The sequence below is a fragment of the Mus caroli genome, unplaced genomic scaffold (assembly GCF_978045245.1).
Source record: "Mus caroli unplaced genomic scaffold, Mus_caroli_1 scaffold_9, whole genome shotgun sequence".
In the NCBI taxonomy this organism is placed as follows: domain Eukaryota; kingdom Metazoa; phylum Chordata; class Mammalia; order Rodentia; family Muridae; genus Mus; species Mus caroli.
Window position 1 is genome coordinate 78,987,847 of NW_028227264.1, and position 273,021 is coordinate 79,260,867.

Below are 273,021 nucleotides of genomic sequence, written 5' to 3' on the forward strand. Positions count from 1 at the left end.
CCTGCTCAATGGCAGGAGCAAGAGGGAGGGGGTCGGGTGGAGCTGGGGTGTAGAAGGCAGCTTTTGGATACCTGTTTGGACAAAAGTGATTTTCTTTTTCTCTCTCTTTGGCTTTCTTTTTTTAATATTTATTTATTTTTATTTATTTATTTATCATGTATATGAGTACACTGTAGCTGTACAGATGGTTGTGAGCCACCATGTGGTTGCTGGGATTTGAATTCAGGACCATTGGGAAGAGCAGTCAGTGCTCTTCTTAACTGCTGAGCCATCTTTAGGTTTCAAGACAGGGTTTCTCTGTGTAGCCCTGTCTGTCCTGAAACTCCCTCTCTATATCAGGCTGGCCTTGAACTCAGAGATCCACCTACCTGTACCTCCAGAGTGCTGGGATCAAAGGCCTGCATCATGTTGCTGGTCTTATCTCCTTAAATTTATGCATTTTAATTTTATATGAATGGGTGTGTTCATGCCTGTGCCTGGTGTCTTAGAAGGCAGAGAGTGTACTGGATCTCTGGAACTGGAGTTCCAGATCATTGTGGGCCATCGTGTGGGTGCTCCTTAGCAAGACCAAGTGTTCTTTTCTTTTTTTTTTTTTAAAGATTTATTTATTGATTATATGTAAGTACACTGTAGCTGTCTTCAGACACTCCAGAAGAGGACGTCAGATCTTGTTACGGATGGTTGTGAGCCACCATGTGGTTGCTGGGATTTGAACTCTGGACCTTCGAAAGAGCAGTCGGGTGCTCTTACCCACTGAGCCATCTCACCAGCCCAAGACCAAGTGTTCTTTTCTTTTTTTTCATTTTGGTTTTTCGAGACAGGGTTTCTCTGTAGCCCTGCCTGTCCTGGAACTCACTTCGTAGACCAGGCTGGCCTCAAACTCAGAAATCCGCCTGCCTCTGCCTCCCGAGTGCTGGGATTAAAGGCGTGCGCCACCACGCCCTGCAAGACCAAGTGTTCTTAATCACTGAGCCGACTCTCCAGCACCTACAGTGAGGTTTTTATACACTTAGCATACAAAGAAGTCTAGAAGGTTCTTGCCTGGGACAGAAAGTCCTTCCTGTATTGCCTGTACCCCTCAATTTCCTCTGGTGACATGGCTGTAGAGCCACCCACAGGCTGTAACTAGCAAAAGTCTAGCTTGTGCCTTTAATCCTAGCTCTCAGAAGGCAGAGCTAGGTAGATCCAGATCTCTGAGAGTTCAAGGCAAGCTTGGTCTACAGAGTGAGTTCCAGGACAGTCAGGGATACACAGAGAAAACCTGTCTTGAAAAAACAAAATGAATAAATACAAACAAACCTCTGTTTAGGGGTCAGCAAGATGAGTCAGGGAGTAATGGTGGCTGCCAACCAGCTGGGGACCTGAGTTGAGTCCCTGGAACCCACATGGTCAAAGGAGAGAACTGACCACCCACCCCACACACAAACACTCATGCACACCCAGAGGCACATAAATAGTTAAACCCAATGAATTTAAAAAACAAAGTAGTCGTACAAGGGCAAACCCTATTACCAAGGAAAACACATGGCAGGAATCTGGAGAGCTGTGGAACTGGAGCCGTGGCACCATCATGGAGGAGTGAAGCCTGTGACCACCTAGGTAAATATTTTCCTTTCGAAACCGTCTCCTGCAGCCCAGGCTGACCTCCAGTCTGCTGTGTAGCTGAGCTTCACCTCCTGATATCCTTGCTTCTGCCTCCTCAGGCATGACCAGTAGATACCACCACAGTGATTTCTGGGGTCCAGGGGATGGAGCCAGGACAGCATGGGGCCATGTGCGTGCTCAGCCAGCCCTCTGTGAGCTTAGGGGTGCAGCTGGCTGTGCTGAGACTGGTACCCACCTGCAGGACTCTGGTGTGACCAAAACCTTTTAGGGCATAGGGGGTGATTTCAGCCAGTGTGGTAGTAGAAACTCAGTCTGGAGGAACCTGGACTAAGGCCTAGCACCCCTCCTCCTCATTAGAAGGTGCCAGGGCCTCTACTCTGTGAGGGGTCAGCTTCTGCCTCTGTCTTCTAGACCATACCTGATGACAAAGTTCTGTCAAAAGGCCACCTTTTTCACTTTGTGACTGTATTTTTAGCATTTTAGTTTAAAATAATTAAGGTATTACAAAAGGGTACAAGGGACCAACCAGGTCAGGCCTGGTTTGTCTTGCCTGTCATCCCAGTCTTGAGGCTGAGGAGACAGGATCTGCAGTTGAAGACTCACTGGCACATTATTCTGTGCCCCCCCACCCCATTGAGGGTTTCTCCGTGTAGCCCTGGCTGTCCTGGAACTCCCTCTGTAGACCAGGCTGGCCTTGAATTCAAGATCCACCTGCCTCTGCCTCCAGAGCGCTGGGATTAAGGGTATGTGCCGCCTTCTGCCCTGCTCCTGGGCATGTTTCACCAAGACTTTTTTTTTTTTTTTTTAAAGATTTATTTATTTATTATATGTAAGTACACTGTAGCTGTCTTCAGACACACCAGAAGAGGGAATCAGATCTCATTACAGATGGTTGTGAGCCACCATGTGGTTGCTGGGATTTGAACTCTGGACCTTCAGAAGAGCAGTCGGGTGCTCTTACCCACTGAGCCATCTCACCAGCCCCCAAGACTTTTTTTAAAAAACAACAAAATGAGGACTGGGGGTGTGATCAGGGTGGGGGTGTGGCCAGGGAGAAGCCCATGCCTAGAAGCCCCCAGTGAGGTGCTGGGGGCATTGTCAGGGGTGGAGCCCAGGAAGGGCCTAGGAATAAAGTTCTGGGATTCATCTAACTTCTAAACAAAAAGATAAAACCTCCAAAACCTCCGAACAGACAGAAGCAGAAGTGAAAAGCACAGTTACTCGCTGGATCTTTGAGGGTGTGCACTGGCGCTGAGCTGCTCCGTGCTGATCAGAGTGCTGGGTTGGCTGGTCTTTGCTTTCTGAAACAGGGTTTCTCTGTGTAGACCCAGCTGTCTTGAAACTCGCTCTGTAGATCAGGCTGGCCTCGAACTCAGAAATCCGCCTGCTTCTGCCTCCGGAGTGCTGGGATTAAAGGTGTGTGCCACCATGCCCGGCAGGACTTTAATTTTTAGTTAAACAAACAAACAAACAAACAAACAACCCCCCTGGGGTCTCCAGGCTTAGTGATGCATATCTTTATTCCCTGCATTCTGGAGACAGAGGCAACTGGAACTGAGCTCATGACTGGCCGGGCCTACTTGGTGAATTCTAGAACTGTTATGGGCTATGTAGAAAAAGACCTTCTTTTGCAACCCACTCCCCCCCCTTACAAAAAAAAAACCAAACAAACAAAAAACAAAACAAACCATGGAGCTGTCAAACAGCGGCCCAAGAGGGAAGCAGGACAGAAAAGCAAAGGCAGTGTTTAGGGTGTTTACAAAACATTTACAGCTGTGTTGTATTAAAAAGAGAGAGAGAGAGAGAGAGAGAGAGAGAGAGAGAGAGAGAAAGCAGACAAATTCTGCCTGCTTAGGGTTTTTGCTCTGGGGACACAGGGTACAGAGAAAGGTGAAAGCCTTCAGGAGGGTTCCAAGGCCCGCAAGGTGGGCTCAAACACCAGGAGACAGAGGTGGGAGGGACTGCCCAGCAAACGCACCCCTTACTGACATCCCTGGGGAACTCATCATTTCCTCTCAACACTGAATCCAGCTGAGACTTTGGCTGCCCTCTAGCTCTGAGAATGGGTCCCCAGTCCCTCACTCGGGGATACTAGGCGGGGCTCCACCCTGACCACGCCCCTAGCCCTTCACTGGGGGAATTCTAGGAACCCCTGGCCACGCCCCCATCCCCTCACTGGGGGATTCTAGGCAGGGGCTCCACAGAAAATTCAAGACCATTCTGGGACCATTCAAGACCATAATGAATCTCGGAATCAGGACCAAGAGAGGCTCGGTGATGTTGCTTGGTAATGAATCCTTTTGAACACTGCACAATGCACAGGTCTTCATTTGGTCGGGGAGGACTACAAGCATTCCGAACAGAGGAAATTCCCCCTATAGCTAGTGTATTTTCTTATAGATATCAAGCGAGATTTGGGGTGACTTAGAATTTTGGGTTCTCCAAGCAGATGCTGTCATCAAAAGGTCACCTGGAGCTTTTGGGGGAAAAGAGGAAGAGAAGAGGCCAGGTTGTGGGTGGAAACTGCCTGGAGGGAGCTTCCAACAAATAAGTGTGAGCTGCTGTGGCAGGGGACAATGAAGGAAACACAGTGACAGCAAATGAGGAAGTCTTGTGGAAGAACAAGGCAGTAGAAAAAAAAGAGGAAAAACAAATCCTAGCGGAGAGGGTTTTTGTGTTTTTTGAAATGTAAATGACACTCCCAGAATTGCCTAATAGTTAAAATGAAAGACTTAAAAAGAAATAAATCAAAGGCAAAAGGATGGAAACTGGATGGGGCCTAATCCTTGACTGTGCTGGGGCGGCTCTGAGGTGCTGCTGGGGCTGGGGACCAGGCTGGGCTCCTCTCACAGAGAGGACGTTGCCAGAATCACAGAGTCACCGCAGCCTTCAAAGAGAGCCTTGGAGGCCAGGGTCACTTTCTAAGCGTCCGACTCGTCCCCAACCCTCAGTCCCCTTCTGATCCTCCTGGCGCTCAGCTGCGGGTGGGGAAGCATCCCTCCCTGGGGAGGATGCCTGGTTTGTGGGAGTGGTTTTCAAAGGCCTTTGTTAGAAACACCACCAAGCTGGAAATCTGCCTGTGTTAATACCGCTGCATTGCAAACACACAGTAGGGCTGGCAAAAATGAGGGTATTTGTCTGCCTTTTCTGTTCTCCACGTGTTGATTTATTTGCTTTCCAGACAAGATAGAGTAGCCCAGGCTGGCCTAGAACTTGATGTTTAGCCAAGGCAGATCCTCCTGCATCAGGAATGCTGAGTTGACAGCCCAGCACTCTACCCACTAAGTGACAGTGCCATCCTAATACAATCATGTCCCACATCCCCTGTTGCCCCAGCCCAGGCCTGTGGTGCAAGGAGGAGCTGCCTGTGGTATGTGCGCAGGTGTCCAGTGAAGGATGGAGCTCTGGGCTAGTGAACATGTCTCCTGTTGCCTGAAGCTGGGCTCTGGAAGCTGATGGGTCCTGGATGGAAATGGAGGCTAGGAAAGGCTGAATGGAGGGAGAACAGAGCTGTTGCTTTAACCTGAAGCACTACAGATGGAATCCAGAGCTTCCACACAATAAGCAAGAATTCTGCTGACACCCCTGCTAGCCCCTTACTGGGGGATTCTAGGTGGGGCTCCACCCCTGACTCCACCCCAAGACCCTCATTCTAATCAGGGCCCCACTCATGACCACACTCCCTCCTGCACATAAATTGTATCCTCGGACTGGAGAGATGGCTCAGCGGTTAAGAGCACTGACTGCTCTTCCGAAGGTCCTGAGTTCAAATCCCAGCAACCACATGGTGGCTCACAACCATCTGTAATGAGATTTGATGCCTTCTTCTGGGGTATCTGAAAACAGCTCCAGTGTACTTACATATAATAATAAATAAATAAATCTTTAAAAAAAAATTGTATCCTCAAAGACATATACAAAATTGGGTGTGGTGGCACCTGTCTTTAATTCCAGTACTGGGGAAGTTGAGGCAGCTGGAATTCTGTGAGTTCAATGCCAACCTAGTTGAATTCTCAGCCAGCAAAGGCCACATAGTGAAATTCTGTATAGAAAACAAAAAAGAGGGGCTGGCAAGGTGGCTCAACAGGTAAGAGCACTGACTGCTCTTTTAAGGTTCTGAGTTAAAATCCCAGCAACCACATGGTGCTCCTCCTTGCACCACAGGCCTGGGCTGGGGCAACAGGGGATGTGGGACATGATTGTATTAGGATGGTACTGTCACTTAGTGGGTAGAGTGCTGGGCTCAGAACCACCCTTAATGAAATCTGACGCCCTCTTCTGGTGTGTCTGAAGACAGCTATGGTGTACTTATGTATAATAAATAAGTCTTTTGGCCTGAACTAGTGGAGTTGACCAGAGTGAGCAAGGGGTCCTAAAATTCAATTCCTAAGAAACACGACCATCTGTACAGCTACAGTGTACTCACATACATAAAATACATTTTTTTGTTTGTTTGTTTTGTTTTTGGTTTTTGAGACAGGGTTTCTTTGTGTAGCCCTGACTGTCCTGGAACTCACTTTGTAGACCAGGCTGGCCTCGAACTCAGAAATCCTTTTGCCTCTGCCTCCCGAGTGCTGGGATTAAAGGCGTGTGCCACCACGCCCAGCTAAATTTTTTTTTAAAAAGATTTATTTATTTATTATATATAAGTACACTGTAGCTGTCTTCAGACACTCCAGAAGAGGACGCCAGATCTCGTTGTGGATGGTTGTGAGCCACCATGTGGTTGCTGGGATTTGAACTCTGGACCTTCGGAAGAGCAGTCGGGTGCTCTTACCCACTGAGCCATCTCACCAGCCCTAAATTTTTTTTTAATTAGGTATTTTCTTCATTTACATTTCAAATGCTATTCCAAAAGTCCCCCATACCCTCCCCCCCACTCCCACTTCTTGGCCCTGGCATTCCCCTGTACTGAGGCATATAAAGTTTGCAAGACCAAGGGACCTCTCTTCCCAATGATGACTGACTAGGCCATCTTCTGCTACATACGCAGCTAGAGACACGAGCTCTGGGGGTACTGGTTAGTTCATATTGTTGTTCCTCCTATAGGGTTGCAGACCCCTTCAGCTCCTTGGGTACTTTCTCTAGCTCCTCCATTGGGGGGCCCTGTGTTCCATCCAATAGCTGACTGTGAAATAAATAAATCTTTAAAAGAAAAGAAAAGAAAAAAGCTGGGCAGTGGTGGCGCATACCTTTAATCCCAGCACTTGGGAGGCAGAGGCAGGCGGATTTCTGAGTTCGAGGCCAGCCTGGTCTACAAAGTGAGTTCCAGGACAGCCAGGGCTATACAGAGAAACCCTGTCTTGAAAAACCAAAAACCAAAACAACAACAACAACAAAACAAAACAAAAGAAGAAAAAGAAAACAAAAAAGAAGAACTAAGTCCAGGTCCTACAGGATCCCTTAGAACATGTGACTGTTTGTAACATTTCTTTGCGTGTGTGGTGGTTGGGGGGTGGGTGGGTACACGCATGGCACAGCACTCACGTGGAGGCCAGGGGACCATTGCAGAAACTGCTTGTCTTCTCTGTGTAGCTCCTCATGAGTGGCTGAGCCTCCTCTCACTGAACCATCTTACCTGAATGTGACTGTATTTTGAAATACTTTTGGTACTCAGGGTTCTTTAAAGTAACAGAATTTATAGGATAAATCTTTCCACATATACAGAAAGGGGACTTATTGGAACGGCTTTTAGTCTGTGCTCTAGCTAGCCCAACAATGGCCACCTATGAATGGAAGGTTCAAAATCCAGTAGTCGGGGCTGGTGAGATGGCTCAGTGGGTAAGAGCACCCGACTGCTCTTCTGAAGGTCCAGAGTTCAAATCCCAGCAACCACATGGTGGCTCACAACCATCCACAACGAGATCTGGCGCCCTCTTCTGGAGTGTCTGAAGACAGCTACAGTGTACTTACATATAATAAATAAATCTTTAAAAAAAAAAAACAAAAAGCCAGCCGGGCGTGGTAGCCCACGCCTTTAATCCCAGCACTCGGGAGGCAGAGGCAGGCGGATTTCTGAGTTCGAGGCCAGCCTGGTCTACAGAGTGAGTTCCAGGACAGCCAGGTCTATACAGAGAAACCCTGTCTCGAAAAAAACCAAAAAAAAAAAAAAAAAAAAAAAAAAAAAAATCCAGTAGTCCATGAAGCTGGAGGTCTCAGCTGGTCTTCAGTAGATGCTGGAAACCTGAAGAAGTAGGCTCTAATGCCAGTGAAGGAATGGACTTGCTAGCAAGGGGAGAGCAAGCAGGCAACGAGAAGCTTCCTTCTTCCATGTCTTTATAAGTAGTCTTCCAGCTGAAGGTGTGGCATAGAGGTGGAGTTTCCTAGCTCAAAAGATCTGGATGAAAGTCGTGTATTTCTGCCTCAAAGATCCGGATTAATACTGGATCTTTCCACTTCAAACGAAGCAAAAATCCCTCCCAGGTGGTCTACTCAAGTTTTGGGTTTTACTTAATTCCAGATGTTGACAATCAAGAATAGCCATCACCAGCCAGGACTACACAGAGAAACCCTGTCTTGAAAAACCAAAAAACAGCCGGGCGTGGTGGCGCACGCCTTTAATCCCAGCACTCGGGAGGCAGAGGCAGGTGGATTTCTGAGTTCGAGGCCAGCCTGGTCTACAAAGTGAGTTCCAGGACAGCCAGGGCTACACAGAGAAACCCTGTCTCGAAAAAACCAAAAAAAAAAAAAAAAAAAAAAAAAAAGAAAAAGAAAAACCAAAAAACAACAACAAAAAAAAGAATAGCCATCACAACCTTGTAGAAAAAGTTATTTTAAACAAGGCCATCTTTTTTTAAAGTGTAGCATCCTTACTTCAAAGATTAATGTCATGATAAAATAAGGGGACTTGTGGCAGAGACCTGGAAGCAGTGCAGAGCAGAGCAGAGGCAGGGCCTGAAGTGGATCAGCTACTAGCCAAGGGATGCCTGCAGCCCCAGACCCGACAGGTGGAAAGGAGCTACAGTCACAGAGACTATCCACAGCTAGCAAAACCACGCCTTTGCTATAGCACGAGGCAAATCATAGTCAGCTGCTGTGGACAGTTCGAAGCAGCCCTGCATCCCACACCTGGGATTAAAACAAAACCATTCTTACAGTATTTCTGTGTTTGTTTGTTTGTTTGGTTTTATGAGACAGGGTTTTTCTGTGTAGCCCTGGCTGTCCTGGAACTCACTCTGTAGACCAGACTGGCCTCAAACTCAGAAATCTCCCTGCCTCTGCCTCCCAAGTGCTGGGATTAAAGGTGGGTGCCACCACTGCCTGGCTTTGTAATTTTCTAATTACAAAATCTTATAGTTTTAAAATTCATAACTGTAATTTTACTACTGTTATGAATCATAGTGTAGATACCCGAGTTTCCACAGGGTCTTAGGTGGCCCCTGTGAAGGGGTCATTTGACCTTCAAAGGAGTCAAGACCCACATGTTGAGAACCATGACTATTAACTCTTTAGACATGGTAAGGGTTAGGGTTCTTCTAGCCAACAAGACTTTCTCAGGTTTCTCCCTTCTGTGGAGAAGCACTGAGATATGGGGATCCCACTCAGGGGGAGGGGTGCTTATGTACCCCTTATTTCTGCATCATGTGCATTATGCATAGCACTGAGCCATCTTGATGCACCCAGGGTACCTGGAGGGGCCAAAGGTGCTCATAGCCCACAGCTGTGCTTGTAGGCAGGGATGATCTTGCCTCTCCTCCCTGGGGAGCTATGGGAAACAGCAGTGTGGGCGTTCATACTGCGGACCTCAGCAGAACAGATGTACACATAGTGTCTCTTGGGGATTGCGTGCTCCTCTGATCAGAAAGCAATCTTGCCGGGTGGTGGTGGCGCACACCTTTAATCCCAGCACTTGGGAGGCAGAGGACGCCAGATTTCTGAGTTCGAGGCCAGCCTGATCTATAGAGTGAGTTTCAAGACAGCCAGGGTTACAATGAGAAACCCTGTCTCGAAAAAAAAAAAAAGCAAGCAAACAGTCTTAGTGGAGGTGACTCTTCCTCCAGTGGGTGCTGGTTGGTGAGGTCTGCACTCGCCTGGCTGGCACAGTGGGGAAGTGCCTGGTATGGAGCCCATGGCTCTGCTGAGCACCCCACAGGGCTCAGGACACCTGATCCTAAGCCTTCCTGGATATTTGTTATAGACTAGCTATGGATTCCTAATGTATAGGTGTATTTGTTGTTTTTGTCATTATTATTATTTATTGAGACAAGATTGCCTGGTATATCCCTGGCATGCACTCTGTAGACCAGGCTGGTCTCAAACTCAAAAAGTGCTGGGATTAAAGGTGTGCACCACCACTGCCCAGCTCGTGGTTTTTATTTCTTCCAGTAAGATAATTACTGCAGGTCCAGTGTAATCAATGCAAAAAGGACAAAGACTACAAGAAAATAGATGGACCTGTCCGCTGTCCACTACTCTGTGGCAGCCTGTGGGACAAAAAAATGGGGTCCTGCGTCAGCTTGGGGCTAGGACCACTGGGCGAGGCGGGACTCGGGAAGTCTGACTGCTCCGATCCCATGGCACTGCCTGATGGGTGTTGGACTTCGAGAAACCGCAGGATTCTGCTCTGAGAGTGAGGAAGGCTTAGTATGGGGTCCCCGTGGACCTGCTGGAGTCTGGCTCCGACTCTTGGGCGCCACAGAAGCTGCTGCTGGGCCGCACGAAGGGCAGGGATGACAGGTTCTCATTCTCGGACATTCCAAACGCTGCTGTATGTCTCGGAATTGCTGAGAACAGAGTGGGGACCCTTAGACAGACTCTAGCTGGGGGCCAAAGGGAGAAGGGTAGGAGGAGAGCACTCAGGCTAGGTCCTGAGGGAGGAGAGTGTCTGGCTTGCTCAGTGGCTAGCTCCGTGGGTGGTTTGGCTTGGTGGCTTGGGTTGGCAGCCATGGCTGGAGCTCAGGGAGGCCTCCTGGCGGGATGTTAGACAGGTGACTCTTTAGAGGGAGACCTGCTCCATTGCTCCAGCATGGCGGTTCCGATGAGAAGACGCAGTCAGGGTTTTAAGGTGTTTATTGTAGAAAGGCAGAGAGAGGGAGAGAGTGGGAAAGTAGAGGCCAGCCGTGGCCACGTGGAGATGGGGGGAAGGTAAGGCGGAGAGAGGGGGAAGCAATGGAACAAGAAGAAGAGCAAGAGACTAAGAGGATAAGAGGTAAGAAAGCGAGGAGGGGGCAGGCAGCTCTTTTTATAGTGGGCTGGGCCATCCTGGCTGTTGCCAGGTAACTATGGGGGTGGAGTCCAGACTGAAAACCAGGAGTTTGGGGCATTGCCTACAAGAGTGATGGCCATACATCTCTCTGTGGGGGAGTGGGGAGGGGGTGGGGGGGGCGAGACAGGGGGGATAGGGAAGGGAGTTGTGGGTGGCTGTAGCTGCACAGGAACCAGGGGGCCAGGAAGCGTGGCAGAACACTACCATCCCTTAAGGTCACTGGGGTTTCAGGCCTATACTCGACCAGGGACCAGGCTGTCTGGGCACAGCTCACCACCCCATAGCAGCCCCACACTTGTATCCATTCACAGCCAAAGGCAGTCGATGGAACCAGCGTCTTGCTCATAAGCCAGGATGTGCTGCATGGTGGTACACGCCTTTCACCCCAGTGCTTGTGGGTTGAGACAGGAGAGGACCCTGAGCTTTGACAGCCTGAGCTACACTCTGTGTTTCAGAACCACAGAGACACTGACTTGAACAAACTAACAAAACCCAAACAAAACAAAACAGTTGGATTTAATCCCAGCACTTATGCGGCAAAGGCAGGTGGATCTCTGAGTCTGGTCTACACCGTGAAACCCTGTCTCAAAATTAACAACCCTTCACCCACCACACCCACTGCCACCAAGAGCTCTGCACGGTGGCACATGCCTGTCATTCCAGCACTGCTGAGGCAGGGGAGTCAGCAATTCAAGATTAACTAGGCTGCATTCTCAAGAGTGAAGCAACGACACACACACACACACACACCTCCAGAGCAAAACAAAGGGCAGGGAGCCCTGGTCCCATCCTCAGTTCCATGAAAACCAAGCATGGTGGTGCATCCCAACACCAAAGAGGAGAAGATGGCGGTGGCAGTGGGAGCCCACATGAGACCCTGAACCCCCCTAAGCCGCCAAAATATATTTTTGTGGGTTTTTTTTTTTTTTTTTTTTGGTTTTTCGAGACAGGGTTTCTCTGTGTAGCCCTGGCTGTCCTGGAACTCACTCTGTAGACCAGGCTGGCCTTGAACTCAGAACTCCGCCTGCCTCTGCCTCCCGAGTGCTGGGATTAAAGGAGTGAGTCACTACGCCCCCGGCTATTTTTGTGTTTTAATCACTTGCCTTGTGTTCTTGGAGTGTCGCATGGACTCAGGACTTTCGACTAACCATCTTGGTGTCCTCCCTCTGTGGGAGACAGCCATGTGTCCCTTACCTGTGGAAGTCAGCCCAGGACTGGCTCTAGCAGGGCCATGAACCCTGTCAGTGTCAGTCTTTTCCTCCTTTCTGAACAGGTTCAGCTCAGAAAAAGTCTCGCCATCCCCACACTCAGCTCAGGGCCTGAGATGGTAACAGGGAAGGTCAGGTCGCATCCCTCCCCATCTGTTCCTGGCTCTTGATCTCAGGTCCCACCTCTCAGAGCTTTGCTAGTTCTGTGCCAGGTGCTTCTGTGTCCTCCTGTGGAGGAGCCTGGCTGTGTCTTTTCAGGTCCTTTTATCTCCTGGCCTCTGGGCCTCCCTTACCACCCCCCAGGACTAATTAATGCATTTTCCTAAACAAGCCCCATTGCATCTCAGAAAATGAATTCTGAAGCCAGCTGGTGAAATGAATTCCCTCCCCTATCTTCTGTCATACAGAGTGAGAGACTGAGGGTACCTGCAGCAGGCCAGTGTCCCAGGAACGATGAGACCCAGACCGCAGGCTGATGATTATGTCCAACCTGGAAGCATTCCACCTGTGTTACAAGGTTGGTAACAAATGTCCCCAGGGCTCAGTGACCAAAGACAACTAGGGCTTTGTTTTGTTTTATCTTTTATTATTTTTAAGTTTTGTTTTGAGACAGGGTCTCGATTAGCCCAGGCTGGCCTCAAATTTACAAGGACCTAAGGATAACCTTGAACTACTGATCTTTGAATTCCTGCCTCTATCTCACAAGTGCTAGGGTAACAGGCATGCTAGAGGAGCAAGCAAGTTGGTTCTTCTCCATATCGTGTGACTGCTCTGTGCCCAGACAGCTTTGGCCACTGATCTTTCCTCCGGGCAAATGTCCAGGAATGAGACTCTCTTACTCTGAGGGGGGTGGATTTGAAGAAGGCGTTTGCTGCTACATCCACTCTAGTAGTGACACTTGCGATAGGCCCCAGAAACCTGGACACTGTCCTGAGGTGAAAAGTTCACAGAAACTTCTCCTGGAAATTTGGCATTCCCATAGCTAGAATGCCCCAGATTTGTCCCTGAGATAATGTAGCGGGTCTTGCATGCCTTCTTACAGTATCTTACTGGATAAGTTAGAAATCTCAGCACAGCTGGGCATGGTGGCGCGCACGCCTTTAATCCCAGCACTCAGGAGGCAGAGGCAGGCAGATTTCTGAGTTCAAGGCCGGCCTGGTCTACAGAGTGAGTTTTAGGACAGCCAGGGCTATACAGAGAAACCCTGTCTCAAAAAACCAAAAAAAAAAAAAAAAAAAAAAAAAAAAGAAAGAAAGAAAAAAGAAATCTCAGCGCACACTACTCTCATATGCAGGAATTTACCATTATTTAGGAAGAAGGAAGGTTGTGGTCTAAGGAGGAACCAGAGTAGATACTTAGAACTATAGATAGCTGAGTTATACCCATACACAGGAATTACAAATTTACAATGGCTTAAGGGGAAGGTGGACTATACCATAGACTAGAATAAGATTAAGGTGACCTTAGGTGGGACTGCTTTTTTTTTTTTTTTTTTTTTTTTTCGAGACAGGGTTTCTCTGTATAGCCTTGGCTGTCCTGGAACTCACTTTGTAGACCAGGCTGGCCTCGAACTCAGAAATCCGCCTGCCTCTGCCTCCCGAGTGCTGGGATTAAAGGCGTGCGCCACCACGCCCGGCGGGACTGCTTTTTTGTTGTTGTTTGTTTTGTTTTGTTTTTCGAGACAGGGTTCTTTTTTGTTTGTTTATTTGAGATAGGGTTTCTCTGTATAGGCCTGGCTGTCCTGGAACTCACTTTGTAGAACAGGCTGGCCTTGAACTCAGAAATCTGCCTGCCTCTGCCTCCCAAGTGCTGGGATTAAAGACGTTCCACCACGCCCAGCAGTGGAGCTGCTTTTGATCCTAGTTGTTAACATAGAATTTTATCCCAGTTGGTTCCTGCTAGTCCTTCATAGGCATTCCTCTGTTTTGTGTAAAAGTCACTTATAAGACTGGTGCTCCCGCCGGGCGTGGTGGCGCACGCCTTTAATCCCAGCACTCGGGAGGCAGAGGCAGGCGGATTTCTGAGTTCGAGGCCAGCCTGGTCTACAGAGTGAGTTCCAGGACAGCTAGGGCTATACAGAGAAACCCTGTCTCGAAAAACAAAAAAAAAAAAAACAAAAACAAAAACAAAAAACCAAAAAAACCCCAAAAACAAAACAAAACAAAAAGACTGGTGCTCCCTTTGAGACAAAATTACATTCAGATCCATACTTCCTCGTGTTGTGTCTGTTTGTCACCCCTCCTTCTCTCCAACTCCTTGCCCACCTGCAACCAGAACCCGAGTTTCGCCCGTGGATTGAGGACCCAAGTGAGGTTCATCCCATTCCTGCTGTGCTGCAGCCTCAGTGGCCAAGGGGATGCTCTCTTTCTCCTGCCTTTGCTAGATAGTGTGTATGCATACCTGTATGTGTGTGTGCACGCATGTGTGTGCCCATGCACACATGTGCCTGTGGAGGTCAAAAGAGGGCATCAGGTCCCCTGACGCTGGAGTTACAGGCTGCTGTTGGCTGCCTGATGTGCATTCTGGGAAATAAACTCAGATCTCCTGCAAGAGCATCAGTCTGCACTGTTAACCACAGCTCTACCTCTCTCTCTCTCTCTCTCTCTCTCTCTCTGTGTGTGTGTGTGTATGTCTGTGCATATGAGCCTAAGCTCCAGGCATCCAGAGACAGGGTTAGAGGCATGCACCATCACACCTGGGTTTTTGTCATGGATTCCTGGGATCGAACTCGGGTCCTTGAGTTTGCATGGCTAGAGCTCTAGCTCCTGAGCCTTCTCCCTGGACTCATCCTCTTTGTTCACTGCTGAGGGCTGAGAGATGCACGTCATGTAGCAGTGAACTCAATCTAAGAGTAAAGTCTGCATGTACTGCTAGTCCAGGGAACTTCCAATTGTGGATGCTCTGAAAGATTATGTGGGAACATCACAATCTCCTCTGAATTAAGGTAGCATAGCACTGGTATTCCCAACATCCCAGTTAGGCGGTAAGGGGACCTCAGGGGGAACCACACTGCTCCCACTGTGTCCCTGCTCAAGTTTTACAGTTTATCCCTGATGTAGGATATTCAGTGCATAATGGACAGGACAGTCACTTGTCATGGAATCTCAGAGGACCCCAACAGGAAAAGACATGGGAAAATGCACTAGCAATGAGGGTCAAGGCCTCCGTTCCCGGGTGCCTGGCCCTGGCACATCTGTTCACTGAAGCTGAGGAAGAAGAGAGTTCATAGTGAGTGGGTTAAACAGGGACCAAGTTAACTGGTTCATGGGTGAGTTAGTAATGAATGGATCAACTGGCAAGTTGGTTAAACCATGAACGGGTTACTAGATGGATGGGTTGACTAGTAAACGGCTAAACTGATGAATGGGTTGGTTAACTGGTGATGGGGTTTAACTAATTCCTTACATTACCATATCTTTTTCTCACTGCTTCTGCTTCAATTGTGAACCTATAGAACCAGCCTTGCTGAGAGACCTGGCCATCCCATGTATCCCACGGACACGCTCACACCCCCAACTCACCCATATCCCCTCCACCACGCATAACCTCCAAGCTTATGCAGACCAGTAATGCTTGATGGTGACAATATGACAATTCTCACTTCAAGAGAATTACCTGAGAACCAGTGGCCTAGAACACACACACACTGCCTGCTTTGGCCAGTGCTGCCAGGAGACCCTAGTACTGCCATCTAAGCTTCTGGGCCTGGGATTCTTAACCCCATGTCACTTGGGGCACAAGCCACCATCCTAATGACACTCAGGGTGTAGGCCTGTCATCTCACTTCTGTGGCCAACAACAACACTTGTTCTCCATCTGTAATAAGTGCAGTAGAAAAACTTTTAGGTTGGAGAGATGGCTCTTCCAGAGTACGGAGGTTCAAATCCCAGCACCCACGTGGCCCCTCACAACTTCCTTTCTGACAGCTTCACACAGACATGCATGAAGGCAAACACCAATGCGCATGAAATGGGAATAAGTAAACCATTTTAAAAAGGAAAAACAGTCATGAGAGACCAGGTCAGTGACATTGCTCAGGTGAGCAGCCTAACTGCCTTAGTTAAGAACTTGAGTGTGAACCTCACCTGCAGTGGTGGCGCACGCCTTTAATCCCAGCACTCGGGAGGCAGAGGCAGACGGATTTCTGAGTTCGAGGCCAGCCTGGTCTACAAAGAGAGTTCCAGGACAGTCACAGCTATACATAAAGACCCGGTCTCAAAAAACAAAAACATTTGTCGGCAGCCAAACTGGAAACTTCCAGTTCTAGAAAAGTCCATGGATACAGGTCCTGGGTGCAGCCCCTCTCCCTCCCAGTCGCTGACTATGCTTGGGGATCTAGGTAGGAGGCCATCTCACATTCTATTTCCACTCCAGGACTTGGCCATCCTCACTGGATGGCTTTTTTTTTCCCACATAGGTGGGATAACTTCCTTCTGGAGTGGGAATCGGGTCACTTCGGAAGCTGGAAGGTACTAGAAGTCTGTCAGGAGCTCCTGAGGCCTTCGCCTTCCCAATCCCTCTGTCTTTGCATAGCTGCTCGCGGGCGGAAATCTGGAAAAAGGGCCCACTCTCCGTCTCAGGAACCAATGCAGGCTGTAGGAAAACTGGGATGTGGACTACGGGCTGAGGCGTGGTCTAGGGAGGCCGCCGCCGTCTGTGGGAGGGGCCACGATGTAAGCTCCATCTTCTTATTGGCCAGCAGCGGAGGGGTGGGACTTGGAGCGGGCCTCCGGGTCTACCCTGCCTCGGGCCCAGGGGGAGCCCTCGCCGCGCACTCCACAAGTTGGGCAGGAGGGAAGGCGGTGGAGGGCGTGACCGGTGGGCTGAGGCGTGGCCTGCAGGAGGTGGCGCGCTCTTGGGGGGCGGGGTCGAGGCGCAGGTACGCAGTTCCCATTGGGCGGCGGCGTGGGCGGGACTCGGCACCGCTGTGAGGCAGGTCCCGCCCCCAGCCCGCGGGGATCTGCGCGGCGGCGGAGGCGGTGAGCGCGCGGGCTTGCGGCGGCGGTTGGCGGGCGGGCTTCCGCCGTTGGGACCGCCGCGGCCTGGTCGCTCAGGCTCGGACGCCGCGTCAGGCGGGCTGGGTGGGTGAGCCCGCTGCGGCCTGGGGAGGGCCGGGCGGGGCGCAGGCGGAGAGCCTGGGGAAGGGCGGCGGCTGGGCCGGACCAGCTGGGCCGGGTCGGGTTCTGCGCAGGGCCCACGTGCGGCCGAGGCCCCTGGGGGCTGAGAACCTCGTTTCCTGCTGCAAACCCTGTGTTTCTGACCTGAATCCCCTTCTCTGCAGCCTGAGCCCCATCCCTTCCGAGAGCCTCGTATTTCCGGCCTGATCCCTATCTTCTGCAGCTTGAACCCCATATTTCCGGCCTTATATCTCTCTTCTGCAACCTGAGCCCCGAGTTTCCTACCTTATTCCCCCTTTTTGCGGCCTGAACCCGTGTCCCTGCTAAGACCCCGAGTTTCCTGCTGGAGGCCCCTTATTAACCCGATACCTCGACCTCTGCAGTACCAACCCAACATTACACACATACACACCCCGTGCAGCCTGAATCGTGAATTTACTGCTTGGTACCCTGTCTCTGCAGCCTGAATCTATGTCCTTGCTGAAAATTCTGGATTTCTTGACTTATTTCTTCCCTTTGACCCCCTCTCTGCAGCCTAAGCCCCCAATTTGACCCCCTCTCTGGAGCCTAAGCCCCCAATTTGCTGCTCGAACCTTATCCCTGTTGTGAACCCCGAGTTTCATGTCAGAATCGCAGTCTCCGAGCCCAAACTCCCTCTAGCCTGACCTCCCATTCTTTGCTGTAAACCCTATATTTCCTGCTGAACTCAAGTTTCTGCAGCCTGAATCTCAGTTCCTCTGTGAACCCCATCTTTGTTTCCCTGCTGCAAACCCCACCTCTTCTACCTGACTCCTACCTGAACCTCTTTCCTTGCTATGGACATATTTGCTGCCCAAACCCCAGTCCCTGTTACCTGAGCCTCATCTTTTGTTACCTGAATTCCCATAACGCTGCAGAGCCCCCCTTGTTATCTTCTGAAACCCCACCCTGCTTTAATGAACTCCCATCCTTGCTGGGAACCCTGTTCCTCCAACTCTGCTGCCTGTAATCCCTCTGGAAAGCCTCTCCTGCTTCTCTGAACCCTTCTACTACATAAACCCTTGTTTTTGCTGGTAGTTCCCTTGTTCCTGCTGTCCTTCTTGCTGCTTTGGTCCCCCTCCCCCCATCTTTCCATTTCTGTTCACAGCCCTGGCTGCTTCTGCCAGAGCCCTGCATCTGTCCCTGTCCTTCCAGGGAATGGGGTATGTGGAGTGTGGTGTGTGCTGCAGCCACCCTTCAGGCCCGAGGCAGGGAGGGCTTGTGAGCTTTGCCAATGCAGCATAGTCTGCGTGTAACCTTGAAGAGGGGATCAGTTAAATTTTATTTACAGAAAACATTTCCTCAAATTCCAGGGCCCTGTACTTGGCTGTCAGTTGGCTCTTTGCCCAACGTCTCAAGGCCAGGCTCTGAGTTGACCTGTGTCCTAGAAGCTGGGTGTGCGGCTAGCCTCTGCCCTGGAAGATTGTGTCTGTGTGAATCTCACTGCTGCAAGCAGCACCTTTCTAAAACACATTTCGTTGCAGGGGACCTCTGGCCTCAGTCAAGCCTGTACCACCGCACGCCCAGATACTTCTTTCTGAGTCATGACGGATGCCAAGTATGTCCTCTGCCGATGGGGGAAGCGACTGTGGCCTGCGAAGGTGACAGCCCTTATTCTCTTAATTTTAGGAATTAGAAATGACTTTTGGTGACAATAAAGTCTTCATCAGGCTCTGTTCCTCAGAGTGACTCTGAGAGAAAGCTGAGCCTGAATGCTGGGCACTGGGATCTGCTGGCACGAGTCCCAGGGTTCCCTCCACTCCAGGGGGTTTTGGTCTGGCGCTTAGGAGGCCCTAGATCCAGAATTGTCTTTAATTATTTCTCACACTAAGGGGGAAAAAAAAAACACCTAAAAAAAGAGTCATCTATAAAAAGGCTCAGAAGGCTGTGACCACAGGGAGTGCCTTGCTAGGAGCCCCAGACGGGAATAACTAGTGTTTAGGGTGTTCCTTCTAGCAAGTCAGAAGGAAGTGCTGAGCTCCTGCCTGGTCCTGGGATGGCCGAGGGCTCGGGTGCCTCAGTTTATACCTGAATAAGAGTTCACATCAGGTCTCTGCTAAATCCTGTGGCCGCCACCCGGGAAAGACTTCCGCTGTCTGTTCCTCCACTGCCATAACAAGAGTTCTTTTTTATTTTTATTTTTGCTTTTTTTACACTTAGGTTTTGGCCAGAACCGAGACTTCAGCAAAAAACAAGAGAAAGAAGGAATTCTTCCTAGATGTTCAGATACTCTCGCTGAAGGAAAAGTTAAGTGTGCTTGTTTTTGTTTGTTTCCCAATACTGTCTTTCCCCTTCTGTCTGAGGTCTCTGATACTCTTCTCACAGAAGAAAGAAGCCTGCTTCTGCTGGGCTTAGGAGTTCTCTGCTTCCGTGTCTCCACGCTGAGAATCTTATGGGGAGGACAATAGATTTTATTTGGCACACATTTCAGGTTGGAGGTCTTAGTCTATGAGGTGCAAGGGAGCTGCAGGAAGCGGGGATAGATAGGAATTATTCCCAGGGATCTATCCTGGGGTCTCCGCTCCCACCAAGGACTTGGTTCTGATCCACTTGTGCCAGACCCACTGTTCCACGAAGAAAAAAGATTTTTTTCGTACTGGAAAGGCAGATGGGCGGCAGGACTCTGTTAACAGTCTTGCACCTGGTGACCCTTAATGGGTCACCAGCAAGGACGATGTGGGTGTAGGCCTGTGGTGCCGTCCTTCCTTCTGAAGAGTCCACCAGCCGCTTGTCTCCTGGGTCCCTCCTGGCCCGCTCCTTCCTGCCACTGTCTTCAGAGCCCTCCACCAGGAGAGTCCCCAGCTTCCCGCTCTCCCTGCGGCAGGGAAGGTAATTGAATACTTGAGTTTAAAAGGAAAGCAAGTCCTTTAAACTAAAACGCGCCTGCTGGGCTGTAAACAGCTCTTGGTGACATTAGCGGCTACTCGGAAAACCTAACAAAGGAGTTATTTGTGCAGTTGAAAGTCGGATTTGCCTCATGAAAGTCCCAATTTGAATTTATTTTTACTCTTAACTCCAGCCGACCTTTTCTTTCTTAAAAGAGGGGCAAAAATGGAAAAGAGACGGGGCATACCCACCCTGGTAGGCTGTCCCTGTTCCCTTGGCAGCGTCTGTCCCTGTCCTTCCTTCATGGTGACTTTGGGTATGAGTGGAAGGTTGAGAGGGACATCTGGACAGTTGGGTTGCAGGCTGCGGTGCTGACCGCTCATTGTTGTCGTAGGATCCAGGTTAAGAGCTCAGCCGTGGAGGCCCTGCAGAAGTCGCACATTGAGAACATTGCTGCCTTCCTGGGTAAGAGCTCCAGCCAGGCCACCAAGGTGCTGGGCGCCGCCACAGGGAACCTCACAGAAGGAAAGTGTGTGTTTGCCTGCTTTCCCCTTCTTTGTTAAGGCAGCGTCTCATGTAGCCTAAGTTGGTCTTGAAAGCACTCTGTAGCAGACGCTGACCCTGAACTCCTTCCTGATTCTTCTGCGTCCACTTCCCCAGTGCCTTGAGCACCACTGCTCCTCATGCACGGGTGCTGGAACAGAGTCCAGGGCCTCGTGCATCTGCTTGTTAAAGCCTCTTAGACCCTCCCCCACCCCCAGCTCTGTCCTTTCTTATATGTAGTTTTTTGTTTGGGCAGTGCTGGAGATGAAGGCAACCGCTGAGCTGCGTTGCTGCTTCTGCATATTATGTGTTTGTTTCTTTGTTTTCTGTTGGAGTCTCTTACTGCAGCCAGGCAGGCCAGGGAGTGGTGGCAGGATTCCTGCTTGAGCCCAAGAATGGCATTACAGGGATTGGTCTCCATGCCTGGGTTCTAGCTGGGGTCCTCCACACTACCCAACTAACTGCTTCTTAGACTTCTGCCCCAAACCAGATCTGTCAGATGCCAGGAACCACCCTAGAGCCTTGTGATGGGTGTGGAGGATGGGAGAGGATGCCTGCCCCACATACAGAGCAAAGAGCCCTCTGTCTCCTGAACCTCAGAGGTCACAATGTGGGGATGAAAATGGACTGAGGCTCAGGGTCAGGAATGCCTAGGAAGTCGGTGTGAGTTCGATCTCACGTCCTGTCCTAGCTGGGCCCTAGACACTCACTCAGCATCCTCAGTAGTAAATGATAGGCTGAGGCCATTGCCTGTGACAGAGGGAGCCCTGCTCACGGGAAGCCTTATATTCAATCCTACAGAATGCATATATAACATACGACAGACACACATACAGATATAACATAGAGACAGACACATACATGCATGCAGACATACAGATACATGTATATACAACACAGAGACATGCATAATACACAGACAGACACATATATACATAACATATAGACACATGTGCAGACATACATATATAACATACAGACGTGTGCATTTATACATAAAGACAGGCATGCACAGAAACAGACACATGCATGCAGACATACATAATATACATAAATTGCCAATTATAAAAAGCCCAGGGGAGCAAGAACAGAGTGGTCAGCTTCCATGCTGCTACCTTTGTGTTATTCGCAGGTGCTGTGGGTGAGTCATGGTGGTTGGGACTTAGCTTCCTTTGTATGTATAGGCCCTCAGTTTAGCACTTGCCGCCATTTCCTCTTGTGGCTGAGCTAGACTTCATGTGCACCCTGCTCCAGACCTGGCACAGGTATACATGGTGAGGGTTCTGGATACTGGAGGTCCCCACCCAGTAGAGCCCAGCAGCAGCAGCAGCAGCAGCAGCAGCATCTTTCCCTCCAACTGAGTCTCAGCAGCAAAGACAGGTCCAGCCCAAGGGAAGCAAGGACTTCATCCCCAGGAGTCTACGGCTGCACGGGCAGCTGCAGGCTGTGCTGACCGCCTTGCTTATTGAGTGTGGGCATCCTTGTGTGGGCCTAGAGTGTTGGGAGCTACTTGCTTGTGAGCACATTTTAGTATTAAGCAGTTGCCAAGTGTGGGTCTGATAGAGGAAGGTGGTATGCCTAGGAAGTGTGAAGCTGTCTCCACCACCCTGTTCTGTTAGAGCGCTGCTTGCGAGACATCCAGATCCATTTATGCAGTGTTGCTTTAGGGCCTGGAGGGATTTAGTATTTCTTCTAGTGAAGCTCAGGTCATTCTGGTTTGTTATCTTAAGTCATAGCCCTGAGTGAGTATATAGCCATCTTTTAGCTTTGTACTCTTGTTTTGGGGATGGGTGTGTGGCACTCAGAGTGGTTACTGAGTCTATTGCTCCGTGGTTATGATCGGGAGCCCTAGGCATCCCAGTGAAAGCCTCACTGCGTATCTTTGTTCCTACAGCCTCTCAGAATGAAGTCCCGGCTACTCCCCTGGAGGAGCTGACTTACCGACGCTCCCTGCGAGTGGCCCTGGATGTCTTGAATGAGAGGACCAGTTTGAGTCCTGAAAGTCATCCTATAGAAGATGGGACTACACTGTCTCAGAAGGAGGAAACAGATGCAGATGTGGCCTCGCAGGTCTCCAGTGCTCCTTCTCCATCTCTCCTCGGTGAAGATGGTCAAGCTGTGGTAACCCAGTGCGCATCCAAGAGGCGGTCGGAGTGCAGTCCAAAAAGCCTGTTGCCGTCGTCTGCATTTGAAGATCATCTCAGGTGCCAAGTGTGCCCCAAGACAGGCCTCTCAGAGAGTGGAGTTGGAGACGGGTCTCAGGGTGATTCTGGGTTACAGCTGGACCATGGGCAGGAGAGCACAACCAAAAAGAGGCAGAGGAATTTGGGAGAGAAACCTACCCGGCGCCGAAGATCAGAGGCTGGCCTTTCCAAGGGAGAAAGTGTCTTAAAAAGCCAGGGACAGGCAACCAGCTGTGTGGCCCTGGCTTCACCTAGGCTGCCCTCCCAAACCAGGGACGAGGAGTCCTGTGCCGGGGTCAAAGGCTGTGACTGGGTCAAGTCATCAGGCAACATCAGGCCACTCACGGCCTCTGAGAGAAGCAGAGGATGCCCCACAAAGAGACCACGCTTTGATGGCGGCCAGAACCCACCCACCAGGCAGCAGGGGACTAGAACTGTGGGGGCAGCGCCCTGCCCCAGGAGCTGTTCTGGGGAGGCCACGATGTTGTGCAGTGCTGGAGAGCGTGACAAACCAGAGGAAGGTAACCATGGACAGGGATTCACGCTGTGGGTTCTGAGGTGTGCCAGGGGCTCCATGTTTGTATGTAAAAAGCTCTGTCCCCAGATCTGCCTACCCTCCTAAGGTATGATTTTCTCTCCTCCCAGATGTTTCTGTCTTTGTGTTTGAGTGGGAGTCAGGCAGGGCTGGGGAGGCAGCTGGTGACCCAGGCAGGGATCCCTGCTAAGCACTTCTATGTTGTTGTTGCTCACTGCAGAGTTAACAGCATGCTCCTGGTAAGTGAGGGGGTCTGCCGAGGGGATTAGGAGGCCTGGTGTCAGGAGCTAGTCCCCTGTGAACCTGTTGACCCATTGAGCTCTGGCAGGAGGATCCAGAAATTGGGTGTGTGGTCAAGTGGATGTGAGACACAGTAGGACCCTTCACAAGACCACACCCTGCCCTGCGGTGGCCTGCGGGGAGCAGCTGGGGAGTTGGCCTTGTTGGTTCTGGGAACCCATTGTCTACATCCTCTGTGTGGCCAGGTTAGGCAGGGGCCTCCTGGAGCCTGCATGCTTCCCGAGCACTGCTCTTGGTTTCTCTGTGTTTATTTTTGAAATGTACTTAAGGCTGGAGCTCAGAGCTAGAGTGCCTGCCTGGCAAGAACAACCCTTGTCCATCCCCAGCATCAGAGTTGAAACAATGAAGGAGGGCCATGGAGACGGCTCCGTAGGTGAAGACGCTCGCTGCTAAGCCTGCTGACCTGAGCTTGATCTCTGCAACCTATCGGGTGGAGAGAACTGACTCCACAAAGTTCTTCTGGTCTCCATGTGTGTGCTCTAGTGCACATACATACATACACAAACATGGACAAACAGACATTCACACACATGCACACATGTGCAGACAAAAGATGCACACAAGCATGCACAAATACATATAAAACGCACACAAGGATGCACAAACACAAAAACATGGAGAAATTTTTTAAAGAAAGACAAACCCAATTCTAACCACAGAGTGCACCCTTGTTGAATTTTGCTTGGGATCTGTCCTTTGTTGTGGACGGCCCTTTTTCCCTAGTCCCTAGCGGGGTGAAGTGATAGACATCAAGTGATGTCTCCCTGTCTCAGCAGATCCTGTGTCCTCAGAAGAATCCACAGGGTTCAAGTCCACACACTCCCTGCTGGAGGAGGAGGAGGAGGAAGAAGAGGAACCACCTCGGATCCTTCTGTATCACGGTGAGAGAGTGTTGCACTTAAGAACAGTGGGGAAGGAGCCCATCCTATTCAGTATCCCCTAAAGCCAGCTAGTTGTTTGGCGCTGGTGGAGTTTTTTGGTTTTGTTTTTAGACAGGGTCTCACTGTGTACCTCTAATAGGCCTGGAACTTGCTGTATAGACTAAGCTGGCTTCTGATTCGGCAATCTGCCTGCTTCTGCTTTCAGAGCGCTGGGATGAAAGTCAGGTGCCTCCATAGGTGATGCTGTTAGAATTTCTATGTTCTGACCCAGGACTTGTCTAGAGCCTTGTGTCCTTCTGTCTCTAACGGAGGCCAAGGACTTGGGAGAGGTAACCAGCCCAGCATTGGCTCTGTCCCATAGCCAGGCACTGAGTAAAGATGTAGGCCCTTTTGCCCTAGGTTGGACAGAGCTACCTTTACCAGTGGTTCATGTCTATCCAGGGAACTGTACGTTCTCCTTAAGGGTAGGTACTACATGATGCAGTGTGCAGCTGAGAAAGACGTGTGAGTTGGGGCTCACTGAGAGCACAGTGGTACATCTCAGCCACTGAGGAACCCAAGGACTGTCTCTTAGCCAGCTGCACACTAAGGTGGGGCACATGGAGGCCAAGAATGTGGCTTAGGTGATGTGGGGCAAGCTGAGGGTTCTTGGTGAGTGCCAGCTAGACTCCATCTCCATCCTACTTCCTCAGGGGCATGAGTTCCCAGGCTGAGTGCTCTCTGAGGACCCCTGACTAAGTACTGCTGAGTACTCTGTTAGAAGGGCCCACATGCTGATATGAGCTGCACCTCATAAGGGCTCAGTGTTTGGGTCAGATCTGAAGACTAGCTGAGACTGGCTGCAGAGAGACCCCAGCGTCCTGACATTAGGGTCTTCTGTGTCCTTCTATGGCAGGCTTGAGCTGATGGTCTCACTAACCCACCATACCAAGCTCAGGACAATTGCCAATTCTCAGCCAGGGTATCTGAGGTGCTTGGTGCTCTCTTCAGTGGACTGTCACCTTCCTGAAAGCCTTGTCAGCTAGGTGGAGGCAGAGAGATACCTGAAAGTTGAAGGCCACTTTGGGCTACATAATAACATAAATAACAAAGGCAGGGCCGTGGCTCTGTGGTAGAGAGCTTGTCTAGCATTGACAAGAGCCTTGGTTCCGTCCCAGCCTTAGTGTCCTGTACACTAGCATGTGCGTGCATGTCATTCCAGCCCTTGGGCAGGAGGGCCATCGGGTCCGTCCCTGAGTTCAGGCCAGTCTGGTGTAAGTAGAGAGACCCTGCCTCAGATATCAGTGAGGAGTGGTGTTTCCTCCTCTAAGAATGTGTGGTCTGCATGTGACCTCCGTTCTCCTGCCATGGATGCAGGCTTCTAAATGTCTGCTTTTGGGGGATACTCGAACTCAGAGGGGGGGGTTTTGACATAGAACTCATCCACCGTGTTTCAGGCTTCATCTCTTGTCACAGGACGTTGGACACACAGCCATGGTCTCCTGCCCCACGGTGGGCACTGAGACACCATTCTGTGTGTCTGTGTCCACTGTACATCTGGGTTCCTGGGTAGATGAGGTTAGAGTTGGGTGTGAACAGCGCAGTGATGTGTGTGGGTGTCCTTGATTATTCTTGTCTGTACTGTACCTGTGTGAGGCAGATTTGACTCATCTGGGTTTTGTTTTGTTTTGTTTTGTTTTGTTTTAATTCCTCCCTTTTTTTTTTTAAATTGTAGAACCACGATCATTTGAAGTAGGAATGCTGGTCTGGCTTAAATACCAAAAATACCCATTCTGGCCAGCTGTGGTAAGTGCACCTGCTGTGGGCACCGAGTCCTTCATCCTCAGACCCGTTCCCCTGCTCTAGCAGGTAGTTTGGTAGCCCTGTTAATGCTGGAACGCCTGGGTGCTAATGACTCAGACGTGGGCACACAGCCTCCCTCTGACTGCAGGGCCTGGTCATAAGGTGAGTGCCATTCCACATGGCAGTCTGAGTGAAATTCATGCCCAGCCGCCTCAGGAATCTGTGAGCAGTGTGCTGCTAAGCTTCTGGATGAAGGAGCCAAACCACCGCCTTTTCAACCCCTGAACTTAGGTCCCATGATAACAGTGGGCATGGTGGCACGGGCACACTCATCCCTGCACATAGAAGGCTGAGGCAGGAAGATCTGGAGTTCATGGTCCTCAGCTACATAAGAATGTTGGAGGCCAGCCTGGGCTACATGAGAGCTGTCTCCAAATGTGTCTCAATCCCACTGAAGGTCTGTCATGTGGCCTGTGAGTCTGCTCCAAGGGCAGTCCTTTAGCTATATTTGTGCCTGGTGTTGCAACCACTCCAGTGAGGACTTCTCTAGGTGGAGACATTGCGTGCCCTGTCATCTCTGTGCCTGCCTTCACTCCCCTGTGATGCTGTCCGCACAGCTAGGCTATTTTGTGGTTCTATGTCTTGTCTCTGATTTTATTTTTTTCTTAGCTTTTTCAAGACATGGTTTCTCTGTGTATCCCTGCCTGTCCTGGAACTCACTCTGTAGACCAGGCTGGCCTCAAACTCAAAGGTCCACCACCCCTGTGCTCGGACTAAAGGCGAGCGCCTCTGTTGCCCTTTGTCACCATTCTTTAAAGATGGAGACCAGGGCCTGGAACACTGTAGCCCTAGACAAGTGCTGTGCCACCAGGGTCACAGTCCAAGCCCCAGTTAAGTTCATGACCATCCCAAAAGAGGACCAGAGGAGAGGGACAGGCAGAAGATCTGGGGTGAAAGCAGCCAGAAAGCTAGTAATGGTGTGGGAGCAGCTGGCTCTGGGATGCTGTGTCCTCCCTCAGCCCTGTCCTCACCTTTCTGGTCTCCAGTGTGTGCACGGGGCTCATAGGTTACTGGACTGAGGTTTGCAGGCACAGGGCTAGACCTGAGGGTTGGTATCTTGGGGACCATCTGTCCTGCTTAGGAAGAGGCTTGCCGGGCTCACTGCTTCCCCACAGTGGGCTGAGTTTGCCGCATACTGTGGACTCCGTGTTTCCTTAGTGCCCACCTCTGAGCAGCTCCCATTCAGCCAGAGGCAGAGAGGAACAGGCAGGGACGTGGCCTGTTACTAAGAGACCAAGATGGGAGCCTGGCATGGTGGCATACACCTGTCATCCTCAGCCACACGGAGTTTAAGGCCAGTTTGGGTTATGGGAGATTGTTGGGTTGGCTCCGTGAGTCTCTGGTTGTGCAAGAATGAGGGCCTGAGTTTAGCTCTTAGAGCCCTCAGAAAGCCAGACTGTAGTGTGCTTGCATTCTGGGGAGATGGAGGCAGGCAGGAGGACTCTCTAGACCCTGTGTCTGGAATGTACAGTTGCACTGATAAGAGTCTTATCTCAAGTAAGGTGGAAGGTCAGGGATGATGCCTGAGACTGTCTGTGGCTTCCACATGCATCCCTGCACACACAAGGATTTAAGAACAAGACCCAAATGGAGAATTGTGGATTCTACCTCGTAATACCACAGAGCCATGGGAAGCAATGGGGTCACACACACACCCCACCACCACCACCACCACCACCACTAGAATGGTCAGGCCCAGCACTAGAGGGGCCTTAGAGGAGGTGGGGAGCACCCACTCCCCTGTTCATACTGTGGTGTCCCAATCTACCCACAGGTCAAGAGTGTCCGGCGAAGAGACAAGAAGGCCAGTGTGCTCTTCATTGAGGGCAACATGAACCCCAAGGGCCGAGGGTTAGTGATGCCATAGTTAGGGCATGGGCAGGAGTGGGAATCCTTTCTGGTGCCCTGACTGGAGCTGCCAACATGGTCCAGAGTCCACAGTGTCACTTGGTGTCTCAGCCAGATGGCTAGAACTGGCAGCCAGGACCCATTGTCCCTGCATGCTGCACCAGAGCAGAGTTTCAGCCAAACATGGTTCTTAGAATCTGTGTGCGCCCAGGGTGGCTGGTTGGAGTAGGGCCCTGGGCACCCAGTGGTATGGGGGTGCTACAGCCTAGAGCAGGGTTAGGTTTCGGAGGAGGGATCCTCTCCTGGGTTGAGGCCACCTATGCTCATCTTGGCCTCTGCTCTGTCAAGAATCACCGTGTCGCTGCGACGGCTCAAGCACTTTGACTGCAAGGAAAAGCACGCACTGCTGGTAGGTGGTGGCCTGTGCTCTGTTGGCACGGGGAATTTAGCTTTTGGGGTGTACATGTTTGTGTGTGTGTGTGCACAAAAGCGTGAATGTGGAGTCAGAGGACAGCCTCTGGTCAGGTTTTTCCCTTTACTTGAGGCCCCATGTACCCCAGGTTCACTGGCCCTCAAGCTTCTGTGGATTCTCCTGTCTCTGAACCCTGTCTCACCCACACTGCCACATCTGATTTTATGTGCTCCTGGGAATTAGAACTTGTTTTCCTGAATAACCTTTGTCTCCCTGGCCAGGAAAAATTATTTTGTTCTATTGACTCAAACCAAAACACGAGATTGTGGGGTGATGGTGTCCCCGTGCAGCTGGGGGCCATGACTCCCGTGTGTAGCCGTTGTGGTCAGTCTCTCTGAGAGGCGCGATGGCAGCCTGCTTGCTGTAGACACATCACGCATCCAGTCAGTAACGTGTGCCATGTGTGGGATGAGGCTCTGACTCACTGCAGACCCCACCGTGGGAAGGCACTGGCCAGCCAGGATCAGCGAGAGACTGTCTAGTGATCAGGGGTGGTACCATGTCATCCTCTGGCCTCCACACTGTGGGTGTAGGACACGGCAGCCCCAAGGTGACTGGGGAGTTAGAGGGTGGCTAGAAGCTGAGTTAGAATTAGGAGTTGAAGAACCAGTCTCGGTTACATACAAAGCATGGACTACATGAGACCCTGCCTGAAAAAGACCAAAAACGTCAATTGTTAGTTCAATGGCTTCCTGAAGCCTGAAAGTGCCTGCCTGCCGTACCTTCTGAAGGTGCCAGACTGCAGTGGAGTGACTGGGAGCCCTGGTCACACAGCACCCACTTAAGCCTGGGAGCCTAGGAACCTAAGGTTGATACAGCCAACTCACACTCAGCTTTTGGGTTTTGTAGGACAGAGCCAAGGAGGACTTTGCCCAGGCCATTGGCTGGTGTGTTTCACTTATCACTGACTACCGTGTGCGGCTGGGTATGTGGGCTGCACCCTAGGGAGTGGGTGGGGTGGGGTGAGGTGGGTGGTACCATGTCATTGGCACCTGTTGAGGGCAGCATGGAGGGGCCAAGACAGATGTGGTAGTAGCCCTATATCCCATTTTGGCCTGCCTAACTTGTGAGGGTACTGTGTCTGTGGAAGGCAGGAGCAGGCACAGCCCTCCTGATTGAAGACCCTATACAATACTGCCTCTGTGTGGTGACTCTGGCTGTCACCTGAACCCCTGGCCGCTCCTTCCTGGGGTGGTGGACAGACTCACCTCACAGATCTGCCTCAGGGTAAAGCACAAACCAGAAGGCTCCTGGCTGGGAGTCCTGAGCATCAGAACCAGTAGTGCTCAGGTTTGAGCACAGCCTTCTCTTGTGCCCTCCACAGGCTGCGGCTCCTTTGCTGGGTCTTTCTTGGAATACTACGCTGCTGATATCAGTAAGTATACTTGTGGTCTTCACTTAGGGTCTACTTTTGGTCCTTGAGAGACCATCTTGCTGTCTTTGGTGCTGTGACCTCAGCTGCCATTATGCCCTGCATCCTTATTAGGTGGGCAGCTGTGTGCTGGGCAGGGGGTTGGGAGATCTAAGGAATGCTGCCTTCACACTGGGACATTCAGCTGGCACACTCCGTGGTTCTCAGGAGATTCTCCTTGTATGCATGGGAGCTCGGGAGAAGGGGTTGGTGAAGGGAGCCCGAGGTTGAGGCTGGGAGGTAAGGACATCATTACACATCCGAATTTGTGCTCCTCTCACAGGCTACCCTGTGCGCAAGTCTATCCAACAGGACGTCCTGGGGACCAGGTTTCCTCAGCTGGGCAAGGGGGACCCTGAGGAGCCTGTAGGGGACAGCCAGCTGGGACAGTGGCGGCCATGCAGGAAGGTGCTGCCTGACCGCTCCAGGGCTGCACGGGATAGAGCCAACCAGAAGCTGGTGGAGTACATCGTGAAGGCCAAGGGTGCAGAGAGCCACCTGCGGGCTATCTTGCACAGCCGCAAGCCCTCACGCTGGCTGAAGACGTTCCTGAGCTCCAGTCAGTGCGTAACTTGCATGGAGACATACCTGGAGGACGAGGCACAGCTGGATGAGGTGGTGGAGTACCTGCAGGGCGTCTGCCGAGACATGGACGGACAGGTGCCCGAGCGCGGCAGTGGAGACCGCATTCGCTTCATCCTGGATGTGCTGCTGCCCGAGGTGGGTGCCCCACATCCCCATGCTCAACACCAGCAGGGCCTGGACAGTGTCCCTGCTGAGAGTTCCAGGAAGAAGCTGCCAGCCTGTGCTTGCCTGTCCCCGTGTTGCTGTGGGTGGGACATGCTCACATGAATCGGAAAAGGAAACAGTGGTACACTGTGTCCTCGTGTCTCGGGCTGGCCTGAAACTGGGCACGCTCTCGTCTCAGACTCCTAAGGACTTGGGACAGTTCTCACCACCACACCTGACCCCTCAAGTCACTGTAACCACTACTGTGTGTAACTTTAAAATTGGGTGGTTTTGCCGGGCGTGGTGGCACACGCCTTTAATCCCAGCACTCGGGAGGCAGAGGCAGGCGGATTTCTGAGTTCGAGGCCAGCCTGGTCTACAAAGTGAGTTCCAGGACAGCCAGAGCTATACAGAGAAACCCTGTCTCAAAAAAAAACCAAAAAAAAAAAAAAATTGGGTGGTTTTGACCATGACCGGCTCCTGACACTGGAAGTGGAGCCCACGGCCTTATACGTGTCAGGTTAGCTTTTTGTTCACTGAGCCATGGCCCGACCCTCATTCTTCTGCAGGCAATCATCTGTGCCATTTCTGCGGTGGAGGCGGTGGATTACAAGACAGCCGAGCAGAAGTACATCCGTGGCCCCACACTTAGCTACCGGTAGGTCCTCCCACGGCCGTGTGCTGTGCTGTGTCCCCTGTTGTGACAGGACTGCCAAGCCCCAGTCCACAGGTAGTACAGGTGCTGTGTGTCAGTGCGCAGGTGTGGTAGGGTCAGCTGGGCCTTCTTTCCAGGCAAGGGCTAGACAAAGGTCCAGGTCTATAGGCTGTGTTCTGCTATGGGCTATGCTGGCTGCAAGCCAGCACCCTAGGGCAGGGCCACAGCTGCCTCTGCAGTCCTGGCCCTGTCGCGTGCTCTGCCCGAGACCCCTGTAATCTCCTTGTGAACAGTGTTACGGGCTCTGCCCCGCCTGCTCCTGTGTGGCTGATAGAGAGCACAGAGCTAGATTAAGAGGCAGTGTAGCCGTCAGCAGGGCAGCGGGTTGAAGCTGCCTGTCCTGTCGCCTACAGCATTCCTAAGATGTGTGGCCCCAGAGCCTCTAATCCACCTCTGGGCATGCTGCCAGACTTCAGTGGGAGGCAGGCAGGGCAGTGACAGGCAGAGGATGCCACTGCAGTCACAAATAGGGTCTCCATCCAGAGCCTCATGCAGGGTTCATTGCCTCTAAAAATAAGTTGGCATCCCCAGGAGGACAGTGGGCACAGGGCCTCCTGGTACCCAGGGCAGCCATATTAGGTAGCGACGTCCACTGACTTGGTCAAGAGTGTCAGCTCCGGCAGCCGGGTGGTGGTGGCACACGCCTTTAATCCTAGCACTTGGGAGGCAGAGGCAGGTGGATTTCTGAGTTCGAGGCCAGCCTGGTCTATGGAGTGAGTTCCAGGCCAGCCAGGGATACACAGAGAGACCCTGTCTCGTTTAAGGAAAAAAAAAAAAAAAAAAAAGGGAAAAAAAAAAAAGAGTGTCAGCTCCTGTCATTTGCAGGATTCTGACCCTGAGATAACATTGCAGCAAAGGCCTCTGGACAGACCTTCAGGCTGCGGTCCAGTCCCCAGTTCTCAGCAGTCAGGGACTCCATGCTAAGTACCCAACTGTAGTGCTCTCATCCCAGCACTTGTGAGGTGAGGAGAAGCCTGTCTGGGCTGGAGAAGCTATCTCAGTCAGCAGAGTGCTGGATATTGCCGTCCCCAGGCCTGCTGTGAAAGGATGGGGATGGTTGTGTGTGCCAGTTCCAGCCCTGGGAAGGGGTAGATATTCTGGGCTCAATGTCAGCACCCTAATCAGCAAATACCAGGTTCAGAGTGGGAGACCCATTTTCAAAACCAAGGTGGAGATGGAGGGACATGCTTGATGTCACCCTATGGCCTCCATATTGTGCATGTGTGTGCATGGATACCTGTGTGTGCCTGGTTCCTGTCAAAAGAGGGCCTTGGATGCCCTGGAAATGGAGTTAGGGATGGGGTGGGTGATCAGAACTGAACTCAGGTCCTGGGCAAGGTCAGCAAGTTGTTCTAGTCTCTGAGCCATTTGTCCAGCTCCTGAAATAATATTCCTTAGAGCAAGGGTGATTGGGCAGAATGAAGCAGGAGGATTATTGTAAGATCAAGCCTGGGCTATGTGAGTCTTTGTCACACACATAAAAAAATCAGTCTGGGGCTGTGCTTAGAGTACTTGTCTGCATGGAGCCCTCTGTTCCATCCCCAGATTCAGTGCAATAAAATTTACTGTCTTTCTGTCTTCTGTGTGGCAGTCAGCAGCTCTTTCTGCCCCATGCCATCGCCCTAAAAGCCAAAAGCTTCCAGACTGCAGTGTCCCCATCGGTGCTGGCATTGCTGTCGGCTACTCTGCCATGGCAGAGCATCTTTCTTCTTTATGGCCTGTTTCCTTAGATGCATAAATGCACACTCAGCCCATGCCACTGCTAATTGTTCTAGAGTCGCTGGTGCCCACTTGGTGCCTCTCACAGGCAGTCTCTTGTTTCTTGAAGGGAAAAGGAAATCTTTGACAATGAACTTCTGGAGGAGAGGAACCGTCGCCGTCGCTGATGCCGCAGTCTGCACCTGGCTGGCCAGCACTGGGTGTGACCTGCCAGAAGCCTCCACCAGAATGTGCTAGAAGCAAGAGGCCTAGGAGTGTGAGGACTTTGACCTGTGCATGGGTTCTACGTCTTCAGCCTAAGTCTGGGAGATCAGATGCCATCAGATGCCTGCTGCCATCTCTGAACAGCTGCTTTCTGGAAGTTTCTGTGTGTATGTGTGTGTATACATGTGTATGTCTGGTTTTTTTTATTTTAATTATTATTTTGTTTATAAACGCGTTTGAATGCATATGTGTCATAGTCATTGCACAGTGTGGCTGGCATGTGCGCTCTATGTCCCATGTTGCTTGGTGTGCCTGCCCTACAGACATTTCTGGAAAGACTGACCTGAACACGTGACTCCCAGAGCATTGACATGTTGCCCTGGCATTCATTGTTCTGCTTATTTCCTCTCTGGTTTCTAGAACCTTCTCTGCCTCTCCTGTGTGGTGAGCAGGCGGTGGGGACTCTTGCAGCAACAGTCTTTGCAGGTGGGAGATGTTAGGGAGGTGGGAACATGTTTGTTCACTGGGTTCCTTGTAGTCTTGCAAGGCCGGGCAGGCTAGCAGAGTTCAGTCCCCACCCCATGCTCTCTGTTCCCCTGTGCCCCAGCCAAGCACTGATTACACAGGGCTGCCACTGGCTTCTAGCCTGGCCCCACCACCCCACCTAAAAACCTCTTCTGGGCCGAGGATGGTGGGGATGACAAGAAAAGGCAGATTCCTGCATGGTTGCCATGGATGCACTGTCTCACCGTGGCTGTGTGGAAGCTCTGTCCACCCGGAATGAGGGTGAAGCCACTGGCAGCAGTGGACGGCCCTACGCTGAGCTATGCCAGCCAGCTGCAAAAAAGCCCATAGGGACATTCAGCCAGGTGTTGGGTTGCTGGATATGGAACACATGTGTGTCCTTGACACTTGTGGCCATCACAGAATGAGATGGGGATGATTAAGCATCACCCTAGACACCTGCATCCGACAGCACATCGAGCCAGGATGGTATGAGATAGGTGAGTATAGACGTGGCCTGTCAGGACAGGCACAGCGAGCAGCACTGTCTGTGGCCTCTCGGCTCAAACTTCTCTACCATCTTTGTTGAAATTGGGGTCAGGGAGAACCAGGTCAGAGACCTTGTTCAGGCTGTAGCTTGTCCTACCATCCATAGGGACTACTCGTGGCAGGGACACTGGATTTGAGGTATCAGAATATTGCAGGTATCAGAAGAGGCCTGATGCCAGGAACTCAGCTTCTTGTTGGCACTGTGAATGGGTCTGCCCGTGGTCCATGTACAGCTCTGTCGGAGTGGGAGGCTTTTCAGAACCCCAAGAAATCCAGTGCAAGTTCAACCTCAGTATCTACAGTCATCACTGCTGTGCCCCTGACTGTGGCCTTAAGAGTGGCTTCTCCCCAGGACAGGCTTGTCTCACATTGGGAGTGGCACTTCACCTGGCCCCACTAGCACCCTGTGTGGTGGGCTTGGGGCAAACAACACCCTGCTTTCCACCTGGGGTCCATACACAGACCATCTTGGAGACAGAATGGTCACAAATTCAGTCAGGGCCTGCAGCATCTTCCTAGAGCAGCACTTTAAATACCCTTAAAAGCCCTGCATCCTGTGGGTGACAATGGCCTGTATTTCAACTTGTCCGGAGGCCACATTTCTCTCTACACCTTGGGTTATGCTCTGGCTGCTTTGGAGGGGCCGAGATACCAGATATTCCCTCACCCCTTTCTTGTCAGTGCCCCCCACATCCTCTGTGACTCCCACATGCCCCTCAGGGCCTCAGATCTCTGACCAGATAGGTCACTTTCAGAGCATCCAAGGCCCTATAGTTGATGATAGGTGCATCACTGGCCAGTCTATAGGACAGGAATGTCCCCAGTTGAAGTGGACACATTCCCTAGACATTACCCAGTGTCCCACAGCTAGGATTCAAGAGGCCTTTCCTCCTCCTGTCCCATTGTGGTGGAGATGGGCCTGTGGCCTCTTCTGCAGGTTGATATTCCTTCCCTCCAAAAACCCCTACAATCCCTCAGCTCCCTAGTGCCATCTAGTGGTATTTTCCTACCTGTATCTCAAGGACCTTGACTCCTGTCTCACTGGAAGCCCAGGCACCACAAGGTAAAAAGACTCAAACTCCTCAAGAAGCAGCAGATGGGCAGCAGAGACATAGAGGTCCTGACCCAGGCACATTAGCGAGTGGATTGTGGATCTTTTATGCCATGCCAGATGCTGCGCCACGCCATGAAAATGGGAAGTGACCCTAGGTCCATCTTGCCTGTCTATCCTGCACTGCAGTGTCCTTCCCCATCCACCCCTCCTTCCCTTCCTCCTCCTCATCTCTTCCTGTTCCATCATCCCCAACTTTCTTGCCCACAGCTATCAAAGCCCCAAGCTGCCCTTTCATTCCCTCCTGACCTGTTCCTGTGATGTCCTTGAAGCTCTGGATTCCTGAGCACTACCCTGTTTGCCTGACTGCTGTCCATCTGTCAGGCAATCGGACACACTGACCAATCCTCAAGCCACAGCTAGAGCATGTTTCCCAGAGCCTGGTGACAAGGAGCACTCGTCCATGGTTGATTTCTGTAGATGAGGGGGTGGTGTCAAGAGGGGGCAGTTGAGGGGCTGGAGAGATGGCTCAGTGGTTAAGAGCACTAGCTGCTCTTCCAGGGGTCCTGAGTTCAAATACCAGCAACCACATGGTGGCTCACAACCATCTGTAATGAGATCTGATGCCCTCTTCACTGAAGACAGCTACAGTGTACTTATATATAATAAATAAATAAATCTTAAAAAAAAAAAGATGGGGGTGCAGTTGATACATCAGAGGCGAAGACCCTGAACTCGCCTGGACTTTTGCAGTGCTCAGAATGAACCAAAATCGTGTTCGTGTCCCACCACCAAACCATATCCCACCCTTGTCTAGAATGTACTATATTTGTTGTGGGAGGGGTGGGTGTGGGAGTGGGTATGGGTGTTCGAACTTGTGTGTGAATGTGTGTGTGTAGGTTGGAGAACATCTTTCCCTATGTAGTTGGAACTTAGGTAGTCAGGCTTGGTGGCAAGTGTCTCTGATGTACTGAGCTATCTGGCTGCCTCTCCCATTGTTTAGTCCCAAGTGCGTCCCAAACACTATGTAACACAAAGTGACCTCAATTCCACAGGGACCCTACCTTAGTCAGTGTGTCTCTTTGTCTCTGTCTTGAGACAAGGTCTCTCTATATACAGCTTTGGCTGTCCGGATCTATGAAGACCAGGCAGGCTTCAAATTCACGCAGATCTGCTTGCTTCAGCCTTTCAAATGTCAGAATTCCAGGTGCTCGCCACCATACTCAGCTCTCCCTCTTACACAGCATCTACTAATGCCATTCTGGGAACCCCATGACCTCATCTAACCCCAGCACCAACCCCCCTCAGATTGCAGTCCACACAGGACTGTAGCTGTTGAGGTTCTGGCACCTTTGCGGAGCTGGCACTCTGAGGACAGCTGGGGAAAGTGGGGGAAGCCCAGCCTAGGGGAGCCCTGGTAAATGGGTCACTGCATCCTAGCAGCACACAAGCTGCCTTCACGCTGAAGGGCAGTGGTTGGGAGATGTTTCAGGCCCAGAACACCTGACTCGTATGTACAATGGTGAGCTCCAGCACTGGTAGATCTCACACATACACACGAAATATTTAATATCTAGTTTGGCTCAGCTGGCTGTGGCCTACTTATGCTGTCTCTGAACCAACTTTTTATGTTTTCTGTAAATCTAAAATTCTAGATGGGCAGGGTAGGGTTGAAGCCAGAGGCCAGTCTGGGTTAAAAAGTGAAGCTCTGACTCAAAATTGAGCAAACAAACAAACAAAAACCTAAAAGTTTATTTTTCTCTAATCCATAGTTCTCTCCAGCCATACCCAGCCTTGTAAAACACACACACACACACACACACACACACACACACACACACACACAGAGGCATGCTTACACACACAGACACACAGACACAGACACACACACACACACACCCCAAAATAAATAAATCACTGAACAAGTGGAAATTAGTGGAAGAGAGTGCTAAGTGTATATGATTCTATTCAGTTTACAAATGGGGAAAATGAGACTCCTACCCAGGCGTTACTGACTTTCTACCAAATGACAGCCACCTATTGTCCCTTAATGCCAAGCCAAGCGCTCTGGGGATGAGAGGCAGGGATAGTGTGTGTGTGTGCGCGTGCTCATGTGTGTGTGTGTGTGTGTGTGTGTGTGTGTGCGAGTGTGTGTGCTCATGCAAATGTGCAGCATGAGCCATTGGTACCCATGCCTGGGACAACTTTCAGACTCCAGTTCTCTCCTGCCACCTTGTGGGATCTAGAGATCTAACTCAGGTCTAGCAGCAGCCAACTGCTTTTACCCACCGAACCAGTTAAGACCCTTATCGTTCTCATTATCATGGTTGGCCTGGAGTTTGCTGTCTAGCCAAGGACTCCTAGCTCTCCTGCCTCAACCTCCCCAGGGCTGGAATGACAGGCACGCCACACAAGCCTTGTTTATGTGGTGCCAAGGTGGAACCAGGGTCTTCTGCGTGATAGGAGAGAGTGCTTACTAACCACCTACACTTATTCATTTTACTTTATTTTATGTGTGGGTGTTTTGACTGCATGCATGCCTGGTGCCTGGAGAGATTAAAAGAGCCATGAGAGACCCAGGAATTGGAGTTTTAGAAAGTTATGGGATGCTGGGAATTGAATTCCCATTCTTTTGAAAGAGGAACCAATGCTCTTAACTGCTGAGCCATTAAAAAAAAAAATGTTACCTTTACCTTTGGGAAGCAGAGGCAGGTGAATTTCTGAGTTCAAGGCCAGCCTGGTCTACAGAGTGAGTTCCAGGACAGCGAGGACTATACAGAGAAACCCTGTCTCGAAAAACCAAAAAAGAAAAAAAAAAGTTACTTAACAACATCATTAACAACAACAATAATAATTTTGGTTTTTTGACAGGAAGAACTTGACCTCGTACACATCCTCCTGCTTCTCTGGGGTGCTAGTCTGACAGGTGTGTAAACAATTCACCGAGATACTTTTACATTTCATAGTCAGTAATGGCTTTAGACCTATCAATTGGAAGAATGTAGGACTGATTGCTAATATGTAAATAGAACGTAAAAGTTCAACATTGGATTGGACGAATTCAAGACTGTGGTTCAAAACGAATCAAAATCTCAAAAACGGGTTCGTCAATGAGTTCAAAACATCTGCCGAAACCCGGGATCGAACCAGGGACCTTTAGATCTTCAGTCTAACGCTCTCCCAACTGAGCTATTTCGGCGACACATCAGCTCTCTGCACCACCCTCCCTCCGCGCCGTGCCGTTGCTTTAGCGCGCAAGCGCACTTCACACTTCGTCAGTCAAACTTTGTAGGGTTAGACTATAAGCAACTGGCTGGTGTCGTCTCTGTGGCGCAATCGGTTAGCGCGTTCGGCTGTTAACCGAAAGGTTGGTGGTTCGAGCCCACCCAGGGACGACTATAGAGACTTTTTCGTTCCTTAAGACTGAATAAAGTGGAAGTTCTTCCTTTTGTCGCTGTTTCCTGTTTGTCACAGGACGACGGTGGCGCACTCTGTGTGGACGCGACCACAGGTAGAAAGCGGGTCAGAACCACTCCGCTTGTGGTGCCGGTTTCCGCTGGTGTCTATTTGGGCGTTGGACTAGAACCGGAACGCTTTGGAGGACGGACCTCAGAGGTTGTCTGAAGGCCGAGGCCAAGATGGCGGCGCTTTCGGGTGAGTGAAGCCCTGCGGTCGGGAGAGTGGCGTAGTCCTGGGCTGCGGGGACCTTGGAGTCCAAGCCCGGTATTGAGAGGCGTTGGGACCTATAGGTCAGATCCCAGCCCTCGGTAATGTCGGGGTCTAGCATTGGCCCGAAGCATGTTTGAATTCACATAGTTCTGCGTGGTCTACATAGCAAGTTGCAGGCCTCTTGCTATCGTCTCTGATTATAGTCGGGAACGCTGAGGCCTGTGTATCTCCCAACCTCAGGAAGCTGACTGCAGAAACCCGGCTGATGTCCCCGAAGCACAGAGTGGGACAGGGGAGAGGCCCTGGACACTTAGGCCACCCACCCGGTGGCTCTTTCCATCTCATCCCCACCCTGGACAGTTAGCAAGGGCCTCTAGAGCAGATGTCTTAGTTTCCGTGCCAAAGCTTTGGTGTCTTTCTCTTTATGTACACGGATTAAACACCTATGCAGTTTGGTAGACGTGAGCGACAGTTGCTAAGTGGAACCTCCCATCGCCTAGCAGGTTGCAGTGTTAACATAAGGAGTGGGAGAACTCAGGAAGTCCGGTCTAACTCCTTCTGTGTTTTGTTGTTGCTTTGAGACAGTGTCTAATGAGTCCCAGCTTGGCCTCAAACTCTATACTGTGGGTGATCTTGAAGGCTTCATCCAAGTGCCTTCACTGCTAATGCTGGGATGGCAGGTGTGCACCGTCAAGCCCATTTATACAGCACCAGGGATGGAACTAAGGGCTTGGTGCATGCCAGGCAAGGGCTCTGCCAACACAACTCCAGCCTCAAATGCCTGTTTTGGAGACAAGATCTCATGTATAAGAGGCTGACTTTTGAACTACTGATCTTCCAGGCTCTGGCCCCAAATACTAGGATGACAGACTTACTACTATACCCAACATTATTTTTTCTTTTAAAGATAGGGTCTTCCTGTGTCCTAGAGTCATATCAAACTCATAATGTTCCTGCTACAGTCTCTCATTGCTGGGATTACAGACCCCATCACTGTACCCAGCCCAGTTGTGATGTAGCCCCCTTGAAGAGTGGAGGTCTTGGTGATTCATGGTGTTGACTTCTGGCTCCTGAATTCACTCAGGCTCAGCTGTGATCTTGCTGGTGACAGTTAATAGACCTTACTGTGGTCCTATCTGAAAGAGAAACTAACACCTTAGAGACAACAAGGAGGATGTTTGCTGTAAGGCATTGTACGGTACAGCTGTAATCCCATCCCTTGGGACGCTGAGGCAGGATGAGCCTAGCCTGGGCTATACTGGATCCCTGCTTCAAAAGAAGGGCACTAGGATTTCTGGGAGTTCCAGGCTGGCCATGGATACATAGTAATACCATTTTAAAAGGCAGGAAGAGGAGAAGGCCTGGAGATGTGGTCCAGTGTTAAAACATTCACTGAATGTGTTCAGGGCCCCACATTTCATTCCCAGCATGACAGCACAGAAGTCTGGTCTGAGCCAGGCTTGTGCTTCATGCAGTCCTAGCTGCTCAGAAGGCTCTCCTGAGGTCAGAGTTCAGAAGCAGCTTAGGCAACACAGAGAGACCATATGCCAGTTAAAACAAAAGCCTGCTGCTGGCACCTCCAGCCACTTAGTAGGGCATTTACTTTGCTGGAAGTTTATCCAAAGCCTTAAGTTTTTAGATGGGGAAGACCAGGCCTGGTGTGTGCCACTCAGTCAGAAAGTCTAGAGTCTGTAGTAGTCTGTCTTTGATCCAAGCAGTCGTGACCTTGGGAAGCAGTAACCCTGAGCAAGGCTGAAGTCAGTGAGGAGGGCTGAGGCAGAAGAAGGAGCATGGAAAGCCACCGTCAGCCCAGCCCCGAGTGTGGGAGGCAGGATAATCCCCATGTCATGGTGGGTGTCCCTCTCCCAGTCCCACCATTCTGTCATGGAGGGGCAGTCCCAGATGAGACCCCCTCCCACTTTCTTCCTCCAAGACAGGATTTTGCTGTGTAGCTCTAGCTGACTGGAACTTGGTATGTAGACCAGGCTGGCTCGAACTCACAAAGCTCCACCTTCCACTGCATCCTGAGTGATGGGATTCAAGGTGTGCACCACCAACCCCGTCCCAGATGACAGAAATTTATCTTGTACTCCTTGAACTTGGAGTCCAAGATCAGAGTGTCACAGGGCTGGGGTTTTGTGAGCTCACAGATATGACCCCCTCTATCCTCATGAGGCTATCCTATTCATCTTTATCCTATCCGTGGTTAGTTTTGTTTGTTTTTGTGTTTTTAAATGATGTTTGGGATTTTCTAGAGGCTGTTCCCATGTAAGCCAGGCTGTTCTAGGATATGCAGCACCCCTGCCTCCGCCTCCAAAGTGCTAGGATGAGAGTTGTACATCTTCAGACCTGACTCACACCTGCCCTTATAAAGAATATCCATCCTGTTATGTCTGGGCACATTTTAGTAACCTCATTGTAGCTTTTTTTTGCCTCTGGAAAGGCTCATGCATACAATGGCACTCCGTTCTGAGATGCTGGGGCAACATGCTCATACATACAGTTGCATTTCAAGGTGCTCGGATAAAGATTCCGATACATAAGCAGTGAGGGCATGACTCCATCCTGGCTCAAAGCTGCCTGCCATGTCTCTCTTCCTTCTAAAAAGTCCCCTTGGTTGAGTCCTGCCATGTGGGAAGGTCCTCCTTTGTGCGAATGTAGAACAGGCTGTTCAGAAGCAGCTGACTTGGGTCCTGGGGTGGAGAAGTGAGACATGGGAGACAGAGGGAAAGGTGACTTACAAGGGAAGGTGACTTGGTAAGAGGGAGAGTGTGCTGGAGCCCTCCAGGGTAGGATTGGGACTAGAACCAGGACCCCTCCTGGGGACTAAACTGTTAGGCTCAGAGTTCTGTGTTTCTCTCTCTAGCTCCTGGCCTGCTCTCTGTACGGATCCTGGGTCTGCGGTGAGTGTGTGACCTGTCTGTCACAAGGCTAGATCTAGCTGGGTGTCAGTGAACAGCATGGAGCTGCAGGGCTTGGAGCTGGGAGGGTCCCCCAGCAGTGGCTAGTGAAGAGACTGTTCAGTTTAGTGGGGGGTTAGTGGGACGTCCAGGTGTCCTCACATGGTATGCAGGGATTGCCTGGGAAGGCAGTGGCCAAGGCAGGATAGTACTGTCCACAAGCTTGGGGCCCTCGTAGGAAATGCACTGCCTGTCCCAACAAGGTGTTCTGTGAGCCTGCCAGCTGGGCCTCCACAGGCTGGCTGCCTTGTGACAGGGCTGTGAAGGTCACCAGCCCAGGGGAGCTACCAGCTGTCTCCTGGGCTTAAAGCACAGCACCTCAATACCATCCTTGCTAGGACATCTTGTCAACCTTTTGACCAGTCGGTAGTTTTTAGAAGCAGAGAGGCTCTACTTATGTCAGAGTTGTCTCCAAGGACTGTAGCAGCATTGTCCCTATGAAAGGGCAGGGCAGCCTGGAGATGAGCAGGGGGCCATGGGTGGGCAGGGAGGCCACCTGTGCTGCGTGGGGCTGGTGGCGGTGAGAAGGAACTGCTGACTGGGTCCTGGCGGCCTCTCAGCATCGCCCCTGTTTGCATCTCCAGCACAGCACAGGTCCAGCTGCGCAGAGTTCATCAGAGTGTGGCCACTGAGGGCCCGAGCCCGAGCCCGAGCCCGAGCCCGAGCAGGTAATTCATGCTCTGAGAAGGGTCTGCATGCTGTCTTCTAGGGCTTTGAATCTTTTTTTTTTTAATCTTTGGTTTTTTGTTTTGTTTTGTTTTTTAAAGATTTATCTATTTATTATATGTAAGTACGGTGTAACTGTCTTCAGACTCACCAGAAGAGGGCATCAGATCTCATACAGATGGCTGTGAGCCACCATGTGGTTGCTGGGATTTGAACCCAGGACCTTTGGAAGAGCAGTGAGTGCTCTTAGCCACTGACTCCTCCCATAGGGCTTTGATTCTTGATTGTTGCCTGCACTCCACCCCAACATGTGGCCCTGGCCTCAGGTCTTACCTCTCTAGTGTGGCTGCTTCTCCTTTCTCTGTTGATCAGGCCTAGTGTAGGCCTTGAGGACCTCAGGGATGATGTGGTTCTGTCCTGGGACCCTGTCTATCCCTTCCCATGGGTCCCAGGTCAGGGACCCTGGGGACACCTGGCTAACTGTCCCCTGTGCTCACCTGCTCTGCCCTTAGCACACAGTCTGCTGTGTCCAAGGCTGGAGCTGGAGCCGTGGTCCCCAAGCTCTCTCATCTTCCCCGAAGCCGGGCTGAGTATGTGGTAACCAAGCTGGATGACCTCATCAACTGGGCACGCCGGGTAAGTCCTCGTGTCAAACCCCACCCTCCTCAGGGCTCCCTTCCACTCAGGGTGGCCTGGATGCTTCAGCAGTCCACATATTTGTTTAGTGTAGTGTGTGTATGTGTGTGTGTGTGTGTGTGTGTACACGCGCGTATGTGTGCATGCTTATACACCATCAAGTGGACGTGGAGGTCGGGGGATAACCTGCAGGATTCGAGGATTCGGCTCCCTCTTTCCACCACATGGGTTCCAGGATCTGACTCAGGTCGTCAGGCTTAGTAGCAAGTGCCTTTACTCGTTGTGCCAGCTCAAACGCTGATAAAAAGGGCCTTTTATTTAATTATTGTTTTGCATTGAATTTGTTTTTGAGCAAGGGTCTCTCTACCTAGCTCTGACCTCCTTGGAACTTCCTTTGTAAATCAGAAGATTTTACAGAGCTCTGCCTGCCTGCTGAGCTGAGCTGAAAGCAGCCACTCTGCCGTCTTTAAGCTCCTCTCATGGCAGAGGCTGATGAGCTGCAGGCCCTCTGCAAAGCACAGGGATGGCACCCTCTCCATGCCTGTCCTCAGTTGTCCCTCTCAGTGCGTGCTCATGTCTAGGACACAGTTGCTGGGCAGCTGTGCCTGGTTCCCGTGCCTAGATGTGACAACCCCTGTCTGACAATTGTCCATTGACAGGCATGCCCCTGGACCTGCCTTATTCTCCTGGGCAGTGCCTAGGGCTCTGGTGGGTACCCTACTGGAGCCTGAAGCTGCTAGGACAAGGTGCCCACTGCAGAGACCAGACACAGGTGCAGGGCCAGCTGCATCCATGAGGAGCGTAAGCACCCGTGGACAGAGGACATTGGGGGCGGCCAGTCAGTCCCAGGAGATTCCTGAGGGACAGTTGAGCTAGTCCAAGGACGTCAAGAGGGGTTATTCATGATGGCCAGAGCAGCAGCTTGGCGTGGGTGCTGCCTAGAGTCCTAGGCCTAGGGCAGCCTCTGGCATCAGGTGCCTGCCAAGCACTTAGTGTCACTGTGCCCACTATGCCCAGCAGGGACAGTGCCTGCACAGGGCTGACTGTCTGTGTTCTGCCAGAGCTCCCTGTGGCCTATGACCTTTGGCCTGGCGTGCTGTGCCGTGGAGATGATGCACATGGCTGCGCCGCGCTATGACATGGACCGCTTCGGTGTGGTGTTCCGTGCCAGTCCACGCCAGGCTGATGTGATGATTGTAGCTGGCACGCTTACCAACAAGATGGCCCCCGCGCTCCGCAAGGTACATCTGGGCCCCTTGGCCCCTTCTACTGCCTTGCCACCTGCAGTTATCTGACCTGTGTGTCTTGTAGGTGTACGACCAGATGCCGGAACCCCGCTATGTGGTGTCCATGGGGAGGTGAGTGTGTGACACCTAGGGGAGCAGGGCCCATCCCCGGCTGGCACCTTCCCCCCAGCTCTGCTCTGTAGACAGGAAAAGCTCCAGGCAGCCCAAGGCTCCTCCTCCGTGCTCTCCTCTCCCTCTCCTCAGTCTTTCTCTTGTTCATCCTATAGTAAATGCATGCATGGAGCCTGAGTCCCTTGGGTCCCTGTGCCCGCCAGGCAGTGTGCACATCCTCGACCCAACAGCTTGGGTCTTTTCTTGCAGTGGAGGCTGTACGGGAGACCCCTTTGAATCCTGGTACCCACACAGGGGCCCACAACTGCCTGTGACACTAGCTCCAGACAATCCAATCTTTAAAAAACAAAACAAAACTGGGTGTGGAGGCCAGCTCTGAGGCCAAGGCAGTCTGATCTCTGAGTTCAAGGTCAGCTTGAACTAAGCCTGGTCTCAAAAAGGAAGAAGGAAAAGAGGGCAATGGTTGTGTTATCAGAGGCACACCCAGCATGCAGGAAGCCCTGAGTTCCATCCCCAGCATGGTAACTGGTACCATGGTGCCCTCCTGTCACCTTCACCTTAGACCCCACAGCCCACCCCGTGTGGGGGTCATGAGAAACTCTTTGGTTGAGTGCACTTTTCCATGAGTTGATCAGTGGCTCCTTGCATCCAGCACGTCCCATGAAGGTTCTGGAAGTCCCCTTTACCTCAGCCTGCTGCAGGGTGTGGGGTGTGGCATGGGCTGGGTGGCCATGCATCTGAACTGCCTCACAATCCTCTCCCCAGCTGTGCCAATGGCGGTGGCTACTACCACTACTCCTACTCGGTTGTTCGTGGCTGTGACCGCATTGTGCCAGTGGACATCTACGTGCCAGGTGAGGACAGCCATCCTGCCCCACCACTCCAAGCTGCTGAGCCAGCCTGAGGAGGGGACCTTGATGTCCCCTGTGTCCATGCCTTGTCCTTTATCCCACCCTCCCAGGAGTGCTGGGTGTGCTAGCTCTCCTCTGTAGCCCTGGATGGGCCTCAGCTTAGCTGAGCTGCAGGGTCTTTTAGCAGTTCCCTGTCTGTCTTCCCTGTGTGGTCACTGGCCACTGCCCCCTGCAAGGCTCTCTGTCAGCAGACTGCTGGGGAGCAGGGCCAGATGAACAGGGAGGGCAGGGTTTCTGGCTGCAGTCCAGAGGCTTCTAGCATCCTGAGACATGGAATCTCAAGCTGCCCTTGGCTCAAGCCCATCTCCCTGACCAAATGGTTCAGTTTTTGTGACTATTCCTAAGGACCAGGCTGGTCACCAGAGTCACAACCTGGCCCTTTTCCCTGTGGAGCCATGGACAGCTCAGGGATGGAGTGGGTGTTAGGAGGCCTGGCATAGCAAGGACCCTTGTCCCTTTGAAGCCAACCCCAGGGTACCCATGTGGGCTGGTAGAGGCAGATGGTGGGGTCTCAACCGTGTGTGTCCCCAGGCTGCCCGCCCACGGCCGAAGCACTCCTCTACGGCATCTTGCAACTGCAACGGAAGATCAAGCGTGAACAGAAGCTGAAGATCTGGTACCGCAGGTAGAGCTGCCAGGCTGAGCACGAGAATCCCAGAATCCCTTGTGAATAAACCCATCCTGATCCAGTTGTGTGTTCTGTGTGGACTGTGGCCCAGCTGGCAGATGCCAGGTCCTGCACCCTCTGTGATCACTCCTGGCTCTAAGGGCCAGCTGTGGGCAGTGTAGGCTGGTGGCCCGTTTCAGTCTCAGTGTCTCACATCTGAGCTTGTGGCCTCTGCCCACTGTACAGCTCAGACCAGTCACTGCCTACTTCTGAGCAAGGGAAGGCAGTAGGTCTCCTCTCAAACAGAAGACACATATCTGGTCTGCTGCCCTTTAGGAGCTATCAACTCTGGGAGGAGGAGGAGGAGGAAGAGGAGGAGCAGGGGGGGAGGATGGGGGGGGGAGGATACCAGCATGCTCAGCATGATGCCCTCTTGCAGAGCATGTCAGGACTCGGCCTTCGTGTCCTGCAGATTTCCATTCTGTGGCTCTCAAAGGACACACTGTGACAGGAATGGGTCAGGGAACCAGCACACCCAGGGCGTGGGATGGGTGGGTGAGCCTGCCCAGGCAAGAGGAGCTTTTTGTCCGGAGACAGGGTTTCTCTGTGTAGCCCTGGCTGTCCTGGAACCCCAGAGATCAGCCTGTCTGCCTCCCAAAGGCTGGGATTACAGGGGTTACACCATACCCCACTCCAAAGGCAGCTTTTAAGACAAGACCCAGTTAAGGTGGAGACTCTCCAGGCCAAGGGAACAGTCTGCTCCCTGCCTTGAATGCCAACCCTGGCCTTCATACTGGGGAAGAGACTGTGGAAGAGGGCAGGGTGTGAGCAGAGGTGTCCAGGCACTGGCTGGCCACAGGACAGCAGCCGGAAGTGAAGAAGAGCTGGCATAGGGCACAGGCCAACAGGCCCTCCAAGGGTGCAGTGTGGACCCAGGCAGCAGATTTGGTACCAGGGATTTGCACAGTAGGACTGCACTGTGAGAGCCACATTGCTTGTTGTGTACTGGGCTAGGCTGAGGCCCGTGGAGGCTCTCCCCTACCCTGGCCTTGGTGAGACCCCACAGTCTCATCCTGGGCCCCCTGTTGAAAACAGACAATGGTTGATTGGTCATGTCTGGGTGGGGCAGGGGGCACAGAGCACCACATCTTCTGAGGCAGAGGCAGTTCTGAGCCAGATGTGGTCCCTCACCTTTGGCTCACTGCCAACCAACCCACTAGTCTTCTTGTTAGCATTTATTTTACTCCTGAGCTCTGGGAAGATGGCAGTGCCAGGCAATGGTTAGGATGTCACACTGCAGGCACAGTGGAGAGGCTGGAGCCCACATTCCAGCCACAAAGGTACTGAGGAGGACACAGGCTCCTTGTAGACCTGGGCCGGCTGCTCAGTGCTTGGTGACCAGGGGTGTGATCATCTGAGGGAAGGCATAGTAGCGGCAGTCGGCTGGGGGCACCAGTGCCATCACCTCTGTGCAGATGTTTTCTTTCAGGAAGCCAGCTTCCTGCAGTGCAGGCACCTGCGTCTCCTGTAGGGAGGGGTCACAGGTCACCCCAGATGATGTGGGACAGGACCTGGGTGTGAGTGAATTCTGGTGCAGGCAACAATTTTCTGATAAGCTCTGCTGTGTTTCAGACCAGCATCCTTGCACAGGCCCGCTGTAGGCCTCTTAAGAAAAGAGTCTTATGTGATGGAGCTGTCTCATGGGCTGGTGGGAAAGCTGTCCTGCTTGCCCTGGTACTGGAGGGCATCTGTCCCCAAGATAGGCACAGCCCCACAGGTAGAGTGCAGTGAGCAGGGCTGTACAGAGCACTGAGGAGCCACCGGAGGCTGGGACTAGTGGGGGCCTTCCTGACTTGAGAATGGAAAATCACAACCCAGACCTCTTGAGAGCTCTGGCCCCCAAGGCCAGCGAGCAGAGGGTCTCCCCCTGCCAGGCTGCAGGGTAAGGCCCTCCTCACCTGCTGTCAGGCAGCATACCTCAAACATGGTGGTGATGTCTGTGTATTTGGACTTCATGAGCTCCCCCCAGGACGTGAGGTTGCAATAGGTGAGAACGCCCCCGGTCTTCAGCAAGCGGAAGGCATGATTCTGCAGAGAGGCCAGTGGACAGGAAGGGGTAGGACCATGGGAAGAGAGCTGCTGGTCTGTAAATGTCACATGCCCTGCCCACCTGACCTTCCAAGGCCCACCGTCCCTGGCCCCGCAGTCCTACCTTAATAAAGTTGAATTGGTGAGTGTGCCAGGCCTCTTCAGACAGTGGGTACGTGTCATATAGAATCCCTGCAGTTTGAACACATACCAGTCAGCGCTGGCACAGCCTTGCCCAACCTCATCTGAGCCATCCCATGGCCTTGGAGGCTAACCCAGCCCATGCAGCTGTCCTTCCCACGGCTGTGTCCCCAGTACACATTGGAGGTGTGTTTGCTGGGATGGGGGACAACTTGTAGGCATCCATTCTCTCCTTACACCATGTACATCCTGGGGATCAAACTTTGGTCATCCTTTTTGATGGCAAGCTCCACCAGGCTGAAGAGGGTATGGTAGTGTAAGAGCAGGCACAGGCCGCCAAGCAGTACCCAGACGCCAGCAGGTTCCCCAGAGCTCAACCCCTTTGCCAGGCTCCCAGAGTGCCCTCACCATCAAAGTGACCGTCAGGCAGGGTAGGCGCCACCTCCTCCCACAGGCCTTTCAGGGGAACAACCTTGGAGAGGAGAGGGTCAAAAGAGGTTGAGGGTCACATGGGACCCCATGATCTCCCAGCCCTGCGGGGTACTTCCAGTCTGCACCCCAGTGGCAGAAGGTACCTTATGTGGCTGCCGCAGGGCCCAGTCTTGTAGACGCTGGAAGACCCCATCATTGCACTCAATAATCCAGTGTTCCTCTATGGGGGCCTGTTGCACCCTGGAGGCTGCAATGGCCATACCGAAGCCCACTTCCAAGACCCGGCCCCCTAGGAGGACAAAACATGACAGCTGGCTTGGGTGGGGGAGGGGGACTTAGATGTGAGGCCTGGCTCACACTTGCCTCAAGGCCAGCCAGCCAGCCAGCAGGACCATGTGGGTGGACAGAACAAAGTAACAGCAGAGTGTGGGCTCGGGCCGGCTGCCAATCAGAGCGGCTAGCCTGGGAGCCCAGGGCCTGGCCCCAGGGATCCCTGGACTCTGAGCCCCTGCCCACGCGATTTGTGCTCTAATCTGTGAGAAAGGGCCAAGCCTGGCTTGGAGGCTCTACACCTGCAGCCCCTCCAAGTTTCATTCTGCATCTAATACCAAGTCCTCATTTGCCTTGGGTGAACTTTGAAGTCCCCTCACTGCCCATCTGCCCTGTTTGAAGCTGGGGTGCCTCAGACACCACCCCTTGTCCAGAAGTTCAGGGCCACAGCACGGGGACAGCTGCCTCTCTGCTCAGTTTTCCCAAGCTATTCTTAGCAACAGCCCCTGGAGACTCCGGAGGTTCCCGACAAGCACAAGCCTCACGCCTCTCCGCTCTTTCTCTAAGTTCCACTCAAGACTGCGGTCCGAAGACCCAGCCTCGGGAAGTAGAAGTCTTTTTCCCTGGGAGAGGAAGTTCCATTTCGGAACCGGGGCCTCTTGCCTGCGTCCACTTTTTGCAAATACCCTTCCCTTCCCGACCAAGGTAGCCCCAAGGCAGCTCAGTGCCTCAGGCAAGGAAACTGAGGCTTGCAGCATGCATGGGAGCTCCTGCACTTTTAAGCTGCAGCCTCAGTTTCCTCTGGCAGAGTACCTCTGGAGGCAGCAGCCGCCGCCAGCGCATGCATATAGGGGGTCTCCCAACGTTCCATCACTGGCTTGCCCAGGATTTGCAGGTGCGTGTCAGATGCGTCATAGGCCGCGGGGGCCGCGCGCCACGCGGGGCCGCAGTCCTCGCCGGGCGCGAAGAGCGGGCTAGCTGCAGAAGAGCTCATGGTGAGGCTGTGCATACCAGGCCCGGAGCGCAGGGCTGCGGAGCCGCGGGGCCGGTGGAGGCGGAGTGGGGCGGTGCCTCTGCACAGAGATTAGCCTTGCACTCCGGTGGGTGGGAGCCTGAGGCGGGGGCGGGGCCTATGTGCCCTAAAGTACTCCGTGGCTGAGCCGTGTGGGCGGGGCCTACTCGCTGGGGCGGGGCCTTTCTGGGCTAGGGTGGGTCCAGTCATTAGAAGAGGGTTGGTCCTTGCTCTGGGAGGGGGTCCAGCCTGGCACTGGGCTGGGCCTGGGTGGATGGAGCCTGAGGGGCAGGGTGGAGCGTGCTCAGGGTCGGGGCTACTCGCTGGAGCCCGAAGTAAAGTTCTGAGAGGGGCGGATCTACGGAATGGGATAGGCCCTGCACTGGTGGGCTGGGGAGGAGTCCAACTTTATGCTATGGATGGGGCCAGAGCTGTGGGTTGGGACGGAATCCAGACTTCCATGAGGGATGCAGGCAGGAGCCATACAGGATGGAGCCTGTATGGTAGGACAGAGTCCAGCCTTCTGCTAGGGGCGGGGCCGGAGTAATGGGGTGGGGTCACCATTCTGCTAAGTATGAGAGACGAAGCTAAGGAACGGGGCCAGCCGGCTGAGACCGTGGTGTCCAGCCTTCTGCTACGGATGAGGACAGAGCCATGGGGTAGGTGTTTATGGGATAGGATGAAATTCAAGCGTTCTGCTACTGGCGAAGCCTAGTCTTCTTTCACGGGTTGGGCCCAGCCTGGTAGAGGCAAAACAAGATCCGGGGCCTAGCTTTCTGCTAGGGCTGAGGCTGGCGCCAAGGAGGCGGGGCCTGGGGGTAGGGTAATTGTGGAGTCGAGCTGAGTCTAGCCTTTTACTATGAATGGGGCGGAGCCTGCGGACCTGGGCGGGGCCAAGTTATCTAGATAGGAAGTTGGAGCCATGAGGGGCGAAGTGCGTGCGGTTTAAGGAGGGACGTTTAGAGACTACCAGTGGTCCCAGTGCTATTTAGGGTACCATATGTTGGCACGTGCACTGTTGTGGCTTCTGGAGGGGCGGGGCAAGCTCCCTGACACCACATTTGGAATGAGGCTTGACTTTCTGCATTTGCCTGGCTGGCTCGCAAGGGTACTCAGATTTACTGTCTGAAGAGGCTGTGAAACTTCCTGATCCCAGCATGTCGTCCACGATGCTCCTCCAAGTTGATTTTTTTTTTTTTTAAGGTTTTTCGAGACAGGGTTTCTCTGTGTAGCCCTGGCTGTCCTGGAACTCACTCTGTAGACCAGGCTGGCCTCGAACTCAGAACTCCACCTGCCTCTGCCTCCGGAGTTCTGGGATTAAAGGCGTGCGCCATCAGGCCCGGCCCAAGTTGATTTTTTATTTCTATTTATCCGTTTATTTAGAGACAGGAGCTCCTGACTGGCCTGGAGCTTGCTATTGAGACCAAGTTGGCCGCGAACTCACAGATTTCTGCCTGATTCTACCTCTGAACTGCTGGGATTTAAAGGCGTATGCCACCATGCCTGGCTGAATGCCTCAAGTTTAGACACTCATTGGCCTGGTGAGGTCCAAGAAGCCAGCCCTCTCTCAGCTGCTCTAATCCATACCTGTCATTCACTGGCTCTAGCTTACTCCTGGGTCACTTGGGCATGTTAGGTGTAGCGATCTGATGATTTTTCTGAGAACTACTGGAAGAACAGGGAAACTCTTAGCCCTTAGAAGATGTTACAGCAATAACTGTTGATATCCTCATTTTACAGGTGGGGGAAACTGCTAAAAAACAGGAGTGGAGACCAGGGCTCCAGTTTAGAACCGCAATAGTTAGCACTTTTGTTTTGGGAGTTTTGGTTTGTTTTTTATTTTTTAATGTACTTGGTGTCTCATGCCTGTGCACCACCTGCTGTGTGTAGTGCAGGGGGCACCGGATCCCCTGAGGCGCAGTCACTGGCATTGTGATCTCTCACGTGGGTGCTGAGAATCAAACTTTGGTCCTCTGGAAGAAACAGGTTCTCCTGTAGCCCAAGATAGCCTCAAACTCTCACACAGCTAAGGGTAACCTCGAATTCCAGATCTTGCTGCCTCCACCTCTCCAGTGCCAGGATCAACAATGTGTACTGCTATGCCCGGTTTCTGCAGCTCAGGAAGGGTCTTGGGCGTTGTGTCTGCCAGGAGAGCACTTCCCCCACTGAACTCTAGGTCCAGTCCAGCCTCCACTGTGCCACTCCTCTGAGTGGCCTTCTGATGATCTCATGTGGTCTAATTAAAGCAGAAAATGGGTAGCTTTGTCATCTCAGCACTCCAGAGTCAGCGACAGCAAGATCTCTATGAGTTCCAGGACAATTGGGGCTACATAGGAAGACTCTGTCTCCAAACAAAAGCTTTGGACTGTTTTTTTTATAATCTGAGCTGTTATACCCAGCACAGAAATGAATTGTTGCTTGTTATACTTTGCTGTTATTATATTATGTTCTACTGACATAGAGACTAGGTCCCAGGTCACTCTCAAATTTATTTATTTATTTATTTATTTATTTATTTATTTTTGGTTTTTCGAGGCAGGGTTTCTCCGTATAGCCCTGGCTGTCCTGGAACTCACTTTGTAGACCAGGCTGGCCTCGAACTCAGAAATCCGCCTGCCTCTGCCTCCCGAGTGCTGGGATTAAAGGCGTGCGCCACCACGCCCGGCTCCACTCTCAAATTTAAAGTCTTCTTCTTCTTCTTCTTCTTCTTCTTCTTCTTCTTCTTCTTCTTCTTCTTCTTCTTCTTCTTCTTCTTCTTCTTCTTCCTCTTCTTCTCCTCCTCCTCCTCCTTCTATTCTCCTTCTTCTTTTTCTCCTTCTCCTTCTCCTTCTCCTTCTCCTTCTCCTTCTCCTTCTGACACAGGGTTTCTCTGTGTAGTCCTGGCTGTCCTAGAACTCACTCTGTATACTAGCTGTACTTAATTCACAGACATCAGCCTGTCTCTGCCTCCCAAGTGCTGGGTTTAAAAGTGTGCACCAATACTGCCCTGCTTCAGGCTTTGTTTGTTTATTTGTATGTATGTTTTGGTTTTTGTTTGAGAAAGTCTCGTGTACCTCAGGCTGGCTTCTAGTTCACTATATAGCTGACCAAGGGAGGCTGACCTTGAATTCCCAATCTTCCTCTCCAACCTGAGCGCTGGGATGACAGGTTTGTACTGCCATGCCTGTTTTAAGTAGGCTGGGGATGGAACCCAGATCTTTAGCCTAGAAAGATGCTCAACCAACTGAGCCATTACCTCGTTTTATTCACTTACTTATTATGTTGTTGCTGCTGTTATTATTATTATTATAATTTTTGTTTGTTTGTTTTGTTTTTTTGAGACAGGGTTTCTCTGTGTAGCCCTGGCTGTCCTGGGACTCACTCTGTAGACCAAGCTGGCCTTGAACTCGGAAATCCACCTGCCTCTGCCTCCCAAATGCTGGGATTAAAGGTGTGTGCCACCACTGCCCAGCTTTATATACATTTTTGAGACAGAGAACTCGTTATGAGAGGAAAGGCAGATTATCCAAGTGAGAAGTCAGATGCAGACAATAGATAGTAGTAAGAGTGTGGCTGTCCATGTTAGTGGTACTAGGAACAGTGTTTTTTTTGTTTTTGTTTTTTCTTAATAACCAGTGAACTTGGTTAATTTTTACTTTGAACCCAATCGAGCCTTAACTGAATGACCTTGGACAGGTGAGTCAGCCTCAGTGACCCTCTGTATCATCTTCTGCGAAAAAGGAAGAGCGGGAGGTGACACAGTTCAGAGCATGAGCATGCAGTCTGCTTTATGCACCGGCCTCTGAGGGGCGTCTTAGACTTTTTCCCTCGCAAGCCCTCACGCAATACCAAGATTCGCGAGTGGAAAAAGGGGAACCCGCGTCTGCGCCTGCGCGCGCCATGAACGCCCGGCGCCGCATGCACGCGTACGCACGCACGTGGCTGTCTCCCTCCGCGCGCGCCTTCTGAAGGCCAGATAATGCAGAGGACTGCATTTCCCAGAAGGATTAGATTCGACAGGGCGGAAACGCATGTCTCGGGTGTCCTTGCTGCGCAGGCGCAGATCCCTGCGTCCCCTCTCGCAAGCGGGCACGCACGCGCGGCGCGCCCCTGGCCCCGCCCCCGGAGGCCCCGTGCGGGAGCGCGCCCGGGCGTGCGCAGGGCGGAGGCGCGGAGGCGCGGGGACGCGCAGCGACCGTTGGCGCCGAGGGAGGAGGCTCAGCGCCGCCGCCGTTGCGCAGATCCGGGCCGCGGCTGCGGGGAGGGACGAGCGGTGACCTTCCGGAGGAGCGGGGCGCAGCGGGCCGGGACGGGGCGCCATGAACAGCGCGGGCGCCGACGAAATCGGGTGAGGCTGTGGAGCCGGGCCAGGCCCAGAGCGAGGGAGGCCGGGTTGCCGGACCGACCGGGCCGGGACTTTAGAGGAGAGCCGGGGTGCTGGGGGGTCGCCCCAAAGGCAGCCCATGGGTAACTGAAGGGACCCAAGGTGATAATTCACGAGCCAGAGAAACCCTAAATGAAGGTTCACAGGTCAGGGGCATCCCATAGGATAACTCACCGGACTGAGAGACCCCGAAATGATAGATCAGGGTGTTGAAGACCCCTACGTGGATCCTTGAAGTCAGGAAGGTAATGTAGGATAATTAGGGGTGCTGAGAGCTCTCTCACAGATCCTAAGTACCAGAGAGATTCCAAAAATGGACCAGGGTCCTTGAGAACCCTAAGTATTAGAATGGTGAAACTGAGGGATCTTCAAAGAATAGATTATAGAGCAGAGAGACCCCATAGAGTTGCTCTGGGGAGTTGAATTCTAAAAGCTAGATCACAGGTAATGGAGACCCTGTAAAATAGATTAAGGATGCAGAGACACCCTAAAGAATACATAGGTCAAATAAATTAGGTTATGGGTGCCGAGGAACCCCAAAGTATAGATTACAACTCACAGAGACCGCATGGGAAAACGTGGGGATCTGAAGGGTACCCCAAAAGATTAGGGTGCTGGGGTTATCTAGTAAAACCGCAGGGATGAGGAGATCACAAAGGACAGATCAGGATGTTGGGGCTTCCTAAGTGGAGTTTGGGGTCAAGGAGTCTTCAAATGGTAATTTTGGAGGTCGTGGGATTCTCCAGATTTCAGGAATTAAGGTGACCATCAAATCAGGAGACTGAGAGACACTACAGGATAGTTCAGATATTAGAGGGACCCTAAGTAGAGCCTGGGTGTCGGGGAGACGCCCCCCCCGATAAAATTAAAGGAGTTTGGGAACACTGAAAAGTTGGGGTCGGGAGACCCTAAAAGATAACTCAAGGTTCTGAGTCCTACACAGGAGTTAGAGGAGGACCCCAGAACTCACGCCTTTAATCCCAGCGCTTGGGAAGCAGAGGCAGGTGGATTTCTGAGTTCGAGAGGCCAGTCTGGTCTACAAAGTGAGTTACAGGACAGCCAGGGTTACACAGAGAAACCCTTTCTCAAAAAACCAAAAAAAAAAAAAAGAAGAAGAAGAAGAAGAGGACTCCAAAGGAGAGCTGGGGGGTTATGTGGATAAGGTGGTTGGGAAGGCCCTATAGAATAAGGGCTTGAGGGACCCTCCCAAAGGATATATTAAGGTATAGGGGACCCCTGAGGTTGAGCTGTGAGGTCGGGAGATACTAAAGGATAGTTCAGAGGGCTGAGGGAATTCCAAGAGAGACCCTTAGCTCTGTGGGAGACCATAAGCCGTAATTGTGGTTAAGGAAATAGGCTAGGGAGATCATACAGGGTAGTTCAGAAGGCTAGGGGGACCTCCAACAGGAGTTACAGAGTCTAGAAGAGCCCAGTGGAGATTTGGGGGAACCCCAAAGGATAGTTAAGGAGCTAGAGAGGCCTGAAAGGCTAATTCAGGGGGCTGGAAGAATACCAGGTGGAGGTGCGGGACTCAGGAATACTCTAAAAGATAATTGGAGACCCTGAGCCAGTGAGGCCTAGAAGATGCGGGGTCCAAGAGAACTCTTTTGTTTGTGTTTAGTTTATTTATTTATTTCTTGTTTTTTGAGATTTTTTTTTTTAAATTATTTTGGTTGTTGCTTGTTCATAAGATAAATGAGAGGCTGGGGAGACTCAGAGCTCCGGGGGTCATAGAGGAATCAAGAGACAGCTCCATGAGCTTGGGAGACACCAGTGATAACCAAAGACTAAAGTATAGGGAGACCCCAAAGGGAAGCCTGGAGACCTAAGTGACTCCAAAGGGGACCTTAAGGCCAGAGAGACTCCCCAAAAGGATGCTTCAGTGGGTTAGGGAGACCACAAGGGGTCTGGGAAACCAGAAAGAGGAACCCAGAAGCCAGGAAGAGCCCCCACCCCTGAAACTGCTCAACAAGCCAGGGTACCCAGAACAGAACAAGAAGTCAGGGTGCTCGGGAGCTGTGAGGGGGGAAGTTTGAGACCTGGGAGGGCTTAAATAGCAGCCTGCTGGTCTAGAGACTCTCATATCGGGGTGGCACCAGAGGGAACTTTTTAGAGCTATGGAACCTGATCCTGGGGCCTTCGAGTCAGGAAGATCACAAAGGAGATCAAGGACTGGGGGACCCCAAGTGGGGACTTTGTGGGGTCTCTGTGATATCAACCAGGGCTTGAGGGGTTTAAATAAACTTGGAATTTTTTTTTTTTTTTTTTGGTTTTTCGAGACAGGGTTTCTCTGTATAGCTCTGGCTGTCCTGGAACTCACTTTGTAGACCAGACTGGCCTCGAACTCAGAAATCCGCCTGCCTCTGCCTCCCAAGTGCTGGGATTAAAGGCGTGCGCCACCACCGCCTGGCAAACTTGGAATTCTAAAAGGACCTAGTCTAGGAGCCTGGGGTTTGGTGGGACACTTTGGGTCTCCCCAGTAGGCCTTGAATTCCTCTCATCTGCTGCTTTTGTCAGTCTTGTAGCCCAGGGAGCTCAGAGTGGCATCCCGAGTTCCCTCTTGCAGGTGCAGGAACTTGACAGGTTGGTGCACATGGTTAGGCATGTTGGGGTTTCATTTTCCTCCCTACAACTTGTCCCACTTGGGCTGGGAGACAGTGAGGTTCTCACATTGTATTCTGGGGTGTCCTTACTTCTCTCAGCCCTAGTCCCTGCCTCACGGCTCCTTAGCAGGTGGCTCTGCCTCCACAGGTAGAAAGAGTCTGCCTGCTGTCTGGCAGACTTCCTGAGGTGGTGGGTGAGCTACCTAATGCACTCAGTGTTGAGTGTGCCTGGCACTGAGGACTTGGGCCTGGTAGGCAGTGTCTTTGCTCACGAGGTGGGTAAGAGGTGTGCTTCTTGTGGATCTGTCCCAGGATCAGAGCACCTTGCTGAATGGAAGGGCCTGGCACCTGTGCAGTTGCTGGGTCTCCTGCATGCTCTTAGGGTCTGGAAGACCACTGTGGGCCTGGGAGAGAGGTCAGAGGTTGCTGGCTCCCCATGACAGCATGCACCTCCTGGACATATAATGAAGTGTCAGACCCTACTGCATCCCTGCAGCCTCACATAAACCCACTGGGCACTAGGAGCCTGTGCCTAGACTGGACAAGACTGGAGTCTGCTCTGTAGTCCCTAGGAAGTCACCCAGAGGGCGGGTTTTGTGATTTATTTTGGTTGAGGCAGGTGTACTGGCTGGTTTTGTGTGCCAACTTGACATAGGCTGGAGTTATCACAGAGAAAAGAGCTTCAGTTGAGGAAATGCCTCCATGAGATCCAGCTGTGGGGCATTTTCTCAATTAGTGATCAAGCGGGTAGGTCCCCTTGTGGGTGGTGCCATCTCTGGGCTGGTAGTCTTGGTTCTATAAGAGCAGGCTGAGCAAGCCAAGGGAGGCAAGCCAGTAAGTAACATCCCTCCATGGCTTCTGCATCAGCTCCTGCTTTCTGACCTGCTTGAGTTCCAGTCCTGACTTCCTTTAGTGATGAACAGCAATGTGGAAATGTAAGCTGAATAAACCCTTTCCTCCCTAATTTGCTTCATGGTCATGATGTTTGTGCTGGAATAGAAACCCTGACTAAGACAGCAGGGTTTCTCTATGTAGTCCTAGGGTGCTTGCTCTGTAGACCACACGGCCTTGAACGTTTACAAATCTGCCTGCCCAGCCCACCTCTGCCTCCTGAGTTGGTGAATTAAAGGCATGCCCCACTACACCCATCCTTTATTTACAAAGGGAGTTTTGAATTGTTTAATGCTGGGGATGGAGCCTGAAGTTGCAAACCTCTGAGTTTCCAAGTGTAGCGGTTGGTTACTGAGAAAGCTAGCGGCTGTGCCCATCAGTGGAACATCAGAGATCCCTGTCCCTGGGCCTGTTTAGATGCTGGTAATGGGGCCTTCTGCAGTTTCCTCTACAGACTGCTGTCCTGGTTAATTGACCTGTTCAGCCAAGGCAGCCACCTGTAGGTGAGTGGCTGGCTGCTGCATCTGGTGGAGGCTCTACTCTCATGCATGCGTAGGCTGGGGTCTTAGGTTATGGCAGGAGTGCCTGTGATGTAAGTGTCCTCTCTCCAGGAGAAGGTAGATGGAAGGTAGCAGAGGGGGCATCTTTGGGGTCACCTCCAACTTGTGCTGGTCTTGTTTGGTTTGTTTTGGAGGGTTTTTTCCCTAAGACAGCCCTGGTTGGTCAGAAATTTGTTATGTAAACCAGGCTGGCCTTAGACTCAGAGAAATCTACCTGCCTCTCTCTCCTGAGCTCTGGGATTAAAGGTATGCTCCACTATGCCTGAAGCAATTTATGTGTGTATGTATATATGTGTGTGCGTTTTTTTTTTTTTTTTGTTTTTTTTTGTTTGTTTGTTTGTTTTGAGACAAAGTTTCCCTGTGTAACCCTGGCTGTTCAGAATTCACTCTGTAGACCAGGCTGGCCTTGAACTCACAGAGATCCTCTTGCTTCTGCCTCTGCAGTGCTGGGGTTAAAGGCATGCGACACCATGCCCAGCTGCCATTTCTTTTAAAATTGTGTGTGTGTGTCTGTGTGTTCATATGCCCATGCACCATGGTGCACATGGAGAGATGAGAGGACAACTTGTAGCAGTTAGTTCTTTACTCGAACACTGTGTGCCAAGGGAACCAGACTGGAGTCAGGCTGCAAGCATATTCATCTGCCAAGCGATCTTTTTTTTTTTAAAGATTTATTTATTTTATGTATATGAGTACACACTGTAGTTGTACAGATGGTTGTGAGCCTTCAAGTGATTGTTGGGAATTGAAATTTGGACCTCTGCTTGCTCTGGCCAACCCCACTTGCTCCGGCCCAAAGATTTATTTATTATTATAAGTTCACTGTAGCTGTCTTCAAATGCACCAGAAGAGGGCATCAGATCTCATTATGGGTGGTTGTGAGCCACCATGTGGTTGCTAGGACTTGAACTCAGTACCTTTGGAAGAGTAGTGGGTGCTCTTACCCACTGAGCCATCTCACTAGCCCTGCCAAGCGATTTTTTAAAAAAAAGATTTATTTATTTTATGTATGTAAGTACACTGTCAGTGTCTTCAGACACAGACACACCAGAAAAGGGCATCAAATCCCATTACAGATAGTTGTGAGCCACCATGTGGTTGCTGGGAATTGAATTCAAGACCTCTGGAAGACCAGTCAGTGCTCTTAACTACTGAGCCATCACGCCAGCCCTGCCAAGAGATCTTGCTGGCCCTCCCCCTTCTGGTGCCCCCATCCCTGTGTGTGTGTGTGTGTTTCAGGTTGTCAGGCTTAGTGGCAAGTGCCTTACTGAGGTGTCCAGTTGGCCTGGAGGGTTGGAGTTGGAAGGGAGTAGAAGTGGGTACTGCTTCCTGAGTGTGATTTTCTGCATTCTGGTGTTAAGTCAGCAAATGCAGGAGGTTGGTCCGTGTGCTAGAGCTATCACAAGTGGCCTGGTGTCAGGTGTGAGGGCTGTATCTGCGAAGTCTGGACCCTGATATCGGGCTCATGCCCATGTTGAGCAGAGGTTCCTGGGGTCCCCTTGTGTGGCCTAGGCTACTTTGCTCTCCAGCTCCTCCAGTGACATACCTGTAGGACACAGTGGTGGGAAAAGTCCATCTGAACTGTGGTCAGTGTCACCTGGAGAATGAAAGGCAGGCACACTAGGTATCCTGGCAGCAAGGTCTTTCCAGGAAGGCCTGGGTTTGTGGCTTAGGGCTCCTCTGCTGACCTGGATGAGGGTCTGTGCAGACTGCTTTATGTGAATGCTGGGCCTGTCAGATTGGGCTGAGTGCCTTCGCTGCACCGATGCAGAGAAAGGCCTATGAGAGAAAGGGCGGAGCTCATCCTTCATGTATGTCCCACCTAGAGGCCACCCCTGCTCAGTGTCCCTACCCTAGGAGCCAGCTGCCTGGCCCTGAGCCCTGGAGCACCTCAAATCCCAGCCAGACAAGCTGCAGTTGCTCCTTCTAACACAGCTTATTGGAGGGTACAGAGGAGGCAGGGAACCTGCTGGGGGCTGTGCACCCATCTGGGAGTGCAGAGTGAAGATAAGTTCCCCTCAGCCCTGGGGGTGCTTCTTTGGTGATTTTCTGTGTGTATGAGTGTGTGTGTTTCCTGTTGGCTGTGTGGTGCTGAACGATGGTCCAAGGTTCCCTGTGTTCAGAAGAGCCAGGCGTGAACAGCCGATGGGGTGACTGTTGTCACTTCTCTGCCAGCCATAGCAGGCTGCCTCTACCCAAGGCCTTTGCTCCCTGGCCACAGTCCAGAGGCTGTAGATGTTCTGTGGTAGGTGCCTGCTGTGAGCCTGGCTGTGGGTTTGAACTGCTCCCCAAAGGGCTCTGGCAGATCTGTCCCTTTCTAAAGATACTTAAGCCGTAGGGCCTCAGGCTTGAGTGGCATTGGGGAAGAGAGGAACAGGACACAGGACTGGAGGCCAGGAGGCCATGGCAGAGCAGGGTGTCTCTAACACACTACTGTTTCTCTCTAGGGACTGCCATCATAGGAACTGAGGTTGTGGTTTGGTCCGTGTGACAAGTCCATGTGCACTGAGGAGCAGCTGGGAGGGTGGGAGCACCAGCGGAAGTTAATCACTAGAGATGAGGCCTCTTCAGTCACATCCTCATGTCACTTCTGTCTGTGGGGGTCATGGGCTTCTGTGTCCTCATAGATGAATTGTGGAGCCAGCCTAGGGACAGGCAGCAGGGGCCGGGCCTCTCAGGCTCATCCCTGTGCTGTGTGTGGGTTCCACCGGGCCCTGCTGGAAGCCTGGAATGGCTCTTTTCTGGCCTCTGGGGCCTGAAGGGAAGTGATGGCTATAGGTTCTGGGTTCAGCGGCAGGATGTGGGGTGCAGGCACCCAAACATGGCAGGTTGCACATAAGTGAGGAGTGCACCAGCTCCCCTGGAGGCACCTGATTGTTGCTGTCACTCAGAGTCTGTCCTGCAGAGCTAAGTGGCCTCTCCTGTCCCCAGTCTGTAGGTGCTGACTCCCTGCATGGCTGGGAGCTGATCCACAGGCCCTCCTAAAGCTCAGGCTCTCATTTCTCTTTTTCACTTGATTGGATACTTTGTTGTCACCTCAGCCATAAAGGAATTGAAATCTGCATCCTGGAACCTTCTAGAACCTTTGTGACCATGGGCCTGTCTTACCTGCTGGACTCTGCTGAGCCAGACAGAAAGCCTCTGTGCACCCAGGCCGGAAGCCCTGCTCTCCTCAGCAGGTGGAGTGCAGCCTCAGTAGTGTCCTCTCGGGCCCCACTTTGGGCCCCACATCGGGCCGAGCCTGTGGCACTGCAGGGTGTGGATGCACTCTGCTGCCTGAAGCCAGGAAAAGAGATGAGGACCTCAACCCGCTCCTCGTGCCTTCTGCATGTCTGTGCTGCTGACACGGCTGCTTTCCCTTTCTTTCTCTCTTTCCTTTTGTGGGCTCCAGTTTCCCATTCTCCCATTGTTTCTGAGTGCTGGGTTTCTCCCATGCGTGTACCACCACACCTAGCATTTGCCCAGTGTCTGTACCTGAAACTGCATCTGGGCCCAGAGCCTGGACCCATCTGACCAGTTCCTCTTCTGTGCCCGTGGCCTCCTGCTTGGTTAGGAAGCTTTATGTTTAGTGAGGCCGGGCCCTGAGCCACCTGTGCAGTGAGTTGCCTAGGCTGGAGAGTTTGCAAAGATTCAGGAGGCCAGAGGGCTAGCGGCCTTGCAGGACAGGGCACCTCTTCCACAACTGGGAAGGAAGGGAGTTGTGTGGTCACCCATGCTTACCCATGGCTGGCACCTCTACTGTGGGACTTTGTTGTGGGGGTCACTTGGACCACTTGAGGACTCTTGTGTCTTGAAGCTCCTGGCTCATATGTAGGACCTAGTTACTGCATGTGAGGCAGTAATATGCCTACCTGCACAGGGCCCTCTGGTTTCCAGCCTGCCATGGGATAGTTGACTGCCTGTGGGTGGCAAAGGGTAGGGGTTCTAGCATTTTCTGTAAAGGGGGGCAGGTTTTATTTATTTATTTGGATTTCGAGATAGGGTTTCTCTGTGTAGCCCTGGCTGTCCTGGAACTCACTCTGTACACCAGGCTGGCCTCGAACTCAGAAATTCACCTGCCTCTGCCTCCCAAATGCTGGGATTAAAGGTGTGCGCCACCACGCCCAACTAAGGGGCAGGTTTCTTATATCTGGAGGTTGATGGTGGTGCTGGCGCCGAGGACCCTTCCTGCTCAGAGATTTGCCCCAAGTATCCTATAGGATTGGCAAGCAGAGCTTCAGGGTGGCTGCTGGGGTGGGGGCGAGGGGGCAGGCTCTCCTGCTGGGCCATGCCTCGTGACCCAGAGCTGGGGAGGGATTGGATGAAGCCTGAGTGCCTCAGGTGACAGAGTTAGTGCTCACTGCTGAGGCCCAAGGGCCATCTGATACAGCTGCTTCTCGAAGCTGTCCTTGGAGATGGTGCTGTATGGATATGGGCCCCAGGCATGACGGGCCACTGCTAAGGCTCTGTCATCCAGAGCTCTGTTGTCCAGCAGCTTCATGAGACCTTGTCCTAGGCTAGGGGCTTATCTAGTTGGGCTTAGACTGTTCTCCTCCTGGTGGTTAGGTCTCGGCAGAAGCTGCAGGCAGTGTGTCCTGTCACGGGCAGTTGGCTTTTGTCCTAGCAGCCTGGCTCTGACAGGGCCATCTCTGTGGCAGCAAAGGCATATATCTCTTAGCTGCCATAGTATGGAAGCTGGTGGTCCTTCATTGAGTTGTGTGTGGCCCCCAGGCTGACTGAGCACATCCCTCTTCCTGTGGGCCTGGTGCTGGGGACAGCCTTAAGAGGTCAGCTGACTCTGAGCCTCTTTTCCCTACAGGAAGCTCTTTGTGGGCGGCCTGGACTGGAGTACCACTCAAGGTAGGAGCTGTGGTGTCCCAGCCATGAATGGGCGTGGCTCTGGTGCCTGTGGACCTAGCCTTGTGTCCCTTGGCAGAGCTTGCTCTAAAGTCAGTGTACCCTGGTGGTGTCCTGCTTGTCCAGCCCTGCCCTCCTGTTCCTGGCAGAGTTAGTTCACCCTTTCTAGCACAAGGCCATCCATACCCTCATACCCTGGGCCCTCTCCCCAGCAGTTAGCTACCAAGCAGCTTGGGTAAGGCTGCTGGTGTGTGTGTGTTGGGGGGGGGGGTCTCTGTGTGTGCTGAGGCTGTGCTAGGACATGTGTACCTTTGTTCCTGTCTCCGAGCAGAGACTCTACGCAGCTACTTTTCCCAGTATGGTGAGGTTGTGGATTGTGTCATCATGAAAGATAAAACCACCAACCAGTCTCGAGGCTTTGGATTTGTCAAGTTTAAAGACCCCAATTGTGTGGGGACAGTGCTGGCCAGCAGACCACACACCCTAGATGGCCGAAATGTAAGTGACTTCATGGGTCCTCCCATCTTTGCCCACCTGTCTGAATTAGTTGGCTGTAGGGTTCAGGCTATTGTTGGAGGGGGCGTATTAGAGGTTAGACTCTTTAGGTGAGAACCATGGGGTGTGATGGGCCTAGTGCCCTTGGCGGGGTAGCTTCCTGCTCACAGCTCTGGCTTCACGTTTCCCACAGATCGACCCGAAGCCATGCACACCTCGGGGGATGCAGCCAGAGCGAACACGGCCCAAGGAAGGCTGGGTAAGGCTGGGTAAGGCTGGGCTGGGCTGGGCTGGGCTGGATGCTCTGTCGTGCTAGAGGGTGGTCACCATTTTCTCCCTCTGCTCACTGACTTAAGGGAAATGGGACTCTGGGATGCTGCAGCCTTTGAAAGCCAAGGACCATCACCTTGGGCTGGGTGCACAGTCTTCCTAGCCCCTTAGCAGCAAGGGCTACCACCGGTCAGCTGCTCTCATGCTGAGTAGAGCCAGTGTTTCCTTGGGTCATGCACACCCCACTCCACACCTTGGCAGTCCCTGCCTGGCAGCAGGCTATGCCTTCACGTTTACACGGGCCAGCTGTGCAGGCAGAGATGGCTGCCTGGAAGGAGTCTGTGCTTCTGCTGTGAATGGCAGCCCGCTTGTTTGGTGAGCTGGCCTCAGCCTCTCCAGTGCTGGGATGTTAGCTGTAGGCTACCGTTCCCCACTCACTTTCCAGATTTATTTGTATTTGTTTACTTGTGGGCATTTTCTTTTTTTGTTTGTTTGGTTTTGGTTTTGGTTTTTCGAGACAGGGTTTCTCTGTATAGCCCTGGCTGTCATGGAACTCACTTTGTAGACCAGGCTGGCCTCGAACTCAGAAATCCGCTTGCCTCTGCCTCCCGAGTGCTGGGATCAAAGGTGTGCGCCACCACGCCTGGCTTGTAGGCATTTTCTTTACCTGTATGTCTATGCACTGCTTGGGTGCCTGATGCCTTGGGAGCTAGAAGAGGTGGTCAGATTCCTCAAATTGAGTTGTAACAGTTGTGAGTCACCATGTAGGTAGGGTACTCAGACTCAAATCCTGCTCCTCTTATCTGCCGAGCCTTGTCTCCAGCCTTTCCTATTAAGATATACATTCTCTCACAGGTGTGCTTTGGACGAAGCCCTAGTGAGCTTGTGATGGTCAAGAGCCCCACCCCACCCGACCCCCCCCCCAAAAAAAGAAAAAGAAAAAAGCTGGGCGTGGTGGCGCACACCTTTAATCCCAGCACTCGGGAGGCAGAGGCAGGATTTCTGAGTTCGAGGCCAGCCTGGTCTACAAAGTGAGTTCCAGGACAGCCAGGGCTATACAGAGAAACCCTGTCTCGAAAAACCAACCAACCAAACAAAAAGAGCCCTACCCCCTTTTTTATTTAGGAACGTCAGTTCCCAGAGGTTGGAGGCCTAGCACAGCAGTGTACTTGCTGCCTTAGAGCTGTTCACACAGGCCTCAGAGGGGATGGCAGTGGGGGTGGGGAACTGCTGTCCACACCATGGCACTGGCTGGCTCACTCTGCGACTCTTCAGCGTGGGCCAGACTGCTGAGACGCACTGCACACGTGAGCTCCTGTCTGGGCAAGCGCAGTTACTAGCGGAGGGGTGTGCTTCCCTGCTCTCCAGTCTTACCTGAAGCCCAAGCCAGCCTGGGACCCAGGATCTTCCTGCCTCAGTCTCAAGATGCTAGGCCGACAGGCCTGTGCGACCACAACCAGCTCAGAAGTTCAGTCTTGATTGTGCTGTCCTCACCAGGGACAGGGTTAGAGCCATGGGCGGGAGCAGCAGTGGAGGTGGGGCAAGGTACTCCATGATTGCTCAACTGCCAAAGCATTGTCTCAGGTCCCCTGTGTCCCCAGGTTGTCACACACAGCTGGTATTCATGAGACTGCCTTTCTGGTTTTTTGGGTTTTTTTTTTAACCTTGCCAAAATCCCATCCGCACTGGGAATGTAGGTCATTGGTGAGCCCTCCCTAGGATGTAGAAGGCCCCAGTTTTGTCCCAAGCACTAAAAAATGAAAAGTAAGGCCAGAAGTCCTGTCTTCACGTTGCAGATTGTTTTGTTTGTTTTTCAGGCAGAGTACTCTGTAGTCCTGGCTGTCCTGGAACTCAGAGATCCCTGCTTCAGACACTGTGGGCTTGTTGTTACTGTCCCTAACTGGCTTTTTAAATCCCGTTTATGTTTGGTGTCTGTGGACATGAATGTCATAGAATGCATGTAGATGGCAGAGGGCAACTTAGAGTTGGTTCCCCTGCTGGGATGTGTACTGCAGAGGCAGTTCCTGTAGCCACTGAGCCATCCTGCCAGTCCAGGAGTGCAGGCTTCCTGTTGGCTTGAGACTGGCTGGCTCTTAGTGACCTCTGCAGCAGTCCTGAGTGCTAAGCGCAGGCCCACAGGTACCGCCCTGACCACAGACCTTCCATTCTCGTGGTCTAAGGCAACGTGTAGTACCCGAGGAAGGGCTGCAGGCCCGGCCTCCTGGAGTCCCCAGAGCAGCCATGCAGTTTCAGAACGTGGTCTGGTTTTAACTGACTCAGAAGCCTATGAGCTGGAGTAGCAGTGGGGGGGGATTGGAGGCGGGGGGGGGGGGGGGGGCCGGCAGGTGGATCTGGAGTTGAAGGTCAGCCTGGTCTGGAGAGTGGGTTTCAGGAGCAGAAGTACAAGGTGAGACTGCCTCAACAAAACAAAACAGCCGTACAAGGGGCCAGACTGCTGTCCCAGCATGGAGAGCCCAAGGCAGCAGGACTGCCATGAGTTGAAGGCCAGCCTGGGCTACATGGTGAGACCATCTCAGAAAGCAGTACAAAGCCACAGAAAAGGGTTGTGTGGTAGCCAGCCTGTGGGGGGTGATCCCTCAGAAGTCACTGACCCCCTTCCTTCTTGACAGCAGAAAGGACCCAGGAGCGACAGCAGCAAGTCCAACAAGATCTTTGTCGGGGGCATTCCCCACAACTGCGGGGAGACGGAGCTCAGGGAGTACTTCAAGAAGTTTGGAGTGGTGAGCTCTGTGGGCCGTCATGGCCGCCCTGTCTCCTGCTTCTCCACATCAGTGTTGCCTGGGGTTTTAAGGAGGGAGGGGTCAGTGGACAGTGAGAGGCGATTCCCATGCCTGGGAGGCATGCACGCTATGCTGCCTTGTGGTGGCCAGGCAGCTGGCCCTAGTTAGGCCAGGGCCTCTGAGTCCTGTGTCACTTGGACACCTGGGTTTATGCCCACAGAGGATTCTGCTATAGGAGAGCAGCTGGCCTGGTACTGAGGTGTGTGCACTGTCTCACCTGGTGCCTTCCAGAGGGGGGAACCCTTTGCTCGATGTGGGGATTTGAGTAGCTAGGTGGGGCAGACAAGATAGCCAGGCTTAAACTGCTAGGTAGTGCACTGGGCAGCATCCTCGTGACCCTGGGTAGTGTGTGTCCATCAGACTTCATCCCACCTGGGCATGCAGCCCCACAGTTGCTGGTCTGCCTTAGCAAAGTTCTCCTTTAGCTGGTCCCCGGGGACCTAACAGAGTGGGCTGAGTGGGTCTGTGGCACCTACCCCCACAAAGCCTGCCTCAATCACACTCTGTCCACAGGTCACAGAGGTGGTTATGATTTATGACGCGGAGAAGCAGCGGCCTCGAGGTAAGGGCTAAGCCCGTTCATCCTGACCCATGTCCTCCCCTCAGATGGCAAACTATCTCGCCCTAGACAGGCCACGGTCAGATGCTGCACAGCCACTTCCATTGGGCCACATACCTGACACAGTCTCTGACCTCCACTCACATCACATGCTCTGCTCCCCTCCCTCTGGACATTCTGACCCCTTCACATGAAGATGAACACAGCTTTGTCTGTAAAGGTCCTCCAAAGCACAGGTGTCTTACCTCATCCAGCTGTCCCAGTCTGCTATGCTGACCGCCCCAGCTGCCCGAACTCAGTCTACACCGGCCCAGGAGCGGCGGGGGACCGCTGTGCTCTCCGGCCCTTTTCCTGGCTGTTGGTTACCCTCATTTTTGGTTCAGCATCCTTCTTGGACCACAGTGCTCCACGTCACAGGTCCCTCACCTCACACAACCCTCCCTTCACATCCTGTGTCCCTCAACACAGCCTTCATGCACATGTCCCTGTCACTGATGGCCGCTCAGGTCTCGTGGTGCGCCACCACTCAGGAGCATAGTTTGCCATTTGAGCCTCCTCACTCGTCCAGGGCGCACTGCTCACTCGTGTGCTTAGCTGTTAAGTCTTAGTCTTAATTTACGGTAGACATACATGCTTAATGACGTACGTAGTGTCATAGAATACGGTACCGTTAAGTAAGCTGTCTCCTCTCTTCTGTGATTGTCTGTGATTAACGATGTCTCTCTAGATCTCTCTCCAGGTGCTAAGTTAAGTCACACAGGTACAGGCCCGCCCGCAGTCAGAGGACGGAGCGGCTTTGCTCCCGTGGGGTGTAAACGAAGTTTCAGTGTGTTTGTCCCGCTGCTGCCTCTGACACAGCGTTGTAGACAGCCTGCCCCGGCTCCTCCCCCACGACCCACGGCCTCTTGCACTGTGCCTGGACCCAGCCAGCCCGGTGGCTTCAGACACTCCCGCCGTTTGAGAGAATGTCAACTTTTCACATGTCTTCATCACTATGTTGTGTTCCAAATGCCGCCTCTGACTTTGCGAAGCCTCGGTGTGCGGGACTCTGAGGGCAGCTCCTAGGTGCTCCCGCCCATGGCTGGCACAGCTGCCGCCGCCCTCCTGCCACCCAGCCTAGCCAGGCCCAGCTAGTGTTGTTGACCTGTGCTGAAGGGGCAGCAGGAGCTGGGCCAAGAGCTTTGGGGCTGGCGTGTGGGCCTGTGTCCTCTGGGGGCTTGGAAGTGTCCCATCGGGTGGCAGATAGCAGGGGTTGGGTCAGCAGGGTCCCCCTACAGCACCTCCTGTCTTCTTGGCTTTGCTGACTCCTCGAGGGTCTTGGTGGGTCTCAGTGTACCTTCTCCTTCCTGCTTCATGTCTGCTGACTTCAATAGCAGGCCATCTTGTCCCCTGCCTCTTGGTCCCTAAGCACCCTGTCTCCAGTCTTCTTTCTCTCCTCTATCCTTTGTCCCTCCAGCTCTGCTAGAGTTCACCTCCAGCAGTCAGCATTGCATCTGGCCTCTCTCCTGCCCAGACAGCATCTGCATAGGACAGCAGGAGCCTCGGCCCTCCTGCGTTCTCCCATCTCACCTCTGGCTCCTCAGCTGCCTTCTCTTCCTTTCTGTTCCCATCTCTTTCCTGCCCAGGTCCTTTTAGGGTTACTTTTCTGGTTCAGCTCCAATACCCCATCTCATCAGCTTGTGGTCCTATCCTTAGGCCACTTCTTCCCAGCTTCCCTGTCGCAGTGCACAGGGACCCTTGTCACACATCCTTCTGTTTACTATAAAATTAGTTCTCTTGGACCCCTTCTGGGCCCTTCTGTCTGGAGCCTCCCTCACCCTTTGTCCCCTGAGGTCTCTGGGCCCGAGCGCTGCTGCAGGACGTTAGTGCTCAATTCGGCCTCCGTGGAGACCAGAGACCCTGTCCCTCCTGCCCCTAGTCGGGTGGCCGCGCTTGCTTGCCCCAGACCAACCAAACTTCGTTTATACTGCCACTTTCTTGTGTTTGGGAAATGCTAAATTTTTTTTCCTTTGAAATTTTCTTTTTTTCTTTTTTCTTTTTTTTCTTTTTTTTTTTTTTAACTTTTTTTTTCTTTTTCTTTTTTCTTTTTTTTTTTTTTTTTTTATGACACCATGCCTCTTGCTGTTGCTGCTGACAGCAGAATTTGACCTGCTGGAACCCGTTGTGGCCTGTATCTTTGTGTATTACTGTATTTACCTATATTGTCTGTGCATAGAGGAGTAGGACTGTTAGACATAGGACTCCGCGGGCTTAGCCAACAGTGTTGGGTAAGCCTGGCGAGGCGCAATAGGAACTGCACTCGGTACCGCCTAGAACAGCGGGGGCTGCTGTCAGCACTAGCTGCGAAGCGAATTGCAAACCCCAGGGGAGAAGCTGGGTTTCAGAAAAGCCAGAGCACCCACACACACCCCCACCTCCCAGGCACCCCTCTTCCCCATGGCCGGACTCAGCCTGGAGAAGGGTGAAAGTCACCTACTGTCCCCAACCTGCTCTGGGCCATAGCCCCTCTGTACACGGGCTTTGTCTGAGACCCAGCTCGACCCTGTGGCGCCCTGATACTGTTCATCATCCTGTTTTGTGTCACACGCCCTGCTACCTTGATTCACTCTTCGTCGTTGGCTAGGTTTTGGATTTATTACTTTCGAGGACGAACAATCAGTGGACCAGGCTGTCAACATGCATTTTCACGACATCATGGGCAAAAAAGTGTGTAGTTGTAGTTTTATTTTACCTTAAGACCAAGCCAAGCCTTAGGCAACGAGGGGCTTCACTGGGAAGTGGGCACTCCCTGCAGGACATCCATGGGGTGCTGCCCCTGGACAGGGGGATGGGGTAGAGGGTGGGACCCTGGGAGGTGGGGGCCTTCAGTGAGACCCTAGTGTTGCCTCAGGCTTGGTTTCCATGACCACTCCTTCAGATGTGGCCCAGCCCCTTGTGTAACAGTGACCTTAATGTGATGAGCAGGAGCCTCCACGAGCCTGAGGTCCAGCTCCATACCGAGAGCACCGAAACATCCTGAAGGATTGGTTTTCTGTCGGGTCACTTACTGTGAAACTCCGGGACCAGCCACATGCTCTGATAGCACTTAACCACGTGCAGTCAAGTGACCTTTGGTGTTCCGTCTTCATACTGTGTTGCTGCCAGAGTGGGCAGGGCAGGCCCAGGGCTCCCGAGATTCCAGGCCTCAGCTCTCTGTAGCCGCATGCGCAGGGTTCCCATTCAGACCTTCTAAAGTCCACTTTAGCCTCCTTAGCATGCATGACTGCTACAGCTGTGTCAGGCCTTAGTCCTGAGACTAGATCCACCTGCCACTCCTGTGGCTGCCTGGCTGTGCTGGGCCCAAGTACAGAGGGACAAGGAAATCTTAGGCTCTGGGACCATGCAGTGGCCTAAGCAGGCCTAAGCAGGCTCTGGGCTTCTGGGTCTCTTCCTCCCAGACAGACCCCAGTAAAGTGGGGTAGCCTTGTTCTGACACTTCCTGCAGCCTCAATTTAAACCAGCATGCAGACTGGAAAGCACGGCAGCTGGCCAGCAGCCGGAGAGTGCTGTGTGTAGTGTGAGGGTCCCTATCCTCAGGTCCTCTCCCCTAGAGAGTCAAACCTGCCATTGCTGACCTTCACTGGACACTGCAGCATCTGGGAGACCAAGTGTCCAGAGCTGGGCCTGCATGATGATTAACCTGGACTGAGAAGCCACGACCCAAGTTCCTCTAGTCTTGAGTACACGTTGCTCTGTCAGCAGGACGAGTCCCCAGGGGCTTCAGGGGCTCATTAACTCAGAGCTGTGTCCCTGCTTTCACATTGCCCTAGCTTACAGCATCTGCTTCCCAAGTTACCACCATCAGACCGCTCTTGGGCACTTGCGGGGGTTGGGGGTGGGGCTGTGCTTCTGCTGGCAAAACACTAAGCACTCAGGCAGAGTGCTCAGTTCCTGCCCGAAGGCGCTACTGGAGCTGGTGTTCTGGGCTTAACCCTGGGGACACAGGCAGCCTGGGCAGGGACTGCTGAGTAGTCAGTGAGCCCTTAAGAGAATGAGGTCACACCTTGGCCTAAGTAGGCCATGAACTCCAGCTTCTGTTAGGGCCCCTGTCTGCTGTCCCCTGTCCCCTTGCTGGGCCAGGGCTGGGCTGCTGCCAAACACAGTATGAAGGTTGCTTACTGATCCCAATGTCCATTTTATTGCATGTTTGTTGACTTTTTTGTTAGCTGTATCGTAAGGCTCTTACATCCATTCCCTCTGACATGCCTTTGAGTTAACTGAGATTCTTTAAGCATTAGCCTGGGGAAGGTAAGTCTTTATCTTCCACTAGACATTTTAAATAATTGAGTCAAAGCCAGCGTGTTTCTCAGGTATGCAGGGGTGGGAGGTGGCTGGGCTCTTTGGGTGCAAGGAGACTGCCTTCTCTGTAAGCAGGGTACCCCTCGGTGCTCCCCTCCGCTGTCTCCCCAGGGCTCTTGGCCTCCTGCTGCTGCTTGCAGTGGAGGGGGGGGCACAGGGCGTCTTCCAGATGCGTCTGTTGTACCTGAGAAACATTTTTTTTATAAAAAGAAATTAAAGAGCAAACTTTTTTTTTAAGAAAGAAACTTACTGGCCTAAGTAAGCTTATCTTAAGTACTCACTTTAAGTCATAAGGCGTTAAGTGTAGTCGTAAGTCACCACGGGTGTCTGAAGGGCAGGGGTGTCACCTTGACTTCTCCCTAAAGTGCACTCGGTTTGTTTAGGTGGAGGTTAAACGGGCTGAACCACGGGACAGCAAGAATCAAGCTCCAGGACAGCCAGGAGCCAGCCAGTGGGGCAGCCGCGTGGCGCCCAGTGCAGCCAACGGCTGGGCGGGCCAGCCCCCGCCAACGTGGCAACAAGGATATGGCCCACAAGGTAAGGCACAGGTGTGGTGGTGTCCCTGCTAGCACATCCTGGAGGTGTTGACTGCCTCTGTTCCCCAGTGGCACGGCTGCCTAGGAGCCCGACTGCAGGAGGTATGAGGTGTGGCTCTTGAGTTACCCTTTGTGGTATCACTTTGGCTATGTGTATCACCTCCTGTGCCCAGTCACTGGCTGGCAACAGTAAACACAGAAGCTTGACAGTGGCTGCCTAGGAGGCCCCAGTCTGCAGGTGACCCCTCCTATTTCTAGAATTCCCTCTTTGACCTAAGTAGAGCATGAGTGTTTGTTTCCCTCAGTTCTGGGCATGAGCTCAGTTCCCAGGCTGCGGTGATGTTTACTGCTGACAGACACCACAGCCTCAGGACAAGTTCCTTCTTTCCCTTCCTTCACAGTGGAGACAGGTCCACTGTGTTGCACAGGCTAGCCTTGGACTTTGCAGACTTCCTACCTCAGTCTCAGAGGGCTAGGATGGCAGACCTCCATCACCTAACACCAAGCCACTGTACAAGGCATCTCCTTGGCCAACGTGTGTTCTCATTCTCCTGCAGGCCCTGCAGGTGGCTGCATCTGCTCTGCTGCAAATTGTGTGCAGCCTCCCAGTCCTGGCCTGCACGGTGCCTGTGGGTGATGGGAATGGGGGCGGGCTTCATCCAAGAGACTCGAGCTGCCTCTAGTTGGTCTTGCCTTGGCAAGGATTGGATCTCTGTGTCTGGGTGCTGAACAGGAAGGGACCCTGTTTATGACACAGTGACACAGCCCCTTGTCGGGTTTTCCTTGTTGCTCTGGGAAGAGCTGCCTAAGGGAGTGAGACTCATGGTGTGAGGGCACAGGCCATCTTGGTGCAGCATAGCCTGGATCCTGTTGCTTGGGTTCTCCTCTTTATGAGGTTGGGACTCCAGCAGTGGACAGACCTTCTCTCCTTAGACCTTTTGAGAAACTTGTGCATACAACCAGGAGACCAAGGAAAGTCACTGACAGACTAACTGGCCCCTTCTCTTTTGTTCTCTGTCTAGGAATGTGGGTGCCAGCAGGACAGGCCATTGGTGAGTCATGTGGAAAGGGGTCAGTTGTACGCCCCAGGCTATTGCTGTGTGCACTGGGCACTGGTGTTGGGAGGAGACCATGGATGTGATCTGGCTGTGCCAGAGGGATTACTCCAACCTTTCCAATTCTTGTGTTGCAGGTGGCTATGGCCCACCCCCTGCGGGCAGAGGAGCCCCGCCCCCACCCCCACCCTTCACCTCCTACATTGTATCCACACCGCCAGGAGGCTTCCCCCCACCACAGGGCTTCCCACAGGGCTATGGCGCCCCACCACAGTTCAGTGAGTGCTACCCCCTTGGAACAGACCCAGCATATCAACTGCCATCCATCCAAGGCTGGCTAAGAGTTCATGGGAGGTTCTTGGATTATTGGGCTGTGCTTCGTATAGGCTTGGGCCAGTGGTGTCTACAGATTGTGCAGTTAGGGTATGGTAGAACTCTGGGAAGGAGCTGACCCAGGATCCCCGCCCCACCCCCACCCCAACCCCTGCCCCGATATTTCTAGTGGGCACATACTGATAAGACTTGCACTTCGAGCCGGGCGTGGTGGCGCACGCCTTTAATCCCAGCACTCGGGAGGCAGAGGCAGGCGGATTTCTGAGTTCAAGGCCAGCCTGGTCTACAAAGTGAGTTCCAGGACAGCCAGGGCTACACAGAGAAACCCTGTCTCGAAAAACAAAAACAAAAACAAAAAAAAGACTTGCACCTCACTCACTCTGCCCAAGGCACAACAGTGGCCTAGATCTAGTTCACCTGGCCTAGTTTGCCTGGTCCTAGCAGACACAGCCAGCCTTTCTGAGTAGTCTGATGCTGTGTTCAGTGGTGGCTTCTTTCTTCAGATGCTGGCGTGGAGGCCAGGGCCTCCTGTAGCTAGGCAGACATTTAGTAAGTAGGTGCATCCTGGCCCTGTAGTGGCTAGCTGTGGCTTCCAGAGTTCTCACCTAGAATTCCTTGCTATGTACATTACTGTCTGGTGCTCTGGTCTGCTTCTGTCCTGAGCAGCTTATCTGAGCTGTCTCCTTGGGATAATGGCCCTGGGCAGAGTCCTAGCCTGCGCAGGGTCTGGTAGGATGTGCTAAGTGGACACTGGCCCCTATACTCAGTCAGTTCTGCGACTGACACCGACTCTTCATACCCTGCTCTTCTATCCCTGCAGGTTTTGGCTACGGTCCTCCGCCCCCACCCCCTGATCAGTTTGCCCCTCCAGGGGTCCCTCCTCCACCTGCCACCCCAGGGGCTGCCCCGCTGGCCTTCCCACCACCTCCGTCTCAGGCTGCCCCGGACATGAGCAAACCCCCAACAGCCCAGCCGGACTTCCCCTATGGTCAATATGGTAAGTGGCTGTGGCCAGCTGCTTGCTCCCAGGACAGACAGGAGCAGGAGAGGCTACCACATCGGATTCTGGGATGCTGGACCCCCCAATCTAGTGCCCCTGTGGGAATGTGGGCTCCCAGGGGTCCTGTTGAGTCCTTGGGCATGGTTACTCTAGGCTCTACCTTGTCTGGGGAAGTCCCTATCCCTATCGGTGCAGTCATAGCCTAGGACAAGCAGTCTCTGGGTGTGTGTGTGTGTGTGTGTGTGTGTGTGTGTGTGTGTGTGTGTGTGAGTGAGAGAGAGAGAGAGCGAGCGAGCGAGCGCTGCTTGGGAGGTTGTATCTGCTCTTGTCCCTTTGGAGCCCAGTGGTTGGGGGGGGGGTTAGGTCAGGGAAATGGCCAGGCTCTGCAGTGGCAACTTCTGTGGCCCGGAACCTTGTCATGGTTGATTTATGCTGTCGTGGAAGGTTGCTTTCTCCTCTGCCTCTGCCATTGCTGCAGGAACTCTCTCCTCACTGTGCACAGGAGTGAGCTTCTGCCCTGCCTTTGAATCCCCATTCTCACACGTGCTGGGCATGTGTCCGTCCCTCAGAGTGACAGCCTCAGCCTTTTCATTTATAGTCCGTGTGTGCATGCATGTGCCCTGGCCCATGGGGGAAGTCAGAGTGGACCCTGGGAATTTGTTTTGTCCTGTCCGTATGTTTGGGAATGGAGCTCATAGTCCTGTTTGGTGGCAAACACATAACCAAGTCCTGCCAGCCCTTCCCTCCTCCTTTCTTGTTCTTTGTTATAGTACAGGTGGCCTTGAATTCAAAACAAGTTTCCCCCTGCCTCAGTGGGCTTTGGTGACTTCTGTGTTCCACCACATCTAGGTTTGTTTTTGTTGCTGCTGTGTTTTGTTGGTTTGGTTAGGCTTCTTTTTTGAAACAGGGTCTCAGCCATGTAGCCCTGGTTAGCCTTGAACTCACAGAAATCGGTCTACCTCTGCCTCCCAGGAGCTGGAATTGAAAAAGTGTGTACCTCCACGCCTGGCTCCTGTTTTGTTTTGTTTAGAATGAAATTTTCTTTTTAAAAATGATTTTAGGCCGGACTGTGGTGGTGCATGTCTTTAATCCCAGCACTTGGGAGGCAGAGGCAGAGGCAGGCCGATTTCTGAGTTTGAGGCCAGCCTGCTCTACAGAGTGAGTTCCAAGACAGCCAGGACTACACAGAGAAGCCCTGTCTCGAAAAACCAAAAAAAAAAAAAAATTATTTCATGTGTACTTGGGTGAGTCCATGTGTAACCCATGCGTGCAAGAGCCATCTGAAGCCAGGCGTGGTGGCGCACGCCTTTAATCCCAGCACTCGGGAGGCAGAGGCAGGCGGATTTCTGAGTTCGAGGCCAGCCTGGTCTACAGAGTGAGTTCCAGGACAGCCAGGGCTATACAGAGAAACCCTGTCTCGAAAAACCAAAAAAAAAAAAAAAAAAAAAAGCCATCTGAAGCCAGCGGAAAGGGTCAGCCCCCCTGAGAAGTGTAGTTACATTACACAGCTCAGGGGTGAGCTGCCATGTTGGTGCTGAGAACTAAGCTGCCTGGGTCCTCTGAAAGCAGCCGTTTCTCTGTGTGTTGGATTGAGTTTTCATGGTGTTTTCAGATGTGAGTACAGTGTGCTGGGGTCGTGCTCACATAGGCCTGTCACCTGAAGTTGATTTTGGGGCACCTCTGAGTGCTGCTGTCTGTGGCCATGTCTGCATGCCTGCAGTAGCACTCTGAGCTGTTCATCCTCGGGGCCTTGCTCTCTCTGGATCTGGACACCCACCCAACAATGGCAAGTCCCAGCCAGTGGGGCCTGCATCCACGTGTGCGTCTGCTTGGGCTGGGGAGGCCTCCCAGGGTTGTATTGCCTACTGTCTGGGCAGGCAGGAAATGGTGTCATCTGCCCTTCCCAAAGCTTCACCCCTGACAGAATTGGCAGCAATTGTTCAGGAACACTGGACTCAGCTGAGAGTTGTTGGGAAGTTAGACCGAACCCTGCCTGCAACAGCTCGGGCTGTGACTTTACGATGGGACAGAGCATCCTGCACCTCCCCAGTTCTGGTGCTGTGTGTGTGTGTTTTTGTGTGTGTGTGTGTGTGTGTGTGTGTGTGTGTGTGTGTGTGTGTGTGTGTGTGTGTGTGTGTGATGCATCTGGGTAGGGTGACAGACAGGCCAACAGGGCCACCGTGCTACCCACAGACCCAAAGCCTGAACAGCAGCCCCTCTCCTTGGCAGAACTATGGGGTGGGCTGCTGTCCCATGACCCTGAACTAAGCAGCTTTTCTCCCAGCAGGTTATGGGCAGGACTTGAGTGGCTTCGGGCAGGGCTTCTCGGACCCCAGCCAGCAGCCGCCCTCCTATGGGGGCCCCTCTGTACCAGGTTCGGGGGGTCCTCCCGCTGGCGGCAGTGGCTTCGGACGCGGGCAGAACCACAACGTGCAGGGCTTCCATCCCTACCGGCGCTAGCCAGGGGCATGGCGGCGGGGCAGGCAGGATTCGGGACTGGTGAACTTGTGACAATCACACTCGGGACAAAATAAATGACCACTCGACCTGGGGGGAGGGGCAGCGGAGACCGCGTCTGGACTGAGGTTTTAAATATATTTCTTTTCTCTGACCCATCAGCACAATAAAAACACGTCACTGGTTCAACAACAGGGTTTAAATAACGCCTTCAGCTTTAATTCAGAATTTCAGGTTTCTTTTTCTTCTTCCTTTTTTTTCCTTTTTTTGAGATTATTTTCTTGAGCCTTTTGTTTTATGGTATATTGTAAACTTTTATGTTAAAGAAAAAAATATACATTTACAAATTGTGAGATTTTTAAGAGAAATTTTCTACAATGTATACTGGCTTATTTTTTAATTTAAAGCAGGGTTCGGGTGCGGGAAGCGGGAGCCCTGGCTCCCGCCGGCGCGGGCTGGGGTGCGGGCAGAGACTACTGCGTGCATTTGGTTTTTTGTTCATTCCTTGCTTTGATCGGCTTGTGTGGCTGCAGGTGCCACAGGGCCCCTGGCACAGGTGGCAGTGCTGAAGTCTCGGGTGGCCTGGGCCCCACCCACACAGGTGGCAGGCAAGGCCTTGCTGGAGGCCCCTCAGTAGGGCTCAGGTTCCCATTGACCAGTTTGACCCGGTTTGAATAAAACAGCGTGTTTGGATCAGAACCTGAGTGCTGTCTGCTTGTGTCTGTAATTCTGGTCTGCTCCCCTCTGTTCTTCCCAATGTACTTTGGAGGGACTGTCCCATTAAAGAGAAGTGGGGTGTGCTGGTCTGAGCCATCAGGAAGCAGGAAACAGGGCTGGGCACATGGAGTCCCATCTTTGGCCTTGAAGTGACACCCACACAGGTGTGTGTTTGTTTATTGCACTTTGTGAGGAGGGACTTATATTTTGACTAGACAAAGGGCAGACCTCAAGTGGATCTCCCAGTTCTGTGAGAAGTGTCTTAATCCACTAAGCCACCTTCTCAGCCCTAAGGTTCTCTACTTTTATGGGCCTAGGTGTTGGGCTGCCTCTGCCTATGCACCATGGGCATGCAGTGCTGACCCCCTCCACAGCCGCCAGAAGACACCTGAGCAGTCTGTGAGCCACCTAGTGGTGCTAGGAATTGAGCATGGGCTCTCTGGAAGAGCAGCTAGAGGGGTTTGTTTGTTTTTGTTTTTTTAAATTTTGATTCTCTATGAATTTCACATCATGCACCTCATTCCCCCACTTAGCGCCCCATCCCTCCATAACCACCAGAAACATGGAAACTTCGATGTTACACAGTCCACCCTTTGTCCATATTCATTGCCACAAGTCACTGGTTTGGTTCACAGCCTCTGGCTTCTACTACACTATTGATACTGAACCCTCACCAGGAAGTAGCTGGTGCCCCTAGCTGCCGAGCCATCTCTCCATACCCTTAAATATACCAAGTATGGCCAGGCTCGCAAACAGACAGAGTTTGGGGAGTCTTAAGCATTAGGAGAAAGATTTGAGGGTCCCAAAGAGGACAGAGTCAGCTAACCTGGACCTTTGGGGGCTGGTTACAGAGACTGAACCATCAGTGAGCACAGGCTGGACCTAGGCCCTCTGCACATGTATAGCAGATGAGCAGCTAGGTCTTCCTGTAGGTCCCCCAAACAACGGCAGCAGGAGTTGTCCCTGAGCCTGCTGCCTACCTGCCCGCCCGCTTGTGGCTTCTGTACCCTAAATGGACAGTCTCGATGTGCAGTATGGGCTGGGGTAGGGGCTAACACTAAGAGTGAGGCTTTGCCTGCTAAGGAGGATGGGTGGAGGACTTACCTAAGAGGTGCTAGGAGGACAGAAAGCGCTGGTACTGGGCTGTAAAGTGAATACATTTAACTCAGAAACTTCAAGTTAAAGTATGGCCAGGGGCTGGGGAGATGGCTCAGCCTTTAAGAGAACTGACTGCTCTTCCAGAGGTCCTGAGTTCAATTCCCAGCAACCACATGGTGGCTCACAACCATCTGTAATGGGATCTGATGCCCTCTTCTGGTGTGTCTGAAGGCAGCAACAGTGTACTCAAACAAGTATGGCCAGGCTGGGTGGTGGTGGCGCACGCCTTTAATTCCAGCACTTGGAAGGCAGAGGCAGGTGGATTTTTGAGTTCACAACCAGCCTGGTCTATACTGTGAGACTGTCTCAAAAAAAAAAAAAAAGAAAAAGAATGAAGGCTAAGCTATGAATTAAGAGCACGCTCCTCTCACAGCCAACCCAGTTCTGTGGGTTCCCATCTCTCATGTATTCAGTTGTACATGGATAGTGTACAACTCCAGGCCCAGGGGGTCTGGCCTTGGTTCCTGTGGGTACCACACACAGGTGCAAAGAAGATAAAATCTGTGACTTGGTATTAGCAGTTCAGGGTCATCCTTAGCTACATGAGTTTGAAACCTTCCTGGGCTACATGAGACCCCACTCCAGTCATCTCCCAAAAACTATGAGTACCAGCTGTCCTGGGGAATCAAGTGAGACACGTCAGCCATGCAAAGGGAGACAGGACCTGTGTAGACTACTTTCAGGTACTTGTGACTAAATGGGACTGCCCCCAAATTATGCAAAACCTCAGGAGGGCCCTAAGGAGACAAAGACAATTGGAGCTATGAATTTGAGGCCAGCATGGTCTCTATAAACCCCTTACCCCCACCACCAAAACAAAACAAAACAAGAACCTTATGTGGGGAAGGAAGCTGGAGAAACAACTGTCTTAACTCCAGCTCCAAGGGATCTAATGTACCTAGCCCCAGTGTCAGCATCCATGTGCACTAAACTATATACAGACCTTTTGTTCGTTTGTTTTTTCCAGACAGGGCTTCTCTGTAGCCCTGGCTGTCCTGGAACTCACTCTGTAGACCAGGCTGGCCTTGAACTCAGAAATCTGCCTGCCTCTATCTCCCAAGTGCTGGGATTAAAGGCCTGAGCCACCACGCCCAGCTTTGTACTTTCTTTTTAAACTTTAAAAATTTGCACACAGTCATATATGTTCAAGATCTAACAAACATTTCTTTTATTTAGTTAGTTATTTAGTTTTTTTGAGACAGGGTATCTCTGTGTAGCCCTGGCTGTCCTGGAACTCACTCTGTAGACCATGCTGGTTCAAACTCAGAAATCCACCTGCCTCTGCCTCCCGAGTGTTGGAATTAAAGGTGTTCGCCACCATGCCGGGCTTGGTTTTTTCACATGATGTTTCTCTGCAGCCCTGGCTGTCCTGGCCACCACTGTTCTGCCTCTCCTCCCTCTTTAAAGACAGAGATGGTCTTTTTATGCATCCCTGGCTGGCCTGGAATTCGTACAGACTGCTCTGCCTTCTGTGTGCTACACATGCCTCTGCTGGACTTTGCTACTTTGTGGGTTTCTCTTTCTTCCATCCTTCTCCACCTTTTTCCTTCTACCTTTCCAACCCCCAACACTAGATAAGAGAGAAAATGTTGGAGCTGGGCTTGGTGGCACACGCCTTTAATCCCAGCACTTGGGAGGCAGAGGGAGGCAGATTTCTGAGTTTAAGGCCAGCCTGGTCTATAAAGTGAGTTCCAGGACAGCCAGGGCTACACAGAGAAACCCTGTCTTGAAAAACAAAACAACAACAAAAAACAAACAAAAAAAGAAAATGCTGCTTCTTTTCCAACATATTCTCTCTCTCTCTCTCTCTCTCTCTCTCTCTCTCTCTCTCTCTCTCTTTCTCTCTCTCCTCTCTCTTTGGCTTTTGGAGACAGGGTTTCTCTGTGTAGCCCTGGCTATCCTGGAACTCTCTTTGTAGACCAGGCTGGCCTTGAACTCAGAAATCTGCCTGCCTCTGCCTCCCAAGTGCCGGGATTAAAGACAAAGACGTGTGCCATCACGCCTGGCATCTATTTTATTATAAAACAAAACACTCACTGGTTTGGGGAGTCTAAAGCCAAGTCCTGGGATGGTGGAAAGAGAGCACTGATCCCTCCACGTTGTTTACTAATTAACCGCTCACTTTTGAGGTTGTAGGCTCACACATCCCACAAGAAAAGCAGACAGTCTGGCAGTGGTGGCTCACGCCTTTAATCCCAGCACTTGGGAGGCAGAAGCAGGCGGATTTCTGATTTCGAGGTCAGCCTGGTCCACAGAGTGAGTTCCAGGACAGCCAGGGCTACACAGAGAAACCCTGTCTCAAAAAAAAAAAAAAAAAAAAAAAAAAAAAAAAAAAAAAAGCAGACAAGCTAAGCTGGGCATGGTGACACTCAGGAGGCAGTGACAGGTAGATGTCTGATTGCGAGGACAGCCTGGTTTCAAAGGCTGGGTGCTTAGTAAGACTCTGACTCAAGCTCAAGCTCAAGACCATTTTAAAATAAAAATACAAAGTCAGCCAGAGGGTGGTGGCCTCTCCTTTGATCCCAGTCCACCAGGAGGCAGAGGCAGGAGGATATGCCTCTGGCCAGCCAGTTCTACAGAGCGAGTTTCAGGACAGCCAGGCCTACCCAGAGAACCCCTGTCTTGAACCTCCCTCTCCCACAAAAATGTATGTATATATTTAGCTATTAGATATCGTAATTGTAAATATCTGATATGCAGGATATCTGATATGCCACTTCCAAAGGGGTTGTGACCCACGGGTTGAGAATCGCTGCTTGAGACCTTGTACATGAGAGAGGCAGAAACACAGAGACAGAGAAGACAAAGAAAAACAGGGACAGAGAGACAGACACACGAACAAAAACCCCAAAGGGAGCCACGCCCCTCCGGAGGATAGCGGCGCTTTCGCTCTGGCCTCCGGACAGCTGGGGGCAATGGCGAGTCTCCGCAGAGCGGAAGCTGTTGTGCGGTGGAGGCGGGCCCTCCCGGCAGAGCTCGCGACAACTGCGCAGGCGCTGCCCGTACTTCCTTTTCCGAGTAACCGCCAAGATGGTGAGTATGCGCGCACCGCGCTCTGTGCTCCCGGGTATCCGTCGCCATCCTCCTGGGGCCCTTTCGCAGGACTCTAGATTCGCTGCCCGGGGATGGAGCGATGTGCTCGGGTGCCCGGAGACTGCGGATGGCGGGTGCGGAAGGGCCCGCATAGCTGCGGGCGGCCGCGGGGCTGTGTGTCCCCTCGCCCCGCCGCCGTAGCCGGGAGGAGCGCGGCCCGCGGCAGCCCGGGTCCCAGGGCTTCTGGGAAAGGCTGCCGAGCCCCTGCTAACCCGACTCGCGCTCACACAGGCCGAAGTGGAGCAGAAGAAGAAGCGGACCTTCCGCAAGTTCACCTACCGTGGCGTAGACCTCGACCAACTGCTCGACATGTCCTAGTAAGAGGCCCCGTCACCTTAGACCCGCCGGGTCGCTGGCCCGTTTGCCTTTCCTGTGGGTGGTGCTGGAAATAGAGCCAGAACCTTTGCACGTGTCACATGGGAGATGCAAGGAAGGGTCTCGTGTGCTGGGCAGTGGTGGCGCACGACTTAATCCCAGCACTTGGGGGGGGGGTCTGAGTTCGAGACCTGCCTGGTCTGCAGAGCGAGTTTTAGGACAGCCAGGGCTACACAGAGAAACCCTGTCTCGAAAAGCAAACAAAAAGAAATGAGAGGGTCCCGTGTAGCCCAGGCTCTCCTCGAACTCCTGATCCTCTCCACCTTCCTAATGTTTGGGTCACCATCACGGTGCAGAGCATCAAACTCGGGGCGTCCTAGCCTCCTAGGCAAGCGCTCTACCAACGCGGTCCCTGCTACAGTTGTGCAGTGTTCACGACAGCTACCTTGCTTCAGTCTCCCGCGTGGGTGGGCTCACAGGCCTCCCTGTGACCTTGGGGAAAATCAACCAGGCATAGGTAATTTGGGTGGGCTGTCACTGCCCGCGGAAATTGGTGGATTCATTTTAGAGGGTTGTGCCCTGAAACTTGACGGCAGTGCTAGGGAGGACTTGTCTTTAGTGAGCCTCAGCTCCTGGCATGTTCCTTTCTGGGTCTGAAAGAGATGGGGGAGCAGTGCTAGCGCACCATGCCATCCCCGGGACTGGCCCACATCCCCGGGTCTCCAAACCACCCTCTTCTCCCACAGTGAGCAGCTGATGCAGCTGTACAGCGCCCGCCAGAGGCGGCGCCTGAACCGTGGTCTTCGGCGGAAGCAGCACTCACTGCTCAAGCGCTTGAGAAAGGCCAAGAAGGAGGCGCCACCCATGGAGAAGCCCGAGGTGGTGAAGACACACCTGAGGGACATGATCATCCTGCCCGAGATGGTGGGTAGCATGGTGGGTGTGTACAACGGCAAGACCTTCAACCAGGTGGAGATCAAGGTGAGTTGTGGTCAGGGAGTGGCTGGGTGGGTGGCTGGTCTCTGTGCCACAGCTGCTCACACCAATCTGCTGCCTCCTCTCAACCTGCAGCCAGAGATGATCGGCCACTACCTGGGCGAGTTCTCCATCACCTACAAACCCGTGAAGCACGGCCGGCCCGGGATCGGTGCCACCCACTCCTCCCGATTCATCCCCCTCAAGTAGCCGAGGCCAATAAAGACTGGTTTTGGTCCCTGGATTCTGGGTTTTTGTTGTTTTTTTTTTTTTTTTTTTTCCCTTGGGATTTGGGTTGGTCCCTGTGTGTGGAACATGGAGCCCTTTGGGTGGCTGTCACAGTCCAGAATGAAGGTGAACAGTTTTACATGTAAGGGGTTCACGTCCATGTCCACGTCGTCTCTGCTGCAGTCTCCTCTCCGCTTTCAAGCTGCCCAGCGTTCACAGCAGAGTAGAGTCTAGCCAGAGCTGAGCATCAGGAAGGGCGAGGGGCTGCTCCCTGGGTTTGAGTCTTGGGGAGGTGGTGGCTCCACAGGAAGTGCTTGGGGGTGGGGAACTGCAGTGACAGTGGACACACAAGGGGACCTGCTGCAGCCTGAGTAAGCATGCTTCCTTTTCCTGGAGCTTCATTCTGTGACCTGGGATAGCACGTGTTCTGGAGGACCTCAAGCATGTCACCAAAGCCTATGCTGGCAGTGTGACAGGCTCGGCCTCCTACTTGTGGAATGCTGACGTAATTGATGTCTGCAGTGGAGAGAACCCCTGGCCTGTGTTTCTAAGGCAGGCTTTCTCTGAGTTCACCAGGCTGGCCTCAGGCCCTGATGCTGGCACCAGTTACAGGCTCCATGGCCAGTGGCTTGTTTTTCTTAGCCTATCGGCCTGGAACTTGGGTCCACCTGCATCTGGCATGCTGGGACTAAAGGCTTGCTGCCTTGTTAGTAAACATTTTCCCTCTGGGAATGTGAGTCAGGCAGGGTTTGCTGGAAGCTTCCAGTCCTTCCTGCCAGGGAAACATGTTACCAGCCTAGCCGTCTACCACAGGCTTGGCTGTGCACATACGCCAGTTAGTGATTTTGCCCACGAGGGCCAGAAGTGGGTATGGGATTACCTGGTCACCATGTGGGTGCAGGGTCCTCAGCTGGTATAGCAACGTGTTAACTGCAGAGCACGGTCTTCCTGCCTCAGTGTCAGTTATCAGTCCCACCCACAGCACCAGGCCGGTGACACTGACATAGGGAAAGATCAAATTAGGGCAATAAATAGTTCAGGGGCTCCTAGGCTCCCTGTACCTGCTCATCACCTGGTGGGAGTTTACCTGGTGGGCTGCCCCACCTACTTTGCACTGCGTGAGACACCAGCACCCTTCTCTGTTCAGCTCCTGACAGAAAAGGGGGCTAGTTGTGCACCAACCCCTCTGCCGGGCAGGTCTGTTCTTCTGCAGTGGGCACTGGGGTTGCCCACTACACACTTCCTCCTGTGGTTGGTAGGCTCAGAGTTAATGGGTCAGCATAGATCGCATCCCTGGCACCTGGAACAGATAGTCCCACCTCAGTCTCAAGTGGACCACACCCAGCTGTTCATCTGTTTTTTGTTTTTGTTTTTTGAGACTCTAGACCAGGATGGTCTCAGAGATCCACTTGCCTCTACCTTCCAAGTGAGGGGATTAAAAATATGTACCACCCCACATGGCCAACTTTTAACTTTTTGCTTATTGCTGAGTAGCCAAAGACCAGGCTTGTAGACCTGTTTACCCACTGTACAGGGTTGAGCACACAGTATTTTAGTAACGTTCACATGACAGCGTCCACATCCAGCGGATCCCCCCCATGCCCTGTGCCCGGCTCTAAGGCTGGCAACCAGAACATTTTTCTTGAATGACTTGTGAATCTTAGCGGGTATCTGGGCACGCAGGTGACTGACTATGCACAGGCAGATGCATGGTGTCATAGCCACAGGGTGGCGCTTCTAGCTCCCACAAACACGGATTCTACATGGGTCCCCTCTTCAATGGACCGGTTCCAACCCTTAGGGTGCTCCAGGCCCATTCGATATATGCTTTGTCGCTCTACCCAAAGAGATCCTGTCTTATATTTTCATCTCCAGAGTCTTGGGTCACCCCTCATCAGTATAGTGACACCCCCTCCCGCCCCTGGTTTTGCGCAGGCGCAATACTCCCGCCCCTTCCATCCCTGCGGTGGAGGGCGGGGCGCGTGCTGTCCGGGCAGCTGCAGCTTCATGGGGCTCTTGGGACTCCTGAGCCTGCTGCACTCAGCCTTCTTTGGGAACCAGGTAGGATGCATGGAGTTCTGGTCGGAGATGAGGGTGTGGGGAGAGCCAGGTGAGGTCCTGACTGTGGGAATGGCGGCCCCGAGGACAGTAGAGGACACTCAACTGTCAAGCTAGCTTGATGGGTCGGGGGTCTTTCGTAGTTGCTCTGGAGACAGTTGCCAAGGAAACCTCCTGAGCATGTGCATGGGGCTGAGTTCCCCTCCCTTGTACTGCAGCGACCCCTCCCCCGTCCTGCGCAGGCGCAGGCTTACCTTGAGGGAGACTTCAGCAGGAGACCTCCTTTCTTTTCCTCTCTTTCCTTTCTTCTGCGGAGACCCTCAGGTCTCTGAAGAAAAGAGGGCTGCAGCTGGTGCACACCAAGCTCAGGCTCCAGCCAGGGCAGGATGCAGGCCTCGACCACGCCCTACGCACTTGCTAGGCCTCAGTTCCTCTGCGGACATTACTGAACTAGAGCCTCCCTGCTCAGCGTCCATTGACTATGACATTCCAAAAGTTCTACTCTGAGCCTTGCGGTATTGCAGTTCCGATATGTAAGGGGAAACTGAGGCTGGGGCACAGCTAAGCAGTCAAGGTCACATGACTGAGCCAAAGAAAAGCTTGTGTGCTAGGGTTTTTCCGGAGGTCCTGGCTGCACCATCAGCTTGCTCCCTTCTGGGGAAACTGAGGGCCATTACTATGGTCCAGCGGCAGCTAACTCCTCCCCATTAGGACTGTGCCCTGTCACCCCGCTCATAGCCATGCCCAAGTGATGGCTATGCAGCCTGCCTCTGTGCTCACTCCGCACCCACTGGAGTCCACTTAGGGGAGAGTGACTGGCAGGACACCAAGAGGACACCTGCAGTCATCAGAGAGGCCCAGTGACCTCTGCAGTGTCATGGATAGAGGTTCCAGGGTGTGTGGCCCCTTGGGAAGCCTGGAGTGCTCTAGAGCTGGGAGGCACTGGGCTCTGATCAGCAGATGCAGGGTCTCCTGTGTACTTGAAGGTCAAGCCTCAGGTACTTGGTGACTGGGGGTGTCTGTGCCTCGTCAGCAAGGAGGGGGACAGGAGTGAGGAATGTTCTAAAGGTTTGGGGTTGAGGGCATCTTGCCCATGAGTCCCCATAGCCTTCCGAGGAGAGAAGGCAGGAGAAGAGCTCTCCTCCCCAGAGGCCTGAATGGAGCTGCGGTGTGAATTGGAGCTGAGTGCTTCCTAGCCCAAGCCTCAGTTTGTCTGTATGGGAGTGGCCAGTCTTCCCTTGCTTCCACCAGCCCTTGCCTGAGAGGCCCCAGCGAGCTGTGGTGTCCAGGAGGGAACAGAGTAAGCTAAGGATTCCCACCCAAGCTGGACACTGAGGCCAGAGACAGGTATGCCCAAGGGAGGTAGAGGCAGAGCTGAAGCTAAAAGGCTCTGTGCCCCACCTGCACCCAGCTCCAGGCCTGCTCAAGTCTGCGTTGCTATGAGTACCTTCCTTGCTTTCCCAGGCTTGATGGCTTGCCCTGGCTTATCTCATTACACGCCCCCTCCAGGGCTGTGCAGATGCTTACAATGCCTGGATCACACCCTAGCTTATTTCTCCATGCCTGCAGGGCACCTTGCCCTCCCAGCCCCTGAGCTGACTACTAGTGGGCCTTGCCAACTCTTGCTTCCCCCTTCCACAGGGTCTGACCTAAACTCCACAGGCTGAGCCTAAACTCCATGCAATCCTCCTGCCTCAGTGCTGGGATGACAGACATGGAGAACAGCCTTCCCCAGCTCCAGCAAGAGCCCCTCTGCCACCTCCTTCCTGGGTCAGCAGGGATAGCCCTGTCCAACTCTGGATGTTGCCATTCAGTTGGCTGGATGCTGCTGTTACTGCAGCTGCAGGTCTATGCTGCGCCTTGGCCGGAAGTCTTTCAGTCTCTGGTGCTCTAGGCATTTACTGCCTAGAGACACTGTGGGATAAGGAGGTCCCTTGGCCAGCCTGTAACACCTTCACGTCCACAGAGGAGCAGGAACTCCATGGCTTTTCTGGGTCTCCTGGATAGGAAAATACCACATTAGGCCACATAGCTGCCTCTCCCACACCGACAACCTTTGTGTCCTGTGAGTAGGGCTGGCAGCCAGAGGACTGCTCAGAAACTAATCCTGGGCTCTCTCTCTCTCTCTCTCTCTCTCTCTCTCTCTCTCTCTCTCTCTCTCTCTCTCTCTGTGTGTGTGTGTGTGTGTGTGTGTGTGTGTGTGTGCACATGCACGTGCATGCAGGCAGTCACTAGAAGTGTGGGATCCCCTGGAACTGTGGGTTCCCAGAGTTCCAGCCAGCTGTGAGCCACTAGACCTGGCTGTTGGTATTCGAACTTGTGTCCGATGGAGAGGAATGTGCACTGTTAACCACTGAGCCATCTCTCCAGCTCCAGGCTCTGCAGGTTAAGCCTATCATGGAGCTGAAGCTGGAGAGAGACTGAAGGGGAGATAGAAACAGGGACAGAGACAGAGAGGAACTGTCACAGGAAATGGCAGACCCTGGTACTTGGAGAAAGATGGGAAGAGGTTGCCAATCTCTCCCTGAGTGCCTGCCCATCTCCCAACCTTCCAAGTCCCAGATTACTTGGGACCTCTGGCACTCTTGGCTTTGCTTGCTCCCAGCCCTTCCTGTCTTGACACTTCCACGTCTGGCAGGTGGATTGAGTGGTCCCCTTCCTCAAGATTTTGGTGTAATATTTATCAGTTTGATGTTTTGCTTGTTGTCTTAGTCCTCGGGGCGCCCCCTTCCCCCCTTGGTAAGGAGTTTGCCAATCCCACTGTCCCCCACCCCCATCGGCCCCTGAGCTCCAGCAGAGGCCCGATGCCCCACGGTCAGCACGGGTCCCTGCCCCAGGTTGCTATTGGCTGTCGCCATAGCACCAGCTCATCTTCCCGCATCGCCATTGGCCCAGGCCCCTGCATCCCGCATCCTCCCCTGCTCGCTTGCAGTGGTCTCGCCCAGCGCCGGAGCGGCAGCGCCGCCTGGCTAGGCCGGGATGCGGCTTTGTCCCTCTGGAACAACCCCCTCTGCCTGTGCTGCCGAGACCCCCGGAGACCTAGACACCCCAGGTCTGGCTTGTAGGCCTAGCCAAGAGGCGGGAGAAGGCCCTGGGCTTTACAGCTACCCCAGACGCAAGTAAGCCGTGCGTCTTCCTTTGGGCGGAGGGCAGGGGCGCGACCTGCCGCGCCCTGTCAGTACGGACTCCAAGGCAGAATAGGAGCTGAGGGGAAACTGAGTCCGGATGAGGCAGGCAGGTGTCTGAGGCGCTACGGCTGGTCCTACACACACACACACACACACACACACACACACACACACACACACGGTTCCCATACCGGATCCTTGGGAGATGGTGCATAAGCAATGGAGGAGAGGATGCTGTGCGCCCCGGGGGAATTGCTGTGTGCTCTGGTCTTCTTTTCCTCTCTGTAGAGGGAATGGGATGACAGGAAGTCAGAGATGCGCCCCTCTGGGTGTTGTGCCTCCCTCCTCTGAATCGCGCTCTGTAAACCCACATTCCTTTATTGCTGTTTCCCTGTCATCTGCCGAGGTGGCTTCTTGATGGAGGCTTGGGGCTGGGGGTGGCGCTTTCTGTAGGAAGATGTAGGTTGTGGGGCTACCGGAGTCAAAGGTGGCCTGGTGTGCAAACCTGAGGACAAGTTAGTGCATCTCTGTCCCCAGTGAATCCCAGTGAGCCTGTGGGGGTCAAGGCTTATCCCGAGGGCATCAGGAGCCATAGTGCAAGGATGGCGTCTTCTGGAGGGGAGTGTGACTTCAGTATATAGCAGGCAAGGAGAGGCTGGAGGAGTGGCCTGGTGAGAGGGGTGCAGAGGCCTGGTGGGGTGAGCGTGAGCAGAATCGAATGCACCCAGCTTAGAGGGCTGGTAGCCCTGTGGAGTCCGAACAACAAGCTACATTAAGGAAGGGCATCAAATGTGGACTGAGAACGTCGGCACAGGTTGGCATTGGGGATGGATGTCCGTACCTGTCCGTACCTCATCTGTTTCTTCTGGCTGGGCAGGGCATGGGTGACTTCAGCTCCAACCAGGGCTTAGATTAGATATGAGCCTCGATCCTAGCTGGGATACCCCAAATTTGGTTTGGGTAGGATTAACATCCTACCGAAAGACAAGCATGAGTAGGTCTCCCTTGGGACCTTCTGTCAGCCCTTGGACCGGCCAGGATTTTCCTCACCCTTCAGGTGGATGCAGAAGGCGTGGAGAGGGGACTGCTTTGTTTGTATTAATTTTTGGTCTTTTGAGACAGAGCCATATGTAGCCCAGGCTAGTCATGAACCCAATATGTAGCCTAAGCTAGCCTTGAATTCTTGATCTTCCTACCTTCACCTTCTGAGTGCTGGAACAACGGGTGAGCGCCACCATGCCTGCCTAACTGCCTGGACTTCTGAGCATCCCAGGGTCTGGATTTTGATTATGTCTGTCTTCCCTCCTCCCCCTACTTTCCTTCCCTCCCCCTCTACTTTCCCACCCCTCAGCCCTGGACCTCAGTTTCCCTTTGGGGAGGAACAGCTGTTGTAGGAAGAGAGCAGAAGACATGGCTAGGTCCACAGCAGGTCCTCTGCGGGGATGGAATGATGAGGGGCTGAGACCCTAGACACTCACTGGTTCCCTCTACCCATGTCCTGGGTGACATCAGGGTGGGTGGGGCTTTCCAGAGAAGAAGGGGGGAAAAGAGCATTAGGTTATGTGTGTTGGGGGTGAGGTGGGGGAGCAGGTGTCACCTAAGCAGGGGAGGGGGTGTGGTTGGTTTGGGATGAAGCCTCAAGGCTGGCAAGGAGAGGAAGCTCCTGAGGAGGGAGCAGCCGAGAGGACGAGATGGTGTTACGCACTCCACCATGCCTCAGGACGAGAGGATGCTATTGGTGGACCTCAGACAAAGGCGGAGGGAGGGGGCTCCCATAGACGGAAGGGAACAAAGACGGAAGGAGGATCAGTCGTGAAGGTCTCAGGATAGCTGTGGAGGGAGAGCCAAGCTGGGGGAGAAGGTGCTGGCCAACTGGACGGTGAGAGAAAGAAAAGACAGAAGCACAAAGAACGGGGCTGTGACGGAGCTGAGGGAGGCATGGTATCCAGGATGGAGGCTGCTGAGCCATGAACAGAGCCACTGGGGACCTTTGCGTGAGTGGAGGGATGTGGGGCCACAGGGGGTCCCAGCCCAGGACACAAACACCGGGGAGGATTGTGGTGAGTCGGGGTCTTCTGCACCGCCCTCCCTGCCTCTTGCCCATCACCCTCTTATCCAAGGCTCCTCGGCCTTCACAGTGTTCTAGGCTAGCTAGTGACCCCTCCTTCCTAGTGTGTCTGCCCTCCTTTCTGTCTGTCTGTCTGTCTGTCTGTCTGTCTGTCTGTCTGTCTGCAGTCAGCTTCTCCTGTGTCAGTCTGTGAGCCTGGTGGGCTCCAGGTGTCCCTACTGACTTAGACTGCCAGGGTGACAGATGTCTGTGTGTCTCTCTGGCTGTCAGTACAGGTGTCATAGAGTCTTTCTGTCTGTCCACCCATCAGTTAGCCTTATACACATCAAATAGCCTCCCAGGTTCAATTCCTCCTGGTTCTACGGCTCTCTCGAATGCTGGTTCCCAGGGGACTGGTTGACACTATTCCTGCCTCGAGGATGGGTGGGAAGGCTGGGCTCTGCTCCAGGACTTTCTGAGGGGGAGCCGATGACCAGCACCCACTGTTGTGACCCCTTTACCCCCAGGCACTGCAGGAGTTGAAAATGACCAGCTCCATGGCCTCATATGAGCAGCTGGTGCGCCAGGTGGAGGCCCTGAAGGCCGAGAACACTCACTTAAGGCAGGAGCTGAGGGATAACTCTAGCCATCTCTCCAAGCTCGAGACAGAGACTTCTGGAATGAAGGTGAGAGCCTGCATGGAGGGCATGGGTCAGAAAGACAGACGCGAAAGCACCGATGTCTTGGGAGGGGTCCTCAAGGCATGTGGACTGCCAGGGTGATAGATGTTTGTGTGTCCAGGCAGCCCTGATGCTCACAGACCTATTCCCTACCCTGCCCGCAGGAGGTCCTGAAACACCTTCAGGGCAAGCTGGAGCAGGAGGCGAGAGTGCTCGTGTCTTCCGGGCAGACAGAAGTGTTAGAGCAACTGAAAGGTGAGTGACTTCCAGAACGGCCCATGGCCAGCAGGGATATAGCAAGAGCAGGTCACTGACCTTCACCAGTGCCTCCCTCCCTCCAGCTCTTCAAACTGACATCAGTAGCCTGTACAACCTCAAGTTCCATGCTCCAGCCCTGGGCCCGGAGCCTGCCGCCCGGACTCCAGAGGGAAGCCCAGTGCACGGCTCTGGACCATCCAAGGACAGCTTTGGAGAGCTGAGCCGGGCCACCATCCGCCTGCTGGAAGAACTGGATCAGGAGAGGTGAGAGGGCGTGGGAAAGGACCTGCCCCCAGGGACCTCTGCCCTCGGATTGGGTCGCTGGCAATGGCCCCGCCCCCAATCAGCCACATCCACCTCCAGGCTCTTTCACTCATCTCCACTCTATCCCTGACTGGCTGACCCCAACTGGTGGACAGAGGATATGAGGACATTCCTGGCAAGGGGAAAGGCTCCTGGGAGAGAAGAGCCTCCACCCGCATCTCCGGGTCTGAGACATACAGGCGTCTCTAGGGACAGAGCGGTATCCAAAGTCAGGGCTCAGAAACAGGCCTGATGCCAGAGATCCTCAAGGAGGCCTTTGTTGATAGAAGGACGAAGCCCAAAATTTCTGGGCCCAGGGCCAGTGGAGGGGGCAGCACCAAAGGGGGCAACCCAGCTCAGCCCCTCTGGGTTGCACGAGGTCACTCCACAAACAGTTTAAGTCCGCTCTGCGGCGCGACTTCTCAGATGAATGCTCTGTAAAATGGAAATGGAATTTTGTTGATTGGTATTATTTTTCCTTTCTGACTCCCTGGCCACATTTATTTCTTTGGGGACACCATAGCACGTGTGTGGAAGTCAGAGAACACCAGGAAATCCCGGGAGTCAATCTCAGGGTTCTTAGGTTGCCGACAAGACAAATACCTTTGCCCACTCCGATAACTTAGCCTATTTAAACAAAAAATTTAAAGAAAGGGGTCTTGTACTGGGGAGATGGCTCAGCGGTTAAGAGCACTGACTGCTTTTCCAGAGGTTCAAATCCCAGAAATCACATAAGATCTAATGCCCTCTTCTGGTGTGTCTCAAGACAACTACAGTATACTTATATATAATAAATAAATAAATCTTTAAAAAGAAAGGAATAAAGAAAGAGAGAGAGAAGGAGAGAAAGAGAGAAAGAAAGAAAGAGGTCTCAGTGTACAGTCCACGCTGGTCAGTCTCCTGCCTCAGCCTCCTCAGTGCCTGCCGGGGTGACAGGGTAAATGAAGAGGGACTCCTGAGCCTGACCCCTGGTGTGTACACTGGACATGAGTAAGCACTGGAGCACTTCTCAGGTCTTCCTAGGATCTCCTGTTCTTTCCTTTTTAGCTGGTTATTTGTTTATTTTTCGAGATAGGGTTTCTCTGCGTAGGGTTTCTCTGGCTGTCCTGTAGACCAAGATGGCCTCAAACTCAGAGATCTGCCGGCCTCAGGCTCCCGAGTGCTGAGATTACAGGTGCCACCACCACCAGGCCAGGCTATTTTATCTTTGTGTGTGTGTGTGTGTGTGTGTGTGTGTGTGTGTGTGTGTGTGAAGGCTTTCAAGTAGCTCTCAAATTTGCCAAGTAGCCAAGGCTGGTCAAATTCTCCCAAAGTGCTAAGATGGCAGGCACACATCCCCTAGATTGCCGCTTCTAGCTTTTTCTGATTACATTTGTTTGTTTGTTTGTTTGTTTGTTTGTTTTCGAGACAGGGTTCCTTTGTATAGCCCTGGCTGTCCTGGAACTCACTCTCTAGACCAGGCTGGCCTTGAACTCAGAAATCCGCCTGCCTCTGCCTCCCGAGTGCTGGGATTAAAGGCATGTGCCACCACGCCTGGCTCCAATTACATTTATTAACAATTATATTTACTTGTATGTGGTCCAGGGAGCATGTAGGCTACCCGCACAAGTCACTTTCTCTCTTTCCATCATGTGAGTTCTGAAGATGGAGCTTGGATCATCAAGCTTGGCCACAAGTTTCTTTACCGGATAAGCCATTTTTCTAAACCCTTGTTTGGGACGGGATTACACTTGTGGTCAGGGCTGGCCTCAAAAATGGCTTCAGCTCCCAAGGGGTTGTTTTTTTGTTTTGTTTTGTTTTCTCTTTCTGATCAGCTTTTCTTCACCCACTCAGTTCCTTTCAATGCCCATCTCAGAGCTGGGAGCAGGGGCGGGGCGGGGGGGGGCGATCGTCCCTGAGAATGCCACCTATGAGGAGGTCCGGTGCATCCCCTCCACCAGATGCTTCCTGCTGAGCGAGATAGAGAAAGAGGAGAAGGAGAAGCTATGGTATTACTCTCAGCTCCAGGGCCTGTCCAAGCGCTTGGATGAGCTGCCCCACGTGGACACGGTGAGCTCCCGGGGCGCACCTAAGGAAGGTTCGGGGGTGTGGCGGTGGTAAGGAGGCCGGGTCAGAACGCACCTCATCACAGCCCGTGCCCCTCCCAGCAGTTTTCGATGCAGATGGATCTGATTCGGCAGCAGCTGGAGTTCGAGGCCCAGCACATCCGCTCGCTGATGGAGGAGCGCTTCGGTACCTCCGACGAGATGGTGCAGCGGGCGCAGGTGCGGGCAGTGCACACCCGGGTTTCGGGGAGTGGAGGGCAGTGCTGAATGGGAGGAGTCCGCGGCTGGGCGGAGAATTAGGAGGTGGAGTCAGAAATGGGAGGAGCCAAGGCTGGGAGGAGGCGGGGGTCAGTCAGGGGCTGACTTTGTGTTCTCTGTTCTCTAGATCCGGGCTTCGCGCTTGGAGCAGATTGACAAGGAGCTGTTGGAAGCCCAGGACCGGGTGCAGCAGACAGAGCCTCAGGTACCAAGACAAACAGGGGTCAAAGGGGGTGATGACAGATGCCTGTCAACTCAATGGTATTCCCCTGTTCTGGGCCCAGGAAGGGGTCCGCAGCCCGTGCGTGGCGCAGCCTGAACCACCAGGCCAATGCTCTTTCTGCAGGCTCTGCTGGCGGTGAAGCCTGTGGCAGTGGAGGAGGAGCAGGAGGCAGAAGTCCCCACACACCCTGAGGATGGCACCCCTCAGCCTGGCAACAGCAAGGTAAGAAGGGCCTTTAATCCCAGCACTCGGGAGGCAGAGGCAGGCGGATTTCTGAGTTCGAGGCCAGCCTGGTCTACAAAGTGAGCTCCAGGACAGCCAGAGCTATAAAGAGAAACCCTGTCTCGAAAAACCAAAAAAAAAAAAAAAAAAAAAAAAAAAAAAAGGGAGAATCTGAAGATGGATTGCCTGTGTTGTGGGCTGGGGGTCCTCAAGCAACCCCCATTGCTAGAAAGCCGCTCTGGACTGAGGCTCCCTGTGAGGTGAGAGGTCTTTGTTTTTCTGATACAAAGTTCCACTGTGTAGCCCTGGCTGACCTGGAACTTGCCCTGTATGCCAGGCTGGCTTCAGACTCAAGAGATCCACCTGCCTCTGCCTCCTGATTGCTGGGACTAAGGAGTCCTACTTAGTGTGGGCGCCCTGAGAGGGCGGGTCATGCTTTGGTGTGGGTGTGGAGGTCAGAGGGCAACTTGCAAGTCCTTTCTCTCCTCCCATTATGTGGGCCCTGGGAATACAATGCGGGTCGTCGGATTCCGTAGCAAGTACTTTTATCTACTGAGTCATCTTACTGGTCCACAAAGCCACCTTCTGAAGGAGTTGTCAATTACAAGTGGTGGCTCACAGTTCCCGTTGTGAGCCTGCCATCATCCCGTGTTCCCCTGCAGGTGGAGGTGGTGTTCTGGCTACTATCTATGTTGGCAACGCGCGACCAGGAAGATACTGCGCGCACACTGCTGGCCATGTCCAGCTCGCCAGAGAGCTGTGTAGCCATGCGCCGCTCGGGCTGTCTGCCACTGCTGCTCCAGATCCTTCATGGCACTGAGGCTGGGTCTGTGGGGCGCGCAGGGATCCCCGGAGCGCCTGGTGCCAAAGATGCACGCATGCGCGCCAACGCGGCCCTGCACAACATCGTTTTCTCCCAGCCAGATCAGGGCCTGGCACGCAAGGAGATGCGTGTGCTGCATGTGCTGGAGCAGATCCGAGCCTACTGCGAGACCTGCTGGGACTGGCTTCAGGCGCGGGACAGCGGGACAGAAAGTGGTACAGGAGACAGTGAGTATGCCTCATCCACAGGACCTGGATAGGCTTGGGGCAGGGGACCAACAAAGCCTCGCACCTTCTTACTGTTTCTAGCGGAACCCAAGGAACCTTAAGACAGTGTGGCAAAGGGATGAACAAGAATCTTTACCCCTGACCATGCCCTCAAAACTTCACTGAGAGATTCTATGGGAATCTCCCTGACCACGCCCCCAGCTCCCTCACTGGGGATTCTAGGCAGGGCTCCACCCCAACCAGGCCTCTAGCTCCTCACTGGGGGATTCTAGGCAGGGGCTATATTGTTGATCCAGGCCACCAGTCCTCCTTCTTTTGGTCTCACTAATTTATCCAGGCTGGCCTTGAACCTGCCCTATAGCGTAGGCCCTATAAGGTCACAAGGCTTGTGCCACCAGCACTACAGCAGTTTTTTGACCTATCCTTGCTATGGAGGTATGTAAGTAGCCTCAGCTCCTCTGCTGTGAGACGTTTGTATAGGAGGCCTTTAGTCAGTGTCTGACATGCCACAGATTTTGAAGCAGTAGGTACAGCACGAGGAGAGGCAAGGGAGAACATGGGTATCACTCCAGGAGGGAGACTCTAACCTCATGCCTGCCCACAGCTCCTGTCCCAATAGAGCCACAGATCTGCCAGGCTACCTGTGCAGTGATGAAGCTGTCATTTGACGAAGAATACCGTCGGGCTATGAATGAGCTAGGTGGGTGTCCCATCTAGGGTCCTCTCCTGAGCCTTAGCCACAGCTGTTGGCTGACCTATCTTAATGCCATGAGGTCATTACAGAGGATGGGTGGGACCCGGGGGGTGCTATAAAGAACTGGGAAGGTAGATGTGTACGGGATGGGGAGGCTGGCCCCTCTGGCCGATCTCAGTCCTTCCATGACACCCACCTTCCCTTCCCACACCTACAGGGGGCCTGCAGGCTGTGGCAGAACTACTGCAGGTGGATTATGAAATGCACAAGATGACCCAGGACCCACTCAACCTTGCCCTGCGCCGCTACGCTGGCATGACCCTCACCAACCTCACCTTTGGAGACGTTGCCAACAAGGTTCCCGGGGTGGGAAGAGGTTGGGCAAGGGTCAGGTACCATCTTGAGGTGTGCCCCATCTAACCTCAGACTGAATATGGTCCTGAGAAGTGGGGACAATCATTCCCAGTATACGGATGGGTAGAGCAGACAGATGATGTGGTCCAGAGAGGGCAGGAGCTGGGAAGGGTTTCTGCTGGGGTCACATCCATGCTGGCTCCCTGACCCCCAAGGTCTGGAGAATTGTGACTTCTGGGCTGGCAGAGTCTGAGGCTCACTTTCCTTAGCTGGCCAGTTGGGAGAAGGGAGAGGAAGGGCTGGGGAGTCCTCTGTTCTTACTGCTGTGACCTCAGCTGTTCAATGTCAATCCCAACAGGCCACACTGTGTGCCCGCCGAGGCTGCATGGAAGCTATTGTGGCCCAGCTTGGCTCTGAGAGCGAGGAGCTGCATCAGGTACACAGGGCAGGGGAGAGGCAGGCTTGGCCTGCTTCTCTTGGGTTGGGACGACTACCAGAGGTCTCTATCTGATCACTTCTAAGAATACTCCAAGTTTTGTTAATGGCCATCTTCCAGGGTCACAGTGGGTGGGAGGAAATGACACCTTTGGAACCTGGGCTCTGGGTCCCACTGAAGCTGCCTCTCCCACCCTGGTCAGGTTGTTTCCAGTATTCTGCGTAATCTGTCATGGAGGGCAGACATCAACAGCAAGAAGGTGCTGAGGGAGGTTGGCAGCATGACCGCCTTGATGGAATGTGTGCTGCGGGCCTCCAAGGTGAGCATGGGCAGCCTGGAACTGGGGAAACCAAGGTAAACTGGATGAATGAGCCTAGGGCTCCCAGGCTACAGCTCTGAAACCTCCAACCTTACACACCGCACCGCACTGAGGATGGAAGTACAGACATTCATAGAATCCTCACTGCTGAGCCACGCCCTAGCCCCTCACTGGGCGATTCTAAGCAGGGCTCCACCCTGACCATGCCTCCAGCCCCTCACTGGGCAATTCTAGGCAGGGCTCCAATCAAGAGCTACTTTAGCAGCCTTTTTTTTTTTGTTTTTGTTTTTTTTGTTTTTGTTTTTTGTTTTTTTGAGACAGGGTTTCTCTGTATAGCTTTGGCTGTCCTGGAACTCACTCTGTAGAACAGGCTGGCCTCGAACTCAGAAATCTGCCTGCCTCTGCCTCCCGAGTGCTGGGATCAAAGGCGTGCGCCACCACGCCCAGCTTAGAAGCATTTTTTGATTATTATTCATATTGCAGATATTCCAGGCTGGCCTGGAGTTTGTAACCCTCCTGCCTCAGGCTCCTGAATACACAATCCTTCACTACCAGGCTGGGCTGTTGATTCTGTGGAAAATCTTTTGGCCCGAGTGGTGGGGCCCACGAGTGGCTACACCCCTCATGCTGACCACCCTTCCCTCCCACCCCAGGAGTCGACCCTAAAGAGTGTGCTCAGCGCTCTGTGGAACCTGTCGGCACACAGCACAGAGAACAAGGCGGCCATCTGCCAGGTAGATGGTGCACTGGGTTTCCTGGTGAGCACCCTCACATACCGTTGCCAAGGGAACTCCCTGGCAGTCATTGAGAGTGGCGGTGGGATCCTGCGCAACGTGTCAAGCCTCATTGCCACACGGGAGGACTACAGGTCAGCTCCCATCACGACCCACCCATATCACAGAGGCCGGGAATGGGAGATGGTAGGGGAACAGTGGCTGCTCTTGCAGAGGGCCTGGGTTTGGCCGTCAGCACCGCATGGTGACACACAGACACCCTTAACTCCAGTTCCACGGGATCCTGTGCCCTCTTCTTACATGTGGCACACAGACAAACAAACATCCAGGCAAAACGACCATACACAGAGTATAACATAAACCACATCACTAGATAATGTTCATAATAAGGCAGACGCGGCAGGGCGTGCTCCCCACCCCAGCACCCGGGAAGCAGAGAGAGGATGCCCTACAAGTCTAAGGCCAGCCTGGCTTCTAGCAAGTTCCAGGCCAGTCAGGACTGTCAATTGAGATCTTTTCTCAGACAAGGAGGAAAGGAAAGGGGTGGGGCCAGGTATGGTGTGCGTCTCAGTAACTGTCCATATGTGCCACTTTGTTCCCAACACGCGGGGTTGGGCAGCTCACCACAGGTGACTTCAGTTCCAGGGGCTCTGTCGCCCCCTTCTGCTGCTGGTGGGCACTTCACACATGGTGCACAGACAGACACACAGCCGTACACATGAAATAAAATGACAGGAATTTTAAAATTGGGCTGGAGAGATGGCTCAGTGGTTAAGAGCACTGACTGCTCTTCCAGAGGTCCTGAGTTCAGTTCCCAGCAACCACATGGTGTCTCACAACCATCTGTAATGGGATCCGATGTCCTCTTCTGGTGCTTCTTATATACATAAAATCATAAAATAAATAAATAAATTTTTTCTTTTCTTTTTTCTTCTTCTTCTTCTTCTTTTTTTTTTTTTTGAGATCCCTGGCTGTCTTGGAACTCACTCTGTAGACCAGGCTGGCCTCGAACTCAGAACTCAGCCTGTCTCTGCCTCCCAAGTGCTGGGATTAAAGGTGTGCGACACCACTGCCCAGAAAATAAATCTTTTTTAAAAAATAATTTTAAAATTAAGTCTTAAAAACAAATGAAGCCGGCCGTGGTGGCGCACGCCTTTAATCCAAGCACTTGAGAGGCAGAAGCAGGCAGATCTCTGAGTCCGAGGCCAGCCTGGTCTATAGAGCGAGTTCCAGGACAGCGAGGGCTACACAGAGAAACCTTGTCTCGAAAAAACAAAAAACAAAAAAGTCTTAAAAACAAACCAAATAAGCTGGGCATGGTGGCGCACGCCTTTAATCCCAGCACTTGGAAGGCAGAGGCAGGTGGATTTCTGAGTTCGAGGCCAGCCTGCTCTACAGAGTGAGTTCCAGGACAGCCCGGGCTACAGAGAAATCCTGTCTCGAAAAAAACAAAAAACAAACCAAATACATAACCCAGATATGGAGGTACAGGACACACACCTATAAGCCTGGCACAGGAAGGTCACCTTCAGCTAGCTATGGAGTTTAAAGTTAGCCTCGGCTTGCTCAGGCCCTTCCTCAAAACAAAACAAATCCAAACAGCTGCGGGGAATCATGCAGCGCGGCTGGGAAAGCTTATGGTATAGCTATTTTATTTTTTTCTCAAATTCACACTTAAAGGATGGACATTTTAATCTGCTATATCTAGAGATTCTAGTCTTGTGTGGTGGGCGGGGCATGTAGGGGCGTGGCTAGGCCTTGCTAGCAAGCTGGGGTCGTTCAGCTAGTGGGGGCAAAGTGGAGGTGGGCATGGTTGAGCACAGGCTTGACAGGTAGGTATGGACTGGGCGGGGTGGGGCGGGGCAAACCAAGGGGCATAGCGAGGCAGTGTTGTGATTGGCTGAGCGGGGTCATCACAGGCAGGGGTGGACCTAATTTACTTGGTTGGCTAAGAGTTCAGCAAGGTAGAGGTGAGTATAGGGGAGATGGGTGGGCATGATTGAACAAAGGGCATAGCTAGCCTAGAGGAGTGGCTGAGTCAGGCAAGCATGGCTGGGCTGGGGACCTTGGGAGAGGAGCTCTCGTGTAGTGTGGCGGGAATGGCAGTGTGGTGTGGATGGTGGGCACTGCAGGGCTGGGGTAAAGCCCACCTTTTTTTTCTCTGGGTTCCCCCCAGGCAGGTGCTCCGTGACCACAACTGCCTGCAGACACTACTGCAGCACCTCACATCACACAGTTTGACCATCGTGAGCAATGCCTGCGGCACCCTCTGGAACCTGTCTGCCCGCAGCCCCCGCGATCAGGAACTATTGTGGGACCTGGGGGCCGTGGGCATGCTACGCAACCTTGTCCACTCCAAACACAAGATGATCGCCATGGGTAGTGCTGCTGCTCTGCGGAACCTGCTAGCCCACCGACCCGCCAAGTATCAGGCCGCAGCCATGGCTGTCTCCCCAGGCACCTGCGTGCCCAGTCTGTACGTCCGCAAGCAGAGGGCTCTGGAAGCTGAGTTGGACACTCGGCACCTGGTGCATGCACTCAGTCACTTAGAGAAGCAGGGTCTGCCTGAGGCAGAGACCACTTCAAAGAAACCCCTGCCACCTCTCCGCCACCTGGACGGGCTGGTGCAGGACTATGCCTCTGATTCTGGCTGCTTTGATGATGATGATGCACCATCCCTGGCTGCTGCGGCCACCACAGCTGAGCCTGCCAGCCCAGCAGTGATGTCTATGTTCCTTGGCGGTCCCTTCCTTCAGGGCCAGGCACTGGCCCGCACCCCACCTGCCCGCCAGGGTGGCCTAGAAGCCGAGAAGGAGGCTGGTGGGGAGGCAGCTGTGGCTGCCAAGGCCAAGGCCAAGCTGGCCTTGGCTGTGGCTCGGATTGACCGATTGGTGGAGGACATCTCTGCCCTGCACACCTCATCAGACGACAGCTTCAGTCTCAGCTCGGGGGACCCTGGGCAGGAGGCACCAAGGGAGGGCCGTGCTCAGTCCTGCTCTCCATGCCGGGGCACCGAGGGTGGGAGGCGTGAGGCTGGCAGCCGGGCGCACCCTCTGCTGAGGCTCAAGGCAGCCCACACCAGCCTCTCGAATGATAGCTTGAACAGCGGTAGCACCAGCGATGGCTACTGTACCCGAGAACACATGACGCCTTGCCCGCTGGCTGCATTGGCCGAGCACCGTGATGACCCTGTGCGCGGACAGACTCGGCCCAGTCGACTGGACCTGGACCTTCCCAGCCGGGCTGAGCTTCCTGCCCGGGACACAGCAGCCACCGATGCCCGAGTGCGCACAATCAAGTTATCCCCAACCTATCAGCATGTTCCACTGTTGGATGGGGCTGCTGGGGCAGGTGTTCGACCCCTGGTTGGGCCGGGAACGTCCCCAGGGGCTCGGAAACAGGCATGGATACCTGCAGACAGCCTGAGCAAAGTCCCTGAGAAACTGGTGGCCTCTCCACTGCCCATGGCTAGCAAGGTGCTGCAGAAGCTGGTGGCACAGGATGGGCCGATGTCCCTCTCCAGGTGCAGCTCTCTGTCCTCTCTGTCTTCCACGGGCCATGCCGTCCCTAGCCAGGCGGAGAACCTTGACAGCGATTCATCCCTGGAGGGGCTTGAGGAGGCTGGTGAGGCTGAGCTGGGTAGGGCGTGGCGAGCATCTGGGTCCACCTCTCTTCCGGTGTCCATCCCAGCCCCGCAGCGGGGGCGCAGTAGAGGTCTTGGGGTGGAGGATGCAACACCATCCAGCTCATCTGAGAACTGCGTCCAGGAGACGCCCTTGGTCCTGAGCCGTTGTAGTTCCGTGAGCTCCCTGGGGAGCTTCGAGAGCCGCTCCATTGCCAGCTCCATCCCCAGTGACCCGTGCAGTGGGCTGGGCAGTGGCACTGTGAGTCCCAGCGAGCTGCCAGACAGCCCCGGGCAGACGATGCCACCAAGCCGCAGCAAGACGCCACCGGCACCTCCTGGGCAGCCTGAGACCAGCCAGTTCAGCCTGCAGTGGGAAAGCTATGTGAAACGCTTCCTAGACATCGCAGACTGTCGAGAAAGATGCCAGCCGCCCTCGGAGCTGGACGCGGGCAGCGTTCGCTTCACAGTGGAGAAGCCAGACGAGAATTTCTCCTGCGCCTCCAGCCTCAGTGCACTGGCCCTGCATGAGCTGTATGTTCAGCAGGATGTGGAGCTGCGTCTGAGGCCACCTGCCTGCCCAGAGCGTGGGGTGGGTGGTGGGGGCCACCGTCGGAGGGACGAGGCTGCCAGCCGCTTGGATGGTCCAGCACCAGCTGGTTCTAGGGCTCGGTCAGCAACTGATAAAGAACTGGAGGCTTTGCGTGAATGCCTAGGGGCAGCCATGCCCGCCCGGCTCCGCAAGGTGGCCTCGGCCTTGGTGCCGGGCCGCCGCGCATTGCCCGTCCCTGTGTACATGTTAGTGCCCGCCCCGGCTCGGGGTGATGACTCAGGCACGGACTCTGCAGAGGGCACACCCGTTAACTTTTCCAGTGCAGCCTCGCTCAGTGACGAGACCTTACAGGGACCCTCCAGGGACAAGCCGGCCGGACCTGGGGACAGGCAGAAACCTACAGGCCGAGCTGCCCCTGCCAGGCAGACCCGATCTCACCGGCCCAAGGCAGCAGGCGCTGGTAAGAGCACAGAACACACCCGGGGGCCCAGTAGGAACCGGGCAGGATTGGAGCTACCCCTCAGCAGGCCCCAGAGTGCTCGGTCCAACAGGGATAGCTCATGCCAGACCCGGACCCGCGGAGATGGTGCCCTGCAGTCGCTATGCCTCACAACACCCACAGAGGAAGCTGTGTACTGCTTCTATGACTCTGATGAGGAACCACCAGCCACTGCACCACCACCTCGGCGGGCATCCGCCATCCCACGGGCTCTAAAGCGCGAGAAACCCGCAGGCAGAAAGGAGACTCCATCCAGGGCGGCCCAGCCTGTCACACTTCCTGTGAGAGCCCAGCCCAGACTGATCGTGGATGAGACCCCGCCCTGCTATTCCCTGACTTCCTCAGCTAGTTCCCTCAGTGAGCCTGAGGCCTCTGAACAGCCGGCCAGTCATGCTCTCGGCCAGAAGCAGGGTAGTAAACAGGACAGCTCTCCTAGCCCAAGGGCAGAAGAGGAACTTCTGCAGAGATGTATCAGCTTGGCCATGCCCAGGCGCCGGACCCAGATGCCTGGCTCGCGGCGTCGCAAGCCCAGAGCCGTGAGGTCAGACATAAGGCCCACTGAGATAACCCAGAAATGCCAGGAGGAGGTGGCTGGCTCCGATCCAGCCTCTGACCTGGACAGTGTGGAGTGGCAGGCTATCCAAGAGGGCGCAAACTCCATTGTCACGTGGCTGCATCAGGCAGCGGCCAAAGCCAGCCTGGAAGCATCTTCTGAGTCTGACTCCCTCTTGTCTTTGGTGTCCGGGGTGTCAGCAGGCTCCACCCTCCAGCCCTCCAAGCTCAGGAAAGGGCGAAAGCCTGCAGCAGAGGCTGGAGGTGCCTGGCGTCCTGAGAAACGGGGCACAACTTCCACTAAGATCAATGGGAGTCCCCGGCTACCTAATGGCCCTGAGAAGGCAAAGGGTACCCAGAAAATGACGGCAGGGGAGTCGACCATGCTCCGAGGGCGGACAGTGATCTACTCAGCCGGCCCAGCCTCCCGCACTCAGTCCAAAGGTATTTCTGGACCTTGTACCACACCTAAGAAGACAGGGACATCTGGTACCACTCAGCCAGAAACTGTCACCAAAGCCCCCAGCCCTGAGCAACAACGTTCACGGAGCCTCCACCGACCGGGCAAGATCTCTGAGCTGGCAGCTTTGCGCCACCCGCCCAGGAGTGCCACTCCTCCAGCCCGCCTCGTCAAGACCCCGTCCTCAAGCTCTTCACAGACCTCCCCAGCATCCCAGCCCCTGCCTAGGCGGTCCCCTCTGGCCACTCCAACAGGAGGACCTCTGCCTGGCCCTGGGGGGTCCCCGGTGCCCAAGTCACCAGCGCGGGCCCTTCTGGCTAAGCAACACAAGACCCAGAAGTCACCTGTGCGGATCCCATTCATGCAAAGGCCAGCCAGGCGAGTGCCACCTCCACTGGCCAGGCCATCCCCAGAACCTGGCTCTAGGGGCCGAGCTGGAGCTGAGGGTACTCCTGGGGCACGTGGCAGCCGCCTGGGCCTGGTGCGAATGGCGTCAGCTCGCTCCAGTGGCAGCGAGTCCTCGGATCGCTCAGGCTTCCGAAGGCAGCTGACTTTCATCAAGGAATCCCCAGGTCTCCTTCGGCGGCGCAGATCAGAGCTGTCCTCTGCGGACTCCACAGCCTCCACCTCCCAGGCCGCTTCGCCCCGCCGTGGACGGCCTGCACTCCCTGCTGTCTTTCTCTGCTCCTCTCGTTGCGATGAGCTGCGGGTATCCCCACGGCAGCCCCTGGCAGCACAGAGGTCCCTACAGGCCAAGCCAGGTCTCGCGCCACGTGCGCCCAGACGCACCAGCTCTGAGAGCCCCTCACGCCTGCCTGTGCGGGCGAGCCCTGGACGGCCTGAGACAGTCAAGCGGTACGCATCCCTGCCACATATTAGTGTGTCCCGCAGGCCCGATAGCGCTGTCTCTGTGCCCACCACCCAGGCCAATGCCACACGCCGGGGAAGTGATGGCGAGGCCAGGCCGCTGCCCAGGGTAGCTCCTCCGGGTACGACCTGGCGTCGAATCAAAGATGAAGATGTCCCCCACATCCTGCGCAGCACGCTGCCTGCCACTGCCCTGCCTCTCAGGGTCTCGTCACCCGAAGACAGCCCCGCTGGAACTCCACAGCGCAAGACCAGTGACGCAGTGGTGCAAACAGAGGACGTGGCCACTTCTAAGACCAACTCTAGCACGTCACCTAGCCTGGAAAGCAGGGATCTGCCACAGGCCTCGGCTAGCGGCCCTGTGGCTCCCCAGGGCAGCGATGTGGATGGACCAGTACTCACCAAGCCTCCTGCCTCAGCGCCCTTCCCCCATGAGGGTCTGAGTGCTGTCATAGCAGGCTTTCCCACCAGCAGGCATGGCTCCCCCAGCAGGGCTGCACGGGTTCCCCCCTTCAACTATGTGCCCAGCCCTATGGCAGCGGCCACAATGGCCAGTGACTCCGCAGTGGAGAAAGCCCCGGTCTCCTCTCCAGCCAGTCTCCTGGAGTAGTGGGTATAGGCCTGAATCCGGAACTTTCTCTCCTCACCCTGTGGCCCAGGCTGGCTGCACGTGGGCCTGCTCTCTAAATGCTCTGAGTAGGCGCATCTATGCCCTCAGAGCCGCTGTCCAGCTCGCACCTCTGCACCTTAGGGCCAGCCCGTGCTTCTATGCCTGGGGCTCAAGGGAATCGGCTATAGACTGGCCGCAGGGCACACACAGCCCCATTTTCTGAGGTTGGCCTGGGAAGGGGTGGACAGCCGATCTCTGAGAGCCACTAGCTGTGGGCCCATGCAGGACCTGTCCTGAGCTGCACCCAGCAGGAGGGTGGGTGGACATGGCTTCTAGGGAGATGACTGTGCTTGCCTGCCTGAGGTGGGCACAGGCTGCGGGGTGGGGCAGTGAGCCTCTGCGTGGCAGCTGGGGCTGCCTCAGCCCTGCACTGTGGAAGCCTGTAATTAGTGCTGGGGTAATTGGTTAATGATGACTCTGCCAGGGGTGTTTGCCTTCTCCGAGGCGGGCTGAAGAGTGCTTGGCGAGGGGCTGTAGACAAGCTGCTCCCAGCATTCGTCATGGCCGCTGAGAGATTGCCAAGGGCAAACAGCCCTCTTGACACAAAACCTGTGGATCAGCCAACACTATGTCCCTTTACTGACAGGAGGGACTCTAATTCCAAGGACAAGCTGGCTAGGCTCTGCAGGGCCCAGGAGTCAGCCAGCATCCCTGAAGGGAGGTGGGCCCGTCTGTGTGAGCCTGGTCCTTCCCAGGCCTGCCTGTCTTATGATGCAGGTGTTAGGACCAGATCAGATCTCTCTCTCTCGTGCCTCAGTCACAGCCTGGAATCACAATGGGGGCTTGGTGACAGTGTGGGGCGCCTGGAGCTGCTACAGAGGGCAGGGACCCAGGTGGAGAGTGGGACCCAGACGTAAGGTAGCCAAGCCTTCAAGGACCTGGGCTATCACAGGGGCAGAGTGAGGACTCAGCTTGGTCTTTCCACAGAGAGCCAACAACCTCTCTACTGTGGAATGCCAGACTGCTCTTGGTAAGGGGCCCTATAACCATGGCCATCTGCATGAGCTGTCCCCAGAGAAGGGACCATCCCTTGAGCTGGCCTCAAGTCCCTCTTCTGAGATGAGGGAAGTGGCTTTGAGAATGGGGTGGGGCGGGTGGCCTTGGGAGGGACGATGACACTGCTGTCCTCTTCTCCATAGGTCCCTTTTATGGCAGGAAGCCGAGAGCCAAGCATGCTGCCTCACAGGGGCAGGCTGATGACTAGGGGCCACCATGTGTGGGCTACCCCTATCATGACACCCATCCAGTGCTTTGAAAGTCCACAGTCTAAGCAATGCCTGATGTTTCCTTGTCTGGGGGGCTCTGGCCCCTAACTGTTGGGGTCAATGTCACAGTAGAAACTCCAGACACCAACTGCTCAATGCCAGGACCTTGCCTGCCAGCCAGGGCTGCTGGCCTGCGGGTGACTGGTAGGGAGGGGACACGGAAGGCCCTTTTCAGAACAAAGCCAAGTGGCTCTAGGAGACCCTCTCAAACCTCAGAGGCATCCCAGGATGACCCTGAACTGGGGTTGTAGACTGAGCCTGTGCACCACACAGTGTGGGAGCCCAGGTGGCCAGCGTGCTGCTCTGATCCTCAGTTTCCCCACGTGGGCCGTGGGGCGGACTCAGAGTGGAACAGCAGAGATGTCTGGGCTGTGCCACCAGCATGCAAGGGCCATCTTTCTCCCAGCCACCTCCTCCCGTCCTGTCAGCCTTGGGGGCCCAGCAGCCACATTTGCCTTCTTCACCCCAGACAGTGGGGGACACAAGACACAGTGTAACATCCAGCCCAGGGTAGGTAAGAGCTGGTGTGCCCTTAGATTCAGAACAGGAGGGGTCTGCTATCCGCCAGGCTGCCGATGGCTGCTAGCGCTCTGAGCTGGACACCAGTGGTCTACCGGAGACTAACCACTGGGTGCTTGACCAGGGCATCATGCCCACCAGTTACCTCACTGTGTGTGTGTGTCTGTCTGTCGCTGTCCCTGGCCAATGTCACCCCTTGCTCACACCTGGTCAGTGTGTCCCCTGCTGCCATACTGTCTCCGCCCTGTTCTACTACAGTGTTACACTTCTGTACATACTGACCCCGACCCCCCACGCAGACCCCCGGGTGGACACCCTGCCTGGCTTCTGATTCTTGTTCATATCTTTAATAAAGCGAGACACTCCGTCGCTCTGTAGCTTCATCTTTATCACTGGCTCTGGAGGGGGAGGGAGGTCATTCCAAGACCTTCTTCTACAGCTCTGTTCAACCCCAGAAGGCGTTTCTGAGCCCCCTCACTGACTCGACAGCGTGTCACGTCCCCACATGCTGGAGCCAAGGTTGACTGAGGTTCAGCCAAGCCGTACCTGGCCATCAGCCACTGGTCACTTGTGGTGGAGGTGTCATGGTGGAGGTGGGGACCAGGAGTCCAAACTGCACTGGTCAGGGCAAGCTGGACCCCGTGACCGCCAGGAATGTGGAATGTCAGGAATGACGTAGCCACAAGCTAAGGCCACTTCTGACAAAACAGTTCCAGCCAGCTTGGGACCCAAGGAGGCAGGTGTAGTAGCCAGCGCCTGAGCTGCCAAGGGGTGGCAGGGGCTTGGGTACCCAGTGATCTAGCCTGGCTTAAGGGAGATATGTGTTCAGGCATCAAACATCTTTAATCTTCCAGAACTAAAGTCCAGCCACCCCAAGAGTGGTGGGTCTTCTGCAAGAAGGCAAACTAAATCACAGGTCCAGAAGGGGCAACGTTCACCACACACAGGGACCCGGCCTTTGAGTTCCTCTTGGACCCCTGAGCTCCCCAGAATGGAAACTCCCTTGATGAGTCTCCCCGGCCCCAGGGAGAACTGAGAAGGCAGTGTAGCCCTAGAGGGCCTGAGCCAGGCTCTATGAAACGTGCAGCTAGCCCATTCTCTCAACCAAGATGCCAGTGGCTGGCCTGCTGTGGATGCTGGGGATGAAGACCTTCACTGCCTGGGGTGACATGGAACAGAAGAGCACACCAGTCACTATGGGGCAGACTGGCTCTGAGCCCCGACCTGCAGTCAAGTCCTTGATGCAATCTAGGCCGGTGTCCCCATGAATGAGGAGGTGGCCATGTCCCCAAGTCCCATCATGAATTAGAGGCAATTAAGGATGGAAGAGGGGACAAAGCTGCTAGCTGGCAAGGTGGGCCACTGGGTCTCCCCAGGCCAGGGTTGGGACAGCAAATGTTGACCCAGAGCCTCTGGTTGCTAGGTGCCCAGGCCTGGACCAAGGACATCAGGTGTAACCTCGGCTCTAGGAGGTGGCTGAAGTCACCTGGCTGATATCCTGTTCCAGCCGCTGACCAGCTTGCCGAAGGCCATCGAACTTCTGTCTCAGAGCATCCCCCGCCTGCCGCAGCCTCTCATTCATAGCCATGTAGGCCCGGCTCTGTTGGTAGATCTGCTCCTGCTGGATCTCAGAGTCCTCAGCCCTTGGGGATGGGTCTGGGGGTTCTGAAGAGAAGAAACAGTGTCACCATCCCCAGGCCTGACATCCACCAACCCAGAGGCAAGAGGATCAGTGGTTCAAGGTCATCCTTGGCTACATGGTGAGTTCAAGGCCAGCCTGGGCTATATAGGCCTTAATAGAAAACTAGACTCAGAAAACACTGAGACACTAGAAAACAAGACTCAGTTTCAGGTTTTGGTGTCATGGAGAGGACAGGACACCTCCAGCCACCCTGGCCTGCCGTTCTACCCAGGACTGCCTGGGTTCCTGGATCCTAGGACAGGACTCGCAGATATGGCCCCTGCAAGTACTCCGTCCCCCCATTAATTTGTAGGAGCAGCTGGCCACGCCCCCGAGACAAGGTCTTGAACTCACAGCAATCTTCTTGCCCTAAGACCCCAGTTGGTTTAAGTCACCAAGCTCAGCAGCACTTTCAACTTTTTTGTTTGTTTGTTTGTTTGTTTTTCGAGACAAGGTTTCTCTGTGTAGCCCTGGCTGTCCTGGAACTCACTCTGTCGACCTGTAGACCAGGCTGGCCTCGAACTCAGAAATCCGCCTGCCTCTGCCTCCCAAGAGCTGGGAGCACTTTCAATTTTATTTCTGATGATCTGTCTTTGCAGGGGAAGAGAAGGCCAGGGACAAGATTCGTCCCTGCAGTCGGTTTGCTCCCCACTCGGGAGTCTCACGTTCTCCTACCTTCCGGGGCCAGGGCAGTGAAAACAGGATCTTGAGCGGGTGCCCCTCGCACGTCCTCCAGGATCTGCTCCACCGTGGGAGGCGCGGGGCGAGTGGGCAGCACCACGCGTTTCTTCGCCTTGGAGCTCATCTTGTAGGTGGAGCGCGCGCTAACCGGGGGTCCACTTTCGGCTCGGCCCGCCCACCTCGCGAACTCCTACGCGCACCCCTTACAGACCTGCGCCGAGGTCCCTACCCCGTCTCGCTTTCCCTCCTCCCAGGACCTCGGAGTTTGGCTCGATCTCCGCGCCAGTTTGCTCTTGGAAAACCCCGCTGCCTATCTTCGTTCCGAGAACCTAGGCGGCCGCCACCGCTTCCGCTTCCTGCTTGAACGCCAGTACGTTCCGGCACTTCCGGTCCACTCCAGCGCCACTCCTCGCGAAACCCCTCCCCCGTCTTAAAGAGCCCTAAGCCTAGATGCTCCTAGGTGCTAAGATCAGAAGGAACTCTGCCCTCCCTCACCCCTTGTGGTGGGAGGAAAGAGGTGAACGTGATTTTGAGAGTAATCAGTGTCCAACTATTGCCAGGTACACAGTGAGCGCTCAATAAATGCTGGATGGAACCTAGCCACAGGCTTTGCTTCCTTGTGGTAGATCTTTAACTCAGTACTTTAATCTCAGTACTGAGAGGCAGAGGCAGGCAGACCTCTGTGAGTTCAAGATCATCTTGGTCTATATGGGGAATCCCAGGACAGTCAGGACTACACAGTGAGACCCTGTCTCAAAAGAGCAGTGGGAAGATCGGGCATGGTGGGGCACGCCTTTAAATCTCAGCACTCGGGAGGCAGAGGCAGGTGGAATTCTGAGTTTGAGGCCAGCCTGGTCTACAAAGTGAGTTCCAGGACAGCCAGGGCTAAACAGAGAAATCCTGTCTCGAAAAACCAAAAAAAAAAAAAAAAAAAAGCAGTGGGGGATGGGGGAGCGAGCTAGCTTTCTGTTTATGGCGTATGGTAATTCAGCACTTGGTGGATCTTCCTGCCAAGGGTCTCTGGGCTCAGAGCAGTCTTCCTCTGTGGGTCCTTATTCCTCCAGGGGCCCACCGTACCCTCAAGGACACCATAAACTCAACATCTTCTGTTTAACTTTTATTTGGCAACTATGAGGTTAGACTCCGGGCTATGGATGGCTTGGAGACAGGGAAGGGGCAGATGATTGGTGGCTGTGGTCTGACCTCTTGCCCACTGTACCTGCTCCAAAATGAGTAAGGACACATCTCTTCCACTGGGAGCAGCTGAAGCTGAGAGGTGGGCTGTCACGTGACACATGCAGCTGCTCTGCCTTGGCCTTCTGGGGCAGGCTCTCTTCCAGCCTGAGAGCAGGGTCTTGGGGTACTGGCCTTCTGTCCTGACAGCCAGGCATCTCTGGCTCTCCAGCCTCCAGGGAGCTGTGCACGCATGGTTTTGGGCACTGGGGTATCTAGCCTGGGGCAGGTGGGCCTTCCTCAAGCCGAGGGGCCTCCCAAAGGCCCTGACCAGCAGAGCCAGCACCATGGCCCAAGACTGGTAGCTGAGGTGGCCACCAGAGGTGGCAAGCATTGGAGGGGCTCTGGAGCTCTCCCAACACAAGGGACAGGGGACAGGTAGTGTAGTCCCTGCTCAGGCTGCTGCAGCAGGTGTAACGGGAGGGTGACAGCTGGCCTGTCCCTTGGTCACTGGCTGCTGTGGGTGGCTGTAGAGCCACCACCACTGCTGGCTGGAGATAAGGCAGAGTCCTGCCAGGATGGAGAGGGGACTGTGACTTTCTGCATAGGGACAACATGGAAACAGAAGGAATGAGGCTGCAGCTGGTGGGTGCAGCCGGTGCCCACCTGCCCGTCCTGGGCCGCTGCGCCTCCTCACCCAACAAGTGACCATGCGCTGCGGCCACTCACCCTGGCACAGCCCCTCTGTGTCCCTCTGCACACATGCGCGCGCGCGGCTGGTCACCTGGGGGGCCTGGGGCCGCGCTGTCATGTCCTCGGCCGTCCCATACAGCAGCAGGGTGTAGTAGTACAGAGTTCCTGGGCAAGGGTCGCAGTGGGCACCAAGGGGGACACCTGTCATTGGCCTGCCAGGCTCTGTAGCCAGCCTCACTGTCTCCCAAGCAGGGCCCCGTAGCAACCAAGCCTGGCTGCTGCATACCTGCTCATGCCAGTGGCTGGAGGCCCCCACTTCCCCTAGGCAACTGTACCTACTACTATGTGCTAGTGGCCACACTACCACCTCATATCTCCCAGGTAGGCGGCACCTGGTTTGCACTGGTCAGACCATCCCCATGGTTGCTACACATCTACTGTGTGCCAGTGGCCAGACCCCCTTCCCACTTCTCCTAGGTGACTGCACCTACTGTGTGCCACTGTGCTCAGAGTGTCCCCCTCCTTTAAGTTACCTTAAACCTAATTTTACACCATGGGTCAGACCCTCACTTTCCCCACAGGTCAGATTCTCCTCACTCCCTCACACTCCCCCCATAGCTGTACACCTACTATTCACCAATGGCTGAGACTTGCCTGTCTACTGTGTGCTAGAAAGGCATGGTTTCTCCAAGAAAACCCCTAGGATCCTCTGTGGCTGAGGGTCAACCAAGGCAGGGTCCCCAGCTCCAAAGCTCGCAACCCACAGCCACAGCCAATTCTCTCACCTGTGTTAAAATAGTAGCCCTTATTCTCCAGGCCCAGGGTCCACAGGCCCTGCGGGTCCTCATCCCAGTAGTGAGTGGACATGAAGATCCAGTTGTTGTAGCCTTGGCCGCTGATATCCAACGGTCTGTGGCCAGTGGGTGTGGCACAGGAGAGACAGGGCTCGTGGCGTCTCACACAAGTCTTCTGAGTCCCACCCAGGTAGGGTCCCATCTGGGAAGGCTAGGGAGGGCACCGCTGGCTCCCAGGACCCTTTGAGATGTCTCACACCTGATAGCCACGAGTGTGGAGCGCGTGCCCATGGGGCTGGTGAGGAAGATCTCCAGGTCCCCTCTGCGGCTGTAGGAGAGCGATAGCTGGACCTGCACGTGCTCGAGCGAGCGGATGAGGCGGCGGCGCGAGCCATCGGAGCACGCGGTCACGTTCTTCCGCACTAGCATCCGAGGCAGGATGGGGCTGGTGGGGTGAGGGCGGTCCTGTGGGTCGCTGCGAGCCAGGTAGAGCCCAGAGGCGGGTTTGGTGGGGCGGGCGGTGTCTAAGGGCCTGAGGGCACTCTTTCCTCCGATGGGTAAACTGAGATTTCGGGGCATTCTCCCTACCTTGGACTAGGATGGGGAGGTAGTGGAGGAGGGGGAGCTACTACAAAGTGCAAGGTGGAGACCTGGACAGAACCGCCCGCGTGGGCGTGGAATCTGGACCTCGGGGCCTCCCTCCAGTGGGCGGGGGCTCTCTCACGTGGGGGTGTGCACCACCCGAATGGCACATTTCTTCTGAGGCTTAGTGGGCAGCCACACACGAGCCAGGTCCACCAGCAACCCCGCGTCCAGCAGCCCATAGCCATAATGGTGGCTCACTGCGCGGGAGGGGTAGCGGTCACTGGCCCTGAGTGCACCGCACCCGCTTCCCCTGCCTGGCCCCGCCGCACCTTGACGCCCCACGCCGTTGATCCTCCAGTCCTCCGCCTGCAGCTGCGCCGGCCTGGACGCGCGGACCACCAGGTGCTGTAGGTCCCTCCAGGTCAGGAGCGGGCTGGGGGGGCGAGGGCGAGTGAGCGGGGAGCCGCCCCTGGGGGCGGGGCGGGGCGGGGCGGGGCGGGGCCCCACGGTCACCTACTTGGCCTCCAACGCCAGGGCGATCATGCCAGCAGCCAGTGGGGCAGAGGCCGAGGTGCCCGTGTGCTTGTCGGTGCACTGGTGGTGCAGGTCCGTGGTGACCTGGGGACAGACAGCAGAGGGACCTTGAGCTCAGTGCGCAGCCCAGATGGAGAAATTGTATAGAAGGTACTAGGGACTAAGTTTACAGAGTGAACATCAGACTAAGTGAACATTCAGAAAAGCTGAAGAAACACGTGGAGGACTAAGTCCAAAAGGTACTGAAAGGGCCTGGTGATGCAGGCATTTAATTCCAGGACTCACTGTGGCAGAGGTTGGAGAAGCTGTGACCTCCAGCCTAGATTGGTCTACACTGTGAGCGTCTGGCTCAAATAAAGAATACTAACGACTAGGCAGGGCGTGGTGGCCCACGCCTTTAATCCCAGCACTCGGGAGGCAGAGGCAGGTGGATTTCTGAGTTCGAGGCCAGCCTGGTCTACAAAGTGAGTTCCAGGACAGCCAGGGCTATACAGAGAAACCCTGTCTCGAAAACAAAAAACAAAAAACAAAAAACAAAAAACAAAAAACAAAACAAAAAAAAGAATACTAACGACCAAGTTTAGCAAGTACTGAGGACTAAGTTCATCAGTTACTAAGGGTCTGCTAAGGACTAAGCTCCAAAACCACTGAGCACTGAGTTCAAAATGTTACATAGCCCTACATCTAAACGTGCCAAGCCTCAAAGGTTGGTGAAGTGGGGATGGGAGGGGGGCAGAGGCCACACAGTCAATGGCCCAATGATGGGGAACCTCAGAGTCAGCCCGTACAAAGGGAATGTTCTTCAGAGAGCCTCCATGTGGCAGGGGCACAAATAGACCAGGCACTGGCACAGATCTTGCCCGAGGGGGGGGGTGGCCGGGCAGAAGGGGCAGGGCCTGTGTGGCCAGGTCTTGTGGAGTGGGACTTGCTTGGAGACTGGGATCTGGAGGGATGTGGCCACTGCCTGGGGGTGAAGCCTGGGGTGGCGGGGTCTAGGTGAAGACCCCCTGCAGGTGGGGCCTGTGGTGTGGGCTTGACTGTATGCTCACGATCTGTGGGTCGGTGACCACACCGCTGCTGAAGGTGGTGGTAAACGTGGAGGCGCAGGCCTCGCTGTACCAGGGCACTCGACCCTGCCGTGTGGTGCTGCCCACTGACAGTGTGTGGATGCTGTTGGTGTAGCCGTCACAATTGCAGTTGTCGTAATGGAGGCCACCGTTTCCCGAGGCCCAGATGAACAGTGTGCCCAGCCCTTGGCGGCCCTGGGTGGAGTGTGACCCGAGAGAACAGAGTCAGTCCTCCAACCCCAGGGGACCCTTCCCCTCCGCCCAGGGTGTGGTTCCTGGTCACCTTGGTTACACCACGCCTGAAGGCCTCCTGTGTGAGGAGGCCGGGTCCGTCCACCGTTCGGCCATCATCCTCCGGGCCCCAGCTGGCGCTATAGATGTGTATGTGTTGCGGCTGCAGGCTGAGGGACTGAGCCTCCACGATGTCAGTGATGGCTCCATCCAACATGCGCACGCCTGCGCAGGTGGGCGTGGGCCTTGCGCCAGCACCAACTCTGGTTGCCCTACCAGGTCACCTCCTTGCCACCCTCAGCCTAGGGCCTGGCACTGCTCAGCCATCAGGGATGGGAACGGAGGTCCCTGCACTAGCCAAGCTTAACCTGACACCCCACCCCCAGCCTTCACCCCTGGTACCTCCAATTCTGGCATTGAAGGCCACACCGGCACCACAGAAACCGTTGTTAGCTGTGGCAGACACCTCCCCGGCGCAGCGTGTTCCATGTCTTATTCCAGGGCAAGGGGAAAACAGACATTTGTCCCATCCCACCTTGGCATTCATTTCTGCAGGCCCCAGGAACACCCAGAACACAGCATTTAGCTCACCGGTTCTCATCGTTGGGTGTGTAGCGAGGCTGGGGGTCTGGGTCATAGTCGTTGAAGTCATAGCTGGCCAGAGGGTCCTGCAGGGCAGGTAGGGGAAGGAAGATGATAGTGAGGCGAGGCCAGCTGCGTCCGTCCATCCGGGGGACCTGGCCTGCTGCTCTGATCCCTAGACAACTCACATAATTAGCCCAGAGGTCCGGGTGGTCTTTCTCAATGCCATCGTCCAAGATGGAAATCACCACTCCCCGGCCGGTCAGTCCCTGGTTCCAAGCCTTTAGGATGTTGAGATCTTGTTGTATCTCCTTGTTCTATGAGAGGCAGGGAAGGACCTGGGGTCAGAGGGGCTCAGGATGGTCCCCTTGTCCACTCCACCCAGCCCAAGTGCTCACCATGTACCACTGCTTGGAAAACCAGGGGTCTGAGGGCACCACCAAGGAGCGCTTCACCCGGCGTCTCAAAGTCTGCTGCTCAAACCAGCGCACCTGCAGGGTGCACAGGGGCTGAACCAGCTACCGCAGAGGTGTGGGCCCGCAGCCAGGAGGGCCGAAGACCTCCTTGGACACACTGCTAACTAACAGGCATGTAGGTGGGAGCTGCTCTTTGGGTCCCCCACGATCCTCAAAGCTGTGTTTTCAGACACAGCCTGATGATTCATGATTGGAGCCGCTGGGAGCGAGCGAATGCAGCTCTTCTGCCGCACGCATTTCTCCTCCCGGTTCCAAGGTCCTTCTCACCAAGTCCTGCTGGCTCCCTCCTGCAGCGTGATTATTATTATTTTTTCTTTTCTTTTGAGACAAGGTCTCACTGTGTAGTTCTTGCTGGCCTGGGCTCACTATGGAGATGAAGCTGGCCTTGAACTCAGAGATTCACCTGCCTCTTCCCCTGGAGTGTTGAGGTCCAAAGTGGTATAGCACTTCAAAAAAGCCACCGCTTCTGAAACTCTAGTTCAGGACACCCCTGGCTCATGTCACACTACTTCCACGACCTCCTGTAGCTACTTTGCCTCTCTGTCCCTTTGCCCCCCTCCCCCGTCTCGTGTGTCCTTACATACATGCACCATGGCATATATGTGGAGGTCAAAGGACAACTCATGGGCCTACAGAGGTGCTTCAGTGCTTAAGGGCACTGACTGATCTCACAGAGGACCCAGGTTCAGTTCCCTGTATCCACATGGTGGCTTGCTGCAGGCACCTGGAACAAGTTCCGACTAGATCCCATGCCCACTTCTGGGCTCCTTGGGCACCTGCATATATGTGGTACAGACAAGCAGGCAGAGCGCTGATCCACATTAGTAAAAACAAATATAAGGAAGAAAATTCTAAATCTTTTAAAAAGTAACAGTGGAACCGGGCGTGGTGGCGCACGCCTTTAATCCCAGCACTCAGGAGGCAGAGGCAGGCTGCTCTGAGTTCCCAGGACAGCCAGGGCTACACAGCAAAACCTTAGCTTAGCTCGAAAATTAAACAACAAAGTAACTGTGGGAGTCAGTGTTCTCCTTCTACCTGGATCTGGGGATTGAGCTCAGCTAGGTTGGGCAGCTAGCACCTTTACCCTCTGAGCCATCTCATTATCTATTTCTCTGTTTTCAGAGATGGGGTCTCATGTAGTCCAGGCTAGCCTCAAACTCTATGTAACTGAGGATAACTTTGAATTCCTGATCCTCCTGCCTCCACTTCTCCAGTGAATGGATGACTGGAGTGTGCTACCATGCCTGGGTGGTGCTGGGATGGAACACAGGACTTCCGTCCCACCATCCACTCTACCCACTGAACCTTTTAGCTCATATCCCCTCCACTTTCGGCCAACATCACCACACCTACTTACAGCTGGCTTACAGCAGTCAGCCTGCTCCTCTCAAAGCTACAACTAGGAAGGCAGGAAAAAGTCTTGTCTTCTACCCCAGGGCCTTTCCATGTGCTGTTTATCAGCCCAAGCATCTCCTGTGCCCTTCTCCTTACACCTCATCTTAGTCTCTCTCAGGAGCCATGTTCTCCTGGGTGACCATCTCTGTCCATCTATCCACTTCTATTTATCTTCATTCTCTTCCTTCAGAGGCTTGGCTTCTAAAGACACTGAGTCCCTGTGGTGGTTTGAATGAGAATGGCCCCCACCTTTTCTACTTTGCTGGGTTCCCAGTAGGTGAACCTGTTTAAGAAGGTCTATCACTATCACTGGGAGGTGGGTGGTGGGCTTGGAGGTTTCAGAAGCCCATACCCTTTCCAGCTAGCTCTCCCTTCCCCTTGTGAGCTATCAGCACCACCTTGACTGCCTCCTGCTGTGCTCCCTGACATACTGGCCACGGACTCACCCTCTGAGTCCAATAAGCTCCAATAAAGTCTTCCTTCTGGAAGTGGCTTCAGTCATGGTATTTGTCATAGCAATAACTAAGATAGGTCCCGGTGCAGGTGAGCCCCTCTCCAGTGTATCTTGTAACCCTCTATGGCTCATACCACACCTCCATGCCTGTTTTTTTGACTGCCATCTAAGGGCTGTTCCCAGTGGCAGACTGGCCTAATGTGGACAGGACACCTACAGAAGCACCAAAAACTTGGGCTCTGCCCCTGGTTCTACACACTCACTGACTCCAGCTCCCCTGCGTGCTGAAATGGACGGGTTTCCTTCCCTACATCCTGTGGCTTGCAGTGGGGGGAAGGACCAGTGCATGAGACCTTCCATCCAGGACAAGCAGGGCAAGGGATCATTAGAGTCCCCCTGGATATTAAGTTGTGTTACATATGCGCCTTGCTCACACATGGCTTCCCCAACGAGGCCCCACTTCACACAGGCCACTCATAGCAGGAACGGTGACAGAAGGCTACTTGTTGGGACATAGCAGCCACGAGCACTCTTACCTTGGGATCTTTCTTCAGGCGTAGACGATGGCCCCAGTGCGGAGTCAGGGACTGCTGGGCCACACCCCGGTGCCGCAGATGGAAATACTGGTCGTCAGGGAAGATCTGGGAATGCGATGGACGACAGGGGCATAGCTGGGACCCTGCTCCTTTGATAGGATCTCCACGACTTTATACACCTTAGCCATATGACAGCCACAGAATCCCAAATTGAACATGGAGGGGCACACGGATACATATTTGGGGAGGTCTTGGGGACACCCTCCCATTTGTCCAGATCTGAGGTTGTCCAGGCCCACACCCCACGTCCCACCCACCTGTCCCAGGTTGACGAAGCCAAATTTACGGGCCAGGCGCTCAGCCTCCTGGTAACCTTTGGTCACCCGCACTGCCCAGCTGCTGACATAGATGGGGGCCTGGGCTGAGGCCCACCTCACAGCCAGGAGGGCCAAAGTCAAAGCGAGACCCAGCCACAGCTCTGTCTGAGAGGGCCGCATAGCGGGGGGGCGGGGCGGGAGCGGGGCTTCAGGAAGCCCCCCCAGCCTGGACACCATAGCAACCCGAAGCTGTCAACTCCCAAGGGGCCTTGCGCTTCCTTCCTCCCCCACCCCCTCCCCACCTGGGAGGAGTGGGAATAGTCCACAAGGAGTGACACATTCATACGGACCTAAGCCTTCGGGAACCTCACTTTCTCCACCTATACAAGGACAACCCCTCCATCTGCCCCTTAGGAGCAGGTTCAAGGTAACAGGTACCTTCAACCTGTATTTGGCCCCGCCCACTTTTCTCCACGCCCCCTCCTTCGCGATCAGCTTCGTTTTATCCAGTGTAGTCCCGCCTCCTTTATGGTCTGTCCAATCAGCACTGACCTTTACCAGGCTCCGCCCATCTGTTCTCAACTAGCTCCACCCACGTCAATCGCTCTCCGTCAATAATCTACCGCTTGTCCAATCACTATCGTGCCACACCCTCTTGACCAATCAACACGCCATCACCCTGGGGCCCCGCCCCCTCGGGACTCCTCGCTGCCGCCCCGGCCTTCACCCTGGCCAGAGGGCCATGCGGCCGGGGAGACGGGGCAGGCCCCACCTCCTTTGTCCGCCCTGCCCTCCCATTGGCCAGAGCCGGGGGGCGGGGGCGGAGCCAGGACCCGGGGCCGAAAGCACTGGGCCGGGGGCGGGGCCGGGCGGTGGGCGGGTGGTGAAAGTGCGCTCTCGGCGGCGCCGGTGCGCGAGGTTGCGGGCGTGCTTCAGTGGCCTGCCCCGCGCCCGACGCTACCATGGACGGTCTGCGCCAGCGCTTCGAACGTTTTCTGGAACAGAAGAACGTGGCCACCGAAGCGCTCGGGGCACTCGAAGCAAGGACCGGTGTAGAGAAGCGGTATCTCGCCGCGGGTGAGCCTGGAGAGGGGTGCATGTCACATGGTTCCCAACAGGCACCATGAGGTCCTGGGTCCCATCACTGGAAAGGACTCATGTCATGGGTTCTAGACGAGCTCCAGGAGGCCCTGGGAATGCAGGCCTGGCTCCCGGGTCCTATCCCTGTATAAGTTGCAGGATCCAAGTTCTGACTGGGCACCTTGAACTTTGGGTGCCCTCACCCTGGAAGAAGTTTACATCTTAGGTTTTCTACGGGGTATGGGAGGTCCTGAGAGTTCATTCCTAGCCGCAGCATCCCATCTCTAAAATGGACTCTCGTCCCAGGTGAGATCTAGGCTCTCGCGGATGAAATCGCGGCATCCCATCTCTGAAATGGACTCTTATCCCAGGCACCGTGATGTTCTGGGAACTCTGACCTGGAAGGTGTGCACATCCTAGGTTCCTGAGGGCCTCTACAAGGCCATAAGGACTCAGACTTAGGAGGAGTGCATATCTTGGGTCCCTGATGGGCCTGGGAAAAGGCCTCATGAGGTACTAGGCACCCAGACCAGACTGGGAAGAAACGCACAGCTGGGTCCCCAACAGGCAACCAAAATGTCCTAGGTGCCTATCTATGGAAGGGAAATTCATTCTGGTTCTCCCAGGGACCCTGTTATTATTTGGGCACGCTGACCTACCTGTAGGGTCTCATCCTGGAATCCCAAGAAGCGGGATTTTCATTTGCCTGCCTCTCCTCCAAGGTCTTTGGAAAAGGGCACCCTAGGGTCCTACAGCAACTCTCCATGTGCCCTGCCTCCTCCTGGGGCCCTGGCTGCATGTCAGGCCCCAAGTCTGGTTTCTCTGCAAGTCTGGTTTTTCCAGTGGCCCAGCTGGCCCCTAAGTGGATAGAAAAACAAGGGACAACACCCCCAGCCCTATCAGCCCATTGTGTGTACTCCTTCTTGAATATTCTCATGGAGAAAGTCCCCGTGGATCTCTGAGCCCTCTGAGGCCCAGGCTGGGAAGAGACTGACCCAGCACCCGGACACTAGGCTCCCTCTCTTCCTCCATGCTTCAGCACAATAGCTTTGAGTCAATATTTGTTGATCTGAGGTAGTGGCTGGGATTTGGGGAGGGACTTGCAGGAAGGGACTATCCATCCAAGCACCTCAGCTGTTTTTAGGTCCATTCTTGTTCTGGACCCCTTCTGCAGTGTGGTAAGGGCCTTGGTGCATCATCTTTCTGAAATGATTTTAGCGACCTTCTTTTGGGGTCTTCAGAAGCTCGCAGTGGTGTTCTGAAGTCCCCCTCCCTTCCTGAATCACAAGACCAGGGCAACTCTGAGTGAAGGACATAAAGCCCTTTGCCGCAGATCCCCAAAGTTCCATGTACTGTCACTTCCTCACCAGCTGGAGGGCGGGTGGGCTCCCCCCTTCACCCGACCCCCCGTGTTTGTGTGGGGGTTTTGATATCTGTCCAGATTGCACCTGTGACTCAGCACCGTAAGACAGCCCAATTGTCCCGCTGTGTGGCCCAGGTATAGGCCACAGCCTCTGTCCTGTCTTTCCACATCACTAGGCAAATTGCATCATAGTACCTTTGGGGGGGGGCAGCCAGGAGGGGAACTAAGGCCTAGGTGGCAGGGGCTGTGTTGTGAAATCCGTCACCTGTCCTGTCCATTTGTCTCTGTGCCTCTGCTCCCTCCCTGCCCTAAGGCCTTTGTCCAAGGTTATCCTCTTCCTGCTGAGGTTGTAGTTTAAGAGCTTGAGGGGACCAGTACACTGGAAGAGCCCTCCCCACCCCATGAGTGCCAGAGACAGGGTGACATCTCCCACCTGCCCCAGGACCCTTATCTCAACTGCCCCAAATGGCCACGCTATGCCCTCAGACACTAAATGAGGCTGGCAACTTTACTGGGGGCAGTGGTACAAAGGTCACTGGGGCCAGCTGCTGCCCCCTCCTTCTTCATCCTTAGGTCGCAGAGGATAAGACCCAGAGCAGATGGAAGGAGGGGCCGGGACTCTGACCTTAGACTCCGACGCCTGTGTCCCTGCAGATAACAGTCTGTGGGGGAGGAAGGAGGAGCCATCCTAGTCCCAGCTGCCCCAAGGGCAAAGGTCCCCTCAAGTGGATAAGCCTTCCCACCTCCCCTCTTTGCCCAGCCTCTGACCTTCATTGGAGCACAATAAGGCTCCAGATCCCTCAAGCCCTGTGCTCTTCCTTGGCACCGTCTAGTGACAGATTCACAATGGTGGCTCCTAGCTTTTCATTGCCAAGTGTCTTAGTGGCCAGAAGGCTGCTCCGTGGAGCGCGGTAATGAAGGCACTAAGTGAGCCACAACCCACCACAAGCCCCAGGGCGCAGAAGTCAACCCCAGCTGCCTGTACATGGGCAGCAGGTGAAACTGAAGAGCAAGGAATAGCTCGCCTTGTTTGCTTGGGAGGTGGGGAGTTCTAGCACACGCTGGAGGGAGAGACACAGAGACGGAAAGAGAGATCTTCCACCACATGGTTTTAGCAAACAGATTACATGGCCCTCGTGTTTGGCAAGTGCTTCTACCTGCTGAGCCATCTGGCTTGCTTCTCTCCACTTGCTCTGTGAATCTGTAGCTCATTGCTTCAGGTTGACCGACTGTTCAGTGAGGTCCAGGGAGCTGTTTGTCTTTGTCACCCTCTCCCAAGTGCTGGGTTTCAGACACACTGTAGCCAGCCTGTTCTTGTTAGTTCTGTTTTGTTGGTATGTGCTGGGTTCCAAACTCACGTCCTCGGGCCTTCATAGAAAGCGTTTGGCCACTGAGTCGTCTCTCTCCCCTACCCTTTTTGGGTGGTGGGGTTTGAAACCTGGACTCTGGAGCCCAGGCTGCCATTGAACTCACTATGTAGTCTGTGTGCTCTGTCATCCAGTACTCCAGTGGCTGACATGGGAGGGGCCAGAATCCAAGGCTAGCTTGGGCTACACAGAAAGACCCAATCTCAAACAAACAAACAAACAAACAAAAACCCAAAACAAAACAATACCCCTAAGATTGTCAATGTGGCAGAGCACATCTCTAATCCCAGCACTCAGGAGGCAGAAGCAGGCAGATCTGCCTGAGTTTGAAGACAAGCAGGACTGCCTTGTGAATCTCTGTCTCAAAGAGGAGGAAGAGGAGGGAAAAAAAGGCTGAATTCTTGGCCATCAAGCCATCAAGCCAGGGTTCAAGGCTGCAGCGGGGATTCACTGCCCAGGAAGGAGGCACAGGGAGTGTCAGGTGGGCCCTGCGTCGCAGGCATTGCCCAATGCTCGCTCTTGTCTTTGCAGGAGCCCTCGCCCTTCTAGGCCTGTATCTTCTGTTCGGCTACGGGGCCTCTCTACTGTGCAATGTCATCGGATTTGTATACCCCGCATATGCTTCGTGAGTGCACCAGGCAGTCCCCAGGGGTGGGACTCCCAGATGGCACTTGGAGGGCAGACATGTGCATTCCCCTCTGGACAGAGTCAAAGCTATAGAGAGCCCAAGCAAGGAAGACGACACTGTGTGGCTAACCTACTGGGTGGTGTACGCCCTGTTCGGTCTGGTCGAATTCTTCAGCGATCTACTCCTGTTCTGGTTCCCTTTCTACTACGTGGGCAAGGTGGGCAGACTTGCTAGCCCTGGGAGCAGGTCGGGAGGCATAGGAGTGGGTGCCCTGTTTGACAATGTGGTGTGTCCCTGTGGCGGGGGGTGGGGTGGGGGGTGGGGACTCGGGCCCTGTGAGTCACAGCTCAATGTCCCTACGCAGTGCGCCTTCCTGTTATTTTGCATGACGCCCGGACCCTGGAACGGGGCATTGCTACTATACCATCGCGTCATAAGACCACTCTTTCTAAAGCACCACATGGCTCTAGACAGCGCCGCGAGCCAGCTAAGCGGAAGAGCATTGGACCTAGCAGCTGGGATAACCCGGGACGGTGTGTACTTGGGGCAGATGCCCAAGGGACTTAATTTGGATGCTGGATTTATTTTTCCCCCCTCTTTGGGTTTTCCTTTTTTTTTTTTTTTTTTTGAGACAGGGTCTCACTATGTAATCCTGTCTGGATAGGAACTCACTTTGTAGACCAGGCTGGCCTTAAACTCATAAAGACCCACCTAGCTAAGCCTCTCTCCTGAGAGCTAGGATTAAAGGTTCATGCCACTACACGTGGCTAACTAGGTTATTTTGAGAGAGAAAGGATTTCATGTAGCCCAGGCTACCCTCCCACTCACTGTGTAGCTGAGGCTGATCTTTTGTTCCTGATCTTCGTGCCCTTACCTCCTGGGTGTTGGGATGACAGGTATCACCCCGCCCTATCTTGCTTCTGGGTCTCGATTGACCCTCTTTCTGTGTCTGTCCCCATGACTGGATTTGCCTGTCTGTCTGTTCGCCTGTCTCGAGCCTCCTGACTCTGGCTGCACTCCTTGTCTTGCGTCTCGACCACCCCCTGCATGGCTCCACTATTCTCTTACTGTCCGCCTCTCTCTCCTTGGCTGTCGGGAACCAGTACTTCAGGCCTTGGCTCGGGGCCGGGCTCTCGTCACCCCAGCATCAACATCGGAACCCCCAGCCGCTCTGGAACTGGACCGTATGTAATTCTCTGGAAGGGATTGTATAGGGCATGTGCATTCAATGCGAGTATGGTGTGTCTGCATGTGTGTGCATGTGTATGGTGCATACTGCTCTGGCTATGCATATGTGCAGGTGCCCGTGGACAAGTATGTCACACGAGGAGCAAAATGTGCAGTGCAAGTGCTATGTTCTGCGGAGGGTGGCAGGCTTGCCTGCGGCGCAGAGCTGACACCACATTCTTACCAGCTCTCTGTCAGAGCCACTCTGGCGGGAGGGTCCCCAGCCAACCTCAGCCACCCTCACCATCTTTTCTCTCTCTCCACAGCCAAGTAAAGTCAGACCCCACTCCTGAACCACAAGTGAGGAGGTCTGCTGGCAGTCTGTGTGCGGATTCCCCAGTCAATGACAAGGAACACAAAGCTGATGATGTCCAGGCCTCTGACAGTTCTTCAGACTCCCAGACAGAGACACCACTGCAACCACAGCCACAGCCACAGCCACAGCCACAACCACAACCACAACCACAGCCACAACTGCAACGCCGAACCTCAAGCCCAAGTAAGACAGTAGGAAGCCCCTCACGGGCCACGAACGGGCAGTCCCCGTCCCCAGTCAGCCCAGGCTCTGCATCTGTATCCCGGGGTCAGCTGGCCACTGGTTCTGCCAGCGGCTCCCAGATTCCCAGCAAGTCCCGGCCCCATCGCAGCCGGGGCAGTTTGACTCCCAGGGCTGCACAGCGTGCCCGACTGCCCAGTGGGACTCTGGGCTCCGCTCAGCTGCCCATGCGCTCAGGAGGTGCCTCCCAGCCATCAGGCCGGCCCTTGGGACACAATCGCACAACAGGCCGCCACACGGGAACAAACCACCAGACCCCTCAGGTCTCCGCCGCAGGCCGATCGGCAGCGGCGGCAACAGCCGCCACAGCAGCCCCAGCAGCCCCAGCAGCCCCAGCAGCCCCAGCAGTAGCAGCCCCAGCAGCCACAACTGCACCCACTTCCACACAGCGTGTCAGTGTCTCCGCCCAGGACTCACCTAGGGCCCAGTCTCCCAGCACATCCCCTGACCCCAACCAGGCTGGCAGCAAGGCTCCTGTGGAGCCAGGGGACTCCACAGGTTCCAAGAACAAGCAGGGCCAGAAGACACAGGTGGCCGGCACCTCAGCACCCTCCGAGGCACTGGTCCCCTGTCACTCTGATTCCTCTCTGGATTATTTGTCCGAGTCTACCACGGAGATCACCTGTAAATGGCCAGAGTATAGTCACCAGCTGCGTTGCCCCAGACACTGCTGGCTTTTGCCACATCTGGCGTACTAGCACCACCCTTGGACACATGTGGGCCACGAGACCGAGAGACCTCTGCCCAAGGAGCCACATGAAACACTAGACCACCAGAGCACTGTACAAGAGCCTCACCGAATAACTGCCCGTCATCAAAACAAGTCAAACTTCTGCCGAAGTGCCACGTGAAACACCCACCAGCCAGGCCTCCACACGTCAAACCTGCCCGTGGACTCCCAAGTGAGACACCTTTTACACAGCCCCACGTGAAACACCCTCACAGCAGCACAAAATACCCATGAAGGTGCACGTGAAACACCATCCCGGGGTCCCCCGTGTAACATCTCTCCTCCAAGGCGTGCAATAAAACCACCCGCTCAGGCTCACGCGTATGTCCGCTAAGCTGCAGGGTGAGGGTACTGAAACAGCAACCATGTGGTCAGACCTCAAGGAAACTGCAGCAGAGGAAGGCAAAGTCACCTACCCCAGGCCCTGCCAAAGGGGCCCAGACACAAGCATGCCCAGGCAGGAAACCTATGTCCTCCCTGAGACAGAAATTTCATATTTAGCCCAGGCTGGCCCAGACATATGCTCTCCCGTCTCAGCTGACCAAGTTCTGACGTCACAGCTATGAGCCACCATGCAAGGTGTCCCTCTGCTTGGGATAAAAAGATGGTATTAGTGTTTACTCCAGACAGAGAGGGCAGCCACGGGCCAAATACAAGCAGTGAGGCAGGTCAGCCTGGGAGGCAGAGCTTACTGGAGTTCCCACAGCAGCGGGAATGACTCAGGCAGCCAGACCTCTTCCCCGTTATTGGGATTTTCTAAGATTTTTCATTGTTTTGTGTCTATGTTGCTGGCTTGTGCAGGAGGCGCCTGGAGAGGGCAGAGGGGGCAGATCTCTACACGTGGAGTTGTAGGTGTGTGCCAGCAGCATGCATGCTGGGAACATCTCTCGGTCCCTGTCAGATCTCTCTATTCCATCTTGCCTCAGGGAGAAATGTCTGTCAGGAGAACACAGCCACACACACATCCATCACCCCTGTGGCAGACTTGTGGCCAGGTTCATTCCCTCATGTCTCTCCCGGAAGCAAAGGCAAAGCGCTACAGTTAGCTTGTGGAGCGAGGGAGCCAGGAGTGTCAGGCAGCTCTTTTGTAAAAATGATTATTTATATTTTATGTATGTGAGTACACTGTCTCTGCCTCCAGACACACCAGAAGAGGGCATCGGATCCCATTACAGATGGTTGTGAGCCAGCATGTGATTGTTGGGAATTGAACTCAGGACCTCTGGAAGAGCACTCAGTGCTCTTAGCCTCCAAGTCAAGCAGCTCTTGATACCCACCTGACACCTCTGCCTGGGCAGCTGGAGTGCTGTGCTGTGCACATGGGATCAGTGTGGGACGGAGCCAGAGTCCGGGTGAGTGCCCTGCAGACACAGACCACGTTGGTGTTTAGATTTTATTTTTAGTAGATCTGCAATGGAATCCTGCAATTCCTGAATCCTGGACCAGGGCTCCATCCCTGACCACACCTCCAGCCTCTTACTTTCCCTGAACTTTCTACCCCTGGCTCTTCAATTAGATTTGTTTTTGTATTTTTTGATACAAGGTCTTACTTTGTAGCCCAGGTTAGCCTGGAACTCATGCATGGCATTCCTACCTCAGCCTTCTTTTTTTTTTTTTTTTCCAGAGCTGAGGACCGAACCCAGGGCCTTGTGCTTGCTAGGCGAGTGCTCTACCACTGAGCTAAATCCCCAACCCCAGGCTCTCAATTAGAATGTCCGGTAGAATTACAGCAGTGAGGTCAGTCCTAAACCCCAGGATATTTGCTCACAGGGCTGTAACAGTGATTGCTAGGAGTGACTTTGTCCTCGACAGTCTTAGGTAACACAGTTTTCCCCTTCCAAGGATCTGCTAGGGATGTATGGTTCTATGCATCCAACACAATTTCCAGAAAACAAAGTAGCTTAGAGGCCAACAGACCAATCATACCCTTACCCTGAAGGGGGAACTAAGTTGGACCTTGGGGTCTTGGGCTCAAAGCATTCACAAGTTCAAGGCTATCCTCTGCTACATAGGGAGTTTGAGGCTAGCCTAGGCTACAGGATACTTTGAGTAGCATTTGGGCTGGGATGGTATAACAAGTCTTTAATCACAGCACAGACCAGAGGATTTCTGGGAGTCCAAGGCCAACCTGGTTTACATAGTAAATTGCAGGCTAGCAATGGCTACATGGTAAGATCCAGATCAGCCTGGTCTATGTAGTAAGACTTTGTCTCACAAAGTAATAAATAGAAGTGAGGTTGTCAAGATGTATATTCCAGGGGCAACAGGAGCTGCTGTTCAAAGGTTCTGGGAGAGGACACAGCCTGTGCTAAGCTCTGGGGCAGGGTGGGGCCTTGCAAGTTGGAGGGGCACTGTCCTCCCTGTTGCACCTGAAGCTGGAGTGTTGGGGACATGAGAGGAGGGAAACCTGAGGGCACGGGGTCCGTGGGGCTTTGGCCTTGGCTTTTGGAGGACCGTATATGACTCCCACCCTGGCCCAGGTGATGGTCCCCTTGGGTACTGGAGACAGGGTTTGTAACAGCTGCTTTGAAAATGTGGTCTGACAAGTGTGACCAGGGCCATGGGGGGGGGGGGATGGGCTTGCTCTGAGTCGGGGTGGAGGGAAGTCCTGGGTGGGAGGGGCTCCAAAGGAAACTGACAATAGCTCCTCCCTTCAGGTCATCTGGTGGGGAGTCTGTGAATTCATGGAAGACCCCTGTCAAGGCCTAAACCAAATGCTCAGCTCTTCACACTGGTCTAGCTCTTAGATCACAGATAAGCCTGCTGTTCGTAAGGATAGGATCTGGTCTCCAAGGTCATCCTCAGCTACATAATGAGTTAGGGGCCAGCCTGGGCTACGAGAGGCCTTAATGGCTTTCCATCTTAATTTTCTTATTGATTGCTTTTTCTTTCTCTCTCTCTCTCTCTTTCTTTCTCTCTTTCTTTCTTTCTTTCTTTCTTTCTTTCTTTCTTTCTTTCTTTCTTTCTTTCTTTCTTTCTTTCTTTCTTTCTTTCTTTCTTTCTTCCTCGAGACAGGGTTTCTCTGTATAGCCCTGGCTGTCCTGGAACTCACTTTGTAGACCAGGCTGGCCTCGAACTCGGAAATCTGCCTGCCTCTGCCTCTTGAGTGCTGGGATTAAAGGCGTGCGCCACCACCACCTGGCTCTTTTTTTTTAGTTTTTTGAGACAGGGTTTCTCTGTATAGTCCCGGCTTTCCTGGAACTCACTCTAGACCAGGCTGGCCTCAAACTCAGAAATCCTCCTGCCTCTGTGCCACCACTGCCCAGCTTGTTTGTCTTTTCTTAAAGATTTATTGCTGCCTTCAGACACACCAGAAGAGGGCTTCATATCTCATTATCAGTGGTTGTGAGCCACCATGTGGTTGCTAGGATTTGAACTCAGTACTTTTGGAAAAGCAGTCAGTGCTCTTACCCGCTGAGCCATCTTGCCAGGCCTGTTTGTTTGTTTTAAGACAAGGTTTCTCTTTATGGCCCTGGCTGTCCTATAACTCACTCTGTAGACCAGGCTGGCTTCGAACGTACAGATATCTGCCTGCCTCTGCCTCTCTCATGCTGGGATTAAAGTTCTGTGCCACCCACCACCTGGCTTCCATCTTGTTTTTTGAGACAGGCTCTCTTGCTGAATTAGGAAATCATGGATTTGGCTACGCTGGCTGTGAGCCCCAGAGATCTTTCATTCGGCCTTTTACACAGGGTTCTGGGAATCTGATGCCAGGCCTTCGAGTTAACATAACACTCTGCAGTGCAGCCAGAGCCTCAGGCCTTTTATTTTGAAACGGGCTCTGCTCCCAAGTGCTGGGATCACAGGCCTGGGGCAGCAGCTGTCTTCTCGTGGTTTTTTATTTCCCCTTCAGATTGAATCTTAACATGTCGGGGCCTCATGGGACAGCTCCAGGCTTGGGGGAGCCCAACAGCCTCACCATAGTGCGACCAGCATCGTGTGCCTTTCTGCCATGTTTCTGCTACTACTCCTGCTGGGTGCATCAGGCTCAGCACAGGGACCATGTCAGGAATGACTCTGTTCTGGTCTCTCGTGTCACATTGGCCAGCCATTGTAGTTGTGTAAGTTTCCCGAAGCCTGCTGCCCCTGGCCCCTTGTAGACCATCTCCCAAACTGGGAATCCATGGCCAGCCACCAGGGGGCGCAAGGAATCCACAAATCCCTGTAGAACGGACCTACATTGTGTGGAGTTTGGGAGGAGTGCCGTAAAAGACTACCTTCGAAAGCCCGTTAGACAGAGTGACCCCTGCTTATCCCGGCACAGCACGGCATCTCCCCAGGACTCGCTGGGTCTTTCACATACACTCGGTGCTCAGTAAATTGTCATTGGAGAGCTAAGTGGTTCACAGACAGCTAGCAGATGTGAGAACTGAGGCAGAAGGGTGGGGCAACTGGTTAGACCACGTGACAGATTCAGGACTCAGAAGGGATAGCCTTAAGGGACACCCCACTGGGGATGATTTGCTGAGCGACTGTAGGACAGACACCCATGTTATACAGCGGAAATGAACCCATAGCCTAGAGGACTGAGGAGGAGGCACATCGGTTCCTGTGTGTGCCCAAACCTCTCGCACTTCCTGTGCTGGTCTGTACTGGGTGTCCCGGCAGATTAGGAAAAGATGGGAATGGGAGTGTGTCTGTGCACAGTGCCTGCCACTCTTCTAGGGTGTCCTATAGCTCAGGAAGTGAAGGGCGAGGGATTTGTTCTTTTTCCACGTTCTTGTAAAAATTAAAGAGTAACTTGAAAAGAAACGAACAGAAGTTGTTTCGAGGAAAAGTAGCCCAGTATCTTGAAGCTCCTTAAAGTTCTCAGATATGGAATGCACCTTTAATCCCAGCATTCACTGCAGAGACAGAGGCAGGTGGATCACCATAACTTCAAGGTTAGCCTGGTCTACACAGAGTTACAGGCCAGTCAGGGAGACCCTGGTTAAAATATATGAGCTTCCAGATGGGAGATTTTCCTGAGTCATGGGACGCCAGAACAGGAGCCCTGCTGAGGAGCCAACCTCCAGGGGTTTAGACTGGACAGCGCCGGGCAGCCAGCCGAACTCTGCTGTCCTCCGCAGGACTCCAGAGTCGAGCATAGCCAGCGTGAGGCAGCAGTAGCCGATCCTGCGTGCCATCAGGGCTGACGAGTCGCCTGGCAGCCAACAGGTATTCTCGGTGTGGGGCCAGTGGTGGGCACGGACAGTGGCCTGGTGCCCATACATACTCTCGAGTACGCAGAGGCGTGCGGCTTTTGTAGATGAGCAAGACCCGCACTTCGTAGCGGGTCTCCTGGGCCTGGCGGTGGCGGCCCAGCACACGGGCCTGGAACACTGTACGACAGGGACACAGAGGGTCACATGGGCCCTCAGGGCCTTTGGGTCAGCTGAGATCAAGGGTGAGGATCAAGCAACTATCCAGGGTCACTTGGGTCAGTGGAAGGGGTCAAGAGTCTCACCAAAGTCGCTGCCACAGTAGTGAAGAAGCCGGTGTGCGCGACCACGGCTGTCGGGGCATGGCCCGCAGGGGTCTACGGGGAGGGGGGCGTGTGTGAGACGGGCCTTGCCTGGTACCTCCACCGCCCGCACCGTTGTCCCTGCTTCACCTGGTGGCAGGGATGCAACACGGGCAGGAATGGCCTCGGGGACTACAGGAGTCTCTGCAGGCTGTGGCTCCACCTCCCGAGGCTGAGGCTGTCGCAGGGGCCAGCCCAGGGCCTGCACCTGAGCCTGGAAGGGGCCATAGCGCTCCCGGGGCAGCCAGAACTCGAAGTGCACTCCTGGGTTGGGCTCCCTCAGCAGCACCTGGAGCAGAAGGGTGCACGAGAGCTGGTGACCCAACCTCCCCTCAGCACCGTGCTTCCCCAGCTAATCGACCTCAGTGTCTCGCCTGTGCCCCGCCCCAAACTGTCCACATCGGCCCACCTGTAACAACAGTTCCTGGGAGGTGGGGCCGGTCGCCTGTAGAGTCTCCTCCGGGCCCGCACTGCGGGTGTAAACCACTCGGGTGCCCGCAGCCTCGTAGGTGCCAGGCGGGCTGAGCACCCCATCACCGTTGAGCACGTAGTGCCCGCCGCGGGTAACCAGCGCTGCAAAGAATCAGTCAGCCTGTGCTCACGAAAACCGCCTGTTCCCAAGCCCAAATCTCAGTTTCCCCAGGGGCCCCGAGGTACCCAGGTGGTTGTGGCTGCGCTGTGCTACGCGGATGTGCCTGGCGCCCTCGGGGATCAAAGTCACGTTCCAGTAGCCGGCGAAGGCACCTGAGGCAGGCGGAGGGTTGCGGTGTAGCGCGGCAGGATTTTCTGGGATGAGCTGGTGTGTGCAGGGGTGCGTTGTGGTGGGATGAACTGGGACGCACTGGGGTACACAGGGGAAGTATGCTCTGGAGTACACAGAGCAGGGATACTCTGGGGTACACAGGCGAGGGACGCTCTGGGATGCGCAGGGGAGGGATGCTCTGGGGTACACAGGCGAGGGACGCTCTGGGGTGCGCAGGGGAGGGATGCTCTGGGGCTCGCAGCGGCGAGGTACACCTTGGGTGCGATAGTGTGCTCAGGGACCGATAGCTGCGGATAAATGAGATGATACTGAGGGGAGGCAGGGAAGGGGTTAAAAGCGCATCTATTCGAGGGAGGGTGGGACGCTCTGTCAGAGGCCAATCAGGGGAAGCCCAATCAACAAGAGCCTTGGCTCCCAGGAGCCAAACTTGTTAAAGGGACACCCCTCTCCACTGTGTTTCTCAAGCGCTGATGGTGAGTCAGAATGGGGCAGTCACCGGCGTCGCGGAACACGCGCTGCACGAACAGGCAAGAGTCGTTAGCGCCACCACAGAGGCCGCAGCGGTCCTCGAGGGTGCCGGAACCCAGTATCCCGTCACAGCCTGCGCTCTGTGGGGGACATTGGGTCAGAACCAGCGGGGCATGAGAGGGCGGGGCTGTGGGAGGGGCAGGGCTAAGGAACAAGGTTTGATAGGTGGGTGGGACTGGAGGAATTACGTGGGCGGGACCTAGTGAGAACAAGGCACTGGAGCAGATTCTAGAGACAAGGCTTTTTTGGTGGGCGTGGCCTGGTGGTAGGCAGAGCCTGAATATTAAGGCGGGATTTGAAAGGAGGAAGGGTCTATAGGGTGTGCAAAGACTGGAAAAATTGGTGTGCTGTGCCTGGCGAAAAGACAGTGAGAGAAGCCACGAATAGCTTGTGACTGGAAGGGTGGGTGGAGCCTGGAGCTATATGGGCGGGGCCCTGAAGGAGGAGCCAGAGAGAAGCCCCAGTGAGGTTTGGGGTCTGAACCTGAACGGTGGGTGGGTGTAATGTAGGTTTTAGGGGTGTGTGTGGGAAAACCGATGTAGTTGCCCTGAGACAGTTTGGAGTGGGGCCATAAGTTAAGGCGGAGTCTGCAGGGAAATGGGCGTGATAGGGCAGGGTCAATGGGTCCTCACCAGACAGCGGCCTGCCACGCAGAGACCCTGAGTCCCCGGGGTACAGGGGGTGCCATCCAGCACGCGGCCAAAGCTGTGGTAGAAGGCGTGGCCTTCAGCTAGGCAGTTGAGGTCACACACATTGGGCGCTGAGGGCGGGAGGGGTGGTAAGTCTGGGGCTTCCAGCCCATCGCCAGTCTCTACACCCAGCTCATTGCAGCTCAGGCTCAGCCTAAACCCCTACAGGCGCCGCCAACACTTCCCAGGCCCCACTTCTCGCTTTTTTCCTCTGGGCTCTGCCCTCTTCGTGGCCCACCTCCACCCTTCTTTCTCCAGGCCGTGTGCTTGTTTGCTTTCTTTCTTTTTTTGAAAAGAGTCCGAGAACGGATAGACTGTCCAAGAACTATGCAGACTGAGCTGGCCACATGCCTCTTGCCTCTCCGGTACTGGTAATAAAGGCGTAAGCCACCACACCAGCCCATACATTTTCCTACACCCTGAGTCTTCCTCTTACTTTCCTCCTCGCTCCATTTCTCTATCTCTTCCAAGTCATACCTCTATATCATCTTCTCTCTAGGCCTTCCCCTCTCAGGCCACAACCTCATTCTCCTCCATCCAGGCCCCTCCCCTCCCTGGCCCCACCCTTCTCCCTCCAGACTCCGCCCCCCATTCAGGCCCAAATTAACTCGACCCAGAGCCTGAGTGTACCACTGGCCTGCAGTGTACCTCAGTTTCCCCTGCCTGTCAGATGAAACCCGCAGGTGCACAGCTGTTATCTGAACCACTTAGCAGCAGGCTGGCTGGCAGACCCTGCTGGGGACAAGGCCAACCTAGTGGAACTCTGAGCAGGTGGGATGGTGCAAAAAGAAAGGAGGCCCAGAGCTGATGGAATGTTCTGTGTTCTAGTCTGGTCTTATCTGTCTTCACCACGCTGGCGGCTGAAGCTGCCTGTCTCCCTTCAATCTGGAGGCGTGCTGCCCGGGGCACCCAGTTATATAAGCTGCTATTTTCAGCTCCGTGCAACAACATTTCCTGTTAGTGGGATCAGTTTGAAAACTGTTGGCCTCTGGATAAAACTCTATGTCAATCCTCAGGCTGGAGTTTGACCCTGTGCAAAAGGGACCTTGTCCTTCCTTCACCAACTCCTACATATACTTTAAAACCCCATTCCAATGCCCGCCTCTCAGAGTATTTCTTAACTCCTCACAAGATTCTCTTTTTCCTTTTAACCCTAGTAGATCAGGCTACTCACCCCCGTGGAAGGGCACCCACTGGTAGGTTTTCTGGGTGTCCAGGACAGGGTGGCCATTGTAAAGAGAACACTGCAGGTCTCGGAATGGTGTGGTCCCTGGAGGGCAGTCCTGGGCGAAGATATAGGTGGATAAACCGGGCAAACCAACAAGGGGTATTTGAGGTGGGCAGAACCAAGTAAGAGGGATTCAGGGCAGATGCGAGGGCCTACCGGCAGCTGGCACACCCGGTATTCATGGCTGTCGCCCCAGCAAAGTTCCTCTCCGGGAAGTCTGCAAACACCAGGGTGGTCTGAGTGTAGCAGGAACCCCCACAGAGCCTCTCAGGGACCCCTTTCCATCACCCTCCAAGCTACCCTCCGCCCCCACCAGCCCCACCCGCATTCCAGCTGGCTCCTTAAGATTAAAGGGCACAGAGCATGTGTAGGCAGGCAGAGGGCGCGGCCTGAAGTGCGGCGGAGGGGAAGGGAGGGGAGGGATTCCCGGGTTACCGGACGCAGTGGCGTCTGCGCACTGAGACGCCCCGACCACACGAGCTGGAACACCTGCTCCAAGACCCCCAGGGCGTCCACTCTCCGGGACCCTACTTGATGGCAGAGAGTAGGGTCAACCAGGAGGAGAGTTGGAGTCCCCTATCTCACCCACATCCCTGTGAGCTTTCTGGGATCCTTCACCCCCTTACCTGGGCAGCACCCCTCAAATCACAGCTCAGGAGAGTCCACAGCAAGAACGGAAGAAGCGGGAAGAGGCGGGGTCTGAGGGAGCACAGGGTTCCCAAGAGGCGGTGAAGAGCAGGGTCAGGGTGAACTGCCATCTCAGCCCTGGCTGGCTGTTCGACAGTAGCCAAACCTCTCTGGGTCCTCTTGTCTCTAAAAACAATTGAGGTAGCAGCAGCCTCGCCCCATCTCCAGAAAGCCTTGAGGGCATTATAGGCTCAGGTCAGACACAGGGTGGGGAACTAGGAACTGTATGTGTTGTTATTTGGTTTTTTGTTTGTTTGTTTGTTTTTGTTTGTTTGTTTGTTTTTCGAGACAGGGTTTCTCTGTATAGCCCTGGCTGTCCTGGAACTCACTTTGTAGACCAGGCTGGCCTCGAACTCAGAAATCCGCCTGCCTCTGCCTCCCAAGTGCTGGGATTAAGTTATTTGGTTTTAAAATTAATGTTATTTGTAGAAGGGCACGCTCCTTTAATCCAGCACTTGGGAGACAGGCAGATCTGAGTTCGAGGCCAGCCTGGTCTACAGAGTGAATTTCAGGACAGCCAGGACTACACAAAGAAACTGTGTCTTGCCGGGTGTTGGTGGCGCACGCCTTTAATCCCAGCACTCGGGAGGCAGAGGCAGGCGGATTTCTGAGTTTGAGGCCAGCCTGGTCTACAAAGTGAGTTCCAGGACAGCCAGGGCTATACAGAGAAACCCTGTCTCGAAAAACCAAAAAAAAAAAAAAAGAAAAAAAAAGAAACTGTGTCTTGAAAACAGCATACATATACATACATGTGTACATGCATGCATGCATACACACACACATGTGCACGCACATGCACACAGTGCAGCGCTGGAAGATGCCGGCAGCATTGACTTCCTTCGCTGAGCTGAGCTACAGCTCCCAACTTGGCATGGGTGCTTGGAACCAATTGTGGGTTCTCTTAAAGAGCAAGGTAAGATCTTGAACACTGAGCATCTCTCCACCTCCTCCTGTGTTTATTTGAGACACTTTCTCGCTATGTAACCCAGGCTGTCCCAAAACTCCCTATGTGGCCCAGGCTGGTCGCCAACTCACAGAGACCCACCTGCCTCTGCCTCCCAGATGCTAGGATTAAAGATTTGCACACGTGCCTGTGTTATTTCTTTTTTTCTTTTTTAATTTTTTTTTTTTAGATAGGGTCTTGTAGCCCAGGCTGGTCTTAAATTTCCTGAGTAGCTAAGGATAACCTTGAACTCGTGACCTTCCTGCCTCCCCTACTAGCTTCTGGACAGTGGGCACTGTGCGTTTGCTCTAGGACAGGCTTCCGCTTTCCTTTTGAGATGGGAGTCTTGATCTGTAGCTCAGGCTAGGCTCAAACTCTGAAAAATCCTCCTCCCTCAGCCTCCCAGGACAAAGTTGCCAGTCCTGTACTGCCACACACCCACCTTAATCAGCTCTTCCTATAGACAGTGTGTTCTTTTATAATGCACAAGGAATCCTTTAAGGACAGTGTTTAGGTGGCTGCAAGTTTAGTCACCCCTTTCATCTACCTTTCTGGGTGGCCAGAAACCAACCATTCCATTTCTCCAGGCTTCAGTTTCCCCATCTGTGCAGTGAAAACCCGCGGAACCCCATCCCTGAGTCTCTGAGAGCCTGTAGAGGGATAACTAATGGAGGCTCATCCAGAAACTTGGGGTAGAATGGATGTCCCCCTCCCAGCTGCACCCCAGCCTCTGGGGACCGCTGTGCTCCCAGGTACCCATAGCCTAAGGGACCTCCTCCCCACCCCCAACCCCACCCCCGTGGCAGGCAGGGGGTCGGCTGACCTGGCCTCCTGCCAACATGTGGGTCATGGTCTCATCTGCCAGGGGTGTGGGCTGCGGTGCCTAGAGGATCTGCGGACAAGAGGAGCAGGTTGGGGCTGAGTGGAGGCCTCAGTTTCCCCAACTGTAGAGATCGGATGAAGTCATTCTCAGCCGACACCCTCCTCCTCGTGATCCCAGCCTGGCAAGACCAGCCAGGAGGGAAGGGAACCAAGATGAAGTGAGTCCCTTCTGGGCCCGGGCCAGGCTCTCTGAAGGGCACACGGGCTCTCAAAGATCTGCAGCCCACAGGGTCCAGGTACCTGAAAAGGGGGTAAGGAGGACCAAAGTGCCCTGGCCCAGCTGGAACCAGGGTCTCTCCGGTTGTCAGCCAATCTGATGCCCTTTAGGACACCTTGGGACCGAGATGGCTGTAAATTGGAAACCCACCGGGAACTGCTTCAAGACACTCGCTGGACCCTTCCTTCTGCGGGCCCAGAGACTGGGCTGTCCCGGGAAGGAAGGAAGAAGGAGGGTGGGGAAGGGCCACCTCATAACCCCCTTCGTGAGGGGGGTTCCTTCCCATGTCTGTCAATGCCCTCTCCCGAGCACCGCATCTAGCACTGCATCCCTCTCCCGATTGGTGCACCAGTCACTGGGATGTCGGTCTCCTGAGTTTCAGTCCCATCCCGTAGGAAGTGCGACCCCCCAAACTCACCCACCATCCTAGGGGAATTGCGGCTTTCGCTCGGAGCAGGGAAAGAAACCAATTTCATCCCTGCCGCCACACCGGGTGGAATAGTGGCAGGATGGGAAGAGGGACTTACCATCTGCTCAGAGCCCAAGGCAATGCGTCCAAGCTTCCCCGGGACGCCCCGGGGACTGGCGGAAGCGGCGGGGCCCCAAAGTGCGGGACTGCGAACTCGGTCGATCCCTCCCACCCGGGCCTCCTAGGCGCGCCCAGGCTGGGGTCACCGAGGGCGCAGGCCAAGGGCGCCCTCGTGCGGCAGGAGAGGGCGCACGCGTTGGGCCCGGACCTGCGGCAGGGGACTGACTGACCTACTGCGCCTCAGCTGCAGCTCAGCGGCCCAGCGTTGGTCCTGATATCCTGGGTGCCAGTGACCTTGGGAAGTGCAGCTGCGGGGCGGTGCGCGGGGGTGACTGGACTGCTATTCCGGGCGCCGCGCTCAGGGCCAGGGAATGTGCCTAGCGCTGGGGCTTGGGGTGGGATAGTCCATGCCAGGGCGCCCTCCCACCCTCAGTACCCCGTCCTGCTCCGTAGCACCCCACAGCCAGATTTCCTCTCCTCGCCCCCATCACCCGCTCAGGCCAGGCTCCTAGCTCTGTCCCAACAATCCCTGGGACCCCAACCCAGGTCTTCATCATCCCTGCAACCGGGACTTCCCACCCCGTCCCTGTTACCCCCAATTAGACCTCTCCACCCTGGTCCTCATCATCAAGGTCTAGTTAGACCTCCCTGCCTTGGTTCGCATCCCCCCCCCAACTCCTCACCCGAGTCTCCGGCATCCCCTCACGAGGCCCCGCACGCCCGCTGGGGGCGGAGGGACCCTCCCTGCCGCACATTCCCAGGCGCTGCCGTCACCAATGCTCCACCCGGTCCCGCCCTCTAGGCCTGGACGCCAGTGCTGCTTCTCTCCACTGGTTTTGGCCACAAGCCCTCCGCCTCAGTTTCCCCAAACCCGGCACTCTGCCAGCCTCTTGTGGACACCCTGACCCCATCGTCTTCGTGGCGCCCCCCGGCAGCCGGGCGGAAGGACGCCGCACTGCGATGATCAGTTTTGTGTGGACCATACTGTTCCTGGGCGCTGAACTCGCCTCCTCTAGGAAGCCCACCTGGCTGACCTCTGGCCTGCTTTCCTCACAGGGCACAGTGCCTGCTGTATGCACTCCCTGAAAAGCAGACTGCCTGCAGTATTTACTCCACGCAGGAGACAGTGTCTGCTGTATACACCTGCCTCAGGGAGGTCCTCTGGACAGGGCTCAGCACTGGACAGCCGCTGGAAACATCTTTGAGTGTGACCACTCGGTGACATTATTATGCAAGTCACTGTGTGCACACAGCTACGGCCCAGCAGTCAAGCCCAGTGTGGGGAGGTGGCCATGCTGGGCCATGACTCCAATTTCTGACAGACATCATCCTGTTGAAGAAAAGATGCTAAGGCCAGGCATGGGCTGTTAGAACCCCTACAGAACATGTAACCACTAAAGGGGCCAGAGGCAAGGGTGGCCTAGCCAGGGTCAGCAGGAGAATGAGAGACAATCCTGAAGTCCTGCTGTGAAAGGAAGGAACCTCAGCAAAGCAAAGATAAGGACCATGTTGGGGAGAGAGAGGCCCATGCAGCAGGTGTTCTGTTCTGGTATACAGTAGACATGCACTCTGTTCTGGTATACAGTGTATGCACTCTGCATGGAGGGTATACAGCAGACACGGATTTACAGAAGAAAATATGCAACAGATATACTATTCAGGGAGTGCACATAGTAGGCACTGAAGGGGAGTATACATTAGGTGCCCTCGTCCTTCATGATACATGTGTGCAGGAAACACTGTGTCTGGCAGAGCAAGCATATAGCTCACAGTATATACAATAGGTGTATAGGCCCTCTCCCTTGCAGGGATAGTATACAGTAGGCACTTTGCTGTGCAGCCACTGCCTACAGTAGTACGCCCTGAAGAGAGTGTGTCCAGTGGACATGGCTCTTTCCCCACTGTCCCTACAGCAGACTATTGCAATGAAGTTGGCACCCGTCAAAAGCTGAGGCCTACAAGGAGGCCATAGAGCGGGCACTGTGTCATACAGGAGCTTATACAGAGGTGGTATGCTCTGCAGGGTGTGCACACAGCAGGCACTGTGGGGCACCTCCCTGCAGTTCTGACTCAGTCCAGCAGAGGGTTCACCAGGGCTCCAGAGCTCCCCTAAGTTTGCTCAGGACAGTGCAGCCTGCTGGGGACAGCTCTGATCCACACCCACTTCCAGCCGGGTCCCCACCCTCCAGAGCACCTTCTAGGACCCATTCGCCTCTGCCAGGACAGGATTGGGGCAGGGGACAGGGCTTAGTGGGGCTCTCAGCTATCTGTAAGGCCAGGGCTTACAAACCAAATGGTCAACAGCTTGACTTAGGTACTTAAACATTTAACAAGTGGGTGTAGCCATACACACTTGTCATCCCAGCACTGGATAAGCAGAGGTAGGAGGATCGGAGTTGGAGGTTATCCCCAGCTGCATAGGATGTTTGACTTTGGCACAAGCATCATCAAGCACGGACAGAGCCTGGGTGTCATTCCCAGCACAGAGGTTATACACACCTGACACTCCGGAATGGGGGAGGGTGGAGGCAGGAAGATCAGAAGTTCAAAGTCATCACTAGCTACAGGCTGAGTTCCAGGCCAGCCTGAACTCCAGAGTGAGGGTCGCCAAAGTGGGGACCGGAGGCTGTCAGGCCTGTTCACAGGAGAACCTCGTGGTGCCCTGTGCAGCCCTTGGAACTCTCCTGAAATCCCTGAGGCCACCTGATCCCCAACATGTTCCCTTCTGCCTCCCAAGGACACTGGGGTCCGGTAACTGCTATCCAGACTCTAATTTCTCTGGGGCTCCCATCTGCCCCATGGCACCGGGGTTGGGGCAGAATCGAACCCATAATGTCGTGGTCAACCTGTGCATAGGTATTGGGAGGCTCTGGGCTCGTGTCTTTCCCCTTGGGAGCGCACGAATGGAGAAAAGGTTTTGGTTCGGTTTGGATATTCCTGGTGGCTGACCCTGCGCTTCTGGGACCTGCTGCATTGTCAGTCCCAAACTGCAGAAGATCAAGGAGAAAGAAGGGCGGGTCTGAGGCTGGAGTTCTCACACCGAGCAAGATTGCTCCATTGCTCTTTACTTTGGCAACATTGGGTTTGGGTTGCTTTTGTGTGTGTGTGTGTGTGTGTGTGTGTGTGTGTGTGTGTGTGTGTGTGTATCCCTGTTGTGTGCACATGTATGTGGAGGCCAGAAGTGGACATTAGGTGTCATCGCCAGTCGCTCTCCCCTGTGTCTTTTCAAATGGGGGCTCTCTCTCACTGGCGTGTGGGAGCCTGGGATTCTCTCCTATCTCCCTACCCAGTGCTGGAGTTACAGCTGTGTATCCCATCTCACTTTAATTTTATTTAAGAAAGGGTTTCTCTGTATAGCCCTGGCTGTCCTGAATCTAGCTCTGTAGACCAGACTGGCCTCAAACTCACAGAGATCCTCCTGCCTCTGCCTCCGGAGTGCTGGGATTAAAGGCCTGCACCACCACTGCCCACCCAGCTCCCATGCATTTTTTTTTTTGAGGCAAGGTCTCAAGTAGCCCAAGCTGGATTTGAGACCCTCACCCTAAACCCTGAATCGTCCTGATTCTATCTACTGAGCTTTGAGATGACAGGTATGTGTCACCATGCCTGGATCACTCTCCACTCTCCCCAACCCCCACGTCTGCTGACACTGCCATTAGCAAAAAGACCCACGCAGACAAAAAATGGATCGCTCCTGCAGAAACCTGGCCAGTTCCAATGGCCACACAACACCCTGCTCAGCGGTCGAACAATGTCCCTGAACAATGTCCCCGTTCAAAGGTCGATGCCAGATCCCTCCGGAAGAAGATAAGGGGAGGGGCTTGGGCTGCAGGGGAGGGGCCTTGCTGCAGGAGTCCCACCTTCTGGGCAGTGGCACTGAGGACATAGGTCCCCTGAGGACATCAGCTCTATCAGCAGGAACATGGGCGACTCAGGGAATAGCACAAGGACCTAGCAAACCTGACCCAGCAGAGAGAACCCACTCTGGGGGCAAACAAGGACTCAATAAGATCATAATGTAAGGGTGACTTCTGACTCCACCTCCTCAGTGTCACCACCACCTGGCTAGGAATTATGTCCTTGATCCTCCAGCTGTAACATGTGTCACAGAGCCTCACCCTTGTTTGTGGCTGCATGATATTCTAGCGTGTGGGTGGGTCACACTGTGTGTCCATCATCCATCCATCCATCCATCCAGTGGATACTGGCTGTTCTAGAGTGTTCTGGAGACGAAGCTCTGTGTACTGAGGTCCTGGGGTGGGATAGGCTTGCTGTGGGCATGGGAAGTTGCAGGAAGAGAGAGGGAAGGGGAAAGACGGGTGTGTGAGGGACACAGGAGCCTCACTCCACCCAAGCCTGGAGGGTGCCACAGCGTGGAAAACTTCGAGCTTCCTGGCTGTCCTGAGATGGACTCAGCTTACGTCCTGGGTAGAGGCCCTGGCCAGTGAGTCCGTGCTCAGGGTGACACGTTCCCTGGCTCCTTTCTGGCTGTGAATCCTGCCCAGTTCTCAGGGCCCCCATTTGGGTTTGGGTGACAGTGGCCAGACCCACTGAGGGCCAACCAACTTCTGCCTGATCCTGCAGATAGGCTCGGCCCAGAGCCCTTCCTTTTTGGCTCTGCATCTGAGAGGCTCAGAGCAGAGATAGGGAGGATGTGAGTGGTTCCTGTCACCCACTTTCCTGGGCAGTCAGCACACTGGGGGGTTCCTCCCTCACACACTCATGCTGGGTCACAATTTCCAGATCCTGGGGTGTCTGAAGTGTTCAGGCGGTCACTTCCCTCCTACCTCCTCGTGCCTGGGATTCCAAGTCTCTGGGGACATTTTGTGAGTGGCTGAGAGCTCACGGGTGCAGTCATGTGGAGCCCAGATAGGAATCATGTGTCTGGGAGGCCTCGGCCACCTCGTAAGGATCCATACACAAGCCCGAGAGTCTCGGGGCCTCTGGAGAGTCTCAGCAGCCAGGCAGTCACCCCTCCACCTGCGGCAGGTATTTTGAGCAATGCTTCCCAAGGCTTCTCCAGAGAAATCTGCTGAGTCTTAAGAGTTATCTCAGGTCAGCGGGAGAGCAGAGACGGAAGATGGAAGAGCTGAGCATGGGGGCACAGCAGTTTGGGGTGTCGGGGGTGAGCAGTCAGGGTGAAGGTCATGCCTAAGACCATGGGGGCCATGGGGTCTCAGTGACTGTGACTAACACAAAGCCAGCCAGTGTTTGCCAGGTGTGACGGCACATGCCTGCTATCCAGAGGCGGAGACAGGAGGTTTAGGAGTTCAAGGCCAGCCTGTGGTATGTGAGCATTTCTTACTTTTTGGTGTGTGGCTCAGCAACTTGAAGCTCACCCACACACTTGCGCAGTTGTCTCTGCCATTTATCTCCATCCTGAAGCTCCACTGCCATTCGATATGAACTCTCACACGCTCCCAACTTCCAGCACCCACAACCCACTTCCTGTCTCTGGACTGGCCTCTCATGGAGTTCCAAACTGTGTGGCCTTTTGCATCTAGGTCTCTCACTAAGCCTTAAGGGCCTTCAATGATGTGGGTGTCAAAAATCTCGTTCCTGTTCATGGCTGCATGATATTCCAGTATGTGGGTAGACCTCACCGTGTGTCCATCATCTGTTTGTAGGCACAGATATCTCTACCTGCTGGCTGCTGTGGACATCTCTGTGTCCATGTCCATTTCCCCGCACTTCCTTCCTTTTCTCCTTTGAGTTTTTGAGACAGGGGTCTCAGTTAGCACAGAGTGAACCCGCTGTGTACCCAAGGCTGGGGAGTGGAATGTCCCTCCTCAGCAGGGCACAGGCTGACAGAAGGCCATTTATTTTGCTCCTTAGTGCAGTCTCAGCCAGAAGCCCCAGGATCAGCCAGGCGAGAGAGAGAGAGAGAGAGAGAGAGAGAGAGAGAGAGAGAGAGCCATCAGCTGATGTGCATGCTGCAGGGCTCCAGGCCAGACACTATGTCTCTTCTGTCCCAGGAAGTTCCTGTTATTCTGTGGACTCAGCCACCCACCCAAGTGCCTGTCTCTGCTCTTCACTGGGGCAGGAAGCCAGGGGACCACAATGCAGCTGCCAGATATTCGGGGTCCACCCCATCTTAGAGCCATGCTGGGAGACCCTGAGCTTGCAGGAACCCCAGAGACTTGGTCTGCCACTTGGGGCATGAATGGCCCCTAACCTAGAGACCAGGTTCCAGAAAAGGCCTTGAAAGAGTCTCAGGCTTTGAAAAGTTGTCCTCATTTCTGTGTGTCACCGCCAGCACATACACACCAACGCTCCTGTGCGCAGCAGAGGATAGGACACATTTGGGTGGGAGTCGGTTCTCTTCTTTCAGGGTGGGTCCCAGGAATAGAGCTCAGGTTGCCGGGGTCAGAGGCAGGAGCTTTACTCTTCAGGTGTCTCAGGGCCCCCTAAGGTTTCTTCTTTCTCAGTGTGCTTGAACCTGGAACCAACTCATTTTATTTATTTATTTATTTATTTTTGGTTTTTTGAGACAGGGTTTCTCTGTGTAGCCCTGGCTGTCCTGGAACTGACACTGTAGACCAGGCTGGCCTCGAACTCAGAAATTCGCCTGCCTCTGCCTCCCCAGTGCTGGGATTAAAGACATGGGCTCTTTAAACTTCTCAAACACATCCTTTTATAGAGGCTGGGCTGGGGCTATCTTGGGGGCACAAAGAATCCTTCAGAGATTGGCACGAAGTAGGCACTTGACCATCCCAATGTTATTTAGCAAACATAGTAGGTGTTCTGCCAGATAGATCTGCTATGGAGGAGTTTAGTGCCAGCCATGGGAATGGCTCTGTTTCCACTTCCTGTCACCCCCCTCCCCACCCCCACCCTGACCGGCTTCCCTTTAGCAGGGGTCCTGGGCTCCCTGGCTGCAGCCTGGCCTCTGAACAACTGGGGACTGTCACCCCAGCTCCAAAGGAGACACCAGTAAATTGAACCAGCCTCATTCCCCATGGTACACTCAGCTCACCCTCAGGGCTTCCTGGGGACCACTAAGACTTGGGAGCACTCAAGGGGTGCTTCTTGTTCCCCTCGGTGGCACGGGCCAGGCCAGATTCCAAATTCTGGCTCTGGAAAATTCCATAGCCTGAATCCAGCCACACGGAGTGAGGCTAATCCCTCCGCATTTACTGTGTTATGTAACGTTCCGGATTAATACTAGAGGCAGATGGTGGGGCTCACACCCTGCCCTGTGCCTGCCTGGCTTTGGGAGTGAGGGGACTCCCACCTGGCACATGCAGGCGGGGGGCCCCAGATTCTTGAGGTGCAGAAATGCTGCATTCAGCACGGGGTGGGGGCGGGGGAGGGGAAGGGTGGGCTCCGGCGAAGAGGTAGCCTGAGATTCTGAAGTCCCTGGCTCCTTGCTCTCTTCTATCAGCCACACCCAAACGTCCATTTCCACTTTAAGGGTCAGTGCCCCGTAGGCCATCAGAGCTAGCGTCGTACACATGCCCACATCTGCCCCTCATCCTGGTTGCAATGTTTTCCGTGGTGTCCCATGCCACGGTGGTGACTCTTTTGTGTCCATAGCCTCCCAGCCCTGATTCTTTGGTCTACATGTCCTCAGATGTCCCCAGGCGGCCCTCTCTGAATCCCGCTGAGCCTTCCCAGTGCCCAAGTTGATGAAGCCCCACAGGTCGCTCCCGTAGGGAGCACCCAGCCAGATGCGCTTGGTCCTCTGGTCACCTGCCTCCCGTGTACCCCCGAGAGAATCCTGGGGCGGGCACCTCTGCAAAGAAACCAGCAGAGAGTTCTCTGGACCTCAGTTTCCCGGATGGGTGAACCAAGCGCTGTTAACAAGTCCCAAGAGGTGCAGGTCTGGGAGCGCGGCTGAACTAAGCCAGGTATCTGGCTGCCGGTTGGTTCCAGAGCACCTGCCACTCGGCTTCGGGTGCAGGCGGGACCCCTCCGGCGTCCGAGCCCCGCCCCGCCCCGCCCTGCCCCCACTCTCCAATAAGACCCGCTCCCGCTGCTCCCGGGCTCAGATCGGCAGCGCTGCAGGCAGCACTGGCTTGCGCAGTCCCCGCGCGCGCTGCGCACTCAGGCCCAACCTGCGCAGATGGAGCCCCGGTCCCGGCAGCGGCGGAGCCGCCAGCTTGTGGCCACCTTCCTGCGCGACCCAGGCTCGGGCCGCGTGTACCGCCGCGGGAAGCTGATCGGCAAGGTGGGAGTTCCCGCGCCCGTACACACACACACTCACACACATACACGTACACAAACACACGCGCGCGCGAGTTCAAAGCGCGGGAACGGAGAGAGTTGAGGGGGCGGGGGTCTCGGGTAGGACGGGACCCCGCGCGCCATGGCTGGAGTCTTGGGTCCCCGGAGTTTGGGGTCCGGGCTGCATGGTGGATGGCGAGGCGGGAACCGCACTTGGTGCTCTGAGGGCTGTGTGGAGCGTGTGCGGGGTATGTGGGTTTCCCGCGTTAGCGCGGGCGCTGAGCATCCTCTGGGTGCACAGCTGGCGCTCCGCACGCAGTGGCGGGCTGTCATCTCCATGGTGGGCCCGCGGGGCTGTGGGTGCTGAGCTACGCGTGGGATCCGCGCTCTGCACCAGGCTCCCCTGCCTGGCTGCGGATGGGGATTGCTCCCTTAGTGGAAGAGTGCGCGGCTTGGGCTCAGGGGGTGTTGTGCGTTGTGTTCAGGTGTCTGGGTGTTGTGTATCCGGTGCACCTGGTTGCTGTGCTGTGTGGCTGGGTGTTGTTTGAAGGCATTCCCCTGTTAAACGTTACATCCTGTCTGGCTGCTGAGTGTCTAGGTGAAGCTGTGCATCTGGGTATTGTTTTGTGTGTCTGTGCTGGATCGGTGTTGTCATGAGTTTGTTTCTGGGTTTTGTGTGTCTGGGTATTTAGAGGCTGTATGCTGTGTGTCCAGATGTTTTCTATGGATGTATGGTGTGTGTGTGTGTGTGTGTGTGTGTGTGTGTGTTGGGTGTCTAAATGTTGTCGGTCTAGGTGTTGTGTGTGTAGTTGTGTGTGTAAGCGCTGTGGGCAGGTGTCTGGCTGGGTTGTGTGGGAGCCTTCTGTATATGAGAGCTGTGTGTGGATGCCAAGTCAGGAGTGTTTGTAGGCGTGTGGAAGTACCACGAGGGGTGTGCTTGGGGGTGTGTCTGGGTGTTGTGTGTGGGGTTCTGTGCCTGGATACTGTATGTGGATACGGTATGCGGTGCTGTGTTTGTAGGTGTATGTAAGTGGTCTATATGGGCGCTGTGTATCTGGGTTCTGTGTGGATGCTCTGTTGGGTGTTGGGTGGATGTTATGTGTGTGGGGTTTGTGTTTCTGGGTGTCATAAGTCCCTCACTGTCCTGTATAGGAGAGTACAAAGTCCTGCTCTGGCAAAGTCTGTGGGTCTCTTCTCTTTGGTGTGCAGCTAGGGTGTGGGGTGTTGGGGTGCGATCGCTGCAGTGTCTCCTCTTGGCTGAGTGTGTTTATAGCCAGTGTCTCCAGGTGTGCTCCGCTGTCTACACCTTGCCTATTGTCCTCCTCAGGGCGCCTTCAGCCGCTGCTACAAGCTCACGGACATGTCCACCAGCGCCGTGTTCGCTCTTAAGGTGGTGCCGAGGGGCGGAGCGGGGCGGCTGCGCCTGCGCGGGAAGGTGAGACACACACACACACACACACACACACACACACACACACACACACACACACACCGTTACCCCCAGCAGACAGTTGCCCTGCTTCCCTCTCTGCGAGCGAGCCAGGCCTAGGGCCTGTCTCCTGCTCTGCAGCTGAGGATCCTTCATGGGGACACAGGTGGAGCGTGAGATCGCCCTGCATAGCCGCCTGCGCCACCGCAACATCGTGGCCTTCCACGCACACTTTGCTGACCGCGATCACGTGTACATGGTGCTGGAGTACTGTAGCCGCCAGGTGGCCGGATTGGGAAGGGGCCTGGTCAAAGGGATGGGGCTTGGGGTAACGGGACGGACGGGGCTTGAGGACTGGGTGGGGCTTAGTTGGATGGGCGGGGCTTGGTATGTTGGCACTGGGTCTGCTAAGCCAGGCAGTGTGGAGCAGTGTCCAGCACTCCCTGTTGCTTGAAGGGGTGTCTGGGATAGGGCGGGGTCAGGTCACTGAGAGCCAGGCAGGAGGCCTCTTCTCTGTCCCACCTGTGCCTCTGCCTCCCTGTGACTATGTGTCTGCTTGTGCCCATGCCATGTTCACTTGGATTCCTCTGTCCAGCCAATAGTGTCCCCTGTTCCCACATATGACCCTGTGCACCCACCTGGGCCTACACACCCTCAGCCCTGCTCTCCCACCCAGATCCAAAACCCATCTAACAAGTACCAGGTCCCTCTACAGTCCTTGGCTCATGTGCTGAAAGTGCGGCGGACTCTGACAGAGCCTGAAGTGCGCTATTACCTTCGGGGCCTGGTCAGTGGCCTGCGCTACCTGCACCAACAACGCATCGTGCACAGAGACCTGAAACCCAGTAAGCATAAGGAAGGGACTTTCAGAGGGACTGGGAGGATGGTGAGGGGGCTGGGAGGAGGGTGAGGGGGATAGAAGAATGGTGAGGGGCTGGGAGGACAGTGAGGGGCTGTGAGGATGGTGAGGGGATAGAAGAATAGTGAGGAGCTGTGAGGATGGTGAGGGGATAGAAGAATAGTGAGGGGCTGGGAGGACAGTGAGGGGGATGGAAGGATGGTGAGGGGATAGAAGAATGGTGAGGAGCTGGGAGGATGGTGAGGGGGATGGAAGGATGGTGAGGGGGGTGGGAGGATGGTGAGGGGGGTGCGAGGATGGTGAGGGGCTGGGAGGATGGTGAGGGGGATGGAAGGATGGTGAGGGGGTGGGAGGATGGTGAGGGGGATGGGAGGACGGTGAGGGGCTGGGAGAATGGTGCGGGGCTCATGCTGTGTTCCTCTTCATCTGCAGGTAATTTCTTCCTTAACAAGAACATGGAGGTTAAGATAGGTGACCTGGGGCTGGCTGCCCGTGTGGGGCCTGCTGGTCGCTGCCACAGGTGATTGAGAGGCTCTGGGTGGTCCTGAGTGGGTCCAGGCAGCCCTGGCCTTCCTGATTCTCCCATGATTCCCTCCCAAGGGTGCTCTGCGGGACTCCAAACTTCCAGGCACCTGAAGTGGTGTCCCGAAATGGACACTCGTGCAAATCTGACATCTGGGCTTTGGGGTGCATCATGTAAGTGACAGTCCGGGGGACCCAGACTTGGGGAAGGTGGCAGGTGTGGGGTGGGCATGGACGGGTGGCAGGACAGGCTGTCCAGGTGAAACTAGATACGGGCAGGAAGAGCAAACATGGACAGATGTGCACACACTGAGATCAGGTGCATATTAACTAGAGCTGGAACTCGCTAAGTAGACCAGGCTAGCCTTGAATTCACAGAGATCTGCCTGCCTCTGCCTCCCCTGGGCTGAGATTAAAGATGCCACCACTGCATCCAGCTATGGGTCCAGGTCTTGGTCTGGGCTCCTACCTTGGTGCCAAGTGAGTTAAAGTGGGGAAGGAGGTTGGTTGGTCAGGCACTGGGCTGGCATGCATGAGAGCCCTGGATGCCATCTGCAGAACCAATGGGAGGGGCGGGCCAGTGCCCATCATCATCCCAGCGCTGGGCAGTGAGGGTACATGGATTAGGCGTTCAAGCCTCAAAAACATTTTAAAGAGGTGTGTGCAGGGGAAAGTGGGGTGCAGGTGGGTGGGGTACATCTGAGATGGGGAACTGGGGTGCAGGGTAGGCTGCGTTTGGCCAGGTGTATAAAGAAAACTGTGCACGTTCCCTGAACACCCAGGAGTTCCTGCCTCATTCTTACCTTGGCCAACCTGGCCCCAGGTACACGGTGCTGACAGGCACGCCACCCTTCGCCGCGGCACCCTTGTCAGAGATGTACCAAAACATCCGTGACGGCCACTACCTCGAGCCTACTCACCTGTCACCCAGCGCCCGCAGCCTCATTGCACGGCTCCTGGCACCGGACCCCGCCGAGCGGCCCAGCCTGGACCACTTACTGCAAGATGACTTCTTCAGTCAGGTAAGGATAGGTTCCCCAGGGTGGGCCCCTGGGGACCTAGGGCTCACCCAGATCCAGGGCTGACCCTGAGCCCACCAACTCCACAGGGCTTCACCCCGGAGCGGCTGCCTCCACATTCCTGCCACAGCCCGCCTGTGTTTGCCTTTCCCCCACCGCTGGGCAGGTTGTTCCGGAAGGTGGGCCAGCTCCTGCTAACCCAGTGCCGGCCACCTTGTGAGTAGCTGTCCCTGGCTTGTCTGTGGTCGCTTCTCCATGGCCATGACAAGAGGATAGGGGAGGGGGTGGGCAGGAGATGTTGGCATTGGTGTCCCCCAGACCTGTGCCTCCCTCAGGTCCCTTTACCTCAAAAGAGGCCTCAGGCCCTGAAGAAGAGGGCACAGAACCAGACCACATGGAGGCCAGCAACGAGGCAAGTAATTCAGTGAACAGTCTGGAGAACTCTGAAAGGCCTCTGCGGCATAGGCTTCCCTGCAAACTCGGACTGAAGCGTTCATCCATCCCATTTAAGGGACCCCATACCATAGACCCTGCTGTCCCCGAGTCACAGACCCAGCCCCTCACTGTGGATTCTAGACAGGCCTGTTCCAGCTTCTGTCCCTCCTGTTCCCAGCCCTGCATTTATGGGGTCCCTGCTGTGTGTCTTTCTGTAGCTGGCAGGTTTTGTCCAAAGAGAAAACCTGTTCTTAGTGTAAAGAGGGGTGGGTCCCGGGGCTCCCTGGGGTGGAAGCTGGGCCTCACCTCTGCTCTCTAAACCCCTCTCCCATAAGGAAAGGGATCCTCTCTGCACCGAGGGCCGAATCCACCTCCTCACCCTTGGGACCCCGCGGACTGGCCTGGCGGGTGAGCAGCAGAGCCTCATCCCTGGCCAGTGTCAGATGTCTGTGACTGGGCCTTGCCTGTGTCCTGTCTGTGGCCTCAGTTTCTCTACCTGTAGAATGTGGTGCCTGTGAAATCAGGGTTTAATATGATTCGTGGATGCAAGTGCAGGAAACCAGGCTAACGGGAGGGCACCCCTTGCCAGGGCTGTCTGGGTACCTGTGTGACTCTGTCTCAATAGGCCCAAAGGGGAGCTTGGCCCTGCAGCTGGAAGTGGCAACCAGAAAACTGTTCCTCTGCTTGGACGCAGGACCTATGGGTAGGAAGTCACCCCAAAGTGCAAGACTGAGGCAGCCAGGAGGGGCCCTAAACCAGGCTTACTCCAGACCCAGCCCAGCCAAACCCAGCCCAACCTAGCCCAGACACAGCCCATAGACACAGCCACAGCCACAGCACAGACACAGACACAGACACAGCACTACACCCTGGCTCATCTTTTCTCTTTCTCCTTATGCACAGCTGGACAGGAACCCCCAGGGGAGCAGCGGCCTGTTCTCTGGGCTCCTAAGTGGGTGGATTACTCCCTCAAGTATGGCTTCGGCTACCAGCTGTCGGATGGGGGCAGTGGGGTGCTGTTTCGGGATGGCTCCCACATGGCCCTGCACCCCCAAGGCGGGTAATTAGTGGGGCTCCCCTCCCCAGAGACCCAGGCTTTACCCCGTCTCTTGATTAATTCCTCAGCTACATACGAGGAGTCTGCCAGGCGGAGGACACAGGAAAACAAATGTTTTCTTTTTCAAGATAATTTCTTCATGTAGCCCTGGCTAGCCCCAAACTCAAAGGGATCGTCCTGCCTCCGAAGTGCTGAGATTAAAGGCTTGGCCACCACCAACAGGCTAGGTTCCTTTCTTTCTTTCTTTCTTTCTTTCTTTCTTTCTTTCTTTCTTTCTTTCTTTCTTTCTTTCTTTCTTTCCTTCCTTCCTTCCTTCCTTCCTTCCTTCCTTCCTTCCTTTCTTTTTTTCAAGTGTATACCATCTCTCTTCAGACACTCCAGAAGAGAGCATTAGATCCCATTACAGATGGCTGTGAGCCACCATGTGGTTGCTGGGAATGGAACTCAAGACCTCTAGAAAAGAGCCGGGCATGGTGGCGCACGCCTTTAATCCCAGCACTCGGGAGGCAGAGGCAGGCGGATTTCTGAGTTCGAGGCCAGCCTGGTCTACAAAGTGAGTTCCAGGACAGCCCGGGCTATACAGAGAAACCCTGTCTCGAAAAACCAAAAAAAAAAAAAAAAAAAAAAAAAAAAGACCTCTGGAAAAGCAGTCAGTGCTCTTAATCACTGAGCCACCTCTCAAGCTCCTATTCTTTTGTTGTTGTTGTTGTGGTTGTTGGGGAGAGAACCCAGGACTTAGTAAATCCTCCACCACTGAGCCCACCTCCCAGGCTCTGATATTTTTACCATAGTGGTTTTGGTGGGTGGGCATGGAGGAGGCTGGGCTGTCCAGGAGAGCAGTGGCTGTTTCCATGGAGACAGGAGAGGAACCAGGATCTGGGGTGGCCAGCACCCTGACTAGCCGGGGCTATATGCAGGCACAGTGGTACTCAGGGTGCCCAGGACAGAGACTCATTCAAGTCCCTGATCCCCAGCCATGTCTCCTACCAACCTGACCAAGGGACTCTCTGGACCTTCACCCTAAGGGACGTCCCCAGCCCACTTCGTGCCAAGCTGGCTGTCCTGCGGCTCTTTGCCTGCTACATGCAGCGGCGTCTGCGGGAGGTGAGGGCCTGGGGTGGGGGAGGGCCAGGAGAGGGAGGTAGGGCCTGGAGAGACCCTTATCCAGCCTGTCCCCGCAGGAGGGAACTGTGCCCATGTCTGTCACACCTGCCTCTCCTGACATCTCTCTGCTGAGCTTCATTGCTGACTCCCAGGCTATGGTCATGCTGTTTAGCAATGGGACAGTGCAGGTAAGTGACCAGAGCCAGCACTCAACTCCGAGAAGTGTAATACCCAGGGGTTGTATCCTGTGTCCTCAGGCAAACTACTGATGCCTGGTCTGGGAGCCAGACAGCAGATCTCACTGCTCTGGGGAATCCTGTGTCTCTGGGCAGAGTGTGAAGTGGGAGGGGCTGAGACCCAGAGAAGGACTGTCCTGGGTGGGACCTGAGGTACATGAACTCCTGGCGGAGACCTTGGCTAACATTGGGGCTGTTCTGAGCTTATGGAAACATAAATAATAATGAAGACAGGAAATCCTTCTGATGAGAAGGCTCAGGAGCTCAGAGCCATCCTGAGTCACATGGGACCGAGTCCATGGAAAACAAACACAAAGAACAAAAGAGAATAAAGAATGGGTTGCTATCATGGCTCAGTGGTAAAGGCACTTGCTTCCATGCCTGATGCCCCGAGTTCAACCCCCAGGACCCATGTGGTAGGAGAGAGCGGACTCCTGAATGTTGTACACTGACCTCTCTGTGTGCACCATGACAAAACCATGTATGAGTATACAAAAATTATTAAAATGCAAAAGGGAAGAGAGAGAGAAAATAGACAAAGGGGTGTGGATGAGATCCCGTTAGTGTGGGCCGGGCAAGCGTCCCAGTTGAGCCTCTTTCTCTGCCCTTGACCCTGAGTCTGGACTGTTACTGGTGCCTATCTTGAGGGTCAGCACTGACGCTGATTGCTCACCTTGACCTTAGTGTCTCTCTCTCTCCCAGGTCAGCCTCAAAACCTCCCAAACCCAGATGGTGCTGAGTGGGGAAGAGGAGAACCTCCTGCTCACCCTCCAGGAGCCGGGGAGACCCGCTGTGGGCGTCTCATACACACTCGATGTCCTGCAGAGCCATGGCTTCACCCTTGCAGTCCACCATCACCTGCGCCATGGCCTGCATCTGCTCCAGAGTGTCTGAGGTCTGAGCAGACCTCTGCGTGCTGGCGTGGAGACCTGGGATCTGTTTCTGTCTGTGCTAATGCACCACAGCCAGTGTCCATGAAGGGTTGACACAACGGGGTCACTGATGGGTGGGGGTCTTTGATTATTTATAGTATGACTATTCAAGCTAGAATTTTGTTGGATTTTCACTAAATAAAATAGAATCCTTTAAACTGGTGTCTGCTTCCTTTTTGTTTGCTTTAGCTTTACTTATTTTACATGTGTATGTGGAGAGAATATTTTATGTCTGTATGGATGTAGCAACTGTCAAGATGTATGGCCAATACCTTAGGCAGGAAATAAAAGGTGGAGCATCGGGCGGCGGGGAAGCTGGGGGAGAATTCTGGGATAGAAAGAGGTGGAAGATCTGCCCTGGGAAGATGTGAGGAGACAGATGCATGCCACCTGAGCACATGTGACCAGCCATGTGGCTAAAATAATTGGGTTATTCAAGTCATGATCTACTCAGAGAAGAGTCTAGCTATGTGGCCAAGGTATTTGTAAGTATATTTTGAGTCTGAGTCTTATTTCTGGGAGCCTGGGGCTGGGAGGAAGAACCAGGCCCAATTTCAACACGACTAAGTTCTTGCATCTGGGCACCACATGTGTGCCTAGCGTCTGTGGTGATCAAAAGAGGAGGTCAGCCTTCCAAGAGCTGGAATTACAGGCAGTTGTGAGCCACCATGAGGGTGCTGGGAATCGAATCTACCTCCTCTGCAAGAGCAGTCGGTGCTCTCAACTGCTGAGCTGTCTATCCAGACCTTTCTTGTTTGTTAGGAGGCAGGGTATCCTCGTCGTAGACCAGGCTAGCTGGAACAGAGGCAGAAGTGGGGTCATGTGAGTGAAATTAACAATAACAGAGGTTTACTTGAATGAAGGTCATTAGGGAAGGACTGTAGAACTTGGCAAGGTGAGACCTGGGCTGGGTCTAGGGACATAATGGCTGTCACCAAGGGATGTGCTTCTGTCACAGAGTTGGTGAGATGGGGACACTGTTCAGGGCCCAGGACACTTCACTGAGAACAACCTGTCACAGAGTCCCCAACTCCTTGGGGGAACTGTAGCTTAGACTTAATCTTTATTTTATTTTATTTCCAAGATAGGGTTTCTCTGTGTAGCCCTTGCTGTCCAGGAACTCACTCTGTAGACCAGGCTGGCCTCAAACTCATGAGTGCTGGGATTAAAGGTGTGTGCCACCAAGCCCAGCAGGTTTTCTTATGCACCCTGGAGCACCTGCCCACAGGTGGCACCGCTCGTTGTGGACAGGACCCCCCTCCCCATTAATCATTAGTCAAGAAAATGCCCTGTAGACTTGACCACAGAGCAATCCGATGGGATATTTTCTCAACTGAGAGTCCTTGATTCTGGCTTGAGTCAGTTGGCAAAACAAAAACCAAGAACCTATCAAGGACTGTCATAGCTCTGATTTCTACGGCTGTGAACAGACACCATGGCCACGACAACTTTTTATAAAGGAAGACATTTAACTGGGGCTGGCTTACAGTTACATTATCGTCATGGTGAGAAGCATGGCAGCATCTAGGCAGACCTGGAGCTGAGAGGAGGAGCTGGGTCTGCAGGCAGCAGGAAGAGAGACACACTGGGTCTGGCTTATGTGTCTGAGACTTCAAGGCCAGTCCCATGGGACACACTTCTCCAACAAGACCACACCTAGTACTGCCACTCCCTAGGAGGCCATTTTCATTCACACCACCACAAGGACAGATACAGTGCCTGAGGTCTGTAACCCCTTCGATACAACATGAGCTGGGGAGACCCTGGTGAGGGACTCAGTGGGCACACAAGTTCGGGGACCTGAGTCCACATTGCTATTCACACAATGCATGCCTGTCACCCGGGCACACGGGAGCTAAGGCCATTTCCAGGAGCTGCCACTACTGGCGAGGGACCTGTTGTCCTCATGTCCTATCATGGAGTCCCATGGTGAGGTCACAGGAGAGGAGGCACTACCCAGAGTGGGAACTGGGGCTGAGGGTGTATTAGAATCACAAAAGGGCTGAGGCTGAGGGTGGAGGGGCTGAGGCTGGAGAGGCTGAGGCTGGAGAGGCTGAGGCTGGAGAGGCTGAGGCTAGAGAGGTTGAGGGTGGGTTGGGCTTGCTCCTCAGAACCTTGCCTGTCTAGAGCCATCTTTTGGCTTTAGTGGGAGATCAACTGTTTGCAGATGTTGGGGGAGGAAAAAGAAAACTGCACCCACAGTCGCAGTCGTGGCTACTTCAAGTGAAGGTGGAAGGTGCTCTAGGCCTTAAGGTCAATCGTGACCACACGTGTTTCTGTGTATATCCTGGAAAGGCCTGCGTTTGTGAAGCCTGGGTGAGTTTTAAGAGGCCCTGTAACTCAGGAGACAGGAACTGTGGGGAGGAGTGCAGGGGATGCATGTCCAGCCCAAGGAGTTGTAAATTTAAGTTTAATTTGCCCTTTACTCGACATCCCTTCACACACAGAGTCCTCCTCAGCTACATCCACCCGCCTCCTCCCCGGCCCGAGCACCCACAATCCCCTTCTCCTTGCCAATTCTGAGTCACCTGTTGTTCTCGTGTCCTGTCATGGAGTCCCATGAGTGGACTTTCAAATCTGCTCCACACACAGAGCACAGTGACTTCAAGGTCCATTGGTGCTGCATGGGCATCAAAGTCTTTTGGTGTTCATGCTCCTGCCCCTGTTCCTCCTCCTGCTCCTGCTCCTGCCCCTGCTCCTGCCCCTGCTCCTCCTCCTGTTCTTCCTCCTGCTCCTGCTCCTGCCCCTGCCCCTGCTCCTGCTCCTGCTCCTGCCCCTCCTCCTGCTCCTGCCCCTGCTCCTGCTCCTGTTCCTCCTCCTGCCCCTGCTCCTGCTCCTGCTCCTGCTCCTGCCCCTCCTCCTGCTCCTGCCCCTGCTCCTGCTCCTGCCCCTGCTCCTCCCTGCTCCTGCTTCTGCTCCTCCTCCTGCTCCTGCTCCTCCTCCTGCTACTGCCCCTGCTCCTACTCCTCCTCCGGCTCCTGCCCCTGCTCCTGTCCCTGCTCCTGCCCCTGCTCCTACTCCTCCTCCGGCTCCTGCCCCTGCTCCTGTCCCTGCTCCTGCCTCTGCTCCTCCACCTGATCCTCCTCCTGCTCCTTCCCCTGCTCCTGCCCCTGCTCCTCCTCCTGCTCCTCCTCCTGCCTTGCTCCTGCTCCTCCTCCTGCCTTGCTCCTGCTCCTCCTTCTGCTCCTGCTCCTACTCCTCCTCCTGCTCCTCCTCCTGCCTGTGCTCCTGCTCCTGCCCCTGCTCCTCCTCCTGCTCCTGCCCGTGCTCCAGCTCCTCCTCCTCCTTCTGCTCGTGATCCTGCTCTTGTGCTCCAGCGTGTGGGTGTGCACTGGTGAGCTCGTCCACTCATGCTTGTTCATTGTTGGAAATGACTAGGTCAGGTGTGTGACATTGGAATGCGATGACTGCAGACACAACTGAATCTGGGCTTAAATGAAGATAAATGATTCTGTGTGTGTCTGTGTGTCTGTGTGTGTGTGTCTGTGTGTGTGTTTTGTTCCCTCTCCCATCTTCTTTCAAGCAAGCACTTACATCTGCAGGCAAAACATGGCCCAGGGCTGGAGGGACATCTTAGTGGTTACCACACTGGGTGTTCCTGCAGAGGACCCTGGTTTAGTCCCAGCACCACATCGAGGCTTACAACCATCTGTAACTCCAGTTCTAGGGGATCCAATTTTGTCTTCTGGCCTTCGAGTGTACCAGCACTCATGGTGTGCAGGCACATGTGCAGATGGTACATTTCTGCCCATAAAATAAGGATAAACACATCTTTAAAAAGAATAGGGAGAGAGCCGGATCGTGAAGGCACACACCTTTAATCCCAGCAACTCAAGAGGCAGAGGCAGGAGGATTTCTGGGTTTGAGGCCAGCCTGGTTTACAGAAGGAGTTCCAGGCCAGCCAGGGCTTCATAGTGACACCCTGTCTGGGAAAGAAGAAGGAAGAAGAAGAAGAAGAAGAAGAAGAAGAAGAAGAAGAAGAAGAAGAAGAAGAAGAAGAAGAAGAAGAAGAAGAAGAAGAAGAAGAAGAAGAAGAAGAAGAAAAAGAAGAAAAAGAAGAAAAAGAAGAAAAAGAAGAAAAAGAAAAGTTTAAAGGGAAAGGTGGCAGATCAGATCACTCTTTTAACCCCAAGGAGGCCCTGAGCTTTTTCACAACAGAACATAGACCATATCAGGGGCCTGGAGGCGCAGGCAGGATGGTTGGGAGTCCAAGATCAGAAAAGAGGAGGGAGAGGGAGAGAAAGGGATGGAGGGGGGAGGGGGCCGAGGATATGCTGATGTTCACATGGCCAAGTGAGTACAGAAAAATTGGCTTCTACCCCTTCTCCATTTCTGCCCCGACCAAGTCCTGGGTTTGGATCTCACTGGCCAGGCCTGGGTCACATGAGTTCATCAGTAAGAGCTGATGTGGATGGTGGTGAACTGGCACTGGCATTCGCTTCCAACTCCCAATTAAAACACCTTTCTTTCTTTTTTGGGCTGTTCTGGAACTCACTCTATAGACAAGGCTGGCCTCAAACTCAGAAATCCGCCTGCCTCTGCCTCCTCAATGCTGGGATTAAAGGTGTGCACCACCAAGCCCGGCTAAGAATCTATTTCTTATTTATGTTCGTGTGATGGCGTCTGCCCTAGGCATGCAGTGCCTGAAGAGGCCAGAAGAGGGCATTCACTACCCTGGGGTTGACACTGCACCAAGGTTCCCAGGACCAGAGGGAAGTCCCCCCCCCCCCGCGCCCCCCATCACTGCAGCCCTCTATTCCTTTTTAAGAAGTGGTCTCAGTGGTAGCACAGTCTGACTTTAAAGTCAGGGCAATGCTCCTGCCTCAGTCTCCGGAATGCTGGGATGAGCGGTGTATGCAGTCACATCTGATTTTGTGGCTTTAGGTCAACAAGCTTAAGGGTGACTTCATGACTACTGTGTCTACCCAGAATGCTTGTCTATGGGGTAAGAACAGGACAGAGCGCGGGAGCCTACCCGAGTGACTGTGGCTTGCTAAATGACCTACCTACCATGTTTATTTCCATCACCTGTGGGCGTCTGAGCGGGAGCGATCTGTGAGAATCTCCCACGCCCTGAGCCCACAATGGGTGGTTTATTAAAAATAAACTAACTACAGAATACATTAATTCCTAACCTTCCAGGACGATTTATTTCAAAGCAGAAGAACTTCAACAAATGGAAGCTTGCCCATTCGCCTGCCCACTGAAACTTTCTGGAAATTTCTTCGGAGAGGTTAGCCTCAAGAAACAAAATACTTGACCCAGGGGTGGTGACACTTGCCTGTTGTCCCAGCATTGGGGTGGTGGAGGGGGAAGGATCAGAGGTTCAAGGTCCACCCTCAACTGCATACTGAGTTCCAAGCTAGCCTGGGCTACATGAGACTCTCTCTCAGAAACACAAACAAAACAAAACAAAACAATAAAATAAAATAAATCCTGGTCTGGCAAGATGGCTCAGTGGGTGAGGGAAGTCTGAGAACCTCTGTTTGATCGGAGACCCACACGGTAGAGAGAAACAAGGTTCACATGATGTCCTCTGGCACACACACACAAACACACACACACCATATACATATAGTAATAATAAATAAAAATAATAAAGAATAAAATGAAAGAATGAGGCAGGATGGAAGTGGTGCAGATCTTTAATCCCAGCACTTGGGAGGCATAGGCAGAAGGATCTCTGTGGGTTCAAGGCCAGCCTGGTCTCCAGATCTACATAGCGAGTTCTAGGACAGCCAGGGCTACACAGCAAGACATTGTCACAAAAGAAAAGGGAAAGGCCAAAACCCCTCACTAAATCTTATCTAACACTGGTTATATTTTTGTGCGTGAGGAAAATCCTTAGTGTATTTCATACTAGGAACAAGAACTCGTGTGTGTGTGTGTGTGTGTGTGTGTGTGTAAAACTCAGTTCTCCCTTTTTTTAGTCTGTTAGCGACAGGTGACCCCGGAGTACCTCATTGGTGGTTTCAAACATGTAACAGAGTGACACCTCCAATCAGGAGCAAGAAAGGTACGGTCAGCCTCTGCGGTTCCAGGTGGACAGATGCCATAGCAACAGTGCCATAGCAACCGTGAGTGACAGTCGCGTGTGAAATCTCAGAAGCCTGGGATTTCTTGGTTTTTCGAGACAGGGTTTCTCTGTGTAGCCCTGGCTGTCCTGGCACTCACTTTGTAGACCAGGCTGGCCTCGAACTCAGAAATCCACCTGCCTCTGCCTCCCGAGTGCTGGGATTAAAGGCGTGCGCCACCACGCCCGGCTCCTGGGATTTCTTTTTCTTTTCTTTTTTTTTTTTTTTTTTTTTGAAATCTGGGATTTCTTATCACGTAAACTATGGAGAAAACAGGGTGAAGGCCCAGTCATCCTGCTACTAGAAAGGCTGAGACAGGAGACTGGCGGGGATCACAGAGACACCCTCTCACAAAGCAAAAGGAACTTAGGGGACAGGAGTGGAGCCCCACCTAGAATCCTCCAATGAGGAGGCTGGGGCGTGGTCAGGGGGTGGTGGCCCGCTTTGACTCCACCAGGAAGGGGCTGGGGCGTGGTCATGGATGGAACTCCCGCTCCACCCCGGGTCTAGAATCCCCCAGTGAAAGGCTAGGGTGGGGCTTCCGCTGTGCTTTTGTGGCATCAGAGGAGGGCAGACTGCTGAGCCGCGTCCTTCTGTAGCTGATCTCTGAGTCGAGTCTGTCTTTTGACTTTGCATCACAGGAAGTCTCAATGGGACATAACTGTATCTTGGGCTTCTTGGAATAGATCAGAACTGAAATTTCTATTTAGCAGTGGGGAACCCGGCGGGGATGTGGGGAAACACAGGGGGAGTAAGGGACATTTTGACTCAAACTGGTTTGACCTGGTGTTGTTTAGCTGTTCCAACCAAGCAGAAACATCCGTGACCCAGGCCTGGTCGCACATGCCTGCAAGCTGGATGCACAGTAATTGCCACAAGTTCAAGATCAGCCAAGGACTCCCAGGCCAAGCAGGTCTATACACTGAGACCCCGCTTCAGCGAGTCAAGGAAATCAAGCCAAAAGTGTGGCAGTACACACCTCCCAATGCTCACTCCAGCACCTGATCCAGGAGGATCACATGTTCCAGGCTTGAACTACAAAGCAAAACCCTGTCTCAGACATTAAAAAGGAAAACGGAAGTGAGGCTGTAGCTGAGGTCTCAGGTTCATCTCTGGCCTGGAGAAATGGCACAGACCTGTCACTCCGACACTCGGGACCCAAGCTCATCCCAGGCTAGGCTGCAAGTTCAAGGCCAGTCTGGGCTTCACGAGATGCCTCCTTTGCGCAGAGACCCATTTATTTCTCCTTGTGGGTCCTGACAAAGAGCTAAGACAGGGTATGCCTGCAGTGAGCTGTTGCCACCTGAGGGGCTGAGACAAGCTGGGTGACCCTGGGCACCTGGATGAAGGGCAGAGAACCTAGCTCCTGTTCTGTGAAAGCAAAGACTGGAGCTGTGGAGGCGGCTAACTGGGAGAGAGCACTTCCAAGATGAACATGAGGGGATGCCTTTGCATCTCCAACACCCACAGAACCAGCCTGGATCTCCATCCCAGTGTGGGGAGGAGACAGGGAGCGCTGGGCTTTGCTGCCTCCAGCTGTAGATTCAGGGAGAGGCTCTGACACAGGCAGGGATGTGCAGAGTGGTGGGTAGTGCCTGATCTCCTCTCCTGGCTCCTCCTCAGGCCACGCAGATGGAGAAGCCTCCAGGCAGTCTTGTGATCACTGGGGAAACATGAAGAGCACAGCTTCCAGATGGTTCAGTGGTTAAGAGCACTGACTGCTCTTCCTAGAGGTCCTGAGTTCAATTCCCAGCAACCACATGGTGGCTCACATTGGGATCTGATGCCCCCTTCTGGTGTATCTGAAGACACAGACCGACAGTGTATTCATATAAAAGAAATAAATGTCTTGGGCTGGTGAGATGGCTCAGTGGGTAAGAGCACCCGACTGCTCTTCCGAAGGTCCAGAGTTCAAATCCCAGCAACCACATGGTGGCTCACAACCATCCATAACGAGATCTGATTCCCTCTTCTGGAGTATCTGAAGACAGCTACAGTGTACTTACATATATTAAAAATAAAAATATTTTTAAAAATAAATAAATAAATGTCTTGCCAGGCAGTGGTGGTGCAAGCCTTTAATCCCAGCACTTGGGAGGCAGAGGCAGGCAGATCTCTGAGTTCGAGGCCAGCCTGGTCTACAGAGTGAGTTCCAGGACAGCCTGGGCTACACAGAGAAACCCTGTCTTGAAACAAAACAAACAAATAAAAAAGAAATGTCTTTTTAAAAAGAGCATGCCATCCTTTCTAGAAGACCCAGGTTCAGTTCCCAGCATGTGGAGGCTCACAACCATCTGTGACTCCAGGGAATCCACCACCCCCTTCTGGACATCATGGCCCAGAGCATACAGGAAAACACTCATGCAAATCTTTAAAACCAGGACCTGGACAGTGCTGGCACATACCTTTAATCCCAGAAGGCAGAGGCGAGTTCAAAGTTCCAGGACAGCCAGGGCTACACAGAAACCCTGTTTCAAAACCAAACAAGAACCAGGCGTGGTGGCCCACGCCTTTAATCCCAGCACTTGGGAGGCAGAGGCAGGTGGATCTCTGAATTCGAGGCCAGCCTGGTCTACAGAGTGAGTTCCAGGACAGCCAGGGCTACACAGAGAAACCCTGTCTCAAAAAAGAAAAAAAGAAAAGAAAAAAGAAAAATAAAAAAAAAAAAGGAAAGGAAGGAGGGAGGGAGGGAGGAAGGGAGTGAGGGAGGGAGGGAGGAAGGAGAATGAAGTGACAAAAATCTTCTGTAAGTTCAGGGATCCAGCTGGGTGGTTCTGCCCTTCCAGGAACACTTTGGGGACATTTGGGCTGTCAGGACTCAGGGGGTTCCCACATGGAGTGAGTAGATGCCAGGGTCAGCGCTTAGCACTCTGTAGGGCCCAGGATATCTAAGACAACAACCTCGAATAGTGTCCCCTAGCTCAGGAGGACAAAACTCTGCATTGAAAAAGAAGAAAGAAAGAAAGAAAGAAAGAAAGAAAGAAAGAAAGAAAGAAAGAAAGAAAAGAGAAAGAAAAGAGAAAGAAAGGAAGGAAGAAAGAAAGGAAGGAAGAAAGAAAGGAAGAAAGAAAGAAAAAAAAAAAAAAAAAACCAAAGGCCAGCAGGAGGGCTTGGAGGGTGAAGGAGCTCCCTGCTAAGCCACCCCCACAACCTGCACTGACTAGGTAGCTCCCAACTGGCTGTCACTCTGGTTCCAGGGGCTCTGTCGCCCTCTTCTGGCTACTGTAAGAAGTGTATCACACTGGTCATACACAGACTGAAAAGCACTCAGGCATGTAAAAACTCAGAAATTTGCCTGCCTCTGCCTCCCAACTGCTGGAATTAAAGGTGGCTTTGTGGCATGAGGGGAGATTTTTTTCTTTTCTTCTTCTTCTTTTTTTTTTTTTTGATTTTTTGAGACAGGGTTTCTCTGTGTGGCCCTGGCTGTCCTGGAATTCACTCTGTAGACCAGGCCGGCCTTCTTCTTTTTAAAAAAAAATTGTTTATTTTATGTATATGAATACACTGTAGCTGTCTTCAGACGCACCAGAAGAGGGCATCAGATCTCATTACAGATGGTTATGAGTCACCATTTGGTTGCTGGGAATTGAATTCAGGACCTCTGGAAGACCAGAGGGTGCTCTTAACCACTGAGCCATCTCTGCAGCTCTGAGATTTTTGGGGGGCGGGGGGGGGTGAGACAGGGTTTCTCTGTGTAGCCCTGGCTGTCCTGGAACTCACTCTGTAGACCAAGCTGGCCTCGAACTCAGAAATCTACCTGCCTCTGCCTCCCAAGTGCTGGGATTAAAGGTGTGCACCACCACACCCACCGAGATTTTTTTTTAATGGCAGTTTTACAAATGTCTGGTGGTTGAGGGGAAGAGAGGGTGAATTAGAAGCCACAGTTTCCCCCTCTGTACAGTGAAGTCACTGATAGCTCTAAGTAGTAGATGACCTTGAACCCCCAACCCTCTGACTTCCATCTCTCCAGTGCAGGGATCACAAGCGTGTGCCACCACACAGGGCTTCGGGGGTTCTGGGAATGGAACTCATGGTTTTGTGCATGCTCGGTGAGCACTACAGCTGCTGCCCTGGCCCTGTTGGTGAGCATTGTCATTGATGTGTTGATGATGGCCCCAGGGCTAACATGCATGGTGGTCAGAGGGTAGGGAGCAGGACCCAGCTCTCTCCCATCATGTGGGTTCTGGGAACCTAACTTGGGTGCCCCTGAGCCTTTGTGATGGATCAGTTTTCTTTGTTTGCTTTTTTGTTGTTGTTGTTGTTGTTGTTGTTGTTTGGTTTTTCGAGACAGGGTTTCTCTGTGTATTTTGACTGTCCTGGAACTCACTCTGTAGACCAGGCTGGCCTCGAACTCAGAAATCCGCCTGCCTCTGCCTCCCAAGTGCTTGGATTAAAGGCGTGCACCACCACCGCCCGGCCTTTGTTTGCTTTTTGAGACTAAGCTTTTCTCTAGCCTGAATTCTCAGAAATCCCACTGCCTCGGCTTCCCAAGTGCTAGGGTGGCAGTGGTGGATCATCATGAAGCTATGGCACAGTTCTGCACACAAAGCCACAGGTGTGTCTACTGAAAACTACGAAATGAAACTTAGTGGCAGACATTTATATTCCCAGCACTCCGGAGGCAGGGGCAGGGGGATGTCTGTGACTAGCCAGTCTAGTCTACATTGAGAATTCCCAGACAGCCAGGGCTACATAATGAGATGCCATCTGAATTAAAAATAATTAACTGAAATAATAATAATAATAATACCCAAGTCCCGCAGGATCTGTCAATCAGTGCTCAAGGCGGCTCACAGACACCGAAGCTCTAAGCCTGCATGGGTGGGGTCAGCACTTTGTCCTCTGCAAATGCGTGGTGATGCGGGAATGGGGTTGTCTCTGACTCTCTTATCTGCTCATGGAAAGCTTTTCCTTGTCCTGGGTCGCCTCGTCTAGTCTCGATATGAGATGTTTGTGCCCGTCTTGTAACCTGCTATGTGGTGTTTGATTGATATCCCTCAGAGGCTTGCTCTTTTCTGAAGGGAAGTGGAGCAACTGTGGATGTGGAGGTCCTGGGAGGAGCGGAGGTTGTAGGGGCCTAGGAGGAAGGGAAGTTGCAGTCGGGTGTAGTAAATAAGTGAAGAATAAATATATCTGTTAATTAAAAAAATAACAAAAACAAAACAGCCAGACGTGGTGGCACACGCCTTTAACTCCAGCACTTGGGAGACTGAGGCAGGTGGATTTCTGAGTTCCAGGCCAGTCTGGCCTACAGAGTGAGTTCCAGGACAGCCAGGACTACACAGAGAAACCCTGTCTTGAAAAACAAAACAGAGCCGGGCGTGGTGGCGCACGCCTTTAATCCCAGCACTCGGGAGGCAGAGGCAGGCGGATTTCTGAGTTCGAGGCCAGCCTGGTCTACAGAGTGAGTTCCAGGACAGCCAGGGCTACACAGAGAAACCCTGTCTCGAAAAACCAAAAAAAAAAAAAAAAAAAAAAGAAAAACAAAACAAAGCCGGGCATGGTGGCGCACGCCTTTAGTCCCAGCACTTGGGAGGCAGAGGCAGGCAGATTTCTGAGTTCGAGGCCAGCCTGGTCTACAAAGTGAGTGCCAGGACAGCCAGGGCTACACAGAGAAACCCTCTCTCGAAAAAACCAAAAAAAAAAAAAAAAAAGAAAAACAAAAATCCAAAAACCCACAAAAAAACACTTTCTAGTTACTACTGTCAGAGTCTGGGGAAAGACAAGGCCTGGGACATGTCAGAGAGGGCCCTGGTAGCAGGCAGAGGCTCAGCTCACTGGGCTGCTTGGTGGAACAGGGCCCAGGGTGGCGACTTCGGCACCTTGTGGCGCGTATTGGAAGTGCAAGCTGTGCTTGTGTACAAGGTGCTATGTGCAGCTTTGGCCACACGGAGGCGACAGAAGATCGGTCCAGGCCGGGCGTGGTGGCGCACGCCTTTAATCCCAGCACTTGGGAGGCAGAGGCAGGCAGATTTCTGAGTTCGAGGCCAGCCTGGTCTACAAAGTGAGTTCCAGGACAGCCAAGGCTACACAGAGAAACCCTGTCTCGAAAAAAACAACAAAAAAAAACCCAAACAAACAAAAAAAGAAGATCGGTCCAGGGCGACTCCCCACCCCCCCCCCACCCCCGCCAGGGTCTCTGTATAATCTGGCTGTCCTGGAACTAGATCTGTAGACCAGGCTGGCCTCGAGGTGAGTGAACTTTTTAGCATAGAATTCTTTTTTTTTTTTTTTTTTTTTTTTTGAGACAGGGTTTCTCTGTGTAGCCCTGGCTGTCCTGGAACTCACTCTGTAGACCAGGCTGGCCTCGAACTCAGAAATCCGCCTGCCTCTGCCTCCCAAGTGCTGTGATTAAAGGCGTGCGCCACCACGCCGGGCTTAGCACAGAATTCTTTTTTTTTTTTTTTTCGAGACAGGGTTTCTCTGTGTAGCCCTGGCTGTCCTGGCACTCACTTTGTAGACCAGGCTGGCCTCGAACTCAGAAATCCGCCTGCCTCTGCCTCCCGAGTGCTGGGACTAAAGGCGTGCGCCACCACACCCGGCTTTTTTTTTTTTTTTTAAGATTTATTTATTTATTATATGTAAGTACACTGTAGCTGTCTTCAGATACTCCAGAAGAGGGCGCCAGATCTCGTTACGGATGGTTGTGAGCCACCATGTGGTTGCTGGGATTTGAACTCTGGACCTTCGGAAGAGCAGTCGGGTGCTCTTACCCACTGAGCCATCTCACCAGCCCTAGCACAGAATTCTTAAGCAAATAAAATTTAAAACGTAAATCCATATTTGTTATGTGTATGATCACGGGGAAGTCAGAGAACAAATTTTGTTTGGTTTGGTTTGGTTTTTCAAGACAGGGTTTCTCTGTGTAGTCCTGGCTGTCCTGGAACTCACTCTGTAGACCAGGCTGGCCTCGAACTCAGAAATCTGCCTGCCTCTGCCTCCCAAGTGCTGGGATTGAAGGTGTGTGCCACCACTGCCTGGCATCAGAGAACAAGTTGGAGTCACTATCTCCTATCACCATGTGGGTCCTGAGGATTGAACTCAAGTTGCTGGGCTTGGCAGCAAGCTCCTGCACCTGCTGAGCCATCTTCCAGGCCCTAGTAGAAATATTTATAGAATCCAAAGCTTGATCTCTGCCTGTGTCATTTATCGTGAAATGATTATAGTTAGCAGGGGATTAAAGGCATGTGCCACCACTGTCGCTGTCTTCAGACACACCAAAAGAGGGCATCAGATCCCTTTACAGATGGTTGTGAGCCACCATGTGGTTGCTGGGAATTGAACTCAGGACCTTCAGAAGAGCAGTCATTGCTCTTAACCACTGAGCCATCTCACCAGCCCCCCAGAGGCTTTTTATTTATGTTTTAGATCTCTAGAAGAAGAATCCCAGGATTCCCTCCTGTGTGTTCCTTTCTGTCTTGCTTCTTCACGGTCCATGACGCCAGCTGAGGGTGTCAGCACAGTGAAGCCACACTCGGGTCTTCTGCCCTGTCTCAAGGTCTTTGAGCTGCATAGCAAATCTAGGGCTGACTGCTCCACACTTGTTCAACCTGCCTGTGAGGTTCACAATTTCCCCAGCTCCGTGCTCAGCAGTGATGTCAAATCTACCACTGCAACCATGCTTTGTCATCACCGATAGGGAGTGAACAGAGACTCTGGAGGCGACTGATGAGGACCTGAGACTTGACTTTTGTCCTTTTCTCACTGTTGATGCTCCTGAGAGCATCTGACAGGACATCCCTGAGCACCAGAAAGATGGTGAGAAGGGGAGGGCTGATGCTACGTTTTTCGTGTGTGTGTGTGTGTGTGTGTGTGTGTGTGTGTGTCTGCCATGACACAGGGCACGGAAGCAGAGGACACTCTTGTAGATGGTCCCCCCACCATCTACAAGGCTCTGGGATCCCAGTGTTTTTATCAGTTTGTCCTTGTGTTGCCCTGATTCGCCTAGGTCAACACCTGGATGTTAACCGGAAGTGGAGGAGGAGTGTTGGCCTGTGGTCCCAGGGCTCAGGGTCTGGGGACACCTCAGGGAGAACGGGAGGGACGGGTCAGCGGCTACAGCACCAGCTGCTCCTGCAGAGGATCCGTTCGGTTCCCAGCTCCCACTTGGGGGTTCACAACCTTCTGTGACTCCAGTTCCAGGGGACCGACGCCCCTTCTGGCTGCTGCCGGTACTGCACGCACATGCACAGAGACATGCAGGCAAAATACCATAGATATTAAATCAGATGGGTTTTTTTTTGTTGTTGTTGTTTTGTTTTGTTTTTGTTGTTGTTGTTGGTGGTGGTGGTGGTGGTTGTGGGTTTTTTTTGTTTGTTGTTTTTGGTTTTTGGTTTTTCGAGACAGGGTTTCTCTGTATAGCCCTGGCTGTCGTGGAACTCACTTTGCAGACTAGGTTGGCCTCAACAAAGATATCTGCCTGCCTCTGCCTCCTGAGTGCTGGGATTAAAGGCGTGCGCCACCACGCCCAGCTTCCAGATGATGTTTTTAAAAAGGCAAGTAAAGAAATATAACAGACTAAAGTGCTGGTGAGCTGTCTCAGCAGGGAAATGTTTGCCTCCAAACCTGAGGACCTAGTTTGCTGCCCAGACACAGAGTGGATGGGCAGAGCCAGGGCCTGCAAATTGACCTCTGAGCTCCCTGCGACTGCTGTGGCACCAGCCGCTCCCACATATGGCTGCAGCCACACATCATTTGGAACTTGATACTGGCCCCCAGGTCCTACCTCCTTCTGAAGGCTCCCTCCAACCAGCCCATGCGCTCGGCCTGTCCTCAACCCCCTGCGGGTCACTCTCTTCCTTTCCAAACTGTGGCAGCTTGCAGGTGCTGTCAGCTGTACAGTTTACCTTACCCAGCCCTGCGGCCACAACCACCCTCTGCTGCTGACCACTCACTGTTGTGCCTTCCATATTTTAGTTTCTTCGGTCAGGGCTGCGGGGACAAAGAGTCTCAGTGGAGCCATTGAAACATCAGGGCACGACGGGCTGATTCTGTTATCTTGAAGGCTGAAGGCTGAGTGTCCTTGGGGTGCGTCCCTGTCACTTCAGGCTCACCCTGTGTCTATCTGACTGCTTCACTGTCTACTCCTAATCCTCCTGCCTCAGCGTCCTGCATGCAGGAATGACAAGGCCTGTATCAGGTCGCCTGACTTATACAGTGCTGGCTCTGAAACCCAGGGCCCCATGCATGCTGGGTAAGCACTCTACCCAGCCACAGCCCCCACCCCAAGCCTCCCTGCTTCCTTTGTTTCTTTCCTTAAGACAGGTTTTCATGTAGTCCAGGCTGGCCCTGAGCTGACCATCCTCCAGCCTCAGTCTACCGAGTGCTGAGATCCAGGTGAGTGACAGTATCTCGCTCAAGGGTCTCTTACCTCAGACCACCTGTCACGCACGCATGCACGCACGGGACCTGGTGCCCTTAAGCCAGGGTGATCTCCACCCTGACCCCCTTTTATTTTTTTGGTTTTCTTTTCTTTTTTTTTTTTTTGGTTTTTCGAGACAGGGTTTTTCTGTATAGCCCTGGCTGTCCTGGAACTCACTTTGTAGACCAGGCTGGCCTCGAACTCAGAAATCCGCCTGCCTCTGCCTCCCGAGTGCTGGGATTAAAGGTGTGCGCCACCACGCCCGGCTTTTTTTGGTTTTCAAGACGAGATTTCTCTGTGTAGCTCTGGCTATCCTGGGAATTACTCTATAGATCAGGCTGGCCTCAAACTCAGGAGATCCTCCTGCCTCAGCACTCGGGAGTGTTGGGACTAAAGCCATGCGTGGGCTTCCACACCTCTCACCCTCCAGGTCCTTAGTTGCTCCTAGAGAGACCGCCCCGCCCCCGCCCCGCCATGACAGTAAGGTCCCAAGAGAGGTTCTTGGGATTGTCTGTGTGTGGCGGTGAACATAACCTCAAACAGCCCAGCCCCTCAGGTCCCAGAGTAGGATGTAGGTCTTAGGAGTGACCCCTCTCCTATAGACAGGGCATAAGACGTGTGATGTCCTGCCTCTTCCTTCTCTGGCTGAGCGCCCTGTATCTGATAGCCTGTCACCTTTCATGCCTGGCTTTCCTATGGGTTCTGGAACCTGCCTAGGAGTTGAACCATGGCCAAGGAAGAGGCAGAAGTTTTTGACCCTCTAGGGTCCCGTGTCCGGAAAGGCTGAAGCACAGATCAAGCAGAGCTTCCCCTAGGTTGGGGAGCTGAAAACCCCCAGGGGGAGTGGCATGTGTGACCGGACCAGGCGAAGGTTGGCTCTGGACCTGAGGCACGCAGGCTGTGCAGTGTGCTTCAGGTTCCCAGATTTGGGAGCTGTCACACAAGCTGGGTGGGCCTTGGTGGTACAGCTGTCTTTGGCTCGTTTCTGTTCCTGTAACCCCAATAAAACCCGTCTGTTCACCAAGTGGGACTTGTCTTTGTCCTGCAGTAGGCTCTGTATCTGGGGTAAGCAGAAGTGAATCGTGTTGTCATCCTCCCCCGCGCCCCCCACCTTTTCGCCACAGCCCCTCCCCCTCACCTGTTGTCAGAACAGCATGACACTCATCCCACAGGTCAGGTCACAAATGCTACTAGAATCTCTTAACTAGGGGTGTTCACTGCCCAGCAACCATCAACTCCACAATCAGTCTTTTGGCATCTCAGCTGCCTTGGTGGCTGAGGTCTGTTCCTAGGGTGAGAGGGGCTCACACATTATGTGCAGGCTGCAGGAGTGGATGGTGGGTCCCCCAAATATGCACGGGGTATATATATCCCTCAGAAGCTGTTTGCCTTCCCATGGGTCACAGCTCTTCTATGAAATGGACATTATCCTTAGGGTCTCGCTCCCTCCTCCCACACCACGCGAACGCCAGCGCTTACATATAGGAAAACAACTTTATTAAGAAGGCTTTCAAGTCCAAAAATAAAACTCTGGATACAATGTTTTTAAACCCTTAAATCAGTTCAGCAAATATATAATCAGTGATTTAGCTGTCAAAGATTAAAGGTCCGTTGCTTTATTTAAAATAAAATATATTTTAGTTCTTAAAATTTATTCCGTAAAGTACATATATCTAATATAAATTCCCTACATATACACAGGAAGTATGAAGTAAAAATAACAATAAAAAAAAAACTTTAAAAACCTTTTTAAAAAACAACAAAAAAAAAACCGCAACACTGAGTCTTAATTTAAAAACAAAACAACCACAATAAAACAAGTTATAAATCTGTCGATGGGACCCCCCTTGGATACCCTCCCATTACCCTCCTCTTGTCCACCCCGTGGCTGATGTACAAAATGGTATGTTTGCCCCCAAAAAAGGGAGTGTGTGTTGGGGGCGGGGGGAAGCCACCTGCCTTTTGAAGTTTCTACAAGAATCCACACTGTTAAATCCAGTGAGAGTTGTAAATATCGTGTTATTTTTTGTTTTAAGATCACCCCAGAAACGGGAAGGGGCGTCTTAATAAAAAGTGCAAACAGAGAATTTTCCGGTTTATTGTCACCGGCTCACTCAATACTGTCACTTGTCAAGAACGGAGGCGCTGCCGCTGGGCCGCAAGCTGATGGCCTCGACGCCTGCTGCAGGAGTTAAAGCTGTTTGCGACACGCATAGGCCCCTTGACCTCCCCACTTCCCCACCTTTCCCCCCAAGTCCTGCCCGGTCCCTCCTCTCCCACCCCGAGGCCTGAGGCCCTCCTGCTTGGGGAAGCCAGGGCCACCCCATCAAGTAGGGGTACACTAGGAAAAGATATGAATGGCTTGGGTGGCCGGCGTGCGGCAGGCGGGACACTCTGGTTCACTCTTCCCGCAGATGCGGACAGCACAATCCATGCAGAAGAGGTTGTGGCCACAGGGGACCAACGCAGCCATGGCCTCACCTTCGGAGCACACCACGCACTCTCGAGCCAAGGCTGCCGCGGGTGGGCCAGGGGCTGCAGTAGACACAGAGGAGTTCGCTGCTGTGGTAGATGGCTTGTGGTTGCCTTCCGAGGGGACAGTGTCTAGGGTGGAGGATGCCAGGGTTGTACTGGGCAGAGAGGGGGTTGTGGAGAAGGTGGTACTGCCAGAGAAAGGCGGCAGCGCGCTCTGCGGGGGTCGCCAAGGCACAGCACCCACTGGATCTGGGACGCTTCGACGCGCCAGCGGCAGCTCCAGGCTCAGTCCTCCTGGCTCGGGCAGCGTGGGTGAGTGGCGCGGCGTGGTGGCAGCCCCACCGCCACTACTGCGCCGTGTGCCTGTGTTGGGTTGCGCGGGTGCCCCATTAACTGCGGGGCAGCCGCTGAAGGCTGGCAGGGGCGCGGCTCTCTCGAAGGGCGCCCAAATGGTAGCCGTGGCAGGCACGGTCAGGTCTAGCGCCAGGAAGTCAAAACCAAAGTCACAGTCCTCTGGGGTGGCTGTCCCCGTTGGGGCACTGGGACCGTCCCCACCAAATGTGAAGCCCCCATTGCCTGAGCCCCCATAGGGGCTGCTGGGACTTGGGTCCGGCAGTGGCGGCCCTCCACGGCTGCCCACATAGAAGGGCTCAGGGGTGCTGGCTGCACCCAGGGCGTTATCCCCTCGAAGGCCGCCGGTGGCCGCGGGGGGCCTCCGTCCTGGGTGGGGGGCCTTGGCCCAGAGGCTGGCTGCAGCTCCTAACAGGTCTAGACACACGTCGGTACCATTGGCATGGAAGTCACTGTCGGGGCCCGCATCAGTGAAGGCCCCTGTGCGCAGCGTGATGTGCGCCTCAATCTCTTCCCGCGCACGGTCAACGTTTTCGGGCATCCCGGTCACAGCGAACACTGGCTCCTTGTCGCGCCCAGGAGTCACGATGTACGTGTGCGTCCTTTGCTGGATCCGTTTGATGGTGGCGCCCTTGGGCCCCACCACCAGCCCCACCACGCGGTAGGGCACGCGCACCTGGATGGTGGTCTGGCCCGGCAGGTTAGGGGGGCCTGGAGTGGCCCCCGACAGCCCGCCCGCCTTGCTACGTGTGGCTCGGATTAGCGAGAAGTGCTCAGCGGCCGACAGGATCTCCCGCTTGGCCATCTCCACATCCTCCTTGCGCCCAGTCACGATGAAGACTGGCTCCTCACCGCGCACTGGGGTCTTGATGTAGGTATTGGTCTTGGCACGCAGGGCCTTGATCTTGCACCCTAGGAAGATGGGAGGGAGACACATGACCTAGGACACCCAAACTTGATACCCATATCCCATGGTCTATACCTGGACAGTCCACCAACTCCCTGAGTGAACGAACTCTCGCTGGGCCTCATTTCCATCTCTTGATGCAAAGACCTGGCCAAAAGAGCAAGCACCCGGGCAGGGAGGGCAAGGTAGTTTGCGGGTTAAAGGGACTTGTTGCCCAGCCTGATGACTGAACTCTGACTCACCAGGACCAGTGTAGTGCAAGGAAGGACCCAGCTCCCACTGAATCTGTGTTCCCCCCCCCCCCATGAATGAATAAGTAAAACTTTTCAATGAAGGGAACCTGGCCACACCCCCCAGCATCAGCTGACAATCATTCCCCAATCTTAGCTGGGATGTAATAACCAGGACTCAAAACAATCCAGGTATGCCAGCCGTCTGCCACCGTCCACAGGGGTTTACTGGCCCTTTATGGTAGTTAAACACACTTCTGTTGTTCCAGAACTTGGGAGGGTGAGGCAGGAGGATTACCATAAAGTCAAGGACAGCTAGGCAGCTCAGCTACTCTCTCATCTCCAGCACTGGCCATATGGAGGCTGGAGGATAGACATTTAAGGTCCGGCTCAGCTACAGCAAGTTTGATCAAGGCCAGCCTGAGCTACATGAGACTGCCCCTGGTTCTAGACTCTTAGGGCAGTGTGTGAAGTGGAAGCCTGAGGCCCAGAGGGTGGCAACACCTGCCATGACCGGTTTTTTTTTTTTGGTTTTTCGAGACAGGGTTTCTCTGTATAGCCCTGGCTGTCCTGGAACTCACTTTGTAGACCAGGCTGGCCTCGAACTCAGAAATCCGCCTGCCTCTGCCTCCCGAGTGCTGGGATTAAAGGCGTGCGCCACCACGCCCGGCTCATGACCGGTTTTTTGTTTTTATTTTTTACCAAAGGAATCCTCTCAGACTACCAGGCTACAGTCTCGGTTTGATGGGAACTCCTAGACCATATCTCTGGGGCACCCGGAAAGTCATAGTGAGGCTCTGAAGTCTTTGATCCCACGGGGTCCCAGGAGTGTCCCTGAGGGAGGGCCTCCCCTGGTGGCGGGAGCATCTGGGAGGTGGCCCACAGCACCAGAAAAGCTGCTGAATAAGCAGGTTTAATAGAGTAGACCCTGGAGAGTGACCTCCGCGATGACCAGAGCAGGGGCTCAGCAGCGCCCCCTAGGGAAAGTCACACCTCTCTGGCCACTCCAAGTGTGCCCAGACTTTCTGGTCTCCTGGACCAGTGTTTGAGGGATTACTTCCTCTGCTTGGCTACATGCCTTCTTCCAGGGGACCCCAATAACAAGAGGGTATCCAAAGTCTCTGCACTAACACCCCAAAATGTACCAGGCTTGCCCATCATCTGGTTGCCCAGACCTCTACTCCTATCCACTGGAAGCCAGGAAGGGATTGGGTGTGGTGGTGGAGCCCAGTACATAAGGCAGTGTGTGCCCCACTTCAGAAGCGGCTCAGGAGGGGACGTGTGGGTGTGGGAGGGTCCTAATTGACAGAGGCCTGGTCTACATTTGGTGTTTCACATAGGGACCCAGGATTTAGCTGGGGAGGGGGGATGAAAGAGAGAGGGAGGGGGGCAGTGAGTGAGGACAAGGACCCCTCCCAGTCCAGCCAGCGGCCTCTCCCTAGCTGTGACCTAGCCTTAGCCCCTGATGGTAGTGTTGGTGGCTAGGGCCCTAAGGACCAAGAAGACACAAGGAGCAGGCAGGGCATGTGGCAAACATGGCTATCTCTGTACTCAGGAGGTTAAGACAGAACCAGCCTAAGATGGAGGTCAGCCTGGGCTACAAACAACAGAGCTGGCCTGGGGGTGTGGCTCGGGGGTGGAGCTTCTGCCTAGAATCCTCCAGTAAGGTGCTGGAGGTGTGGTCCCCCAGTGAAGGGCAGTGGCATGGCTCAAAATACCCTCCAGTCTATTATACATCTGAAAAAGACTGAGGCTCACACAAGAGGATGGTACCAGGGGATAGGCAGGCCTTGGCTCCCTGGGGCTCAGGTTAGGTATGGAAGCCAGGTAGGGTCCATCTCCTGTGTCCATGGACGTGACCTGGCTTTTGATGGGTAACCATGAGCTCAGGGAAACACCCTGGGGAAGAATGGGGGAACGAACCCAGGCACACACAGTCAAGAGAAGAGGTCAACTCGAAAAACCAAAAAAAAAAAAGAGAAGAGGTCAAAGGACCTGACAGAAGGTGTGTCAACTCGACACAAACCTAGGTACACTGGGGAAGAGGGACTCTCATCTGTGTCCATTAGGCTGGCCTGTGCGCATGACTATGGGCCATTTTAGTGATTCATGATTGGTGGGTGGTGCCATCCCTGGGCAAGGTGGTCCTGGGTTCTCAAAGAAAGCAGGCAGGTGGAAGAGACCATGAGGAGCAGTAGGTAGCACCCCCAACAGCCTCTGCATCCACGCAGCCTCAGTCAACGGCTGTAGCTGGGAGATTAAAATAAACCTCGTCCTCCCAAGCTGTTTTTGCTGTTTTATCACGGCGACAAATGGTCAACTAGGCTAGATGCGCTTGGGTGGGAGAAGCTGGAACCACAGATGTCAGAGGCAAGGGCCCTGAGGCTGACATCCTGTCCCTATATCCAGGGTGCCCTCCATGTGGCTCTGAGTCCATTTACTGAGCTGAGACTTGCGGACCACCCCGATCCAGGGCTTAAGAACATCTGCTCTGTGTCCAGGGGTCACTCCAGCACAGTGGGGGACTCAAGGCCAAGCTTGCTGTTGGCCACCAATGGCACCCTACATCCCAGTAACACAGCAGTCTGGGACTGAGCCCGATGCCCCTGGACTTGATTCTCCAAAGAGTGCTAAGCTATACATTTACATGGAACTGTGGTGGGCTCCGCCTCCAGAAAGAGGCAGCAAGCAGCAGGTGACTTTGGGACAAAAGATGACAATCCTTGACTTCTTCATTTGGCCACAAAGACTCTGAACAGGTCTGGAAAACTGGTCCCGGTACAGTTACAGGGGATGGCATTGGGAGGGAAGCCAGCCCAGGGTGGCATTGAGCCTACACAAAGGGACAGCTAGCTTACGGATGACTGTCCCCACCCTCGAGAGCCCCTGGCCCAGCAGTGCCCATTCTGAGTAGGCATGGAATGGATAAATGACAGAAGAGCAGGGGACACTCCTGGAACTTGGGAAGTGGCCACGGGTGGCCTTTGCTTGTTGGAGGATGGCAGTCACCTTTGCAATTCAAACCACTCACAACATCCTCCTCCATTCCTGAGGGTCCAGGGATGTCTGAGCCCCACCCTAAAGTTCTTAGAACTAGGCTGATCCCTGATCTTAGCCGGGATACGAGGAGTGGGCTGCTGTGGTGAGGAGGGAAGGGGAAAGTTGGGGGTCACCACTACCCAGGCTTGTGGGTGTGTGAAGGGCCGGGCACTGCCCACCACAGTCCTGCCCGCCCCAGCAGCTCAAGGGCCAATGAGCAACGGCTGGCCTGATGTCACTGTGCGAATCTCAGCCTGGCTTTCGAACAAAGAGAACAATGGGGCGGCCAACAGAGACACTCCCCAGCTCCACAGTGCTACCGCAGGGACCCCCATGTCTGGGTAGCTTAGATCTCTACACCCTGGGCCCGCTGGGGGTCAGCCTGTCAAGATGGGCGGGGTGAACCCAATGGAGAGCTTCTACAGCCTGGAGACCCTCCTATAAATGCCAGATTCTCAAGCTCAGGGTTCGTTGGGGGCTACAGTCCTTTTCTCAGAGGACAGCACCTAGTCTGGACCCCCAAGCTAGAGAGCTAAGAGAGGCACCTTCTATCTAAACTACTATACTTCAATCCTGCCCTCCGGGCACCCTCCCTGGGCTAGCAAGTCTAAGCTGGCCCCGCCCCATGCCTATCTGTGGGTGGGTGGGGGGCAGCCCTAGCTGCTTCTAAGGGGCCTATGTCCTAAGGTGTCCCCAGCTATGGCACATGGACTGTGGTTGTCCCTAGGAACCCAGACAAAGGCCGCGGCTGTGGCCACAGCTTGGGCAGTGCCCAACTTCTGCAGCAGCCGGCAGCTTTGAACAAAGGCGCCAAGAAATCCACCGAGGCCTAGATTCCACACGGGGCGTGTCCCTGGGGTCTCCTGGTCACATTCACCCTGGGCTAAAACGGGTCACAGCTTGTCCCTTCCTCCCACCAAAACATACGTGCCCCCCTCAATATTTATCCAGGAGAATAAGTGCACCCCTGCACCCCTCGACGGCAGCCACTCACCCTGACGACCCACGATCTCCGCGACATGCTCCGAGCTGGGCACCGGCACACACTCGGTCATGTTCACGCTTTTCTTGCGACTCCCGATCACGTTCAACTGCTCAGCCAGCAGCGTCGAGGGACCCAGGGCAGCCGGGTGTGGCGCGAAGCTGGCGAACACGTCTGGGGGTGATGGCCGGGGGCTCACGTCGGGGTCCAAAAGAGGCAGCCCGCCGGGGGCCACCGAAGAAGCCACGGCCATCGTGGGTGCCAGGGTCACCGAGGGTGTCAGTGCCATTGAGGGTGCCACCGTCACCGAGGGTGCCACAGCCATGCAGGGTGCACAAGTCACCGAGGGTGCCAGGGCCATCGAGGGTGCACTGGTCACCGAGGGTGCCAGGGCCATCGAGGGTGCACAAGTCACCGAGGGTGCCAGGGCCATCGAGGGTCCCACGCCCATCGAGGGCGCACCAGTCACCGGGGGCGCCACGGCCACCTCGAGCTCGTCGGGGGGCGCGGGCTCATCCTCTCCGCGTTCTGTCGCCCCGTCCGCGCTGCGTGTCGCCATCCCTTCATCTCCGGGGCGCGCGCCCCCCAGCCCGAGCGCGGACAGCTGGTCCAGCGCCAGGCGCAGCGCAGCGGCCGCGTCGTCGGGCTCGGGTGGCGGCCGGGGCGCGGCATCCTCGGCTCCCGCGAGTGCAGGGTGCGGATGCCCGGGGTCGCCGGCGGTGGTCCCGGTTCCCGCGCCGCCCGCGTCGGGCTGCCCGGTGGAGCCCGGCATGGCTTTAGCGCTCGGGCCCGCGCCGCCGCCGCCGCCCGCGCCGCCCTCCGCGTCTGCGAGCTCGGCCGCCGGCCGCCGGCATCCAGCGGCGGGGCGGGGACGGCGGCGCGGGGATACTGCGGGGACGCGGGGCTGCGGGGCGGTGGCGCTGTGGCGGGGCTGGCGGCGGCTCCTGGGCGGCCGAGGCGGCGGCGGCGGCGGCGGCGGCGGCGGCGGTGGCACGGGACGCTCGTGCCCTCCCTCCCTCCGCCCTCCCGCCGCCCCGCCCCGGCCCCGCCCCGCGACGTCACCGCGGCCAACAATGGGCAACGCCGCTGCGCACGCGCGGGCCGGGACGGCAGTCACGTGTTTGCCCCGCCCCCGCCCAGGGTGCGGACCCTCCCCTTCCTCCTCCCTCTTCCCCTCCCCCTGGCCCGCCCGCTTTTGCGGGAGGCGCCACAGGTGGGTCGGTGGAGCCCGCAGTTCTCAGAGCCACCTCGGTGTGTCCCGGGGATCTTGGAAGGGACGTGTGCTCCAGGAGCCCTCACCATCACCCCTGGCTTCCCCGGCCTCCTCCCAGTGCCCGCCAGGGGACCTTCGGGACCTCTGTCAGGGATCACTTCGCGGCCACACTGTGTTTCCCCTTCACCGATCCCACAAAATCTCTGTGCGCAAAAGTGTAGAGTCCCCCTCCTGTGTCTTTCTTCCTTTGTCAGTCCTCGCTCTTCGAGAGCAGGGAAATCCTCCCCGTGTGCCTGGAGACCTTGGGGACCCTCTGGCAGGGATCACCTCGCAGCCACAGGGTGTTTTCTTTCACATCAGCCCCTACACTGTGACTACCATCTCATCTTAAAGGCAATATTCTCTTGTACTGGCTTGCCCCAGGCTGTCCTTGCCCTCCAGAAGCCGGGGACTTCTACCTATGTGCACCTGGGGACTCTCTAGTTTAGGGTACCACAGTGACTCTGGTCCCCCACCTCACCCTCAAAGTCATGGAACCCTCTCTGAGTAACAGGGTGGCGCCCGCTCCTGTGCTGTGTTCTTCCAGCTGGTTCCGTCCTCCTCCAGACGGCGCCTCTATCCCAAGCACATCTAATGACTTGGGGACCCATTCCCCGAGTCACGTCCTTCCTGGCACGGTGTCTGGGCAGCCAAAGGTCCCTTTCCCCAAGCCAAGTCTTTCCCAACAACTCATCCTTGGGGGTGGAGGGGGCTGTGTCTACCCAAACTTAGACATAAGCACTTAGGAATTGTGGGGTGAATCGCTTCCCAGCAGACAATGCCCATAACCATTTGAGACGACCCTCACTGGAGATGCTGGGCTCTGAAGAAGGCAGCCAGAAGGCAGCCGTTTCCACAGGCTCTGCCCACCTCCAGGGCCATACTGTCCCCAGCTGTTGCATATACCTCAGAGTTCCTGTTGAGATTTCTCATGAACAGGGAACAGGATGGACCTTGTCTGGGTCCTTGCCTACGGCTGACTGCAACCTCAGGTCAGTTGTGTCCTGGGTCTGGGGCAGAGGCCGCTCCATTCTGCAGCTCTCTTAGCCACAACAGTGCCCCTCCCCCAATCCATGCCTTCTGGTCACTTTTACAACCATCATGAACACAAGTGCAAGTTGGAACACAGTGTCCTCACACCCCCAGTGTGTTGGTTCTTCTGCCCAGAAGCCACCTTGACCCTAATTAAAGGGCAAGAGCCAGTAGGGTACCATGGCTCGCACCTCTAAGTCCCAAGCCATCCTAGTTTACTTGGGAAGTTCCAGGTCAGCCAGGGCTGTGAATTAAGAGCCAGTTTAATAATAATTACTATTATTATTAGATTATTGTTAAATCAAAGGTGGATGCTGGTAGTGGCACAGGACTTGGGAGGCAGACAGGCAGTTTCTCTGTGAGTTTGGGGCCAGCCTGGTCTACATGGGGAATTCCAGTACAGACAAGACTATGCAGAGAAACCTTGCCTCAGGAGGGCAGGGAGAAAAGGAAAAAAAAGGAAGTACTGATTCTTTTTCCTACCATCTATGTCTAGCCATTCCCTGGGCCCCAGCTACAGTCCTCGTCCTTGACTTGGCAGGTATTCAAAGCCAGAGGCTGCCCTGGGCTGCATGCAGTCAAGCAGGCCACTTCTGCCCACCCAGCCAGGGTTTGAACTGCTGGCTGTGAGCAGATGGAGGGCAGAGATACTCAGACGTGAAGTTGTAGACCAGGAGGGAGGGGAGAGAGGAGCGGGGTGTGAAGCTGAGCACCAGAGGCACCTCAAGTGGCCTTCCAAGATTCGGAAAGAGACAGCCTCAAAATGGTGAGGCTCCAAATTTAAATTATAGCCGAGTGCTTGTGATCCCAACACCTGGGAGGTGGAGACAGGAGACCCTGTGCATCGATGGTCAGTGGTCCTAGCCTAATTCCTGAGTTCCAGGTTCAGCAAGAGACTGTCTCAAACTAAGTCGTGGGGGCAGAGAGAGAACTCACTGCCCTTGTAGGGACCTGGGTTCAGTTCCCAGCACCAACATAACAGCTTACAACTGCTTGTAAGTCCGTTCCCAGTGCCCTCTTTGGACCTTTAGGGCTCCTGTATGCATGTGGTGCACAGACAGAAACTCGGGTGTACACATTTTTTTTTTCCTGAGTGTGTAGCCCTGGCTGTCCTGGAACTCACTCTGTAGACCAGGCTGTCTTCGAACTCAAGAGATCCATTTGCCTCTGACCAAGGGGTGAACTGAGTATGGTGTCTCACGCCTTCAATCTCAGCACACAGGAGGCAGAGGCAGGTGGGTCTCCTTGAGTTCGAGGCCAGCCCGGTCTAGAGAGAAAGATCTTATCTGCAAACATCAACAGCATAAGGGTATTTCTCTCACCCAGCATGCAGAGAGCCCAGGGTTCCAGCCACAGCATCACATACATGGTTCAGCAGAGCCCAGTTCTAGAGACAGTGCAGGGAGGGTTTCAGGTGAGGCTGCTGGGGCATTTCCCTGGAGGAGCCTTTGGGGTGTGGAACTGACCCCAGGAACCAACACTGGGTGAAGTACTTGCCCTGCCACTGTGATGGGCCTGAGTCACATCCCCAAGATGTAGGTATGTAAAAATCGTGGTATGGTAGGCCCTGACCCTGCCAGTGACCTGCTGGAAGGGATCTGAGGGGTGACATCAGCTGTGGTGGACTATGACAGGCATGCAGGTGTGTACTTACTCATGAACACACGGCATGCATGTACTTACTCATGAACACAGACACCATGAACAACATAAAACAATAAAGTAACCTGAGATAAACTCAACACTTGGAGGACTGTGGTGTCTCAGCAGTGGAGTGTATCCGAGTATGCACCCGAGCCTACGTTCATCCTAATCTCTAAACAAATTAAGCAATAAATACGAGGAAGACATGATTCAATGCTTACAGTTCTGGCCGCTCTCCCAAAGACTCAGGTTCACTTCCCAACACCCACATGGTGGCTCACAACTGTCTGTAACCCTAGTCCTAGGGTTCTAAGCCCTTGCAGCTTTTGTACGTGCTGCTCACACGGGGTGCACACACACCTCAGGTACCTGAAAGCACGGACAGGTACTTGCTTCCAAGTCTGCCAGCGGCACCTGACCCCCTGGACCCTGCCCTCAGACCTTTACTCCAACGCTATGGAATTAAAGATGTGGACAGCTACAGAGAGATGAGGAGGCAGTTTGCAGCCCCGTTATGGAAGGGAAGGTGGCCTGGGTCATCTTACTGAGCCTTGGTACAAGTTTCCCTTAATGACAATAAAGCTAAGTGTGCAGTCCTTTGATTCATTTGGAAGTGAATCCATGCAGGAGTCCATCTCCAGGGTCGAGTCTTGGTGGCAGCACAGTGGCCTGGGTTCCAGCCCCAGTGACACAATCATGAGCCTCCTCCATAGAGTCCCAGAATTTCCCATCATCCCAAAGGAGGCCCTGTCCTCCTGACGCCTGTCCTTGAGGTTGTTTCCTGCTGTCTCCAGGTTTGGAGTTTCCTGTTACAGAGTCCCACTGTGAGCTTGTCTGGGGCATGCTGGCTTATGGATGACCCTGTGCAGGTAAGCTTTACCTCTGGTGCCACCATCCTTTGTCACACTGGCTGGACAGAAACATGGCCCCGGGGGTGGGGGATTGGGCTGAGCAAGTTTGTGGTGGCTGTTAGGACAGCAGGCGGGCTATGGGGTTGCTGGGTGACCTGGATGACAGATGTGACAGATTTTAAAAAGATGAAAGGGTTGGAGGTGCAGAGGAACATCACTGTCACCAGGGAAAGCTAGGTGGCCTTGCCCTACATTGTCATCAGACTCAGGTGTCCTCAATTGGCATGTTGCAGATTAGAGTACAAGGCCCAGCAGCAGGGAGCCAGCACTGCCCTCGTGGAACCTGGGGACTCCCAGCCTGCCCAGTATCCACTGCAGGGGCCCCCTGACCTAAGAGCCTGACCGTGGGCTGCTTACGCTGGATAGGGCTTGTGGAAGGCCCTATCTGAAGGCCACCCTCAGTGGGACAGGGACAGAGAACAGGGATGGGAGCTCCTTCTATGGTGGTGGCATCTCAGACCTGTGTGCCTGTCACAGGTTGGTGGCCTATAACAGGAGGAGCCTCCTGTATGACAACTTTTATCTTCCAGCCCACAGATGCTAGGGTCCTCAGTCCCTACCTATGCTAGAGAAACGAACAAACTGGGTCCTCTGGAGAGGGTGGTTCAGGTTACTATGGTTGGCCTCTAATGAGAACCCAGAACCTTCACTGCAGGAGGCTGCCCCCATATAAGTCCATGTGACAGGGTGGCTGGGTGGTCCTTGTGGGATAAGGACAAGAGACACCACTCCAGCCCTGAGTGCTGTCTAGGCTGGGGAACAAGACCCTGATCTGAGGTAGGGTGGCCAAGCTCAGCCACTGGGCTGTATCCACAGACTGACTCGCTCACTGGGCTACACACCCCAGCTCACCCGTCAGTTTCTTGGAGACTCCGACTGCAGGGGTACAGTTCAGGTGTCCAAGATCTAGGCACCAAGCACAGAGAGGCTGCCAACTGCTCTCTCAAAGTTGGAGCCTGTGTCCCTGCCACACAAGGACACTGAGGCCCAAAGCAGGTTTCCATGGGCCTGGGCAACAGGCACCCTCAGAGCTGTGGCACACAGTGACAAGTCAGAGTTCACAAGTTCCTACCATCAGTTTATTGAAGGAAAGTAACTTCCTGGTGGGCTGCTGACCCTCAGTGTGGGGAGGCTGGGCAGCCCTGTGGGCAGGAGCAGTCCAGACCCTGGCCTGTAATGGCCTTAGGGACACAAGGTGGGCATAGCCAGATGTGTTTCCAGAAACTTCCTCCAGCACCCAACACGGCTCCCAGCTCCTTGGTGCCAAGCAGGGCCTTGTCCTATGATAAGGAGGCAGGGAGGTGATTGTGTCCAGGTGGCCTCTCAGTTGGGTCACTGCTCATCAGCTTTCAGTGTGGGACTTCCTGCCAGGCAGCGCAGGGACAAGTGAGTTCAAGGTCCACAGGGGCTCCCTGCACTGAGACCTGGAAGCAGGCGGCCTTGGGAAGGTGGACGGCTGCCTCCTACAGGCCTGGCCCCCACCTGGTCCAGGCAAGGCTGAAGGCAGTCTGCAGCCCAGACTTGGGCAGGGCACCTGCGACAGGCAGGAAGGGAAGCTGTTAGCAGCCCGGCTAGGGGATGGGCTGACATCCCACCCTGGCCTGCAGCACCTGTGCTACACACGCTCTGGCTCCGGCTCTTCCTCCTCTTCTTCCTCCTCCTCTTCCTCCTCTGCACAGGCCTTGTCCAGTGGTGCCTCCCCGTCGCGGGCGAGCTCCTCCACATGAGCTAGCATGTCGGCCATCAGTGCCTCCTCCAGGCGCTTCCGCACCTGCTGTACCAGCTCCTCCTGCTTCCTAGGAGAACACACTCTGACAGGGCACACAGGGACCAGTCCACAAGCGCGTCACCACAGCCCCTTTCAGAAACTCCATACAGCTTCTCTGTCACCTTGGGTGACCATGGTCTCCTTACATTCTGACTTTTTACATGCAAGCTATGGGAAGGCAGAGTAAGACCAGCTACGGGCCGTGCACACATAGCAAGGAGAGCCTCCACCGTGCATCTAGAACCTAATTCTGGGTCCTGTTCTGTCCCCATCTGGCCTGATCACCAAGTCTGACAAGGGAAACCCAGGCTAGCCCGGAGGGTCCAGACTGCAGCTCAGAGGTAGTTTTAGCTGCCTTCTTCCTGGTCCACCATCCCCCTCCTCCTGAGGGCTGCCACTCATTCAGTTTGGCCCCGCCCAGCTTCTGCTCTGTGTGAAGCTCCCCCAGGCCTGTGGAAGCCATGCTTTCTCACTGCTATTTCCCCACCCCAGCATTTCCACGCGTGCCTATCCGGCATCTAAATTGCCTTCACTCACAGACCACTCCTGAGGGGCCGGGTAGTTGCTGGCATGCCCTACATTCTTGTGCTAACTGTGGAGATATTGGGGTGGGGGCAGAGCTGCCAGTTACCTGATGTCGTCATCTGTCACCATGAAGGCTTTGCACAGTGGCTGCGCAGTGTTCAGCCACACACCGGGGTTCTTCTCCACGGCTGCTGAGAGCTGGCCTGTAATGGGCAGGGTGCTGGTGTGTAGAGCACTCGCAATGGCTGACAGCAGCGTCTCATCTGTACAGCCGGGGCCCACTCCTGTGGAGTATGAGAGTGGGCAGGGTCAGAGGAACCCTCGGGCCTAGGGCTCTACCTGGAAGTTATGACCCCATCCCAGGCAAGTCTTCGTCAGCCAGAAGATAAGGAGCCAATCCAGAGACCCACCTGTGCCTGGCATGGTGGCACAAGCTTGTAACTGTGGAGACAACTAGCATGAGAATGGTCACTAGTGCCATACATCCTACTACAGGACCTGGAAGTGCTTTCCAGAACCAGGCCAGAGGGCTCACAACTCCCTGTAAGTCTACTTGCAGGGTACTTGTTACCCCTGGCCTCTACTGGCACCTGTATGCACAGGGTAAAAATAAACTCACACTGGTGCACTGCAGTGATTTGAGCGCACACACACGCACACATACGCACACGCACACATAAGCACACTTTTTTTTTTTTTTTTTTTTTTGGGTTTTTACGAGACAGGGTTTCTCTGTATAGCCCTGGCTGTCCTGGAGCTCACTTTGTAGACCAGGCTGGCCTCGAACTCAGAAATCCGCCTGCCTCTGCCTCCCGAGTGCTGGGATTAAAGGCGTGCGCCACCACGCCCGGCATAAGCACACTTTTTAAAAGAGAGGCCCCAGTCAGGGCATCCACCCACTTTACCAAATCCAGAGGCAGCCACCACGCACCCCTGCTCACCCTGCAGGCCCTTGGGCAAATCCATGGTCCTGACCAGTTCTTCTGCAATGTCAAAGGCACTCAATCCACTCAGCTTCTTCTCCCAGAAAAGCTGTAGGGCAGAAGTGCAAGGTCACAGGAAGGGAAGGTGTAGGGGCCCTGCCCTGTGACCCCTCCCACCCAGCAACAGCCCCCAGGGTCCAGAGGATGTTTACAAGTATGTCAGAAAAACAAAAAAGCGGGAGTTTTGTTGATTTAAAAAACAAAACAAGGGGGGGTGGGTATGGGGGACTTTTGGGATAGCATTGAAAATGTAAACGAGGAAAGTACCTAATAAAAAAATAAATTAAAACAAAAAACAAAACAAAAAGCAGAGGTTAAAATCTGCAATTCATGACTCTCCTGCCTCAGAGGTAAGTGCAGGGCCCTCTATTTTCTAAAAGTAAATTCTTCACAAGAAAAGATATATATTTTAATCTTTGTAGGGATGTAGCACCGGGACAACACTGGTCTATGCTATGCAAGGCAATGGTTTCTTCCACCCTTAAATCGTGAGATTTAGTATGAAGATGAGGCCTCTTTGACACCTGGAAACTGCCCAGGGGCTCACCTGCCTCGGCTGATCCACTGCCTTCTGCGGGTCGCTCTTGACCTTGTTGCTGGGGTGGTTGGTGATCTTGGTCACCGGTTGCTTGAAGATGGACGCAGTCTGCCGTACAGGCAGCGCAGTGTTCAGGTCAGGCTTGCCCTGGGGGGAGAAGACTCTGCAGCGGGCCGCTCCGACCGGGGTCCATGGAGGGTTGGAGGGGCCAGGGAGGTGCTTAGCCAGAGCCTGAATGGTGGCGGGTGGGCGATCAGGCACGGAGATCTCCCACCCACCAAACCAAATGCGCGCCATGCTTCTGCCAGCAGAAGTACTGACTCGATGGCGATAGATGCTAACCCAGAGGGCCCGCCCCTACCCTGACATCATCACCCTCACCTTGACCTGGTTGGAAGAATCATAGCGCACACGCTGGCGGCTCTTATTCATCTTGTTCATCAACATCTTTCCGGTGCGGAAGTCGAAGGTACTGAGGTCCATGGATCCGCCCAGGTAACGTGCCAGTTGTGGCTTGCTGCGGAACTTCTTCCCGCTGGGGCTGCGGACGGGAGGTTGGTCAGCCCGAGCAGGACCCATCTCCTACCCACCACCACTGTTCTCCATGCCTGTTTTCACCAGGTCATTAGGAAGGCAAGTGGGAAGAGCAGCCCTAGCAGCCAAGCCTTGAGCTAGGTGGCTACAGTTCATCTGGGAAGCCTAAGGAGGCCCTATGAGGGATGGGGGCCTGTACCTCTCGGCTACCTGGGCCAGAAACCAGTTCGTGCTTTCCAGGGATCACTTATCTGTTGGGCTATAGGGCTGCATCTATTTAGTTTGGAGGACACATTTCATGTTATCCCACACTGGTCTCAAAATTCACTAGCCAAGAATTGCCCATCTTCCTTCAAGCTCCTGCATGGCCACCACCAAGTGTTGCTAGAGGTAGGACTCAAAGCTTCACGGCTGCCTGCCTGACAGCACTTATCAACTGAGTGAGACCATGGTTCATGTACTTCAGGCTAGCCTTCAACTTGTCATAGTCAATGTTACCATAACCTCCCAAGTGTGGGAAGGCATGTGAGTACAAACATGTTCTACTTATAGGCTATGGGGAGTCTCAGGAGTCGATGCATGGGAGGTGGCATAGGTCTGATAACTCCTCAAGCAGCTCCAGCCACATTCTAGGCCATCTGAAAACTGGATCACACCACCCTATGCTGAACATTCAGACCCAAAAAATGGGGGCAGCCTGTGTGGTCCCAGATGGCCAGTAAGGAGTTCTGCCCTGTCATGGAGTATTACTCAACCAGGAAAAGGAGAAAGGCTCTGATATATTAAAACTCAAGAGACCTTGAAGATACTCAGAAATTCAGCGAGGTGTAAAAGGCCACGTTATGTGTGGGACTGCATGGATAGGGAACGCCCCAGAACATGAAGTAGATTTGAGGGGGCTGAGGTGAAATGTCCTGGCATTAGTGGTTAGAGTTGGAACCACCTGGACCCACGACTGGGACTGGCAGCTGCTCAGAGGTGGGGAGATATGGGCAGTGCATGTCCCAGGTGCCTCAGATTCCCTAATGTGAGAATCACATAGAAAACAGCTGGCCAGCTGGGCAGTTGTTTAATCACTCGGGAGGCAGAGGCAGGCGGATTTCTGAGTTCGAGGCCAGCCTGGTCTAAAGAGTGAGTTCCAGGACAGCCAGGGCTAAACAGAGAAACCCTATCTCAACAAAAAAAAAAAACAAACCAAACCAAATAAACAAAAAACAGCTGGCCAAGGCTTGGGGTGTTGCTGGTCTGCGGCCCAGAAGTCTGCTCCCTGCTCTCCTCAACAGCTGAGATGGGGCACTAGGATGAGGCACTGCAGCCCACACTGCCTTCCAGGGCCCCGAGCCCACATGCTGTCCCAAGCTTCCGCATGGACCCCTACTGGACACCTGACTGAGACTGGCAGCTGCTCAGGGAGTGGGGAGAGCATGCGGCAGTGAAGGCAAAGGTCCCCCCTCCCCCAACCATCTTTTGTTAATCAGGCTGGTCTCAAACTGTAGCTGAGGATGACCGAATTCCTGGTCATCCTGTCCCCACCGACTCAATGCTCTGGTGACAGGCACAGGGAAACCTGGTTCATGTGGCTGGGACTGGGCTGAGCGCTAGGCCCGAGCTCTACTTACTAAGCCCCAGCCAGAGCCCCTGGGCCTCCTTTTAAAAGATAAATATTCTAAAATCCAATCTGACAGGGCCTCCATCTGTTGGAACACGGTAAAACCCCTCCACCTCCTAACAAGTGACTCTGGCATGCAGGTTGATCACCCTAACAAAACCCTATTAAACAGGAACAATGGCATATGTCCTTTTTGCAGCAAAAGCTGAGGAAGGAGGAGCCACAAGTTCCAGGCCAGCCTGGGCTACACAGCAAGACCAATAAAAAGGTAAAACCAACCCAAGCCGCAAGGCTGTTGGCTGCTGGGGTGGGGACAGCACTTCTGTGCAGGGCCTAAGGAGCTCGGCTCTGTAGGTCTGTGTGCACACAGGAGTGTGCCCAACAGCTTGCTGAGTGGGACAGCTTGAGCTGCCCTCATCCAGGGATAGGCCCACAGTACACCCAGGGCTGACATCCTAGCTCTCCAGCCCTAAGTGTTTCCAAGGTGTGTGGGAGGAGTCCGTGAGGAAGAGACTGTCTACACAAATGCGTTGGAAAGCACTGGTAGCTATTCTGGGGCATGAATGTGAGCTAGCAGCTGTGGGGGATGAGACAAGTGGGACAGGTACAGCTTGGGGACAAGGTGTCTTTGGATCATCTCTCAGAGGTGTTGGCCCCATCGCAAGTAAGGGAGAAGGGGAGGAAGTCCCATGCACACAGGGCACCATTTGCATGTAGCCCTACTGGGGAAAACCCTACCTACTGCAGACCTATTAGAAGCAACAACCCCATCCCTCTTTGCAGCCTGAAAGGAACCAGAGTTAGTCCTGGCTTCCAACCTTACTGCCCAAATCCACGACTCCATAAGACCAAAGGGCCAGGCAGTTCAATTCATAATGCACCACCCAATCCCGGGTGCAGTGAAGTAGGGACAACTACAATCAGCTAAAAAGGTATATGCTCCGGTCGTAGGGCAGCATGCATGCGGCCCAGGATTCTATTCACACCACTGGGGATAGAACTGGGGAAGATGAACAGCAGGTGTAGGTTGCCTGGCTATAATTCAGATAGACAGCTTTCACTGCCCTGATTAAGGGGTTGCAAATATGGTCTATGTAGATGCTGCCTCAAAAAAAAAAAAAAAAAAGCTGGAGAGTTGGCTCAGCGGCTAGGAGGTCATGAGTTCAATTCCTAGCAACCACATGGTGGCTCACAACCTTCTATGGGGGGATCTGATGCTCTCTCTTCAAGCAGGCATATATGCAGCAGAGCACTCACGCATTAAATAAATAAAAATTTTAAAATATTTTTTTAAAGAGCAGACTTATTCATAAAAAAGTCTTGCACACAAAAACCACATTCACAGAAGTCAGAAGCCACTGTGATGTTACATTTGGGGCCACGGCTCAAGAAGAGCAAGGGCTTTGGAAAAGCCAAAAAATGGGGGACATTTTGCTGAACAAGAAGCCAAGCCCAAATTTATGCAGGTGAGGGGATCAGGCCACCTGGGGCAGTTCCCTTGCTTCCCGAAACCATGATAAAGTCCCCGCGAGGGTCAAAGGGTCAGCCCAGCCCCCTCCCACCCCGCTTCCCAGCGGCGTCTGGTCAAGGCCCGGGCGCCCCTCGCACAGCGCGCACGGTCCCCGATTCCGTGGAGGACAAAAGCCCGCGCCACAGGCGGGCTAAAAGCCACGAGGCTGCAGCCTCAGCTGCAGGCGGCGCGCACGCGTACTGGGCTAGCGAGAGCCCAGCGTGGCGCACGCGCGCTGACAGTGGCGCTGGGTGGCGCGGATCACCAAAAGGCAAGGCGCTGGGTTTAACGCATGCGCGCTGAGGCGAGCCAAGACCGGCGCGTGCGCACTGACCAGAGCTGGCACGTAGGACGCACGCTCGGACGCACGTCGCCCGGCCCAGACCGCGGCCCGCAGTCGGGGCGCCCAGGCCGCCGCAGAGGCCGCTGGGAGGCGCCCGTTGGGGCCCTGCGCGGCAGGCGCGCTCATTCACCTATAGTAAAAGACATCCCTGTGGCCGGCCGACAGCCCCGACCTCCTGGGCACTTCTTCCCTTTCCCAGCCCTGCGGGAGCGCCGGGCACTCCCACCTCTTCCGCTCCATTGCGCCCCGGCTTCTCCGCCCGCCGTGGCCGATGCCGCCGCCGCTTCTGCAAGTCGCGACCCCCAGGCTCGTCGCCGACTCGGCTCCCTCCGCCGCCGCCACTCGCCGCAGCTGTTCTGTCCCACGGGCCTCCGCCCTCCGCCCCCAACCGGGCGCGCGCCGGCTTCGCCACCCGCTCGGCCCCCTCCCCGCGCTTCACAGCCCCCGCTAGGGGGGCCGCTCCGCCCACCCGCCCGCGCGTGGGGCTCGTCTGCGCAGGCGTGGAGTCGGCCCCGCCCCTCCGCGCTCGCAGGACCTGTCTGACTGCCGTCCGGACTTTCTGCGCAGCCGCGGCCCCGACCCAGCCTTCGCTTGCTTGCAAGACCCGCCCCAAGGCTGTGAGGCCAATCAGATCACTTCGGCTCCTCGGCTTAAAAAGCACAGTTGGGTGAGATGATGCCGGGGCCCAGCAAACACAGGAGTGGATGTTCACAGTCAGCTATTGGATGTATCACAGGGCTCCCAATGGAGAAGCTAGAGAAAGTACCCAAGGAGCTAAAGGGATCTGCAACCCTATTGTTGGAACAACATAATGTACTAACCAGAACCCTGGAGCTCTTGTCTCTAGCTGCATATGTATCGAAAGATGGCCTAGTCGGCCATCAATGGAAAGAGAGGCCCATTGGACTTGCAAACTTTATATGCCCCAATATAGGGGAATGCCAGGGCCAAAAGAATGGGAATGGGTGGGTAGGGAAGTGGGGGGCGCTATGGGGGACTTTTGGGATAGTATTGGAAATGTAATTGAGGAAAATATGTAATAAAAAAAAATGAAAAAAAAAAAAAAAAAAAAAGCACAGTTGGCTACGTCCCGCCTTGAGGGAGACGCCCACAGGGCATGGAGACCAATCAGCGCTCAGAACCTGGTTCTGTGCCTAGCTTCTCATATAAATCCGCTTTGAGACAAGGACAGCCAATCAGCGTGGCCGGGGTGGGACATCCATTGCGTTTGCGCTCTAGACTCCGGAAGCACAGTGTGTGCTGAACCTGGTCTGTACCAAGCTAGAGCAGTTTCGGCCGAGCTGCTGTCCTGGTCCTGGGGTCGCGCTCGGCTGCACCTGCGCAGTGTGCGTTTGTCAGGGACCCGCCTGGGCTTTGTGAAAAAGAACGAATACAACTCGGGGCCTTCGACGCAGTCCTGCTTCCCTCTGCGTTTCGTTCTGGGCTGTTCCAGCCTCAGCCTCTATTACACTACTGCGAGGACAGAAGTGCACCACCACTCCCAGCTTCACCCAGGACTATTAAAGAAGTTTGTTCTTTGCAGCAGTACTGAAAATAGAAAGCAGAACCTTATACGTGGTAGGCTTTCTGTCGTTAGGCTGCACCCTATCCTGAGTTTGATGGCTCACGAACCTAGTTAGAATATTCCTGGCCAGCCTGGGCTGCACAGCAATACCCTAAAACCAGGCCAGGAATAGTGGCACGTGCTTGCCATCTCAGCACTGGGATAGTGGAGGTAGAGGAAGGAGGATCAATCACTTCAAGACCAGCCTGGAGTTTACTAGATCCAGCATCAGAAGGAAGAACAAAACCAAAAATTGGTATCAGCGTTTCTAAGTTAGTGAATGGAGTCACTCTCACCATCGCCCCTTGTCTACCGCAGCCCTGAGGATGGAGCTGGGGGTCACTTACTCCTGCTTGGTACCGTCGGCTGCTTTGCCATTCAGGCCCAGCCAGACTTAGCCAGGGAACATGCCTGAAGGCCAACTACCTTCTCACCCAGGCTCCCATTATACAGTACCTGGAAGACCTCTCTTTGAAAGGGGACCCTTCCTGACAAGGAGAGCTGCCAAGGGATCATGAGGTGAAATCACAACACATTTAAAGATCTTTGTCTTGCCTGCAATTTTTGGAGCTCAGGAACTGTATTTTATGAGCTAGGATTTGGGTCCCCAGATCAGGAGGAGAGATCAGATCACAGTGAAGAAGGTCAGGGAGACACGGAGGCTGGGATTAGTGTTTTGTATTTTTGAGTCAGACAGAGTCTGACTTTGTAGCTTTCCCTGGCCTTGAACTCATAGAGATCCTTCTGCCCCCTGCTTCCCAGGTGCTGGGATTAAGCCAGCCACTGGCATGCCAGGCTTGGTGTCTGACAGATTTTTGCACATGAGAATGGCAGCAGAAAATTGACACTGGGGTTCTCATTTCTCTATCTTTGAGTTTTAAAAACCTGTGCCTCTTACCATCCAGAACCGTGTAACTTCCCCAGCCAGGGTCTCTCTCAGCTAGTAGCTCACTGCTTTATCTAGGATGGCAGGAAGGGAGGTCTCCGACAAGCAGCCTCCGGGAAGGAGTTCATGATCTCATGTATGTTTGCCAAGCTGGTTACTCAACTGTCTTTCTCCCTCCATCTTTTTTATTTTTAAACCAATAAGGGGTTTTAAGTGGCCCGGGGTGTCCTGAACCTTGCTATGTAGCTGGGGTGACAGTTATGAGGCGCTGGAGATGGACCAAGAGCCTTGTACACCCTAAAGGAGCTCCATCCCTAGCCGTTTCTGATCTTGACAACTTCCCTGAGTTAATCTTGCTGTGTGAATAGGTCAGAGCTTGCGCTCAGGTATGATGGTGTGGTGGTTTAAATATGGTTGGTCCAAGGAGTGGCACTATTAGGAACTGTGGCCTTGTTGGAGAGTGTCACTGGAGGGGTGGGCTTTGAGAGACCCTCAACCTAGCTGCCTGGAAATCAGTCTTCTCCAAGCTGACTTCTGATCAAGATGTAGAACTCTCAGCTCCTTCTCGGGCACCACAACTGCCTGGATGCTGCCATGTGACCTTGATGATAATGGATTGAACCTCTGAACCTGTAAGCCAGCTCCAATTAAATGTTGTCCTTTTAAGAGTTGCCTTGGTCATGGTGTCTCTTCACAGCAGTGGAAACCCTAATCAGCTAGATGGCAAGAGTTGTACTCAGCTGTGCGTGTCCCAGGCTATCCCACTCCTGACCCTGCCTCAGCCTTCCAAGTATGAAGACAGGGTTGTCCACCCTCAAGTCACAGGCTCCACTCACTAAGTGGCTCCAGCAGCCCTCACTTCACTTTCTCCCACTTCAGCATCTTGAGGAGCTGGAATGTCAGGCTTGCACCCCAGGCCTAGGGGCTTTGTTTTGTTCTGTAAAGAGTTATGCTTATGTAAAGAGACAGCTTATATGTCTGTCTGTTCATCATGTGTGCCTGATGCCCATGAAGGCCACAAGAGGATATGGGACTGACTGGAGACACTTAAGTGTCAGGAATCGAACCTGGGTCCTTGAAAGAACAAGAGTTCATAACCCTTGAAATATGAAATATCTCTAACCTCTTTTTTTTTTTTTGGTTTTTCAAAACAGGGTTTCTCTGTATAGCCCTGGCTGTAGACTAGGCTGGCCTTGAACTCAGAAATCCACCTGCCTCTGCCTCCCGAGTGCTGGGATTAAAGGCGTGCGCCACCACGCCCGGCTCTCTAAGCTCTGCTGTGTTGTTACTGTTTTTGTTTTGACACCAGGTCTTCAGTAGCCTAGGCTGGTGACCTGGATGGAGCTCTTGGTCTTCTTGACACCCAGAGCGCTGGGAAGAGAAGTATGCAGGGTTTTTTTTTGTTTGTTTGTTTTGTTTTTGTTTTTGTTTTGTTTTTTTCAAGACTGGTTTTCTCTGTGTAGCCCTGGCTGTCCTGGAACTCAACTCTATAGACCAGGCTGGCCTCAAACTCAGAAATCCACCTGCCTCTGCCTCCCAAGTGCTGGGATTAAAGGCGTGCGCCACCACGCCCGGCTGCGCAGGATTTCTTAAGACAAGAAATCACTTAGTGCACACTGTCTGGAAATCTGACCGTATTGGGTTATGAAGCACTGAGATGTATGTTCTGGGTTGGTGACAGCAGTTTTACCAAAAGGCTGTGGCTGTGGCTCATCTGGCACAGCTCTTACTTAGCATACAAGAATGCCCAGGGGCCATCCTCGGCTCCATTAACACCAGGCATGGCAGTAGATAGCTGCAACCCTAGCACTTGAGAGACGGGGGCAGGAGGATGAGAAGTCTAAGGTCAGACTTAGCTATATAGTGAGTGTAAGGCCAGCCTGGGCTATATAAGACCTTGTCTTAGAAACAAACAAAACCAGGAAGGAAGTAGCCCTGCTCTAGCTGGGTATGGTGGCCAATAGGGGCCGTGAATACTAATTTAAAAGCATTAAAGCTGGGAATGAGAGCTGAGAGAACACAATGTGCAGTTTCCACCCAGAAAACACTTGAATGTAGGAAGGGTTTCTGCTTGCCATTAAAGACTCTCCCAGACATGCAAGTGCTGGGGGCTGAGACAGCATTTCCCTTGAGCTCGGAAAGCCTTGAGGAAGATGAGGAGGAAGGAGCCAGGCGTCCAAGGCGTAAGAACAAAGTTTAATGCTGCACCCATCAAGGCAGCCCTAGTGTCTGTCAGCGCGGAAGCTCCCTGAGTGGTGCAGACCTCTCCAGTGTCCGGCTTCCTCGGTGTCCTCCACAGGACTACACTGTGTCTGAGGCCTCAGCACATGGTACCTGGGGGAGGGGACAAAGGGTGAGTAAGCTAAGCACACTGAACGAGCTCGGGCAGCCCAGGGCCTCTGAGCTCTGGGAGTGATGCCAGCAGTGTCACACTACAAAGCCCTTGTCTATAAGCTGGAGTGAGAGGGTAGGTAGGAAATGAGTTCCATCCACCCCACAGCAGACATGCAAAAAGTCAGGAGGCTCACTGGCTAGTCTACCCAATCCAGGACCTCCAGGTTCAGCAAGAGACTGTATGGATGGATCTGGAGAGGTGACCTGGCTCCAGTTCCCAGCAACTACACACAGCAGCTCATAACCACCAGACTTCAGGTCAGATGCCCCCATGTGGCCTCTGTGAGCACTGCAGGTACAGCCCCCAAAGACACACACAAACATGAACCTTAAAACACAAAGTGGACAAGCTAGAGAGATGGCCAGTAAGAGCCTGCTGTGAAAGGACCAGGAACTGAGTTCAAATCTCCAGTACTACATCAAAGCCAAGCATGGCTATATATACCTATAGTCCCAGCACTTTGGGGACAAGGCAGCAAGAGACAGGCAGACCCTGGGAAGGTACTGGCTAGCCAGGACCAAGCCAAAGTGGCATATTTCTGGTTCAGTGAGAGACCTTGATTAAAGGTGATAGATAGTAGAGATAGAGGAAGGCTCCCATCTCGGTCTCTGGCCTCCCTATGTGTGCATGTGCACATACATACTTGCACATACACACATATACACAAGTCAGGTGGTCTAAATAGGACTATACTCTGGGCAACAAGCTACCAACATTAGCAAAATAGCCAGTTTGGTGTGGTTTGATGGGGACACAGTGTTGCATGCCCTTAGCATGCAATGTATCCCAAGAGACCTGTGGCAAGGGACAAAAGGAATTCCTACTCAAGGTCCAGGCCACCCCAGAACCCCCAATCCATAGAAGTCGGGCCAACACTCAGACTCACCATCAAGGCCTGTGGTGGGGGAGGGGCTGCCTAATCGTCCTTCTTAAACTTGCCGTTGATGTAAGGCACCCAGTCCAGGATCAGCCGCCAGTCCGTGGCCCACACCAGTCCCACGGCACCCACAGTGCCCCACATGCCGGCTGTGGGAATCCTGGTAGGAAAGAGTGAGGCTTTAAGACTCTGCTGGTGAGCCGGGCGTGGTGGCGCACGCCTTTAATCCCAGCACTCGGGAGGCAGAGGCAGGCGGATTTCTGAGTTCGAGGCCAGCCTGGTCTACAAAGTGAGTTCCAGGACAGCCAGAGCTATACAGAGAAACCCTGTCTCGAAAAAAACCAAAAAAAAAAAAAAAAAAAAAGACTCTGCTGGTAACTTAGCCTTTGAGAACCTTCTCCCATCATATCCCATGCTGATGACAGTCAAGGGCTCACAATGTTCCCTCGACTTTGCAGGGCAGGAGGTCCTGCATAACCCTCACCACCAGACTTGGGAGGCTGAGACAGGAGGGCTGCTTTGAGTTCAAAACCAGATTCACAGGCCAGGCAGGCTAGCACTCACCTTTAACCTCAGCACTTGAGAGGCAGAGGCAGGAGGATGTCTGAGTTCAAGACAGCTAGGACTACACAGAGAAACTCTGTCTCAAAACAACAACTACAGGGCTGGTGAGATGGCTCAGTGGGTAAGAGCACCCGACTGCTCTTCCGAAGGTCCAGAGTTCAAATCCCAGCAACCACATGGTGGCTCACAACCATCCGTAACGAGATCTGGTGCCCTCTTCTGGAGTGTCTGAAGACAGCTACAGTGTACTTACATATAATAAATAAATCTTTAAAAAAAAACCAAAACAAAACAACAACTACAGACAAAACCAGCCAAGCTACAGACTGAGATCCTACCTGAAAAATAAAAACATGGTCATCAGGCACAGTGCTCACACTATAACCCTAGCACTCTCTCAGAGTTTGAGGTCACCTCAGAGGGAAAAGGCCCCTGCTACCAAGCCTGTCATGGTCAGTGGAACTCAGGTCGTAGGGAACCCACACTTTCAAGCTGCTGTCTGACTTCCATGCACACACTGTGACTGGCACTGGTGCCAACAAACACACAGACATGACATATAAAATACAACACACACACATACATGACATAAAAACCAGGGGAGTCTGTAGCTGTTGCTCAGTGGATAGAGAGCTTGCCTGACACACAGGAAGCCCTGGCTTCCATCCCAAGCACATGAACCAGGTGCAGTGGGTCATGAGTTCAAGGCTATCTCTGGCCACAGAGAGAGTTAGAAGCCTGCCCGGGTTCCATGAGACCTACATGAAGTAAAACTAGGAGAGTGCTTGAGGCACGGGTTGGGAACTGAGCCTGACTGAGCTTGGCCAAGCTGCGCCCGAGTCCCTGACTCTCAGCATAGCCATTATTACTTTTTGCCTAGAGTTTTTAGAGACAAGACTCAATATGCAACTTAAGCGCACCTAGAACCTGTGATCCTCCTGCCTCAGCCTCCCAAGCCTTTGGATTACAGGCATGCACTATCAAGCTGGGCAGCATACTGTGGTAAGCTTATAAACTCCTGTTACACCGCATATGTGACCATGACAGCTGGCACTTGGCTTCTGAGGACTGGATGTCAGTGAGTCTCAGGCGAGTGGGAGTTGGGGCTAATTCATCAGAAGACCCTTCCCTGGGCAGCAGGACCAGGCTACTGGGGGTAACATCCAGAGCAGTTCATCCACTGCTCTGTTTGGTTATGCCCAGTGGGCCCATGTGGACAGTTTGTAGACAGCTCACGAATCTGAACTACACAGAGCACCAAGATACCAGCCACTGAGCAACAGTGCCAGAACCTTAGCTCCTCTGTCCCCTGCTAAGACACCCAGAGTATCGCCTCCAAGCCTCACACACAAACGGTATCTCCCACAGGTGAGCCCTCTCCCTGGCCTCCCAGCAGGTGTCTTCTGTCTGACCCATGCCACCCTCTGCTGCGGCCACTAATACCATCCTACCCAGAGGGGTCAGGCATGATATAGCTGTACTCATTCATTCATTGATCATTCATGGAGATGTATTCAATGTACCCTACCCCGACCTGGAATTCACTATGTATCAGAGGATGGCCATAAACTCCTGGCTCTTGCCTGCCTCCACCCCACCCCTCCACCCCCAGTGCTGTGACGACCCCTGTGCGGCGCTGTGGATGGACCCTGAGACCTCGGCATTGAGTGAGACAATGGAAGTGTGACTTTGGGCCTCAGGCATTAGTTTGATAACTTTTGTAATATACACACTTTTTTTTTTTTGGTTTTTCGAGACAGGGTTTCTCTGTGTAGCCTTGGCTGTCCTGGAACTCACTCTGTAGACCAGGCTGGCCTTGAACTCAGAAATCCGCCTGCCTCTGCCTCCCGAGTGCTGGGTTAAAGGTGTGCGCCACCACGCCCGGCTTATATACACACTTTCTTGTTTTTGAAATGGAGGTCTCCTATATCAGGGCTGGCCTTAAATCCCTCAGCGTCCTACCTCCACTTCCTACGTGCCAGGCGCCTGCACCACCATGCCAGAATCATGTACAGTGCTGGGCACCAGAACCCAGAGCCCCATGCACGCTAGATGACCCATTTACCCACTGAGCCACAGCGGTAGATTTGTCACTCCTGAGTGACAATCATTTAGAGGGTGAGGTAGAGGGTGTCATTTGGTGGTGTGAGCTCAACAACAGTCTAAGGCCTGAGTCTCACTGTCACTGCAAACGGCAAAAACCAAACTAAAATTAAAAATCAAAAAAGTGGGGAGGTAGGGGCTGGAGAGATGGTCTCGTGGTTGGAAGGGCTCTTTGCTCTTGCAGAAGACCCACGTCTTCCAGGGGAAGCAGCACCATCTTCTGGAGACTTCCGGCACCTGTGCGGGTAGTACCGGTTCGGTGTACTACACGCACAAAAACTCACACATATACATATAATTGGAAATAAACTATTAATAAAAATTAAACCGGAGAAGATGGCCCTTTTCCCAGAGATCCCAGGTTCAATTTCCAGCACACACATGCTTCATAACCATTTCTAGCTCTAGTACCAGGGGAGCCGATTGCCTCTTCTCGCCTACCTGGATACTGGGCACGTATACGGTACACAGACACGCATGCAAAGAAAACACTCAGGTGAGGGTGGGTGCCCGCTATTCTAGCGTTCAAGAAGTGTGAGGCAGGATAATTGGTGGGAGTTCCAGACCAACTTGGGGTTACAGAAACACTGTTTAAACGAAAAAACGAAGAACACGAAAGACTGCAAAATCAAAGCCAAAGGCTGCAAGTCGCCAGGCTGAACGTCGGAGTTCCGAGCCGTAGGAGTCCAGGGTACCCACCCAGAGACGCACAAGGCTACCCACGTCAAGCTGGGGAAACCGAGGCTCGGAGCACCTCAGACACCGAACGAAGGCGATTGCAGCTTAACCTCGGAGCTTCCACCTGCATTGTGTCCCGCAATACTCTGCCTGTCACAGCCTCAGCTTTCCCCAGTCCCCAGAGCACACGGTGGAATGGCGGGTGACCTCCTCACCAGTTTCTGGCCAGTTCCCGGTAGCGCGGGCCTAGAAACCTGCTCAGCATCGCTGCAGGGTCTCAATACTCAGGGTCACCCCGTTCCGCTGCCCTGGAGCACTACGCATGTGCACACGTATGGCGCATGCGTGAAGGCGATCGCACCACCTTTTCCGGGGGTGGTGCCGAAGACATTGACATCTACTTCCGGGGAGGAGAGAAAGACTTTACCGATCCGCTTCCGTCCTGGTTCTGGGGTTGCAGTGGATCCCGGCGGTATCTCCATGCACACTGGAACACCGGGGATGGGGTGGGGAGAGTGTGTGTGAATTTGACCACGTAGTACTAATCTGATAATAACTTTAATAATACACACACAGGTGTTTTTGAGATGGGGGTCTCCTATATTCAGGGCTGGCCGTGAATTCCTCAGACTCCTGCCTCCACCTCCTAAAGTGTAAGCCTGGGGTAGACAGGCAGTACTGGGACTGGACCCCAGAGCCTTGGGCACGCTAGAGGAGCGTTCGTCCCATTAAACCACCAGAGGAACTTGAGCACAGACCCTGAAGGGGAAAGGCTCGAGTTGGGCCACACCTTTGAATGCATTTGAGGTTGTTGGCGAGTCACTGAGGGACTCCAGTCAAATGGCAAGTGCCCTCTTAACCTCCATTTGCTTGGATTTTTGCAATGGGACACCTTTGGCGCACAGGCTGACTCTCATTGGTTACCCTCTCTGCTTAAGTCCCTGCTTTGCCTGATCTCCCAGAAGAGGCACATTGTAACTACTCAGCCAACCCCCTAACCGCACCCGACTGGCAGAAAGAAGGCGGGCACGTACGTCCTCAGATACACACCCCTCGGAAGGAGCCTGGATAGAAGGTCTGTCCCTTGTTACTTCAGCTTCACTTCTGAAGTGTGTCTAATGGTCAGCGACTGGCATATGGGTGTCTGCAGAACCCTGGACCCCACAGGCCCAATGTATGTAGGTTCAGTTATGCCACTGACTTTAGCCAAGAACCAGACCACAGAGTTGTGACATCAGGGGCGGGCCTTATTACTAGGTTGGGGGTTCTATGCCCCTGGGATTGTGAAGCAAGGAAGGAATAGCCCTCAGGAGACCATGTCCTCTGGTAGACACAAAAGGATGTCAGGCTGAAGAGACAGTTCAGTGGGTAAAGTGTGTGTCATATAGCATGAGGACCACATAAGCCATGTGTGGTGGCCCACACTTGTAACCCCAACATAGGATGACAGACACAAGATCCAAAGGCTGAGCTACTCTGGTTAGCTCCAGGTTCAGCCAAAAGTCTGTCTCAGGTATGGCTAGGAGCACTGCCTGCTCATTAATATTGGGTTTGGTTTCCAGCACCCACATGACAGCGCTCAGCCCCTTGTAGCTCCATTTCTGGGAGATCTGATGCCCTTTTTTGACATCAGAGTCTGCACACACGTGGGGCACAGATACATATACAGACAAAACATCCCATACACTTAAACAAAAAAAACAAAAAAAAAAAGCAAAGCTGGGTATGGTGGCCGCATGTTTAATGCTTAGGACTTAGGAGACTGACAAACCTGGAGCTGAGTTAATACCAGCCTTGCCAACATGGCAAGCTACAGGCCAAACACACAGTGCAACCTTAAAAAAAGGCCATAAGGCAGAGGACCTCAGTGGCAAGGTGCCTGAGAACCCAACTTCGTAGAGATGTAGCTACACTTCTGTAAGTCTAGCTCAGAGAGACGGAGGCTGTCAGAGGGTGGCCATGCACCCCCGGGCATCATCCATATACACTCGGCGACCCCAACTGAACTACAATCCCAGTCCATCTCCTTGGCCTTGCAGCTGGGCAGTAGTGTGCATAGAGATGGCCTAAGGAACCTTCTGGGACATAGAGACTCACAGCCACTTGGGCCCAACACAGGTCAATTGCTTCTCGATATCCCCAAATCCTGGAAGTCTGGCTGATCCAGCGTTCTCCTGCCTGTTTGCCACTAAAGCAGAGATAAGGCAGGGCAGTCTTGTATTCATTCCAGCTGGTCCTCCCATGGCTTCCAGAAGTGGCAGGTCCCCGAGCCAAAGTGGTAAATAGCTTATTTGCCTTAACAAGGCGTTGCCATGGTTCCTCACTGGAGGCTTTTGAGGTGTTTCAGGAAAAGTAGCTTGTGGGGACAGAGCTCAGCATGGAACAGGCATGAACAGTGTTGTGTCCTGGTGGCCTCACCACTATCCTACCAAGAGACTAGGATGCCACTGGGATCTGAAACATGGGGACAATACTTGGGAGGGGACCCAGGGACCAGTGTACAGATGAGAATGTAGGAGGCAGCTGTGGGAGCATAGGCTTGTGTGATGTGTCTGCTGACCCAGCTTTACAGCTGGAATCAACTTGCCCAAGCCACTGGGCACACCTGCAGGGGAGGTTCATGCCTGGACCCCCCTAAACCTGGGCCACACCTTCCGGTGGCAGCCCACATATGAGGGTGTGGAAGGAGAATGCTTTTGCTTTTTGCCTGCTTGCCCTCGCTGGTGTCAGAACCCTGTTCTTCAGGATTCCAGTGCAGACCCAAGACCAGCATCCCCTAGGAATCCTACAGGACTCCAGCACTGGATTGGGACTGCTGGGACACTGAATAGCTACAGTATTCTTGGAGACAGTTGCTCAGTCGCTGTTGAGAATGCCCAGGTCATGGCCTGTAAGCCATTCTAATATCCTTACACACACACACCTTATTCTAGCAACTGTTTCTTTAGAGGTCCCCTAATGCATGACACCCAAGTATTGAGGACCATGAGGACAGCCCACTTCACATGAGGGGCAGAGGGCATGGTTTAGCCAAGGAGCACATGCCTGGCACAGACAGGCCCTGGGTTCATGTTCATGGGAAGAGGAAGGGGCAAGCATCTAGATCTTGTGCCAGGCCTCAGGGTAGGGGTGACCCTTAGATCAACACTGGGTCTTTTGAATGCTACTTTAATAACCTTGTAGACCATGAAATATGACGATAAATTCTAGAAACAGGAACAGACATGAGACTTTTATACAAAAATTTGTTGCTTACAAAACATACGGAAAAAAAAAAGCTAAGGGGAAAAAAAAGACACGGAAGGCCTCGTTCTTGCTAACTTTTGTCTACATTAAAAAAAAAAAATCTGAAAACTAATGTTCCTTTATTCTCCTTTAAAAAAACGAAAAATGCTTAGGCACGATGTGCTGGTGGCTCTGAAGTAGAAGCCAGTCCCAGGCCGCCCTGCCAGGGCATGGTCCGACTCTTCCGTCTTACATAGTTAAGGCATCTTTCTTTCCTTTCTGAAAAGGGAGCATGCTGCTTTGTTTCCAGTTCTGGTTAACCGAGAGGAAGGAACTCTCTTCTGCTTGGTCACTGGGGCCAAGCAGGGGGCTGTTCAGTGCCACCCTCCCCAGGCCCTGAAGTGTCCCCAGAGCCCTCTCTCTGCCCATGCCTCTATGGAGACCTGTCTCATCCAGAACCGTCCTGGTGCACCCCGGGCAGAGATATGGTGGTCCCTGGTCCAACGAAGAAGCTGTGACGGCTCACAGGTGCCCGGCTGGGTTGTGGGCCTCACCCAGGCCTGGGTGGGCGGCTGACAGGGCCAGCTGTGGGTCCCCGACCACGCCAGACACCTTCTCCTCCTCCCTTCGCTTCAAGCAGGCTGCTTTGGGGTTCAGGTTGCGTTCTGGGGGAGTGGGGAAGGAGAGAGCAGTGGGAGACGGTCCTCATGTGGGGTCATAGAGGGGCGGGGATGTGCCTTGGCCGCCCTGGCCAGCAGCGGCGGAGAATGAACAGACGGGGTGGGCGCAGCCTACCTCGCACCTGCTGCTCCAGGCCCAGGATGACCTGCACCGCCTGCTGCAGGATGAGCAGCTTGGTCTGCGCCTTATCCGACTTGAGGTGCAGCTGGCACATGCGGCCCAGCTCCCGGAAGGCCTCGTTAATGTCCCGCACGCGCACCCGCTCCCGAGCGTTATTGGCCATACGCCTCTCCCGGTCCCTCAGGTCCTTCTCCTCCAGGGACAGCACCTCATCTGTACTGCTGGGTCACAGCACCGAGCCTCCGTCAGCGGGGGCCGGGCCACTGCGTGCTATGTGTAACGTGTGAGGGTAGAAAGGGTGTCATGGGTGACTTGGTGGCAGTGGTGTGGTGCTGTAATGGGTGTCGTGGGTGGCAGCCAATGTGCACAATGAGTGACAGCAGTTCTGCAGTGTGGACAACTATGCCTTGTGCAGGTGACACACCCCTATGGGCATCTGCCTGTGTGTCCTTAGACCATGTCTCCGGGAGGCCAGGTGGTTACTCTGGGAAGGACAAAGGCCTCACTGTCTCCCAGCATATACAGAGGGAGGCAGAGCCTTAGAGGGCAGTGGGGCCTCAGTTGTCCCTGTCCTTGCTGACTAGTTTCTTGCTGTCCCTGCTCATGGCTTGGGTAATAGATTCAGGGCTGTGCTGCCCTGTAAGGCAGAAGCTGAAGCTTGGCCCCTGAGCCAGAGCTCATGGACGCAAACAGCACTCGGGCCCGAGTCCTGCACTCCAGAGCCAGTCACCCTAGCTGGGCCAGGAGCATTGACTCCTAGGTCCAGGTCCTCCACTGTGATGGACACTCATGACAGTGACTCCAAATGACCAAACTCAAGGGTAATACTGTCACTGCCTGTGGTTGCAGGCTGAGCCAGGCCTCTCCCCTGTGCTGAGCCTTCTGCTATCCAGCTGAGGCCCAGCACCATGCCCCTCGCTACTCTTGTTTCAGGCCACCCTTGAACCTATCAGATCCTAGGTGGCGGCAGTGGCCCCAGACCTCAGGACAAGCGCACAGACCAAACTGCATGTGGGCACCGAAGGCTGTGTGCCCAGAGGGCCTTTTCCTTCCCTTTTGACACTGCATGGCCTTATGGGACAAAAGGCCCCTAGGTGCGATCAGCCCTGTCCAAAGGGCAGCAGGTGCGAGGTGAGGGGCGGTGGTGGCAAGCAAAGCCAGGGGACAGCCAGGGTAAAGGGGACAGCATGAAACACAGACAGCAGATAGACGGGCTTGGGAGACACAGGGTGGGCTGCGCACTCAGCCACCATAGAGACCTTGGAGTCAAGGGGAGAGTGGATGGCTGTGCAGATCACACCATGCTGCAGGAGAGAAAGGGTTAAAGGCAGGCAGGCAGGCAGGCAGGCAGGCAGGCAGGCCAGGGCCAGTGCAGGTTAAGGAAGCAGTGGGGTCCGAGCTGTTGTCCTCCCTCATCAGCCCCGGGACAGGTGGATTAACACCATCAGATGGGGAAACTGAGTCAGGGAAAAGCTACTGTGGGGTAGGGAGCCTTCTAAGTGGAACAACGATGGTGGCCTAGCACCTCTGGGCTCTGGGCTGGCAAGAGCCTGGGGATGGGGAGAGTCAAGGTTGAAGGTCCTCAGGCCAGTGTGGCAGACGCCAGGCCTGTCAGGGGCAGGCCCAGCACCAGCAAGGCAGGAAGGAGGTCAGTCAGTCAGAACTGGGGCCAGCAGGTATGAAGGAGATCATGGGGGGGCACGGGGGGATGGGGACAGTCAACCTAGAGTGTGACCAGCAGAAAGACAACCTGTGGGACAGTGCAGAGACAGAGTAGGTACAAGGGACAGCTGATATTCGGAACAGCTGGTGTGGAAGAGGGTGGATGTGATGTCAGGTAATGAGGATGAGGACAGTCAGTGTGGATGGGGACAGAGTGAGGACAGTCAGAGTGAATGGGGACAGAGTGAGGACAGTCAGTGTGGATGGGGACAGTCAATGTGGATAGTGACAGAGTAGATGGGGACAGTCAGAATGGTTGGGGACAGTCAGTGTGGACAAGGGCAGTGTGGATGGGGACAGTCAGTACGGATGGGGACAGAGTGAGGATAGTCAGTGTGGATGGGGACAGTCAGTGTGGATGGGGACAGAGTGAGGACAGTCAGTGTGAATGGGGACAGTCAGTGTGGATAGTGACAGAGTAGATGGGGACAGTCAGAATGGTTGGGGACAGTCAGTGTGGATGGGGACAGAGTGAGGACAGTCAGTGTGAATGGGGACAGTCAGTATGGATAGTGACAGAGTAGATGGGGACAGTCAGAATGGTTGGGGACAGTCAGTGTGGATGGGGACAGAGTGAGGACAGTCAGTGTGAATGGGGACAGTCAGTATGGATAGTGACAGAGTAGATGGGGACAGTCAGAATGGTTGGGGACAGTCAGTGTGGATGGGGACAGAGTGAGGACAGTCAATGTGAATGGGGACAGTCAGTGTGGATAGTGACAGAGTAGATGGGGACAGTCAGAATGGTTGGGGACAGTCAGTGTGGATGGGGACAGAGTGAGGACAGTCAATGTGAATGGGGACAGTCAGTGTGGATAGTGACAGAGTAGATGGGGACAGTCAGAATGGTTGGGGACAGTCAGTGTGGTCAGGGACAGTGTGAATGGGGACAGTCAATGTGGATGGGGACAGTCAGTATGAGGCAGGACTGGTCATTAGTGCCACAGTGTAGCAAACTGGGCAGGGACAGTCAGTTCAGAGAGCAGCGAGTGCAGGGAACCTCCTGTCTGGAGGAGGGGTGCAAGGACTGGTCGGTAAGGGACTGTCACTGCTCTGGCTTGGGCAGCAGGGAAGGAGCATCGCGGAGGCGCGGGGCGCGGGCCGCCCACTGACCTCGCACCTGCTGCTCCAGGCTGAGGATGACGGCCACGGCCTGGTGCAGGATGAGCAGTTTGGTCTGCGGCTTCTCGCTGCTGAGGTGCAGCTGGCACATGCGGCCGAGCTCCTTAAAGGCCTCATTGATGTCGCGGACCCGCAGGCGCTCTCGGGCATTATTGGCCACCCGGCGCTCCTTCTCCCGCTCCGCCTTCTGCTCTGGGGGGAGAAGGTCGTCCTCGTCCTCGTCTGGGCTATGGGGGAGGGGAGCCGGGGGCCAGAGGGAGACAGTGAGGTGATGTGGTGGCCTGCAGGGCCTCCCGGGGTTTGTGTGCACGTGTGATGTGTGTAACATGTGATGTGTGCGTGTATAGCCCGAGGGGTGGGGTTTGGCACCTGGTGCGCGTGCGTGGGACCTTCAGGTCCTTCTTGTCCTCTTCGGCGTCTGCCACTGATGCGATTTCCTCATCCTCTTTCTCCTCCCGCTTGATCTCACTGGCACCCGCTGTCGTGCCTGCCCTCCCGAGTCCTAAAACAAGCCAGGGATGAGGGGCCCCTTGCCAGGACGCAGCTCCAAACAAACCGAGAGAGAGGCAGGCTGGATGGCTGCCCTCAACCGGGAGCTGGCTCCCTGCCTGACAATGAAGTCACACTAGACCCTTCATAGAACCAGCAACTGCAGACAGGAGAACCTGCTCTGTTTGAAAATGGCAAACTCACAAGTGTTAAAACTAGGGGAACAGCTGTCCACTGGTAGCACACACCTTTAATCCCAGCACTTGGGAGGCAGAGGCAGGTGGATTTCTGAGTTTGAGGCCAGCCTGGTCTACAGAGTGAGTTCCAGGACAGCCAGGGCTACACAGAGAAACCCTGTCTCAGAAAACCAAAGCAGTGGGAGGAGCAATCCCTGCTATAACCATGGGGCAGGGGGAGAGTCTGTGGACTGGTACAAGAACACACCTGTCACCCCAGCACTGGGAGGCTGAGGTAAAGGGGTTGTAAGTTCAAGACCAGCCTATGATACACACAGTGAGGTTGTCTAAAAAAAAATTTCAAAATCATAAACCTGGTTGTTGGCACACGCATCAACCCTGGACTTCGGAGACCAAGGCTAGAGACCAGAAATTCAAGGTCTTCCAAAGCCAGCCTAGGCTACCTGAGAAATTGTGTCAGGATATCAATAACAAGAACTGCCTAGAAAATGTCCACAACAAACATTGAAATACAACGGGCACAACTCGGAGTGCAGACACAGCCCGGGGATTAAGAGCTGAGGGGGACCTGCATAAGATCATGCACAGCGGACACCGCGTGGGCCTGGGGCTTCCTCTGTGGACGCCATCCTTAGTCTCACCCACGCACGCCCAACCCGCAGAGCCCCTAACACAGCCAGTGCTAGCCCTACGGCTCCTAGCGTCCCCTGAGGGTGCGGAGGCCAGACATTCCTGCCCTGCTCTCTGCTGGCAAAATGTTCCCCACACCCACAGGCCACTGTACACTGGCCTGTCAGAGCTTCCCCCGTCTCTTCCACCCTCTCATTCTCCCTACGAGGGCTCTGCTCTGACCACAGGCCTTTGCACAGGCTGCCTCCTCGCTGGAGGCTCCTCTGTATCCCTGTTCTATTCCCTTCCACATGTGCTGGGCCTGTACAGCTACGTCCTGCTGGTCTAATATCCCTGCAAGCACTGCATCCCCTATGGGACCACGCCTGTCCTAAGCCCTCATGTGAGAAGCAAGCACTCCACTTTGCCGGGATCCTGAGCCCTGCCATGTGCCTCAGTGTTCCCCAAACAAACCAGCACACAGTAAAAAGTCCCAAGATCGCAGGCTACAGTGAGGACCTGAGCAGTCAGTCTACCTGATAGCTCTTGGTCACAAGTGTGTGTGTGTGCTTAGAAGGCAGGCAGGGACCAGGGAAAGATGCCAAGTGTCCTGTTCTTGTCACTCTATGACTTATTCTGGAAACACAGAGACTTTCAGCAAAGCTGGCCGCCACGCTCAGCCTTGTAACGTGGATTACGAGGTATAAACTCAGGCCAGCACACTCATGTGAGAAGCACCAATCTTGGCTCCCCAACATCAGCTTTCAGTTTTGAGGCAGGGGCTCAAGGGAACCTAGGGCTTGCCAAGTGCAGCTTGCTGGCCTGCGAGCCAGCATGGGTGCCCAGGCACACATCTGTGCTTTTTACACAGGCTCTAGGGTATCCAGTTCAATCCGGTTGAGGTCCTCCCACTTCAGCAGATCAAGTATGGACTAAGTCACTCTTCATCCCTGAGGGACACTCCCCCCCCCCCCCCCCAAGGACTGGGAAGGCCTTCAGCTCCCTGCTGGGACTTACCACTATAGGAGTCAGGAGGCCTCTGTGAGAGGTCAGGGAGGGAACTGGGCTGGCTGGGGAGGCTGGCATGGTTATGCAAAAGACCGGCCCCACTTGTGAGGCCCTCCTCAGGATGGCTTCCCCCGACCTACAGAGGAGAATGACATGTCAGGGTGGCTGGAGTCCCTAAATGTCACCATTCCCTGACCCAAACTGATACTCACCAGGCCCGCATGCCGCCCGCCCAGTGACATGGGGCCGGTGAAGCTCGTGGTCAGTGCACCATGGCCAGGCAAAAGCCCATGGAGATCACTAGCGGTGCCAACAGCATGGCTTCGCAGGACATGGATGGCCTCATCCAAGCGGTCCTCCATCTTGCTCTGCTGTGAGAGGGTGGGGCAGGCACTGAGGGGCACGCACATGCATGTGCACACGCATGTGCTCATCTGCACTATTTGCTTCACATAGGACATTTTGCTGCGGCCTACTCAAAAAGTGTGATCGATCCCCTTGCCTTGCTCCTCCTAATTCTCCTGCCTCCACCCCCCAAGCACAGAGACAACAGGCAGATGTCATCAGCGTCAGTTTCTGCAGTGCTGGTGAGGGGACCCAGGGCTTGGCACACACCAGCAGGCACTCTGCCCACTGAGCCCTAGCCAGCCCAGCAGCAGTAGTGGGACAGAATAGCGCCTGGTGCCCTGGCCAGCAGGGAGGGAACACTCACCAGGCCATGGAGACCTGCATCGTAGTTGGGGGATAAGGCACTGGGCGCTCCTGCCCGGGGCCACTGTGATGTCCCTGGAGAAAGGAAAGGCACAAGTGGGAAGACAGGCAGTGGGAACAGGAAGTGCAGCTGACCCACAGCACTCAGAGATGCCTGGCTCGGCCCAAACACCAGACACTGCTCAACCTTCCAAGGTCCCTCTTTCCTGGCTGAACACTACCCCTGATCCTAGAGGAGCCAGCCCTGGCACACCTAGCCTGCAAGGGCACAGCAGAGGGAGGCCTCAAGGGTGGTTTCTCTCTGTCCCTCTTGCCTGGGCTCACTGCTACAAATACAAACAACAGGCAGCTCCAGAGAGGCCCAGACAGGTCAAAGTGAGGACTGGTGTGGGACTCGCTCTGTAGACCAGGCTGGCCTCATGCTCAGAGAGATCCATCTGCCTGTGCCTCCCGAGGGCTGGGATCACACAGTCCTGTGCCACCATGCCAGGCAGAGCAGGTTACTGTTACCCTCAACCTCCCAGACCTAGAGGCCCCCAGCCCTCATTTTCCTTTGCTCCTCACCGGTGCCCTAGCAACATCCACCCTGGAGGGGCATGCCTGAAGTGAGCCCGCCTCCCTCAGATGCCACCTCTCACTACCTGACCAGGCCTGTAGACTGGAGACAGCCCTGAGGTAACGCATGGAGCCCATTCCCATCACCTACACACCTGGCAGGCCCTGGGGTGAACCCACAGGCGTTGAGGGGCTAGGTGAGAAATTATTGCTGGAGTGATCCGGGGAGTAGATCTGCAGTGGTGCGGACAGAAAGATGGGCAATCAGGGCCACGATGAGGATACCAGAAGTCCCCCCACTGCCACTGCCCAGGCCCCTGCTTACCGAGGCCAGTGCCTTCCCAAGGGCATCCCCTGAGCTGCTGGCTGTAGTCCCTCGGGTGCCTGTGGGGGAAGAGAAAAGCCCTAATGCTGTATGCCACCATTACTGTGCCCCACCCCCTATCCACTCAAGACACCTGTATCCGGGTCTTGCCTAACACTGACACCTGCCTCCCAGGTGAACAAGGACTCCTTTCTGCCTCAGTTTACCCCAAAATGAAGTGGAAAACCTTGTACCAAAATCAACCTGGCTCAGACACTGACCACACCCTCTGGCTTCAGCCTCTGGACCCTTTCCATGGAGCACTGATGCGTGCCCCATGGGTCCCAGCCAGGCCCAGCAAACCCCAGGTGTAGGCTCACCTAGGAGGCTTTCAGCTGCGGCCCCACTCACAGGGGGCGTGTGGCTGGAAGTCCCACTGTAAGTGCCAGGGGCAGCTGAAAAGCTGGATACAGCTGGGAGCGAGCCATTGACCTCAGATCCATGCAGCTGGTAGCCCTGAGGGGAAAATCAGTCGACAAAGGGCAGGTCAGCAGGACAACACAAGGATTGGCACTCCCCGGGTCCCCCAACCATGACACCTACCATTCGATCCTGCTGCTGGAGGCCCCCAAAGGTACCACTGCCCACGGAGCTGCTGCCCGGTGCAAGGGGCAGAGGGGACGAGCCGTCACCTAGCATGGGCCCAAAGCCCACCTGGCTTGGCGTACTCCAGAGCTCAGCTGACGGGTGCAGGCTGCCATCTGTGTAGAGGGGGTTTGTGAGACAAGAGACCCTGGCCCCGCAGAGCCCCCCAGGGAGCCCCACGCACCTGCCACGTAGAAGGGGGAGGGGTAAGCGCTGCTGGGGGTCTTGGCGGAGGGGTAGGCTGCAGCATCCCTGCTGTAGCTGTCACCTGAGCTGGAAGGATACACCTGCAGCAGGAGGGTACAGTCAGGCCAATGCCAGGGGACAGGGGGCCCCATGCCTAGGCCCTGGAGGTCCTAGAGACCTAACGTCCCTTCACTACCTCTGAGATGATGCTTCTGCCTCTCCGGAACACCTTGGCCTGCCTCACGTAGCAAACTCCTAGTAAATCCTCAAAGCCCCACTTCCAGTGTTCAGCTCTATTGCTCCCTATTTAGCATTTAGCAGTGCGGGAAACCTCCCTGTCCTTCTGGCAATAGGATCCTGGGCCAGAGTCAGAATCCCAGCATAGCATCTGGTCCTGGTGCCCCCCACAGCAGAGAAGGCACAGAGGGGACCACAGCATTGACCCTGACCAGCTAGCATTGGCTGGAACTCTGACAGCTTGAAGTAACAGTGGGGATCTGCCACCAATGTCTGCATTAGCCCATGACTCAGGAGGGGATCAGCTGCTCATGCCTGCTTTGGCAGAGGAACAGACAGCAAGTCTGAGCTAGCTGCAGAGTTAACTTGACTTAGCTTAAGTGGGTTCTATTGGTCAGTCTGACCTCAGCTTTGCCTCCTATACTATATGTGTATTTCTGGACAGCCCCCACCTCCATGGCCCATCCTAGTCCTGATGTCAAAGGAAAAACTGTAGTGTTCTGGGGCCACAAACAAACTTTTTTTTTTTTTTTTTTGGTTTTTTGAGACAGGGTTTCTCTGTGTAGCCCTGGCTGTCCTGGAACTCACTTTGTAGACCAGGCTGGCCTCGAACTCAGAAATCCACCTGCCTCTGCCTCCTGAGTGCTGTGATTAAAGGCGTGTGCCACCACGCCCGGCACCACAAACTTTTATATATGAGGTGACACTTTGACTCTTCTGCCTTTACCTCCCAAGTGCTGGGGGAGGCATCCAGGTTGGAGAATTCAGCACACCACCTTTCTTAACGTGATTAAATCACAGGCGCATGGCGCCATGAACCGCTGAAGGCCAGTAACCATCTGCTGGGGTTGGCAATTTGCCAACTGCCAAGCCAATGGGTGGAGACACTTACAGCCTTGGCAGGTGGGCGTGGCTTAGGAATAGGCAGGATCTGGCTACTCCAGCACAGGAGGCCCCAGGCAGCCCCAGCTTAGAGGAAAGGAGGGAGTGAGGTGGGACCTGAGAAAGGGCTTCCCTGGGGAACAGGGGAGGAGCACACACATTTGGCTGCAGCAGCCCTCAGAGCTCAAAGCCTGCTCACCTTCAGGATGTGGCCACAGCTTCTGGCTGGGAAACCCAGGAAGCTGTGGCAGCTAAAGGCTCTAGGACTGTCCCACTCACCGAGGAAGGGAGACCAGGCGGAACCTTCCGGACCTTCTTCGGCTGCGTATCTGCTAGGAGCAAGAGCAGAGAGGAAGGTCTAGCCACTGCCATCTCCACATGCCCTCATGTGGCCCCCTACCATGCCCCCTACCATCCCAGGTTCCAAGGATGCCACACCCCTGACACTTGAGGGGCCTTGTTAATGCAGCCACTAAAAACCTGTGCTCTGCCAGCACAGAGGAGACAAGAGGCAGGCGATCTCTGTGAGTTCCAAGTCTACAAAGAGTTCCAGGACAGCCGGGGCTACATAGAGAGACCCTGTCTCAAAATCAAAAAGATCTAAAAAAATCCAAGATCCCACCCACTGGGACACCAAATATGTAAGGAAACATCCTGGGGGGTGGGGGGGGGGAAGGGGCACACAGAACTTGGAGTGGGGGCAAGACAGCCTGGCTGTCCCAGGCCAGTGCACCCCATAACTCTGGTCAGCAGCCCCGGGGCCAGCAGATCCGGCCACCAAGTGTGTGGTCCTCACTTCAAGTATGATCCCAGTTAATGCTGTTCTAGGGGAGAGCACCCCAGTGGCCACTGCGGCTTAGTGGCACTCACTATGGCCTGGCTACAGGTCTTTCTCCTGCTCATGGATGGTGCCCAGCCCAGACGTTAGTCTCTTCCACAATGACCCCTCCAGCATCTCCATGTCCCCAGCCCTCACTCACCCAGGCCACCATCTGCAGCTCTCCGACGAGGGTTGCTGGGGAATGAGGGGTAATACTGGGAGCTGCTCTTGATGCCCGATGGGGACAGTGGCCCGGGACTGCTGAGGCTCAGCTCACCTGGCAGGAAGCCAGCCTGAGAAATGGGGACACCAGGAAGCTGAGGCTCATGGTCAGACCACACCGATCCCTGCATGGAGACCCTGCGGTGCCAGCTGTAGCTATCACTGGCACAAAGCCAGGCGGGGCCCACAGGCCTCACTGGTGCAAACCCTCAAGACACACCCTCTTCTCAACCATCATGCTCCACTTCACAGCCACAATCACACAAGGGTAGAGTCCACCCTGGGGCCTTGTCTGCGGGATACCCTGTAACAGCCGGGTCAGGGCTCTGAGACCCATATCCCAAACTGCCCAGCTCTGTTATTCATGTGGTTGAAAAGCCTCCTTGGGGACTTGAGAGGCGACATGAATGTGACCATCCTTGGTGCACAGCTTGGGCCCTAACAGTCACTGTGGAAGTCAGGCTAGCTCTGCCCTTCTGCCTCAGTTTACCTGACTCAAGGTGCCAACACTGGTGTCTCTCCCAAAGGTGGCATAGGCATTCCGCTCACTGCCCTTGCCTGCAAGGGACAGAAAAAGTCACAAGAGAACCCAGGAACGTCCCTCAGACAGTGGAGGTCCCACATGGGGGAGCTCTGGCAGAGCCCTGCCTGTGCAGTCGTGGCTGCCCAGGACCCTGGATACAGGACAGGGAACACAGATTCTTCCTAGCAACAGTGGGACCAACTGACCAGCAAGTGTCCCTGCTACTCTTCTCAGTTAAATTTATTCATTATTTCATGTGTATGAGCATTTTGCCTGCATTTATATACGTATGTACACCATGTATATGCCTAAAAGAGGGTATCCTATCTCCTGGGACTGGAGTTATGGGTGTTGTCAGCCACCATGTGGGTTGGGTGCCTGGTGTGAACCTGGATCCTCTGCAAGATCAACAAGTGCTCTCAACCCCTGAGCCAACCTCCAGTCCTTATTTGTTTTGCGGCAGGGTTTCATGTAGCCCAGGCTAGCCTTGAACCTGCCACCTTCCTGCCCGAGTGCCTGGATACTGAAGGCTGCTGACCCCAACAGACCTCAGTGCTGTCACAGGGTCCACCCTGGGGATTGGGGAGGCTGGCAGAGACAAGCTGGAATGGACACAGCTGGACTCTATGGGAACTGCCCGAGGGCCCTGCCACCCTGTCAGGCAGGACACCCGAGGGAGAGGCGGGAAAAGGAAGCCCAAAAGAGAACATGTAGCCCACAACTGCAGAGGCCACTTTAGGCCATGGTGGAAGGAGCCAGGGTCAGCGCTATCCAGTTCCGGACTTGGAGCAGAAGCAACTTTCTCGAGTTATAACCACCGCCTTCATGCCTTTCAGGCCTCCTGACCCAATGCCTGGTGACTGTCCCCACAGTGCCCAGGGACACAGACAAGGCTAACGAGCACCTCTCATGACAAACAGCATCCGACTCATTGCCTGCCGATCCCAGCCTGGGCTACTGACGTGATGGCTGATGCTCCCCTATCTCAACTGTGCCAAGTCCCTCATGGGATTAGCACAGGGTGGCCACACTTACCTCCAAGCCCAGCTCCTAGGAACGTGGAAGGCGGCAGGCTGCTGTGGGAGTCACTGAAGTGGGCACCTTCGCTGTATGTCTGGGGGAGACAGCCAGGGTGAGAGGTGCAGGTACCACGCACACATGTGCACAGGCTAAGCCCTGTAAGCGCCTCACTGTGGTTGGGCACAACTGACAAAGGGTACCGTGCACTGTCTCCTCACCTCCTGCCCAGGAAAGGAGACCCGGGGCCCAGGCGTCTTACCCGGCTAGGGTCAAAGGAAGAACTGTTCTGGTCACTGCTGCCCCAGGAGCCTGAGCTGGGTCGGTCCTCCAGTCCTGTAGGAGGCAAAGAGAAGTCAGTCTAGTTCAGTCTTATTCCTCCTTCACCCAGATATGCTTAAGAGCAATACAGTCAGACTCCTCCAGCCTACATAGCCTAGGATTCTGTCCCTACGAAGGCTGCTGTAGCTCGGTAATGTGACCACCAGCAATCTGTCTCTCCTGGAAGACTCCTACTCACCTGTCAAAACCTCAGCTACTGTCCCCACGTTTAGTCCCATGGCCCAGCCTCTTGCTCAGCCCTATGTCTGATAATGCAAGGCTGGGCATGTGAGTCAGAAATGTTCAACAACGGCTCCTAGGGCCTCAAGAGCTTCAGGAGCAGTGTCTCCCTGGTACAGGCCCTCCTGGTGAGGCCGACCAGCTCAGCGAGTGGGTAAGCAAAGCGGAAACTCAGATGTGGACAGGAGCCACAGCTGGCTCAGGCTCCTGCATCCTCAGAGGAAGGGTGAGGGTTAACCAGCCTGGAGACCAGAGGACCTTGTCCTAAGGGGTGGGGTAAGACAGGGCTGGGCCCTTATCTCCCCCAACACTCCTCACAGGCTGCTAACGGCCTACACCTCTAGAATCCTCTTCTCCACTGCAGTGAATCTGCTTCTTTCTGGGCCCTGTCCCCATGCACAGAGGCCACAGGGGCCACACTTCCAATTCTTCCCTGACAACCTGGCTGTATGGCTCTTCTGTGTGCCTCGGTTTCCCATTTGTGAAGCTGGACAGGGGAGTCCATGTCCCCATTCCAGATTCCAGGGGCTCTCGCACTCACCCTCACACCCTGCAACCCAGGACCCCGCATCCCCAGCTCCACACCAGAGACTTCCAAACCCCAGAGACTCGAGCGTGAGCCTTTGTGCTCATCATTCCCTCCTCAGAGAACCTGGTTAATCGTGGTCTAATTTGCATAATTGTGCATATTAATCTCCCAACCTCATGAATATTCACCCCAATTATACCTTCCTGTTTCCTGATAAAGTTCCAATGTGTTGGCAGTGGGGGGCTGGGATACAGCCATTGGGGGCTTCCAGGAACCCCTCCAGCATTAGGTGCAGTCTGTGGGTGTCTATACCCCCCAAATTTTAGCTTTCCACTAGGACTTATGGTGCGGCTCAGGAGGGTAGGTTGCCAGCATCCACACTGGTTGCAGACCCTAGGAGCACTCAGGGCACTTTAGAAGCCCAGACCCAAAATGGCCTGACCATGTGACCCCTGCACTTGGCAAACACAGCCCTATTCCCCCAGAGCCTGGAAATACTGAAGATTCCACAAGACCCCAAGACCCTCTAGCACAAGCCCTGTCTTTTTCCATTCTATAAATAACAAAACTCAGGAGACCCCTCCCCCACCCCATTAATACAGTTATTAAAATCACCCCACTGATAAATTATGCATCTTAATAACCCCGACATGAATATTCATAGCAGTTTCACTGCGTACTAATTAAAACGTTCTAACAGAAGACTTCGATGTCAGGCTCCCTCGCGCGCTCTCTTCTCTCTCTTAATCTTTTCCTGTCCCTCAAGGTGAGGTACTACGGAAGTTGGGAAGAAATAGGCACCTCCTTGGAAAGAGGCACAGGGTCCACTCCTAGCCAGAGCTTGGTCAGTCAAACCCAGCCCACATCAGGGGAGGACCAAAGGCTTGGAGTTCTATTCTTTTGATGGAATTGTTGGCTCTTTGGCTACGACTTGTTTTTATAAATAAAGTTTTATTGGCACACAGTTCTGTTCATATGTGATATATCTACAGCTATATTCAGGACAGGGATACTTTTTTTTTTTTTTTTTTTGGTTTTTTGAGACAGGGTTTTTCTGTGTAGCCCTGGCTGTCCTGGAACTCACTCTGAAGACCAGGCTGGCCTCGAACTCAGAAATTCACCTGCCTCTGCCTCCCAAGTGCTGGGCTTAAAGGCGTGTGCCACCACGCCCGGCGCCAGGGATATTCTTACTACCTATTTATATACGTTTATATAAGGCCCACCATGGAGAGAACCAGCTGCCCTGGTGTGGAGGACGCCGTTTCTTGGACATCAGCTCACAGCACCAGCTCTGCTTGAGCCTTCTAATCAGCACCCACACGCAAGCACACTCCTCACTCCACAGCCCATCACCAGGGACCATGTCAACCGCTGTGAAAGCACACCCACTCAAGTCCAGCAGACAATGTCAAGCCTTACAAAGCTCTCAAACAACACCTGCAGTCTGTCCCACGAGCTCCTCCCAGGACTACTGAGGTCAAAAGCAAGTTTGAGACCAGCCTAGTCTTTACAACACATCTCAAAAACCCAAAACTAACCAAGCAAAAAGTTGACCTATGCCCCAGCAGAGAACAGCAAATCCAGGATTCTACCGGAGCCACAACCCCAGCTCCCACTGGGGGATTCTGGGTGATGCCACCCTGACCACACCCTAGGCCCTCCAGTAAGGGGATTCTAGGCAGAGGCTCCACCCCTGACCACGCCCCACGCCCTCCCTGGGGATCCTGGGTGAGGCCTCACCTCTGAGCTGTGCAAGCATCAGCTCTCACCTCACAGTGAAATCTAGGGCTGAGACCCTGGGCTCCATCCTAAAACTCACTCCCCATCAAATCAAAGATTATCAAACATTTGGATTCTAAAGTCCGGGAAAGAAAGATAAGAACTCTAAGAAGAGGAATCAAGATTAAAGTAGAGAGGAGTCGATGTTTGCCATCGATTCTCCAAGGCGCTGACTCCACAGCACAAAATCAATACGGCAGAAGGAACAAGGACAAAGAGACAGAGGCAAAGGCAACTTTACTGGCAGCAGGGGAATAGTCACACCTGATGGGGACAGATGGTCCTGCTTTTGTTTTGAGGCCCAGGGCTCCCCTAGCCCAGGCTGGCCTCCTCCTGAGTGCTGAGATGGCCAGCTCACACCCCACACTACGCTTGAGTGGGTTTTTTCCTTCTCCTAAATAATGCAGTGGTCGAGTGGAGGGGACAGGTGCAGCCTTTGGGTAGGGTTGGCTGGCCAGACAGATCAGGAGATGCTAACAACTGAGGGGCAGTATGTGATAAACAGAGTCAAGTGTGGGCACGGGGAAGGGCTCAGTTGGGAAATGTTTGCTGGCATAAGCAAGAGGACCTGAGTTCGAGTCTCAGAACCCACCTAAAAAGCCAGGCACAGTGCTACATAAACTTGGGATCCCAACACTGGGAAGGTGGACAAGGGAGGCTCCCTGGGGCCCACTGGCTGGCCAGTTTAGCTGGATAGGTGAGCGTCAGATGGAAAGACAGACTTTGATCCAAAGAATGCAGCGCAGAGTGATTACAGAAAACGCCACTGTCAACTTTTGGTGTACACACACAGACAGACACAAGCACCCTGACACACACACACACATACTGCATCCGGACACACATACAGACGCCTGCACACTCACACACACACGCAGACATATCCAGATACACACAGTCAGACACTAGCACACTGACACAGATGCACACATAGAGCAACATGATAGTCACAGAAAGAAAAGCCACCAAGAACACCAGGTCACAGAGGCACAAGGCAGAGTTCAGACTCTGCTCAGTTTTTTTCAACTTGACACAACCCAGGGTCACCTGGGGGTAGAAATCTACACTGAGAAAACCACACGAGGACACTCTAAGCAGACTCACTGTGACACTTGTCAGCCATGTGGTTTGTGACAGGGTCGCACTATGTAGCTCAGGCTAGCTTGCATTTATGTAGCCCAGGCTGACAGAGATCCATCTGTCTGCCCAGTGCTGGGATTAAAGGTGTAGCCACCATGCCTGGCAGCAACTGAGTTCTTGCCTTCCATTCTGGAGGTTCTTGATTCAGTCCCCAGTGACCAAATAAAACAAACTAGTATAAAATAAACCCCATTGGGTCAGACATTTGACTCAGAGGGTAACAGCACTGGCTGATCTTCTAGAGGTCCCAGGATCAGTTCCCAGCACCCACATACAAGATGCAGGGGATCTGATGCCCTCTTCTGGCCACCGTGGGTATGAGACACACACGTGAAACACAGATATACATGCAAGAAAAACATGCAATGCATAAAGTAAAAGAAACACCCCCCCCCCCATACAGCTTCTTAGAGAAGGAAGCTCTCGGAGGCATTTCTTCGCTGTACGAACCTTCCCCAAGTTCTTCTGTTGTCTGACTCAGCGTCCCCTGCTCTTCCGCTTTTTACTCCAGAGATGAAAATGCTAGTGAAGCCTTCCTATGTAAAGTGTGAGTACAAACCAACAAGGGTTGTATTGGGTGGGGTATGGGCAGCCCTATTCAGTGAGAAGAAACCCTAATTTTCAGGATCCTGGTGGAGTAACTACTTCATCTATGTCCTGCATCTGTGAGAAACGGGGACTCAAGACTCTGTGATCCCAGGTCATCATGTAATATGGAGCTAGAAATTCTTCTTAAGACGTACTTTTCTGCCGGGCGTGGTGGCGCACACCTTTAAGCCCAGCACTGGGGAGGCAGAGGCAGGCGAATTTCTGAGTTCAAGGCCAACCTGGTCTACAGAGTGAGTTCCAGGGCAGCCAGAGCTACACAGAGAAACCCTGTCTCGAAACAAAACAAAACAAAACAAACAAAAAACATGTACTTTTCTTTCTTTTTCTTAAAGACAGGGTCTTACTACAGCACTCTGGAGACCTGGAGTTCCCCATGTAGACCAGGCTGGCCTCTGCCTCCCCAGTGCTGAGATTAAAGGTATACACCCACAACTGGCCTAAAATGTGTCTTTTAAAGTTGATCCGAGGCCGGGCGTGGTAGCGCACGCCTTTAATCCCAGCAGAGGCAGAGGCAGAGGCAGGTGGATTTCTGAGTTCGAGGCCAGCCTGGTCTACAGAGTGAGTTCCAGGACAGCCAGGGCTACACAGAGAAACCCTGTCTGGAAAAGTCAAATAATTAATTTCCCAGAAGTGGCAGCTGGACAGGTCTCCGGGGACCTTCCTGAGCTCCCCGAGGCACCTGTCTCACAAGACGATTCCAGCTGGGGGGCAGCAGGGGATGGGAGTACGGTCAAGGATGTTAGAGAGAGTACAATCAGAGCCCCTTGACCCTTCCTGCAAACCGACCTGTGTCACACAGCTCCATCATAAGGAGCGACTACAGGTGGACATGAGTTGTGAGGCAGGGCTGTCTACAGCACGTCGATGGACGAGTGGGGTGTCACATGGGAGCTGGCACTTGGGTCCTTAAATGTTATCAAGGAAAAACTGAAGCTGTGGCACCAACTCACGGAGAGTGATGGGCCTCCGAGGCCTAGCTACCACCCACGTTTGAGCACCGATTCTGCCTTCCTTGGTCCTATGTAGGAGAGTGGCAGGCTCCAGTGCTGCCTGTGCTGACAGGGCCTGGGAGACCCGCTCTGCACCCCCTCCTCTGTGTGCCTTCATCATCAAGAATGGGGTGAATATCCTTTCTGCCACCCAGGCTGAAGTGACGTACCCTCCCAGGTGACACAGCTCTAGATGTGCCACCTACTGAACTAAACTGACCATTATGGGCAATCAACATGGTCCCTGTGACAGGTCACACAACCCCAAGGCAAAAGGGCTGCATGCTAGGCTTCTCTGGACCTCACATGAGCCTGGTACCCAAGGGTCCAAGGAGCGGATGAGGGCGGGTCAGTAAGGCTAGACAGGCTGGACAGAAGCCAGTGGGTGTTCCGCCAGGCCAGGCTTACAGGAAGAGGTCCGTCAGGCTGTCCCACCCCCGGGGGCCACCTCCATGTTGCCACACAGGTGTTGATGACGAAGGGTAAAGGGTCTGGAGGACCGTCGCTATGAACAGGCCGGCCCTCTCCACCTGCCTCACAGTAGTAGCTACCTGACCTTACCCACTGGCGCGGCAGGAAGCCTGGGCATTACGGATTGGGGGCTGCTTCCGGGGTGGCGGAAGCCTCTGGGGATTTCCAGTCCTCCAGCAGTGCCCAGATGGCCCTCCATTCACTTCCTCAGTCCAAGGGGAAGACAAGGCACAGCAGTGACTGATGGCCCTGCTTTCGGGGAGGGTAAGCAAGAACGACCCACATCGGCCTTCCAAGTCTGCCCTCCCCGCAGAAGCCTTGCCGAGTAACAAACCAGCCGGCAGGCTGTCTATGGGCTGCTTCTCTTATAAGATCTTACATGTCCTAGCTCCTAGGCAGTCCTAACGCCATGGTCCCGGGCAAGCCAAACTGACCGTGGTTATTCCAGGTATCTAATACTTGTTCAAAATCCAATCACTGGGGGAGGCCAGGCGTGGCCTCACAGTTGGAACAGACAAAGCATGGAGGCCTGGGTTCCAGTTCACCCAGCCCAACGGGTTCTAGGCCAACCACACTCTCACCCACCAGACAGACAGATCTCCGTCACTGTCCCCATGACCGCCCCCGAAGTGCCCCTCAGTCCTACCTGAGCCGGCAAACTGGGTTCCCCCGAGGGAGGCGGGCCGGCTCTTCCCATTGGCCACAGGTAGTGGGAACATCTGTGGGGACAGAGAAAAGTCAGGTGAATGGAGGCTAGAGCTGGGAACAGCTGGGGTGTCTGGCTGAGGCCCAAAGACTAGGTTTCCTGGAGTTAGGCTGGAACACAGAGCTGTGGGCAGGGATAGGGTACCCCAGCTGAAGGACAAGCCTAGAGAGAAATCACACTCAGTAGAGGACATGGCTTCCGATTGGTTTTTGTGCTTATACAGCTTTGAGTGTCACTTGTTTTTGAGACAGCGTCTCACCTTGGCTGACCTCAAACACACAGGGACCCACCTGCTTCTGACTCCTGAGTGCTGGGGTTACAAGTGTGTGGCCAGCGGGAAATGGTGGCGCACACCTTTGATCCCAGCACTCGGGAGGCAGAGGCAGGCGGATTTCTGAGTTCAAGGTCAGCCTGGTCTACAGAGTGAGTTCCAGGACAGCCAGGGCTACACAGAGAAACCCTGTCTCGAAAAAAACAGAAAACCAAAAAACCAAAAAACAAAAAAAAACACCCAAAAACCAAACAACAACAACAAAAACCCAAGTGTGTGGCCATTTTGTTTCTTAAGACACTATTTCTCACTGGCCTAGAGCTTGCCAAATAAGCTAGACTGGCTGGCCGGAGTGCCCAGGTGATCTCTGGTGCCCATCTCCCCAGTGCTGGGTTACAGATGGGTGCCTCTGTGCCCCACCAGCTGCTGGGCTTGACTCAGACCCCAACACTCTACCCAATGAGTCATCTCCCCTGCCCTGATTTTGTTTCTGAGATGGGCATTCCATAGCCCAGGCTTACCTTGAATTTCTGATCCTCCTGCCTCAGCCTCACACAGGTACCCCAATGCCACAATGCCTGGAGGTGACATGTTTTCTCCCATCCCAGCTGGACTACAAAAAACGCTTGCTCAACAGGTGGTCTGTGAGAAGCCCAGGCAGGTCTGGGAAGCCCACTCCTTGGCCAGCACCCTATAGATCCAGACATCCCTAGACATCATGCAGGGTCCCCACTTGTCTAATTGAGTGGCTCACTTAAAGCCGTCATGGAAGGACACACACTGCCAGGAGGTGTGGCCACCTGTAGTAAGGGGAGAGTGAGGCTGTCAGCCCAGCACTCGGGAGGCAGAGGCAGGAGGATTTCTGAGTTCGAGGCCAGCCTGGTCTACAGAGCGAGTTCCAGGACAGCCAGGGCTGCACAGAGAAACCCTGTGCTACACAGAGAAACCCTGTCTCGAAAAACCAAAAACACAAAAACAAAAAATGCTCAGAGGCACAGAAGCCAACTCCCAACCACCAAGGGCCAGATTTTACCTGTGTGTGGAGCCTAGGCAACTGAAGGGGCAGGAAGGCCCCAAGCTGCCCACACTGTCCCCTAAGTCATCCCCCAGACAACTAGGCAGTGACAGTGTAGCCCCACAGCCAGCGGGTGGGGGGTCACCATCCCTACCTCTCATTCAGGAGGAGGAGCAGTGGCTCTGTCTGGGGCCAGTATGGGGTTGCAGAGGGAGGCTCTGTCTCAAATGCTAAGATGGGGACCAGAGAGCGAGCTCTGAGGGTAACAAGCTCTTCCAGAGGACCGGGATGAAGTTCCCAGGAACCACATGACTGCTCACAACTATCTGAAACTGGAGCTGCAGGGCGGCTAATGCCCTCTTCTGACCCTCCAGGGTACCCTGCATAAACGCGGTGCACAGGTGCTTTCTCTCAAGTGCATGCTCTCGCTCTCTTGCTCACTTGCACGCACACACGCACACTTAAATAACTGAAAGAAAAAGAACAAATTCTGCCCAAGGAGGCACAGGCTTCTCCATACTTGCAGGCAGGAGGATTTAGGGTATCTAGACCAGCCTGGGCTCCAGGAGTTGCTAGCTCACAATCAAAAGAATAAAAACTACGACCCCCACCACAGGTCCTGCCATCCCTGCCCCCCTTTCATCCCAGTTTCTCATCTATCCCACAGGACGCCCTCTCTTGACCTAAATCGGGGGAGATCCTGAGCCCTGCAACTGAAGGGGGTGGCCCTGAGGCTCAGGGTACTCCCCTGGGTCCACCGGGCTGAGCTGCACCCCCAAGCTGCTGTGTTCCAGGCCACTAGGCCGTGACCTGACAGTTTAACAACAACAAAACCCAGGGGCCAGGGCCTCTGCCCATTCAGCCTGGGGCAAACCAGGAGGCAACGACAGAAAATGGGCCTTAAAAATACCAGCAGGGCCTTCCGGAACCCAGTGGCTCCGTCCCCAGGGCTGCATTTCCGCAGGGTGGCTGGGGCCGTTTCAGTGTGAGCATGCTTGTTTTTTGGTAGAATTCTGTGGCCTGGAGCCCTTGTGGGGATGGGCAGGGGAGCTCAGACCGAAAGTCGTCCTAGAAACCAGGGCTCAGTGGTGCTTCTGGGGGTGGGGCCAAGATTTCAAGAATCCAGAGTTTAGAAAAACATGCTGGTTCTTGAAGGACAGGTCCACTGCCCCACCCCCAGGGTGCCCACTGCACAGATGGGTAAACTGAGAATCCTAGGCTGTGGAGATGGCCACCAGGAGGCTCCTTACTGGGTGTTCTGTGCTCTGTGACTTCTGTCAGCCAGCAACCTCTCTGGGCATTTACACAGGGGAGAAGGGCCATCACAGAGGGTGGGAACAGCCACTGCAGGCTGTATGCTAATGTGGCAGGGCTGCTGACAGCCTCCCCAGGCTACAGAGTCACCCTCACTAGCAGAGCACCCAGACTGAGGAGGGTAAGTCACCAGCAGCACAGGGGGTTGGTGGCTTCCTCCTTCTCTAAGGCCCCAGCATGGGCCAGAACAGCTTGGGACTTCATTCTCACAGCCTGTAACTTTGATGGCCACTTTTCTAACCAGGCCACCAGCCCCCACAGGCACTTCTGCAGTGAACACTGGGGAGCGACCACAGCTCTGAACAGCCCTTCCCTCTCTCTGGGCTCCGTTCTTCTCCTCACTGGTGATGTGCCAGGTGGGAACACTTCTTTGGCGGGTGTAACCAGACCTATGGTGAGGGGCTCCATTCCTACTGGCAGACACTCCCACTTCAACCCTACCTTCCAGGCTGGGAGCAGGGGGGGGGTAGGCACTGAGGGGTGGGGGGCTAGCTCACCATGCTGAAGTCCAGGAGGTCACTCAGTTCCTTGTCAGAGCCCACGGGTGCCATTCTCTGAGACTGGTTCATCATCCACCCAGGACAGCAGGTGTTGGAACTGGGGTGCGTCCCCCAGGCCTAGAGACAGCCCTGTGGTGACACCAGGGGACAGGAGGGGAGAAACAGAGGGACTGAGAGCATGGACAAGTGGGCATTAGAGGTGAGGCCCTGGGGTCAATGGGGGTCCTGAAGGAGGAGTCAGGAGCCTGGGTTCTGGGGGGGATCCTCTGTAGATCCTTCTTATGAGCAAATGAATAGCTTGAACAACGGAGAGAAGGGGTACGCATATGAAATCTCCCAATTCCCACAGGCCCACCAGAATGTCAAAACTGCATTTTAAAGGGGAGGGGGACTGTCTATGGGCCCTGTCCAGGAGGAAAGGGGTGGCCCAGGCTCTGCCTCCTCCAAATAAACTTGGTGGAACCTTCCCATGCAGCAGCTGTCACAGAATACCCAAGACTCTGGTCACCCCAAATCCAAAGCAAAACACACTGTGAACCTCAAGGCTCTAGTGGGTGGAAGAGGTGTTATCCCTGGGACCCACAACTTCTCCCTCTCACCCCCAAAACCCAACCTCATTCAGGAAAGCTAAAAAACAAAACAAAACAAAATTTAAAAAAAAAAACACAAAACAAAAAACCCAAACCAAGTGGGCCGTCTTATTGTCAGGATGTATCCGGGAATTATTCCCAGTCAAGTTTAAAAACATCCTTTTACCAACATCACCCGGGGGAGGGGGGGAGGTCCCCAAGACCTGGGATTCCCCTCAGGTCCCAGGGGCTCTGCTCCACCAGCGGGGGAGGGGTTCCACCTGCCAGGCCCAATCCACCCACCCCAGGAAAGACTGAGGGGCCAGCCCGCAGTTAAAACATTAACTTTTTTTCCAGTGTTCCCCAGAAAGGAGCGAGGGCAGCGGGGATCCGGAAACCACAGGCTGGGGAAGGCGATTCTGGGGTTGAGGGAAGACTCATGTCCAGAAGCTCAGGAACCCCAACTCTTTGTTTGTCAACTCCGACACAGGGTGTGAAACAGGCACCTCGGGCACCCCGCCCCCACTGCTTTTTGTCTTTTTTTTTTTTTTCATCCTTTTTTGGAGGATGTGTGAAACTGACTCTTTTCTTCTTCTAAGTTGTACGAAACCACACTTTTTTTGTGGGGTATTTGAAACCGATTTTTCTGGGTAACCCCAGGAGAGGTGAAACACTGCTCCAGTGGGGGCGGGTGCCACAAACACTCTCGGGAGGGGAGGAATGGGACAACCTGGGTCATCTTGGATTGGGGGTAGGGAAGCAGAATTGGGGATGACCCCCCTTCTCCTCCCTCCCCCATTCCAGCAGCCACTGCGGGAGGAGGAAGGTTGGAAGTTCTGAGGCTCATAGAGGCCACCATCATGTCCCAAACCCTGAGCTGTGCCGCGCCCCACATTAACACAGAGCAGATGTTCCCATCTCGGGGTCCCTGTGTCTCCCCTCCTTCTCTGTACCCAGAGATCCCTTTCTTGTAGCAGACAAAAGGACTTGCTCTCTTTCCTCCAAACTCCAGTTTAAATCGGGGGGGGGGGGGGGGAGGGGGAATCCTTAAATGGCGCGCGGGGGGGGGGGGAGTTTCTTCCAAGATCTCCAGGAGTTGGGGAACCCCAAGTTAACGAGGTGAAGATATTGGGTTCGCTCTTCCTTCCAAACTCCAGTTTGGATGGAGATTTGGAGACTTCCCTGGGTGGGGGTGGGTGAGAAAGGGACACCTCCCTCAAAATCCCCAAGAATTAGGGAACCCTAGATTGTGGAGTGCGATATAATCCTCACCCTTCCAAACTCCACTCGGATCAAGGGGACACCTCAAGTGAAGAGGTGGAGGTGGGTGGTAAGGGGACACCTCCCCTAAGATAACCACGAGTTGTGGAACCACTAGCTAATGGAATGAGGAGGTGGCCCTCTCTCTTCCCTCCAAACTCCAGCTCCGATCAGGAGGACCCCCTCTCTAAGGGCAGATGGAAAGGGAACACCTCCCCTAAGATCCCCACGAGTTGGAGAATTCCTATCTGATGAAGTTGGGTGACTGTCCAAAGAGAACCGTCACAAAAGAGGCCTGGGCAAAGTTTGCTCACAAGTGCGCGCGTCCCCTCCACGTCGCCCCCCTCTCCAGGCGCGCAAAGTTGAAGACAGAGAACAATGCGCCGCCGGGGCCGGGGCCCTGTGCAAGGGGGACGCGTGCACACTCCCCCGGGGGCTCACCCCAGCCCCAGCTTCCCCGCGGACCCGAGAGAGACCCAGAGGCAACTTTTTTTTTCTCATGCACTAAGCAGGGGGGGGGGTCCCCACCGTGCGCGCGTCCCCGTGAGCCCCACGCGCGCGTCCGGGGCCCCTCCGCGTGCGCTCACCTGCTGGGCGGGGGCATGCACCGGGTGCACCGGGGCTCCCTGCTGCCCACCGCCCTCGGGGACCCCGGGGACAAAAGGGTGGCGGGCGCGTCCCCGAGGGTCGCGCGTGGGCGGCGGGAGCGCGCAGGGCTCGGGGTCGCGCGTCCTTCCTCCTCCCCACTCGCGTTCGCGTCGCCTGGCCTCTCTCGAGCTTCTCTCAGAGCAGGCCCCGCGGGAAGGGACTGTAGCAGAGGCGGCGGCGCGCGGCGGTGGCCCGCGGTGGCCCGCTACGCCCGCAGCCGCCGGCGCTGCCTCATCTTCCTGCGGCGGGAGACATGTTCCGCCCCCCCACCCCGCCCCGCGCCGCCCGCGGAAGCCACGCCCCCAAGAGGGCACGCCCACTGTCGCCGAAAGCCACCTCCCCTAAATCGCTGCAGCCGCGCCCCGACCGGATACACTCCGCAGATCCCTCCACTACCTCTTGAGGCGACAGTAACATACACCACCTCACAACAATCACTGCCAAAACACCCACAAAGATTACCATGACACCAAGAATCAACCCGTATCTAATACTAAAGTACTTCCGGCAGAGATAGTCTCTATCAAACCGAGGGAAAGACTTAGGGACTATCTTCCTACGCGGCGGTATACACGCACTGAGCAAAGCGTCCTTGACGCAAGCGGGAAGGACCATTAGATTGAAAGATAAGGACCGCTACAAATTACCAATGGGAAGGTGGAGAAGTTAGATTGGCAGAACTCAAACCATTCATTGCGAAGTATCATCTGCGTTCCCGCCCTATAGCAGAGGCGGGATTCTCAGAGCAAGAGGCCGCGAGAAACTCAACGGGAAGGCGGTGGAAGGGCGGGGTTTGAGATTTTATTTTCGGGTTCTTATGCCCGCCGGCGCCGCCACGTCAAGTGGGTTCTATTTGAGTTTCTAGGATGGGCCCTGGGTATTATGTGTTCGAGCGGGTATATCAAAGTCGGGATGGGATATCAGATCCTTAATGAGAGGCTAGGAAACGATGGATCATTTCTCTCTCTTGTTAAAGGAACTCCACATTGGTCAACTTTTCCGTCTTTTGAAAATAGGTGTTTTGTGGTGCATATAATAAAAAATGCCAGGAGGTGGCGGCACTTTAATCCCAACACTGGGGAGACAGAGGCAAGCAGATCTCTTTGAGTTCAAGGCCATCCTGGTCTACAGAGTAAGTTCCAGGATAGCCAAGGCTACCCAAGAATCACTGTCTCAAAAGAAAGAAAGAAAGAAAGAAAAGAAGGAAGAACAACGAAACAACGAGGGCAGGAGGGGTACTGAGAGGTGAGAGGGTAAACTGAGATTGGGATATAATATATGATAAAATAAATTTAAAAAAGAAAAACACATAATGAGGCCAGGTGCGGTGGCCCATGCCTTTAATCCCAGCTCTTGGGAGGCAGCTTTTTTGAGTTTGAGGCTAGCCGGTTATATAAAGCAAGTGGCAAGCCAGCCAGCTAAGGCTGTCCAGTGAGACCCTGCCTCTCCCTGAGAGTTGTAGAGACAATATGTCCCTCGTGCCTAGCCTCTGCTCAGTCTTCACAGCTCACTGGGGCTCACAGCCCAATGAACACAGCAGAAAGGTGCATGGCACAGTGGGTGTCCAGGTCAGACAGCAAAGGGGATCCCTAGTGTAGCTGCCTGCTCTCTCTCCCCCACCTCCAGTCAGAGATCAAGGACATGCCCCCAGCGTCACACGGGAAGGGCCTGGTGTGAATCGCACTTCTAGGTTCTGATTTTTTGGAGTTGGCAAGGGTAGAGAGTTGAAAAAAGGTCTCATGTAGCCCAGGCTGGCCTCCAACTTCCTATGTAGCCAAGGTTGACCCTGAACTCCTGTTGGCATCCCCCACCTCCCAGCTAGTACTAAGATGGTAGCTACCACACTTGGTTATGTGGTGGTGGGAAGAAATGCAGCGCTTCATATATCCTAACTAAGCGATCTACCACCCCAGCTACCACTCCAGTCCTTTATCCTTGGAACTGGTCCTTACTTCCGGTCCTTTTTGCTTCCCCCATATCTCAGAGCCTTTGGGCAGGGTCTTGGTACATTCTGAGACTCAGTTTACCTAAAAGGACAATGAGAGGGAGCAGTCATGGGCACACAGGTGTCACTCCACAAGTCTCTGCCTGGCCAGTCCTTCTATGATCCTGTTGAAGGACTTGGGTATCCGGATTGAATCTCTGTCCTTGAAACTTAGGCCTTTCCTGTGGCTCAACCCTGGACCCACGGAGTTGAGTGTTTGCCCACCATGTGAGGATGCAGCATGTGGTTCACCGGGCAACGTTTGGTGGCAACGTGGTGGTTGCAGCATCTCTAGGCTTGTCATCCAAAGCGAGAAGGCTCACTAGAGAACCCCCTCCTTCATCTGTCCTGAATGTACTCTTTCCAACCAGGAGCTGTCAGGTATTTTCCAAAAAGTGAGTCCATTGTACAGAGCAAGAGACTGAGGTTCTGAGGGCTCCCCCATTCACCTCCCTCCCACACCGGGGCCACACACCTGCAGGGAGGCTCTCTAGACACTCACAAACCACCATTGTCTTCCCCCAGGAGGCCCATCTTGGGGCTGAGTCACCGGGTGGAACAGCCGACGGTGGGGAGTCCTCTCTCGGCTGTCACCTCTGCCCAGCCCTGAGGCTTGGGTGTGCCCTGGCATGAGGACAAGCTGCCAGGGGCTGGAGCCAGGGCCCCTTTGGAGCGGCCCACGGCCTGCCCACCCCCGCCCTCCTGACTGTGCCCTTTGTTCTGCTGTGGGTGCTGGGGGAACCCGTCCACCTGCCACAGAACCTGTCTCTCAGCCATTGGGATAGCGCTCACAACTTGGAACCTATAGCCACTTTTGCAGGCATATAAAGCAACAGGACCAAGGATGAATTCCCAGAGAGGCAGGCAGACAGAATAGAAGGATGGAAAGCTGGGCCTCCACAGGTCCATCATTGCCACTACTGGGGAAACTGAGGCAGAAGGATTGCAAGTTCAGGGCGCCCTGGAAAACTTTCTGTCTGAAAAGCTAAAAAAGAAGGCAGGGGGATACCTCATGGATACCCTGCCTAGAATCCCCCAGTGAGGGGCTGGAGGCGTGGTCAGAGGCGGAGCCCCGCCTAGAATCCCCCAGTGAGGGGGCTGGAGGCGTGGTCAGAGGCGGAGCCCCACCTAGAATCCCCCAGTGAGGGGGCTGGGGGCGTGGTCAGAGGTGGAGCCCCGCCTAGAATCCCTAGTGAGGGGTTGAGGACTTTTATGGGCTTGGACCTGGGCTCCATCACCAGAAGGTGTTGAGCAACAGACACAGTGAAGTACAAAGGTCCTAGGTCCCGGCAAACTCCAGCAGTTGGTTCTGAGGATTGCAGCCCCATCTCTTAGTGTAGGCGGTGAAAGATGGTTTGGGATTGGGCTTTTCCACCTTGGACTTGTCCCGCGGCAGGGGTGGGATTGGGGGGGGTCTCTTGTGAGCCAAGAGTAGGAGGAACGAAGTGGATTTAACAAATGGCTGAAAGCTCACCGTGGGGTAGTCGGAGCTGCCTTCGGTGCTAGATGGGAGCGGGAGACCCTGTGTGAGTTGGTTGCCTTGAGGCTCTGGACGAGGAGGAAATGGGGAGCAGGGATTTCACGCTTGGGATTTGTGTCCTTGGCTAAGAGGGCTGGGAGAAATGTGGATGAGCACTCGGAGTAGCCATTATCAGCCGATCCCCAACACAGGACAAGTCTTGCACCAAGTCAAATCTCAGAGTTTTTTGGTTTTTTTCCGTTTGTTTTATAAAGAATCTCATGTAGCACAGACTGGTGTTGAATTCACGTTGACTTAGAACTTCTGAACTTCCCACCTCACATTCTGGAAGCTAAGATAACAGATGTTATGCACTCCCACGAGTGCGTCTTAGCTCTGTGCACGGAGTCCCAGCCCTGAGTCCCATTCTTCTTCTTCTTCTTCTTCTTCTTCTTCTTCTTCTTCTTCTTCTTCTTCTTCTTCTTCTTCTTCTTCTTCTTCTTCTCTTCTTCTTCTTCTTCTTCTTCTTCTTCTTCTTCTTCTTCTTCTTCTTCTTCTTCTTCTTCTTCTTCTCTTCTTCTTCTTCTTCTCTTCTCTTCCTCCTCCTCCCCCTCCCCTCCCCTCCCCCTCCCCTCCCCCTTCACTCTCCCTCCCCTCCCCCTCCCTCTCCTCCTCTTCTTTCTTTCTTTCTCCAAGACAGGGTTTCTCTGTGTAGCCCTGGCTGTTCTAGGACTTACTCTATAGACCAGGCTGGCCTCAAACTCAGAGATTTGCCTGCCTCTGCCTCCAGAGTGCTGATACTAAAGGCGTGCGCCACCACCACCTGGCATCCATTGTCTCTCTCTCTCTCTCTCTCTCTCATGCTTATTTATTTTGTGTGTGTGTGTGTGTGTGTGTGTGTGTGTGTGTGTGTGTTTGAGTGTATGTACACAAGTGCTTGTAAGAGTCCTCAGAAGCTAAAGAAGACATCAGATGCCCTGGAACTGAAGTTATATAGATGGCGGTGAGTCAGTATGTGGGCGCTGGGACTTGAACTCAGATCCTCTGAAAGAAAAGCTGTGAGTGCTCTAACTGCTCTCTGCAGCCCTGATCTCTGACCCAGCTCCGGCCTCAGGATGAACCCCAACCCCAAGAGAGACCTCAGTTTGAACTTGAGCCCAGCTCATTGATTGGGACAGATTTAAAGAAGATCCCACCATAGGTCCTACCCCTGCTTTGCTGCACCCCAGGGCAGTGTCACCTGCTCAGGAAGGCAGTGGCCTCCCTCCTGACTGCCTCCCTCCTGGCTACCTCCAGGTGCTTCAGGCCCTTCCTCAGGCCCTGGGGGTGGGGGGAGCCTGCTCGGTCACATTCCGGGACAACGTGTACAAACACAGGCCACCTCCCTCTCAGCCCCCACGGGCACTGGCTGGCCTGGTGACCCCAGGGGGAGGCACAACAGGGAACAAGGAGCCCAGCCTGGTTTCTGCCCACACACCAGCCCACAGGGCATCTGGCTGACCTCTGCCTGCAGTGGCAAGGGTGAAGCTATGCCCTGCTGCTTCGGGACAATGTCAGGGTGTCTACCTTCCTCCCAGGAGTTGCCCTGAGGGACCGAGCAAACCATCCACCCGCTATTCACAAGGGGAAACTGAGGCTCACCATCAGCGGTCACTGATGGCCACCTCCTTGTGCTGAGGACTTGTGGGGTTTACTCAAAGATGGCAGAGACACAGAGGTACAAGGGACCTAATGTCAGGGGACCAATCAGGGGAATTGTTGGGGGTAAAGAGTGATGGACAAGGACCCCATTGGATAGACCTGACATAGAAGAGTCCAAGAGAGTCCCTAGGACCAGGAGAGATAAATGGACACAGACACCTCCCAAATCCATAGCTTGGGAGCCTAACTCACGGTGAAGACTCAGAACTGGGGCTCCCTTAGGACCTGGGAACTGCTGGCGAGAGCAGGCCACCCCTGATCACACCGACTGACCGAAAGACTGATGTCCCCTGATGTCCCTCCCAGCCTCCTACAGTGCCCCAGTTCAGTTCAACTATGAACCCCAAGAAGCAGTCAAGTGCCCTCAATGTCAGTCCTCCTTGTTCCTCTGTGCCCTGGGACCCTCCCATCAGCCAGCCTTGCCTGTCGCCCATCCCAGCAGGACTTTTTCCTAGACTGTTCCCCATCACCAGATTATCTTCTCTGTGCCAGTGCGGACCCTTCCAAGGCCCCTCACCACTCAGTATTAATCTCCCGTGTGTGGCACATTAGCTCCTCTCCAAAGGCAAGAACTCTCTATCTTTCTACAACAGTGCACCATGGAACATATAAGCTCGAGGATTCCAGGAAGGAGGCTGGCAAGATGGCTCAGCTGGGGAGGGTGAGTTCCCAGGATCCACACAGTACAAGGAAGAGACTCCGGCATGTGGTCCTGCTACCTCCACTCCTAGACAGAGCTGTGTAAGAAGTACTTGCACAAAACAAAACAAAGCCTTTAAGTGGTTAAAAAGAAACAGTGTTGATGGTTCCTGAGGTGTGTGTGTGTGGGGGTGCGGTGTGTGGTGTGTGTGTGGTGTGTCTGTGTGGTATGTGGTGTGTTTTTGTGTGTGTGTGTAGTGTGTGTGCATGTGTGTGTGGTGTGCGTGTGTGTGTGTGTGTGTGTGTGTGTGTGCGGTGTGTGTGTGTGGTATCAGGTGTGGTATGTCTGTGTGTGTGGTGTGCGGTGTGTGGTGTGTGTGTGATGTGTCTGTGTGGTATGTGGTGTGTTTGTGTGTGTGATGTGTGTGTGTGATGTGTGTGTGTGATGTGTGTGATGTGTGTGTGTGCATGTGTGTGTGGTATGCGTGTGTGTGTGTGTGGTGTGTGTGGTGTGCAGTGTGTATGTGTGGTATCAGGTGTGGTATGTCTGTGTGTGTAGTGTGGTGTGGTATGTCTGTGGGGGTGTGTGTGTGGTGTGTGTGATGTGTGTGGTGTGGTGTGTCTGTGTGTGGTGTGTGTGTGTGGTATGTGTGTGTGTGTGCATCCACACAGACAGAGACACGGCAGAGTCCAGGTTCCAGGGCAGTGTAAAGACCGAGTTAGCACCTCATAAGAATCATGACCTCCTACTGGATCTGGGCTCTATATCTACTGTACAACCACTAGGCCAGAGCTACCCCCTCTCTGATCTCCACTCTCAAGCCCATGTCAGTGGTCTCAGGGTATTCAGATACCAAGAGACCAGAAATAAAATTTTCAGATGGAGAAACTAAGGTAGCCCCAGGGCAGGCATTCACCCTATTTTGTAGACAGCCTGGGGGATAGACTCTTTTATGCCACCTTTATGCTGAGAGTCTCCTGGGTCCTTTAGCCTGTGGAGAAAGGCGGTGTTCACCCCTTTTAACAGATGAGGGCCTCAGCTTTCAGCCACACATAGTTCTTCCTGTCCCAAACATTGCCTTTGGCAGATGAGGGATGAGTTTAAGGACAGGTAGGCCCAGTGTGCAGTAGGCAAACAGTAGGCCCAGTGAGCAGTAGGCACACAGTAGGTATACAGTAGGCCCAGTGAGCAGTAGGCACACAGTAGGCCCAGTGAGCAGTAGGCACACAGTAGGTATACAGTAGGCCCAGTGAGCAGTAGGCACACAGTAGGCCTAGTGAGCAGTAGGCACACAGTAGGCCCAGTGAGCAGTAGGACAGTGGCCATGCTGTGAGTCCAGTGAGCAGTTCTGTGTGTGCATGTGTGATTGTGTGTGTGAGTGTGTGTATCAGAGAAACAAGAGACAGATTGGAGACAGATATGTGGCCAGACACACACACACACATCAGAGAGAGAGAGAGAGAGAGCATGCAAGCCTGTGGATAGGAAATGTCGGCACTCAGCTGAGATCCTTGTATTCCTGGGGTCCTTGCCTTCTTCCCAGGGCAGGAAAAAGGCTCAAATCCAGAATGACTAGAGATGGGGAGGGTGTGTTGGGTGTGGTGGCTCACCCCTGCCATTCCAGCACTCAGAAAACTGACTCAGGCTGTTGAGTCCCCAGTTACAGGCCAGCCTGGGCTACAGAGCAAGACTCTTTCTCAAACAAATTAACAACAAAACAAACGGCTCTGGTTTTGACTGTAGCCACCTAGGAGCTAAGGCTGGAGAGATGGGACTGTAGGATAAAAAAGGCTTTGGCCCATTTAATCCCTTGGAGGATTTGTGTCCTTCACAAAACAAACAAACAGAACAGGGAGGAGAAGCAAAGACCGTTAGTAACTCTATGGGGCAGAGCACCTGCCCAGCGCGCAGGCCCCGAGGCTCGCCCCCAGCACTCTACTTACCGACATGGTGACACACGCATGCCACCCCAGCATGTAAGAGGTGGGGACGACAGAATCAGAGTTCAAAGTCACCCTCAGCCACATAGAGAGGCTGAGGCCAGCCTGGGCTACATGAGACCTTGTCTCAAGAGTAAATAACTACAAATAGCCACGGATAAACAGGGAAGCTGAGGCAGGAGGATCATGAAACCAGCCTGGGCTATTATTCACAGGAGGAGACCGTCTCTCAAACAAACAAATAAACAAACACGTCAGTATTTTCAGATATTACAGAAGAAAAGCATGGCAAAGGGCTAATCACCTCTCCAAACACCACTCTTCCTTAATATTTTTATTTATTTATTTGTGTTGCCTTTCCCAGCCTGGCTGTGCACCACATGCATGCAGAGCCCGGAGGCCAGAACGGAGCGTCAGATGCCCTGGTGCTGGATTTTTCAGCGGGGCCTGTGAGCCAACGCAGGGGTGCTGGGAACTCAGGTTCCGCCTGGAGGTGAGCCTGCTCCACCATGCCCTGTCCCGTTCTTATTGGTTAATTACTTAAGGCAACAATGTTGAGGGGCTCAGACTAGCTCAGGCTGGCCCGGAACTCTTGGATCCTCCTGCCTGGACTCCCAGGGGATCTCAGGCTTGCTCACCACAAGGGGTTGAAGGGTAAGTTTTTGTGAAGAACAAAAGAAAGTATCCACTGTGGGACTAAAGCAAAGGAAGGAACGCAGGGAGGGTGCTGAGCAGAGGCCCCGCCTGTGGAGGGCACTCTCAGTGTTTTCATAGTTTGATTTGGAAAGTCGAGCTGTAGCTGGTTTATGCAGGCTTTGCTCTCTGGGACGTTTCATGAGTTTGTTTGTCCTGTTTTTATTTATCTTTCTGGGTACCCGTGTGTGTTTGCCTGAGGAGGTCAGAAGGTCAGAGGTCCACATGGGGCGTCTTCCCTGATTGCTCGCTGACTTATTATTTTAAAATTTGTACTTAGCTGGTTGGTGGTGGTGCAGGCCTTTAATCTCAGCACTTGGGAGGCAGAGACAGGCGGATCTCCATACAGACTGAGTTCCTGGCCAACGTCATCTAGAGGGCTCGATAGCAAGAACTTGTCTCAAAACAAGTAAAGAGTAGATAGAGAAATAAACTGTCTTCATTTATCTCATGCATGTGCATGCATGTGCATGTCTGTGCATACGTGTGCATGCGTGTACGTGCACAAGCTCCACAGTGCAAATGTCAGGGTGAGAAAGTAGCTTGTGAGTCTCCATTCTCACATCTGCCAGGCGGTTCCCAGGTCATCCCACTTTCTCCAGCTTATGGCTTGGAGATGGGACCTCTTACAGAACACAGAGCTCCCCAGTCCCACTAGGCTGAGTGGCTAGGAAGTCCCTGGGGGCCTTCCAGCCCTATCCCCAGGTGTGCAAAGCCATACCTATCCTTTTATGTGGATTTGGGGGTTTAAACTCAGATTCCTGCCTGTGTGGCAAATACTTTACTGATTGACCCCCTGTACTGGCTAGTTTTGTGTCAACTTGACACAGCTGGAGTTATCACAGAGAAAGGAGCTTCAGTTGAGGAAATGCCTCCATGAGATCCAACTGTGAGGCATTTTCTCAATTAGTGATCAAGGAAGGAGGGCCCCTTGTGGGTGGGACCATCTCTGGGCTGGTAGCCTTAGTTCTATAAGAGAGCAAGCTGAGCAAGCCAGGGGAAGCAAGCCAGTAAGTAACATCCCTCCATGGCCTCTGCATCAGCTCCTGCTTCCTTACCTGCTTGAGTTCCAGTCCTGACTTCCTTTGGTGATGAACAGCAGTGTGGAAGTGTAAGCCGAATAAACCCTTTCCTCCCCAACTTGCTTCTTGGTCATGATGTTTGTGCAGGAATAGAAACCCTGACTAAGACCCCCCACCTTCCTCCCCACTTTGGGAGGGGGCGTTGGGGAGCAGGGTCTCATTATGTAGCCCATCTCCTCCAGCCACAGCTTCCCATGTGCTGGGGAGACAGACAGGCCACCATGTCCTTTAGACAGAGGAAGCCTTTAGACTTGACTGATAGCCAAGTAGCAGGCTGTGGGAAGTCTCAAGGGGATCCTGAATCTCAACTGTGGGGACTGGGGCCCCTCAGGTGTCTGGGGATTAAGGAGGGGCAGTCCCTGTGAGGAGCCTGGGAGTCTAGGGGGGTGCCCCTCTGGTCACAGAGGAGGAAGTGGGCTGCAAGAGCCAGGGGTCAGGAGATGGGAGAGAGAGATGTGCAGTGGCTGAAAGCACCGCTGTTCTTCCACTGGACTGGACTTCTGATGGCCGCATCTGTATCACAGCCCAGAGACAACAGAGTTCAACTCTGGGGAATCCAGCGTCCTCTTCTGGCCTCTGAGGACGTTGTACTCATGTGTACCCCCCCCAGACACATTAATATGATATTTGAATAACTAATCTTACAAAAAAAATGCATGAAGGAGAGGCTGACTGCAGACCTGCACACCTCTGTCACCTCCTTATGTCCTGGCACTCGGGTTAGAGGACAGGGCTGTCCCGCTCCTTTCCAGCCACAAATGGCCCTTGGGTAAAGCTCTGAGTTCCAGTCTAACACGTAGGCTCTGAGACCTAGGCTGAGACAGGAGAATTGTCATGAGTTCTGGGTTGGGTTGGGCTATATACAGATTAAGACCCTGTTCCAAAATACCAAAGCTGAAGGCCAGGCATGATGCAAGGAGGAGAGTCCGGCATTCAAGGCTATCTTCCAAGGACACTGGATCCCCTGTCCTACCTCTGCAGTGCTGTGGTCTCTGCTGACCACAGGACCTTTGCATTTGCCAACCCCAAAGTAACCCTGCCACTTCCCCTACCCCCTGGCCTGCACCATCTGCTGAGTTATTAGATATTTTTTAAAAGTTTACTACAGTTAATTCATGTGTGTATGTGTGAGCTCACATGTGCCATGGACACACAAGAATTAGATTTTTCCTCATACCAGGTGTTTCTAGGAATCGAACTCAGGTCATCAGACTTGGAAGCAAGCCCCTTTCCCCGCTGAGCCCTCTCAGTGGCCCTCATTAGCTGTTTTTACTCCACACCTCACGAGGTGAGGTGACCTGCAGACCCTTGGTGGCCCCTGTGCTTAGTCGGGGGAGAGGAGGAGGATGGATGTTTCCATTTCACTGATGAGGAGACAGAAGCTTCCCGGAGCGAGTCTGAAGGCCCACACAACCCCTGCTTCTGGGCAGTGGACTTTGGGGTCCTGGGCAGGGAGAGCAGCAGCTGCAGGGGCTCAGAGTGGTGTGTGGTGCACCGCCTGCAGCAGCTGGGCCACCCACCCTCACCAGAGTGGGGAAGGGAACCAAGGCAGCAGCTGGTGGCTGGCACCAGGCCAGGTGGAGAGGGAATGGCTTCTGTAGAGCTCCCCCACCATCCTGTAGGTTCAGGCTGGCCTTGAACTAGCTGTGTAGCCAAGGATAACCTTGAACTCATGATCTTCCTGCCTTTGTTTCTAGAGAACTGGGATGATGGATGTTTAGCCCCCTCTGTGTGTCTGTGTGTCTGTCTGTGTCTGTCTTTATCCCACATCTCCCTTTACTATCCTGTCGGTCTGTGTCTCTCTGTCTAGTCTGCTCTGGCCTCTGTGGCTTTGTCCTGTCCATGCTCTGCTCTGTGTGGTTGACTGAGCTGGGCTGGCCTGAGGTGAAGGTCCCTCTCCTGGATGCATACTGGCGACCTTGTGCAGCCTGCTCCAGGGAAGGCAGGAAGTTTTCTGGGCCCAGGGACAGGGTTGTTCCTATCTCATGGTTTCTGGCTGTTGGGGAGAATCAATCACACAGGGTCCCCTTTTTAGACATTGCAAGCTGTGGTGAGGTTGGATCCTGTGGCCAGGTGAGGCCAGGCCAGAGCTGGGCAGACACAGTGTCTCAGCCACCACTGGCTGAGCTGCCTGGGCTCCCACAGCAGGGGGTGAAGGGAGTGGGAGGGGCTGTCCCACTAAGGCCCTCTAGGTGATCTACACCTCTCCATACAGAGACATCCTAACCTCTGACAGACCCTCACTGTGGAAAAGTGGGGGCGGGGCTATAATATAATTATGCCTTATTTGCATGTTTGCATATCAGTCAGGGCAGCTGCAACTTTTGCTACTCATCACTGGGAACTGAGGGGTTGGGGCTGGCCATCCTCACTTGGCCTGGGGTGTAGCCTCAGATTCTGGGGTCTCTGGCCCTGAGAATTGTCCTGCTGGGAACCTTGGGAGTCACTCCCCTCTGAGACTCACAGGGGCCACTCTTCCCACCTTGACTTTGGGACATCCAATCAGCTCCCAGCATGGAAACCGACTTCTGAAGTTTTTTTCTTTCTTTCTCTTCCCTTTCTCCTCCTCCTGCCCCTCCCCCTCCCCCTCCCCCTCCTTCTTTTGAAAGTTGAGAACCAGAGATCAGAATCCCAGAATCCCTCTGAAACACCTTAAGGTCCTAGGTCCCCAAAATCCCACAAATGTCTCCACATCTTGAATTCAGGACAGAAGTCTCAGGCCCCTCAGTAGCCCAGCCTTGAGACCTGGAAGTTCAGCCTAGCCTTGGAGCACCAGCGACAGGGCCTTTGAATATGCCCCCAGACCTCAGCTATCTTTGGAAAGGTCCCTTTGGTGACCTCAGACCATTTAAAAACAGGCACAGAATTGTGAGGCCACATGCTTATGGTCACACAGACTCTAATCCAGACTGCTGGACTCCCAGGAGACTGGAAAGAAATGGAATGGGGTTCCTGGTCTTCCTGTGTGCACCTGTGCCGGAGACACCACCTAGTGGTATGTCTGTCTGTGGCTGTGTGTCACATACAGAGGGTTTCTTTCAGATTACAGTGTACAGTCTACCATGAGGTAAATGAGGGCAGGAACTCAAAGTCGGAGTTGATGCAGAGCGGTGGAGGAGCCCTGCTCCCTAGCTTGCTCCCTGCGACTTCATCAGCCCAGAAGCGAGGGATAGGGATGTCCTTTCTGTCTGCCCTGCCTTTGACCCCCTGCAGACCCTAATCTTGTTCCCGTTCCTTCCTGTTCTTAGTCCAATGAAACCATGGCAAACACTGTCCCTTAGAAGGGACATGAGAGGCCGCACTTGGACCCCACCCTCCCCAAGTTTTCCAGAATGGGACGGCAGTTCAGCATCTGTCCACTAGATGGCGGACGACGCTCAGAAACGCTCCAGCGTGCACGGCGCGCCGTTTGGTGTGCGCAAGCGCAGTTCGTAAATGTACCCAAAGGCACCTGTGCAAAGGCACCTGTAGGCACCGAGCTCAGCTCACGTGTTCATATACTTCGTGCATGTCACAAGCGACGTCCACGCCGAGATCCACCCCTATCGAGAGAATCTTATCAGGCTTGTTCTTATACAGCATGTTGGTGCGTGAATACTACTGTTGGGCACATTAGTGTCCCAGAGTCTCATTTCCATGCAAAAGACCCCCGTGTCATCTGTTCTGGGCTATCCTTATGCTGGGAACGATGTCGTGTGAATAGTAGGTTCTCATGAACTAACCGGCTGCAGCTGGCACATCAACAGCTCCAGGATCCCGCCACCCCCACCCCCACATTCCCATGGCTATTGCCTCGGCTCATAACCTCGAAGAGGAACATAGTTCATGCCTCAGTTTACCTGTGTTGTCCCAATTTCCACCTTCGCGAGATTTCCTCCATGTGAGGCCTGTCACTGCTGGGAAGCCAGATTCGTGCCTGGAGTGTCCCCTTTGTTGTTTTTTTTTTGTTGTTGTTGTTTGTTTGTTTGTTTGTTTTGGGGGGTTGTTTTGTTTTTTCGAGACAGGGTTTCTCTTTATAGCCCTGGCTGTCCTGAAACTCACTCTGTAGACCAGGCTGGCCTCAAACTCAGAAATCCGCCTGCCTCTGCCTCCCAAGTGCTGGGATTAAAGGCGTGCGCTACCACGCCCCGCTGAGTGTCCCCTTTGTATCTAAAGTCAGACACCCAGTAAACTATTCAGATGCCTAACTTGTTACAGGATGTATAGCAAGTGCCACCCTCCTGCCCCTGCGCCTCACTTCCACAGGTTTTTCACTAAGGAATTTCTGCCAACCAGAGATCAGTTTTGGAGTCAGAGGAGTGGGCTCTTGGCTATGCAGCAAACTGAGCTGCTGTTCATCCCACAGGTTCCTGGGACATTGGCCTTCCATGTAGAATGCTCTGCTTGGTCGACCCTGCAGACAGGAGTTCATCTGTGACTGGCCAGCAGATCTCCAGGTGTGCACCGGTGGCCATTCCTGGAGTCCTCAGGGGTGCACAGGCAGGAAGCTGTCCAGATTCTCTGATGTGGGCCCTGCCTTTTCTGGTTACCCACTCTTCCTCCCGCTCATGTCTGTCGTCACCCATGGTGACCATAGGCCATCTCCTTGGCAACGGCAGCCACCAGGTCAGCTGTATCATCGACCACAGCTCACCCTTGCAGACCCTACACTGGACACAGAAGGTGATCAGGTGGAGGATCAGCTAGGGTGTCAGGGAGGACCTGTAGGATCAGGTCGGGAGCCTTAGGCAGCCCCTGGAGTACGTCAGCAGAGTCGGTGGGTGCCTGCATATCAGTGGCTCTCCTTAGGCCTCGGTTTCCCCATACACCCAGCCTCTGTGACCTCTAGACTCTGCTCCAGGCCTGGCCACTTGCTATGTGGACAGTGGTCTGGCTGGAGGGAGGCTCAGCCTTAATCCCAGTTGCCGGCCACTAAGCCAGGTCAGGAGGTCACTGGCTTCCAGTGACCCGCAGGCCCATTGTGTAGCCCCTGAGCAGTCAGCATGGCTGCCTTCTTGATAGTCCCATCGCTGTGATCTCTTGAGATGCCAACCACAGATGCTTCTAGAAAAATCCACCAAGATTTCATTATTGCTGTTCCTGAGCAGGCTACCATTTGCATTTCTGGAAGGTTCTGTCAGCCTAGCTCGGAGGCAGCTTTCCTTCTTTGCTTCCCGCGTATTCCACACCTGCTGACCCCGGGAGCGCCCACCTCTGCATCTCTAGACAGCTGGTCACTCCAGGGACCAAGACAGAGGTCTAAGTGTGGAGGGCTTTATGGAGGGGACTCTGGCTCCTGCTGATCCCTGGTATGGGAAGCTGAGAGGGGACTGGGTCAGGAGGCATATAGGGCTGGCCTTTTCCCAATAAATGCATTTGAATAAACCCTGGGATAGGGGTTGGGGATGAGGGTCTGCCCAGAAGGAAGGGTAGGGAGGGCAGAAGGCAGGCAGGCTACACAAGAGGGCACAAGTCAATGTCCACCATCTTTCCTCAGTTTCCCTACTTGGGCAAGCCCATAGATGGAGTCCTATAGGCACCAACATTTCTGATAGGTCAGGCATCTGGCTTGGGGCCACACAGCCAGAGGGTGGGGGCCATGGAGGACAGTTTTTGCTGAATAAAGCTGAAGGAATGGGCCCCAATGTCCAAGCAGGCTGCTGGCCCTTTAAGAGCCTCATTTTGGCGCTGCCTGGGGGTTATTGATCGGGAGCCTTGGAAACAAGATTAGATTATTGGGCTGAGAACGGCAGCCTGGGGGCCTGGGAAGGGGGAGGGCTTCTTGTAAATGGCTACAGGGGTACTAGAGGCTCATTCCTGGTGGGGGTGGCTCTCTAGATCCCATGTTCCCTGGGTCCTAGGGAGGGTGTTACAAATTTGCAAACTGAGGCAGGCGTCTGTTAATGCGTGCCTTTGCTGAGTACTTAGTCTGTGCAGTGAGGCCAGGATATTACAGCAATCCTTGCATAATTGTGTGGTCCCAGGACACTGCAGGGATGGGATGCACTTCAGAACAGTCTCCATCGTCAGTGTGTGCCTGGGATGGAAGAAACTAATCCCATTTCACAGGAAGGGAAACTGAGGCCCTTAAGGGAGGTTGTCGGTTTCCAAACACTCACTGCCTAGGTGAGATGGCCAGAAAGCCCTGTATACAGCAGGAGCCCAATAAATGCACAGCTGGATTAGAAGTACCGGCCCCACTTTGGGTGCCCCGCCTCTGGGTATGAGGGAAACCCTGTGCTCTTCCACAATTTCTAAGGTTCCTAGTCCACCTGGAGGCAGAACCTTGCCAGCCCCTCACGGATTTCTTCCTAGGGTCCCTGATGCTTTGTCGCCAGCCAAGGAGCTGAGCTGCCTTCACTGGCCCCTCAGGGGTCCATCACTGTGTCCCCTTCAGACAAAGGGACTGACCAAGGATAGAGAGGGCTCAGGAGACATCAGGTTTCCTGTGAGCAGCCAGCAGCCTCTATGCTGGCCTCTGTCCATCTGGAAGGAGTCTGAAGACAAACAGCTGTCTGTCCAGGGTGGGAAACGGAAGCCCCACAGATGGGGGATGGAAGCCTTCAATTTATTTTTGTGTATTTTTGTAACAACGTCTCATGTAGTCCAGGCCACCTTAAACTCCAGATCCTCCTGCCTCCACCTCCCAGAACTGGAATGACAGGGGTGAATCTCCAGGACTGGTTTCTGTGATGACTGGGGGTGGGGGGTAGGGGGGAGACAGCTTTGTTCAGGCTAAGCAAACAGGAAACAGGTCCTCTGCTGGTTAAGCCCAAACCCTGGCTCTAGCCACACCTCTATCGTTTTTCTTTCTGTTTCTTCTTCTCTTTTCTTTTTCTTTTTTAAAAAGATTTATTTATTTATTTTATGTGCATGAATAGAATACACTGTAGCTTCAGACACCCCAGAAGAGGGCATCAGATACCATTGCAGATGGTTGTGAGCCACCATGTGGTTGCTGGGAATTGAACTCAGGACCTCTAGAAGAGCAGTCAGTGCTCTTAACCTCTGAGCCATCTCTCCAGCCCCTCTTTCTGGTTTTTCAAGACAGGGTTTCTCTGTGTAGCCCTGGCTGTTCTGGAACTCACTCTGTAGACCAGGCTGGCCACAAATTTGCCTCTGCCTACTGAGTGCTGGGGTTAAGGGTGTGTGCCTCCCCCACCCACTACCCCTATCTATTTTTAGATCATTCACAGGATCCCTGTCCAGTGGACCCCCCAGACAAGTGACCAGAGAGGGTGTTACTTAAACAGCAGAAGAGACAGGCAGGCTGAGGGAAGGCATGAACACCCCAGGACAGCTGTGCTTTGTGAGGGCTTCCTGGAAAGGATTTTAATATTAATTAATTAATTAATTAATTAATTAATTAATTATGTACACGAGTGTTGGACCTGCATGCATGTGTGTGTGCCATATGTATGCCTAGTGATCATGGTGGAGGTAAGAAGACAGGGATGAATACCTTGGGACTGGAGTTACAGGTGGATGTTCGAGGCATTCCTCTATCCCCACAAAGAGGAATTTTTAGTTGTTGTATGAGAAGAACTCAGTCCTTGGCAGGAGCACAGGAAATATGAAGGAGAAGGTTCCGGAGACCATGTTGCCTGGGGTCTTGTGCCTGGGACTTCCTGAGAAGACGGCTCTTGCTCTGGAGTGCACTGAGGAAGACAGGAGGCTGGACAGTGAGAGACAGAGTGTTGGGTGTTGAGGACGCACCCAGGGCTTGCACAAGCTAGGTAGGGGCTCCACCCTCTGACCACACCCCCCAGCCCCTCACTGGGAGATTCTAGGCGGAGCTTCACCCCTGACCACGCCTCCAGCACCTCACTGGGGAATTCTAGGCAAGGTTCCACCCTGACCAAGCCTCCAGCCCCCTCACTGGGGAATTCTAGGCAAGGCTCCACCCCTGCGCCACATTTTACCAATCCCTTACTTGGAAGGTGGCTAAGCTGAGGGGTCACGACAACATACAGGAGTGATAGTAGTGTGGATTTCCTACCCATGCTCCTAGTCACCCTTCCAGGGGGGCTCCTCAGTGGACTCTGGGGGACCCTGGCTCCTGAGCAGTAGCAGGCTGCTAGCCCCACCGCAGCAGTAATTAAGGGCTCTGGGCATCCCCACGGTGTGATGTATGTGTGCCTTAACTAATCATTTATTAGGTCACTGATGGCTCGTCAATATTAATTCATTTATTTAAACAACTCGGTCCTGTAATGAAGATGTTGTCTGAGAGGGGAGGCAGGCAGGCGGGGGAGGGGGGTGGTGCTGGCTAGGGGTGTGCTCAGAGATAACCAGGTATGTTGGGGTGATGTGACTGCTCTACCTGGATATCCCACTTGTGCAGGTGGCGAGGCCCCATCAGGGGCAGCTTCCTGGACCTCGCGTGTGGCTGGGTCGGCAAGAGAGCTCATCTTGACCCACCTGGACACTCAGGGGTCTGTGAGACCTGTTCCTCCCTCCTGCCCCAGGAAGGCACATGGCTGCCCAAACGCTGCAGAAGATGGCTTCTGAGCCCACTGCTTAGTGGATTTGTCACTACAGGACATCCAAGAGCAGCAGCTGCAGACGGAGAGGTGGTGTGGCGGTGATGAATGCTGGCTCCTTTCCAGAAGACCTGGGTTTAGTTCCCAGCACCCACAGGGCATCTGTGACTCCAGCTCTGTCGAACGCAATGCCCTCCTCTCTAACAGTTCCTGCACGCATGCACCCAAAGGCAGAGCACTTAACGCACGAAAAATGAAAATAAATAAAATCTAAGAACAGCAGTCAAGGTTGCCAAGAAGGCTCAGCGAGTAATGGTGTGTGCAGGTCTTGCGACCAGAGTTCGAGTCCTGGAGACCATACAATGGTTGTCCTCTGCCCACCAATATGGCCCATGGCCCAAACATGAGCACACACACAAAATAACAAAACTTAGATGCATGGGGTGGTAAACACATGCCCGGGCGCTTAGGGGGTCACAGCAGGACTGCAGTCAGTTTGCGGCCTGCCTGGGTTAGACAGTAAGCCTCTGTCTCATGTCTATAAAAACAAAAATTCAGATCTCATTTTCAGAGCCGCCTGTGGCTCCCCAGTGCTCGGGAGCAAGCGGTGTTGGCTTCTGGGACCCCATGGGCCTCCCAGTTCACTCCAACCTCAGGGGCTTTGCTCTTGGGCCATATTACCCTAAAACACTGTGTCACTTGCTAGCCCCTCTGTCATCTCACCACCACCTGGGGCCCACAGTCCTGGGACCCTGCAGGTCATCTGCTCATGCAGCTGTTGTTGAATTCTGTGAGACTGCATCTCACCCTGTGACTCAGGCTCTGCGCCTCCCCTGACTCCCAAGGGCTCGGTGACAATGTGCCCAGTGAAGCTGTCCCTACTTGTGATGACTCTGGCTGAGGGGCATAGAGGCCAGGCACACAGCTGCGAGGCTGAAGGAGGAAGATCCCTTGGTGGTGCCTGACTTCATAGGGGGGCTGGAGCAGAGAGGTCGCCTCAGCTGCCTGAGGTCACACAGCCTAGAACTGAGGTCTCCATGCCCTGAGATTTCTAACATCTCAGTGTGGTTCTTTCCTCTCTGTGGCCCACCAGGGTTCCCCTGTGCTTGCAGGACTGACCACACACTGAGACCCAGCCCTCAAGACCAGCAGGCACCTTCTTCTACCCCAACCTGCTCTTATAGACAGGTGCCCCCCCCCCATTCTGAAGGCTAGCCTCCAGGCACCCGCTGCAACTCAAGGTCATGGCTAGATGGCATCTCAGATCCAGCCCCCAGCAGGAGAGTCCAGGATGGAGGATGAGGTATGTGAGGTGTGGGTTGGGGAAACTGAGGCTGGGGAACACTGGTCAGCAGGCATTAAAGAAAAACCACAGGGACACTGATGCAGATGGTGACCTCCAGGTTTCAACTGCTCATGAGGCCAGGAGACACCCTCTGTGCTAGGGGACACTCTCCCTGGTGGCCTGAAGCCATACTGATGGGATAAGACTCAGGCAGCAGGATGCAGGTGGGGCCAGGATCTGGGCTCTCTCTGAGGGCACGAGGGAGCCATGATGTGGCCCAGTTTGTCTTTAGGAAAGGCCACAGTGCTCTCGGTGCAAGTTGTCGCAGGGGCCACTTAGACACCTGTGGCACTGGGGCTGATCTTGAACTCACAGAGATCCACCTGCCTTTGTCTCCCAAGTGCTGGGATTAAAGGCATGTGCCACCACTATACAACTTGTAAGGTTTATTTTAATAAAGAAAGGAAGGAAGGAAGGAAGGAAGGAAGGAAGGAAGGAAGAAAGGAAGGAAGAAAGGAAGGAAGAAAGGAAGAAAGAGAGAAGGAATGAGAGAAGGAAAGAAAGAGAAGAAAGAAATCTTTGGCTCAGCACGCATTTATTAAGTACTTGCTGTAGTCATGGTCCTGATGCCACAGGACCGGGACAGAGAGGCCAGCTGGGTGTTTGGTTTGTCCTTGTCCTGTCTCTGTTCAGCAGGGCTGAGGTTGTCCACGCTGTGTACCAGGCACCTCAGTTTGGCCCAGGTTCCACATGTGCAGAGAAAATCAGTGCAGAGGCCAGGGACCAGGAGTGGGTCTGTGTCCCAGGCCTGACCCAGGTGGCCTTGTCCTTTCAAGAGGGAGCACAGGCCTGGGGCCTCCCTTGGAAGGCCTGGTGGTCAGGGCATTAAAGTTAACTTCCTGTAAACAGGCTTGATTGGCGCTCTCCAGCCCCACATAAATTAACCGTGGCCAGCCATGGAGGCCCAAATGCAATCGATGGTGCCGCTCGCCGATTCCCGGCCGGTCCAGCCCATCAGTCACCACACGCCAGCTGCTAACAGCTTTATCTTCTCTAGCCAGGCAGTGTGGAGGGTGGACAGAGGGGCTGGGGCAGACAGCCATCCTCCTCAGACACTCTGGCCAGATCTGTAAAGATGTTGTTACTCAGAGCTCAGGATGCTGGCCTGGGAGACATGGCTAGCGTGAGCTACAGGAGGACTTCAAAGTCAGCTTGGGCTATATAAGGAGGTTTGTTGTTCTTGTTTGTTTGCTTGTTTGTTTGTTTTCCTGAAACAGGGTTTCTCTGTGTAACCCTGGCTATCTTGGAACTCTCTTTGTAGACCAGGCTGGCCTGGAACTCACAGAGATCTACCTGCCTTGGCCTCCTCAGGGCTTGGATTAAAGATGTATGCTACTGCCACCTGGCCATAGGGAGTTTTCATCTTATTATTTCATTTATCTAGTTATCTATTTGTTTGGGTGCTGGTTCTCACTCTGTAGGCCTGGCCGCATTTGAACTTCCTGCTGTGTGGATCAGACTAACTTTGAACTCACAGACTCAGAGACTCGCCTGTCTCTATTTCTTAGTGCAGGGACTGAAGATGTGTGCTGTCACATCTGGCTGTCACATCTGGCTGGGCGTGGTCTATGTGTGTGGCAGCAGCAAGAGAGCAACTTTTAGAGTCGCTTCTGTCTTCTATCTTGCTAAGGAAGGGTCTGTCTTATCTGGTCTGCACTGTTTGCACCAGGGTAGCTGGCAGGGTGGCTCTGGTCAATGCTCCTGCCTTTGCCTCCATCTTTCTGTAGAAGGGCTGAGGATACAGATGTGTTCCATCACATCCTGATGTCTGTGTGGGTTCCAGGGATCAATATCAGGTAGTCAGGGCTATTCGTGAATGAAGTGAAAACTTCTGGTTTCCTTGAAAAGTCACTTATGTCAAATGGTGTTTTGCCGGGGCACACAGAAGAGGGGATGTTTTCCTGAAGCAGACACAGGTGAAAGGATGTTTTGCTATAGCAGGCACGTGAGAGGACACGTGATGAAGGATTATAACTATGACCCCACAGACAGTGGGAACTGGAGCACTGGTTCACATTACTCTGCCTCGATAGTCTTTGCTGATGACAGGCGTGGATTGGTTCGCCTTACGTTGCATTCCTGAGCTCCATTTGTGGCTACGTGATAGAGAGAAACTTGCCAAGAACTTTTCCGGACGTTCCTGTGGCTTCTTGCCGCTTTGGCAAGCCTTGTGGTGTCTTATGGATTGCACTGCCCTTGCTGGTTCGTGTGTGGTGTCTGCCGAGTGGACTGGTCTGCAGCTGCTGATTCCTGTTTGGTGTTTGCTAGTGGACTGCACTGAGAACAACAAAGACTGAACTCTCCCCCAAAGAACTACTTCTAAACAGGCGCACTTCCTCGTATCCTAGTAACCTTTCTTTTCCATCACATCTGGTGGATGGTGGGCTAGTGAGGAGGCTGAACCCTTATTTAAGTAGGCTGTGAAAATTTTATGCCTACAAGCGAAAGACTGAGCTATCTCCCCAGCTCTGCATAGAGGATTTGATAGAAGCCCATACAGAGAGTTCAAGGCAAGCCTAGGGAATGTATTGCAAGTTTGAGGCTATTCATTGAGGCTGCACCATGAATTAGAGGCCAGTCTGGGTGACAAAAGGAATTTAAGGCCAATATCAGTCCATGAAGAGTTCAAGGCCAACCTAGGCTATACCATGAACTTGAGGCTAGCCTGTTCAGGGCCAGTTTAGGTTTCATAAGGCCCTGTCTCAAAAACAAACAAACAAACAAACAAACAAACAACAAAAACTAAGGGAAAAAAGTGTTAGCCTAGGGTTACCATTCAGGGTCACTGGGGGATAAACGTGATCCAGCTCCCAACGGCTGCCCCCTAGGCACTGACCTCAGTTCAGAAGGGCTTCAAGAAAATCATTCTGCAAACAGATTTCTAGCAGGGGCTCTGCAGGCAGTTGGACTGGGATACCCTATATCCCCCCACCTTAGGGTATATAGATGCCCGGCCCCAGGGCCCAACACTGGGCCAGGCAGAAAGGCTGTATTAGCTGAATGTATAATGCATTCTCTGCTCCTAAGCATCAGATTCCCCATCTGTGGTATCTGGGGGTGCAGAAACTTGCAGATAAGGCAAAGCCTGAGCCAAGGCACCCTCTGGCCGAGCCTGGTTGGCACCAGGCAAACAACAGCAGTCACAGCAGTAATGATACTGTCTGGCCACAGGAGGAGAGGTCCCTGAAGGTCCCAGGACTGCAAGCCAATTAGCTTTTGGCCTGAGCCACATGCCTTTGATCCCAGCACTCGGGAGGCCAAGACAGGCAGGTCTCTGAGTTCAAGGACAGGCACCGCTGCATTGTGAAACCCTGTCACCCAACCATAAAAATAAGAAAGCTGTGTGGACTGCAGTGGGCAGAGTGCTCAGCCAACACGCAGGAGAGCCTGGGTTGCATCCCAGCACCACATAAACCAGAAAGGGGGTGCACAGAAAGGGGGTGCACAGAAAGGGGTGCACAGAAAGGGGTGCGCAGAAAGGGGTGCGCAGAAATGGGGCGCACAGAAAGGGGGTGCACAGAAAGGGGGTGCACAGAAAGGGGGTGCACAGAAAGGGGGTGCACAGAAAGGGTTACATGCCAGGCAGCCCAGCCCCAGTTGGCAGAGGCAGGAGAATCAGGACCTAAAAGTCATTTCTAGCTCTAGAGTTTGTGACCAGCCTGGGCAGCACAAGACCCCATCTCAAAACAAAATTGAATGTGTTTGGACACTGACAGGCATGGTGGGAGGAGCCTGTGGGTTTGACCTGGAGGAATAAGTTCCAATAGGGCAGCCCTGGTGGCTCTGGCTGTGGAGCTGTGTCTGGGACAAAGGCCTTGAGTGACATCCACAGAAGCCCTGGACCCTGATGTCCTTTCTGTCCTTTCTCAGAAACACAGAACTCCCTGTGGTAGACACCCAGGTCCCAGTGCCTGTCCCCACAGGACCCAGTCTGTCCCCAGACCCAGCCTCCTCACAATGTCCCCATATGAAGTGCTGTCCCTGCCTCTTCACAATGTCCCCATAAGAAGTGCTGTCCCTGCATGGCTGCACTGCAGCCCAGTCTGGACACTTTGCCATCTCGTCTTCTCTCCTTCGGTGACTCTAGGGGTGTGTTGAGCTTCTCATCCAAGGTCATCTCACCCCACCTGGTATCTGGAGTCCTCTCTACACCAGAGGGAGGCAGTGCCTTCGCTTGGGGTCTGGTGTGTCCGAAGTTCAGCCTGGAGAGCCAGGCTAGACACAGGGGCCTCCAGCTCAGTGAGACATTTCTGAGTGTCCCAGGAAGGGAACTCGGCCACCCTCAGCTCAGGGACCCTCTAATGTGTCTCTGCTGGTGGCCCTGGGCAGTGCCTAGACTCTGTCTTAGCGATCCAGTTAGGAATGACATATTTGGGCCTATATGTCACAGGCCAGCGACTTACAGCAACAACATGTGACTACTGACCTTGTGTCCTTTCTTTCTCTGTCGCAGGTCACCCTGTGTTTCAGAAGAGGAACCAGGGGTCCTAGATGCCTGCATGCAGTGACTGTCATAAGGGCTAGGCATGCTGGCTCTGAACCACAGACCATGCCTCAGAGGAACAGCCTTGGGCCTGTCCCCTGCCCCACAGTCCAAGCCCTTTTCTAGAGATTGATGATGCACACTGTCACAGGGGGAGTGGCAAGGGGGCCCTGGAAGTGCTGGACTTAAGCTTTTCCACATAAGGCCCAGGCCTGGGTTTATGGTCTGTATAGGTGGCTATGGCCTGGGGTGACTCTCTGTGTGTGTGTGTGTGTGTGTGTGTGTGTGTATGTGTGTGTGCATGCACACACTCACAGGTGCACACACATGAATGAGCACATGTAAAAAATGAAGGGTACTCAGTACCCAGATCTGAGAGTCTCCATGGCCCCTGAAGGATCCCACCCACGAGGTGGTAACACATCTGAAGCTGTCTAGTCACTCGCTGTCAGCCATGGCCTCTGTGTGTGTGTATGTGTGTGTGTGTGTGTGTGTGGTTTTTGGTGCAGAACACTCTCCACCTATACACAGTGCCCAAGCTCGTTGGGTTCTGCTGCATGTGGGGGGTGGGGGGGGGTACTGGGGACCCTGGCAGGTACTCAGGTGCTGCTGGGATGTTGAGAGTCACCTGGGAGCTTGGACGCTGGTGAGGTTTTGCAGAAAGCTCTGAGACTTTGCTTCTCATACCTCAGGCCCCAAACAAGAGCCCCTTGCTTTTGTCCCACACCTTTGACCCAGACAGGCTCAGCTGACCCAAAGGTCCCATAGATATCTGTATTCCAGTGAGAATTATAATACCTGGTCTGTCTCCTCTCCATGGCCTCAGAGTTTAGCAGTTTCCATACCCTTGGGTTCCTGTCTGTGTCTCCCTTCACAGTGTCCCCACATCTACTCCCCACTCTATGTCTGGTAAGCTTTATGCTTTCAGGCCGCATGGTCTCAGCTAGCGCATCAGAACCGCTGTAGACGTCATAAGAAAGTGAACACAACCATGAAACAATAAAACTTTATTCAAACAAACAAACAAACAAACAAACCAACAAACCAGGGCCTACATGCAGCGCTGGGCCAGTGTCTGCAACTCCTAGGCTTTCCCCAGCACTCATTTCAGGAAATCTTTCCTTACACATGACATGGATGCTTGCTCTGTTTTAGACCTTTCTACAGATCGGCATTGTTTAGACAATGGTCCCACCCACTCTTCTGAGGCAGAATGAAATGTCTTTCAAAGATTTGGGACTAACCTGTCCCGTCATCCCCGCTTCCATACACAAGTAAGTGTGGGAATAGGTACCCCATGCTCATGGAGCCAGAGAAGGGCTTCGGGTGCCCTGCTTTGTCTTCTCCATCTTATTCTTTGAAACAGGGTCTTCGCTGAAGCTGGGATGAGACTGGGAGCCTCCGGGAGCCTCCTGTCTTCCCTCTTCGGTTCTGGGACTACATGTGTGCAGGGACACATTGGCCAGCTTTTTAACCTCTGTGCTGGGCTCAGGTTCTCACGCATTACCCAGTGTGGCGTCTCCATAGCCCACACCACAAATGGTGGCTTTTGAAATCCCCACTGGCAGCAAAGCCAAAGAAATTCCCATAGTTCACTGGGGCAAATCCATGTGTGGCTCAGGGACCTGATCCCCAAGCTGGGACCCTCCCCGCTCTTGGCCTCTTGGGCCTCCCTGGACTCATGCTATCTCTCCCTGGCACAGACGGTGATGTTCCAAGGATGGCAGGAAGATGGGCCGAGCCCAGGCCAGCCGATCAATAACTCCATCAGCAAGGGCCCAGCGGAAGCCAGGCCCATCCCCGCCCTCCTGGGAACGGATAAGCCACAGGAACCCTCTTGAGGGACGCTGGGCACCCGCCCGTGCCAGCAGGCCATCCTATCTCCCATGGAAGTGGCCAGTTCCTAAATTGCCCAGACGGGCTGCTCCGCAGGCCCACATTGAGGCCTTTAATAGCAGGGACTTAATGTTTTATTGTTGGTTTTAAAAGCGTAATTAGTTGGAGTGTAAACAGAAAAAAAAAACCTGCTTAATTAAGAATTTTTAAACAGGGGTGTATAACTGCCGGAAACATTGACGAACCCTCAGGTACCTTCATAAAATCGATCCGGGATGAGGCTGGGAGCGGAGCGGACGGGCAGGGCACTGGGGACAGTGCTGGAGGAGACACTGTGAGGGATGTGGCTCATCCCCTTCGGCTGGGACCCCAGGGAGTTGGTTCTTTATGACCAGGGTCTGGGAAGTAGGGCCTGATGGCTTTTACGCGTTGATGGAGGTGACAGTTGGCCAGATAGCCGCCAAGAAGCGCCCCGGGGGTGGCCAGGAGCCAAGTCCTGTGATCCTGGGGGTGGCTGGGTGTGGAGAAGCCTTGGCCACTTCAGGCCAGCTCTGGACACAGATCATGAGGTTGGCCAGTGGCACCCAGTAGCGTGGATAGCATCCTGTAGTCCCTCTGTGTCACCTCCCTAACGCTCCAGCCTGTTTGAGTCAGGGGTGAAGCCTCAATCATTCAATATGCTGTTTGATTTGTGTGTGTGTGTGTGTGTGTGTGTGCGCGCGCACACACATGTGTGAGCACATGTGTGTGCATGTTCATGCCTGTGTCCCCGTGTTTTTATGTGCATGGGTGGAGGCCAACGCCATGTGTCCTCCTGCTCTGACTTGTTTTGGAGCCAGAGGCTCTCACTGGCCTGGAGCTCAGCTCGGATGGCTGGCAGGGCCCATGGTGGTCCTTCTGCTTCTGTCTTCCCAGTGCTGGGATGGCAGGCACTCACCACCATGTGCAGCTGGTGCTAGGTGTGGACCAGGGTCTTCCTGCTCAAAAGGCAAAGCCTTCACCTCCTGCCATCACCTCTGCTGAGCCTCTACCCACCCTCCCTTCGCTTTGTTTTTGGTTTTTTTGTTGTTGTTGTTTGTTTGGTTTTTTTTTTTTTTTTTTTTTGAGACACTGTTTTTCTGTGTAGTCCTGGTTGTCCTGGAACTCACTCTGTAGACCAGGCTGGCCTTGAACTCACAGAGATCCACCTGCCTCTGCCTCCCAAGTGCTGGGACTAAAGGTGTGGGCCACCACGCCCAGCAAGCCTCTTAGTTTTAAAAAATATATTATTGATGTTGTTTGACCCAGGATCTAACTCTGTAGCTCAGCCTGGCCTCTAACTCTGAGACGGCCCTGCCTCAGCCTCTGAGTCCTGAGATAACAGGGCGCATGGTTGCACCTGGTGCTGATGGTGGGGAGGGGGTGTGTAGTTACTCAGTTCAGAGATCTCATTTACAAAATAATCCAGACGTGCCACGTGGTATATAGCAGGTTCTCTTCTGAGCTGGGCCCAGCAAACAAGCTGACTCGGCATTCTAGACCTGGAGAGTCACAGAAGACACTGGTCTCCTTCACTTCTAACCCTTGGACCCTCTTCATGGACATGGGTCTGTTATACAAAGATGTGGGAAGGCCTGGACTAGGGTCAGTGCAGTCGGTGTATGCCAAACTAGCAGCCTCCTGCCAAGGCACGGGGCATGGGGACTGTCCCCTTTCTTTTTTTTTTTTTTTTTTTTTTGATTTTTAATATTTTTATTACATATTTTCCTCAATTACATTTCCAATGCTATCCCAAAAGTCCCCCATAGCGCCCCCCACTTCCCTACCCACCCATTCCCATTCTTTTGGCCCTGGCATTCCCCTATATTGGGGCATATAAAGTTTGCAAGTCCAATGGGCCTCTCTTTCCATTGATGGCCGACTAGGCCATCTTTCGATACATATGCAGCTAGAGACAAGAGCTCCGAGGTTCTGGTTAGTACATCATGTTGTTCCAACAATAGGGTTGCAGATCCCTTTAGCTCCTTGGGTACTTTCTCTAGCTTCTCCATTGGGGACTGTCCCCTTTCACAGGACTGAACATGAAGCTTGTCCAGGGCAAGCTAGGTAGGCTTGGGATCCAGTTCTATCTGGTTCTGAGGACTGAGCTTGCCCTAGACAGACCCAGGGTAAGTCCCAGGCTTTCAAGTCCCAGGACAAACATATCCCACTGGGAGCTGCATTCCTCTATCCCTATATCCTGTCAGAGTGGAGTCTCTGAGGCTTCTTTTGGGTGATCAGAGAGGTTGAGGTAGAGGCTGGGAGCAATCCAGCATGCTGACAGGGCTGTGTTCTCTGAGTGGTGGCATTTCCCAGAGGATCACACATCACAGAGACAGAAATATCCGCAGGCGGGGAAAACCTGAGGCCAGTGCTGGGTGGCCGGTCCCAGTGGTACTCCAGCCTCAGCCACAGCAGATCAGTAGCTGGTCCGGTAAATGTGTTGTGGCCAGAACAACTGCAGGCTGCCACACACAGGGTGTCTGGCTTCTGAGAGTTCTGGAAGGTTCTCCCAGCTTCTCCTTCCCTCCCCCCTTCACTGTGTATCTTTCTGGCTCATTTTTTCCCTTCTTTCCTGTCTTTTGTTGTTTTGGTTTGCAGAGACATGGACTCACTCTGTAGCCCAGAATGGCCTTGAAACTCACAGCAATTCCCCTGCATCAGCCTCCCAAATACTAAGGTTTCAGGTATTCAGCACTGCTCAGGGATCAGCCGAGTCTGTCTTCTTCTTTGTGCTTCTTGGACCCTAAAGGAGAAGCTGAGATCTCTAGAAAATTCCTCCTGAGGGCTGAGGCTCAGGGGGTGAGGGACCCCCTGGCAGGCAGGAAGCCCTGAAGCTGAGGGAAATGAAGGCCCCTGTGGTAGGGGTTCTTCCGGGTTCGCATCCATGAAAACCCATCTGTTACCTCATGGTCTTGGCTTCCCGGGAATCCCTGCTCTGTGGTTTTGGCTGCACCAGTCTGTGGTCTGAGGAACCCACAGTGAGGTAGATGGCCATCTACAGAGACCGGGGCTGACAGGAGACTCTGCCTGGAGTGAGGGGTGAGGCTCCATAGAGCTGCTGATAGAACAGTGTGTCCAAGGGGGTCCTTTGGACTGAACCCCAACATATCTCATTAAGCAAAACCCATGAGGCCAGAGAGTCCAGTCAAAGCCCCAAGGGGCACGCTTGCGAGTAAGTGGTGTCTCCGTTTAATTTTGCTTTGTGAGAATGTTCATGCGAATGGAAGCCAGAGGTGATGTCATGAGTGTTTCTGTTGCTCCTAGCTTTGAGGTTTTTATTATAAAAATTACATTTATTTATTGTGTTGTGTGTGTGTGTGTGTGTGTGTGTGTGTGTGTGAAAGAGAGAGAGAGAGAGAGAGAGATGAAAGGGCAGTTTGCCCATGGTTGGTGCTCTCCTTCAGTCTTGGAGTCTTGGGGATTGAACTCAGGTGGCCAGTACTGCCTGCAAGCCCCTGCCGTGCCCTCTTGCCACCCCTACCTTCCTTTTGAAGACATAATGCTTCACTGAAGCTGGGGATCCCATGAGATTGAGCTGTCTGGTGGGTGCTCAGCATGAGGCCTGGAACCCAGGTCTTCACCATGGTGACTGACACCTTGTCTGTCCTTTGAGCCCTCACCCCTCTCAGATACACTCACGCAACCTCCAGTTTGCCATCCCCCATCACAAGTCACCAGGGCACTTGCTGACAAACCACCCTGAGTACATCTGAAAAATAGATTTGCTTTTATTTTTGATTTTTTAAGGGGTTAGTCACATAGGGCAGCCTGGAACCAACCAGGCTAGACCCCAACTCACAGGCACTGTCCTGCCTCCACCTCCCAAGTGGCTAGAATTATAGGCACATTGTAGCCCTCCGAGCCCAGATTTTGTTTTTGAGACAGCACTAACCCTGTAGTCCAGTCTATCCTAGAATACAAGATCTTCCTGCATCAGCCTCCAAATGCTGAGGTGACAGGTGTGTGCTCCACACATGACTGAAAATGGCTGTTTTAAAGCAACATAGAGCTTGAACTTGCTTGCAGTGAAATATCAGGTTGGATCCTTGGTCCCAAAAAGCAGAGCTCCTACTAGTGGGGTGACAGACTCTGCTGCTCTGTGACAGCCATCACATCGGGGCCCATTTCTGCTTATCACAGGCACTTGGAGCCTCCTGAGCACATGGCAGAGGACCTAGGGTCTCTTCCCATCATCCTCAGTGAAGGTCAGGGGTAAAATAATCTGGGTCGATTGTTTCACAGACATAGACAGAAATATGAGGAAAGGCGGGTGGATGGATGGATGGATGGATAGATGGGTGGATGGATGGATTGATGGATGGATAGATGGGTGGATGGATGGATTGATGGATGGATAGATGGGTGGATGGATGGATTGATGGATGGATGGGTGGGTGGTGGATGGATGGATGGATGGGTGGATAGATGGGTGGATGGATGGATTGATGGATGGATGGGTGGGTAGTGGATGGATGGATGGATGGGTGGATGGATGGATGGATAGGTGGATAGATGGGTGGGTAGATGGGTAGATGGATGGATGGGTGGGTAGGTGGATGGATGGATGGATGGATGGATGGGTGGATGGATGGATGGATAGGTGGATAGATGGGTGGGTAGATGGGTAGATGGATGATGGGTGGGTAGGTGGATGGATGGATGGATCGGTGGTGGAGGGTGGAAAGGTAGGAGATGGATAGAATCCCTCTATTGTCTTCACAACTCTTTTTTAAAGTATATTATTGTGAAATTAAAAATGTATTGAAAGACCCACAACGTGAGGACTCCCTCACGTTCTGACTCAGGAGAGGCGACACCCCAAAATCACCCACAAGAAACGATCTTGCTGCAACTGCAAGAGGATTTTTATTCGAGAGCGTTCTCGGGCCCATGGTCATACACCACGCAGGGGTAGAGGACCATGGCGCCCCGAGTAGTTGAGTAAGGGGGTATTTAAAGGAAGAAACCACAATTCATGGAGGTGGGGAGGGTGTTGTTGGAAAATACCAAAAATACCAGTTAAGAGTCACAAGGAAGTATAAAGTCACAAGTGTCAGGTTATCTCTCAAGACAGTTTCTAAGAGCCCCTAACAATCTAAGAGCCCCTAAAGATAGCACATTTGCATTGCAGGTTCCAGTAATGGTCAGGGTGTCATTCTTTGAATTGAACCCAGGAAGCAGGTGGGTGGAGGAAGGAATGTCGCTATCTGTTTTATGACCAGTACCTGGAGCACTAAGCCACAAAGGCTACACTCCCAAGCCTGGGCCCAAAAGCCTCGAATTTTGTTTTTACTTTGCTATACTTTTTTAATACTTCTTCATTCCCCCCCTTTTTTTTTTTTAATAGTTCTAATCTTAGAACTAGACACTATCTTTTCCCTGACATAGTTGATCCTTTAGGGCATGGTACTGTTGTCTCAAAACTAAAAGCCACACTGCATTAATTCTTGTTTTAATAAAGGTGACTTGTCTATTTAACACACATGGACCTATAATTAAAAGCAGAAGAAAAATCAAAAGGGGTCTCATAAAGGTAGATAGTAGGGTGGTCAAGAGTACAAGATAAGGGCCTTTCCACCCGAGTCTCAAGGTTTTCTGCGTGGAGACGTCTAGCAGGTCTTCTGGAGCAGGCCTTCTGGAGCTGCTTTTTCACTTGCTGTCTCACTCACTGGAGCACCTTGAGCCTAGAGAACAAAGGCTGGGAAAGCAGCATGTCAGCACTATGTACAGAGGCTATTTTTACCAGTGGAGGGGGCCCCCTATAGAGTAATTCATAAGGGGGTCAGTCTAAACTGTCCAGGGGTGTTTCTAACTCTGAAGAGCAAAGGGTAGGAGAGGAGAGCTATCCAATCATTAGCGCCAGTCTCCGCTGTCAATTTGGTAAGGGTCTCTTAATGGTTTTATTTATTCTCTCTACCTGTCCTGAGCTTTGGGGCCTGCATGCACAATGTAACTTTTAACTAATCTCTAATATCTTGGCCAGTCCCTGATTTACCTGGGCAACAAAGGCAGGTCCATTACCTTGGGAAGATTTCTTTTAGGATCTTTAGTCCTGGTAGGAAAAGCTTCTATCTATCTTGAAACGGTGTCTATAAACACTAACAAGTACTTGTTGCAATATCTAGCTGGCTTAATTTCTGTAAATTCTACCTCGTCATAGCACAGGCCTTGCAGCTTTTGGCTATTTCTTCTGTCAAGTCAGAGAGTCCTGTAACATAGCAGTCAAAGGACCTAACCACACCTTTGAATTTCTTGGCCCCCAGGCGAGTCAAATACTGTCCAAAGTTGATAGTGCTCAGGGGTGTATCTAAAGCTGATCTCTCTGATGTCATAATAATCTTTAGGCTCCTTGACTGCCAGGATCATTGATCCTTGAGTCACCTGTTTGGCAGTTAGATCTGCTATCTGATTTTCTTTAGCCACAGCATCTTAGGTCTTTCTGCAGATGTCAACAGCCCTCTTTGTCTGTATATTGCTCCGTACAGTGGCAAAAGCATACCTGCTGTCAGTGTAGACTTTTCTTTTGCCATTTATGGACCTTGTCTCAAAGTCACAAGTTCAGCTTTCTGGGCCGACGTCCCTTCAGGGAGGCTGCTGGCCTAGATCACTTGCTTTCTGTCCACCACCATACTGCTGTCCCCACCTTCTGCTTACCTTTAACCTCGAGGCTACTGTCATCAGTGTACCAGCTCGAACCCTCAGGCCAAGGCTGATCTGATCCTTCAGATCATTTCAAGTACCAGTTTCTCAGCACAGTGATGAGTAGGTGCAGTCTCACGCAGTGGGACAGCAGGTGGAATGAAGCGAAGGTCACTCGTTCAGTCAACAAAAAGTTCTGATGTGTCACAGGAGCATTGGTAGTCATCCATCAGTCAGGGGGCTTTTGGATAATGCTTTCAAGAGCATGGGATGCCATTACAGCTAGTTACTGTCCCAGAGTGAGCTTATCAGCATCCTTGACAAGCAGATTATGGCAGTAATAGCTTACAGGCAAGAAAATCACCCACTGGCAACAGGGTGTAACTTCTTGGTTAGGTAAGCCACTGGCCTTTTTCAAAGTCCCAAAGTCTGAGCAAGAACTCCTCTGGCGACCCCTGATCTCTCTTCCACATAAAGAGTGAAAGGCTTGGTTAGGTCAGGCAAAGGCTGGCCATCAAGAGGGCCTTTTTAATTTTTTTAAAAGGCTTTCTGGCAATTCGGGATCCACAAAACACCTCCCCTTTCTTGGTTAGGAGGTACAACAAGGCAGCTAAGGTCGCCAACCCAGGTGTCTAGAGTTTGTAGAAGCCAGCAGTACCCAAGAATTTTCTTACTTGCCTTGGTGTAGTTAGCCACTACTTCCCGTCTTGAAGGGTGTCTCTCAAATAAGTAACTTCAGTTTGACACAGCTGAGCCTTTTTAGCTGAGGCTCGGTCTTCAGTTGCCCAGGTTTCCTGTCTAGATCCTGTCTTTTTCTTTCTCTCCTATCACTGTGGCCAAGATTCTAGTCAAATTTCTCTCTTGTCTACGATCCCTCCTGTTTTTTCTTTCTTCTGCCTCCCGCCTCTCTCTCTCTCACACACACACTTTTTCTGCCTCTTTTACTAGATCGCCTAACTGTCTCCCTCTTTTCTCTGAAGCTTCTTTCTGATATCGGGGGCCAACTGCCTTATGAAGGCCAACCAGGCCACTGAGGCCTTCTGGGCTTCCGAGGTAAGATTAAAGGGAGTGAACTGCCTGAAGGCTTCCATAAGTCTTTCAAGGAACATTGAGGGAGGTTCGATCGGCCCCTGCATTACCTGTTACCTTAGCCAAATTAGTGGGCCCATCTTGAGGCACCTTGGAGACCAGAGCCTGGCGTTAGATTTTCAAGCTCTCCTTACCTTCAGCCATGTCGCAGTCGCAACTGGGGCGAGTCAAAAGGAATCCCATGTCGATCTCATTTTGTAGCTGTGTAGACCTCCGTTGGCTTCCGGGCCATTTTTCTAGCCTCTAACAGAATTCTCTCTCGCTCTTCGGTTGTTAAGAGCATCTGCAACAGCTGTTGATAATCATCTCAAGTAGGCTGATGAGAAAACATAAGGAACTCTACCAACCCTGTGAGGCTTTGGGGATCCTGAGAAAGGGGGTGGTTAGTTTTCCAGTTATAAATACCAACAGAGGAAAATGACCAGTACTGAAGGGTTTAAAGTTTGGGCGGGTCCACCAGAGTCCGCCCGGACTCTGTGCTCTGCAGTTCCATGTACCCGCAGCGGTCCGCCTCTTGACACCCCGAGGGGTTTAGGGTTCCCTCAGCAGTTGGGGTTGAGGCTGTGGATAAGGGGAAGGTTGTGGACTAGGCCACTCAGGAGGCTTCATACAACCACAATTTTGAGAAGCAAAACCAAATTTTAACAGTGAAAACAATCTAGTTTTTTCTTTAAAAATGAACTCTAAAAACATTACTTGCTATAAAGTTTGGCTGTCCGTTCCTGCACACAAACACAAGAAGGTGTAGCCGCCAATATATCTGTTACAAATCGGGTTTCTAGGATAAGAATTACATAGAATATTACTCAATTTAGGCGTATCTTTAGAGACCTGTTCCCATGGGTTGTCTCATGCTGCATGTTGTAGTTCTAAATTACTCTAACCCAGAGTTAACAGTTTTAAGTCAACTTTTTGTTACCAATGTTACAAATTTTTAATCATAACTAATAACTTATGAGCCACTAATCTATAACCAAGACATATAAAAAACATATTTATACTTTTGAAACTATTTAGAAACAAAAATGAAATGGCCGCATACATTTGTTCATTTAAACCAAACAAAATTCTTAATTTTTCTAGCTGTAATTTCAAGAGAGGAGCACCTTGTCACCTGATGAATCCAATAATCACAAGCACAGAGATTTTTGTAGAACTTGAGAAGCTGCTGGTCCCTATAAGAGCAGCGTTTATAATCAGCTCCTAGCAGGGCTTCTCTAGCCACACTAGATTCCTAACTACAGGTGCAGGGCTCCAAAGACCAATTAAAACTGTTTATTTTATTTTATTTTTTTTACCAAATTATCCCCAGATAGTCGGAGAGTACTGCTTTTCTCAAAACCCATTCTCTCACATCTCAGGTGTAAACTATCTCTAGTCAGGGTATAAAGCACCTATGAGAATTACCTTTGCTTTTCTAGATTTTCACATAGCTCTAAACACATACACAAAAACACATAAAACAGAAACCAACAGATCCAGACACATTCGACCCTTTCTTGTCCTCTACAAGCAGGCAAGAGAATTAGACGATTTTGGAGGGGGAAGCTTCCGCTTCAACAGAACTCGGTCCCTCTGACCGATCCGGAGACGGCCAGGCGTCCCTGGCTCTCCTTACCTCCCAGGGCGTCCCCCAGGGCCACAGCCTGTGGTCCTCCTAGCACGTCTGCCGACCACAGTCCTCCGGTCCTTACGGCCCAAAAGGACAGCTGCAAATACTGACCGCGCGCGCATTTCAGACCCCATCACCCCATCGTCTACAAACACCAGCATCCATTTCTACCTAGACGACCAAAACCAGAGAAGCACACTTGTTCCTCACTCTGCCAGGTGTAAAACCAAGGCACGAGGTGGGACTCGAACCCACGATCTCGCAACCCGAAAACCAAGACACAAATTTCACTCTGCCAGGTGTAAAACCAAGGCACGAGGTGGGACTCGAACCCACGATCTCGCAACCCGAAAACCAAGACACAAATTTCACTCTGCCAGGTGTAAAACCAAGGCACGAGGTGGGACTCGAACCCACGATCTCGCAACCCGAAAACCAAGACACAAATTTAATAAACTCAGATGGATCCGAACTCAGACTTCGCCATGCTTCAGAAACATAGGACAAGACACAAACAACCCAACACAACAAGCACATGTTCCAATGTTCGTTTCAGAAAACAGACACTCAAAACAGAGACACCGGCCGGCACACACACAAGAGGGGATCCCCATACCTCCAAGTCGGTTCTCGGGTGTGAGGGGTGGTCGCGCTTCCCGGCCAATGCACCAAATGAAAGACCCACAACGTGAGGACTCCCTCACGTTCTGACTCAGGAGAGGCGACACCCCAAAATCACCCACAAGAAACGATCTTGCTGCAACTGCAAGAGGATTTTTATTCGAGAGCGTTCTCGGGCCCATGGTCATACACCACGCAGGGGTAGAGGACCATGGCGCCCCGAGTAGTTGAGTAAGGGGGTATTTAAAGGAAGAAACCACAATTCATGGAGGTGGGGAGGGTGTTGTTGGAAAATACCAAAAATACCAGTTAAGAGTCACAAGGAAGTATAAAGTCACAAGTGTCAGGTTATCTCTCAAGACAGTTTCTAAGAGCCCCTAACAATCTAAGAGCCCCTAAAGATAGCACATTTGCATTGCAGGTTCCAGTAATGGTCAGGGTGTCATTCTTTGAATTGAACCCAGGAAGCAGGTGGGTGGAGGAAGGAATGTCGCTATCTGTTTTATGACCAGTACCTGGAGCACTAAGCCACAAAGGCTACACTCCCAAGCCTGGGCCCAAAAGCTTCGAATTTTGTTTTTACTTTGCTATACTTTTTTAATACTTCTTCAGTATGTGTGTGTGTGTGTAACAGCTTTGATAAAGGACCGTTTTCTCAGTATGGAAAGAGCACTTAAGATCAGTAGGACTGGGGCTGGTGAGATGGCTCAGTGGGTAAGAGCACCCGACTGCTCTTCCAAAGGTCCAGAGTTCAAATCCCAGCAACCACATGGTGGCTCACAACCATCTGCAACAAGATCTGACACCCTCTTCTGGAGTGTCTGAAGACAGCTACAGTGTACTTACATATAATAAATAAATAAATCTTTAAAAAAAAAAAGATCAGTATGACTGGAATATCTGTGGCTCAGCAGTGGAATGCTCCATACTGAAATACAACACATAGAACTCGATATCATAGAAGAAATTATTTGATTAAAAATGTTATATCAGCTTACAAATATATTAGCAAAACACAGTGACATGCATGGGTCATCTCAAAATTTGAGAAGTTGCAGCAGGAGGATTACTCTGAGTTCCAGGCTAAACTGGGTTGCAGAAGGAAGATCCTGTCTTAAAGGAACACAAATCTGCTTATTAGAAATTAACATAAAGCCGGGTGTGGTGGTGCACACCTTTAATCCCAGTACTCGGGAGGCAGAGGCAGGCGGATTTCTGAGTTTGAGGCCAGCCTGGTCTACAGAGTGAGTTCCAGGACAGCCAGGGCTACACAGAGAAACCCTGTCTCGAAAAAAAAAAAAAAAAAAAAGAAATTAACATAAAGTATGAAAAAGAATTGGCACAGAGGACAATTCCAGAATAGTTTAGAAGTAACAGGAGTGGGAATTCTGCATATCAAGATACAGGGGCCACTCCTGTCCATGAATCTGTCCCCTAAAGTGCTGATGTTGCTACAGGAATAGTCAGGAAGAGTAAATAACATCAGGAAACCAGGGAGAAAAGGACTGACAGAGCCAGGCAGAGCAGAGGCTGCGCTAACAGAGATAAAAGGCAAAATTAACAGCGTGGAAAGGGGAAGCCAGCAGACTCGGAATAAGTCCTCTTTGCCTTGCTGCACTTAAAAATGGCCAAAGCAGATACGCCGAAGGGGAGGGAATCTCAGAGGGTGAAGAGCTTGCCTTACCCCCACCAGATTCACCAGAGCTCAAGGAAAGTCAGGGTGCCCCGGTGGTGGCAGCTCCAGCATCAGCTAGATACAAGTAGAATCACCGGCGCACTCCGGCCCGTGGGTGTGTCTGTGGGGACTGCTGTGAGGTGGGGCGTGGCGGTGCAGGCCTTTAAACTCAGCACTCAGGGGCCAGAGACAGGAGGATCTCTGCAGGGGATGTGACTAGCTGCCTCCCTTCCCTTCCCTTCCCCAGCGCGGTGGTTTGGAAAGGGTTAAAGAGAGCCAATACGGGGGCGGGTACCCGGTGGGCTTAGCTGGTGGGGAATGGTGGTGGAAGCACGTCATGAGCTGCCCTCAGTGTGCGCACACACTCACACACACACACACACACACACACACAGACACACACACAGACACACACACTCACACACTCACACACACACACACACACACACACACACGCCCTGGCTCCTCCCTCCTGGGACTTGGAACCCAAGTCCTCTGTGTACTGCAGAGCAAGCGGTGGAGAACCGAGGAATGACCTCAGGGCGACAATGGGAAACTGAGGTTTTCCACTCTCCTCCTCCCTTAAAACAAAAACTGAGAGAAAAATTATTTTAATTTTCTGTGCCCTGCTTCCTTGCCGGGGTGCCCTGAATACTGCATGGTGCAGGCAGAAGGCCGGCGGAATGGGTGGTCCCCAGTGGTTTCCTGTACAGGACTGGAAGAGGGAAAGAGCAGGGGTCTGGGACGAATGCTGTGTGTGGTTCCCAGGCTTTGGCATACTCCGGGGCCGCTGGCACAGCGCTGGCAGGCAGACATGGGGTCCACACGCAGGACAGAAAGGGGAAGGCAGAGCCCAGCCAAGCAGAACCTGTCTCATTCCGAGGGAGCTGGAGGAGAAGGCCTTCCCCGGGTATTTAAGCTATGCCCTTTCCTGTGAGGCCTTCCCTACAGCGATCCTTAAAGAAGAGACCCTTGCTTGTTCATACTGGCTTTTTTGGATGGTGATTGTGAATGGATGTACTTTACTCAGAGTCAACCAGGGATTGAATACCTTTTGTGGGAAGGAATGACCAGAAAGGGAAGTTTATTGCCTGAACATTTGGGGACTAGATACCTCATTAGCACAGAGAACTTCGGGTGTTTATGCTCTGTGACCCAGTGCCCACAGTCCTTTCAATGGGGTGTCAAAGTTAAATTCCAGAGCAGGGACAGAAAGGGGCAGGGAGCAGCTCGACTCCTGCCAATCTCAAGTCATCCTGACCAGTTCTGCTTGGTGGCACAGCGCACTGGACCTACAAGTGTTTTGCCTGCATGTATGTCCGTGCACCAAATACATGCAATGCCCATCAAAGCCAAAAATGAGGGCACCAGATTCCCTGGAGCTGGAGCTACAGTTAGCTGTGAGCCACCATGTGCTGAGACTCAAATCCAGGTCCTGTGGAAGAGCAGCCATTGCTCTAGCCACTGAACAATCTTTCCATCTCCTCTATCTGCTTTCTCACACAGCCCAGGCCTTCCTGCCTGGGGATCACGCCACCCACAGTGGGCAATCAAGAAAATGCCTCACAGACCTGATTACACACAGGTCTGACCTGCGCATGTTCTCCCATCTGGTTCCCTCTTCTAAGGTGAAAGTAGTTGTGTTGACAACAGAAACCAAACAGCACACAGGCCAATTATAGGTGCTCCTCAGACGAAAGATGGCTGACACCTGTGGGTGTCCTCTGACACACATGGATGCACACCAAGGAAGGGGAAGCCGAGAATGTCAACTGGGTGCTGATGTGGACAGAGCTGTGGCATTTTGGGGTCCTCTGATGAAAGTTTAGAGACAATTCTAGAATTTTGGTTTCTTTAAAAAACATAGAAATTGCTGGGCAGTGGTGGCACATGTCTTTAATCCCAGCACTTGGGAGGCAGAGGCAGGTAGATTTCTGAGCTTGTGGCCAGCCTGGTCTACAGAGTGAGTTCCAGGACAGCCAGGGCTACACAGAGAAACCCTGTCTCAAAAAAAACAACAACAATAAAAAACAAAACCAAAACAACAGAAATAGGGCTGGAGTGATGGTTCAGTGGTTAAGAGCACTGGGTGTTCTTATGCCCAGAGGTCCTGAGTTTAAATCCCACAACCACATGGTGGCTCACAACCATCTATAATGGGATCTGATGCCCTCTTCTGGTGTCTCTGGAGACAGCTACAGTGGACTCACATAAAATGAATAAATAATATTTTTTAAAAAGTAACACAGAGGGCTGGTGAGATGGCTCAGTGGGTAAGAGCACCCGACTGCTCTTCCGAAGGTCCAGAGTTCAAATCCCAGCAACCACATGGTGGCTCACAACCATCTGCAACGAGATCTGGCGCCCTCTTCTGGAGTGTCTGAAGACAGCTACAGTGTACTTACATATAATAAATAAATCTTTAAAAAAAAAAAAAAGTAACACAGAAATAGTATGTTTTCGTTTTAACCCCAGGTGTGGGGCTGCTTCGGACTGTCCACAGCAGCTGACTATGATTTGCCTTGTGCTCTAGCAGAGGTGCGGTTTTGCCAGCTGCAGATAGTTTTTGCCACTGTGTGAAGTTTGGAATTTTGGGAACTTTTCCGAGGGTATATTCATGCTAGGCCCCTGAGAGGTGGGTGGGTTGTTGTTGGTAGTCACAGTTTAAGTAGTCTTGAGCAAAGAAGAAGCAAGAAGAAATTAGATATCCTTTCAGCAAAGATCAAGCTTGATCCAAGGATCTCAAGGCCTATCGATAACCAGCAGGAAGTTGTCCAATGATAACGTCCCCCCTTTCTCCTCTGTCCTTTTCTCTCTTATCTAGTGTTAGGGGTTGAAAGGGTGAAGGAAGAAGAACCCAAAATGTAGCCAAAGCCAGGCTGCAAACTAGGGTGGTGACATAGCATAGCAAGAGTTTAGCTACCACATTGAACCCCAAAGCTAACATGCAACATCCAAAATCCTCAAAGACTTGCTGTGGGGACCATTGTTTACACAGATGTGCACAGCTGCATACCTCACACCAGCAGGGCTAACACCTCAGTGTCCATGATGAACACATATGCTCAGTGCGGTCCATCCACACACTGAATTACTCTATTGTGAACAGAGGTGATGCTCTAACACCTCACACTGTGGAGGGGCCTTGAAGACATGGTGCTCAGTGAGAGATCAGGACCCAAGAACCCACACAGTGTGGTATTCCATAACAAGGAAAGGGAAATTGTCAAATGGGTTCCCCAGCAGAACTGCCAGGAGCTGAGCCGCCATGCACCTGTAGGGGCTTGAGCCACAGGAAGGATTGTGGCATGGTCGATGGGGACTGAACCCAAAGTCAGAATCCGTGGGCCCTGCCCCTCCTGTCCCCCAAGAGTCTATGTCTCCATGCAGGGCAGCTTGATTGCTCATCAGTGTTCTGAAACTCCAGGAAGGCAGGCAGAGGGGAGCTAGGGTTGGGTCATGAAAACCAGACAGAGCACAGGGAACTCTGCCCCAGACGGTCAAGATGTCTATCAGAGAGACCATGACATCTGCAATTGGACACAGATTCAATGTTGTCACTAATCTCAGAGGGTGCCTGGCATCATGGAGAGACTCAAGAAGAGCTAGCTCCCTTCATTCAAGCCAATAGCAATGGCTGGTTGTGGTGCCGAAGCCTGCAGTCCCAGCATTTGTAAGGCAGATGCAGGGGGCATAGAGAGACCCAACTTCAAAAAACAAGGGGCTGGAGCAATGGCTCAGCGGTGAGAGCACTGACTGCCCATACAGAGGACCCAGGTTCAATTCCCAGCACCCACATGGCAGCTCACAAGCATCTGTAACTTCAGTTCTGTAGCATCTGTCGCCCCCTTTTGGCCTCTGGGGGTACACACACACACATGAAAGTTTAAAATGACTAAAATTTAAAAATATAAGAAAACACTTTAACTACAGTTTGTTGATTAGCAATCAATAAATCTGGGACAGTGGGGGAAAATTTCTGAGAAGCCAGAGAAGAGCACGGAGGGGCTAGGATGTTCCCAGAGCAAGATGAAAGGACCTAATAGATGTAAAAACGTCAATTTCCTCTCTACAAATCCATACATTTTTATTTCAATGTCAGTCAAAACCCCAGCTCAATGTTCCCCTATGTTTTGCCTCTTGTGGTTGAAATCAAATGTAGTCTTGTTCTTTTTTTCCCCCTATAGATTGAGGACAGTACAATTATTCTAAAATTCATGTGTGCCAGGCATATCCTATGGGCCGACGCCTGAGTGGAGGCAGGCAGGAAAACTGCCAAGTCCTAGGCTCGTCATGCCTAAAGGAGCCCGCAAGATGGCTCCGACTGCCATGTGCACCTGGTATAGCAATGATTACATGGAGAGATGAAACATATACACTGTAGGACACTAACTTTTTTGTTTTGTTTTTGTTTGTTTTTTGGTTTTTGGAGACAGGGCTTCTCTGTGTAGCCCTGGCTGTCCTGGAACTCACTCTGTAGACCAGGCTGGCCTCGAACTCAGAAATCCGCCTGTCTCTGCCTCCTGAGTGCTGGGATTAAAGGCGTGCGCCACCACACCCGGCTTTTGTTGTGTTTTTAAGACAGGGTATCTGTATGTAACCCTGGCTAACCTGGAACCTGCTCTGTAGACCAGGCTGGACGCAAACCCAGAGATCCACCTGCATCTGCCTCCCCTCAGGAGTGCTGGGATTAAAGGAGGCACCACCATCTGTCTGATTTAATCTTCACATCTCTGTGTATGTTTAGGTAGGAGCCTGTGAAGGCCCAAAGAGGATGTCTGATCCCTGGATATTTAGAGTCACCATATTTGGGTATAGGAGACCAAACTTGGGTCCTCTTTAAGCATGTAGCCTTCCCTCCAGCCCTAAACTTTAAATAACTATAGATTCCAATATTGTTGATCAGAAAGTTAACCAAAGCATGGATTACCTGATCAGACAATGGGATTTCTTATTTCTGGTGGAAAGACATTTGCTAAGATAAATATAAGGACAGGAGTTCTCCATGTCTTTGCTGCCCCAACCCTACCCCGGACACGCACAGTTGATAGGTCTGCAATGTCTCATGTCCATCGGCAAGCTAGGAAACCATTGTTTGGCTTCTTTTTGAGACAGAGCCTCAAGTAGCTACAGGCCCCAAACTCCATCTGCTACTGAGGATGACCTTGATCCTGATCCTCCTGCCTCAGCACCTCACTAGGGTACTGCAGGCAAAAGGGCTCTACCCCAGAGCTAGGTCCCCAGTCCTAAGGTAGTGTTTGGGTTAATGGTGTGTGTCCTGGGTCAGTGGTTAGAGTGCCAGCTGCTCTTGCAGAGGACCAGCCCCCACACAGTGGCTCACAAACACCTGACTCCAGCTCCAGGAGATCTGATACTCTCATCTGGCTTGTGTAAGCACCAGGCACACATGTGGTACACAGACACGCATGCAGACATCCATATACATAAAGATAATATATAAAATTTTAAAAGATGAGGACCCTAGTTCAAATCACCAACACCTACAAAAGAGTCAGATGTACAAGCGTTCACTGTAGCCTCAGCTCTGGGGAGGCTAAGAAGGAGGGGTCTGGGTCTGATTTGACCAGCTCCAGGCTCATCAAGAGCGACTGAGGAAGGACAGCATCTTGCTTTCAGTCTCTGCCCCACCCCGATCCCACAGGAGTGCACAGGAACACACACACACACACACACACACACACACACGCATGCACATGCACGCCATGTGAGAACTCAGCTTGGTGTGAACCTTGATCCCACTTCAGAGGCAGAGGCAGGCAGATCTTTGTGAGTTTGAGTCCAGACTGGTGTACAGAGTGAGTTCCAGGATAGCCAGGGCTATGCTGCATAGAGAGACCCTGTCTTGAAAACATAATGAGGGAGAAAGAAAGCTTGCTAATTTCATGGTATCATTTTCTTTGAAAGTAAATTTGTTTGTTTGTTTGTTTGTTTGTTTGTTTGAGACAGGGTTTCTCTGTGTAGCCCTGGCTGTCCTGGAACTCACTCTGTAGAGCAGGCTGGCCTCAAACTCAGAAATCCGCCAGCCTCTGCCTCCCGAGTGCTGGGATTAAAGGAATGCACCACCACGCCCAGCATAATATTGTATTCTTTTGTGTGCCTGCGCCTGTGTGAGTGTATGTGACATACACAGCTGGTGGGAAGTGCTTGATGATGGCACTGAGAATGGAACTCAATCCCTCCTCAAGAGCGGTTCCAAACCTCAGAGTCACATCCAGCCCTACCTTTTTGATTCAGGAGCTTGTGACATAGCTCAGGCCTTGATCTCCTCATCCTCCTGACTCCACCTCCCAGGTCTGGATGCCAGATGTGGCCGCCACGCCCACTGGGGAGTTCCCATCTTTGTGAGACAATGTCTGTCAACAGTCATTGCTTTGCGCTACAATGTTTCCCTCTGAGTCTTCCTTCCCCTGAAGATGGGTTATTTTCCATCATAATGCAGCCAGGCAAGGTCTCCTAGCTGAGGGCAATTTCATCCCCAGCTGCTCTTGTGAACTTCTCCCAAGTCCCACACAGTCCAATCAGCAGCTGTGTGCCCTGGACTACAAGATATGTCCAGACACTCTCAGAGTCAGGCAGCCTGGTACATTTTATAGGCTTGTGCTCACCAGTCAGGATCACCTCACCACAGTGTGCACCCTTACCTATGTGCTGTTAGTAGAATTAAAAAAAAAACAAACCAACAACGGTACTTATTTCCCACCCCCTAAGCTTCCCCCATGGCCTGGTGGGAACTGCCCAGTGAACTTTCCCCACAAAGCCAATAATTGATCCTCAATCAGATATTCAAATATGCTCTGGGAGCCTCAGCCTCAGCCTCAGCCTCAGCGACCTCCAGGATGAGCGAGGCTTCTGTGGGTCTTTTACCTCTCACTTCCCCCACCCTCCCCCTTTATCATAGCCCCCACTCCCCACCTTGCTGAAGACTTGCAAGTATCTTTTGGTCTTAAGACTCCCCCGGGAAGCCTAGTTCCAAATGAGGTGTAAAAAGCTAACACACACACACACACACGCCCAGTGCTGGGTTAAAATCAATATTCTCTTCACAGCTCCATCGATGAACAAGCGTCTTCATTTATTAATTATGAAGGGGGATCTCGGAGCTGCTGGCTCCTGCCTGTGCCGGGCTGTGGTGGTCTCTCTACCCCATTGCCTGTTTCCCCATGGATGGGACTGTGGTATCCATAGTCTGCACCCTGAGATCAGGAAGAGGCTGGGAGGGGATGCTCAGCCTTGTCTGTCCCAGTGGCTTGTTTTTTACTTCTGGTTCTTCCTTCCATCTTGCCCAGAATATAAACTCTGCGGGGCTCAGCACCACCTGCTCCTCACCACAGAGCTCCCAGCGTGGGCCACACCTGCTTAAGATGCTGCCCCCAGTGTGAAGTGAAGATATCAGGAACATGAGAGAACACTGTCACTCACTACTGTCTACCCATCTAACCCTCTGCTCACCCACCCATCCACCCTTCCACCATCCACAAGCATTACATCATCTACCCAGCCACCTCCATCCACCTGCTCACCAATCTCTCCATTCACACTCCATCCATCTACCCACTCACCCACCCATCCACTCACCCATGGATGGATGAGTGGATGAATACATGGACGGATGGATACATGGATGGATGGATAGGTGGGTGGGTGGGTGGATGGATATATGGATGGGTGAGTGGATGGGTAGATGGATGGGTGGGTGGATGGATGGGTAAATAGTGGATGCATGGGTAATGGGACAGGGAACCTGGGGTAGTGTTTGAAGGAAGTTTCCAGAGGAGTGGACAGCATGGATGTATGAATACATGGGGAAACTCTTGCTCCAGTCGCTAGTGTATCCCTTCCCCTTCCACCTCTATTTCCAAGCATGTCTTATGAGTCACAGGTGCTGTGGCCAAACAGGTGGTTCTGGGGAGGCCTGAGCAGGGAGTGAGGTCGCCAGGATCACACAGGCTGAGTCACAAGGTTAGGGAAGGGGGTGCCTGGTTAGACAGGAAACGATGGTCTCTGAGAAAGATGGCCGCTGCCCCAGTCTCTGTGACTCCCTATCAAGGCCTCCCCTCTGCCTTCCACCCCCCAGGGCTCCCACCGTCCCTGCAGGCTGTGCACACTGTCCTGTCCTCCTGAGCAGCCCCTCCATCTCCCAGCAGCCTATCCTCTCTGCGGGGTCCCGGGAGGATTGGGGCGCCCTGCACGGGGTGCAGAGCTGTCAGCGCGGCAAGGAGGGGGCTCCCGCGCCCAGGTCGATGAGAGCGGGGGCCCAACCTGCGGTTTACACTGAATCCGCAAAACTCACCCGAGCTTGAAAAGTGCTCAATACACCATCGATCGATCGGCGCTGCTGATCGGTGCGCCGCTGCAGTGGGCTGGGGGAGGTGGTCAGAGCAGACCCTCACCTCCTTCCCCTCAGCCCGGGACAGGGCGGGGGAAGAAGTGGGGAGCGCGGCCCCCGGGAGGAGTCCTAGGCCCACACAGCGTTCCAGGCAGTAACACCAGGGTCTGGCTCCTAGGCTAGTGGGAGCCAGGGTCTCCACAGCTTCCCCAGACCTGGCCTTAGTGGCCTAGAGTTACACAAAGCTCTAGGTGCATCCATCCCCAGCGCCACATAAACCAGGCCTGGTAATGTCTGCATGCTCTGGGGAGGTGGAGGCAGGAGGAGCAGGAATTCAAGGTCGTCCTCAGCTACGCGAGGAGTTGTAGAAGGCCAGCCCAAGATTCAGGAGGGCCCGGCTGTAAATAAGCAAACAACCACTTTAGCCCCCAGCTCTTTTGGGTGACTCAGAATAGAAATGAGAAAAGGTGGGGCTGGGGTCTGACTCCCTGCTTGCCACAGAAGCCTGCATTCTGAGGCCCACATAAACAGCAGGGCGGGGCAGGGCAGGTGTGAAGCTGGTAACTGAGGACCCCCAGTGTTTGCTAACTAGCATCTAGCCAAACCAGTGAACTCAGGGTTCAGTGAGGGCCCCGCCCCCGGGGTGGTGGTGGTAGGAAAGCCTGGGAGGCGGAGGCAGGCGGATCTTGGAGCCAGCCTGGGCTATATAGTTGGACCCTGGCTCAAAACAAACAAAAAATTAGGAGGCAGTGTGGCACTGACCTCTGACCTCCGCATGAGGGGGCTGGTCTCCTGGGTGACCTTGAACTGGTTTCTTAATCTTTCTATGCCTCAGGTGTCCAGTGAGCACAGAGGTCTTTAACTTTCCCGTTCCACTCCCACCCTAACCATTTCCATCCAGATGCTCACAGTTCAGCTCTGTGACCTGTCCTGCTGAAAGTCTAGCCACATGCACCCAGCCGGCCTTGCTCCTCCCTAAGCTTACTGCTGATACCCAGGCTTGTCAGGACAGCCAGCCTCCTGCTTGCCCAGCCCCATCTCATTTCTAAGTCCTCTCATCTTCCACTTGTTTTGTCTTTTTGAGACTGGATTTCTCTATGTAGCCCTGGCTGTCCTGAAACTCATTCTG

At 53.7% G+C, this 273,021-nt stretch overlaps 15 protein-coding genes, 1 long non-coding RNA gene, 2 other non-coding genes and 1 pseudogene across 62 annotated transcripts; 9 read left to right on the forward strand and 10 right to left on the reverse strand.

The window, feature by feature from the left end:
* The first annotated feature begins 16,923 nt into the window (after positions 1-16,923).
* On the forward strand, positions 16,924-33,744 carry Pwwp3a (PWWP domain containing 3A, DNA repair factor). 3 transcript variants are annotated; one of them, XM_021175025.3, is made up of 14 exons: positions 16,924-16,997; positions 18,638-18,754; positions 19,314-19,399; positions 20,374-20,444; positions 22,417-23,226; positions 24,314-24,421; positions 26,136-26,206; positions 28,038-28,114; positions 28,460-28,520; positions 29,433-29,508; positions 29,908-29,958; positions 30,278-30,714; positions 31,293-31,381; positions 33,267-33,744. In XM_021175025.3, exons 2-14 carry the CDS (start codon positions 18,698-18,700, stop codon positions 33,322-33,324), a joined length of 2,052 nt encoding a protein of 683 aa, XP_021030684.1. In that variant the 5' UTR covers positions 16,924-16,997; positions 18,638-18,697; the 3' UTR covers positions 33,325-33,744. The 3 variants fall into 3 exon arrangements, with proteins under 3 accessions (XP_021030684.1, XP_021030683.1, XP_021030686.1); XM_021175024.3 differs by having other exon boundaries at positions 16,955-17,099; XM_021175027.3 differs by having other exon boundaries at positions 16,955-17,099; positions 24,317-24,421.
* A 4,847-nt stretch (positions 33,745-38,591) lies between these two features.
* Trnaf-gaa (transfer RNA phenylalanine (anticodon GAA)) lies at positions 38,592-38,664 on the reverse strand. Its single transcript has one exon. It is a non-coding gene; the product is annotated as a tRNA-Phe (tRNA).
* Positions 38,665-38,786: 122 nt separating this feature from the next.
* Positions 38,787-38,860, forward strand: Trnan-guu (transfer RNA asparagine (anticodon GUU)). The gene has a single exon. It is a non-coding gene; the product is annotated as a tRNA-Asn (tRNA).
* A 12-nt stretch (positions 38,861-38,872) lies between these two features.
* On the forward strand, positions 38,873-46,354 carry Ndufs7 (NADH:ubiquinone oxidoreductase core subunit S7). Of its 2 annotated transcripts, none has more exons than XM_085842991.1 (8): positions 38,873-39,119; positions 42,001-42,037; positions 42,679-42,754; positions 43,271-43,396; positions 44,458-44,637; positions 44,708-44,754; positions 45,520-45,608; positions 46,197-46,354. In XM_085842991.1, the coding sequence occupies exons 1-8, from the start codon at positions 39,104-39,106 to the stop codon at positions 46,292-46,294; spliced, it is 669 nt and encodes a 222-aa protein (XP_085699117.1). In that variant the 5' UTR covers positions 38,873-39,103; the 3' UTR covers positions 46,295-46,354. The 2 variants fall into 2 exon arrangements, with proteins under 2 accessions (XP_085699117.1, XP_021030279.1); XM_021174620.3 differs by having other exon boundaries at positions 38,878-39,119; positions 42,679-42,762; positions 43,273-43,396.
* Positions 46,355-47,494: 1,140 nt separating this feature from the next.
* On the reverse strand, positions 47,495-50,311 carry Gamt (guanidinoacetate N-methyltransferase). Of its 2 annotated transcripts, XM_021174225.2 has the most exons (6): positions 50,017-50,311; positions 49,077-49,222; positions 48,910-48,973; positions 48,485-48,552; positions 48,250-48,360; positions 47,495-47,797 (listed from the first exon to the last, which is right to left on the reverse strand). In XM_021174225.2, the coding sequence occupies exons 1-6, from the start codon at positions 50,210-50,212 to the stop codon at positions 47,657-47,659; spliced, it is 726 nt and encodes a 241-aa protein (XP_021029884.1). In that variant the 5' UTR covers positions 50,213-50,311; the 3' UTR covers positions 47,495-47,656. The 2 variants fall into 2 exon arrangements, with proteins under 2 accessions (XP_021029884.1, XP_085699116.1); XM_085842990.1 differs by lacking the exons at positions 47,495-47,797; positions 48,485-48,552 and having other exon boundaries at positions 48,251-48,360.
* A 460-nt stretch (positions 50,312-50,771) lies between these two features.
* Dazap1 (DAZ associated protein 1) lies at positions 50,772-78,011 on the forward strand. Of its 7 annotated transcripts, none has more exons than XM_085842992.1 (12): positions 50,772-50,874; positions 63,431-63,471; positions 63,800-63,966; positions 64,157-64,222; positions 66,864-66,974; positions 67,548-67,596; positions 70,217-70,299; positions 72,315-72,468; positions 73,490-73,519; positions 73,660-73,800; positions 74,676-74,852; positions 77,140-78,011. In XM_085842992.1, the coding sequence occupies exons 1-12, from the start codon at positions 50,870-50,872 to the stop codon at positions 77,313-77,315; spliced, it is 1,200 nt and encodes a 399-aa protein (XP_085699118.1). In that variant the 5' UTR covers positions 50,772-50,869; the 3' UTR covers positions 77,316-78,011. The 7 variants fall into 7 exon arrangements, with proteins under 7 accessions (XP_085699118.1, XP_021029405.1, XP_021029406.1 ...); XM_021173746.3 differs by lacking the exon at positions 50,772-50,874 and adding an exon at positions 54,339-54,542; XM_021173747.2 differs by lacking the exon at positions 50,772-50,874 and adding an exon at positions 54,339-54,542 and having other exon boundaries at positions 77,143-78,011.
* A 4,142-nt stretch (positions 78,012-82,153) lies between these two features.
* On the forward strand, positions 82,154-83,814 carry Rps15 (ribosomal protein S15). The gene is made up of 4 exons (XM_021174474.3): positions 82,154-82,220; positions 82,512-82,597; positions 83,342-83,576; positions 83,667-83,814. The coding sequence occupies exons 1-4, from the start codon at positions 82,218-82,220 to the stop codon at positions 83,778-83,780; spliced, it is 438 nt and encodes a 145-aa protein (XP_021030133.1). The 5' UTR covers positions 82,154-82,217; the 3' UTR covers positions 83,781-83,814.
* Positions 83,815-85,775: 1,961 nt separating this feature from the next.
* Apc2 (APC regulator of Wnt signaling pathway 2) lies at positions 85,776-107,982 on the forward strand. Of its 5 annotated transcripts, none has more exons than XM_029482599.2 (15): positions 85,776-85,859; positions 91,559-91,717; positions 91,876-91,966; positions 92,053-92,233; positions 94,213-94,321; positions 94,420-94,536; positions 94,703-94,780; positions 94,922-95,020; positions 95,683-96,070; positions 96,675-96,770; positions 96,982-97,121; positions 97,477-97,554; positions 97,757-97,873; positions 98,527-98,741; positions 100,784-107,982. In XM_029482599.2, exons 1-15 carry the CDS (start codon positions 85,806-85,808, stop codon positions 105,768-105,770), a joined length of 6,909 nt encoding a protein of 2,302 aa, XP_029338459.1. In that variant the 5' UTR covers positions 85,776-85,805; the 3' UTR covers positions 105,771-107,982. The 5 variants fall into 5 exon arrangements, with proteins under 5 accessions (XP_029338459.1, XP_085699121.1, XP_021030136.1 ...); XM_085842995.1 differs by having other exon boundaries at positions 94,423-94,536; XM_021174477.3 differs by lacking the exon at positions 85,776-85,859 and adding an exon at positions 88,344-88,975.
* A 456-nt stretch (positions 107,983-108,438) lies between these two features.
* On the reverse strand, positions 108,439-110,349 carry CUNH19orf25 (chromosome unknown C19orf25 homolog). The gene is made up of 2 exons (XM_021174479.2): positions 109,971-110,349; positions 108,439-109,279 (listed from the first exon to the last, which is right to left on the reverse strand). Exons 1-2 carry the CDS (start codon positions 110,098-110,100, stop codon positions 109,080-109,082), a joined length of 330 nt encoding a protein of 109 aa, XP_021030138.1. The 5' UTR covers positions 110,101-110,349; the 3' UTR covers positions 108,439-109,079.
* A 576-nt stretch (positions 110,350-110,925) lies between these two features.
* Positions 110,926-119,116, reverse strand: Pcsk4 (proprotein convertase subtilisin/kexin type 4). Of its 4 annotated transcripts, none has more exons than XM_021174204.3 (15): positions 118,814-119,112; positions 118,497-118,601; positions 116,034-116,126; positions 115,824-115,952; positions 115,645-115,721; positions 115,456-115,544; positions 115,106-115,278; positions 114,805-115,017; positions 113,739-113,839; positions 113,551-113,654; positions 113,361-113,478; positions 112,896-113,081; positions 112,628-112,752; positions 111,879-112,007; positions 110,926-111,749 (listed from the first exon to the last, which is right to left on the reverse strand). In XM_021174204.3, the coding sequence occupies exons 1-15, from the start codon at positions 119,048-119,050 to the stop codon at positions 111,604-111,606; spliced, it is 2,025 nt and encodes a 674-aa protein (XP_021029863.2). In that variant the 5' UTR covers positions 119,051-119,112; the 3' UTR covers positions 110,926-111,603. The 4 variants fall into 4 exon arrangements, with proteins under 4 accessions (XP_021029863.2, XP_021029866.2, XP_085699123.1 ...); XM_021174207.3 differs by having other exon boundaries at positions 111,934-112,007; positions 118,814-119,077; XM_085842997.1 differs by having other exon boundaries at positions 111,934-112,007; positions 113,361-113,654; positions 118,814-119,116.
* A 424-nt stretch (positions 119,117-119,540) lies between these two features.
* Positions 119,541-126,082, forward strand: Reep6 (receptor accessory protein 6). 3 transcript variants are annotated; one of them, XM_021174152.3, is made up of 6 exons: positions 119,541-119,890; positions 123,155-123,248; positions 123,330-123,468; positions 123,616-123,784; positions 124,355-124,435; positions 124,745-126,082. In XM_021174152.3, the coding sequence occupies exons 1-6, from the start codon at positions 119,556-119,558 to the stop codon at positions 125,730-125,732; spliced, it is 1,806 nt and encodes a 601-aa protein (XP_021029811.2). In that variant the 5' UTR covers positions 119,541-119,555; the 3' UTR covers positions 125,733-126,082. The 3 variants fall into 3 exon arrangements, with proteins under 3 accessions (XP_021029811.2, XP_021029812.2, XP_085699124.1); XM_085842998.1 differs by having other exon boundaries at positions 119,695-119,890; positions 124,355-124,439; XM_021174153.3 differs by lacking the exon at positions 124,355-124,435.
* A 3,118-nt stretch (positions 126,083-129,200) lies between these two features.
* On the reverse strand, positions 129,201-138,430 carry Adamtsl5 (ADAMTS like 5). Of its 6 annotated transcripts, XM_029482262.2 has the most exons (13): positions 137,732-137,818; positions 136,929-136,997; positions 135,102-135,335; positions 134,911-135,002; positions 134,632-134,692; positions 134,422-134,530; positions 133,191-133,318; positions 132,527-132,638; positions 131,925-132,011; positions 131,677-131,840; positions 131,358-131,556; positions 131,211-131,282; positions 129,201-131,085 (listed from the first exon to the last, which is right to left on the reverse strand). In XM_029482262.2, exons 2-13 carry the CDS (start codon positions 136,953-136,955, stop codon positions 130,784-130,786), a joined length of 1,587 nt encoding a protein of 528 aa, XP_029338122.1. In that variant the 5' UTR covers positions 136,956-136,997; positions 137,732-137,818; the 3' UTR covers positions 129,201-130,783. The 6 variants fall into 6 exon arrangements, with proteins under 6 accessions (XP_029338122.1, XP_085699127.1, XP_085699128.1 ...); XM_085843001.1 differs by lacking the exon at positions 137,732-137,818 and adding an exon at positions 138,417-138,430 and having other exon boundaries at positions 131,211-131,556; positions 135,102-135,288; XM_085843002.1 differs by lacking the exon at positions 137,732-137,818 and adding an exon at positions 137,964-137,982 and having other exon boundaries at positions 131,211-131,556; positions 135,102-135,288.
* Positions 138,431-145,746: 7,316 nt separating this feature from the next.
* On the forward strand, positions 145,747-153,603 carry Plk5 (polo like kinase 5 (inactive)). Of its 2 annotated transcripts, none has more exons than XM_085843003.1 (15): positions 145,747-145,903; positions 147,227-147,334; positions 147,495-147,611; positions 148,005-148,173; positions 148,620-148,707; positions 148,788-148,883; positions 149,533-149,731; positions 149,818-149,944; positions 150,064-150,140; positions 150,499-150,571; positions 150,789-150,866; positions 151,067-151,223; positions 152,195-152,324; positions 152,402-152,512; positions 153,263-153,603. In XM_085843003.1, the coding sequence occupies exons 1-15, from the start codon at positions 145,799-145,801 to the stop codon at positions 153,452-153,454; spliced, it is 1,827 nt and encodes a 608-aa protein (XP_085699129.1). In that variant the 5' UTR covers positions 145,747-145,798; the 3' UTR covers positions 153,455-153,603. The 2 variants fall into 2 exon arrangements, with proteins under 2 accessions (XP_085699129.1, XP_021030724.1); XM_021175065.2 differs by having other exon boundaries at positions 148,044-148,173.
* A 13,335-nt stretch (positions 153,604-166,938) lies between these two features.
* On the reverse strand, positions 166,939-167,353 carry LOC110302711 (small ribosomal subunit protein uS8 pseudogene; annotated as a pseudogene).
* A 3,054-nt stretch (positions 167,354-170,407) lies between these two features.
* On the reverse strand, positions 170,408-177,874 carry Mex3d (mex-3 RNA binding family member D). Its single transcript, XM_021174385.3, has 3 exons — positions 176,924-177,874; positions 171,283-172,665; positions 170,408-171,106 (listed from the first exon to the last, which is right to left on the reverse strand). The coding sequence occupies exons 1-3, from the start codon at positions 177,681-177,683 to the stop codon at positions 171,051-171,053; spliced, it is 2,199 nt and encodes a 732-aa protein (XP_021030044.2). The 5' UTR covers positions 177,684-177,874; the 3' UTR covers positions 170,408-171,050.
* A 4,933-nt stretch (positions 177,875-182,807) lies between these two features.
* Positions 182,808-190,040, reverse strand: Mbd3 (methyl-CpG binding domain protein 3). 7 transcript variants are annotated; one of them, XR_015048432.1, is made up of 7 exons: positions 189,691-190,004; positions 185,946-186,105; positions 185,574-185,795; positions 184,985-185,075; positions 184,150-184,327; positions 183,361-183,542; positions 182,808-183,284 (listed from the first exon to the last, which is right to left on the reverse strand). XR_015048432.1 is itself a non-coding variant. In XM_029482868.2 (7 exons), exons 1-6 carry the CDS (start codon positions 189,798-189,800, stop codon positions 183,366-183,368), a joined length of 942 nt encoding a protein of 313 aa, XP_029338728.1. In that variant the 5' UTR covers positions 189,801-190,002; the 3' UTR covers positions 182,808-183,284; positions 183,361-183,365. The 7 variants fall into 7 exon arrangements, 6 of the variants coding, with proteins under 6 accessions (XP_029338728.1, XP_085699131.1, XP_029338730.1 ...); XM_029482868.2 differs by having other exon boundaries at positions 183,361-183,546; positions 189,691-190,002; XM_085843005.1 differs by having other exon boundaries at positions 182,808-183,546; positions 185,574-185,711; positions 189,787-190,040.
* A 4,145-nt stretch (positions 190,041-194,185) lies between these two features.
* On the reverse strand, positions 194,186-198,998 carry Uqcr11 (ubiquinol-cytochrome c reductase, complex III subunit XI). The gene is made up of 3 exons (XM_085843011.1): positions 198,843-198,998; positions 195,292-195,442; positions 194,186-194,344 (listed from the first exon to the last, which is right to left on the reverse strand). Exons 1-2 carry the CDS (start codon positions 198,890-198,892, stop codon positions 195,322-195,324), a joined length of 171 nt encoding a protein of 56 aa, XP_085699137.1. The 5' UTR covers positions 198,893-198,998; the 3' UTR covers positions 194,186-194,344; positions 195,292-195,321.
* A 2,783-nt stretch (positions 198,999-201,781) lies between these two features.
* On the reverse strand, positions 201,782-226,525 carry Tcf3 (transcription factor 3). Of its 12 annotated transcripts, none has more exons than XM_021173704.2 (19): positions 226,203-226,525; positions 223,784-223,915; positions 220,627-220,699; positions 214,165-214,238; positions 213,921-213,999; positions 212,853-212,920; positions 212,301-212,433; positions 211,600-211,649; positions 210,200-210,302; positions 209,974-210,131; positions 209,751-209,886; positions 209,392-209,450; positions 209,222-209,300; positions 208,513-208,586; positions 208,013-208,168; positions 207,810-207,936; positions 205,867-205,999; positions 202,648-202,874; positions 201,782-202,517 (listed from the first exon to the last, which is right to left on the reverse strand). In XM_021173704.2, the coding sequence occupies exons 2-19, from the start codon at positions 223,856-223,858 to the stop codon at positions 202,375-202,377; spliced, it is 1,947 nt and encodes a 648-aa protein (XP_021029363.1). In that variant the 5' UTR covers positions 223,859-223,915; positions 226,203-226,525; the 3' UTR covers positions 201,782-202,374. The 12 variants fall into 12 exon arrangements, with proteins under 12 accessions (XP_021029363.1, XP_021029359.1, XP_085699134.1 ...); XM_021173700.3 differs by lacking the exon at positions 202,648-202,874 and adding an exon at positions 205,489-205,724; XM_085843008.1 differs by having other exon boundaries at positions 202,648-202,871; positions 208,013-208,171.
* Positions 226,526-231,186: 4,661 nt separating this feature from the next.
* LOC110303429 (uncharacterized) lies at positions 231,187-244,523 on the forward strand. Of its 3 annotated transcripts, none has more exons than XR_015048434.1 (5): positions 231,187-231,423; positions 232,001-232,148; positions 234,352-234,480; positions 240,108-240,424; positions 244,086-244,523. It is a non-coding gene; the product is annotated as an uncharacterized LOC110303429 (long non-coding RNA). The 3 variants fall into 3 exon arrangements; XR_015048433.1 differs by having other exon boundaries at positions 240,108-240,198; XR_002378923.3 differs by having other exon boundaries at positions 232,001-232,068; positions 240,108-240,198.
* The last annotated feature ends 28,498 nt before the right edge of the window (positions 244,524-273,021 follow it).

Bases quoted from the DNA above. Each gene is read 5' to 3' on its own strand.
- Dazap1 (XM_021173746.3), top strand. From the start codon at position 54,514: ATGAACAGCGCGGGCGCCGACGAAATCGG. The intron at 64,223-66,863 runs GTAAGGCTGGGT...CCTTCTTGACAG, and splicing joins CACGGCCCAAGGAAGGCTGG to CAGAAAGGACCCAGGAGCGA. The intron at 72,469-73,489 runs GTAAGGCACAGG...TTCTCTGTCTAG, and splicing joins ACAAGGATATGGCCCACAAG to GAATGTGGGTGCCAGCAGGA.
- Tcf3 (XM_021173697.3), bottom strand. From the start codon at position 223,858: ATGATGAACCAGTCTCAGAGAATGGCACCCGTGGGCTCTGACAAGGAA. The intron at 214,000-214,164 runs GTAAGACGCCTG...TGTCTCCCCCAG, and splicing joins CTTCCTTTGACCCTAGCCGG to ACATACAGCGAAGGTGCCCA. The intron at 205,725-205,866 runs GTGCCAAACCCC...CCTCCCCCATAG, and splicing joins GTCCCACGCACGCGCACCAG to CCCAGACGAGGACGAGGACG.
- Rps15 (XM_021174474.3), top strand. The intron at 82,598-83,341 runs GTAAGAGGCCCC...CTTCTCCCACAG, and splicing joins CAACTGCTCGACATGTCCTA to TGAGCAGCTGATGCAGCTGT. The intron at 83,577-83,666 runs GTGAGTTGTGGT...CTCAACCTGCAG, and splicing joins TCAACCAGGTGGAGATCAAG to CCAGAGATGATCGGCCACTA.
- Plk5 (XM_085843003.1), top strand. From the start codon at position 145,799: ATGGAGCCCCGGTCCCGGCAGCGGCGGAGCCGCCAGCTTGTGGCCACC. The intron at 150,867-151,066 runs GTAGGAAGTCAC...CCTTATGCACAG, and splicing joins CTTGGACGCAGGACCTATGG to CTGGACAGGAACCCCCAGGG. The intron at 152,513-153,262 runs GTAAGTGACCAG...TCTCTCTCCCAG, and splicing joins TTAGCAATGGGACAGTGCAG to GTCAGCCTCAAAACCTCCCA.
- Reep6 (XM_021174152.3), top strand. From the start codon at position 119,556: ATGCGGCCGGGGAGACGGGGCAGGCCCCACCTCCTTTGTCCGCCCTGC. The intron at 123,469-123,615 runs GTGGGCAGACTT...GTCCCTACGCAG, and splicing joins CTTTCTACTACGTGGGCAAG to TGCGCCTTCCTGTTATTTTG. The intron at 124,436-124,744 runs GTATGTAATTCT...CTCTCTCCACAG, and splicing joins AGCCGCTCTGGAACTGGACC to CCAAGTAAAGTCAGACCCCA.
- Gamt (XM_021174225.2), bottom strand. From the start codon at position 50,212: ATGCACAGCCTCACCATGAGCTCTTCTGCAGCTAGCCCGCTCTTCGCG. The intron at 49,223-50,016 runs GTACTCTGCCAG...TTGTCCTCCTAG, and splicing joins GGCGGCTGCTGCCTCCAGAG to GGGGCCGGGTCTTGGAAGTG. The intron at 48,974-49,076 runs GTACCTTCTGCC...CTCCTCTCCAAG, and splicing joins CCCTGCGGCAGCCACATAAG to GTTGTTCCCCTGAAAGGCCT.
- Uqcr11 (XM_085843011.1), bottom strand. From the start codon at position 198,892: ATGCTGAGCAGGTTTCTAGGCCCGCGCTACCGGGAACTGGCCAGAAAC. The intron at 195,443-198,842 runs GTGAGGAGGTCA...CTTTCCTACCAG, and splicing joins CGGGAACTGGCCAGAAACTG to GATTCCCACAGCCGGCATGT.
- CUNH19orf25 (XM_021174479.2), bottom strand. From the start codon at position 110,100: ATGAGCTCCAAGGCGAAGAAACGCGTGGTGCTGCCCACTCGCCCCGCG. The intron at 109,280-109,970 runs GTAGGAGAACGT...TCTTCTCTTCAG, and splicing joins CACTGCCCTGGCCCCGGAAG to AACCCCCAGACCCATCCCCA.
- Apc2 (XM_029482598.2), top strand. From the start codon at position 90,952: ATGAACAGAGCCACTGGGGACCTTTGCGTGAGTGGAGGGATGTGGGGC. The intron at 91,045-91,558 runs GTGAGTCGGGGT...CTTTACCCCCAG, and splicing joins AAACACCGGGGAGGATTGTG to GCACTGCAGGAGTTGAAAAT. The intron at 94,781-94,921 runs GTACCAAGACAA...CTCTTTCTGCAG, and splicing joins TGCAGCAGACAGAGCCTCAG to GCTCTGCTGGCGGTGAAGCC.
- Ndufs7 (XM_021174620.3), top strand. The intron at 42,038-42,678 runs GTGAGTGTGTGA...TTGCATCTCCAG, and splicing joins GTACGGATCCTGGGTCTGCG to CACAGCACAGGTCCAGCTGC. The intron at 42,763-43,272 runs GTAATTCATGCT...CTCTGCCCTTAG, and splicing joins CCGAGCCCGAGCCCGAGCAG to CACACAGTCTGCTGTGTCCA.
- Pcsk4 (XM_085842996.1), bottom strand. From the start codon at position 119,050: ATGGTGTCCAGGCTGGGGGGGCTTCCTGAAGCCCCGCTCCCGCCCCGC. The intron at 116,127-118,496 runs GTAAGAGTGCTC...TGCACCCTGCAG, and splicing joins GCCTGAAGAAAGATCCCAAG to GTGCGCTGGTTTGAGCAGCA. The intron at 113,082-113,360 runs GTGAGAGAGCCC...TCACCCCACCAG, and splicing joins CGGGTGGTGCACACCCCCAC to CCCCATCCTGCCTCGGATGC.
- Mex3d (XM_021174385.3), bottom strand. From the start codon at position 177,683: ATGCCGGGCTCCACCGGGCAGCCCGACGCGGGCGGCGCGGGAACCGGG. The intron at 172,666-176,923 runs GTGAGTGGCTGC...CCATCTTCCTAG, and splicing joins GGAGATCGTGGGTCGTCAGG to GGTGCAAGATCAAGGCCCTG. The intron at 171,107-171,282 runs ATATCTTTTCCT...CTCCTGCAGCAG, and splicing joins GCCGGCCACCCAAGCCATTC to GCGTCGAGGCCATCAGCTTG.
- Pwwp3a (XM_021175025.3), top strand. From the start codon at position 18,698: ATGACGGATGCCAAGTATGTCCTCTGCCGATGGGGGAAGCGACTGTGG. The intron at 26,207-28,037 runs GTAAGTGCACCT...ATCTACCCACAG, and splicing joins ACCCATTCTGGCCAGCTGTG to GTCAAGAGTGTCCGGCGAAG. The intron at 28,521-29,432 runs GTAGGTGGTGGC...TGGGTTTTGTAG, and splicing joins AGGAAAAGCACGCACTGCTG to GACAGAGCCAAGGAGGACTT.
- Mbd3 (XM_029482867.2), bottom strand. From the start codon at position 189,800: ATGGAGCGGAAGAGGTGGGAGTGCCCGGCGCTCCCGCAGGGCTGGGAA. The intron at 185,076-185,573 runs GTGAGCCCCTGG...TCTGCCCTACAG, and splicing joins CAGTGGATCAGCCGAGGCAG to CTTTTCTGGGAGAAGAAGCT. The intron at 183,547-184,149 runs GTAACTGGCAGC...GTGTTCTCCTAG, and splicing joins GTGACAGATGACGACATCAG to GAAGCAGGAGGAGCTGGTAC.
- Adamtsl5 (XM_085842999.1), bottom strand. From the start codon at position 136,955: ATGACCCACATGTTGGCAGGAGGCCAG. The intron at 135,336-136,928 runs GTCAGCCGACCC...AATGCCCTCAAG, and splicing joins ACATGTTGGCAGGAGGCCAG to GCTTTCTGGAGATGGGGCGA. The intron at 132,639-133,190 runs GTGAGGACCCAT...TGTCCCCCACAG, and splicing joins GCGTGGCAGGCCGCTGTCTG to AGCGCAGGCTGTGACGGGAT.